The sequence below is a fragment of the Papio anubis genome, unplaced genomic scaffold (genome assembly GCF_008728515.1).
Source record: "Papio anubis isolate 15944 unplaced genomic scaffold, Panubis1.0 scaffold104, whole genome shotgun sequence".
Lineage (NCBI taxonomy): Eukaryota > Metazoa > Chordata > Mammalia > Primates > Cercopithecidae > Papio > Papio anubis.
In genome coordinates, this window is record NW_022159525.1 from 1 (window position 1) to 256,377 (window position 256,377).

The 256,377-nt window shown below is 43.4% G+C and overlaps 2 protein-coding genes and 1 non-coding gene across 4 annotated transcripts; 1 reads left to right on the plus strand and 2 right to left on the minus strand.

The window, feature by feature from the left end:
* Positions 1 to 38,682: 38,682 nt before the first annotated feature.
* On the plus strand, positions 38,683 to 197,657 carry LOC116272433 (hepatic triacylglycerol lipase-like). Its single transcript, XM_031661188.1, is given in 11 exon segments — positions 38,683 to 38,956; positions 59,501 to 59,628; positions 166,787 to 166,971; positions 170,226 to 170,408; positions 170,975 to 171,092; positions 174,195 to 174,428; positions 176,774 to 177,016; positions 189,706 to 189,780; positions 189,783 to 189,819; positions 192,351 to 192,569; positions 197,499 to 197,657. Coding segments are annotated over 10 exon segments (1,494 nt in total). The 5' UTR covers positions 38,683 to 38,956; positions 59,501 to 59,540; the 3' UTR covers positions 197,611 to 197,657.
* A 25,676-nt stretch (positions 197,658 to 223,333) lies between these two features.
* LOC116272435 (disintegrin and metalloproteinase domain-containing protein 10-like) lies at positions 223,334 to 255,833 on the minus strand. 2 transcript variants are annotated; one of them, XM_031661189.1, is made up of 7 exons: positions 255,370 to 255,827; positions 249,183 to 249,333; positions 239,962 to 240,145; positions 239,143 to 239,251; positions 238,436 to 238,656; positions 227,570 to 227,696; positions 223,334 to 225,589 (listed from the first exon to the last, which is right to left on the minus strand). In XM_031661189.1, exons 1-7 carry the CDS (start codon positions 255,479 to 255,481, stop codon positions 225,495 to 225,497), a joined length of 999 nt encoding a protein of 332 aa, XP_031517049.1. In that variant the 5' UTR covers positions 255,482 to 255,827; the 3' UTR covers positions 223,334 to 225,494. The 2 variants fall into 2 exon arrangements, with proteins under 2 accessions (XP_031517049.1, XP_031517050.1); XM_031661190.1 differs by lacking the exons at positions 223,334 to 225,589; positions 227,570 to 227,696 and adding an exon at positions 234,918 to 235,381 and having other exon boundaries at positions 255,370 to 255,833.
* LOC116272436 lies at positions 228,106 to 228,209 on the minus strand. Its single transcript, XR_004181115.1, has one exon. It is a non-coding gene; the product is annotated as a small nucleolar RNA U13 (small nucleolar RNA).
* Positions 255,834 to 256,377: the final 544 nt, after the last annotated feature.

Consider the following 256,377-nt stretch of genomic DNA (forward strand, 5'->3'; position numbering starts at 1 on the left):
TTTTATTTTTTGCAGTTTACTCAAAAGGTAAATAAAAATCTTTTACTGTCTCTTAAAATTACATGAAAATCTTGTTCAAAAGAGAAAAACAGATTTTACCTTTGCATTGTGTATTATTAATGCTAAAGCTATTTTTTAACTGAAATCTTATAAACAAATCCATCCAATCTCAGTTTGACTATAAGATTTCAATAAAACTTTTGTAACATTTTATCATCTTTTCTATTTTCTTTTTTTCAACTTTCTATGTCCATTCAGTTTTATCCATCATTTTTTTATTCCTTCAATTTAAAAAAATATTTAAAAACCTCTGGTCTAGACAAAATTACTTTCCCTTTAACAAAAATTACATGTTCATGTCTTTTTATAATACTTTTACTAAAAGCACATCCTGCTTTTCTTCTGTATTTTGCATACAGAATTATATATGTCTAGTGCTTTAAAAATATATATTGATTTCAGGCCGGGCATGGTGGCTCACGCCTGTAATCCCAGGACTTTGGGAGGCTGAGGCGGGTGGATCACGAGGTCAAGATCGAAACCATCCTGGATGACACAGTGAAACCCCGGCTCTACTAAAAATACAAAAAATTAGCCAGGTGCGGTGGCGGGCACCTGTAGTCCCAGCTACTCAGGAGGCTGAGGCGGGAGAATGGCGTGAACCCGGGAGGTAGAGCTCACGGTGAGCCAAGATCACGCCACTGCACTCCAGCCTGGGTGATGCAGCGAAACTCCATCTTAAAATATATATATAGATATACATATTTCAATGTTAACTATTAGTAACTTATTTTTAGTGAAAAGCCTAGAAAGCAAGCAATTTTATTCACGTATCAGTTGTAGGGCCCACTGTAAAGGATACTGCTTGAAGCTAGGCTTCATCATGGCCCCTAAAGTTTCAAATCTAAACACCCTAAGTTTGTGGACAAATCCACAGACCCTAAGGATCTGTGACTTGTGCTTTTTTCAAAAAGGGTTTGGGGAACTTCAATATTGGAAGCGGAAAGGGCAAAAAGGAGGGGAAGAGGGAAATAAAAAAGGAGGGAAGGTGGGCAGTGAGGCAAGTGGTTACATTCTCCTGAGGCTTTAATTAGTGCTCAGTGAATCTACATTTTACATGTGAAAAGAGGGGAGTGGGGGAAAAGCCAATTATGCATTCATCTCACACTCAAGTAAATCTACATTCCACATAAGATAATGTAAGCATGTAAAATTATAGCTATCTGTTTGGAAACAAAAGGAAGGTAGTTTTTTGTGTAATTGGACTCAGTTCCCAAGCTTAACTTTCCCTTTGGCATACTGAGTTTGGGGTTCCAAGATTTTAGTTTTCTTTCACATCATCACCAAACCTATCCCACTGGCCCCTCTGTCCAGCAGAATGTTGGCTGGGTCAGCCCTGACATACTTCAGTAGCCAGGACCTAAATTTACTGCACATCTGCTTGAGCCAATAGACTGCAAGAAAAGAAGCCTGCCACCAGCCCTCATAGTCCAGTGGGTGTTGGGATCTTCTGTGATTCTAGGCCCACATCATGCATACTAGGAAGGTGTCAACTGCTTCCAGGAGAGGGGGGTTGCTGGCTGAGCTGGCTCAGGGGAAATCATTGGCTAAAAGATACTTGGAAATTAACTAACCCTACCCAAATTGCTGAAGGGGGTGATATTCTTTTCTCAGAACTAAGACTGTCTAAAGGAAGCTCACCCTACAGTGCCCATACCAAGACCTTATAAGGATTCCCAGGAGGATACCCTTATTCTACCAGGATAGAACAGGTGAATACACTGGGACTTTGCAAAACACTCATTCCCCGCAGCCCCTCTCTGGACATGCATGGTATTAATAGCTACTGCTGCTTGCTGTCCTTATTATTTTGCTGCCTATGCTAACCTTTGTGTGGACCACTGGAGAGAAGCTAACACCAGAGTTTGCAGAGTGATGGCTGCCTATTTGCTGTGACTTTATTCAATTGTCCAGCAAACACCAATGTCTTAGGCTGTGGCAGCCTCCATGTCTGGAAGGCTCCCTGACTCTTAACCTATCAAGTGAATTTGTGAATTTCACAATTCCAAGAGATCCTTTGTTACTGTCAGGGCCAAGGGAAAATTTTCCCTTCGCCTTCTGAAGATCCACTGAAAACCAGTGACACGAGGCAGATTAATAGTAGAAAAGGAACAGAAATTTATTTGATCAGAGTTTTACATGACATGGGGCCCTTCAGAATGAAGACCCAAAGATGGAGGTGAAATTGTTATTATGCTTAGGTTCAACAAAGTATGGACAGTATAGAAAAATGATTGGACCAAAAGGCTATGATCTGATGCTAACAGACTGAGTGGGGAAACCCAGCAAGACCTCTCTGTCTGGATTCTTCTTAACCCCTCTGAGCATGCACTCCTTCCTTCTGGGTATAGATAGAACCCTCTCTGGAATGAGGGTCTTCTCATCTACAGCCAAACAAGCTAGGTCAGATAATTTCTTTGCGCCCAGTTTTTACATAGAAAGGTGGGAGAGAGAGTTATAGTAATATTTTTAGTTTTCCTGGCTGCCTTTGGGGAAAAGGGGTTCTGGTTTCTATGACCCGCCTTGGGAAAGAGACTAGTTTCCATGGGTAGCCTTTGGGGGAAATGGGACTGAGAGGCAAGAAGACAGGAGATCATGGAAAAACTTTTGCTTCTGAGAATTTCATTTTTGGATATTGTTTTCTGAGCCCCAACATTACAATGTCAATATTCTGACTCTGGAAGATAAGGAACAGGAGGTCTCTATTAATCACTTAAACCCTAGTTAAGTCATCTGCTCTTTTTCACAGTCAGCTTTTCTTTGGGGGCGAGGAAAGGGAACAAAAAGAAAACTGTTCTTAACTTTTCAAGGAATAATTCAAGCATGTCCTTGACAGAGGTTAGCTTTCTCCCAGAATGAAAACAGCACCTTAAATTTTCATAGCTTGTTTTTATTGTCAAAGCACAATTTTTTGTGTTGTCTTCAGAATATTCTTATAAGTTAACCATGGATAGCAATGATCACACCCTTACTCAACAATCTAAAAAACAAAAACTATGAAAGGTCACGTTTAAGAGAATCTGATGTTTTACTGTGATTTTCAGCTGAAAAGTATAGGAGAATTTTAAGTTTATAAATAGTTGTGGTATTGTTAAGGGAACTTGATTTACTATAATTACATGTTTAGAGGATACAAGAGTAATTTAAATGCTTAAGAGGGTTTTGCTTATTAATATTGTAAGTTTACCCTACCAGGCATGTGAATGTTTAAAAAGCAAATATATTAATTTATAAATGTTGTTGAAGATATTTAAGGGAATGTAATTAGATAAGTTTGTAGATGGGACTAATTTTAATCTGTGCCTGTGAGTTAATTGAAAGTCAAGGAACAAGTGAAAGTGTTTGTTCTTTTTATTTTTTTATTTTACAAGAATCATGAGATGTATTAATTTTTAAAATCTGAACATTGACTTTAAATACATAAAGAAAGCTAGCCATTCACATTGAACCTGGGTGTCTAACTAGTCATCTCTCGTATTTCCAAAGTGAAGCTTCTCATCTCACCATGATCTCCCCATCTCAGTACATGTCGACTCCATTCTTCCAGTTCCACAAGACAAAAACAAACTTAGTCATTCTTGGCTCCTCTCTTTCACTCACACCAATTCAAGATAAAATCCTAATTACTTTTCTAAAACATTCAAAATCCAACCATGCCTTAGGCCTCCCCCACGGTCTCCCTGGCCAAAGCCATCATCCTCTCTCTCCTGGATTATTGCAGTCACCTCCCAACTGGTCTCCTGCTGCCATCCTCAGCCTTCTCTAATCTATGCCCCACTCAGCAGCCAGGGAGGTCCTGTGAACACACAGTAAGATTCACGTGGTTCCTCCGCTCAAAACCCTCAGAGTAAAAGCCGGAGTCCATGTGGTGGCCTGCAGGCTGTGCAAACAGGCTCCTCCTGTCCCGTGCTCTTCTCACTCAGTCAGCTCTAGCCTCAGTTGCCTCCCTGCTGTTCCTCCAATGGACACGCCTCCACACTAGGCCTTTGCTCCACCTGTTTTTCTTCCCTAGTTGTCCGCGTGGCTCCCTCTGTGGTCGGCAGAGTAATGGCCCCCCAAAGATATTTTTGTCCTAATCACTGGAACCAGTAAATATGTTAGGTTATGTGTCAAAGGGGAAGTAAATTAGCAGAACTTAATTCCTAATGGAATTGAGGTTATGCGATGAGCTGAATTGTGTCCCTTCTCTCAAAATTCATATGTTGGAGTCATAACCCCCAGTACCTTAGAATGTGACTGGATTTGGAGATAGGGTCTTTAAAGAGGTAAAACGGGGTCATTAGGGTGGGGCATCATCCAATATGACTGGGGTCCTTACAAGAAGAGAAGAGGAGAACACAAGCACACATACACAGAAAACCTTGTAAAGACAGGAAGAAGGTGGCCATTTACAAGCCATGGAGAGAGACCGACAAAGAAACCAGCCCTGCCAACCCATTGCCGTTAGACTTTAAACCTCCAGAATTATGAGCAAAGGTCTGTTGTTTAAGCTATCTAGTCTGTGGTACTCTGTGACAGCAGCCCCAACAAACTGATACAGTCATAATTAGCTAAACTTGAGATGAGATTATCCTTATAGGGGAGGAAAAATAATTTCCCTCCACCTTTTCTGAGTTTTTATTGGCATGGACCCTTGTAACAAAAGACAGATTAAGAAGAGACAAACAGAAGTTTATTAACAGGTATACTTTATATATACAAGAAAGATACCCAGAGAAAAGTGAGTAAATCTCCAGGAAGTGGCTTTTAGTTCAGGTCAAATATTATCTTCAGTAGAAAGAAAGACAGAAAGGGTGGGAGGAGGCCTGTTTTGGGGAGGTCAGGAAAAGCACTGCAATAACAACAAGGTTTTTCCTGTGGATTAACTCAGTGCCTTCTCCACTGAGAAAAGTCTCTAGTGATTTGGAGCATTTCTTCTCTTCCTGGTACAGAGAAGGCACCTTAGAAATGGGAATTTCCTTTAGAAAATACATTTCTCTTACAAAAGGGTAACTTCTACTCTTTGTTTTTAGAGTTACTCTGGTGTCTAGAGTTACTCTGGTGTCTACAGTTTCTTAAAATAATTAGCTCAAAATAATCCTTATGCTAAAGAGGCATATTTTGGAGTAGCATATTCTGGCCTCCTACATTCATATTTTGGAGTGGCACAGTTTTGGTCTTCCACATCCTGGAAGATCTAAGGGGGCCCAATGAAATCACAAGCGTCCTTATAAGTGGAAAAAGGAGGCAAAGGAACAAGAACCAAAGAAATGACAGTGTGCGAAAGAGTTGGCCTGATAATGCTGGCTTTGAATATGGAGGAAGAGGCCACAAGCCAAGGAATGTAGCCTAGAGACGCTGGAAAAGGCATGAAAATGGATTATCTCCTACAGCCTCCAAAAGAAACACAGCCCTGCCAACACCTTATTTTTAGCCCCGGGAGCCCAATTTGGGAATTCTCACTTCCAGGATTGTAAGAGAATAAATTTGTGTTGTTTTAAGCCATTAAGTTTGTGGTCATTTGTCACAGCAACAATAGGAAGCTAATATACTTTTGTACAGGTCATTTTTCTAATACAGTTCTCAATGCAGCCCTTTAGGACTACCCTATTTAAAATTGAACCCCTCCCCACTCCCCTTTCCTGCTTTATTTTTCTCTAACATACAATACAGTTAGACTTATTTATCATGCTTATTGTCTCTATCCCTTGTTTAAAACATACACACACGGCTGGCAGGGTGGCTCATGCCTGTAATCCCAGCACTCTGGGAGGCCAAGGAGGGCAGATCACTTGAGGTCAGGAGTTTGAGACCAGACTGGCCAACATGGCGAAACCCTGTTTCTACTAAAAATACAAAAATTAGCTGAGCGTGGTGGCGGGCGCCTGTAATCCCAGCTACTCAGGAGGCTGAGGCAGGAAAATCACTTGAACCCGGGAGGCAGAGGTTGCAGTAAGCTGAGATCACGCCACTGCACCCCAGCCTGGACAACAGAGCAAGGCTCTATCTCAAAAAATAGTAATAATAATTTAAAAATAAAAAATAAAACATACACACACAAGGGCAGAAATCATTGCTTCTTTGGAATAGTCTTACCACACAGTAGGTACTCCATAAAAATTCAGTGAATTAATAATTTAACTTGAATGGAGTATTAAGACTAATCCTTTATCTACATAACAGCCTCCCTCTACCAAAACAGCAATTTTGTGGTGGTTATGTCTTTATATTTTCCTCATATAATTTTAGAATCAAACAGAGCCTGCTCCACCCATAATGAAAGTCAAGGAGGAAAGCACATTGGAAATGAGGAATGATTAAAACAATTGTATTGACAGGGCTCTCCAGTGAAATAGAACCCATAGGAGATAGATAGATAGATAGATAAATAGATAGATAGATATAGATAGATAGATAGATGAATGAATGAATAGATAGATAGATAGATGCTTGAGATATAGTCATGCATCGCTAAACTACAGCACTGTGTTCTTGAGATTGGAGTCCACATAAGGCAGCTTTGTCATTGTGGGAATGCAAGTGCTCCCATTCGTCTAAGAAAAAAGAGATGATTTTTTTCTTTACTTTTCTCTTTTCTCCTTTTCCCCTGTTCTCACTTCCTACTAAGACCTCCCCATCACCAGACATTCTCTACAGGTCAAGTTCATCTAAGATATGCTTAGAGGCTCCAGAGTGGAACTCTCTCCCACCAGAAGATTGCCTCGAGAGGCAACAGTTGATTTACGAGCCTAAGTATGCCCACTTCAAAATTCTCTCCCACCTGGAGAGTTCCAGGAACTTTTAAAACCCAGTTCTGCCCATGAAGGCGCCAGCTCAATGGCCCGGTAGATAAGGCACTGAAGCGAGTTATGTGGACTTCCATCCAAGTACTTCCTTCCCTGCATACTATTCATGCCAAGTCCCCTTTTAAAATAATTTCTTTTAAAATAATTCCTACTTTCTACACAGGCTACCCTTAAGGCAAGAAGCCTGTGCTTCTTCCCATAAGCTAGCTTTGAAATATATCACTTTTTTTCAGAACTAATAAACAAATTTATTAACGTTACAGGATACAAAATAAAGATGCAAAACTCAATGGTGATTTTATACACCAACAACAATCTCATTTATATTAGCAACAAAAAGAAACCACTTAGTAATTAATTTAACCAAAGAGATGAAAGATTTGTACACTGAAAATTATAAAAGATTGATAGAGAAAATTTAAAAGACACAAATAAATGGAAAGACATATCATGTTCATAGATTGGAAGAATTTTAACTTTTAGTTTAAGTTCAGGGGTACATGCACAGGTTTGTTACATAGGTAAATTTGGGTCATGGGAGTTTTTTGTACAGATTATTTTATCACCACAGTATTAAACCCAGCATTCATTAGTTATTCTTTCTGATCTTCTCCTTCCTCCCACCCTCATTCTCCAATAAGCACCAGTGTGTGTTGTTCCCCTTTGTACCCATGTGTTCTCATCATTTAGCTTCCACTTTTAAGTGAGAACATGCAGTATTTGATTTTTTTTCCTGCATTAGTTTGTTAAGGATAATGGCCTCTAGTTCTATCCATGTCCCTGCAAAGGGCATGATCTCATTCATTTTTATGGCTGTATAGTATTCCCTGGTGTATATGTGCCACCTTTTCTTTATCCAGTCTACCACTGATGGGCATTTAGGCTTATTTCATGGCTTTGCTACTGTGAATAATGCTGCAATGAACATACACGGGTATGTGTCTTTATAATAGAACATAAAGCAGTTTCTTTAGACCAGACCTCACTCTTATTCATTGGATTATGCAAGTGGTAAGTGACTGGATCTGCATTTCAGTTACAGGAACAACATAAAGTGTACTTACACAAATCTACGTGATACAGTCAAATATACAACTAGGCTATATGACAGAGCCTATCGGTCCTAGGCCAAAAACCCTGTACTGCATGTTACTGTACTGAATACTGAAAGCAACTGTGACACAATGGTAAGTATTTGTGTATCTAAACACATCTAAACATAGAAAAGCTAAAGTATCATAATCTTATAGGACCCACCATTGTATACGCGATCTATCATTGACCTAAATGTCATCATGCGGAGCATGACTGTATACGTATATAAAATAAGGAATTGCTTCACAAGATTTTGGGGGCTGAGAAGTCCCAAGATCTGCAGTCAGGCAGCTGGAGAATCGGGAGAGTCAAAGTGTAGTTCCAGTTTGAGTCTGAAGGCCTGAGAATCAAGAGAGTAGATGGTGTAAGTTCCAGTTCAAAAGCCAGCAGGCTTGAGACCCAAAAAGAGCCAACGTTTTAGTCTGAGCCAAAAGGCAGAAAAGACCGGTGTCCCAGCTCAAGCAGTCAGGCAGGAGGAACTTCCTCTTACTTGGCCTTTTTTTTCTATTCGGGTCTTCAACTGATTGGATGAGGCCCAGCCCCATCAGGGAGAGCAATCTGTTTTACTCAGTCTATCAATCAATTTAAATGTTAGTCCCATCAAAACACATCCTCTCAGACACACCAGAATAAGGTTTAGCCAAAAGTCTAGACACCCAGGGCCCCGTCAGGTTGACACATAAAATTAACCATCACGACAACCAATTTGCAACGATAACATTGGACAAAATGGTTTAGGACATCTAACAAGTGAAAGAGAGGAGTCACTCTGCCCTGACCAAGCCTGAGCCTTGGTTCCACCCCATCTGGCTCCTATGCTTGGAGAATAGGAAATCTTTGGAAATATTAGTCAGTTCCCTAGAACATTCAGGAATCCTTGTCCTAGAATCAGCCATTTCTCCGTAAATACTCCATAAGTTCTCTATAGCCTGGATTCCAGACTATATCCACATAGACCATGTATGGGTGAATTCAATAAATTCTTTACAAAATAAGTGTCTGATGACTGGGTGCCGTGGCTCATGCCTGCAACCCCAGCACTTTGGGAGGCCGAGGCGGGCAGATCACTTGAGGTCAGGAGTTTGAGACCAGCCTGGCCAACATGGTGAAACTCTGTCTCTCCAAAAAAAAAAAAAAAAATTGGCCGGGCGTGGTGGCTCAAGCCTGTAATCCCAGCACTTTGGGAGGCCGAGACGGGCGGATCACAAGGTCAGGAGATCGAGACCATCCTGGCTAACACAGTGAAACCCCGTCTCTACTAAAAAATACAAAAAAATAGCCGGGCGAGGTGGCGGGCGCCTGTAGTCCCAGCTATAGGGAGGCTGAGGCAGGAGAATGCCGCAAACCCGGGAGGCGGAGCTTGCAGTGAGCTGAGATCCGGCCACTGCACTCCAGCCTGGGTGACAGTGTGAGACTCCCTCTCAAAAAAAAAAAAAATTATCTGGGGATGGTGGTGTGTGCCTGTAGTCCCAGCTACTCAGGAGGTGGAGGCAGGAGAATCGCTTGAACCTGAGAGGTAGAGATTACAGTGAGCCGAGACCGAGCCATTGCACTCCAGCGTGGGTGACAAAGTGAGGCTCTGTCTCAAAAGGTAGGGAAAAAAAAAAGTGTCTGATGATTGGGATTACTTATTTCATTTTTAAGACAAATATTCTGGGTTGATCCGTCTTTGGCCCAAACTTTCTAGGAACATCAGCTTTTTACTTGTAGCAAAACTATTTACCTTTTTTGTAGACTAAATTATTCCCTTAACATAGGTAACACAGGCCTGGTCTTGACCCTAGGGAATTTGAACATTTTCCTGAATTATTTCTATGTTCTTATTGATATAATCATTGCCACACTTCCTTCTTTTCTTTCTCCCTCAGGAATTTATTGAGCACCTATTATGTACTAGTCTCAGTGATTAAAAACACAGTATTTCTGCCCTGAAGCAGCTCAGTCAAATGAAAAGAAGGGATATAAATAAACAATAATAAAATGTTATAAGTGCCGTCACAGAGATGCACAGGTTCAGAACAGTATACTCCTGATGAGACATGGGCTCAGGAGCTGAACTAATCAGATTCAAATGCTGCCTCCATCACCATCTAGACACACAACCTCACATATGTTTAGGCAGCTTGTCTCATTTCCTCAACTGTAATGGAAATAAGGAAAGTGCAGACTTCACAAGGCTCTTGTGAGGATCGATGAGACAATGCTTGCAAGGTGTCTGGACAGCTCTCAGCCCGTGGAGAGAGCTCAGTAAGTATTCAGGGATCTCTGTTATTATGCAATGGAAACACAAAGAAGGAAATGACTAAAAGTGGCTAACTCCACCCAGAGGGGTCTGGGAAGGCTTCTCAAGGAGGTGACAAAAGATGAATCCTCTTCCAGAAAGGAGGGAGGGCAGGGGCACTCCAGGGAGGAATGGAGAGCCAAAAATCCTGAGGGTCATGGGGAGCCCAGGAAAGTTTGGGAATAAGAAAGTGACACAAATAGATGTGTGTCTTAGAAGAATTTCTTGGCAAAAATAGCAATAGCAAAAGATGGGTCTGTCTTATTCAGCTCAGAATAAGAAACTTGCAGGGTTTCTTTCCCAAGGCTGGCCGGGATCTCACGGAACAGCCATCAGCCCCTTAGCTGGTGAAGCTGTAAGATTATACCCTAAGTGGAGGGACCTCTGGAGCTGATGGTCAGATTCACAAGGTCTCTGAAAGACAGTCTTGGAGCAAGAGGGAAAACAAAGCCTGCCCCAGACTCAGGGGAAGCTACAGGAAGGGTCTGGGAAAACAAAGACAGCATCTGCATGTCCAAGATCTGAGGCCCCTGAGTCTTTCTCTAGACACTTGGTCATGGTTGGTGAGCATTTGTAGGACGTGAATGAAACTCAGTGCCGAGCCCAGAGGAAGAGAGCAACTAGTAAATCGTAAGAAAAAAAGACATCCTCCATCCCTACCCCTTGGTACTTGCTCTTAATTCCTCAGCAAATAGGATGGAAGACCAAATAATCAGGGTATTTGGAGCCAGGAGTTTTATTCACCATTGTTTCTTCCTAGCCCATCTCATTCCCCTCCCTCTAAGACTCCAGGAGAACTTCCCTGGTAGCTTACAAAGATCTATCACTCAATCGCAACATGTGCAACAGGGCTGGTTGGGAGTTTTGTGTTTTTGCCTTGTAAGTCTGTGTAAGAACAATACACAAACTATTAAACACTAAACCTTTAGATCTATATGTCCCTGTTGTTGTTGTCATGGCTGCTGCTGTTTGTAAGTGCCAAATATACAAATCTCCAAACATCTGAACACTGTGCCTCCAAGTATAACTACTCTTCAGAATTTAAATGAGGTTTCCATCTAGAATTTTCTTTTGTTCTTGGGATGCTGAGTCTGAGAGTTCTGAAACTAACTGAAATAAAGGTATTGAGTTTTCTGCAAAAGCTGTGGCTGTCCAGCCACTGTACAGAATCTGGATATGGCTGAATTGGTTGCTCATGTCTGCCTCAGCTGGCATCTACCACCCAGGAAAGAGGGTACCCTGGCTGCCCTGGGGAATCAACTGCTCCAATATTTCCTGATGCAAATCTCAGCAACTGATTTTTACTCAAATGTACTCTGCTCAGGCCCTGCCTTCTGGATTAGCTCCTGAGTCTCCTCCTTTCTATGAATAGTTTTTAAGACAAACAAAAATCCCTAGAGATGGACACAGTTCAAAGGGCAGACAGGAACATCTGATTTCCCTCGTCCCAAGCTGAGGTCTGGTGTCCAGTTAGGCTACCTCATCATTGTTTCTCCCTGCCATTTGGTGTTACTACTGAACATTGTCCTCAGAACTTGGAGAGGAGCCTGCACTCCTACAGAGCTAAGATCAGCCACTGAGGCTGCTTAGGCTTCCAGGTCACAGCTCCCAATGCTTAGAGATTCCAGCCCCATGCCATGCCTATATGCCAAGGAACTAGTTACCCTATCCCTCTGTGTCAGAGACTCACAATGATCTCCTCGCCTTCCCTTTCTGCCTTTCTATCCTCAAAGAATCACACTTCTTTTCAATCCCTGAAACTCAAAGGGTATCATCACAAAGGGCCTCTTTCTTCAAACAATGGAACCACCAGCCAAACTCTTATGGATGGGTTCTAGCAATAGCAAAAGATGGGTCTGTCTTATTCAGCTCAGGCTGTTATAGAGTTTGGATGTTTGTCCCCTCCAAATCTCATGTTGAAATGTGATCCCCAACGTTGGAGGTGGGGCCTGGTGGGAGATGTTTGGGTCACAGGGGTGGATCCCTCACAAATGGCTTGGTACCTTCCCAGTGGTAATGAGTTCCTGTGTGATCTGGTTGTTAAAAAAGAGACTAGCCCTCCCTCTCTCTTGTTTTCTTTCTCATCATGTGACACACCTGCTCCCCCTCTACTCTCTGCCATGAGTAAAAGTTTCCTGAGGCCTCACCAGAAGCTGAGCAGATGCTGCCATTCTTGTACAGCCTGCAGAACCATGAGCCAAATGAGCCTCTTTTCTTTATAAATTGCCCAGTCTCAGGTATTCCTTTATAGCAATGCAAAACGGACTAGCACAGGCTACCATAACAAAGTATCATAAACCAGGTGGTTTACACAACAGATATTTATTTCTCATAGTTCCAGAGGCTGGGAAGTCTGAGATCAAGATTCCAGTAGATTCAATTACCGGTGAGGGCTCTCTTCCTGTCTTGCACATGGCCACCTTCTCACTGTATCCTCACACGATAGAAAGAGAACTCTGGTCTCCCTTCCTCTTATTATAAGGGCATTAATCTCATTGTGGGGCCTCAACCCTCATGATCTTATCTACACCTAGTCACATCCAAAGGTCCCATCTCCTAATACCATCACATTAGTGTTAGGATTTTGACATATGAATTTAGGGAGACACAAACATTCAGTCCACAACCAAGTCTGAAACCTAATTGCCTCTTTCCCCTTGAGGAAGGAACCTCTTTGTGGCTAAAGCAAACTGGTTTTCCTCCAAAGCTGACATGTAACTTGTAGAAACTTCCCTCTGTAGAACAAATAAATGGGAACACATACGTATCACAAGTTAAATCTTCAGCCAGGTGAATTGCTGCACATGTTGGTAAGCTATGGAGTGATAAGGCCCATGGACCTTGCTTTTCCCATTATATACACAGATGATTCTCTCCATTCAATGTGGAGCATATGTTGCGAAGATTTCCATGAGGACGGGAATGCATGCAAATTCTACTCATGTTTTCATAGAAGTGGAATCTCAGTGTTGAAAGGGATTTTGATATCACTAACCCCTACTCAAGTCTTTAATCCCCTCTTTATATCTGCCAGTGATTATTCAGCTTATTTTTAAATGGCCAGTGACAGAAAACTCATCCACTGCTTTCTAAGTTCTCACTTGCTTATTTGCTTACTCACTTGTGAAAACACACACATACGTATTTTTGGAAGATTGCTAAGTACAATGTAAGAGAGAAAGCTGTGTTGAATGGACCTAAAATCCCAGCTCTGTCACTTTCTATCCAGATTTTAAGGAAATGTTCTAACATTTTTGAGCCCTAATGTCATCACCTGATAAAAAGAGAAAGAAGAAGAATACATACTTCCTGGATTGTTTTGTGAATTTATTAGATAATGAAGTGCCCAGCATAGGCGTAGTTTCTCTCCCATTCCTTTATCACCCTTCCCTTTTAGTCTTTTGTTCATTTCCTGCATTGTGGATATCTTGACTGATGATTTGGGTTAATATTAAAATACTTTAGCCAATAGGCTATTGATGAAAACATCACAAAAAGCCATAAAAAAGTCATTATGTTGACAAGGGAGACCCTTGCTTGGCAAGTAGACTCATAAATCCAAGACAATAATTAATGTCCTCACTTCATTTCGAATTCTTCAAGGACATGGATCTTGTTTTATATCCCCCATGGAATCTACCATAGGTCTTTGTGCATAGTAGAAACTCAGTAAATGCTTCAAAATTGAATTATGCTTTCTGTTACAAATTTAATTTCAGGAATGTATATAGATCATGGCAAAAATACAAACAGTATTTTGATGTCTGTTACTTTTGGGTTATCAGTTCCTACATGAGGGTATAGAAGTTTGTTTCTGCATTTAAGCTATCAAAAAGAAAGTTTACAATCTCCAAGATTGCTATAACCTTGAGGGCTATTGCATTAGCAACTAGGCAGTAAGTACGAATCAAACCTCTGCAAATGTGTGATTGAATTACATTTCTCCCTTTAGGAGACTAGAGTATTTGAGGGGTTTTTTTTTGTTTTTTGTTTTTTGTTTTTTTCCAGTAGAGACAAAGTTTCACCATGTTGGCCAAGCTGATCTCAAACTCCTGACCTCAAGTGATCTGCCCACCTTGGCCTTCCAAAGTGCTGATGTGAGCTACCATGCCTGGCCAGAGACTAGACTATTTGAAAAGTTAATTCTCAGTTCCCTGTATCCCTAATGCCTGGCACAGTGACTGGCAGACTGGCAACATTTCATGGGTGGATACACCGATAGATTGATCTATGGGTTCCAGAGTTTCCACTTCGAGTGTTATTTGCTAAAAAATATAAAGAAAGTAGAATTTACGACTGAACTTAAAGATCTAGTATATGCATTACTTACTTTAATGTAATTTAAAATGTTCACATTATCACTTACATTTTAATATTGCACTCTGTTTCACTGGATTATTATATAAGGTAATATCAAAACATAAATGACTCCAAAATTATCAAGATAAGTCACTCTCTGTGAATGAACTTGGTACAAATCGACATAGAATGATGAGCTTAACCTTATAGAAATAACTCCTCCCAAGAGCTAGTTTGTAAATAGGTTGGTGTTACAAACGTAGGAATCAGCTAAATCCAATCAAGATAATTAAAATGTGACTTTAGAGAGTTATTAGAAAGAAAAAAATGCTAGTAGAAAGAGATGGCCAGCAAGCAGCAAACAGTCTTCTTCTTTAGCACACTGTAATTATCTTCTTAATATCTCTGCAACCTCCACTCCCATCCCCATTAAACTACAAGCTCTGAGAGAGCAAGGACCTTTCTTTTTTTCACTTTGGCATCCCCAGATCCTAGCATACCACCTGACATACCACGCATGTTGGGGTTTCTGGAAGAGCCTAGATGTTCTCCTCTTATCCCTCCTAGATTCTAAACTAGTTGGGAATCAAAACATCAGCTTTCTTAATAATACAGTGGAAAGCAAAAACAGTTTTCACTATTTCCTTCCTCAGTGAGATCTTGAAGTAGGGAGAGTTTGGTCTCTAGGACAGATCCCACTCAGCTAGCTTGCTTTGCATGGAGGGGACGGTGAAGCTGGGAGTATAGAACAAATATTGTCACCTGCAGGGAATCAAGGCCTCTCACTGTCAAGAATTGTGAAGGGTCTGAGATTGTAGCCTACTTGCAAGCTAACAAGGAACTTGTAACTGTTTTATGGGTGCTAGCAGAAGACATAAGACTCCTGAGTCAGAGACAAATGACTGTCTTACTCACAGCAAATGCAGTAGCCAAAGTATTAGTTTGATGGTCATACTAATTTCCCATTTTCTCTCACTATGTACCACAGGGACAACATACGTGGTCCTGGATGAACCCTGAAGATGCAGAGAGTTGTGTTACAAGAGAGAAAGTCTCTACTTGGGTGGTTCACTGCTTTTATAGCAGGTGGAGGCAAAGCCTGCTCTGTGTCCAGAGAGAGATGTTACCTTCTCTCTCAAGGTTGCTGCTGAAAATGCAAACTTGGGAAAGAACACTCACAGTCTTCCATTCATACACAGAAGAACATGTAGAGATGCTCAGGGCCCGTAGTAGATTGCCTCTTCCAACACCAGTCAGATCTGGACCCCTTTCCCATGGGAAAGGAAGGAGAGGTTGAAGAGAGTGGGGAGGAGTTACTCCAACACCTCTCTCCTGGAAAACAGAGCAGCAATCCCCTTATAGGGGAACTTCCCAGATTTTTGCTCACTTAACCCTTTGGGTTTAACAAGCAGGTCAACTGGGGAATGGCTGCTTCTCTTTGGGAAGAGAACAGAAGTTTATCAGGGTAATTCTGCTCCCACATTTACTACGATATGTCCAGATCCACTATTGTGCCTTGTATGGTCCTCTAGAGATGAGTTGTGGGCAGTTCTAATTTTGCTCACTGTGATGGTTAGTTTTATGTACCAACTTGGCTAGGCTATTATGTCCAGCTACTTGAAGAAGCACTAATGTCAGTGTTGCTGTGAAGGTATTTTGTAGATATGGTTAACATCTACAATCAGTTGACTTTAAGTAAAGGAGATTACCCTTGATAATATAGTTGGGTATATAGTTGGGAGATTACCCTCGTCCAATCAGTTGAAAGGTCTTAAGAGTAAAACAAACACTTTCCCTGAGGAAGAAAACATTCTCCCTCAAGACTACAACATTCACTGCTGCCTGAGACTTTCCAGCCAGCCAGCCTACCTTACAAGTTTCAGACTTACCAACCTCCACAACTATAGGAGGGAATTCCTTGAAATACAACCTACTGCTCTGTTTCTCTACAGAACCCAGACAGATAAATCCATGTACCAGAAATAGACCAGAACAAGATGTTAAATAAATCAGCCGATAGCTCTACTACGTCCTTGCTCACCACACAGCCTTGTAATGGCTTATTCAGGGTCTCGAGTCTCTGGATACCTAAGAAAAAACAGACATCAGTACTCCAGCTGCTGGGAAGTTACAAATTGTCATCTTTGCTGTGCTATTCATATTTTCTAAATCAAAATACGAGAGCACATGGTCAAACAGATATGAGTGTACTTTTAGGGAAGATTAGAGAGAATATTTGAAGACTGTTTGTTCCAAAAAGTCTGGGACATACAGTCATTTTGTTTATATAGCATATGGTCTTACTGCACCCTATTTCTCCCCACCAGCCAGATACTCTAAATATACCTCACAATGTTCAATTTCTGGACACTGCAAGATCAAGGATCTCCCAATTACTCAACAAATCTCCACTGAGTACCTCAGAAAGGCCAGGCACCATCTTGGCATTTTGGATTAAAGGAAGAAGATGCCATTCCTGCTCACTGAAGGTGCACAGCCTGATGGGGGTGGGCAGAGGGCAAGTGGAAGGACAGTCACAGAACAGGAATACCCATGTCCCGACAAAGCCCAGTCCCTGGTACCCCCACAAGCTTCTACCAACCCCACCTTGGAGGCCACATGAGAGGGGCCTTCCTTCTGTGCCATTTCATCCCTTCCTAACCTCAACAAAGGCTCTCTGTAGTGTTCAGAGTAACTAAACTCATTTCTCTGCAGGATCACCTCAGCTGCCCACGTCCATGACTCTCAGTTCACCCAATGAGAAATCACAGGGACAAGGCTCACCCCAGTGGCAGCGTCCTTGGTCAGCCTGGCCCTTTGCCCTGCTCAGACAGGCCTCAAAGTCACCAGAGCTTGTCCTAGCCCCTGGGTCCAGGGCTCCCTTCCTTACATGTTGCTGTTTTTTATTTGTTGTTGTTTTGTTTTTTGAGACTGATTCTCACTGTGTCACCCAGGCTGGAGCGCAGCGGCGCTATCTTGGCTCACTGCAAGCTCCGCCTCCAGGGTTCAAGCGATTCTCCTGCCTCAGCCTCCCAAGTAGCTGGGACTACAGGTGCTTACCACCACGCCTGGCTAATTTTTTGTATTTTTAGTAGAGACGGGGTTTCACCACGTTAGCCAGGATGGTCTCGATCTCCCGACCTTGTGACCTGCCCGCCTCGGCCTCCCAAAGTGCTGGACATGCTCTTCTGAGAAAGACTGGAGCCGACAAACATGACCTGCTGCATTCCTCTCTCCTGGATTTGCCTCCCACACTGGCCTACTAGCTCTGGAATGCAGGAAGCTGCTTTCCCAGACCCTCGGCCCAGGCCTGATCCAGCTGAAGTATTCAGTGCCCTTGTGTTGAGGGAAGGAGGAAAGTAGGCAGAGAAACAGTGAAAGAGGCTTTACAATAAGAAATCCCAGTGGCAAAGTCAAGAGAGCATGAGGAGGAATCCTGGGATTGAATACTGTCAGCTCTTAACGTTTAGTGTGACTTTGGGCAAGTGACTAAAATTTCTGATCCTCAGTTTCCTCATCTGTAACAATGGGCTCATAATAGTTCCTACTTCCTAGGGATAAAGTGAGATGATGTCTGTACTGCACTCAGTGGAGTATCTAGCAAACAGTAACACTCTGTGTGTGTTAATTTTATTATAATAATCATTATATCATCACTCTTGACCTGCAATTCCTTGCCCACAAAATAAGGAGTTCAGCTGTGTAACTCCCAACTCCCTTCCAGTTTAACAGCTCTGTAACGTGGTAAGGCAGAAATAAACTTTTAATTTACATCAGCCCCACTTTACAAATGACAATGGACACTAGGAGAGTGGAGATGCCGGAGCCCAACTTTGAGTTCTGAAAGCTCCGGCATCCAGTTTTGGATGACGCTGTTGCTAAATCCAGTTAAAAGACTTCCATCCCTAAATTGACTTGTGTCTTGCCTCTTGTTGCCACGCTAAGCTAATATTAAATCTTTCATTCAGCACACATTGGATTGCTATTGATTGTCGCATTGTGTCTCAGATTAGCTTTATTGCATTATATATTCAGTCACGTACAGCTCGCTGAAACCAGCATCCAGAGTCACCTCTCAGCTCTCTGCAGGCTTTAGAATGTTTTGGGGATTGTGAATTTCTTATAGAATGGGACAAAATTTTCATTGAACAACTGGCAACTTTCATTGGACAACTCACACTGAACAACTAAGGAAAACAACCTCAAAAGCACTGTCTGCCAGGAATACAAATCACTACTGATCAATTTCAATGACTTCTAGTGCATGAATCATTTTAGTAATAAAACTGTTTGGGAAAAGACTGAAGGGCTGTGTCTCTTAATCTTACACACCCAGAATCTGCTATTAAATATGTCCCAGGCAACGGTGCGTTATGGATTCACTTGAAGAACCATTTAATTCCTCAAAACGATCAGGACTCAAGTAGAATTTGTAAATGGAATTAAACAGAAGATTTGTTGCTCACTAGAGTTAGTCAGTAGAGCTGAGATATATGGGTGATTTTTCTCCCATTAACGAACCTCTCAATACTCAAAAAGTAATAACTTCTTAAGAATTGCACTTAACCAGGACAAACCGGATAGAGCAACTACAATTCTTCTTCCTTCAATATTCCACATGCTTCTCCTTCTCCAGTGAAAGCAATCTTCTGTTTCTAATAGGGTTTGCTTCCATTTCTCTCTACCCCTCCCCTCAAAAAGAAAATTACAAGTTTAGCTAAAAATTAGATTGCAGTATATTTCACAAATTAGTACTTAACTGACCACGTATTGATTCATGACTGTTAATGTTGACTCCTAAGTGCACCATGACACCCTTAGCAGAAGAAACACCATCAGGAGTTTTCCCTGTGTCCTCCCACACATTCAGAACAGTGTTTCTCAATCAGGGCAACTTTGCCCTGGGGTGACATTTGGCAATGTCCAGACACATTTTGATGGTCATGACTGGGTCATGGTAGATGTTACTAGAATCAACTGGGAAGCGGTCAGGATGCTGTTAAATATCTTACAATGCTTGGGACAGCCCCCACAACATAGGATTATCCTACCCAAATTGTCAGTAGTGCTGAGGTAGAGAAATTCTGATCTGGAATCATTCTGGGCACGTAATAAAGGCTCGAAATGTTTGTTGATGGAATACAACTGGCTCGTGTTCACAGGAAGACAACTGACAGCTCAAAGGGGTGTGGGGTAGTTAGGAGGTTCATGGAGGAGACGGGCTTAGTAGACACTTGTAAGTATTGGTAGAACTCAGGTGGGCAGGGAGGAGGAGAACAGGAGACATTTCAGAAAGGGAAAAACTACAGAAGTGTGGTACTCACGAGAGGTCCAAGAAGACTGATCTCATTGGTAAAACCTAAAGAAACACTTCAGGCCAAGAAGAGCTTAGTAGAACAAAACTCAGTATCGAATTTGACTGAATAATGTAGTTTGGTTTCAAAAACAACTGACTATATGTTTTGGGGAAGGGGAGTAGGAAAAAATTGTATTTAGCACCATTTATATTTATAGAAATAGCACCACTGATTTATATTAGCACCATTTTACAGATAAAGGAAATGAGACATGGAGACATTAACCATAAACTTGGGAATACTTTCGCTTAATACTTTGGTAAATCTGCTTACTTATATCTTTTGACATGAGCTGGGTGTTATTATAGACAATACCGCCAATGCGTGGTATCCCATGGTGTTTACAGCATGGGCTCTGGTTGAGAAACACTGTTCTGGGTGTGTGGGAGAACTCAGGGAAAGCTTCTGACGGTGTTTCTACCACTAAGCATCTCAGAGTCTACTATGGGCTCACACTGAGTCCACCACTTGGTATTCATGACCTTGGACAAGGGGCTGGACTTGTGAATATTAAATTGGCTCATAAGGGTAAAGCAGACAGGACAGGACGAGGCACACAGAATATGCTCAGTCATGTTGGCTGTTTTTATTATCGTCATCCTTTTTAGTGAAGGCTCCTTAACCCTAGCCTACAAGTTTCTGCTGGATTCACCACCCGAATAAACAGCATCAACTCCTCTGGGGGTGGAAAAATGAAAGGGGAATTAGTATAGGGGCCCAGGGGAAAACTTTCCCTTTGCCCTCTGAAGATTTCCTGAAAAATCAACTCACAAAAGACAGATTCATTGAACGGCATATAAAATTTATTTGATCACAGTTTTATATGACATGGGAGCCTTCAGAATGAAGACCCAAAGATACAGGGGAAATTGTCTGTTTTTATGCTTGGGTTCAACAAAGTAAGGACAGTGTGTAGAAATATGATCGGATAAAAAGGCTATGATCTAATGCTAATAGACTCAGTGGGGAAACCTAGCAAGGCCTGTTCGGATTCTTCTTAGCCTCTCTGAGCACGCATTGCTTCCTTCTGGGTTTGGGGCAGGGACTTCTCTGGAATTGGGGTCTTAGGACCTACAGTCAAACAAGGTAGGTCAGATAATTTCTTTGTGGCCAGTTTTTAGGCAGAAAGATGGGGAGAGGGGAAGCGGGAGTTAGAGTAGTATTTTTAGGTCATAGGGCTGCCTTTGGGGAAAGGGGGTTCTGGTTGATAGGACCTGCCTTGGGGAAGAAGCTAGTTTCTCTATCTAGCCGCCTTGGTGGAGAATGAGACTAAGAGACAGGAGAGCAGAAGAAGATCAAAGAAAACCTTTTGCCTCTAAGCTCTTCATTGTGGGGTCTCACTAACATTGACAAGCCCCTTTCAGGACTTTCCCAACTCTTTCAATAGCCTCTTTTCACAGATCTTTCAAAACTCGAGGATTTCAATGTCACTACTCAAGCAGAAAACACTTGCCCCTGCAGCCTCCTTGTTAAATCTGTAGTTTGGACAAGGAAGCAACAAAGCAAGCATGTGCAGGCTGCTGCTCTGAGGAGCCAGCTGAGAAATGATTCCCACTAGGGTGGGTGTGGGGTGTGTATGTGGGGGTGTGTGTGTTGTAGGGAGAGAGAAAAAATGCAATGTACCTAGCAGGATGACCCACAGATTCTGAGAACACAGTGTCAGGCTGCAGAAGGCAGGGACTTTTACACTTTTGAGCAATCAGCACCTTTATGTGCAATTTATTTCCAGTTTTAAAAAAAAATGAGGTGGGTGGTTCCTCCATCAAAGTTACCTCGCTGACTTTTAATGGCTCATTAAACAGGAAAGGATCCAGAGGATCCTTCATGGTGAATGGGGCTGGAGGCTCTGCCACTGAAAAGGACTGGGTAGACTGAACCTAGAAAGGAGAAGCTAATAGGGCCCAGAGTGGCTGCCTTCAAGTATCTACAAGGCTGACAGTATGGACAGGAATTAAATATGCTATGTGTAGGAGCAAGTTGCAGAGAGCAGGTTTCAGTGCAACATACCAAATGTTTTTCTGCTGCTTAGAATAGTCTAAGAATATAATCCACTGTCAAGAAGTAGTGAGTTTCCCATCGTTAGAGTTATGCAAGCAGAGGCTTCATGACCATTTTGCAGGGATGTAGTAATTATTTCAAACATTAAAGCCATTTCCAATTATATAGTTCCCAAACTTAAAACTTATATTGCCTATTTGCACATGAGGGGTAGATTCTGCTTCTTTTCTTTGCCTTCCCCAGGCTTGACTCCTTACCAGTGATAGAAAGAGTTTCCATCTCCAAGGCCAGCTCCTGTTGATTGTTACTGGATGACTGGACCACTATGTGGAGGTTTCCGAGGCTATGTAATGTGAGCGATTAGTAACGCTAAGGACAAAAGGAAAGAGCAAAGGAGGCCCACTTTTCATTTCTATTGTATATGCAGCAGCTATATATAGTTAAGGATAAGATTTTTAAAACATTTTAAATCTAATTTCCCTTCTCAATAAGCAAAATTCTTTCCTTTCCACCATTATGGTTAGGGCATGAGACTTATTGCCTCAGGGAAGGGGCAGCTGGATCTCCCTAGAACAGAGACCATGGGGTAAGGGAGAAAAAAGATACAATGTAGGGCAATTTCCAGCAGACAGAAGGGAAAGTAGCAGCCCTTCTTCAGAGGAAGTAAAGAGGTCTGGAGAGGGTGAACTGTGAAGAAGGAGCTTCCTAAGACCTCCCTGCCCTGCCTCTGAGCCTCACTCAGGGCAGGGAGTAAGGACAGATGGAAACCTGGGGTAGGATGAAGGGAAAGACAAATACCAAGGCGGATCCATGACGCTTCCTGTTTGGAATTCCAGAGGGAGGACTTCATGCTGCCCTGCGCCAACAACACAAGGCAGCCACAGCAGGTCAGAATGACAGGGTGGCGTGTGTGAGAGGAGAGGGCCACAGTAGGGGTCCTGAACGTCTCTGTTCACAGGTAGTGTGGAAGTGTCTGGAGTTCTCAAATGCACTAGTGAGGGATACAGAGTTGAGAGCAAGGGGCCAGCCTTGAGTGGCCATTGTGAGTCGTCAAGTGACACAGTTGATTGCCAGAGATTCTATAAGGCCACTGAGGTCCGAGATGGACATCACATCAACAAGGAAGCCACCAAGCCTGGAAGGTGCTAAGAGAGCACACCCAGGGGACCCCACCATGAATGTGTCAGTAGCAGGTACACAAGGACAGAGGCCGTGGCCAGAAAGAGTCCCACTGGAGCTCAGAGGAAGCTGGGACACACAGCACTCTCACCAGAAACCTCTCCCTGAAGCAGAAAGGATGCAGATGCTTCTCTTGTTTGAAGGCACTGAGGAATATCGGAGGGAGGGGAGACCCTCTGAAAGCATCCACAGGGAGCCTGAACTTCAAATTGACTAATTGCTACAAAGGCCATTTTAACCCAGAAAAGACTGAGTTGCTTTTAATTCACAAGTATAAGTCATAGTGTGTGGTATGATGGAAATGGAACTGGCCTTTCCAAATCTGAGTGTGGGCATTGCAGCATCTCCATCGTCTCCCTCACACACATACATGCTGTAAGTTCATGTGCAGTCAATCACGAGTGCCTGTCAAGGTGTAGCTAGAGCAGAAAGATCTGGAAGACTTCTTGAAAGCAGAAGGAAAGAAGGCAGATGATTAGGTGGGCAAGAGCACTGGTGATGTGGTAGGAAAGAAAGAGAGGGAGAAATCCACCTGAAGGGTAACAATAACTAACACTCTGGAATGTTTCTCACATAGCAGGCACTGTGCATCCTCATTACTCCAAGTGTGGCCTGGAGACCAGCAGACATCACTCAGAGCTTGTTAGAAATCCGGAGTATCAGGTTACTCCTTAGACCTACTGAGTAAGAACCTGCATTTTAATGTGATCCCAGGTGAATTGTGTGCTCATAAGAGTTCGAGAGGTGCTACGTTACATGATTTAACATAATCAGTTTAACTCGACAATTCCATCCATTCAAGACAATTCTCTCATTTTGCAGATGAGGAAGCTGAGATCCAGCCAAGTTCACATATCTAGTAAGTGACAGAACCGAGATACCAACCCAAGCATCCTGACTCCGGAGCCCTCTTCACTGTACCAAAGGCTTAGGTCACTCTACTCGTTTGTTTCTGGTCAAACGTGTGTTGACAATTGTGTGGATGCACACCTAGAATGTTTTGGAATGATCTGTGAAAATATGGCAGTGACAAGATTTCCTTTTCCAATATGTTTTCCAAAGTAAAACACCAGACATTCATGATTCAACCCATGTCTGGGATTCTGCATGATCAAGTACCCCCAGTATTTTAAGCTTTTGGATAATTCATGGCTATCATGTCTAAATTGTGCTGCTTGTTCTAAATTTGCCCTGCATGTGTACCTTTCAAGAGAAGTTCTTTCAGCTGATAAACTCCCGTTTTTAAATGCAAATGTGTTTTGAAATGTATCTGTTCCATCATTCCTCCCTCAAAATCATACTACAGCTGAATTACTCAAAAGGAATTCTAGTGAAGCACAGAACATTTTCAAGCATAAGCCTGTGGTGCTTTTCATCTAAAAAGGTGACTAACAGCTTGCATAAGCTTATAACCAGACTTAAAGCTTAAAATCCCTGTGGAGTTTGCAAAGGGCATTGCGAAAGCCAGCCAAACCTGGGAGACATAAACGTCTTTGCATGCTGACTTATCTACCAGTCACGAAACCAGTCTGGTTTAAAATTGCTGTTATTCATTTCAGCTCCACAACCTTTATTTTCATGACAGTGAGTTGAAAAAGCACTCTTACCCCTGTTAAGAAAAATAAGAAATGACTTCTATCTAACAAATGTTAATTAGGGCACACAATGTGGTGGAGAGTCGTGAAGTGAGATGAAACCCGTGCACCAATATCTGGCATCAGGTGGGTAATTATAAACATACATTTGAAAAAAAATGAATGACATGGAGTCCCAGGTCCAGAATTAACCAGTTTTGTGGCCTTGGGGAAAGGCACTCTCCTCTCTAAGTTCATTTTCGTGGGACTCAGTGATTTCCTAAGATTCCTTCTCACTTCGCAGTCTCAAATTTAAAATCAGATCTTAATTATGTACTAAGTAAATATAGCATACTTAATTTGAAGGATGGCATACTGATAAAGATAGTTAAGAAGATGACAAGGCAGCATGGAAATTAGTCGTTACATAATACGGAACACAGAATGTTGTTTATGATCTCTAAAACTGTGTAAGATGCTGCCTGCACTTGAACAAAAGCTGAAAGGAAAGAGCGGGCAAAGAAAACAGTGAGATCTCAGGTGGGTCACCTTTCGTTATATTTTGATTGCCACTATTTGCTTTTTGTTTTATCTTTAAAAGCGATACTTTTAGGGAAGCATTTCTTCATGTTTTATGGAAGAACTGTTTGCCTGGCAGTTTGCTGTCATTTATTTTCTCAGCTTCCAAAATAGTGTTAGCCAGGTTGATCTCGTTGCTATTAATGGACTGTGTCACCTTCCAGAGCTCAATATTGTTTCCAAAGTTGTCACAGCAAGGCAGCCCCCATCCTCTCAGCCCAAACCTGCCACCACAGTCACAGGCTCTGCCCTTGCTTTTCCCTACACTGCTGATGGGGAGAGGACAAATACTGAACAGAAAGGTCAAACTGGAGCACCTCAGGTGGGAAGGGACCCCAGAGTTGGTGCCGTCCTTCCTCTGAGGTAGCCCATGTACTATCTACCTGGTTCATGAAGAAGCCCAGCTCCGCCTACTTGGACCCACCCCGAGGGCCTCCACAGCCATCCTGGACAATGTGTCTCGGCTCCCCACCATGGCAGCATTGGACTGAACCAGTGCCGAGCCCCTGACCCAAGATGGCCAGTTGGAGCCTCTTTCCTGGACGTTTGAAATCGGGACTAAGAAAGAGCCTCTCTCGAGACGGTAAAATTGAAAACGTGTCAGCACGTCAGCTTGGGTGCTAAGGGATAGGCTATTGCCATGTGGACTGGAAAAGCAGAGAAAGTTCTCATGAGGGGCAGCATGCCAGTAAGGAGAAAAAGTGTCTGGATGGCTTTTGCACCCCGTTCCAGCCTCTTCCTGAGAGGGACTGCGGCAGCCTGTCCTTGGGTTCTGTGAAACAGACTGAATCCCTATAATAAAGTACTTTTTTCAGCTTAAGCTAAGGCAAGTTGGTTTATTTTACTCGCCATCAAAAGCGTTCTAATACAGCTTCCCTCCCTCCCTCAGTTAACTGAGGGACCCTCCATCCCGCATGCCACTGGAGGCCCTGTGTGACCCTGATGCCCTGCCTGGTCTCCCACTCCACATTTCAGCCATGCTGGACCCCATGTGGCTGTACCACAGGCCTCCTTGCCTCATGTCTCTGGGCTCTGCTAGCTGCTTTACTTGAAATGCTCAGCAGCTCACTAATCTCCCTCCCCAGCCTCCCTAGGCAGGTAAAAAAAAAAAAAAAACCTAGCTACAGGAGCTGCTTACCTCCCTTGACTTTCAGCCTCGCATGTGATTAAAACTCTAGACAGAGGGCTGCCTGGGATGCTGGGAACCACTCTTTCTAATCCATGCTAGCCAGAACAGGCTTCGAGTTTACAGAGACCAGGTCCTTCCAGGAAAGCTGAGGGAGACGAACCTCCTTGCTGCAGCCTGAGATGATGTTGTTCTCATTAGGTTTGGCTGCATTCGTTTTTTATAAGGATTTCCTGTGCACCCAGGTGAAAGGCAGGCAGTGCCCAGCAGCCCTGTGCTTTACTGAGGAATCAACCATCGTGCAAAAGTAGATGTGGGGACTTTTTACCTTCTAGGGCACAAGTGAAAGGAGAGAGGTTCTCTGGATATGCCTGGATAAAGGAAGACCTCACCCCCAAAAGATTTTCTGAAGAGCAGAAAATGTGCACATTTTAATCCTTGATTGAATTGAAAGGAATGGCAAATAATAACATTACACAGCACCTACATGCAGAGCATACGCAGTGCTTGACAAAAGTCCTCTAACATAGGTGGTAGTATTATCCCTGACTTAAAGAAAGTGAGGTACAGAGGTTAAGCAACTCGCTGAGGCTACAGAGGGACAAAGTGGGACTCTAGCTGCAAAGCTAGTCTGCCTGGCTCCAGTGACTGCCTCTAAGCCAGTGGTTCTCACAGTGTGCTCCCTGGACCAGCAGCATCAGCATTACTGAGAAGGTACTTGTTAAATGCAAATTCTTGGGCCCCAATCTAGACCTAACTAAATCCGACACTCTGTTCTCAGAGCCCGGCAGTCTGGGTTTTAACAAGCCCTCTGGGGGATGCTGAGGCACATTCTGCACCCTCATTACTCAATGCGGGACTCCGTCCAGTGGCATCGGCATTGCCAGGGAGCTGATTAGAAATGCAGACTCTCAGGCTCCACCCCAGACCTCACGAACTGGAATCTGCATTCTACTATCTCCAGGAGATTTGTATGCACATTAAAGTTTAAGAATTAGGCCGGGCGCGGTGGCTCACGCCTGTAATCCCAGCACTTTGGGAGGCCGAGGTGGGCAGATCACAAGGTCAGGAGTTTAAGACCAGCCTGCCCGACATAGTGAAACCCCATCTCTACTAAAAATACAAAAAATTAGCCAGGCATGGTGGCAGGTGCCTGTAATCCCAGCTACTTGGGAGGCTGAGGCTGGAGAATCGCTTGAACCCAGAAAGTGGAGGTTGCAGTGAGCCAAGATCGCACCACTGCAGTCCAGCCTAGGCGACAGTGTGAGACTCTATCTCAGAAAAAAAAAAAAAAAAAAAGGAATTAAAAGGCACTGCTCTGCATTGTGAGGAGCAAACAGCTGGCATTTAATACAGTATAAATTTAATCCTGTTTAAAGTCCAGAAGAGGAGGAGGGGAGAGTGGAGAAATCCACTGTGAATTAAATTGACAAAATACAGATTGACAGGAGAAAAGGCATACAAATTGTATATTTTTTCATTCTATATGCATGGGGGCTTCACTGAAGAGAAGTGAAAAACCCAAAGAAGCAGTTATGCCCAGGGTCTCGTATATCATTCTAACAAAAGGTGATAAATTGTGGAGAAGTGACTAGACAAAGAAAAGAGGGCTGATAAAATTTGGGAAATAGGAGTAATAAATTGTGGGAAAGTGAGGAGGAACTACGTGGGGGAAACTAATGAAAGATCAGGGTTATTTTAATAAGGTCTGTTTATGCAGACTCATCCTGGTGCCAGTTCTTCATTTCCAGTGATGAGAGTTGCACACCTTATCCTGGTACAGAAGAGGGGAGGAAATTTATGCTCTGCTTTTAGGCAAATAACATGAAAGTAGAGAACTTTTCCTTTATCTGTTGATTCACAATTGCTCAAAATAATCTTTATGCCAAAGTGGCAATATTTTGGGGTGGCACATTCTAGACTCCTTCACAAACAAGAGGCAAATAACCAGTAAGCCTCACAAAGGCAAAAAGGCCCAGCTTTGCAGCTTTCAGTAATACTACCACAGCAGTGAAATTGTCTAGTGGTGATTAGAATAGAAGTCATCATGCCCTATTGGCTTATAATGATCACAGATTTATTTTCCAAATATGTCTGTGCAATATATACTTTTATAAATAATCACTTAATTACCACAGCCCCTTGGATGACTATCTATATTATGAAATACAAACAACATAACCTCTAAAATGATGCTGAGGGGGTTTACTTATTAACATGAAAAGTTTCTTGTTTGTGTATTAAGTGGGGGTAAACTCAACTTACTTCTTACAACTAGTTATAGATAGGTATGCAGGCAGATGACAGATTGATAAATGGTATAAATATACAAATTTATATAAAGAGAGAACAGAAAAGCCAATAGGATGCTAACACTGGTTATATTTTTGAAGTAAGGGTTATAGCCATGTTTTATTTTCTTCTCTTGGCTTATGTTTTCTAAATATTCTTCAATAAACCTACCTTATTTTATGAAAATGAAAAAAGGTCTTTGTAAAAATCTTATGTACTATTTTAATTCACTCTACTCCTGGTTACATGATTTTTCTCAAAGAACTGTTTCATTCCTTTGTGTCTAATCTTTCTATTTTAACCATTTGGAGAGGACATCTCTATAATGTCTAACAGAGTCCCTGCCCCTGAAATGGTCTCTACTGATCATAATGAACAGTGCTGGTGTCACCGGTTTGTAACTCCAGACTCCATTATTGTACTGTGGTGTCCTCAGGTGATACGGCTACAGCACACTTAGCCTGTCACTCAGTGACTGCAGTTTGCTGTGCTCTTAGCTCTTGGATCTCACATCTGCTCAGTTTTAGCATCTTCAGGCAGTCCACACTATCTGTCAAAGCGTATGCTGTTACATGCTCTCTCCTCTCTTCTAATCTGTGGTTTCCAATATACTGAATCCTTAGAAATTAGAGGACCTCTATGATTATCACTGAATGTAAATAAGAGTAAGTATTTTCCAAGTCAAAGCTCAAGGAAGTTTCCCAAGAGGAAGGCATGTACATGAGCTTCCCTCCGGTCTCAGCTGCACACAGCCTTTTTCGGTTTGTCTTCCTGTTCCTGCGTCTATTCTAAATTGGTGGAGTTGCTGGAGAGCAGAGTTCTGCATACCTGAAGTGGCAGTGTTTCTCATGGCAAATAGCTGCTTGGTAAAGAAATCGCATAGCTCAGATGCTCTGGACATCTCCCTCCAAGAGAAGGAGGCCACAGATGGCAAGAATAGAACCAACTGGGGTCCCCTCTACCCCCACCCCATCAAAGTGAGGTTATTTAGGGTTACCACCTGGCTACTAGATTTGCCAGATGGCAAGCCTGAGTAACCGCTCAGAAAGGGAGGAACTGCCCAATCCATTACCCTCGCACAGTAGACACTGTTAATTTAACATGTGGTGCACATCATAGTACACAACACAGGGAATGAGGTGGCATAGAGCTGTCATAAAGGCAGCCATCCGGGCTCATGTTGGACAGCCCTGCTCACAGTGGCCGTGGGAACAACCCAACTGAACTTTGCAGGGGCAGGGATGAGGGCAAGGCGTCGGCAATGGGGGATGTGGTGGAGAGTTGGGTGGGGGAGGCGGGGCATGTGCCCACCTGTGCCACTGGCCTCAGAACTGAAATGGTTTTGGCTGCAGGAAAGCCAATTGCTTCCATCTCTGAGACATCACTGCCTCCTGCCCACCCTCATCTTATTCTGAGTTTTTCTTCATGATTTTCAATTTTGATGAAAAAGTCATATTTTTCCACCAATTTGGGAAAAACAAACATATGACTAAAGGTCGTTTTGAATACTTTGATGGTACTAGTCCAACTCGGACAGTGACAAAAATGGTTTTCTCTTAGGAAATGGCACGTGTGTCTGGTGGGGTGAGGTCAGGGCAGGGAGGCTTCACACACTTTGGCTCTCTTCTCAAACCAGCTTGTGACAGAAAAGCTCCAATGGGTCCCAGCAGGGCTGTCAGTTGTGGGGCTGACACAGGACCTTGGCACCACAGAGAGTGACACCCACAAAGAAAAGCAAGTGAAACGGACTGTGCCCCGTGTCAGGCATGGTAAGCTACATGGGGACAGGAAGCTTCTTGTCATCATTCAGATCCCTTTATATTGCCTCTCATTCCCCACAGTGCCCAGCTGCCCACACTGGGACATGAAGAGGGAGATGGAAGCAGCTGGCTTTCCAGCAGCCAAAACGATCTCAGTTCTGAGGCCAGTGGTACACGTGGACACACGCCCTGCTTCCTGCCTCCCCCACCCAACTCTCCACATCCCCACGCTGCCAAGATCAAGCAGTCTGTTTTACGTGTGCGGTAGTAAATTCACGTAGGCATCAAGTATTTACTCGATTAAGACCAGCTTAATTCTGTGTCTTTAACCCTGCTCTTCAGACACTGAGTACTTTGCATGACTTAACTTCTGAAACATCCGTTAGGGTGGGGGACGCTCCTGTGACCCACTTTAAGGAGCTGTCACCATTCCCGCTGCTCTCTAAGGAATGTCCTCAGCCAAGAACTGTTTTATGTCCTCCTCAAGGCCGTGCCCATTACTGCCATTACTGTCACAGGGAAGCAGAGACAGCAGCTTAGGAGTGAAAATGAAGGAAACTCTTCACCGGTGTTTTAGAACAAATATAAAGAAATAAACCAAAAACACCCAGGAGAATTCCACATACATTACATTTTTATCATGCTTTTCTATTGCCATGTACATTTGCAGCTCGTCTACAATGCAGAATAACCCTGGGAGCCCAGAACCTGGGGTGGCCCTTGGCATATGAGGAGACTGGGGTACAAAGGTTCCTGGATCACAGAAAGAGTGGGAGACAGAGCAGGTCTCAAACTCCCGCTTCTGACTGGGGTGCCTGCTCTCTCCACACCAAACCCCACTGCTTGCACCCATGTATTGCCTTCTATCAAAATGTTCTTTGCTGCTTCTCATCTAGGCTGTGCCCTCTTCGTTGACCCCGTACTCTCATTTTATTTTCATCAGTGTTATACCATCTGTGTCTCAATTCTTAAATACTGTGTTCATCACTCATTAAATCAGAGAGAGCAATAGTGTCTCAGTCTCACAGTTTGATGTTTTCTAGCTCCTGGGCAGCTGGTCTTGTTCCAAAATAATCCCCTTTGGGGAGGAACCTACAATGAGTCTTTCTCAGATGCCAAGGTGCCCACTTCTAGTGGTGTCTTCGTGTCGCACATCCAGTGTGGCATGGAGCAAAGCGAGGCAAAAATCAGGGAGAGCTTAGCGTCAGACACCCGGCAGCAAGCGGCAGTCCCGTGAGTCTAACTGGGAGAGGTCAAAAGTTGACAAGACCTGGGAGTGGATACCATAAAATGTGAGCCACAGATGAAGCGATGGGAAAGTACGTGATCTTACAGGGGGCAAGCCTGAAAGAAGCAAGCCATTTCTTGGTTTATCTGGCACAAGGAAGCCTTTAAAGGGTCCAGGTATGACTGTCTCCTTTTGCTCCCCAGGGTCTCAAAGGCACCACCTGTCACCTGGCAGATGACTGACTCGGCAGCCTGGGAGTTCACAGGAGGCCAGCCTGCCTTGGACACAGCCCTGTTGAGTGAAGCCAAGGCATCTCACACAACAGTAATAGGTTAAAGCCAACAGATGTCTTCACACCCTACATCACAGAGAAAGTCGGGATGAGAGAGGAATAATTGACAGTGTCCCTGATCAAAACGGACATCTTGTCACAGCATATTTAGCGGAAAATACATAGGAAACAAATGCTCAATTCTCCATCCAGGCTGCAGTACCTAATATACCACTGCCAAGAAGAAAGCATTTAATAAAATCCTTTAAGTTTTATCTAGAGTAGGTGCTATATGGAGCAACTAGTCAGACAGCAAGCTCATGGTGCAGTGCAAACAAAGCTGGTATAAACAAATAGGCACAGCACAGTAATCCAACAAATATGTAATGAGCACACCTACTATGTGCCAGGCACCAAGCTAGGTTCTGACATCACACCAAAGCTGTTTTTTAAAGCTTCCAAAGCAAGTTCACATACACAGGCAAATCTGATCCTCCCAAAACCAACTGACACAAGGAGTTATTGTCCTATCCCCACTCTGCAGATGAGTAAACTGATGCTCACTGGGGTCAGAGGAATGATCCAAGGTCATAAGACTAAAGCTTAGTATAGCATCAGTCTGTGACCACCTGTACTCTTCTGTATTGGGCAAGAATCTCAGAAAATAGAAAATGGAGAGTCACAGAACATCTTGAGATGGGAGTCTCCCAATGTGTGTCAATTTCACTTGTTTTTAATAGTTCTAGATGTCACCCAAGGGCTACTTGTCTTCATACCCCTGAATACCTATGTAATTTTTCTTACTTATACCAAAAGCGTGATCCTCAACTCTGTACTCGCTCTACCTCAGATGTCTCTGCATTTTGCCTTCTATACTTTTTGCTGGGAAGGGTAATGTATTAGTAAGGACATGTTCAGCTTCAAGCAACAGAAAACCCAAGTAACATAATTAAAGACATTTAATTATCTTATATAACAAAAGATATGAACACAGGCAATTCCAGAGTTGGCACCTTAGCTCAAAATTGTCATGAAACAAACAAGACCGTCCTTTCTTTCCACTCTACCATCCTTAGACTTGTTGCCTCGTGGCTATAAAATGGCTGCTACAGCTCTAATCTAGTGTTCTCAGAGGTCTGTGGCCAAAGGCATATCCCAGTCACACGACCACTCCAGCAGCAAGGGTGGCTAGGAAAACAAGAATCCAGTATTTGTGACCTTCACAGTGGGTGTGGGGTGGTGTGCACAAGGAAAAAAGTCAACAGGGTTATTAGATAACTCATCCACAGTTTCTTTCTGATTCCTAGTCAGAGTCAGAGCTGAAAACAAATTCCTCTTGAGCAGAAATATGGATTGGATTTCTTGACACTCTCTACATGTTGCTCTACTCATTTTCTATTGCTGTACTGATGCAAAATAAATAACCACAGACTTGGCAGCTTAAGACAATGCCCACTTATTTTCTCACAGTTCTATGTAGGTCAGAAGTCCAGGAAGGCTTGAGTGGGTTCTCTGCTCACGTAGTTACAAGGCTAGAATCAAAGTGTTAGCGAGGCCAACCTCTCATCTAGTGACTTGGGAATAATTCACTTCCACGTCCAATCAGGTTGTGAGCAAAATTTAGCTCCTTGCAATTGTAGGACTGCGGTCCCCATGGCCTTGCTGGCTGTCAACCAGGGACCAGTCTCAATGCCAAAGGCCACTCTCAGTCCCGGCACCTGGCACCCTCCATCTTCAAAGCCAGCAATGATGCATTGAATCCTTTTCATACTTTGAATCTTCTGACTTCCCCACTTCTGCCACCAGCCAAAGAGGGCTCAGGTGCTTAGATAGTAATATAGATAATAAGTCTTTTGCCATACTCATGGATGTAACAGCAGAGGGTAAAGATCATAAGACCATCTTAAAATTTTACCTACCATAGTTACCACTAAAAAATATGTCATTAGGACTTATTCCTGGAGTTCAGGATAGGGTCAAGGTTCCCTGATTCATGACAGGCACAGGAGGACTGCCAATCAAAACTAGGACTCTGCAAGTGAAAAGTTAAAGGAGAGAAAGGCTGTTGTGTGGGCAACAAAGAGTGTCTGATTTAATTTTTTTCTGTGAAATTGAGTTATTAACCTGTCAACATAAATTCACAGAGCTATAATATTGGAGAGGAGAGGTTTGTTTTTTATAAAGGGTTGCAGCCTGTAGGCTGGAAATCCCATAGACTTGAAAGCATAGCCTCCAGAAGAAACCAAAAGCAGGCACTTTGAGGGAGGAAAGAGTAGAACAGTAATTTGTGCTGAATGGGTTAGCTAAGTACACATACTCGACAGGTTATAGGAAGAGCAATGAATATTCCCGAAGGGAGGTGCATACATGCCTAGTAAACAAATATGCATGTTACATGTGTCCTCTGTTCACTTTGGGGTAGAGACTTAACATTTAAATTCCTTGCAGTTAGGTTCTATATATCAAATGGTGAAGCAGAGGACAGGAAGGCACTCAGTGCAAGCCTCTGTAAACTGGCCAGAACCAGTCTATGGTCAGTGGACTCTTACCAGGAGAAAGTTACTGAAATCAGTCTCTTATCCAATCAAAGTAGTAGTTATGGCTTGCAGAAAAGGGGTAGGGAGCTGGATCAGTTAGTGTCTGGTGGTTGGTGAGCTGCAATCATTTCAACATTGCTTCTCTGGTGGCCAGTGCTTATTTAGCTGCTAGAGAAAAAGAAAAACCCTGCAGCTGTTAGAACCTAGTTTATTCTTTAACTGTTGAGATGTGTGACTTAACCCTACCCTGGCATGGCCTTGGGTCTTGTTTATAATTTAGTATCTTTTTGCCACAAAGAGTCCATTCCATCATTCTTATGATCTCTATTTTAACACCCCTAATTTAGTTAAACAATAGAGCATCGTCTAGCTGGTGAAAATTATTTTTTATAAGAACATAGTATATAAAAATCACTAGTCAGGACAAGGATGCCTGCTTCTTTTAACTTTCCCTTCCTCTCCCTCCAGCCTCACTATCCCCACCCCATCTCCTCAGCCTGCACCACGCTCCCCCATGGACTATGAAGAATGCAGACTCACAGGGAGTTTGATAGTGTTTTCTTGCAAAAGAACTGAGTGTAGCCAGATTTCTCATGTGGATTTTTCACTGGTTTGTTTCTATTAGGCAATACGAAAGGACAAGGGTTGATGGAGAAAGGAGGCATATGTCATACAGCTTCCTCACAGCAGGTCCTAACACTGTCCATGGTGTTTAGAATGAGCCTTTATGTAGCTTTCCATGGGTTTCTAGTGAAAAATCACATCCCTCTCTGAGACGGAGACACCCCATCACCTGCTCTTTCATGGCATTATTTTCTGTTTCACTGCCTCAAACCAGACTCAGACCTCCAATACTCTTCATTTCAATTAGTCTTACCTGTTTTATGACATCTATTTGGGTTTAACTTTTGGTTCCTCCACCAAAAAGTCTGAAATTCCAGGTCAGAGTTCTCCAAGGAGTTTATATGTGTTTGCACAAATGTGTGGAAATCCTTAGGAACTACAAATTATCAACCACTCAGAGCTCAGTGCCTTGGTATTTTTTTGCTTTTGTGGAGGCTTGTGTTTACCTTTTATTTTAAGCGCTTTCCAGCCTATCCTCTTGAAGCACCTCGCCTTACCGGGAGCCTTGTTCATTTGTTCTTGCTGCCTCCTTCATTCAGAAGATCCATCAATCAGTGTCTGAAACAAGGACCTTCTGTGTAGAATCAAAAGCCACCACATCACAGCTAAAGGCAACAGAATGCAGTGGGCATTGTTGTTTGTACACAGGCCTTCATCTCTTTCAGAAGTGTCTCTGTTTGAAATGAATGAGGCAGACAAGAGTGTGGCTTCAAAAGCAACTCTCCTCCTCTGGGCTTTGCTTATTGAAAGTCCTGTGAGCACTGTTACTAGAAAGTAAAGAGAATAAAAGGCAAACCTGAGGCAGTCTACAGGTTCCTATGCAAGGCACTCACACCCAGCCTCAGCCAGGCAGTATCGCCGGTCATTGGCCTTCACTTTGTCTATTTGAGTTTGCAAGGTTAACATGAAAGACGCTGTTTATTTTCTCCCAACGATTATGCTTAAAAATTACATGAACTTCCCTCGCCTAGACTCTTGCCCAGATGTATAATAGGCTTCTCTCTCTGCCGGTACCTCTTAAGGGTGTCACTGCTGATGGAAATAGAGCTGCCTTCACTACTGTTGCCATGGTTACAGTTTCCGGACCAGAAGATTGGCTGATCCTTGGCCCAGCTCTTCCACCTGGCTATCATCTCCTCTGCAGCAAGAGGCCTCCTTATTCCCTGATCTATTTTGTGTTTGGCTGGAAGATTGGAGAGCACATCATTTTCCATGGTACTTATGACCCTTCTGTAGACTCTTAATGACCCTAATGTTGATTAGGACCCAAAGTCTTGGGCCAGTGGAAAAGTTAAAACAAAGTTCAAGACTCATATAGATGATGATCTCAATAATCATCTATATGGCTTGAGAATCATCACCTCCATCTTTTGTCTGCAGAGGATTTGCAATGAGTGCTAGAGAGTTCAGAGCCAAATATCTGGCCCATCACTGGGAAATGTAGAAGACTATACAACATGTATTTGAAATGTAATTTTATTTATCAATTCACTATATTTTTCCCATGCTTTTTTTCTACCTAAATTTTCCTCTTAATGTCTTGCATTGTTTGTATCTTTTAAAAGTGCTCTAAATTCTTTTGAAGCAAAACTAAATATAAAGAAAACATACATATAATCATCAAAAATCCACTGGATTCTTGCTATTATGAGGGGAGGGGGAAAAGTACAAAGGTTTTTGTGTCCAAAAAGAGACAAGTTTACACAATGCAAAGTACCTAGAACATATTCTGTGTAAAATCAAATTGAATAATTTTATATATTTTTTCTTTTGAAAAAGAATGTACACATGATTAGATTCGAGAAAAATTGAATTTCTGGTACAAAGGTGGAATAGGGACATGGCTTTCCTAGTCTAAGAAGCTCACAAATAACCGAGAGCCCGCTAGATAGAGTTGTTCACACAAGAAAGTTGGGTAGTACTTTCAAAAACCTGAGATGGGTGGGGCGCAGTGGCTCATGCCTGTAATCTCAGCACTTTGGGAGGCTGAGGCAGGCACATCACTTGAGATCAGGAGTTCGAGACCAGCCTGGCAAACATGGTGAAACCAAAAACACAAAAATTAGCCGGGCATCACGGTGCTTGCCTGTAGTCCCAGCTACCTGGGAGCCTGAGGCAGGAGAACTGCTTGAACCTGGGAGGTGGAGGTTGCAATGAGCCAAGATCCCACTACTGCACACTAGCCTGGGAGACAGAGCGAGACTCTGTCTCAAAAAACAAAAACAAAAACACAACCTGAGATGGACCGTGTGAGCAGGTGATACCATCAGGGAGTGCTCAGTGGGTTCTAAAAACCCCAGCGTCCTGCACACAGCAAAAGCTTCACAAATATATAACAAACAAACAGGGAAAATAAGTAAAAAACATTATGGCTGTGAGCTAAATAAATTCACAGATAATCTTCAAATTAACCTGGGTAGAAACGAGTTAGCAATACTGAGAAAAGTGGACGCTATCAAGGGTGTTAGAGTTATTTTAATCCTCTTGACAGCACTTTGAGATAGAGGTTTCTGTCTCCAGCTGTTTTTCAGATGAGGTTGACGAAGGTTAAGGAATTTGTGCAAGACCATATAATGAGCAAGTGAAAGACCCAGGACTTGAGCCCAAGGCTCTCTAATTCTAAAAGTAGAATCTATCCCCTCAGTCTACTCCATTGTTGCCCAAGCTAAGGTTAAGAACACAAATCTGGCTGGGCACGGTGGTTCATGCCTGCAATCTCAGCACTTTGGGATGCCGAGGCGGGTGGATCACTTTAGGTAAGGAGTTTGAGGCCAGCCTGGCCAACATGGTAGAACACTGTCTCTACTAAAAATAACAAAACTTAGCTGGGTGTGGTGGTGTGTGCCTGTAGTCCCAGCTACGCAGGAGGCTGAGGCAGGAAAATCACTCGAACCTGGGAGGTAGAGGTTGCAGGAAGCCAAGATCATGCCGCCACGCTCCAGCCTGGATGACAGAGTGAGACACTGTCTCAAAAAACCAACCAAACAAACAAACAAAAAAGAGACCACAAATCTGAAGCCCCATTCCAGACCCACTGAATCAGAATCTCTAGGGAGGGACTTGGAAACATTTGTGTAACAAGACACGAGATGAAGATTATTCTCAGAGTTTTTAAAAAGAAAAAAAAAAAAAAGATGCCTCTATTGCTTCAGATGGGAAACGGACCTGCAGCTTCCTCTGAGTGATCAAATAGAAGCCATCAGAGATTTGAAGTTCATACAACTAAAACTAAATCAGGTCAGTCTGGAGCATACCAGATTATGATATTATAGACTATTCTTCAGTTTGGTAATATAGAATTGTCTGATTTAAGGTTTTCTGGATCCTAAAATACTAAGAACATTTGAAAAGTTAAAAATGGGTTCCAATTTAAACCTCAGACTTTTTTTTAGCTTTCCTCACTGCCTCTGATCCTGAGGAGCAGAAGTGAATGTGAATGCCCTTTGAATTCCTAGCAGCTTTCACTGATGCAGAGGTTCCATCTGTACAGGGGCTGGAGGACTGCTGAGGAGAACCACAAGCTGAGAATCAGTCCTCATCTCTGGTTGCCCCCCCACCCCACCCTCATTGCCTTTCATTGGATGAGCAAGTCACACAATCCAGGAAGTAGAAAATCTATCATTGCTTGCTTGGTTTTTCTTAGTTTCAGTTTTTCCACGCCTGATGAGAATTGCCGAGGCACAGCAAAGCCTGCAGCTTCCATACCCGTCATGAGAGCAAATAACTTATTCGTAAACCTAAGCACTTAATTAACTAAATGGAAAGCAAGGCAGTGAGTGATTCCTGACATGGCTGAATGTAAGTCAAGCTGTGAAGCTCCAGGTACAGCCAGAAATGGAGATGGACAACTTGAACTGAACCCTGAGAGCTTCTAAAGGGCTTTGGACCACTGCTTCTCAGCAGTTTTTCTTGTAAGTTATTCCCATTATCTCAAAGAAAAATTTAAAATATGGTTGGAGAAAAGTATAGAACTGATTATCCCCATTTTGAGCATAGATCATCGTTTAACAAACTTGCTTTATAATTGCCAAGAAACTTGCTTTGAATGGTATTTCCAGACATAATGTCTACAATAGCAAATATTGACAATTGCATTTTACAAATAATCAGTTTAATATGCTTTAATATGCTTCTATTTGTAAGTGCTCTTGATCTTATTTAGTCTTCGAAGCAACTCTCTCACGTTGGTATGCTTATTAACATGATTTTCCAGATAAAGATGCCTGTAACTAGCTTCCTCACAGGGTATTTAAGGAACTTGTAGAAGGTCCACAGCTACTAGCTGGGAGCTCATCTCATATCAATACACTAGCTTCACCCCAAAGAACTTTATACATTTAGGCCATTGATTTCTAAAAAGACAAATTCTCATGTTAGATTAAAACATAAGACCCAACAATATGTATGTTTTTTAAAAATAGGAATCTGTTACCAAAAAAATGCAGAAATGCTAAAATAAAAAGGTTTTATGAGGAAACTCATACAACAAAAAGAAAACAGTTGGTAAAGTTGATAGCATATAAAAGAGATTTTGAAGCCAAAAACATAGGGAGAGGATACAAAGAAGCTCCTGACTATGATAAAAAATATAAAATTAACTGTGAAGACAGAGATTACTAAAGTTAGAAATGCAAAGAGAAATAGATTAAAAAACAAGCAATTGTAATGGGAGGGTTTAATTGATTTCAAGGCTAAGAAAAAAATAGACAGTATTAAAAAATAAAGACAAATTTAAATAGACAAAAATTTGGAAGACATTGAAGATGTGACAAAAATAGACAATAGAGGTTATGTTATACAATTGATAAGTTACAACAAATACACATACATTGAACTCAATACCAACATAGATTATACATTTTTTCCATATGTGGGCATTGGTACATATATACTAACTCTCAAATAAGGCCCCAAAAATTGAATCAAGAGGAAAAAATATACATATTTTCTCACCACATGCAATAAAACTAAATGTGAATAAGTAAAAGCAATGAAAGGAGCCTCAGGCAAAAGAATAATCTAACCAAGAGCCTTTGCAGCAAACAGTTCAGGGTGTAGATTATAAACTCCATTTCTTACTGCAGTGTGACCTGGGCAGTTTACTGAACCTCTCTGAACCTTGGATTCCTCATCTAAAAATGTGGCTCTACTTTGCAAAGTTGTTACGAAGATTACCTATGAAGTATGTCAAATAAACTAAGACTTAAAAGGGAGTTAAAACCACAGCCATACCATATAACTCCATTTTTAATGTACTCATATTTAACTAGAAAAAATGTCTAGAATTTTTGTTGATTGAAAGCAAAAGTCTATAAAATATTCATCTAAATACTAACCGTGATTATCTCTATGCACTCTATGCATATCTCTATATTTCTGCTGATTTTTGTTATATTGCTTTATCTTTTCTACTATGAATATATAGTATATGAATAATAAAAAATAGTAAAGATGAAAATAAACATGAACTTCTGAAAAACGGGGTACAAGAAGAAAATAAGTATTTATGCTTGGGTGGCCTACAGATAGTGATTGCCATAGGCATGCAGCCATCTCAGTCGCTTGCCTGTCATTATAAATTTTAAAATACCCCCAATTTCTGTCTTTCTACATATATACATATATACATGTATACGCACACACATATCTAAAATACACATATATTTTATGTTTATATATGTTATATATATGTTTTTTATATATATATAAAAAACACAATATTGGAATAACTGACAATTTGAATGTGAATGGTGGGATTAATCATATGGTATCAATATGAAATTTCCTGATTTTACTGTTAAATTTCTAATTTTACAAAAGAAAATATTTGTGTCAGGAAATATATACTGAAGTATTTAGGTATATATATATGTATGCAGCTTACTCTCAAATCGTTCAGAAAAACATTCACATATACTTAGAGACAGAGTGAATGATAACTAGGGAAAAATACAAACCAACAGTGCACCTAGGTAAAAGGTGTATAGGAGTTCATACTAGTCTTTTAACATTTCTATTAGTTTAAAATTATATTAAAATATTAATAAAAATTTACAGCAGCAACAAATTAATGGGTATCAATGTCTAACAACCACAAAAACTTTCCTAAACTACAAGTTCAAGTAGAACAGGGGTCTCCAATCCCCAGTACCAGTCTGTGGCCTGTTAGGAACCCGGCCACACAGCAGGAGGTGAGCAGCGGAGCTATACCCGTATTTACAGTTGCTCCCTATCAGTCACATTCCCGCCTAAACTCCACTTCCTGTCGCATCAGCGGGGGCATTAGATTCTCATAGCATCCGCAAATCCTATTGTGAACTGTGTATGCGAGGACTCTAGATTGCATGGTCCTTATGAGAATCTAATGCCTGATGATGTGTCACTGTCTCCCATCACCCCCAGACAGGACCATTTAGTTTCAGGCAAACAATCTCAGGTCTCCCACTCACTCCACATTATGGTGAGTAGATTACTGTTATATAATTATTTCTTTATATATTAACAATGTAATAGTAATGGAAATAAAGTGTGCAATAAATGCAATATGCTCAAATCATTCTGAAACCATCGCCCACCTACCCCCATTCATGGAAAAATTGTCTCCCACAAAACTGGTCCCTGGTGCCAAAAACGTTAAGGATCACTGAAGTAGAAAATTAAGAACATGATAATAACTTTTGCGATGTTTATAAAATTGAAAACACCCCATATCAAAAGGGAGGGGGCTTTGTATAAATCAGGGCCCAGAAGTTAAGGCATAAATCTATGTGCTTTTATTTTAGAAATATGAAATAAGCATTTGACTTAAAATCTTATGAAGACAGTCATTATGAAGGAAAACAGAGAGACAATAATAAAGAATAAGAGCAGAAATAAACTAGAAAAGAGGAAATCAGTGGAAATAATAAATACATGCTCATTCTGTGAGAAGATTACAAGATAGATCAACCCCTTGGAAATATAATAAACAAAAGAAAAGGTATAAATCAACAAAATTAAAAACAAGGCCAATGATTTAACAACTGATATAAAGGATTTTAAAATATAAATGATTGCAATGCACGATTCATGATAATCAACTTGAAATGCTTAGCCAAATGGACAACACAAAATACAAACTGGCAAGAGAAGATGTAGGTAACATGAAAATAATGATGAAGGCAAAGGAAACTGAAAAGTTGTTATTTAAAAAAATCTCATCTACCACAAGAAATATTATGACCTCAACAAATTTACTGAACAATATTACTACATACTCAGATTTTTCTGTATTATGTAATCAGTTCCAAATCACAGAAAAACAAGATCTGACACCCAATTCATTCTAAGAGATGAGTATTATCCCCATCCAAAAACCTGTAAGAAATACCACACAGGTGCACACACACACATAAACACACAGTCTTAGGATGGCAAATGTGAACAAGTGCAATTCCAGTAAAACTGGCTTGAAATGATTACAACCAGGCTCAAGGACATTAGCAGATTTTCCCAAAACAGCTGTTAAGTGAATATATGAATACACAAATGAAGAAAATAATGCAGGCAATTAGCAACATCTACCTGAAAGGCAGGAATGGCTTGTGCATACTATTTGCTAAATTTTGTTGATCAATAAATTTTATCGATCCATGGGTTCCTCAAGGAGCATAGGCAGAAAAAAATCATTTTTAACTGAGCTTATAAAATGCAGCTATAAATTAAAACAATAGCATGTAGTCATTAATTAAGGTAAATTCTACTGATGCCAGAAGATTATAACAAATCACAGAGTATCTTTTGTAAAAGAATTACTATTTGGGCTGGACGCCTGTAATCCCAGCACTTTGGGAGGCCGAGGCAGGCAGATCACGAGGTCAGGAGCTCGAGACCAGCCTGACCAACATGGTGAAACCCCGTCTCTACTGAAAAATATATATATATAAAAGAGTTGGGTGTGATGGTGTGTGCCTGTAATCCCAGCTGCTCAGGAGGCTGTGGCAAGAGAATCACTTGAACCCGGGATGCAGAGGTTGCAGTGAGCAGAGATCACACCATTGCACTCCAGCATGGGCGACAGAGCGAGACTCCGTCTCCAAAAAAAAAAAAAAAAAAAAGGAAAATTGAAGAAATGAAGACATTAAGGATATTCCTGAAGGGAAAGACTGTATAAATCTCATTAAACAAAAATGTAAACCCTGTGAAACATGACATTACAGGCGATATGAAAGACAAAACGCAAACTGGGAGGATATTTGCAATGAACTAATAGAAATACAGGCAAAATATATGAATAAGCTATTCTCAGCAACAGAAATTTGAACGAACAATCACGCACATAAGAAAATGTTCGACCTCACCAGTAATCAGAAAGTTTAAAATTAAAACAATGAGATACCATTTTACATCCATCAAACTGGTGAAAATTAAATAATCTGACATTATCAAGTGTTGGTGATGAGGTGGAAAAATTGAAGGAACACTCACGTTTTGCCAACGATATGCTCACAGGAGTAACCATTTTGAAGAATAAATTGTCAACATCTCACTAACTCTGACGGGACGTATATCTTACAATCCAGCAATTTCACTTCTAGGAGTAAATTCTAGAAGCTTTCACTTGTGGATGATGCAATGTCTACTGCAATATTATAATAGTAAAATGAAAAAACTAAACGACACAAGTATCCATCAACCCAGTGAACAAATTCTGATACATTCATACAATGGGACCATTTGTAGCTGTTTTATCAACAGAGATAAATCTCGAAAATACACTGCTGAGTGACAAAACAAGTTTCAGATAGATGTGTAGAGTATAAAAGTTTGAAAACATGCAAAATAATGGTACAGTCAGCCCTCTATATCCATGAGATTCCACATCCATGGATTCAATCAACCGAGGATGCAAAATATTTGGGGGTGAAATTACACAAAGTTCCAAAAGGCAAAACTTGAATTCACCACATCCTGAGTACCATGTTAAAACCAGGCAAACAAAGCGATGTATAGGCTTTGTATTAAGTATTATAAGTAATCTAGAGGTGATTTACAGCATATGAGAGAATGTGCATAGGTTATGTGCAAACACTACACCATTTTGTATCAGGGACTTGAGCATCTGTGGGTGGTCCTGGAACCAAGCCCCCACAGACACTGAGGAACTACCGTATATATTTCATAGCTACATACATATGCTGCAAACACATACACACAGAGATGAGAATGATAGACACCAAACTCAGGGTGACGTTGCCTCTGAGACAGGAAAAATAAGACCAGGCTTGAGAAGAGACACACAGTTATACTGGTACAGCATTCTACTTTTTAGCAAAAATAGGAAGCAAATATGACAAAATGTTAGGATGTGATGGAGCTGGGAAGTAGATGGTATTCCAAACTATGCATTGTACACATGTGTGTGTTTGAACTCATTATAATTTCTTAAATGAGCACCCCAATTTTGAAAACATATAAAAAATATACAAACCTATAAAGTACATAAAATATATAAATACCATGAACAGATAAGAAAGAAAAAAGGCAATAAAAATGGAAGTGGTGATAAATTCAACTTCAACCCACTGGTTTTAAAGAAACATTAAAAAAATGCACATACCATTTTACTTTATCAATTTAGCATAAAATTACAAAAATGTTAATAGCTAATGTTAACAAGGGTAGAGGATAGGACAGAAGAGGAGTACATTCACTGTTAATGAGTACTTAAAATGATAGAAATTTACTTAAAGTAGCAGTATATATGTAAAGGCAAAATATATAGATAGATATAGATACCTAGATATAAAACCTTTGCCTTAGCAATTCTACTTTAAGAAATTTATACAAAGGAAAATGTGGTACATATATGATGTGTAGTATTATTTTTAAGGAGTACTATGCAGCCATAAAAAAGAACAAAATCACATCCTTTGCAGCAACATGGCTACAGCTGAAGGTCATTATCCTAAGCAAATTAACACAACAACAGATAAACACTGCATGTTCTCACTTACAAGTGGGAGCTAAACATTGAGTACACGTGCACATCAAGATGGAAATAATAGACAGTGGCATTCCAAAAGGGATGAGAAAGAGAGTGGGACAAAGGTTGAAAAAAACCTATTGGGTACAGTGTTGACTACTTGGGCAATGGAACCATTAGAAGCTCAAACCTCAGCATCACACAATATACCCATGTGACAAACCTGCACATGTACCCTCAGAATCTAAAATTTTTTTAAGTTACTAAAAAAATAATTTATACAAAGAAAATAATCATACATGGGGACCAAGATTTATGCATATGTTTATAGTAGCATTGTTCATAATAGTGAGATCTTAAATAAAGTTAATGAAAAAACAATAGGGAATTAAGCCAATTATGGTACATCTATAGAGTGTAACAGTACTCTGTAGCTATGTAAAATAATGTTTTAAAAGAATATTTAATGCCCCTGAAATATGCCATTAATGTGTTGTTAATACACAGGTATTTAAACAGTTTGTACTGTGTGTTTACAGTTGTATTTTTGTAAATAAATGTATACATAGAAAAAATGACTTGGGGATATCCACATCAAAATGTCAACATTGCTTATCTCTAAATGTGAAATCACAGATCTATTTATGTTTTTCTTTTTGTTCTTCTTTATTTTCCTATTTTACAATAATAAACATTTATTGATTTTATAATAGAAAAGTCATTAAAATAAAACATGCAACAAAATAAGCTCTGGTTGATTAAAGATTTAAATATAAAATCTAATTATGATAGAACTTGCAGACAATTGGAAAGAGTTTATCAGCTCTCTGGGGGAATTTTAACTTTCTCAGCTTTGAAGCAATTGAAATGATTGCGCTATAAAAATTAGCATTACTAAAGATTTTTTAAGAGGGAAAATATTTCTATCAAACATTACAAAGAATTAAGATCTATCATAAATAACTAATTCAAATTTGTAAAATAAATGTCAAGATTCCAAAAGATAAATGGGTCAAAAACAGGACAATTCCCATAAGGAACTTGCAATTAGTAGATAAACATCGTGGGGAAATGTTAATTCTCACCAGAAATCAAAGAAATGTAAAGGGAAGCAGTCTGGAGATGCCGGTTTACATATTGTAATGGAACAACAAGAAAAAAATGTTAAATGCTGATATCCATTGATGGTGGAGCTGCCTGGAAATTTATCCATACATTCATTTATAACCATATTGCTCATGTCCTTTTACCAGAAAGGTTACCACTAAGAACTGATTCTTTTTTTCTTTTTTTGAGACCGAGTTTCACACTCTTGCTGCCCAAGCTGGAGTGCAATGACGCGATCTCTGCCTCACTGCAACCTCCGCCTCCCAGGTTCAAGCCATTCTCCTGCCTCAGCCTCCCGAGTAGCTGGGATTACAGGCATGCGCCACCACACCTGGCTACTTTTTTTGTATTTTTAGTAGAGACAGGGTTTCTCCATGTTGGTCAGGCTGGTGCTGAACTCCCAACCTCAGGTGATCCGCCCACCTCAGCCTCCCAAAGTGCTGGGATTACAGGCGTGAGCCACCACGCCTGGCCAAAAATCAATTCTGAAGAAGTAATTTGGCTAAAGCAGAAAGGTTCCTCCTCATCTCCTTGACTTCTAAATGTTGGAACACCCAGGGCTCAGTCCCTTGACACCTTCTCTTTTCCACCCACAGGCAGTGTTTGGAGGATCTCACCTACTTACGCAAGTGAGAGGAGCCACAGGCTCTCTCGGCGTGGGCTCCAGGGAGAACTCCGGCCAGAGCAGAGGTTTTCCTGGGAGTGGGGTAGGGGAACCTTGAGGGTCATTCAAGGACTCTGACCTCAATCAGACAGGGCAATGAAGGAAAGAGAGACCAGCAAAGACAGTCAGAGAGATGCCTAAGGTGAACTTGGTCATTATATTAACCCCTACGCAATAACAAAGCATCCAGGCTTGATCCTCCAGGGCTTACCAGTGAGGTCCCCGGGAATTGCCTAATTGCAGTAGCCCTCAGCTCACTTGCAGGCCGCCAGAGCCCAGCTGGCCCTGACCATCATCTCCAAAGCCTGAAGGAATTACTGTGAGACAGCCCACTGAAGGTGGGTACTTCAGAGAGCCCTGCCCTGCCAGGAGCCAGAGCTGCCCCTCTGTTGGTGGTCACCCTGGGAATCTGGGACAAGAAGGTGTACTCCGGTCTGATGCCAGAAAGTAGAACTTCCTGGGTCCCCAAGTCTCAAGATCTCTTTGCTCCACCAATGTACCCTACCCATCCACTCATCCCAGCCTGGGGCTTCTGCTTCACCTGGGTCTTTTCATTACTTAAGGACTTTTGGGCATCTACCATCTCTTCTTCTTCTACTACATTTTCTTTCTTTCTTTCTTTTTTTTTTTTTTTTTTGGAGACAAGGTCTCTCTCTGTTCCCGGGGCTAGAGTGCAGTGGCCCAATCTTGGCTCACTGCAACCTCCACCTCCCTGGTTCAAGTGATTCTCCTGCCTCAGCCTCCCGAGTAGCTGGGATTACAGGCCTACGCCACCATACCCAGCTTATTTTTGTATTTTTGGTAGAGACAGGGTTTCACCATGTTGGCCAGGCTGATCTCGAACTCCTGACCTCAAGTAATCCATGCGCATCGGCCTCCCAGAGTGCTAGGATTACAGGCATGAGCCACCGCACCCAGCGTCATCTCTTATCCTTATGACCTTGTGAGGTAGGCATCCCAGGTTTCATTTTCCCCGTCGTATAAGGGTTATGACTTACCTAAAGCAGTGCTGGACTCCAACCCAGATCTTCTGCCCTCAATTCCATGTCCATCTCTGTGACCCCAGGTTTGGCCAAGTGTGGATCTTGCTACATATGAACAACCTGCCATTGCCTTCTTATGTATGCATTGCCTGTGGAAAATGGACAAGGGACATTTTCATCAAGAGCTAAAACAAGCAATTTTGCTTTAGAGATGATATGTAGCAAAAAGAAATAGTCCCGGAGGCAGGGAGCCCTGTATGCATCTCCCTGTGTTCTGCTCCTGGCTGACCCCTGAGATCGTATCATGCTGTTTGCTAGTGTGTGGAAAGCCTGTTTTGCTCTCTAGGAGTCCTCGGCAGAGCCTGACAGATTTGGTGATAGGAATGGAACTGTGGAGTGAAGATGGCTATCTCCAGGTGTCACTCCAGTTGCCATACATGTAGAGAAAGCCTAGACACCACTACAGCTCTGTCCTCCTATCCCTGAACTTGGCCCAGAGGTGAAGTTTCTTCCCCAACCCTTGCTCAAATGCTTTCTTTTTCCTCGAAGAATCCAGGCTGCTGAGCAAAGGGGGAGATCCTGGGATCTTCACCCGAATCATCTGGAAGTTTCTTGGGGTGCCAGAATTGAAAGTGGAGCTGATAGGGTCAATCCATCAGGCACCCTGACCCTAGACGTCCAGGCATCCCCCTCTGAGGTTGAAGAACTCCCCCTCTATCAGACCCAAAAGTGAAACACAAACTTTGCAAAGGCACGTTTGTACCAACTCCTCTGGGCAGGGCTGAGTGGAGTTTTCTCTGGTGCTGGGCACATGCTGCTCACATACTCTTTGGCCAGTAGACACGGCCCCTGGGGTCTGAGTATGCAGATGGGGGAGAGGCTCACTGAGGAGCTCTGGACATTGTGGCTCCAGTGTGTTACCTCCTGGGCTTGGCCTCCTATCCCCAGCTGGGCTGAGAAGACCCCAAAGAGGGCCTTTCCCACTCTCTCAACCGTTTTCTCTGGTGATTAATTATATAACGTGAGAAAATGAATCACGTGTTTAAATTCAGGGTTAGCTGGGCTAAGCTAGGTGATAAGAATTACTCAAAAACAAGAAAGCAAATATTGGGGGTAACGGTGCTTTTTATTTTTCTTTTCTTTAGTTTTTTTTTTTTTTTTTTTTTTTTTTTAGATAGAGACAGGATCTTGTTCTATAAAGCTAGACTGCAGTGGCATGATCATAGCTTACTGCACTCTTGACCTTCTGGACTCAAGCCATCCTCCCACCTCAGCCCCCCAAGTAACTGGGACTACAGCTGTGCACTGCCACACTGGTTTTTTTTTGTTTTTGTTTTTGTTTTTAAGTTTTTATAGAAACAGGGTCTCACTATGCTGCCTAGGCAGGTCTCAAACTCCTGAGCCACCACACCCAGCTTGCTTTCTTTTTTAAATAGAAAGGAACACAAAACAACTTAGGCAGTTAGTTTTAAAATCAAGAACAGGAAGCAAAGACTCTATCTATACTTTAAAACATTGTAAATAAGTCTCCTATTCTTTACTATTTCAGTTAAATGGGCAGGAAACAAGAAAGGGAAGGAGCAGGTGAGGGACGGGAGAAATAAAAAGCATGCCGAAAAACTGCAGTAATAAAAAAAAACACACTCATAAGCTGACACGTATTTCTTGCACACTATGGTATGCACAATTCATGTTTTTCTCATTTAATCTCCCTGCAAGCCCTGTGAGGCAAATAATTTTACTACTCCTATTTTAAAATGAGGAAACTGAGGTGCCAGCTATTAAATAATCTGCCTGCTTACTGGCACTAAAAACGGAGAAACCAAGCCTGGAAATCCAGTTCTCAGTGATCAGAGTCTTCACTCAGGAGGTAAAAATGCAGCAAGAGACAGCTTTTTCCTCCAGAAAGAACCTTATCCTGTTATCATCAGAATTCTGTCGCTAAATACTTCATCATTTTGTAACAATACTAAATAAAGGGGAAATTTTGTATTTCCATGGAAAAGGACACATTGTCTACACACAGCACAGCCTCCCTGAGTTATGAGATTCTAGCTTTCATTGCCCTTGAAGTATTTTGCAACTCTGTAAATTGCAGACAATAGCAATGCAAAATGCAAATTCTGTCCTATCCTGTAGAAGTTCCACCAGCTTCACTCCCACACTGCAGAAAAAGCTACTTTTGCATCCATTTGCCATTTGTACATTCATTGCAACATTTCTTTACTCTTATAAATTTGTGTGTGTGTGTTTTGGCTTCTCCTTTGAACTGGTTACAACCCCCTTATCAGTTTCCTCATTAATTAGTTAAGTAAAATATTTATCATGTATTCATTTTTATATTTGAGAGTCATGATTTTACCTTCATTTTTAAAGAATTATCTCTTCATGGAATTATGAAAACATATCAAAAGAATCTTGCTTGTTACTTTCTGAAGGACCCCAGGCATGATCTAACTCTAATGAATGGCTTCAGGAGTAATTGAATAACTGATGATGGTCTCAGTTGGGTCTTGGGCAGCACAGCCTCATCCTGACAACTTCCTTTCAAACACTGCTCTGTCCAGGACAAAGCATCATGGCCAAAGACCCCGGTCCCCTCTTCCTGACTGGTCTCCTTTACTGTTGATTGAGGAAAAATAATTGGAATATAAATTATATGATTCTGTCCGATTATAATGTCTCCATTATTTCTAACTTCTGCTCTGTCTCGTACTTTATCTCAGAGCTATCTCCATTAAGTAGCTGAGAAAAGGTTTGAGAACATTTGTTTTAAAAATAATAATAAACATGTGATGTGATGGTTAATATTAAGTGTCAGCTTGATTGGATTGAAGGATGCAAAATAGTTTTCTTGAGTGTGTCTGTGACGGTGTTGCCAAAGGAGGTATTAGTAACATTTGAGTCAGTGGACTGGGAGAGGCAGACCCACCCTCAATCTGGGTGGGCACCGTCTAACAATCTAAGCTGCCAGTTTGGCTAGAATAAAGCAGGCAGAAAACATGAAGGACTTGACTTGCTGAGTCTTCCGGTCTGCATCATTCTCCCATGCTGGATGCTTCCTGCCCTCAAACATCAAACTCCAAGTTCTTCAGCTTTTGGACTCTTGAACTTACACCAGTGGCTTGCCAGGAGCTCTTGGCCTTTGTCCACAGACCGAACGTTGCACTGTCGGCTTCCCTACTTTTGAGGTTAGGGAACTCGGGCTGACCCACCACTGGCTTCCTTGCTCAACTTGTAGATGACCAATCATGGGACTTTACCTTGTGATCGTATGAGTCAATACTCCTTAATAAACTCCCTTTTATATATAAATGAAATACACATGATATATGTCTTTATATGCAGAGCAAGAGCGTGACACAATTCCATCTTTTAAGCAACTGATACACAAAGATCTCGCAGCCAATCCCTACTGTACTTGGCAAAACTACTTTTTGTTGTATGGACTTTGAAGTCAAACAAACATAATCCAAGTCCCATTCCACCACTTACTACGGTACGGATGTGAGCAATTCAGTAACCGCCCTGAGCCTCAGCTTCCCTCTATTCAAAGGGAAAAGTCATGTCTACATCACAGGACTCTTCCTGAAGTGTGAATGAGATCACATGGTGATTCTGGCACTGTGCAGGCACTTTGGAGGCTGGCTCCTGAATTGTTAACTCCTGACTTTCAGGCCTGCCTAGGAATCAATGATGAACCATGTCAGCAAGATACCCTGCCTTCAGAAACATGATGACTCACTCACTGGCTGCTCTTCAGAACCCGAAACACATCACTGGGAATGAAGAGAGTGGAATTAGGTCCTGGTTTCCTGCAGCCGTAGATTCCGTGTGCTAAACTCAGCAAACCTTTGTGAGACGAGGATGTGGCATCCCACTGCAGGGAGGCTTGGGCCATTGCGATCTGACCAGTGCCCAGCCCTGCCTGATACCCAGGGTGAGGACTGTGCCCCTCGACACCCCATGGTTGGAAGCACTAGGACCCAGAGAGACAGCCAGTGTGCTGGTGCTCCCTTCCCCAAACTGTGCCCTTGCTTGTTGCAAGCAGCTAGTTCAGTTCATGGCTTAGGGGGAGTCTCCCTCGGGAGCCAGCATGGTCACCGCTCACCAAGCACGACCAGCATCCCAGCAGCTGGAGGAAGCAGGCACAGACTAGACACGTCATGAATCCTAGTCTATACTCCCCATCTTCCCTACAAAGGCGAAAACCCTGGGCAAACTTTTCGGAGCCAACAATATTCACTATCTACGTGGTGTTCAAAGCCAACTTAAATCTTTATTTCCTTTTGCTTCAAAGCAGAATACAAAGAGAGAAAATAGGCTTTCCATTCTACCGGAATTTCTAAGATCATAAAATGCATTATTGGTTCCACAGTATCTAGTCATAAAAAAGACTGCTCTGGTTCTAGGGGGCTGTTGTTGTTATGATGATTTTCCCAATTGTTCTACAATCTGGCAGCTGAAATCCTGATAAGGAGTGTCCGTGGGCCAACACAGACCAGGAAACATAAAAACAGGAAGAAAAGAGATCTCGACTCTTTGCTCCCTAGTTGCATAACTTGAGACTTAGGGAATCAGAATATTAGACCTTCCAGGGACCTAGCATCCTTCTATCCAATCTATATTGATTAGATATGTGACCGTGCATAAGCCATCACTGAGCCTCAGTTTTCTCACCTGTAAAATGGGGAAAATAATTCCTACCTCATTGGTTAAGAAAATCAAATGAGGCTTGTCTATGCAGAGAGTTTTTTAAGCATTTTCATGTGATCATTATTTAACCTTCATAATCCCATTTGACAGGCAGAGATAGGTTACAGAATTTGCCCAAGGTCACACAACTAGTTGGAGGCAGAGCTGATGCGAAGACACCCCTGGTCACCAGGCATGAAAATCTTGGATGAATAAATACCTATTTGAAATGCTTGAAACACCTAATCCTTCCAAATAGTCTAAAATGTCCTCTGCAATCTTGTTTTCACCCTTCGTTTGTTTATTAGGTCTTTTTTTTTTTTTTTCTAACACAGATAAGGAAAAGGTTAAACTCCAGTCCAACCACTTTCCAAATGAGGACACGTTCCAGGCCAACTCAAATTCACAAGGTTTACCTACTTGTTTTGCCATATTTCCACATGGTGCAAGAATGTCCACACAGATCAGTCAGTGACCCAATCAAAACTTGGTCATTCTCCTCATGGCAGCCTGGCTCCAAGCAGGAGTAAAAGAGGATAGAGTCATTTTCCTATAACATGATCCAAGGAAATTCATTTCATCTTGGAAGTGGACTAGGCTGATGTGCAGAGAAGCCTGATTCAGTCCCAGAGAAAGCCAGATATACAGGGATTAAGGATTTGTGGTTGTTAAGATCCCCTGACTTCTCCTCTCTCTGCCTTTTACTGGTGAGATGCAGTTTGGTATCTGTTCCTAACCTCTTAAATCTCAACTGCAAAATTAGGGAAATAACAGTGACAGATTTTATTGTTTCAAGAATTATTTTATTAGAACACCAACAAAAGCCTGCGTTTCTCAGGTAAGATATCCCAGTTCCTGAAGACGAAAAGAAGAAAACCTGATTCTGGGTATAAAATTCTGTTTCTGTCATCAGTGAACTTCACCTTGGTCCCCTGGCCTCTTCCTCTTGGGATCTGCTTGCTTTATCCTTGTAAAATGTCTGTTTCTTCTCTCCTAATTAACTTTCTTATCATCATGACACTAAAGAAAAAGGTCATTCTCAGGTCATCAAATGCCAGTCTCTTGAAATCTTTATTTATTCAAGAAGCTCTGCAAATTAAAAGAGAGCAAGAACTGGGCAATGTTTAAAAACCTAATTATAAAACTATTACTACTTTAGATCAAGGATTGCAGACCAGAGTGCAGTGTCACCCAAAATAGAAAGTCTTTAAAGAATTGCAAAGGGAAGAGGCCAGGCATGGTGGCTCATGCCTGTAATCCCAGCACTTTGGGAGGCCGAGGAAGGCAGATCACTTGAGGTCAGGAGTTCTAGACCAGCCTGGCCAACATGGTGAAACCCCATCTCTACTAAAAATACAAAACAAAAAAAATAGCCGAGTGTGGTGGCACATGCCTCTAATCCCAGCTACTAGGGAGGCTGAGGCATGAGATCGCTTGAACCCAGGAGGCAGAGGTTGCAGTGAGCCAGAATCATGCCATTGCACTCCAGCCTGGGTGACATAGCAAGATTTCATCTCAAAAAAAAAGAATTGCAAAGGAAGAAGCCAAAGGGCTCTACTAACATGCACCATGCTGATCGCTCCATTGGAGGCTCCAAACTCTAAAAGGCTCAGGCTTGCCTCCTCTTCAGCTAATAGGAAATGAAGAGGCCTCAAGAAACTGCTGGGCTTCCTTGGGCAAGAAAATGACCAAAGATGCTATGAATGGATCTAATGACTGTTCAGATGCATGGCTGGAGTCAAGCAGTCAGGTCTCGCGGCCCTGGGAGCCATTCTGTCTCTCTAAGGCAGAGGCTTCACCCATTTTTTGACAACACATCTTTATAAGCATTTTTTTTTAATTTGACGACTCTCCCCAATATCTATTTATTTGTTTATAAATAATATAGTGCTAGTATATTCCATAGTACCATGTGCAAATTACATAGTACTTATATACTATAAACATTATACATGCACAAACATGAACTTCTAAGGAAATACAAAGAAAAATCTGAAAGGTCTATATTATTTTTTTGTTGTGCCCCAATAGATCTCTCAAGCACCATTCTGAGGCAATAGTTCTCAAACTTTGCGTGACCAAGAATTACCTGGAGAACTTTTTGAAATGAAGGTTCTCCAGGCCTTGACCCTGATATTGATTCCATTACTCAGTATTCCTGGGATGGGCCCAAAAGTTGTCCTTTGTCTGAGCTCTGTAGCTGACTCTTATTCTGATGCTCAATTGGATTTTGGAGCCACTGATCCAGACCCTTGTGTTTTCCTGCCCCCTACATTTTTTGCTGCAATTATATCACTGTGGTCTTATCATTATCCACCTCCTGGACACCCTCATGATCCCCTCAGTGAATTTAAACATTAAAAAAAATAATAATATCAGCTACCATTAATTATTTCCTGTGGCCTAGGATTGCTGAGGGTTTCACATGCATTGCCTCACTTAATCAGACTAGGGAGGCATTATTAGTCCCATTATACAGATGAAGACAACTAAAGCTCAGTCACAATGTCTTATCCAAGTTCACTCAGCTAATAAGTACAAGAGATAGATCAGGAATTTGAGCCTGTATCTGTCGGATTCCCAAGGCTGGACTCTTTTTTTTTTTTCTTTTAGCGATAGGGTCTCACTCTGTCACCCAGGCTGGAATACAGTGTTGTGATCATAGCTCACTGCAGCCTCCACCTCCTGGGTTCAAGCAATCTCCCTGCCTCAGCCTCCCAAGTACCTAGGACTACAGGTGTGTGCCACCACACAAGGCTAATTTTTTGGTTTTTATGTTTATGTAGATGGGGTCTTGCTATGTTAGCCAGGCTAGTCTCAAACTCCTGGCTTCAAGTGATCCTCCTGCCTCAGCCTCCCAAAGCATTGGGATTTCAGGTGTGAGCCACTGCCCACTGCACCCAGCTCAAAGCATGGACTCTTGACTGCTAAGTATATTGCCCACAAAATAGGTCATTATAATTTATTGACCCTCTACTATGAACCAGGCACTTCACTGGATACCTTACACACAAATCTCTAATATTCATAGCATACCTCTGTTTGTAGAGGTATTAATTTCAGTCCACAGATTCTGATGTGCAATAAACTTCTCTATTCTCTGTAACCCATCTAAATTCCTCACTCCCAACCCCTATTTTCAGGCCTTCTTGATTTCTTCTTCCCACACCACCCCCAACCCCAGTAGTTATGCCATAGTTCTGGACCAACACAATAGCCAGGCATGGGGTGAGGGGAGTGTGACCTAGTCCTCCGTCATCGGTCCACATTGGTGGCCACTGAGGGGTCCATCCTCCCATCAACATGACCTGCTGGCCCCAGACACTCACTGCTCTCCTGCCCTACATCAAGCCAGGTGTATCTTTTGCCCATCTGCCAACACAGCCATTTCCTCTCTAGGTTCCTCTCTTCCAGCAGGATTTCTGGGAAGCAAGGGACTGTCCCCTCTGCTCTCAGACCCATAGACAAACCTCCCCCTTCCACACCACCTGCAAAGCCCAAAAGACTGTCTTACTAGTGATAGAAAGGTGAGGGGTTCCTTCTTCCTTCATATACTTTCAAGATATTTTAGCCTTTTGCTTTTCTTTGTTGGCTAGAATTCACCTGCCCACACTTTGGGAGGTCAAGGCAGGAGGATCACTTGAGCCCAGGAGTTTATGATCAGCCTGGACAACACAGGAAGACCCTGTCTCCAAAAATAAAATAAAATAAAATAAAATAAAATAAATAAAATTCACTTGCCCTAAGTTCCTATATTTTTGGAAGAAAAAAGATTTGTAAACTTCTCTCTACTTTGCCCCTCTTAAGTGGAAGGGAGACAGTTTGGGAGAAAAATAAGTTGATATCTCAAAATATTATCACAGACACATGTTGTCCCCATTTTATAGGTGAGGAGATTGAACTCATTAAGGTTATATAATATTATACACAGCAAGTAGATAGGCCCCCAGCTCAGGAAACCTCATACTCTGTGAAGTCCTCCCCTCTTCCCTCCCAGTAGCCTCCATGGTCAGCTTCAAGAAAACGCAACAGAGCTTGGGCATTAAAACCACCACTGGAAGTTTGGATCTGGTGATGGGGCAGGCTGGAAGAGCTTAGGTAGAGGTGAAAGCAGACACCACCCCGAAAGGGGACAGGTACCCACTCCTCCTTGTCATTTTCCAGGAGAGCCTCATAGAGTTTGAGTTGGCATGAGATGATGTTAGAGGAATGTTGGGTGGTGCAAGTAAAGGAACTACAAGAGCTAGAAATGATGTTGAAGGCTTCTTCCCATGTAGAAAGTGTTCTTAGCATGCAGAAAGTGGTAAGAAAGTGTACTCTGCAGAAATGTGGGGGGCGGGTGGGGGCACAGGGTTGGTATTTCAGAGGCACTTGGATTCAGTGGTGTCTTTTGAAGAGTTTATGTCCAGAATAAAATGGGGAGTGGGAGTGGTTACTGTCAGTACCCAGAGGAGAGGAGATGAGGGTGGGCACAGGGGAGAGGAGCCCGAGATGGGTAGTCAGTTGGTTTTCCATGCCAGCTTTATAGGAAAAAAAAAAGTGGAACTTGCAGATTCTGCTTAACTATGCAGGAGCCAGCCAAGTACCCAGGGCAGAAGTCCTTGCTCAGAAATTGTATATCTGATGGGCGCGGTGGCTCACACCTGTAATCCCAGCACTTTGGGAGGTCGAGGCAGATAGATCACAAGGTCAGGAGCTAGAGGCCAGCCTGACCAACATGGTAAAACCCTGTCTCTACTAAAAAAACAAAAATTAGCCAGGTGTGGTGGTACGTATCAGCAGTCCCACCTACTCTAAAGGCTAAGGCACTAGAATCGCTTGAACCTGGGAGGCGGAGGTTGCAGTCAGCCGAGATTGTGCCACTGCACTCCAGCCTGGGTGACAGAGCAAGACTCCGTCTCAAAAAAAAAAGAAAGAAAGAAAGAAAAGAAAAGGAAATTGTTTATGTGACAGGATGGTCCGCAAGCTGCAGGGCTTGGGAGGAAGGTACAGTCATAGGACAGAACACAGCTTTAGACTGGGTCAAGATCGTCCAAGTCTGCTGGTGGCTTCAGAAGACCCTTTGAATGAGGCTCGTCCAGGCAATAATTACCATGTTATCTAATTTTGCCCACTTAACATTTCCACTTGGATATCTAAGAGCCATCTCAAAGCCCCACGTGGCCAAGGCTGAATCTCTAATCTTCCCCCACCAGACCTGCTTCACTCACAGCTTTCCCTTCTTAGCTGACAGCAACCCCATTAATCTACTTGTTCAAGGTGAAAACCCAGAAGTCATCCTCAACTCCTCTCCGTCTCCCACATCTTGTAACTCAGCAGTCAGAAAATCCTGTGGGCTCTACCTTCCAAATATATCCAGCACCCATCCACCACTCCCCAGTTGCCCTGTTACCATGCTGGGCCAAGCCACCATCACCTCTCACTGTGTCACTGTAATAGCCTCCTAACAGATCTCCCCACTGCACCCTGGCTCAAACCAGAGTGATCTTTTAAAACTATAGTACAAATCATATCACCCTTCTGCTCAGAGTCGCCCCCGCTGTATGTCACTATAAAAATCAAAGTTCTTACAATGTCTCCCCATTCATTGGCCTCCTTACTATTCCTGGAGCACGCCAGGCATACTCCTACCTCAGGACCTTCGCATGGACTGCCCATAGCTCTCCTCTCCAAGATGTCCACAGGGGCAACTCCCTCACTTCCTTCAAACCTTTGCTCAAAGTTTAACTTCCCAATGCAATTCACTCTAATCACTCTGCTTAAAATCCCCACCTTCTTCTCTCCAACCCCATGCTTTTCTTGGGGAGATTCTCATTGCATTCTACCAGTCTACATAAATCTCTTTTTTTTTTTTTTTTTTGAGACAGAGTCTCTCTATGTCGCCCAGGCTGGAGTGCAGTGGCACGATCTCAGCTCACTGCAAGCTCTGCCTCCCGGGTTCAAGTGATTCTCCTGCCTCAGCTTCCTGAGTAGCTGGGATTACAGGCACGTACCTCCATGGCCAGCTAACTTTTGTATTTTTAGTAGAGATGGGGTATCACCATGTTGGTCAGGCTGGTCTCGAACTCCTGACTTTGTTATCCGCCTACCTCAGCTTCCCAAAGTGCTGAGATTACAGGAGTGAGCCACTGCACCAGGCCCTAAATCTCTTCTTTATGATGTCTGTTATCCAACTCCTCCCACCTCCACTGATACATAAGGACTTGTATATCCCACATGCCTACAACAGGGCTTGGCACATAGCAGTCATGCCAAAATAAAAAAATGTTGAACAAATGAAGAAAGTTAAAATAAAACTAGAGGCCCAAAAATATCACAAAAGCCATCTATGGTAGCCTTTTCCCCACCTGATTTTGCTGAGTGGCCTTACTTTTCGTCCTCTACACAGCTGGAACATTAACGAACACAGAGGCAGAAGAAGTGTGTTTGCTCTAGGATCACCTCTCAATGAGTCACTTGGCAAGGGCATCTTTGCTTCCCCATCAACTCCTTTTGACATGAGGGTGAAGGGTTTTCTGTCCCTTTCAGTTGTAGAAACGTTGCCCCCCCACGCTTTGACCACAAGCATCACCAATTTCACTGAACCCAACAGAAATTTGGACCCTCTGGGGGCTCTCGGCATGGCAGGGCCCTTTTCTTTTCCTTTGGGCTTAGCCTGCCATTTGAAACACCACTTTCCTGAGCCAGCATCCCCCTTGCAGCACTGTCACAGGGAGGCTTAGGAAGCCACGTGGAAGCCACCTACCCCGACCTTTGGCAGAATTTCCAAACACAACACAGTAGCTTTAAATTGATTAATTTGGAACTCTGACCTTGGCCCCAAAAGGTAAGAATACATAACAAGGTATTTTATTCTCAAAACGTGTCAGGATAAGAAGCACTTCTGTAAATCGACCTTTTTAAAATAGATATAATTAGATTTGCGGTTGGGGGCAGTAAGGAAAGTGTCTGAACAGTGGATAACATGTTGAGAGGTTAATTATTAATGGGCAGTCTTCCCTAACAAAGTATCTAATAGGCATTCTGGTCTCTTTGGCTTCAGAAATTAGCAAGAAAGCCTGGACCCCGGGTGAAACGGAGAAATGGATGTAAGTCCCCAGTGTTTCTCCATTCTCTTGGTTTTATGCATCTTTATCCAATCAAGTGCCCATGGACAAAGCCTGAAACCAGGTAAGAGCCTGACTTTTCTCCAGAGATGGGCATGAACTTTTCTTTTTAAAATGTGTGTCACAAAGAATCCAGGGGTTTCTGACTGGATGGGACAGAGCTTGCATTCAGAGCATGCCAGGTGGTTCTACATATGACCTCACAGGTTCACAGGGACACGTAGCCATTTGTAAGCAGAAATGAAATTTTAGAAAAGCATCCTGGGATTAAAAGTCTTCTAAGAGCGCCTGCAGCTAGCAGTGAAGTCTCTTGCATATCTGATATGGAAACAGTCACGCTAAAAGTTATTCAGTGGCGAATGATCTGAGAGCGATTCAGACCTTCCTGAGAGTTAATGTGGCATCTAATTTGCAACCAGGGAGCCAGGCTTGCAATGAAATGCTCTGTCGTGTTGGGGTTGTCTAATTGCCTGGCTCTCTCAGAAGAGAGGGGAGTTTATGAGAGTTCTATTTCCAGTCAGGTCTAAAGTAGAGATATCATTGCACAATTTCTAGATTTTGTTTTTCTGCCAAAGTTTTAGTCTGAGACTGAAGAATCCAACAGCAGTCCTGCCCGTTTTGTTTGTAAATTCACAAACTAGATTGACGGCCAAAGACAGATCAAATGCCTGATCAGGCAGGTAGAGTGGAGCCCAGCTTCCAGGCTAACCAGTGGACCAATAAATGATGGATCAGTTAATTGAACAATTTGGCCAAACTAGACAGGTGTTTGGGACTTCGTTTTGGTACTGGATACTGGTCAGGAGCTAGTAACGCTAAGGTAGAGTCTTAGATTTTTCTTTTCTCTGAGACTAGGCTTGGAGGGAGCTCCAACAACTTTGAGAATTAGAAATTCACTAACAGGGGATGTATCTAAAAATTTCAGAAACTTTTTACCCTTTAAGGAAAACGTCATTCCTTTGTATTTGACCATAATTTTAGCTCATAGGTCAGTTAATAACTGAGTAGTAGTATTAATTATTGCCATTCACTAAGTATTTTCTGTGCCAAGCACTATACTATTTTTGATACATCATCTCATTTGTAAAGGCACATCCAAAAATGACCCTTACATAATAATTTAGAGCCATACAGGTAAAATTGCTGGTAATCTTTATTCCCTTGGTTCACAATGATTTTGCTCAACGGCCTTTCCTGCCCTCTGCCCCAGAATGTTGTATTTGTTTGTTTACTTTTTATTGACGTTTATAACACACTTCTAGAAAAAGGCCTATAACATAAATCCTCCATGAATTCTCACAAACTGAACCAGTATCCCCAAAGCCTTCCTTGTGTGCCCCTTGAGACTTAACATATATGATTTTTCCTTTGGGGAGATTTTTCACTAAGAGAAACACGTCAGTTGCTCTTTTGCGCCCGGCTTCTTTCGTTCAGCATTACGTTTGTGAAAGTCAACCATGCAGTTTCGTGGAGTTGAGGCTCATTCATTCTCACTGCTGTAGCATGCCACTGTGGGACCACACCACACTTCGCTTATTCATTCTACTGTCGATTGGTCAGGGCTGCTTTTGCAATGGAGCCATGGGAATTGGAAGCTGTGAATGCTGAGGTTGAGGTTGAAGGGCGGGACGGCGTCCCCCAGGCTTCTGGGTATTGTCCAGATTTTCCTTGACCAATCTCATTGTCCTGGTCAGCCTGCTTCTTTCCCCAGGGCCTGGTTTGTGCAAATGCTGAGGGAAGTGATCACTATTAGCAAGAGGGTTCCTCAGGAAAGAGGATGCGAGTCAGGAGGCCTCTTGTTCTCTTGGAAGCAGAATCTCTTGGCAGAATTCTTTCTGCAATGAGTGAGCCCAATCTGTGTGCATGTGGCTGGTGTGAAGTCTTTCTGAGGAAACTGCAGGGAAGCCAGTGTCCTGTGGCGGAGCCCTTGTCAGGCGCGTTTCTACACCAATGGTTCTCAACAGAGGCAATTTTGCCCTCCAGGGGACACTTGGCAAAGTCTGGAGACATTTTTGGTTGTTAAGACCAGGGAGAGAGTGCTTCCCTCCCAGCATCTAGTGGGTAGAGGCCAGGGATGCTGCTTCACATCCTACAATGCACAGGACAGCCCTCACAACAGTGAATTATCTGGCCCAAAATGTTATTAGTGCAGAGGCTGAGAAACCATGATCTACGCCAAGCTTCAACTGTCACTCATCGAACACCAGGCAGTACTCCCTCAAGGACCCTTGCTCTTTAGCCCCTCCTCCCAGCCTACTTCTTTTGAGTATTTATTATTAATGACATCTTACTAATGGAGTCACTAATGTGCTGTGCACCCAGCATGTGCCAGGCACTCCACGGACATTTTATCTCATCCTCACCATATGGTTGAGTAAGCTGGCAGTTAAGTGCCTCGCCGGCGGTCGCATAGCTGGTCAGGGTAGAGCAGGGAGAGGTACCCGCAGCCTCAATCTGTCTACTGAGGCTGCAGTGCTCTCTGTCGAGCCCACACCCAGTGATTTGACAGCCAGAGGTTTCTAGAAAAGCATTCTGCTCCGTTCCTCTCACAGAGAGGCAGATTCAGACAGTTGTTCCTTCCCTTCAGCATTAACGGGGACTGGACAGAGTGAGCCGCTTGAAGCCCCCATGGCACATCACGCTTACGCCCAGCTCCCCCCCGCCTGAGACCCAGGTTCCCCAGCCACTGTTGCCATGAGAGCCAACGCTGCTCCAAAGAGCAACTGCTGCTCCTAGACCCTGGCAAACCCCACCTTCAGGTACTGGGCCCACTATCAACAGGCGCCTTCTCCCTCCCCTCCACTCCAGCCTCAGCTTCCAAATCCTAGGAGCAGCTGAAAGCCACCAATTTAGTCAGTCCCTCATGAATGTCACAAGCATACATGAGCGCCTGCCATACGTGAGGCAGAGCCTGAGTACAACTCACACACTCTGTTCACACACCTTTCCTCTCTTAAAAAGCATTGAGGACCCCAAACAGTGTTTATTATGTGAGACATCAATATTTACTTCATTAGAAATGAAAACTGAGAAATCTTTAAAATCTGTTAACAGTTTTTAAAATAATAGTAAACCCTTGCATGTTAACACATAAAATGTAATTTTATGAAAAATAACTTGTATTTTCCAAATAATTTTAAATGGGGCAGAAGAGTGACATTGTTTTACAAAGAAATGTTGCAAATTTCTCCAGTATCTGGCTTCACAAGACAGCTGGATTTTCTTACCTGTTTCTATACTCAGTTTGTTGTGATGTGTTGCTTTGTTTGAAATGTAGGAAGAAAATCTGGCCTCCCATAGAGGAAAAGGGAGGACATCCCAAGGCGATCTCCCTGGGGCCTTAGCCTGCAAACTGCTGCGCTTGTGCAGTGGGCACGGTACAGCAGGGGGCTGCACAGCCATCCCTGCCTTGCAGGAATTTACGGCCAAATGGGTTAGGAGTGGGGTGGGGTGGGAATAGGGGGCCATGGGACTAGGTGGAGGGAGGATGTGCCAGCAATAAAAGGGCAACTGTCCGCGGAGAATTTAAATACAAATATAACCAAAAACTGATCTGCCTGTCATTATCACAATTCTAAAGAATGTCGGCCGGGCGCCGTGGTTCGCGCCTGTAATCCCTGCATTTTGGGAGGCCGAGGTGGGTGGATCACCTGAGGTTAGGAGTTTGAAACCAGCCTGGCCAACATGGTAAAACACCATCTCTACTAAAAATACAAAACATTAGCCAGGCGTGGTGGTGGGCGCCCGTAATCCCAGCTACTTTGTAGCTTGAGGGAGGAGAATTGCTTGAACCCGGGAGGCAGAGGTTGCAGTGAGCCGAGATTGCGCCGTTGCACTACAGCCTGGGCAACAAAGCGAAACTCCGTCCCCCAACAAAAAAAGAATATCAGCGATAAAGGCAAAGCTCTTTCCAGAAAAAAGTAGTTTTATGGCCTAAGTTCTAAACAATCTCTATGGTTTCTGTTGGGTTTTATGTAATAAGTATATGTAAGCTTCAAATTCATCACATTTTTATTATTTATCCTTTCATAAATATTGTGTTCTACATTGACATTAATTTGGAGAACTCCCAGTTATGCACTTGGCCCCAACATGCACAGATTCAGGGGCATGTTCTTGTTGCAAGGGTAAGTGTGCAATGGGTCAGATCCTTTGACGTCCTTATGTCTCCAGCCTCAGTGGCACTTATTACCTGCTCCTGCATGTAAACAGTAGATTCGAAATAAAAAGTGACAGCGTAGTGGTTGTACAAACAAAAAACCTGAACTTGAATTACTTCAATTTTGTCATCCTAGGTGACCCCTTTAAGCTTCTCATATGTGTTTAAAATTTAAAGCAATAAAACAGATTGTGAACAATGAGGTGTAACATCTTGTTTGGTAAGTAAAAATTTGGACTCATACACAAAATATTTTTACTGTATTTGAGTATCTTAAAGTTAAAATATATTTGTCTTTTTAAAAATTGTTCACTGCTTTATAACTGAAGAACAAATCGAGAAAGTCATGATGATTGCTGATTTTTACATAAATATTACTGAAATTGCTTTTGTCTTACAGAGCAGAGGGTCATTAAAATGATCTGTTCTGTGTGTCAAATACATGAGGTATACCACTGAGTAATGTACGTAAATGTTATCAGCTAGAACATGGCATGTGATGAGGACCATGAGAGAGGAATGAGTAGAAAGGCAGAGTTTACTTCCAAGTGGAGGGAAGAAGTCTTCTGGGAGGAGGTGGCATTTGAGTAGGGTGTTGAAGGATGGTAGTATCCGGACAGAAGAGAATGAGGCTTTCCTTGTACAACAGCAGAGGTACACAGCTGATAAAGTACATGGGCTTTTCAAGCCCAAAAATACCTTTCAAAAAATAGACCATCTAGGAAGAAAAAGAAAAAAAAATCCCATAGAACGGTGTTGATAGCAACACTGGTTAAACTGCAACAAAATGGAAACAAGTTGAATGCCCAAGCACAAACCATTGATGTCAGGGACTCCAGCTATTGCTAAGTCCAACTTCAAACAGGCATTGCTTTGAATACCTACTACTAAAAGGCACAGAAACTTTTGGGGGCAATACTGATGAAGTTCAGATTTAAAAGCTTATTGCTGGCCCCTAGGCACTCACGGTTTAACACCAGCAATCTTAGCACAGGGGATGCATTTCCAAGAGTCCCCAGCCTTCTGAGATGGTGCCCAAGGCTGTGTGTATGTGCATTTTGAGTGGCGGCAGGGGTCATAACTTTCAGCAAATTATCAAAGGGACCTGTGACCTCTGAAAAAGTTCAGTAACAACTGGTCTTGTAGCTTTGAAAAACAAGGATAAGCAAATTGTATATGCAATAATGTAGGGAAAAATAACAGGACTAAAGATTCCACATGTTGAATCATAATTATGAAAAAACTGTAGACATGTGCTGTATATTGCCAGAGATTCTAAGTGTATTTAAAGATATATAAAGGGTTTTAAGGTTTTGGAGGATTTTAAGTACTTAAATGTACAAGAAAAATAAAATTAAAAGGCCCTCATCAGCTACAGTTAGATCGGTCATCCCAAGACGAACCCTGGGAAAGGGATTTTCCACTATCCTTCCAACCTGCCACCTGCACCCAACTTTGCAGGTTCAGTCACACTCAAAATCACTACCCCAGCAGGGTCTGTCAGATTTCTGACAGGCCTCTACAATTACCCAGAATGTCACCCATGACTAATATTTGAGATACAGTCCAAAGATGAAAGTCATTCTTCCAAGAGTGCACATAGTTCTGGAATCAGCAGAGGGCCAGCCCCCAGCATTCCCGGGAAATTCTACCTTTCCCGTGCAAGAGACCCTCCCATCCACGGCCAGCCTTCGTAGCCCTACAGCTGAGCAGGTCTGTGGTCCTGCTGAAAGGCCCACCCTGGAGAGGCGGGGGACAGCAGCCTGTCCTCCACTCTGCTTGCCTCTCACAGGGATCCAGGACTGGAACCCATATTCTTTCATTCTGAGTTGCAGAGAAAACTACAGGACTGACGGTTGAAGGCATGGGGTCTGTAAGCTGACCCGAAAACATGAATCACCAAATAAGTGCGCAGCCAAAAGCCAAGAGAATCCAGTACCTGGCTTCCCATGATGGCCCTCCCCCTGCCCTCCTTTCCACATCAGCTGCCACAGTGCTGTGGGCATGCTGGGTCATTGCAGGTGGCACAGCAGGGAGAGAGGCAGAGAGAGGCTGGGCACTGAGACAGGCCAGAACAGTCCCCATTTCATGAGGGGAATGTCACCACCGGGGCCTCAGCCTGGGTGTCCCTGACAGCCATGGGCTCCACGCAGAACAGAGGTCACAACGATTCTCACATCCAGGAAGGTGCTGTGCGCTGGGCCCCAGGAGGGTGACCAGTTTTGAGCTGGGTGCTGGGAATTGGGGTCCAGCCCACTAGGGAAAAGGACTGACTAGGGGCCAATAGGACCCTCCAGATCCCTGCCCAACAGGCTGGACTTCAGTCCCAAGGTGATACCTAGAACAAGGGGGCCAAGCCTAGTCTGTCCCACAGCAGGTGGAGGAGCCATGGTAAGAAAGGCAGTCGGATCTTACATTCAGGTACCTACTTGGGGTGAGAGACCAAGTCCAGTCACTCCAGCCTTGGAGGAGTCAGGGCGCCCACCTGGCTTTCCCGCAGAAGGTGCTATTCCTAAACATGGTCACAAAGTAGCGCAGTGGCATCTCAGCTGCTTCCGGGTTCCGGGAGAGGGTTTCCGGCTCGGGAGAATGGAGCTTCTGGGTGACCGGAAGACGCGGCTGTGGGCCAACTTCCCTTTCCTCCCCACTTAGGGCTCTATTTCCAGAAGTATTCTTCATTTCATTTTTTCCCCAGTGGGGCTTGGCTAGGGGTGGGGAGGCAGGGGGAAAAAGTGAAGAGAATGAAATCCATGGAATGCAGGTGGAAGCCTGTTTGTCTACAGCATTTTCACCTTCACACGTGCAGGTTCATAGTCAGGGCCTGGTGAAGTCAGTTCTGGCACGGCTCGCCAGTGGACGGTCAGTGGCCCTTAAAAATAGTTCTTAGGAAGATGTGTAGGTGGCGACGCTGAGTAGTGTTTATGTTCCAACACGAAAAGCAGGCCTCATTGTGTGTGTCCTGTGATTACAACTGTGTGAAAATACATGTGTTTGAGAAAAAATGCTGGGAGAAAATCCATGAAAATGTTTATACGTCCGTTGAGTTTGTATCTAAACTTTTATATCTTTCCCTCTTTATGTAATGTTATAGTATGTATATGGCATATTGACTTTCATGATTTAAATACTCAGAAAATAAAGTTACTACGAAATGATAAAATAAAGGGGTTTGACTAGATCAGTGGTCCTGGAACTATAGTGGGCATCGAAGCACCTGAAAGGCTGCTTTTTCTATTTGTTTGTTTTTCCCGAGACGGAGTCTTGCTCTGTCGCCCAGGCTGGAGTGCAGTGGCATGATCTCAGCTCGCTGCAACCTCCGCATCCCAGGTTCATGCAATTCTCCTGCCTCAACCTCCAAAGTAGCCAGGATTATAGTCGCACGCCACCATACCTGGCTATTTTTTGTATTTTTTATAGAGACAGGGTTTCACCGTGTTGGCCAGCTGGTCTCGAACTCTTGACCTCGTGATCTGCCTTCCTCAGCCTCCAAAAGTCCTGGGATTACAGGTATGAGCCACTGCCCCGGGCCAGGGCTTATTAAAATAAGACTCTGGGGCCCTAACTACAGAGTTGCTAATTCAGTGAGCCTGGGGTAGACTTGGATATTTGCGTTTCTCATCAGTTTCCAAATGCTGCTGCTGGTGTGGGGACCACAGAGAACCACTAGAAAAAAAACAAAAGAACCAAGACTTGAACCCAGGTTACTGACTTCCAGGCTAGGGTGCTTCCTACAGAAACAACATGAGGCTACATGGCAAACTTCATTTCTAACTCTCTAGGGTTGAAGGGGTGAGAATCAACATCTATCGCTCCCAGATACTGACCTCTTCCCCAGTAACTACAACCCCAATAATATTTAAAACCCCAAGATATTTGTGAAAATGTATTCATCCAAAATAAAATATCTACATGCTAAAAAGAAAGCAGTCCTTGAAATGAAGAAAAATTCCCAAGCTGAGCATTACTTGTAATTGGTAGAAAAATAATCATTGCAAAAGCTAATTAACCATCCACCCTGAGCCGCTCCTTGGCAGGCCTGAAAATACGATCAAGAAAATTCTTTTCCTATGAGTGGGGCGTTATCAAAGCTAGGCAGAGCCTGTGGGTTATCCATTGACTAGGACTGGCCTTTCCATGACTGCCAAAAACTTTCCAGTGACAAATGTTCCAGCTTCCTTGTCCCAAGAGAAGCCAAAGTGGTAAGAAAACAAACTGCTTTATACTGAAACATAACACGATCAACAGCAGCTGTGACAGCATTTATTAAACCGTCCGCTGTGTACCAGGCCCCATGGTCAACAGGAAAGTATATCCCTGAGGATACAAAAATGAAAAAGTGTGCATCCATTCACCAAAGACTTCCCACTATGCCAGGGTCTCTAGCCCCTTATGGGATTGTGTGGGGCAGGGAGGTTGGAGGTTGGGAGAGGGGCATAATTTCAACACAATGCAATTAGTTTGTAAATACCATTGCGTACAAAATGTTACAAGAGCCCTGAGGCAGAAGAGGTTGGCTGAGAAGCCTTTACAGAGGAGGTGATATCTGAGCTGAATCTTGAAGTTTCCTTCAAGAGGTGGAAGGACCTTGTAAGCAGAGGGAAAAAGCATGAGCCAGCCTTGCTTGACTCGGAGACTGGAAAAGGGAGAGGGAAGTTGGGAATTCTTGAGATGTGGGGGAGGCCCTGGATGGGGTACATAAAAAGAAGTGACCAGAGGGAAAGATCGCAAGGGCCATCCTCAGAAATGTTGTCCTCCTCCTGGAGGCAGGGCAGACCACTGATGAGGGGGGTGTTTTTAAAAGGCTGCCTTTCCCAGCCGGGTTGATAGCCTTATCTCAGGCTGGCTAAAACCCTGACCACTCCCTGATAGACAGCAAGGTTCCCAGCAGGCAAGGGCAGGGTGGGGCCCAGCACGGACCAGTTTTGCAGACTCACCTGGCCCTGCACCCACAAACACTCAGCTCTTCCTCCAAGGCAGGCCTCAACCTCGGGCAAGTCTCTTTGAAGTTTTCTTATGAATTGCTATACTGAACACTAAATCATGGGAAAGATGAACACCCATGAAAACTGAAGCAGGAGCACATAACCGAAGCTTAATATGAATCTTCCATCTTAAAAATACCTTATTCTATGTCTGAAAAGAGAGCCATTTGGAAATTCCACATCATACTCTCCTATAGACTTACAGCAATTTCAACTTTAAAAATTCATTCCCACCTGCATTATATCACTTGATTCTTGCAATAGCCCTGTAAAGAATATTGGGTAGGAATTCTTATTCCCGTTTTAGAGACTTAAACATTCACTAACGGCGGACCACGGGGACAACAGCTGACATCAATTGCAAGTTAGTTTCTGTGGTTTACTGCAGCAAGGGAGAGCTCGCTCCAGACTTGGGCTTGTGCTGGATAAGTCTAAGGAAGGGTTGGAAAGCAAGGGGAATTCTGGATTGGATTCTGTCAAAAAGGAGGCCAATTCAATGATTTGGCATCATAATAATTTCATAGTTATCACTAATTATTATTTAATGTAATCAATAAATGATCTAGCAGATGGGAAGACGAAAACAGGGCTGAGCTGGCATTGATACAGGAGCGCAAGTCACTCCTGTTAGTCAGAAGAGGGAAATGTTTAGTGATGGTTTTTGATGTTGGAGTGGCCTCCTCCCTGTCTTGATGCAAACACAGATGTGGAGGGTCTGTGCTGCACATGTTTCTTATTCTGTGGGCATTGTCTCCAGTCACTTGTGAATATTATGGTCTGGCTGATGGCAGAGCTGGTTTTTTTTGTTGTGCTGTGTTTTTGTGTTGTCTCTCCCAAAGGAACTTGGGGAATGCCTTTGAGGTCTCTTAATACCTATGCCCTAGCTGCACAGTTTTGGGTGATACCCTTTACCTCCTTACCTCTGATCTCAGGAGTAATAGCGTCCCTTCCACACTGACATTCTAGGTGTGAACGGGACTGATTATAACGGTCATCGTGGTGCCAGGAGATCTGCAGTGGTGACCTCCCCTGGTATCAGCTATTTAAATGTTATCAGGAAAGAGAAATGTGGAAAATTTCTACCCATTTCTATCCAAAGTTCTATCCATTTTAAGCATGTGACCTTTTACCCTAACTGAACCTTGACTCATTTGCCTCAAGCAACTCAAAGATTCCCAGACACCAGAAGAACAAAGATGGGATTCCGTAAGAACAGCTCAAGCAATCAATTGCCCAGTTCTTGCCATTTCTTGCCCAGTACTGTCTTATTCAGCGCCAGACATGCAGCAGTGTTTGATGGAGTGCTGACAATGAAAAGGGATATCTGATGGCTGTTTGGAAGAAAATTCTTACATTTCTTGAATTGAGCTAAGATGTATAGAAAAATAGAAACATTTTAAGAATGTTTCAATGTGCCAAGTTCTTTGCCTATTTACGTCAATTAATCCACGAAAACACCCTGTGAGATAGGTATTACCCCACTTTACAGATGGGGAAATTGTGGTTAGAGTGTTGAAGAGACTCTCCTTAGACCACTCAGCTAATAATCTCTCTGGTGTAGCTGAAATGTGGGCCTGCCTGAAGGGCAAAAAGGAAGAAGCAGCCTCCCAAGGTCCTGTGATTCTCACTGATGCTTACTTCTAGAGGTTCTGGAGTCCCTCTGAGAGCCCACATGGGTATCTTAGCCTTCAAAGATATCTCATTTGGTTTTGGGGATTGTTTTTGGCTTTTTTGAGTCTCACTCTGTTGCCCAGGCTGGAGTGCAGTGATGTGATCTCAGCTCACTGCAATTCCCACTTCCAGGGTTCAAGCAATTCTCCTGCCCCAGCTTCCCAAGTAGCTGGGATTACAGGCATGCACCGCCATGTCCAGCTAATTTTTGTGTTTTTGGTATAGTCGGGGTTTCTCCATGTTGGCCAGGCTGGTCTTGAACTCCTGCCTCAAGTGATCCGCCCACCTCGGCCTCCCAAAGTGCTGGGATTACAGGCGTGAGCCACTGTGCCTTGCCGAGGTATCCCATTTTGGATAGGGGAGCCTGGGACATATTCTGAACCTCTGGGTCTGGCCACTTTTTATCATAAGTTTCTGCTCACCTTACACAACTGGGATTGATGGGCAGGAGCAGCCTCAGTGGCCCAAGGGGAAAAACCTCTGGACAAAGCCCTGGACCCCTCACGTCTCAGCCTCCGTCACTGCTCCTGGCTACCCAAAGTCAAGCCCTGAAACACAGATGTGAGCACAAACCCAGGCAGCCCAGAGAAAGGCACAACCCTGTGATGTCAAGCCTGAAAATTCTGGGCTACTTTTAAGGTCACCAGGGATATTTCGAAAGAGCTGAAGCTTTTTCCTCCATCCAAGAATCCTCTAGCTTCCAGGTCGTTTTTATGAGCTGAAGAGGACCCTCCATGGCTCCTCGGTGGCTTGGTAATATCAAGACAACACCTGAGAAAGCTCCTTTCACGCAAATCTCTGTCTCACGCGTCCGTGGGAAGACACCACCAAGCAGGCTTTGTGTGAGCAACATGGCTGTTTATTTCACCTGGGTGCAGGCGGACTGAGTCCAAAAAAGGAGTCAGCAAAGGGTGGTGGATTATCATTAGTTCTTATAGGTTTGGGGATAGGCGGTGGAGTTAGGAGCAATGTTTTGCGGGCAGTGGATGGATCTCACAAAGTACATTCTCAAGGGTGGGGAGAATTACAAAGAACCTTCTTCCATACTCAGAGGGTGGTTTCTGGATGTCAGAGATTTCGCCACACACCAGCTCTGTGCCAGGCCTTGTGCTGGGACCCCAACATGGTCACTCAACATTCACACAGTCTAGCAGTCTGCCCCGACTGCCAGGACAAAGGACCACAGACCGGGGGTCCTCAACAGAAATGTATTTTCTCACAGTTCTGGAAGCAAGAAGTCCGAGGTCAAGGGGTCAGCAGGCTGGGTTTCTTCTGAGGTCTGTCTCCTTGTCTTCTGATGGCTGCGTCTCTTCCATCTGCACACAGTCTTCTATGTTTCTGTGTCCAATCTCCTCTTTTTATGAAGACCCCAGTCACATTGGATTAAGGCCCACCCCAGTGACCTTATTTCACCTGAATCACCTCTTTGAAGACTCTGGCTCCAAAAGCAGTCACGTTCTGAGGTACTGAGGGTTACAACTTCAACGTATGAATCTGAGGTAACACAAAATTCAGCCCACAACACCCAGCAAACGCTTTTCTAGGCCCTGCTGTGACCCGGGTCCTGGGCTTGGCACTGGGAATACAGGGGACACTGCAAATCTCTCTTTGTTCTATTTGAGCTTCCGCAACTCTCCGGGAGGCTTCCAAGTTAGAAAAGAGTCTTACAAATACACAGGAGATTGGAAAGTGAGTAGTAAGTCCACACCAGGCCCAAACAGGGGGCCTGTGCTGAGGGGGTACAGGAAGCAGCAGCCCTGCTGAGACACACAGGAGCCTGCTGGCCGGCCGCTAGCGGGGTGGGAGAGGGAGTGGGGACTCGGGGAGCCTGGGCTGGGGAGGGGCATCTGCCCTCTTCAACAGAGTGACTGGGACTTTCTGGCAGCGTAAGCAATAACTGGCAAGAGACCAAGAAGTCGCCGTTTAGCTGGCCCATGTGCGAGTGAGTGATAAAACTCACCCTCCGGCTCGGCGCCTTATGGATCCATCAACTCTGCATGGATGTGCTCAGTGTGGACCCCAAACCTGCTCCCTCTGGCTTCGAGAGCTGTTTCTCCCATACAGGCTGGCTTTAGCCAGGGGGTTGCCTAGACTCGCCCAGACTTCAGACGAGGGGAAAGGGCCAAGGCCGACGGCCACTTTCTCATCATGTGCCTGCCTCCCTTCCTTCACCCCATCAAGCCCAAATAGAAGGGTACGATGATGGCTGGTGCCTGAGGACAGAGCTGGGGCTGGGAGGACAAACTCCTGGGCTCCTGTTCATGTCTGGGCTACAAGATCCTGGCATAAACAGGGGCTCCTGGAACAGGGGAACTAAACCACGGGTCCCTGAGGGAGACTCTGGGTGGGAAAAGAGACCCAGATTTGGAGTCGAAAGGCCTGGGCCTGAGTCCCAGCTCCATCGCTTCCCAGCATGTGGCCTTGAACAAATCACTCCAGGCCTGCAGACCTCGGTCAGTCATTAGTAAAGAGAAGATTACTATTATAGAGACCCCCACTGGGCTGTTTTGAGGGTGAAATGAGACCACGTAAGTGAATGCACTTTGAAACTATCCGTTGCTGGTCATGAAACTAACATGTGTAGGCATCTATTTACTAGTCATATAATACTCACTGGATTCATGTACTACTCCCAGTATTTTTCTCTACTTTTTATTACAAAAGTGTTCAACTACAGAAAGAAGTTTAAAGGATGATACAATGAATTTCCATATTCCCTCCAGATAGACTCAATAACTGTTTGCATTTTGGTATATTTGCTTTATCTCTATGTGCATATTTATATGTGTGTGACGTGTAAAACCAGTTGAGACAAGAGGGGGAAGGAAGAGAGAAAGACACACACATATATATCCCATATGAAAGTTGTGGACATCATGATACTTCAATTCTAAATATTTATATACTAGTTTTTTTTTTTTTTTTTTTTTTTTTTTTTGAGATGGAGTCTCACTCTGTCACCCCTGCTGGAGTACAGTGGCATGATCTGGCTCACTGAAACCTCCACCTCCAGGGTTCAAGCGATTGTCATGCCTCAGCCTCCTGAGTAGCTGGAATTAATGCCTCTTACTAAGGACATTCTCCCACATAGCCCCAGTATCATCACCACATCTCAGAAAATTAAAAATAATTTTATACTATCCAATATCCACACCTCACTCCAGTTTCCCCAATTGTCCCAAGATAGTTGTTTATAGAGTTTTTCAGATAGAAATCCACTCAAGATCCTCCTGTTGCCCTGTTTGCTGGGCTTCTGCCATGTCTCCCCAGTGTCTGAGGCTGTGAGCATCTCGGTTGCTTGGTGCCAATGCTCACAGTCATCTGTGCTGCCCACTGTCCCATGGCCCCTTGCGGACCTCTCTCCCATGGCGCTGGCTCCTTGCGCCCAGCTATCTGCTTACACACCTCTCTCCCTGCTGGAGGATAGGCACCCCAAGGGCAGCGGCCAGTCTTAGCTTAGCTACTGTTGTTTCCCCAGAACCCACACACGCCTGGCATGGAACAGGCACGTGGCAAATGACAGTTGCATGTTTGAATCTTCATCAGAGGGCTAAGCAACATACACCTTTAAAAAGTGAGTTTTGGCCAGGTGCAGTGGCTTATGCCTGTAACCGCACCACTTTGGGAGCCAGAGGCAGGCAGATCACTTGAGGTTAGGAGTTCAAGACCAGCCTGGCCAATATGGTGAAACCCCCTTCTCTACTAAATAGACAAAAATTAACCAGGTGTGGTGGTGTGTGCCGGTACTCCCAGCTACTCAGGAGGCTGAGGCAGGAGAATCGCTCGAACCTAGGAGGTGGAGGTTGCAGTGAGCCGAGACTGTGCCACTACACCCAGCCTGGGCAACAGAGCAAGACTCCATCTCAAAAAAAAAAAAAGTAAATGAGTTTTAAGTAATTTCATCTGGCAAATTCTGTACCCCTGTCAGAGCTAATGGAAAGCATCCCAGATGCCCAGGAGACCTAGCTCAGGCCCTGCCCTACTTCCCCATCTAGAAGTGACCACTTGGGCTCTGAAATCACTTGGGCTCTTGACTAGTCTGTGCTCAACATTTGTGACAGGACCATCGACTGAGGGAGAGCTGCCCTCCAGACCCCAAGTCTCCTCTGGAAAACACACACGTACATGAGAAGCTGGCTCTGTTCCCATTATACGTCTTACAGAAGTGATTCCAAGTCTTGTGAGTTTCTGTGGAACCAGAAAACCACTTCCAGACCAGCAGGAGTGAGAAGAGGGGCATGCACATCATGTTTGCTTCGCTTTCTTGCATGTATCACTTCACCACGATGTTCAGGACCTCAATGAGAGTTTTCAGGTCTCCCAGCTTCAAATTGTGCTTTCCAGAGCAGAGCTTCTCCAAATTTCAAGTGCCTGTGAATCATCTGGGGAGCTTGATACAATCAATGTTTTTTTAAAAGTAGATTTGGGATGGGCTCCGAGATCCTGAATTTCTAACAAGTGGTCTGGGTGACACCAGTGCCACTGGTCCCCGAATTACACTTTGGGAAGCGAAGTTCTAAAGGTCACAAAAATAACTTCTCATTTCTTCAGTGAACTGGTAATTAGCACCTATGGCTAAATATAAGGCAGTGTTCTAGCATCAGAGGAACAAGGAAATGGGAAGAAATACAAAGAAGAATAAGACACAGACCTTTGACTCAAATCCAACTGGATATCCCTTTATACTTCATCTAGCGTTTTGCTTAAGTTGGTTGAATTCTTACAATAACCTATAATCTATAAAATATACATTGTTATTCTCACTTTACATATGAGGAAACTGGGACTGATACAGCCTAATTGTCATGTTCCCCACTAGTAAAAGAATGCAATGAGGTTTGAAATGAGGCCAGTGTTGTTCTGCATGCACCTAACACTTAATCTGAAGCACTTCCCGTCAAGTCCCCAGACCTGATGGAGAAAGGGCGGGGGAGAGAACGACCTAGCTCAGGCCTGGCCCTTGAAGCAGAACTGGCAGTGGCCATGGGGAAAGGGTGGGAGTGGTGGCAAGCCGGAGGCTTCTAGTAACTACCAGAAAGGAAAAGGGGCACCTAAAAAGTCACTCCTAGCTGCCTCCCCTAGGGTCTTCTGACTCTTTCTAGTAATGTATATTCCTGCTGATGCTCAAGCCCTTTGTAACAAGTTCCTAACATGGTATCGAATACTGCCCATGCTAGCAAACTTCAGCCATAAATTGGGGCCCAAATGTTGTCACCAAAAGACTGTGACTTTGGATAAATCACTCTCCTCTCACCTGGACTAGGGTTGGGAGCTCTTCAAGTCCCTTCCTGTCTGCCAAAACGTCTAAGCAGTTTCCAAGACGTTTCTTGCAGTTTTCCCATCAAGCCAGGCGAAGGCATGTGTTATGTCCTCATCACGGTCCCCCAGCCAATCAGGACTCGGGCTTTCTGGGGCTCACCTACAGTCTTCCTCCTTCCCTTCCTAACTTCACAGGCATTTATCAAGCACATACGCTGCATCAAACCTGTGCTCAGGGCTAGGGAGGCAAAGGTAAATAAGATGTACTCCCTGCCTGGGGAGGAGACCTAAAACAGACCACAGGCGCCCTGCAGCGTGGCTGGCTCAGGCTCTCAGGGTGTGAAGGAGAGCACCCCACTCAGCACCGGCAGAGGCCAGCAGGCCTAAGTGGGCCTTTACCATACGCCAGGCCTGGCTCGGACCTTCCCTGGAAGATTCCACTTAACCCCCAGCAACGCTCAAAGGAAAATGCTAGTATTGTCTCCCCATTTTAAAAATGGGAAAACAGGCTTAACAAGGTCAGATGACTGACTCAACATCACACAGCTAATATGGACTCAGTGAAATATATGCAAAAATACTCAGCAAAGTGGCAAGTAGTAACTAACGGTGACTAAAATACCTTTTCAAACGACAGAATAGAGAGTGGGGACAGATGGTAATCCGCACTCTCAGACACAAAACTGACCAGTGGGAGAAAGGTTTATCTCCCCTAAAGCACAAAAACCAGACTTGGGACCGGCCACACATGATGAGAAAACCGCTGAGAAGAGAAGCAGGAGAGACTCTGGAAGAGGGCTTGGCAGGCTGGAAAGTGCTGGGTGCACACAAGGGGCAGTGGGGGCTCAAACAGAGATGGGAGCCCAGGGGAGGAGGGAGCAATTAGTCATGCCGGGGAGGCTCCAAGGGCCCTTTGTCCTTCCTAGATGGCTGCTCAGATTCCTGTCTGCGAGCACCCCAGGCTCAGCTGCTCCATGCTTCGGCCGCCACACCCCCCATCTGGGTAATGGAGTGTTATGAAGCATGTTGGCGGCCATCGATTAGGGCTAAACGCTACGCTCCTTGGGTTGTGTTTCCAAGGATGCTCTGCTAAGATCCACAGCAGAGGTGCATCTCTCTCCTCATTCGATGGCTTGGAATTAAAATGCCACCCAACATTCTCTGCCAAAGAAATGAAGATTTATGGGTCACTGTCAATATCAACACATGTTAGCCATTATTTGAGTCTCCTTGCTGCTTGGGACTGATTGCTATTTACTTTGAAAGATAAATGTGGTTTTATAATCCATGCGGGTTGCTGGGAGGAATGGGTTTTAAATGCATTTGTTCTTTTTTTTTTTTTTTTAAAGACAGAGTCTCACTCTGTCACCCAGGCTGGAGTGCAGTAGCATGATCCTGGCTCACTGCAATCTCCTGCTCTAGGTTCGAGCGATTCTCCTGTGTCAGCCTCCCTAGTAGCTGGGATTACAGGCATGTGCCACCGCACCCTGCTAATTTTTGTATTTTTAGTAGAGACAGGGTTTCGCCATGTTGGCCAGGCTGGTCTTAAACTCCTGACTTCAAGTGATCCCCATGCCTCCGTCTCCCAAAGTGTTGGGATTACAGGCGTGAGCCACCATGCCCAGCCTTGGGTTTTAAATGCATTTGTTTCTTCCCTTGGAGACCTTTCTATTCCACTTCATTCTGCTTTGTCTGGTGGTGTGGGCCCCACCCTGTCCCCACCATCAGATATTCTAATGTCCTCCGAGGCTCTGGAACAAAGACCAAAGGGACCAGCCTGTCCTCTGTCCAGAATCATCAATGTGACAGTATGAAGACACCCTTAGCACCTTAGTAGAAAAATTGCCTGTCTTATGGGCTGACACCACTCATATATGATCTGGGGCAAGGATCAAGACCCCTCAAGGAGCTTGCTTGAGGAGCAATAGGTAGTCCCCTCTTTGCCTCTTCTGGTCTTTTGTGTTTCTGCGTGTGGTGTGTAAAGTGAGTCAGGAGCTAAATCAATTAGGTCACTGGTTCTCAAACTTGAGTGTGCATCAGAATCCACTGAAGAGCTTTTTAAAACACAGATTGTGGTCCCCACTCTAGAGTTTCTGATTCAATAGGCCTACAGTGGGGCCCAGGAATGTGCATGTTTTTTTGTCCTCCACATTTTTTCATTATACTTTGTGTTCTAGGGTACGTGTGCACAACATGCAGGTTTGTTACATATGTATACATGTGCCATGTTGGTGTGCAGCACCCATTAACTCGTCATTTACATTAGGTATATCTCCTAATGCTAGCCCTCGCCCCTTCCCCCACCCCACAACAGGCCCTGGTGTGTGATGTTCCCCTTCCTGTGTCCAAGTGTTCTCATTGTTCAATTCCCACCTATGAGTGAGAACATGCGGTGTTTGGTTTTCTGTTCTTGGGATAGTTTGCTGAGAATGATGGTTTCCAGCTTCATCCATATCCCTACAAAGGACATGAACTCATCCTTTTTTATGGCTGCATAGTATGCCATGGTGTATATATGCCTCATTTTCTTAATCCAGTCTGTCAGTGATGGACATTTGGGTTGGTTCCAAGTCTTTGCTATTGTGAATAGTACTGCAATAAACATACGTGTGCATGTGTCTTTATAGCAGCATGATTTATAATCCTTTGGGTATATCCCCAGTAATGGGATGGCTGGGTCAAGTGGTATTTCTAGTTCTAGATCCTTGAGGAATCTCCACACTGTTTTTCACAATGGTTGAACTAGTTTACAGTCCCAACAGTGTAAAAGCATTCCCATTTCTCCACATCCTCTCCAGCACCTATTGTTTCCTGACTTTTTAATGATTGCCATTCTAACTGGTGTGAGATGGTATCTCATTGTGGTTTTGATTTGCATTTCTCTGATGGCTAGTGATGATGAGCATTATTTCATGTGTCTGTTGGCTTTATGAATGTCTTCTTTTGAGAAGTGTCTGTTCATATCCTTTGTCCACATTTTGATGGGGTTGTTTTTTTCTTGTAAATTTGTTTGAGTTCTTTGTAGATTCTGGATATTAGCCCTTTGTCAGATGAGTAGATTGCAAAAATTTTCTCCCATTCTGTAGGCTGCCTGTTCACTCTGATGGTAGTTTCTTTTGCTGTGCAGAAGCTCTTTAGTTTAATTAGATCCCACTTGTCAATTTTGGCTTTTGTTGCCATTGCTTTTAGTGTTTTAGATATGAAGTCCTTGCCCATGCCTATGTCCTGAATGGTATTGCCTAGATTTTCTTCTAGGGTTTTTGTGGTTTTAGGTCTAACATTTAAGTCTCTCATCTATCTTGAATTAATTTTTGTATAAGGACTAAGGAAGGGATCCAGTTTCAGCTCTCTACTTATGGCTAGACAGTTTTCCCAGCACCATTTATTAAATAGGGAATCCTTTCCCCATTTCTTGTTTTTGTCAGGTAGGAATGTGCATTTCTAACGATGTCCCAGGTGATGCTAATTCTGATGCTGGTCCTGCGTCCCACCTGAAGAACTGCCTCCAAACAAGAGGGGGAAGTATTAGAGGCCAATCATGGGAGGGATGAGGCTACCAGCAGTGTTTGGCACTTGGGAAAAAGAACAGCACTGTCTAAAGGGGAATTTTATTAAGTTTCACTGAACAACGTACAATTTAAATCCTTTTCTATGAAATCTTCAGTTAAAGGTCAATTTCCATAAATATGTGGATCTATGTATTTTGGAAATGCATTGAAATGCTACATGGCCTGGGACCACCCAAGCTACCCACTGGTGGTCTGCTAGACCTAGGTACTAGGAAGGTCAAGGTACTGAGCAGGTCACAGTCCTGCCACCGGGATGTTTTGCTAATTTGACTGAGTGAAAGTGGTAAGAAATGCCTGGTATTGATAACACAGCCCACTGTGCTAGTTTATACCAATGGTCCCTAAGCCATTTTCCCTGCAGCACTCAGGGTTTACAGGTAGAACTGGGCCCAGGGCAATAAAGGAGTGCGGTCTAAAGACTCTGGGAGTTTCCTGATGAACACTAGAGGTCTGTGGATGCCAGACAACAACTTTTTCTTTGCTGTGGGACTTCACGTTATAAGTCACAACGAGGCAGTGATTGTGATTTGTCAGTGCTGCCTTCCTCCCCCAGAAAATGTACTAGGAAGAATCATGGTTTACTGAAGCCAGGCTACCCTCCCCATTAAAGTCTAGTGGACTGGGCAAGCAGTCAGTTGGGATTCATTACTTGGAGGCCCTGACCCACACAGGATTTGGAGGCTGTTACTGAGACCCAGGCCTGGAGTGACAGGTAGAGCAGTGGGGTGGAGGAAAGTCAACATATTTGGAGATATGAAAAAGGCAGGTAAGCAACTGTTTTCATTGAGACTTTGGGTCACAAGAATAATAATCCAACCCAAATTAACCTGTGGGGAATTTATTTACTCATGTAACAGAGATGTCCAAATTATAAGCTTCAGGGGCAGCTGGATCTACGACCTTAATAAAGTTACCATGTCTCTTCATTCGCTCCCTACCCCCTCCCTTCATAACACTTCAGAGTGCCAGATTCCTCAGTCCTTAGAATTCAAACTTCTAGATAAGCCATACTTTATCACATACCTATAGCAATGTTCCAGAAATGATTCTAGCCAGGTGCCCACCCCTGAATACATGGCCACAGGCAGGAGAATGGGATCTCTGATTGGCCTGATATGGGAACCATCCTATCCACCCCTTGGATAGGATCAGCTTTACCCAAACAGGACTGATCAGGATCCACACGGGAGGGTCACTCCATTGGCGGAGGAAATGCGCACAGACCGTGGAGGACTGGCTGTGAGGCACAAGGATGAGGGGAGGCAAGGGCGGCTCCTGCTTCCACAGGGGCAAGCAGGAGGATGTTTCTGCCCTGCTCACACAGCCCTGGCTGTGCACCTTGGGCCCCGCTCAAAGGTGTGCTATCATAGCTAATCTTCCTGGGAAAAGCAGATCATGTGAGTGTGGGGAAAATCCTGGGCGGCGTAACAGACTCATTTGTAGGGCAAAGGGATTTTCAGTTAGTTCTGTAACACACTGGAAGATCAACACAACGCTCAAGCATCGTTCCTCCCAGAGGAAGCAGATGGATGAGATAAATAAAACCAGCACTTTCACTGGCATCCTAGGATGCTCAGGGGCCTATTTTCAAGGCTATGTTAAATACACATTTCAGTGATGCTTTAGTCTATTCCACAGTGATTCTCAAATTGTGGTCCCCAGGCCAGCAGCATCTCCATCCCCTGGGAATTTGTTTGAAAGACAAATTCTCCATCCCATCTGAGACCTACTGAATCAGAAACTCTGGGAAGGGGCCCGGCAGTCTGTGTTTTAATGCACCCTCTGGGTGATTCTGATACAGGCACCAAAGTTTGAGAATGTCTGCCTATAAATGTATTTGATCCATTCCATCAAGTTCAAAGGGACCACCTACTACAAAAACTAAGGTTCCTGTTCAGGGTTCATTGAGCAGTCTGAATTTAGAAGAGTGTAAACGTCAAACAGTTTTCTATTTCTCCCATCCCTGCCTTCAGCCATGCACTATCAAGTTATATGCTTCCATCCCTTTATAGCATCTTGGGCAGATTCTTTTAACTTTTGGTCAGTTCGATTATTAAAAGTTACTTTGTTTTATTCTAAAGCCTCAGTCTCACATCTGATTTGACATTCTTCCCTTCATCTCGTGAGCCAGACCGGAGAGGATGGAATCTGCAGTGGGAAGGGGATAGGATAGTTCTGCTCTTTCATTCCTCTTTTCTCTGGAAAACCATGGGGTGGGGTGGGAGGGTGGGGTGAGGCCTGGTCTTGGGACTTCTGCCCCTCATTTTTCAGAGCCCAACCCCTATGGGGCTGGGAGCCGGTAGTGAGGGAACAGCTGGGGGACACAGAGGTCCTCACCTCTTTGAGTGGTCTGCTCTTGCTCTGGTTCACTGTGGTCCCATCTGCTGCTGGTGGCCTTGGCCTGTGAGGATGGTAGATATGGTTTTCTGAGGGTCCTGTTGGTATAAGCCCAGCCCATTTGTCACTGAGAAGCACAGCTGTGGCCCCTTTTGGCTTCTCCAAAGGTCCATGCCCCTCCTACTCTGTCCTCTTGTACAAAGTCTCAGAAATGACTTGGGTCTTCTTCCCCACCTCTGAGGACTGATGAGAGCTGAGGTGTGGGGACCCATCCCCTCAGGCACACTACTTCATAGTATTTCTTCTCCCAGCTTGGCTGAGCCTCCTCTCTTCAGATGGCTAAAGCAGGCACAACCCCCACATTCCCACACAGCCCCATAAACTCCTATGGATACAGGTCAGTCTCTCTCCAAAACTTCGTCCTCATATCCCCAGCACCAGATGGGACCTAGAATAGCATTTCTGCCTCCTGCAGGCACCCTCATCCTGCATTCTTGGTAAGTGATTCTAATCGATCCCCCAACTTGAACTCAAGAGACTCGCAATGGGAAGAACAGAACTGCATTATTCGCCCAGCAATTCCTACACTCCGTCTCCCACTTGTCCATCTACATAGGCTGGGGGAAGGCGGTGATGGGAATAAAGACTGCTTCTTTGAGAGCCCTGGAGTTGGAAGAATGTGGCCCCAATTGCTGGCAAGTCTCATTACAGAATGTGGGTTCCGAACATTGGCGCAGTGGCTCATGCCTGTAATCCCAGCACTCTGGGAGGCCAAGGCAGGTAGATCACTTGACCCCAGGAGGTCAAGACAAACCTGGGCAATATGGTGAAATCCCAATTCTACTAAAAGTAAAAAGAAATCAGCCAGGCCTGATGTAGTCCTAGCTACTGGGGAGGCTGAGGTGGGAGAATTGCTTGAGCCTCGGAGAGTGAGGCTGCAGTGAGCCATGATCATGCAGAGCAAGACCCTGTCTCAAAAGAAAAAAAAAAAAAAAAGAAAGAAAGAAAGAAAAAAGAAATGGATAAAATGTGGGTTCCTTAGCACCTGGTGGTTCAGCAGAGGTCCTTGTGCCAGTAAGTCCTATTCACTGCCCTCTCACATTTGCTATTTGCAACATGTCTTCACATATATTATCTCAGTTGACCCCACAGTGATTCTGTAAGGTGTTTAACCTACAAGGAAACAGGCTCAAAGAGGTTAAGTGACAAGCCCGAGACCACACACACAGTGGTGATGGCGAGATGGGAACCCAGCCCAGTTACTCCTGAGCACCTGTTCTCTCCCTGCTGTTTCGTGCAGGTGTCTCAGCCACACTTGTCTTCCAGCTCTGGGTGAACTTGGAGCAAATAACCAGAGAAAGAGCTTGTCTCCAAGGCCACAGAGCAGCTGGCAGGGGAGGGTTTGGGGCATGGAATTTCCTTAGGGAAAACACCAACTTGTTCTGGTCAGTCATGCCCAGTCACATGGGTCCCAGCCATCATCTTCCCAGGCCAAGGTCTTATGTTCCCCTGGAACCCCACTGACTTTACTCCCTTCCTGGGCTGGAGGAAAGGGTGGGGATGTAAGTTGGTACTTCCAAAGCAGAAAGCTGGGGTTTGGGGCTGACAGAGCCGACCTTGAGCTTCAGCTTCGTGGAGCACCCAGCCCAGGTCAAATGGGGTCAGGGAGCCATCTGTGCCTTCTGGATGGCTCTGTCTGAATGATTCAGTTCTGCCTGTGGTGGGTGGAAGTTCATGGTTTTACTCCCACATGGTGACTACAGTGCACGGCAATTTTCTAGTCAACAGATAGGGTTGGAGCCTCTGCTACACACAAGAGGCTTCTTTTTTCAACTTTAAGACTTCTGATGCTCACAAGATCCTCCCATGCCCTTACCACGTGCAGCGATCACCCCCAGGGCCTGGGATTTGGAGAGATGTATCACCCACCTGGGCTGGGATATTTTCCCCAGTGAAGATGAAAGCCCTCACCCTCTCACAAAGCCAATCGCTAACTTTTCAAGAATTTTGCAAGCTGATTTTTAAACACAGCCATTATTTTAAAATTACATTATAAAACTTACAATGAAACAAATGTTTAAAATGACAGTAATAAATACTCAAATGTTCTCATTTTACTATTGTCTCTGTCTGTAAGGTTATTTCCATCTGTTGTACTGTGTGGTGGAAATACTATTGAATGCTACACCAAAGTGAATCTCTTCCCAACTCCATTATCAGTAACATCACAATGGGAGCTTAACAGCAGCCATGATGGTTGTATTTATACATGGAAATTGACAAACATTATAGATTAGGGTTTGATGTATTGTTTTGTTGACTGTGTAAAGCAAGGTTCAGCAAACTTTTCTCTATAAAGGGCCAGGCAATAAATATTTTTCCTTTTGTAGGCCGTAGGTCTCTGTTAAAACTACTCAATTCTGCTATCATAGCACAAAAGCAGCCACAGACAATAGATACATGAATGGACCTGGCTGTGTTCCAATAAAACTTTATTCACAAAAACGTGTGGTGTGCCAGATTTATCAGGCCATAGATTACTAGCCCCTCATCTAGACTTGAGAGCCACAGAAAAAAATGTTAGTAACGAAGATTAAACTTAGAACTGTCCTGACTGTAACTAGCACAAAACATTAAGGAAATACTCTTCCAATGCTCCAAAACAATGATTTGATTGAGCAAAGAATTCATGTCATTGTTGAATGATTGAAGTTCCAACATGTCTTTATTTCATTTTTGTCTTCTCCATTAATGTAAATAAACCTGTCAGCCAACCTACACTTCTCATTTGCCACCATAGGTTGACTAGTGAGACAAGGGTCCAACAAAAATCAGCAAAAGTATTCCGTAAAAATCAATTGCTATTTGGAGTTTACAATAAATACTGTATATTTGATTATTATTTATAAATTATATAATACTCATCTTGAGAGCAATAAAATGCACAATATATGCATGTATGCGTGTATATATAGGAATACATTTTCTTCCAGAGAGCCAGTTGCTGAGTATCTACCAATGCACCACTGCCTGAGGGGTGTCTACATAAAAAGAGACCTAACAGCCCAGAGCAGCACTTGTTTAGGACCCAAGGCATGGTCCAGACCCCAAGGAAGGGAAGGGGGTCAGGGATGGATAGACAATCAGGAGAGTTCTCCAAAGTGGTCTGAGAAGGCTTCGTGGGGGAGACAGAACCGTAAAGCATGGCAGGACTAAATGACAAATGGAGAATGGCTGCACTTCGGACAGGCACACAGCATGAGCTCAGGAGGGGAGACTGAAGTCAGGGACACCAAGAGAAGAGGGTGAGCATAAGGAAGCAGAATGGAATGAAGTGGGGTCAAATATATATAATGGCATGGAAACATGCTATGAGGTTGAGCCAAAAGAAAAGAAAAAGCAGAATGCAAAATTTTACGTTTGCATTAAGGAAAAAATACGTTAGAAGAAAATGCACTTAAATAAATTGCTCTGGGTGATAGGATGATAGCTGATTATGTATTCATCCTCAATGCTTTCCTGTACCTTCCTGTTGTTCGGAAGTTGTATTACTTTGATATTCATGGGGAAAAATAAGCTTTTCCAGTATGCAGGGCAAAAAGCACTGAACCAAACCTGAAGCCATAGCTAAGGACAGGGCACATCTCCCCTGATGCAGCCCAGAGGCCCCTGGAGGGAGGCGCTGGGGAGGTGAGTAGAGACTAGGGGTATCAGTCCTTCCTGGGAGGACTGCAGGAGCACATGGGTAGCCACTGCTAAGGCCTCCTGCCCCCATGGGCCTGAGTAGCCCTGTCCACACTGGGGACCTGCCCCCTACCCCACAGCCTCGGGTAGATGTCTGTTCTCTTTGCAAAGGTCCCCTGCAACCCATCACATTCATAAAGGCAACAAATTGGGGGAAACGAGAGGTCCTCTGTCTTTTTAGGGCTTCACCATTGCCATTTTCCCAACTGAAGAAATATATACATATGTTTAAGTATACTTTACCATGAATAGAATGGGAAAAATGAAAGTTATTCTAGAGAACATCTCGCTCAACTCGTTTACTTTACTAATAAAAAAATAGAAACTAAGGAGGTCAAGTGGCATACCCAGGAACACAGAGCTACGTGAGAACTAGGTTTCAGCAGAGATGACACTCAGGGCCGGGCACCTCCTTTGTCACCATGCAGGTATCATCAGACAAGCCCACAACTCAGCACTGGGCGATGTGGGCTGAGCAGCCCCTGGCGTCGAAGACATGATTTTTTAATTTTGTTTTTTGAGACGGAGTTTCACTCTTGTTGCCCAGAATGGAGTACAAAGGTGCGATCTTGGCTCATCACAACCTCCATCTCCCGGGTTCAAGCATTTCTCCTGCCTCAGCCTCCTGAGTAGCTGGGATTACAGGCATGCACCACCACACCTGGCTAATTTTTGTATTTTTAATAGAGACGGGGTTTCTCCACTTTGGTCAGGCTGGTCTCAAACTCCCGACCTCAGGTGATCCGCCCACCTCTGCCTCCCAAAGTGTTGGGATTACAGGTGTGAGCCACCGTGTCCGGCAGACACGATGTATTCTAAGCGCTCCTCAAATTTACCTGTGGACAGCAAGAAGGCCTACAAGGCACCCAGTTTATGATATGCCACTTGGCTTCTTCAGGGCAGAGCTGCGATAGCAGTACTTTTTTCTGTGTACCACATCCCCTCAGCATACAAAACCACTTCTGCCCCACCCATTGCTGAATGGGACCTTCAGATGCTATCTTCTCCATAAAGCTTTTCTATGACTCAGGCCATGTCATTTTGTGGTCAATTAATTTCATTATCATTGTGTTTATTCCCCCTAAACCAGCCAGGCAATCCCATTTGGTAATCGAAAGAGCCAGTAGCTCTGGCTTGGTCATTTCCTCCACAAAAACCTGACTGAACTGGATATATGCTGAGGATTTCCATCTTGGACATAAACACTTTTCTGCCTTCCGTGATTCACACAATTCCCTTTCCACTCTATCCTGGGCCCCATGTCTCCATCCTGCCCCCAATGCTGGCTCTGCAGGCATTTTCTGCATGGCTTTCTGTGTATATGCCGCATGGTTAGTCTTAAATCACGTGCCCCCAGAGTGCAGAGGACATACCAGTTCATACTTTTTCTAATCAGGAATATATGTTGCTAGAGGATTAAGAAATACATTTTCATGAGCTAGACAATAACAAAAATTAAATGGCAAAAGTCCTTGCTGTCCTCAGTAGCTAGAGAGCTTTAAAAATAAATACATAAGCACCTGTTTCCGTTTTTTACTCCTACAGAGGCAGGGAAATTGCTGGAGAGAAAAAAAAATGTAAGCCCATATATTCTGTACTGTGTCCCTTGGAAGAAGAATAAAATTTTAAATGGGGTCATCAGGAAGTGCTTCCTAAATGTGAAGTTCACAAACTGAACTTTGAAGTTTAGCAATGGACTTCCCCTGAGCAAGGTCGGCTTAGGCTATTGTTAGACCAGCAGCTGAGCCTCACCCACCACGTCCTTCTACCTCTTGCAATTAAAGCACAGCCCAGGCAGGTTTTTCTTAAATGGGAATTTTCTTTATGTTGGTGCATATGTTGTTGTTATAATAGCAGGGACGTTGTCCTCATTCCCGGCTCTTTCCTCCAAGTCAAAACATTTAGAATGACACCACCCAAAGAATACGTCTTATTTGAGGCTTTGCCATCTCTAACCCTTCCCACCTCTAACCTTTTCCCACCTTTATCCCCGTTATCTTGGGTGCTTTCGGTTTTTAGAGACCAGCTTTCCACCAGGGTTAAATAACACTCTATGCTTTCTTTCCCCATCAGAAACCAAAGAACCCCCTGTTTCTCAGCTGTTGCTAGCAGAATCTGGTCACCCCTCTGCCCCTCAAAATTACACATCTTATACAACTAGCCCCTGTCCCTGCACCATTCCTGTCCCTTGTCCTTAATGCTGGTTTCCCAGTAGAACAGGAAAAAGGTTTTGCAAAGGGCTTTTTGCCACCATCTCTTTGTTCTTCAGGAGATGATTAAGTTGTGTGTTAAGTGGGAAAAAAGTACATTAGGTCAACCCCAAAAACTGCCATCAATAATATCAGAGTATGTCCATGGCTTTATTATTTTTCTAGTGAAAATTTAAGAAAAAAAGGTGCTAGGTCATAGGATATTGAGAAGGCTATACATCTCCCCATGGCTATAGGTGTAATACATTCCGAGAGGGAGAGATGGTAGCTATGCCTCCTATTTTTTTTAGGTGAGGTATGTATTTTCTAGTTCTGCTGGGACAAAAACAGCTTTCAGTCATTGAAAGCCAAAGGCCCAGTGGACATCAGAAGGAGCTGGCCTCCCTCACTGCAAGACGACCTCTGGGAAGTCTAGTCAAAGCCTAATGAACCTTTGGCTTTTCCCAGCAAGCAGGAAGTGACGTAGACTGTGTCTTTTATAGAGACCTCACTTTGGAGAATGCTTAATGAGGGGCAAATACTCGCTGGTCAGGTTGAATTTTTTTCCTTTGCTAAGCTTGAGTGAAAATCTTCTAGAAAATAGGCTTTTGTTTGTTTGTTTTTTGAGGTCCCCTAGAGAGCTCACAATAAATACACAAATCAAAACAAAGCTACAAGTACACAAAAAGTCTCAGGCTTGGTCCAGATTTTCAGGAAACCAGTAGTTTCTGGAGGAAGTCCCACCCGCTCCTGAAAACAGAAAAAATAAACAAGAGAGAGTCCACCAGCGAACACGTATTTAGTCTTCTCTGGAGTCATATTAAGCAATTTTTACGTTTATGGAAAAGCAAACAGTGCCCCCGCATAGGGCGTGGCCCACACTGGGATGGAAAACCAGCCTTGTGCGCTCTGCACCGTGTTCCGGCGGCTTCCGCAGCTGTCACAGGAAGGAATCCACACCCGTCCCCAAGGACGCCTGCACGGGAACACATGCCCGCTTCATTACCCCTTGGAGGAAGGACAGAGGTATCTGAGGGATTCCCAGCCCTGGGCACTCCTCGCAGCTTCCTCCTTCACAGGCAGGGCCCTGGGAGGCCCTGAGTGGGGCCACTGGCTTCCTACGAGATCAGAACGGCAGCCAGTTGGTGGGTGCAGCAGGCTCACACCCGGCAAGCACGGACCTCTCCCTTTTTCCTAAGAAGGGAAAACAACTCTCAAGGCTCACCCTGGAGGCCCACAGGGAAGGCTGTGTGGGTCCCGTCCTGCAGCTTCCGAGCGCTCGGTGGACACGTCTGAGCACCCCGTAGGGCTCTGCTCTGAAAGTCCTTTCAGCTCCCAGTGAGCACTGCTCCAGCCGATGAACAGACCCAAAACCCTTCCACTCTCGGGGCCTCGGCCCCACCCACCACCTGGCGTCTGTCTTTAAGGATGTTTGTAATAGAGTTCTGAAATAAAGTTTTGGCTTCTTCCTGGAGTTCTAACTCTGCAGGAGAGGCAGTCAGGTGGGATTTTGAGGAATTCAGGAAGTAGAGAACAGCTCATGGTGAGAGGAAGGGCTGGCGTGACTTGGAATGTGGATGTGCAACAGGAAAGGTGAAGGCTGGATGGGAGGCAGCGTGGGCACAGTTAAGGTGGGCCCCGGGCCGGGGATGGCCCCCTGACCAGAGAGTAGGCTTCCAAATCTCAGCCTCATACTGTGTGTCAGACACTCTCCCAAGCCCTTCACTTAGGTAATAGTCACATCTCCCACCCTCACTCTCACCCTGTAAAGGAGCTCTTAGCGTAACACTGCTCTCCACAGCTCGGAACCCCAGGCTCCGATGGGTGACATCACTTGTTCAAGGTCACTCAGCCAGTAAGGGCCAGGCTGGGCTGCAAACTCAATGGCCCACCGCAGAGCTCACACAGGTCCATTTCCTACTCGCTGTGATGTTTTCCAGGGAGAGTTTAGAGAAGCTCTGGGGCTGGGAAAAGAGGGCAGCTGTCGGAGAGGAAAGAGCGAGAATGAGGAGTCGGGAGACCCAGAGCTCAGGAACAGACTTCCTTGGCCTGTGGACTAGTCCAGTGGCCTCTTTAGCCCTCCATTTTCTCATCTGCAAGAGGACAATGGGCCAGATTGGTGCTTTTCTGAGAGAAAGTGCTAGTGGTTTAGAGCAAAGGAGTTACCCAAACCTGGCATGTAAGAGGGCTTTGTTTGGGGTTGGTCCACAGGATGGTTACAGTGGAAGGAAGAAAGCCACCAAGGCCAACTGGAAGATGTGCAGAAACCCAGAAGTGAGGTGAGGAGGGCAATTCTCAGGTGCAGAGCTTAGAGTGGTCACTGCTGGGAGGGAGAGGTCACGATAAGACCCAAGAAACACTTCAAAGGAAAAACTAACAGCATTTAAAGATTGGCTGCAATAGTGACAATGATAAAAGATAACATTTACTGAAGGCTATACCAGTTATCCCACCAAGTACTGAACTACCAATCCTCACAGCAGGCCACTGCAGGAATGATCATCATCATTGATCCCACTTTATAGATAAGGAAACTGAAGCTTATAGAGGCAGAGACACTTGCCAAAGCTGGCAGCCCCCGGAGCCAGGATTTGAACACAGTCTCGGTACAGGGCCTATGATTTCTTTGTTTTTGAGACAAAGTCTTGCTCTGTCACCCAGGCTGGAGTGCAGTGGCTTCATCTTGGCTCACTGCAACCTCTGCTTCCCTGGTTCAAGTGATTCTCCTGCCTCAGCCTTCCAATTAGCTGGGATTCCAGGTACACACCACCACGCCAGGCTAATTTTTTATTTTTTGTGTTTTTAGTAGAGAAGGAGTTTCACCACGTTGGCCAGGCTGGTCTCAAACCCCTGACCTCAAGTGATCTGCCTGCCTCGGCCTCCCAGAGTGCTGGGATTACAGGGGTGAGCCACTGCGCCCAGCCACCTATGTTCTTAATCCCTGTGCAACTCTGCCTCCTATCTGTGTGCAGAAGAAAGGAACAACACTCCCCTCCAGGCCTCTGCCTTTCACACCCATTGGCCGTCTTGGATGCCCTTGTCTCCCCCTGGTTCCGATTCCCTTCAAATTCCAGCTCCTCCTTTAAATTTTCACACCTTACTCTGTGCACCCCTTCACACCTGCCTCGTGCTGTCCCCCCACCCCCACCTCCCACCCCATCCCACTCCCACAGTTCAAACCTGCTCCTAGAAGTCCTGGAACGTTTCTCCCTCGTCCTCAGTCCCACCCATCACGCAGTCCGCACTGCATCATCCAAGTTACATGCCAAATGTCTGCACCCCTCTGTGTCCGAGTGAAGCCCGCCTTCCTCTTCGCTTGTCATCTGTTTTCCTATTTCTCGCATGTATTACACTGTGTTCATTATGTCTATTGTTGTATGCTTGTTCATATTTCCACCTTCCCTGTAGGATCGTGTGTGCTTTGAAGGCAGAGAAAGGCTGGGCCGTAGTCTAATCTGTGTGCAACAGATGGCATATAGTGGATGCTGGAGAAATACTGATGACTGAATTGACATGACTGATTGATTGTATTAAATGAATGACCACAAGAATAAATGAACATCGGGATCCAGGAAAGGTGTCCTTCTGGCAACCCCATTCTGTCCCCCTAAACAGTGTTACATTTAGTGTTTATGATAAAGGCTTTCAGTACCTTTTTGAAGAATTGGTACCACTGGTCCACTTTCTGCCCTGCCCTTAATCCATCCCAGTGGTTTAGACACTCACACATACATTCTCTCTTTCTCTCTCCTTCCCTGACTGGACCCCAGACCAAAGCCAAAGAAATAAATGTTCCCTTCTCCTGCTGTGTTCCCACTTCGACAAATTAATCCTCAGCATGAGAGGAACCAAAGCCAGCACCTCAGAAGTCAGGCTCCTGTCAGCTTGGTTTGCTCACCTGCACACAGCCCTTGACTTCCTCCCTCTGTGTGGGAGGAGCACAGTCCTGACTCAGAGGCCACTCCAGGCAATCCTCTCCTCCCAGGCAATCCTTCAGGGAACCCATTGGCTGAGCTCTGGCCTCTGGGCAGAGGGAGCAGGCCTGTGGAACCCTTTCCAAGACCAGCTGAGCTCTGCCGGTCCACTGGGCCCTGCCTGCAGAGACAGGTTGGTGGAGTTATTCTCGGTGCTCATTAGCGCTGCACAGGCGTTTGGATTATTCCTTTATCATTAAACGGCCCCCAGAACACTGCAGATTCATCCCTGCTTTTGAAGTCGTAAGAGACTCCAAGAAGTTGATTCCAATCTCTTCTCTCCCAGCATGGACTCCCGCTGGAGCAGCACTGGGGATGTCTGGGCTGCTAGAGTGACAGTCAAGGACCACTCCCCTGTGAAAGATGATATTATGCTTCTACTGCACACCTGCAAATTGGGATGGTGTTTGCCTCCCAGCCTGACTGCTCTGTTCTCATCTTCCATGGAGGTGGGAGGTGGGAGGGAAACTTATGTGTCATTCACTCCAGGGTCCTGACAGCCACTTGCTCAGAGCACAGGATGTTGGTAGGGCCTGCAGTCTAGGTTCCAGCTCCAGTGAGCTCTGGGACCTCAGGAAAAGGGTCTGACCCCTCAGAACATCTGCAGGAGTCTGTGACCCAGACCACACCAAGCTTTCAGAACCTGTTGTGCTCTTTTACTCTCTCCCACTTCTCTCCACCCTCTCATGCTGTGCTATATCCACAATGCACCAGCCCAGGCTGACTCAACTTCCCGCCCACTGCTCCCCTTTAAGCTACGGCACCCACCCTTTTGCCCCAAACTCCTCTATCCTATCTGAGCCCCTGCAAACAGCCTGGGTCAGTCATGCCCTTCCTCTAACCAGGAAAGAAAGAAAAGAATCCATCAGGTCTTTTCTGTGTCCTGAGATTGCGCAGGTATTCATCCGCTCCACTCCCATCTCCCCGACTCCTTTGTTGCTCTGTTTCTCAGGGACCTAGGCATTGGGTCCTGGTGAGTTTTCTACTTTTCCATCACTCCCTGAGGACCCCTCAACCTGTCTGCTCATCAAAAAAGTCCAATAAAGGGATTCATATCTTTGATACATAATTTTATAGTACCTCTTGCATAACTCTCAAGTTTGAGATCAATACAAATAAAATCATTTAAATTGTCTGATATTAAACACTTCTGACCCGAAAAGCAAAAAGCCTTTTAACGGGTAGTTACATTGATACAAGAGTCACAATGAGAGGCTTCAAAGATGAAAGTAATGGATCAGAAAATAGAACAGGAGAGAAAACACAGATGAAAGGCAAATAACCCCTTTTGAAAAAATCCAAAGTTTTCATTTAAAAAATAAAATTGCCCAAAGCACTGTATTGTGTTTAAAAAAAAAAAAAAAAAATCATGATGAAAGGAGAATGTACCTGTCACCCTCCCATCCCCCTCTATACTTATCCCTTTCTATCTTTAGGTGCTGTGGTCTTTGTGGTGACTTTATTGGCTCAAGTTTCCTAGGCTGGTGGTCCCAGAGCCTGGTTTGTGTCTTCTTAGGAGCAGTATTCATAACGCAGGTGCGATGGACACCTGTAGGTGGGTAGTGCCACCTGTGTGAACCAATGTGGCTCCAAAGAGCCTAACTTCCTATCTGCATGGTTAATCCAGTCAAAGCCCAGCCTGCTTTCCCATATAACTAGAGTTCAACAGAGCTTTTCATTAAAGCAACACATCATAACAAATACTTAACTAGTGCAAATAAAGCATTTTATTTAAAGCAAGTTTTAAAGACATATAAACATTAAGCACCAGAGCTCCATTCTTTAGCTGCTATTCATTACAGCCTATGCCAGTCCTTGAGTTCTGTCAAACTTGGGTAGAAGCCAATTTTCTAACTCACCTTCAACTTTCTTGGGATGAGTCCTTCCCGGCTTCCTTGTTTTTCTAGAAATTTCAGTGGCTTGATCACCCATCAAAACATATAAGGCAGCCAGGCGTGGTGACTCACACTTTTAATCCCAGCACTTTGGGAAGCCAAGGCAGGCGGATCACCTGAGGTCAGGGGTTCAAAACCAGCTTGGGCAACATGGTGAAACCCTGTCTCTACTAAAAATACAAAAGTTAGCTGGGTGTGGTGGTGTGCACCTGTAGTCCCAGCTACTTGGGAGGCTGAGGCAGAAGAATCGCTTGAACCTGGGAGGTGGAGGTTACAGTGAGCCAAGATTGTGCCACTGCACTCCAGCCTGGGCAACGGAGTGAGACTCTGTCTCAAAATGGAAAAAAAAAAAAAAAAAAAAAAAAGGAACACAGCAGAACACATAGGCCTTCTCATCTAAAGTCCAAATAAGAGAATACTATGACTGGTTGGCACTGGAGGAAAGAAAAGCTCTATCACTGCTCCCTTACTTTTCTGATGTTTTGGGTTTCTATGTCTTATCCCTTCAGGAACCAGGGGAAAAAGAAGATTCTCTGTCACGTGCACCCTACATTGGCCCATGTCACTTCCCTTCTTCCAATCAGAACCAATCATTTCCCCCACTTGATTGCTTCCCTAATCTTTGAACTTTGAAGCAGGATGTGTTTATCGATTGATGGATATTTACTTATAATTGGTACCTCTTATGAAAGCCAAGCTTTTATATCTGGCTTTTAACACAGACTGTGCTCTTCAATAGTCTTAATGCAGATTGAAGGTTTTTCAAATTCACATATTTAGAAAAGAGTTCCATTAAATTCCACATGAACAATGGAAAAAGTTTTAAATGGGACATTACAGTCATCAATTAAACACAGATTATAGGGCTAGGAGGAAGAGACAAAGACCAAATGTTCAACCAAGGGCAGAGGTGGGGTGTAGATTACAGATCAGAACCATAACAGATGGAGTCCCAAGTGGATCCAGGAAGTTGGAGGGAGCAGGTAAAGTACTTGGGTCAGGGATTCACAGGCCTAGGAACTCAGCTAGGGCAGGAAGGCTCAAACAAGGTAAGGGGGCCAAGAAGTTTGGACCCGTCCTGGGAAGATCGAGTCCAAGAGGGCAGTCATCACCAGTCCCACACTAAAAGCATCAAAACTCTCTAATCTCTATCTTCTCTACTCTGTGGTATGTTGTCGAGGTAGGAATCGGTATGCAGGAAACTAGGGAGACAATCATAGCCCTCGATGTCTATCGTTTCTAATTAACACAGGGCAGAGGAGTTTGATCTTTTGGTGGGGATCTAAAATTCCTCTGAAGTTCTATCAAGCCCCATCTCCTGATGATTCAACGCTAGTTCTAAAATAGGAAGACTTACTTCCAAAACCAACAGATGTTTGGGCTGTCATTATGCCTGCACTAAACTCACTTGTGATTTTACTGTGAAGTCCTGTCTGTGTAATTTATTAGGAATCATTTATATAAGATTACGTGGAAAATGTTACTAGTCATGAGGTATCTATCTGTCCATCTCAATGATTTGACTTTTACAGCAATGCAATGGGACATGCTGAGGGACCATTTGGTCAACTTTTCACCTAATGGTGGTGCGATTAGAACTCCTAGCGGGTGACTCAGAGAGTGATAAGAAATAAAAAGGTTCTGGAAATTCCCCAACACTCTTTAAGGCAGCCTTTGTCAGGTATCTTAGTTTCGTGAAAGGTGGACTGATGTTTTCCATCTGGTATACAAAACATTTTCTAAGTAGTTATAGGACATTGAACAAACCATTCAGCTCTCTGGGCCTGTTTTCTCATCTATAAAATAAAAGCCATCAACAGATCACATGATCTCTATGGTTCCTTTATTCTAAGGACGTAGAGTTATTTTAAAGTCTTGGTTAGCCATCTTGACCAAACCAGCATCACAGGTAAGAAACAAGCTGCGAAGACCAAAATTCTTCTCTGGTTTATACCCTTTAGGTCAGAGGAAACCACTTTATATGTTGTTTGGGGTACTTTTCCCTAAACACATAATGGCTTTGTCTGCATCAAAGGTCATCTTCTATTTTCCTGCCCATTCATATGACCCCATAAGACCTTCCAGCATCTCAGTCAGCTGAGCATTTTACCTCCTGGAAAGCACATGGTTTCCTTCTTCTCTTTGCAGGTCATATGAAATGCTCATATGGTATGTACTGTAATCACTTAGTAAAGTTGCTTTTCACGTATCTTCATCCAGAAAATTATCCCAACTGTTATATATACCTTTATTCTAATTTAATAATTCCAGTTTTCAAAACACTTTTCAGACATCCATTGTTTTGTCTGAATCCTCATGACCACTTCATTTTTTATAGATTATTACACAGCATTCCTACTTATATATAATAGTTATAACTTTTTACTCCTAATAAACTTTGGCGTGACGTTTCATCAGATTCTGATAGTTTCTTTTTTCATTCATTGTATTCCTATCCAAATGTTTACTGACCCTGGGAAATAAATCTGGTGGTCAATGAAGCATGAATCTCAGAGGGTGATTAGAACTAAAAGCTGAAGCAGACTTCAGTGATCACCTGTCCCACTCATCCTTGACCATAGGATCTTGTTCACAGCGACCAAAAGGTACACATCTCTCAGGGGCTTCCTGCTTGCACAGCAGAACCTTTGCTTAGGGGCTCCTTGTGTCTGGGAGCTCCTCGGAACCGCTCCTGAGCTCACAACGCCTGATTTGCACATATTGGGTTCCACTCCATGGCTGCTTCTGGTCCCCTCATAGAAGCAATGTTTTCCTTTCTTCAAATCCATCCTTTCCCAGAGAGCTTTGCAGCCACTTTTACTGGATTAATGAGTCAGCTGCAGAGTTTATGATCTGGTACTAGGCCTTCTAGGAAGCAGCTTTCCTGGGCTTATGTCAGGCTGTTCAAGAGCCTCCTGGCCTCCCTGCAACATTTGCTAGGCTACTTTTTCCTCCTAATTAATGGCTCTACCTTATCAGAGTGGCCCATTCTCAAATGCAGTAAATGAGTCCTTGATGTGCTATGTTTTGTTCTGGAAACTTCCCACGCTGCTCAGACCTGAACTGGGATTTGCTCACTGTTGCACAGTGGTTTGCCCACCAGGTATCCCTTACATCAAATCCTGCCCACGCTTAGAAGAACCACAGCTAAAAGTTGTTTGGCAAGTCTGGATGTTCACAGGGTTTTCCCACTGAGGGTCAGGGATCGCACAACGGTTGAGAGCTTGAACCCTGGGGTCAGCTGGAACTGCCTCTAACACAAGGACTGCTCTTAACAAGAACTGAGGCTTCCTAAACTTCAGTTTCTGGGTCTGTAAAATAGGACCCACTTCCTATAAATGTTGAGAAGATTAATGGGAATAATGCATGTAAAATGCACAGTACATGATAAAAGCCCAATGATTACTCATTATCTCACTCAATGCTTGGGGAAAGGCAAAGCAGCTAATATTACCCCAGATTGTAGGTAAGAATACTGGGTTCAAAAGAGGTCACATGGCTTACCTTTGTCTATACTGCACCTGCATGAACCATGGACCCAAACCTAAGTCCTATCCACCTCCCAGACCCTTGCTCTCTCTGCTTCCCCAGCAGTGCCTCTCAGAGCCAAGACCTGTGTCCGTGACAGTGATTCCCAAAGTGTGGTCCCCAAACCAGCAGCATCAGCATCACCTGGGAACTTGTTAGACATGTTAGGGTCCCACCCCAGACCTAATGAATCAGAAACTCTGAGAATGAGGCCCCATGGTCTGGGTTTTATCAAGACCTCCAGAGGATTCTGATGCACAGCCAAGGTTGAGAACCAAGGCTCCATGGACTACTAATTTGCCTTTGGATCAAGCCCTGCCACCCTCTCCTGAGATGGATGGTCCACAAATCTCAATGTGATTCCTAACATGAGTTAAGCTGTCCAACCCTGTGGCGTCATCAGGGGATTTGTGATTAATACATATTGAGACCATTTAACCGTGGCAGTGGTTCTCACCCTCGGAAGCTCATTAGAATCATCTAGGGAACTTATAAAGTAACACAAAAGCCCACCCCAGACCAGTTCAGATCTAAAGACAGCCTGGACTGACAACCACAGAACTACAGAGCTGCCACCCAGACTCCATGGAACTCTGCTAGGCTAGTAATATTTTTACTTAAGGTTTATGTGTTTCATAATCCAGTTCCAGTAAATTGGCTCCTTTCCACCCTGTGAACCTTGGACTCTCTGGCTGGCCAAGCCTCCACACCTCATGCCCACTTGTTTGCACAGCTACTAACGGTCATGAAGTTTTTACTTAATGTACCTAAGCTCCACTGCCCAGAGCTATCCTGCTTGATCTGAAAACGTCATGATGAGATACGGTAAGTATTAAACATTAGTCCACCACAGTTGTTTTTCTTCTAGTAATTTAAAGGGCTTCAGGGAACAGTTTGTGTGTGTGTGTGCACACGCGCCTTGAGAGACTGGATCTCACTCTGTAGCCTGCGCTGGGGTACAGTGGCGTGATCCTAGTCTACTGTAACATTGAACTCCTGGCCCAAGTAATCTTCCTGCCTCAGCCTCCCAAAGCACTGGGATCACAGGCATGAGCCACCATACCCACCCTAAGGAATATAGTTTTATGAGCATGTTGCCGTATTCAGAATTCTCAGCTCAGCTCTTGGCCCACTTGGGTCTCAACCATTTAGAGTACTGATTACCAAAGGAAGAGCACAGTGTCAACTTTTCTCCTTTTCCTCAACATGGGAGAGGGGATTTGGCTTGGGCTCAAAGCCATAGTGATGCTTTCTGCTCCAACCCCTTTAAATTGAATATCACCAACTTCCCAAAAAGAGGCCACCCTCATTTTCCAACTTGGCTCAGGCAGGAAGGCTGAGAAGCTTGGGGCTGCTCATTCACCCAGTCACCAGGCAGATGGATAGATGAGAGAACTGGGACCTTAAGGCCTGCCCTCAGGAGGCCTGGCACCAGGCTTTACAGCCCAGAGCAGAGAAAGACCGTGGCTGTTGCAAAACTCCTTGAGTGAAGTGACCCTGCCTTCTACTAAAAACATGGCCCAGTGGATTCCAGTTATTAACAAAGCTCGTTGAGAAGAAGCAAGAAAGGGATGGAGCAACGGCTAAGACCTCCCTGCGGTAGCACTTCCCCCAAGAGAACAGAGGAGTTGATGGGCATGGCATATTTTTCTCAATGTTGGATGACATTCCATCACCTTCTTCGTCTTCATGGAATCCTTTTTTTTTTTTTTTTCTTTTCTCTGAGACAAGGTGTCCCTTTATCACCCAAACTGGAGTGCAGTGGTACAATCATGCCTCACTGCAGTCTCGACCTCCCAGTCTCAAGGGGTCTTCCCACCTCAGACTCCTAAGTAGCTGGGACTACAGGCACACACCACCACACCTGGATAATTTTTGTAATTTTTGCAGAGATAAGGTTTCACCATGTTGCCCAAGCTGGTCTCAAATTCATGGCCTCAAACAATGCTCCCGGTTCAGCCTCCCAAAGTGCTGAGATTACAGGCATGAGTCACCGCACCCAGCTGGAATGCATTCTTTGAATTTTAAAAGACTGTAAATGAGAGATTTGTTCAGACAAGAGGGTGTTTCCTATGTACAAACCCAAAGACCAGCTTTTATTTTTTATTAGGTATTATAGTCACAAAGGTATGAAAGGGTATATAATATTAAGTCTAAGAAATTTTTATGAAATTTTTGAAGTAAAATGCATTTTCATAAAATTTTGAATAAGAATTTTAATAAAATTACTCAATTTTTAAATGTAACTTAAAATGATATTTTTATAAAATTACTCAATTTTTATAAAATACATTTTTCCTACTTTGAAAAGTAGTACATGCTTAATACAGAATTGGAAAAGACAAAAATACAGAAAGAATTGCATTTAACTCTATCATTTTAAGTCAAAACTTCAGATTTTGCCAAACACCTTGAAAGTATGAGTAGATAGAGGAAGACTCGTCCTTTCGTCTCTCTCCTTTTCATTTTCCTAATACTTAACACCTCTCTAATTTTTCTAGTAATGGGTAAGAAAAGCTTCCATAAAGAAAGGTAGAGAGAATTGAAGCATGGCAGTATTTTTGCGGGAGAAATTATAAGGTTTGAAGGCCTCAGGACATACCCAGTAATCTAAGGTCTAGGCCAGAGATGGTAGTAGGTTTTTTTGTTGTTTTTTTCTTTCTTTTTTTTTTTGAGACAGAGTCTTGCTCTGTCACCCAGGCTGGAGTCCAGTGGTGCAATCTCGGTTCACTGCAACCTCTGCCTCCCAGGTTCAAGCAACTCTCCTACCTCAGCTTCCTGAGTAGCTGGGATTACAGGCACACGCCACCATGCCCAGCTAATTTTTTTGTATTTTTAGTAGAGATGGGGTATCACCATCCATGTTGGCCAAGCTGGTCTCGAACTCTTGACCTCAAATGATCCATCAGCCTCAGCCTCCCAAAGTGCTGGGGTTACAGGCATGAGCCATGGCGCCCAGCTGATAAATAAGTAGCTTTAAACACAAGTGAGGATTCTATTCCATCAGGAATGGCTGCTTTATGCAGAAGGACTTTAAGATGACATCAGGCTAAGGGCAACAGAATACTGGAATCCATTAGCCGTATCTGTTATGGTCATAGGAGCAGCAAGAGGCAGTCTGAGTGCTACACACTTCACAGTGATCTAGGGGTGAGCTGAATAGTGAATGGAGATTTGCCTAGGAGAACCTTCTGGAGTTAGTGCTCCAAAAATCTGAATCAACCAAATGAATGAATTGAACCAAATAGAAATGCATGACTATTCAGTTTTTATTATGTAGAGAGGCTTAGAAAGGGCAGGCACCTGGAGTTCCTCCACCCTCCTCACCCAATCACAACCGCCCTTACTGCCCTGCCAGTCCAGCCACATGCCCTTTCCGTCTCTCTCAATGACCCTTCTCAATGACCCTTGGGCTCCCCACTGAAGCTCCCTGAGGGCAGGGAACCCAGCTCTTTGGGGCCATAAAGGCATTAGTTCACCCTTCTCAGCCCCTTACCCATTTACTGGGTATTTAGATCAGGCTGAGTGTGGTGGCTCACGCCTGTAATCCCAGCACTTTGGGAGGCCAAGGTGGGTAGATCACCTGAGGTCAGGAGGTCGAGACCAGCTGGGCCAACATGGTGAAACCCCATCTCTACTAAAAATACAAAAAAGCAGTCGGGCATGGTGGCATGTGGCTGTAATCCCAGCTACTTGGGAGGCTGAGGCAAGAGAATCACTTGAACTCGGGTGGCAGAGGTTACAGTGAGCAAAGATTGTGCCATCACACTCCAGCCTGGGTGACAGAGCGAGATTTGGTCTCAAAAAAAAAAAAAAAAAAAAGATGATGATCTTGGCAGGATTACGTCTGTAATTCCCGCACTTTGGGAGGCTGAGGCAGGTGGATCACACGAGGCCAGGTGTTCAAGACCAGCCTGACCAACATGGTGAAAGTCAGTCTCCACCAAAACATACAGAAGTTAGCCAGGTGTTGTGGCATGTGCCTGTAATCCCAACTACTGGGGAGGCTGAGGCATGAGAATCGCTTGATCCTGGGAGATGGAGCTTGCAGTGAGCCAAGATCCTGTCACTGTACTCCAGCCTGGACAACAGAGTGACACTCTGTCTCAAAAAAAAAAGATTTGCCCCTTCCCTCCAGGGACACACAGCCTATGGGAGAGGGAAAAGAAATATAATTATATTTAAAGAATTATAAAACAATTTTTATAAATTTAAAATTATAATGAAATCATTGTAATTATTTAGATCAGAAAAAATAAAAGCAAGTAAGTGCCAGGCATGGGGCTAAGCATTATACTCACCCACTGTATTCCATGTCATCTTTACGATGGCCTCGTGAGGTTTACTAATAGAGCCCCCATTTTACAAATGAAGAAACTGAGGCTTAGAGCATTCAAGCTAGGCAAGGGCTAAGCCATGACTCAAACCCAGGTGTGTCTGACTATGGCTGTTACTAAGAGGGGAAGGGAATCATCTGAACTTGGGCTTGACTCAGAAAGGGGCATGGTTTTGGTAACTTTGAAAACACTACCACCCTACCCTCTAACACTGGCAGAGGGGAGCTGGACGGCTGGGGAGGGGCAGGACAGCAGCCAGAAGCAACAGCCTCTGCAGTCCCAGCAGCTGGGACCTCATGCCTCAACTAAGGATTGCCCAGCCCGGGTCCTGGCCCCCAGCACTGGGTATCAGCTCAGAGCAGTGAAGGCTGCTGGGGGCCTGTGGTTCCTGCATTTCCTGTGCTTATGCTGCCAGGGTGGGTTTTATGTGACCAGAGAGAAGCAGGGAAAATTGCTGAGAAGTCAGAGATCTGCCAGGGAATCGGTGATGAGCCCCAGGAAATGCTTTTTGTCTAAAAATATGCCATTTCTGAAAGGAAAACAGTCATTAGAGGGTGTGAGAAGCCCCCGTGGTGAGGAAAGCAAAACAGTAAGACTCACTGGGAGGCCAGTGGAACAACAGAGAAGCCCATTACCCACCCACTTCCTGTACGATTAACAAGACGTTTGGAGGATGAAAGGCAAGCAGACAAAATGACAACCCACAGACAGAACTCCAGGGGAAATGTCTGGGGACAGCATGGGAAGATGCAGCAGGGAGGTAGGAGGATAAGAAACTGTTCCAGTTAATATCTTTCTGGCATCAGCTGGTTCAGCTATAGATTTGGCTAAAATTACCTGTGTACTTACTAGATGCCAGACAGTTAGGGGGCTTTGCTTAAATCACTCTCCTGCATTCTTTACACAGCACTTGATGAAGGAGGAAAGTGAGTCTTGGAGGTTAAGTGACTTGTCCAAGGTTACACAACTGGGAAGGCAGACAGACATGGTTCCATCCCAGGTTCCCTGATCCCAAATCTCCCACTCATTCCAGTGTACCAACCTGCCTCCAATAAGATCAAGAGTCTTTTTTTGCGTGTGTGGAGACGGAGTCTTGCTCTGTCGCCCAGGCTAGAGTGCAGTGACACGATATTGGCTCACTACAAACTACACCTCCCAGGTTCCAGCAATTCTCCTGCCTCAGCCTCCCGAGTAGCTGGAACTACAGGTGCCAACCACCACACAGGCTAACTTTTGTATTTTTAGTAGAGACGGGGTTTCACCATGTTGGTCAGGCTGGTCTCAAACTCCCAACCTTAGGTGATCCGCCCGCCTCAGCCTCCCAAAGTGCCAGGATTATGGGCGTGAGCCACCGCGCCCGGCTTAAGATCAAGAGTCTTGACCACCCCCAACCTAGGTGTACTCAGTCCAGTTTTCCTGGCAGACGATTGCCGTTTTGCATTCCTTATTTTATCTTGTGTTGAAGCAAACAGGACTAAGGAAACTCCCTACCTTTTTTATTAATGACTCATTTTCAGCTAAAACACATTGCAGCCACATTAGATACATGTGCTCACCCAGCAAAGATGTACTGTGGGAAGGTAACGTCTAAGTTACTTGATCCGAAGCCCTTCTACATCAATCGTCAAGCACCCAACCCTCCTTTGCCGAAATTTCCAGGGGACTGGGCCCTTGGGTGGGGGAAGAGGGGACAGTTTCTTCAGGGGCCTCTCACCACTGGGAAGTGCATCCTCTCTGCTGGGGGCAGTAAAAAGGCTTTACATGGGCCGGCTGTGGCTCATGCCTGTAATCCCAATTCTTTGGGAGGCCCAAGCAGGAGGATTCACTTGAGCCTAGAAGTTTGAGACCAGCCTGTGCAACACGAAGAGACCCCATCTCCACAAAAAATACAAAATTTAGCTGGGCTTTATGGCTACACACCTGTAGTCCCACTTACTAGGGAGGCTGAGGCAGGAGGATCAGAAGGTCAAAGCTGCAGTGACCCACGATTGCACCTCTGCACTCAAGCCTGGGCAACAGAGCGAGACCCTGTCTCAGAAAAAAAAAAAGAGGCTTTTCATGAATTTCACATTCCACCCTCCACCGTCTTTGATATAGGTAATTTATCAGCATTTTGTAGAGGAGGAAACAAGGTCTCCCCTACGTTAAGCCCAAATCCAGTTTGACCTTGGCGACACAGTGAGCGTCCCTGCGTGGAGGTACACAGGATCGTTGAGGGTGACAACCTTCGAGGTCCCTCCCTGGCCTGTCTGCCCAGGCTGAACATCCTCAGAGACCTCAGCTCTCCTCTCAGCACACAATTCTGCTCCACTCATGGCCCTCCCAGCCGCCCCTGGCTTCTCAAAGCTACTCCTGCACAGAGACAGGTACAACTAACCAGTGAGCCTCCTGACCTGCCCCATCCCACTGAGGAAGTGCTTCTAGGTCCCTATGGATTCTGGGCCTCTGTGCAGTGGCGAAAGGAGAGGACGCATCTCCAGCTACCATCCCTCCACCTATTTTCTAAGGAAACCAGTGAGTTATCAAATGCCACCTCTGGTGGCCCCGCCTCAGGCCTCACTGTGAGAGGCCTTCCCCAAGTCAGAATTTCCCACAAGGGAAGTCACTGTGGGCTTCTCTCTCCTTCCCCCTACCTCATGTGGTCAGGAAGTCCAGCCGGCCTTTTCTTCTGTGTGTCTCTCAAATGTGTCCCCTGGCTCCCCTCCATTGCCACTGCCCTCTTCAGTGTCTGGCCTGTGCTCCCACCATAGGCTTGAAGCTGGCTGCCCTCTTCCCTCCATTCTCCATACCACAATCCTGGTGATCCTTCTAAGAGGCAAAGGTAATCATGCTTCTTCCCTGCTCAAGATCTGTCAAAGTATTCTGTGGCCTCCAGAGAAAAGGTAGACAGCCCGGCCACCCAGGCCCTTCACTATCTGCCTCTAGACCATCTCCAATGTCCTACAGTGTCCTGAATATGCCCTTTCCCTGCCTCTGCCCAACACACTCCCATTCTTTCAACACCCAACTCAACTATTACCTTTCTCTCCATGAGATCTTCCCTGAACCACCCCCCCAAAACAAAGGCAATTGTCCCCTCTGGTTCCCCACCGCCACCCCCTGCTCACCCCTGCTCAGGCACTCCTGGAGCACTGTATTGCAACCACTGGCTCACACATCTGTCTCCACCAGCAAACCACTAAACCGTGAAGAAGTGGTTTGCTTACCCAGGACTTGTGCAATGAATGGATTTGCAACAAAGGGAGACATTGAGAGATTACATGACCCAAGTCATGGCAATTGGTCCCCATGGAAGCAGCAGCTCAGGGCAGGGCCCAGACTTAGGCAGGCTTAACTGTGCAGGACATTCCATTAACAATAGGCACCACTCTGAGCATTTCCTATGTGCCAGGAACTACGCGAAGCTCTCTACCTGGATTCTGTCATTAAAAAGGATGAGTTAATTAATGGAAAGCGAGTAGCACAGTGCCTGACACAGTATAAGTACTGAACACACGTTAGCAAGAAAAGTGACCGATCATTTATGGGACGGTTCTTACACCAGGCAACGTGCCTAGCACAGTCCACGCACTGTCTCACTCTTCACAACAACCTTGGGCAGTCCTGTTTGTCCCCATTTTACAGAAAAAGATACTGAGTCTTGGCTAGGCCAAGCGATCTGCTCCAAGTCTTCAGTTCGGAAGTAGCGGATTTGGTCCTCCATCCCTGATCCATCTGCTCTGGCACCCAGGTTCTCGGTCTCTGGTACAGCAGGGTGCCAAAGTCCAGTTGAGAAGAAAGCAGGCCAGGTTTTTCAGGCACAGCCTGATGCAATATCCAGGGGAAACACATGGGACTAGCAGGCTTCCTTTTCTGTCCCATTGAGTCTAATATCACATTTAACATAGCATCCTCCAAGGGACAGAATTCACAGGAAACCATGCAGTCTGGTTCCTCCCGATTTCTCCTGTGTGCCATAGTTATGCCTTCCTTCTGGGAAGGTGTGAGTTGGAGTCAGTCCCCTCCTCATGCAGCTGGGGAAACTGAAGCCGAAAGCGGTTTAGTTACTCACATGGAGCTAAGACCATCACACCAAGCTCAGGCATGGGGTCAGTCCACCAGCAGTGTGGACCTCACCGTGCCGGCTGCATTCCAAATGACAGTGGCATGGTGCCACGGAAAAAAACATGAGGTGTGCAGCTGGACCCCCAGAAGCCCCGACTCTGCCAGGTGCTAGCTCTGGGACATCTTGGGCAAGCCATTGGCCTCTGAGTCTGTTTCCCCACCTGCGAAACAAGCCAGAGAGCTCATTCCTCACAGGGCTGTGGTCAGAATGCGCCTCTGTGCTTGGTAAGCTGTCAAACGTTCCTCAGTTGCTGCCCTTAGTAGCGAGCTCAGAGGAAGGCTAGTTTCGCCTGTTTCCGTTGGACTGTACTGTACCCAGGGCACGCCCTGTCCTCTGACAACAATCAGGGTCATTCTAACTCAAAGCAAACAGCCTGGTCTCAGAACCGGTCTTGCACCACCATGGCGTTAAGCTGCCTTCCCATTTCATCCATGTTTGCTTAGCTGGGTGGGATCTTTCCCCCACAAGCTCCTATAGGCGGTCCCATTTTTCTTTTAAAGATACTTTCCCTTCGACTATAGTCCACAGGCATTTGAGGATGAAGCTAGTAGCTTGTCTGTATATAGACTTTCTTCCAGGGAAGACAGCGGCTTTGCTATCTCCTACCTTTTTAAACAAAATCTGCCTTGATTTTCTCTGCCAAGATATATCTTTGGATGGGGTAAAGCGCTTCTGAGGGAAGCTACGTGAGCTGTGTTGTAGCTGAAGAGAGAATTGAAAGAGGAAGCCGAGCTGAGACCGGCAGTTCCGGGGCTGGAGCCCAGCTTTGCAGAATGCCTGCATAGCAGTTTGACCCCAACAGACCAGGCTGTTAGGGACAGAAATGAAAAGCACTGAGAGAGGGGAAGTGTGGGTGGAGCTTATGGACATTCTATGAGCCAAAGCAATTTTGGAGTCTAATCATTTGGGGGAAAATATTTGCCATGTCATTTTAAAGGGTACAAAACAGAGGAAAATGAAAGGGTTCGAAAATAATTGGTAGCGCTTCTCCTTTTACCCTTGTAGAAGATAGCTCTCTGGTTTTCAGCTCCACTCATTCTGCCCTCCATTGGGAGCTCCCACAGAGTCTTAGAGATGGATGATGCAAAAGTTAGAAAATGCCTGTGTTTCCTGCTTGCCTTAATTTAAGAAATTGCTTGACTGAAAAGTGAATTTCATTTATAGGATAAAATACTTGATCTCCAGGGAAGCCAGGCCTCAATACACTGATTTTTACCATGTCACTTCCCCCTAGACCTGTGACAACTGGCCTGATTCTTGGGGAAAATTTGAGTCACATGGCAGTCTGCAGGTGCCCACAAGTCCCTCTGTGATGAGTACCTGTCTTCCCAGTGTCATCTCACCTCCTCCTCTCCAGCCAGGGGGACTCGCACCCTATACCCATCCCATGCACACCTGTCCCAGGCTCTGACTTTCAGCTCCTACCCCAACAAAGCCCCACCTCCCCCCATAGCTCAGGGTACCCAAGCTTGGCCTATCCTAAAGCCATCTCTGATAACCCCACCACCACCTGTCTTGGTCCAACCTGGAAGTGATGAGTGAACTCTCAGAATAAACAATAGCTCACATTTCCTGAGATACGAGCCAGGCACTTTACAAACTCACTATCATGTGTGGTTTTGTTTTGCTTTTTTTTTTTTTTTTTTTTTTTTTTGAGACAGTATCGCTCTATCACCCAGGCTGGAATGCAGTGGCATGATCTCACCTCACTGCAACCTCCACCACCTGGGTTCAAGCTATTCTCCTGCCTCAGTCTCCCAAGTACCTGGGACTACAGGCACACGCCACCATACCTGGCTAATTTTTTATTTTTAGTAGAGATAGGGTTTCACCATGTTGGCCAGGCTGGTCTTGAACTCCTGACCTCAAGTGATCCACCCATCTTGGCCTGCTCAAAGTGCTGGGATTACAAGCGTGAGTCACTGCGCCCGGCCAGCTCACTCTCAATCCTCCAACAACAATACAGATATTACTATGATTTATCCCCATTTCATAGAGGAGATAATTAGGACTTAGGGATGTTATGCAAGTTGCCCAAGGTCATATAGTTGGTAAGTATCAGAGCCAAGAGTTGAACTCATACCACCTTTCCCAACAGCACCTTGAGCTACTAGAACTACTGTGCACTTGTTTTGTAACATTTACAGAACTGTAGTTCAGTGGGCAAAGGCCATGCATGATTCTTCATAACTCCCACAGCACTGAGCCACCAGGAATCAATGCATGAATAAATGAATGAATGAGAAAATACCCACAGACTAGAGAGTTAAGGCAACTTTTGTAAACATTAAAAGGATGCCATGTCAACAAAAACGCACTAAGCACCAACCTTGTGGCCCACATTCTGATGGACTCTAGGCCCCAGGGTTGAAGCCAGGGTCCACTGGACTTTCAGATGTTCAGTGAATTCCCACTTTCCAGCCTAGAAGACAGTCTTCTATTGAGGACTGCTTTTCAATCTACTAGCTGCTTCTCTGTGCATTATTGCTTAGCAAACAGTGTGATTTATGCATGAGACACACACATTAAGATGCAATGTAGTTATTCCAACTGTCATAACTACTAAATTGAATTCAATGGCAATCTACTGATAGTTCAACCTCTGCAGGAAAGAGTAATCAGCCTGAAAATAATCAGTGCAATAGCACTGTAGTGACACTGTCAAAAACTGTACAAACAGTAGGAAAGGTAATGTTATGACTGTCATTTATTAATGCACAGAGTTCTGGTGTTCCTAAGATGAAGACCACTGAAATGTGAAGTTAATTTGTCCAAACAGAATTTCTAATCAATACCTTTGATTGTTCCTTTGTCTCTGTGCTTTACTAAAGTCAGGCAATTAGCGGTGTTTACAACATTACAGGCAAATGAAATTGGGTCTCTGCCTGGTCTGCCTACAAAGGACTTCTATTTCAATAAAAATAATCAATGGATTCTTCATTTTCTGCTGGGTCCATGTGATTTCCTTAATAATGTCAATGCAGGCCAGGCGCGGTGGCTCAAGCCTGTAATCCCAGCACTTTGGGAGGCCGAGGCGGGTGGATCATGAGGTCAGGAGATCGAGACCATCCTGGCTAACATGGGGAAACCCCGTCTCTACTAAAAATACAAAAAACTAGCCGGGCGTGGTGGCGGGCGCCTGTAGTCCCAGCTACTCGGAGGCAGGAGAATGGCGTGAACCTGAGAGGCGGAGCTTGCAGTGAGCCGAGATCGCGCCACTGCACTCCAGCCTGGGTGACACAGCGCGAGACTCTGTCTCAAAAAAAAAAAAAAAAAATAATGTCAATGCAGATTGTAATTTGTAGGAAAAAAATAAATACTGGTTGCATGAGGCATGAAATTTCAGACCACAGAAATGCCATCTTTTCTTACAGAATTGTTTTGTTGTAAGGGTATGTGGCTTGGACACTTAGAAGAGACCTTGGGTCTGGTGCCCAATTCATCTTTCATAGACCTCTATTTTGTCTTCCAAATGTGCCTTGTACGTTTCTCCTTCTGTACCTTTGCTCTCCAGTTGTTGGAGAGGAAAAGGACAAAACTTAGAGTCAGAAAATCACCATTAATCCCCCAGCTTGACCACTCACTAGCTAGTCATTTAGCCTCCATGGGGCTCAGTTTGCTTCTCTGTAAAATGAGGCAGAAAACTATGAAAGTGCCTCCAATCTAAGTTCCCCAGGCTCCTAAGACAATGCCTGGCCCATAGAAGGCACACAGTACATGTTGCTTGAGCAAATGAGTGAATCTCTTGCATGGTATCTGGCATGTGATCAGCACAATTAATGGTTCCTTAGAAATTAAGTCTGTTCCCCACCGGTAACGTTCATCTTCCTCTTGGCCTGGTAAAATCTTACCCATTGTTCAAAGCTAACATCAAATTCTGCTTTGTCTGAGAAACCTTCCCAAGACCACATCAACTAGAAGTGATCTGTCTCCCTAAACTCCTAAGACATGTATTGTCCATAAGCTTCATTCATTCATTCATTCATTCATTTATTTTATTTACTTATTTTTGAAACAGAGTCTCGCTTTGTCACCCAAGCTGGAGTGCAGTGGCGCAATCTCAGCTCACGGCAACCTCTGCTTCCTCGGTTCAAGCAATTCTCCTGCCTCAGCCTCTCAAGTAGCTGGGATTACAAGTACCCGCCACCACACCTGGCTAATTTTTGTATTTTTAGTAGAGATGAGGTTTCACCATGTTGGCCAGGTTGGTCCCAAATCCCCAACCTCAAGTGATCCACCCCCACCTTGGCCTCCCCAAAGTGCTGGGATTACAGGTGTGAGCCACTGTGCCTGGCCTGTAAGTGCCATTTAGAACAAACTTGTACAACCTTCAGCCCAAGACGGCCTTGGTCCAGGACGGTTTTGAATGTGGCCCAACACAAATTCATAAACTTTCTTGAAACGTTACAAGATTTTTTCGTGATTTTCTTTTTGTAGCTCATCGGCTACTATTAGTGTATTTTATGTGTGGCCCAAGACAACTCTTCCAGTGTGGCCCAGAGAAGCCAAAAGATTGGACAGTCCCAATTTAGAACTTGGGACTCATGGCCTTGTACTGTTGGTTCTCTTCTCAAAGGATTTCTTAGCTGCCCAGTTATATCACAAGCTTCTGGGGGCCAGGTCCAGAGACTTTGGTTCCTGGTGATCTCCACAGCCCTCCACAGCCCCTAGTAAAGAGCATGACACACAATAGAGGTTCCATAAGCATCCACAGATTGACTGGGGAAATGTCCAATTCCCATGGAGATGGTCAGATACTCTGGAGAGGCCACAGTGATTACAGGCCCTACAGCCCTCCATGGGATGCACTGGGCCTCTAAAGACTTGTCTTCTGCAGCAAGTTTGCTCCATTTTGCTAAATCTCTTCCTATTTGTAAGGAAACAACTATCCTCATGACTTGTGGTGGGAAGAAAACTGTACAACCTCTTCAGGGGACAGAGTGACAATGACTCTCCAAGTTTAAACAGCACATACGATTTTAAAAGATTTAAAAAAACACAAATGTCCTTTGACACAGTAATTGCACTTATAAATGTTTATCTCACCGACTGACCTACACATGTGTGAGAAAAGTCACTGAGAAAACTCCCTTTTGGATTATCTGTAGTAGCAAAAGACTGGAAACATAAATGTCCATCAACAGGTAACTGGATAAATAAATCAGGCTATATCCATGCAGAAGAACACTATGCAGCCTTTTAAAAGAATGAAGTTGGCCAGGCACGATAACTCACGCCTGTAATCCCAGCACTTTGTGAGACTGAGGCAAGCAGATCACCTGAGGTCAGGAGTTCCAGACCAGCAAGGCCAACACGGCGAAACCCCGTCTCTTCTAAAAAATATAAAAATTAGCCAGGTGTGGTGGTGGGCAACAGTAATCCCAGCTACTCAGGAGGCTGAGGCAGGGAGAATTGCTTGAACCTGGGAGACAGGTTGCACTGAGCCAAGATCGGGCCACTGCACTCCAACCCCGCCGGCAGAGCAAGACTCCGTCTCTAAATAAATAGAGTAAAGTAGAACTGTACGTACTCATGTAGAATATTCTCCAACATGTAAGTCAAAAGACAAGGTGCCAACCAGTATGCATGGCTTCATCCAGCTTATGTAAAAAGGGAGATGTACACATGTATGCTTGTATGTGCCTGTAATGTCTCCAGAACGATAGCAACAGCTGACTTGGGGCAGCAGGGAAAGAGAGCCTGGGGTCAGAAGCAGGAGGAGACTAGTCACTATATTCTGTATTCTCATTTATATGGACTAAATTTTTTAGCAAGTGTGTGCATTATCTTTCTTTTAAACTTTAACTTTATTTTTAATCAGCTGATGAAGTCACATGTAGAAAATCATGAAAGTTACAAAACGGTATATGGTAAAAAGTCTTCCTCCCAACCCTGTCCCCAGTCACCCACTTTCCAGCCTAGAGACACCTAATGGGAGCCCTTTCTTCTGCCATTTTTAGAGACAGTCCATGCATTGCAGGTATTTTCTTTTAAAATAATCACAATAAAGTGAACTGGAAGAAACGTTCCACTGACCTCGCCACCCTTTCCAGCTCATGCTGTGTTCTCCAGAGCCAAGCTTTCAGACAGCGTTGTCTACATGTATGGAGGGGTAAAAACAGTTCCTTGGGCTTTGGGGTCAGACAAACCTGAGTCTTCAATAATTGACCCAACCTCTCTAGGTCTTATGGCGTCACCTATAAAATGGACAATTCATACCTGGCTCTTAGGTTGTTATAAGGGTAAGAAACGGTCCATGAAAAGCACACGGGTCACTTAGCCACAGCCACTCTAAAGCTCTGGGCACCAGCGCCCTCCATGGCTGGGACCCCTCCTCACTGAGCAGTGCTCCTGGAGGCAGCCAGAGACCACAAGACCCCTGGATGTCCCCCTAATCCCCTGAGAAGTACATCCTGTATTTCTGAGGTAACGTTTTACAGTAAACATCTACAGCAAGCAAAAAAACCTTGAGAAGCTCATGATCAAGACCAGTCCTTCCTGGGTTTGGGGGCTTTTGAAAAGGCCCAGGGTTAGACGTCAGGAAACCTGTATTTGAGGCCTGACTCTGCCATTCACTGAGCCTCCTGGAAGTGATTCACTTCTCATCCCAAGCCTTGTACAGACTGGGTGGTGATTCCTGAGGCCCAGAACCTGGCCAGCCTCATAGCCTCAGTCAGGATGTGTTAGCAGAGCCCTTTGCTCAGCAAAAGCATAGCTGGGTGAGTCTCTAGACAGTGTGTTTTTCAGGCTAAAGTATCTCCCTACCATGGACATAAAACGACATGGGTACAGAACACGCTAAACTCTTCAAGGTTACAGATTTAAATTCTTCAAGAACGGAGTGACTATTTAAGTAAGTAATTGGCACACCGACCCTGCAATTTACAAAGTGATTCCTATGATCCGGAGGGTAGAAGATTTGGCTCCTGGCACAGGTTTTGCAGGATGTGGGTGGGGTTGGAGGGGAGGCTGCTGTGAGGGTAGAAGGGGGTAACCTCTGTCCCTTCACCATGTTTCTCTTGCCACATCACCATCCAGCATTCACACTCCATTCCCCAAAATAAACCACAGATACAAAGTAGAAAGATACTTCTCCATCTATTTTTTAAGTAAATCTAGGAAGTTAAAGATCACAGCTGTCTCCAAGAATACCATGCTCATTGAGTAAAAATATCTCTTAGCAAGTTGTCCTAAATCAATTTTTTTTAATGAGAACTCTTTTTTCCTACTTAGTATTGATAATTTCACAGCTCTGTAAAAAGTGCTTCTGAAACAAGAAAACTGAGTATTTTCTAATTTATTCTCTGGGAGATTTGTCTGCTAATCAAATACCTTCATTCCCTCCATACTTAAAGGGGGCATTTTAAAGTGACTTTCCCAGGCGTTCCAAATTACTTCTTGAGGTTTATTATCTGTTTTTAAATTTATGTCCAACATGGGCTCTCTTCTTGAGGACTGAACTGTTTCAGAAAATGATGGAAATCTGGGGTGAATCTACCAATAGTGTTGAGTCTCTCCAAAAAGACAGTTCATTAAAACCTGAAAGGTGTGACCCTCTGGCTCTATCTTTTTGGCCTAACGTCGTAACACAGGTGTGGACAGGGTCAAGCATGCAGGCCTGTCTCTGATATCTGGTTATAGCGAGGCTGTCCTTGGCATTTCACATCTTCTGCATCATACATTATTTTCACCTCATTATTCGATTCCTACTCCATTTGGTGATAATCCACTGTGTGGTAGGCAGCTTTTGGGCACCACCATACAGAAAAATGCCTTAGCATTCGTCCCTGCCTTCAAAAGGGCCTTAGGATCAAGAAGAAGTGGACACAAGCACACCTGACTAAATGCAATATGATGGAGGGTGCATCTGGGATGTGAGCAAAGTGCTTGGAGACAACTCCTTTTATTTATGTCAGAAATGCTTCCAAGGCATCTACCATGGGCCACGCATCGTGCTAATAAGGGCTTTACCAATATTAATTCATTTAATCCTCACTGAAACCCACTGAAATGGATACTATTCTTATCCTTTTGTACTGGTGGGGAAACTGAGGCACAGAGCAGGGAAACAACTTGCCCAAGGTCACGCAGTCAGTCAGCTCCAGGTAGGGCTCCTGGGGAATGGGCCCTGGAGCCCACACACTCTGACTCCAGGGCCCACGCTCCTACCACCGGGCCACACTGCCTCACCACACACTTTCTCGCCAAATTCAAAGACACTAACTAAAACCACTTACAAATAGAGTATGCCGACTGAGAATGCTCCAGAACACATTGAGGAAGTGACATTTACACTAAAACCTGAATGATGAACAGGAGTTAACTGGGCTAACAGGGGAGGAAGTGGGTTTATAGCCGTGGTTCTGGGTGGGGAAGGAGTGTGATGTGTTCCAGGAACTCAGCAAGGCCACCAGAAGAGGAGGGTGGAAAAGAAGGAAGAAAACAGCTCAAGAAGAGGTTAAAACATGAGCAGCAACCATAGCATTCAACACCCTCGCTACAGGCCAAGGGTCATTCTGTGGTTGGGTTTCGCAAGAATGATAGGAATGTAACAGCTTCGGCAGGGGTGATAGCATCAGTTCTCATCATCCACTGATCACTTGGGCTGATGTGTACAATGCACTGGAAGAGGACGGTAGTGGGGGGGGGGGGGGGGGGAGGGGGGTTAAGCAGGGAGACCCTGGGGGGGGTAGCAGCCAGGAGAGTGTTGATACTCCCATGGATGGGCTGGAGGTGGATTCAAGTGGATTCAAGCGAGTTTTAGGAGACAGTATCAACAGGTTATGCTGCATGTTTGATTATGCTGGGTGAGGAGAAGGAGTCAATGGTGGCTCTGAAGATTCTAGGTATTCACAGGGTCAGGAAGCACTTGTTTGTCACAGGTTTGTTGGGTGCCGGAGGGGAAGAAAGTCCTGTGCAACAGCCACACGCAATGTCCATCACTCCCCTTGCTCTCAGGATGCTTCTGGGCTCCAGACCCTCGCATGTGCTGACCCTGGGCTGGGGGCCATTTCCTTCCTTCAGCTGAAGACCTTTCATACCATAAGATTCAGCTTGAAACTCTCTCCCCTCCATATACATCACACGCTGACACTGGACCAGGCACTTATTTGGATCTCACAACATCTCTGCCAAGAAGATATTGCCATCCCTGTTTTACAGATTACTGAGAATCAGAGACGTTCCAAAGCTGGCCTGTCATTTGTGGCATAAGCGAGAGAGCCCACTGACATCCCAGCGCTGCCTTCCCAGCCACACTGAGGTAGAGGTGGGCTTGGCCTTGGGGCCCCTTCTTCTCAAAGGCATTGAGGTTACTTTCCATGTAGATTAGAGTTGAGAACTTGAGGAACAATGAGAACTTCTGGAGCACATGCTCTGGGCTGTGTGAGGATGGCGGCAAGGGAACAGCCTAAGATGGCTAAAACTACAGCAGGTGCGCACCACAGAACATGCCCCTCTTTCATCTCTAGAATTCATCTAGCAAAGCACCTCCCAAGCCTCAGGTATCCAGGGTGTCCCTGTTCTTCCTAGAAGTAGGTTCCAGTGAACAGACATCCCACAGCATAACTAAGAACAAGCCTCGTGCCTCTACCACGCTGGTGAGTCCGTGCTGCTCCCCTTGTCCTGCTACTCCTTGACATGGACCTTCTATTCTAACCATGCCACTCTCTCGTGTCACTGTCCCTCTGCCTGGTTCCTCCTTCCTGTCTTATCTGCCTGGACAGTCCCGCTCCTTGGATGAGTCCCACCCAGAGCATCCCTCCCCCATCTCCTCAGGCTGGGTGTAGGGTGACCAGCTGTCTTAGTATGCCTGGGCCTAAGGGATCTTCTGGTTTGTGGGACTTTGGGTGCTCAATCAGGGCAATTCCACGCAAACCAGGATGGTTGGTCACCCAAGTTAGGCATGTGGATTGCCCCTGCTTACAGCAAGCCCAGCAAGTATCCAAGCTGTCTTGTACTCATCAGTTCTCTCTTCTGCTCCTTCCCCAAAAGTGGATATGACTCTTTCAGATGAAGCCCTGTGCCTTGTTCATCACTATATTCTCAACATCTAGGCCTGGTACAGACCAGGTGTGTGGTTAATGTTTGTGCAATGAATGTATGAGCCCAGACTCAGTGAGTGTGTTAGGAGATGGCTCCCACCATCCAGCAGATAGAGACGGGAGGCAACGCAGGTGGAGGACATCCTACCAAAGCAGCACATGAGCAAGACGCAGGGCCTGAGAGCAACTGAACCCTGGCCCGCAGATGCCAAAGAACTGGTTTTGCTTGTTAGTTTTATTTGCCAGTCAGAAGCTTGGGGGATAATTGAGTGGAATCCCTTCACAGATAGGTTTAACGTGAAATAATTCGACTATAGGTGCTTGGCAAACAATCAAACAGTGAACAGGCCCAAGAGAGAGGGAAATCATTTAGATGCCAGATGGTTCCACTAGAAGTATCGCCTGGTGAGCACGGGCCCAGAGTGGGTGTGAGGTGGGACAACGGGGGCACACTTCCCTCCTGTGTGTGTGCCTCACACTGTGCTAGGATGATTGTGGTTCTGGCATACAAAGTCACTTATTTTTCACGCAACCTGGCCCCTAAACTTAAGGAAATCTTTATCTGGTAATCAACTGGGAAAAATATTGGTTGAACCCCATACTTTATAACTGCTGATGAGATTTTCAAAGGTAGGTCTTACATACTAATTTTAGAGTCCCCAGACAGTGAGTCCCAGCTGTGCTACTTAGTAACTAAATGATCTTAAGCAGGTAGTGACTTAACCTTGTAGAGGTTCCATTCTCCTCATGGGCAAATGAGGGATAGTATCTGTCCCTCGCAGGCTCACGGTGAGGATTAAATGAAGGCAATGCATGCGTAACACTTAGCAGACTGCTTGGTACAAAGTAAGTACTCAATAAACCAAAGCTATTATTTTTAGTGGTGGTAATAGCACTGCTTTTATTTGCCATTTAAAGCTGTGTAGCTTATCTGGGTATTCTACCAGATTGCTGAAGCAAAAGACAGCCCCCTTAATAAACAGCTTCCAGACAGCTTGTCATTTAAAACTGACTGCATTTTTACTTCTCAGTCATTGGACATATTATTTCCTACCTGATGGTCTGGCTCTGGCCCAAGCTGACTAATTATTGCCAATTCCAGAGCACATACCATCATCCAGAAAGAGCTTTCTCTAGAGTGGGGACTGAAATTAACAGGCAATTAGCAAGTTTAACAGGATTTCCTTTCCCCAACCCCACCCCTGGCACCTCTAACAAATTAAAGCTCATCACAACAGTTATTTTAAGGAAATTCAGCGGAGGTACTTGTGGGGCATGAGGTCTTGTGTTGGCCATGAATAGATCATGAAATCCTGTTGCCAAGGAGTATGGTGGGAGTGTGGCAGGGAGGCTCAAGTCAGGAAAGCTACCTCAACCACTAAGTAGCCATATGGCCTGGGGCAAGTCACTATTGAACTCTGAGCTTCAGTTTCTTCATCAATAAGTAAGGGAAGTGGCCAGGCGCAGTAGCTCACACCTGTAATCCCAGAACTTTGGGAGGCCAAGGCGAGTGGATCACTTGAGGTCAGGAGGTCAAGACCAGTCTGGCCAACATAGCAAAACCCCATTTCTACTAAACTACAAAAATTAGCCTGGCATGGTAGCAAACACTTGTAATCCCAGCTACTCAGGAGGCTGAGGCCTGAGGATGGCTTGAATCCAAGAGGCAGAGGTTGCAGTGAGCCGAGATCACACCACTGCTTCTGAGCCTGGACAATAGAGACTCCATCTCAATAAATAAAGTTAGGAAGTTAGGCTGCTCAATTCCTGAAACTCCTCCCAACCCAGGAATCTGGTGTCCACACAGGGGCTGGCCACTGAACTACACGAAGGCACATGCCTCAGTTTCCTTATCTATACCCTTCATCCGACAGCTATGTATTAATCCCTGTTAGGCACTAGGCACTGTGCTAGGTGTTTGGAAGAGTCATTCTCAGGCCTATCCTCTCTCAGCAACCTGTAGGAAGGTCCTCACCTCCAGAGTTAGCCTCCTTGGGAGGAAAATATTTAGTCCCACGTTCATTTCTTTTCTACCTGTACCTGGAATCACTGGGGGCAGCCTCTCTGAACTGCTCCATTTTCTGAAAAGTGTCAGAAGTGGAGCCCAGGCATGGGGCCTTCAGCACAAAGGGCCCAAGTCTTGAAAGGGAGAAGTTTAGGAATGAAGAAATCCCGGCCTCACACTCTCCAGTCTCATGGTGAAAAGAATTGTACAGACGACCATGTTTCTTCTCCTTGGTATTTCCCTTTGGCATGACCCAAAGACCACTCCCATAAAAGGCCATACCCTAGTGCTTTCTGACAATCTAGGGATGAATTCCCTATTAGATCTCAGGATGGGAGAAAAACAGGATTTGAGAGTTCTGGTTTAATCACTAAATGAACTTAATCTTGACTTCTAGTTTTGTCATCTGCAAAAGGCAGATGGTCTTGATGGCTACTTGAAAAAGCTGTTTGTGGGCCAAATGAGAATGTGCATCTGAAAGTGCATTATAAACTGCAAAAATAATTGTGGTTCTCTCTGGGCCTTCTTCTTCTTCACAACAATGCTGTGCTGACATTACAAATAAGCTGAACAGATGGTTGCCTCCGTAGTAGTATTTGCATAGCACCAGAAAGTTTCACCTCTCCAAACTATCTTTCTTCTGGCCTGAAATTCAACCATTAGTGATTCATTTTGTCGGGGGAGCTTACAAGCTTCCCAGTGTTCAGGAGCACTCTATTAAATAGCTGTTCCAGCTGTTGTAATTACCCAACAGGTTCTTCCTACTCACTGCATAGACAAAACCAGTTCACCAAGACCATGCTATTGCAGTAAAGTAAGAGTTTAACACAAGGCCAGCTACGTAGAAGACAGTTATTACTCCCGTCAGTCTCCCTGAAGGCTCAGAAGTTAGGGTTTTTCAAGGATAGTTTGATGCACAGGGGATTAGGGAATGGGTGCTGCTGATTGGTTGGGGATGAAATCATAGGGGTGTGGAAAATGGTCCTCGTGCACTCAGTCTGCCTCTGGGTGGGGGCCCCAAGGCTGGCTGAGTCATGAGTCTCAAGTCTTGAGTCATGAGTCTCAAGTCCGGATAGAGTCAGTCTAAAAAACATCTCCAAAGACCCATCTTAGGCTCTACGATAGTGATGTTATCTATAGGAGCAATTGGGGAAGTCACAAATCTTGTGACCTCTGGCCACATGACCCCGAGCAGTAAGAGATGATAGAAAATTTGCCTGTATCTTAGCAGAATTCATGCCCTTTCATAATCCTAACCTTCTGGCCTTTCACTGGTTTTGCAAACGTGGTTTAGTTTGGGGAGTGGCTATTATCCTTGCTGTAAGGTTAAACTACAAACTAAATTTCCTCCAAAGTTAGCTTGGCCTATGCCTCGGAATTACCAAGGACAGCTTGGAGGTTAAAAGCAAGATGGAGTCAACTATGTCAGATTTCTCTAACTGTCATAATTTCACAAAGGCATTTTCACTGTGACCTAATATGGTGAAGAAAAATAGCACTCATTGGGCCTTAGGCATATTCTAGGTTCTTTGCAATAGTTAATTCTTTTTTAATCTCAAACCAGTTTGAGATAGGATTTACTATTCAGTACGTTTTTAAAACAGTGTCAAGAAGTTTAGGAAACTGGCTAAAAGGTCACATGAGTGATGGAGTTAAGACTTAAACATGGGTGGGGTCAGGAAGGTGGCAGGCACAGGGTATCAGGCCAGGGGAGAAGCCCTAGAGCCAGCGACACTCAGCCTACTTAATTTTCTTTTAGCCTGGCACCTAAATGACGTGGTCACCTCCATAAGGACAGCCAGAACTTCTGCCAGGAAAGAAAGAATGTTGATGCCATTCATTTTCCGAAAGAGCGTATCTCCTCTGGCTAATCTGAACATATTTCTTACAGGGCTTTTGAATGCCCCTTTGTAGCTGAGTGGGTGAAATGGCATCACGAACATTTGGCCCCGCTGCTCCACTGAGAGCCGGCGCCGTTCACTGGGTAATTATCCTGTTGTCTTCTCACCTCGGGAGAGAATGCAAGGCGCCCTCCTTCAAAATCTGGCCCGTCACGCCAGCAACACTTTTATTTTTAGAAGCTGTTTTCCCCTCATAGCTTCACAACCTCTAATCTGCCACTCTCCCGTGAATATAAATTAAAACACAACAATGAAATATGGAGAAATGTTTTCTCCCATCATCTCCAGCTCTCTGAACCCAGGGCTGGGAGTGGGTGGAGCCCCTGATTTGTCTCCCAGGGGACAGGGAAAGGGAGGCAGCAAGAAGTGCTACCTGGTCGCTTCCGGCTCTGATGAACCGCTGCCAACCAGTTATTAGGGAGGAGGGCAGCACTTGCAAAAATTTCAGGTCTCTGAGAGCCCAAAGCCTGAGAAGTGTGGAGGATTCTAATTACACCCAGGTGGAAGCCTGGCCACAGCTCACCTCCTAAGGAAAGAGAGAGCCCAGTAAATAGCCAGGAAGGAATGGAGTTCACAGGGGTTTAGATTTCTAGATTATAGCGTCAGAGTCATTCTCAAATTTATCTCCTAAAATCTGGAGGTCAAGGAACAAAAGCACCCTTGAAGAACAGGTAAAGGGAGCCTGGTCTGAATTCTTAGCTCCTGACAGCCTGGCCGCAAGAGGACAGACATCCCATGCACACATGCCCGCCCCATCGCCAAAGAAAGCTCCAGAGCTAGACACTTAGACTGGCCTTTCATGAGAGAACAGCACCTACCAAACACAAGAGGGAAACAGTCTTACTCCAGCCAGGCAGTGCCTTAGAGTGGTCAGAGCCTGGGAATTTCAACCAGACAGCGGCAGGCTTTAATCCTCACTCTACTCCCCCCAAATGTGTCATCAAGGCAAGTCACTCAGCTTCTCTGAGCCTCAGTTTCCTGGCCTGTAGAGTGGGAATAATTTTAATACTATCTTGGTTGTCAGGTTTAAAAGACCAAATGAATGTCAATTGCCTGGCAGACTACTTAAAACAGTAAGAGGTGCTAACGTTAGTTTAAACCATCCCTCTCCACCCTCTCCTTCCCCACCTCAGTCTCCTACCCCGGAGACCAAATTCCTGATGGATTCCTAAATGATATCTCTGCCAAATACTGGTGCCTGGTGCTGGGCAAGGCAGTTTTGAAACCAGCTGTCAGGCAGCAACAACTTCACAATCCTGCTTTTATTCAGTGTGTGGTAAAACTTCTGGGACAAGAGCCAGAGTCGTAGGGCTTTAGTGGGAACCTGCCATTGCCTGACCAGAGGTACACAGCTCTGTCCCTTCCCTCACCCCTGGCCTGACCTAAGAGGGCTGGGGCACCACAGGACTGTTGATCCCACTGAGAGCTCAGGGAGCCAGAAACATCGCCTGCCACATGATTCCTATCGGTCCTTCCCGGGATGTCAGCAGGCCTGGAGGCTGGAGCTCTCTCTGCCTACACTTTCACACACGACCTGGAGCAGGGGGTCCCTGCTCCGTAGCTGCATTTCTGAGCCAGTCAGATACCTTGACATGGTCCCAGCAAGCAACAGAGCTCCCATTGTACAGCCTTCCCCAGGCCCAGAGAGGCACTGTCCCTGCCAAGCACAGAGGTGCCACCCAGATTCTGGCAGCAGGGGAGGCTCCCCAACCATTCTACCCACAAGAACAAGTACCCTCCCCTGATGGCCTGTGGCCCACCCTGCCCTCAGTTCCTGCCAGATCCTCAAGTTGGCCTGCTTTGGCATTTGTGAAGGGCAGGTAGGAAAGGTCAGGCAAGCGGAAGAAAGCTAAACCATGCTCTCTACGGCCATGGAAGCATCCCAGGTATTATTACATAGCTGTAATATATTAATATTACTGCAATTAATTGATATTATTGTAATGTTACTATAATATATAGCCATAACATAAACATATTATAAAGCTGTAATAGCTAAACTTCATTCTATGTGCAAGTCTATACTAAGCATTATCCCACTCTAAACCCCCCACAAATATATTAGATATGAACTACCATTGAATTTCATTTTACAGACAAGGACAATTCAAAGAGGCTAAGTTACTTGCTCAAGGCCACACAGTCCACAAGAGCCCAAGTTCCCATTTAGGCCTGTTCTCTTAGCCATTGTGCCACCCAGCTCTGCAAATGTGGCCACCCAAACCCACAAGCCAATCAAGCCAGGGGAAGAGTTTTAAAACTAAATCTAGGGCTCTGCCCCACAGTTCTCCACCTGGGTGCCTGGAATTCCTCTGTGTTTTTTGTTTGTTTTAAAGCTTTACCCCCTCCTTAAACACAAATATCCCTGGGACAGGATGGAAATTCATAAACAGGTGCCCGAGTAAGACATCACTCACAAAGCCTTTTCCTCCAGACAGCTGGCCAAGAGCAGGAGAGGGGACCCTGGGCAAATCTGCAGCATCACATCAAAGCTTATTTTCCCCCGCATGCCCCTGTTTTCTACATGCTCTTCCATTCCTGATGGATTCCTAAATGTTATCTCTGCTAAATCCTGGTGCCACGGCTCTTCCGTTCTCCCAGTGATCCAGAACTTTCTTGCTGTCATGAAGAAAACTGACTTCATAAGTAAACTCATACTTAGGAAGCTTCCCATCTGCCCTGGCCCCCCATATCTCACGTCATCATCAGACCAAAAGAACCCATACCCTCGTCAGTGATGACTCAGCAAAATCGACTTCACATGATTAGGAAGCTCACATGACTAGCAAGGCAAGGAGTTTCTCTCTGCCGGCCACCTCCTCTCCCCAGCACTCCACCGCAGCCTGCCTACTGTCTGCTCATTTGGACTAGCAGCTGGCGCTGTGGAATCTTTCACTCCACTGAAATTATGTCACAAAATTGGGGCATCATAGGGAACCTGGGAAAACAGACAAGCAATAAAGACTCCATATGCGCCAGCCCATACCCGTGTTTGGCTCAGTATGCACACATTAGATCCTGCCACTCACACTTTTAAAAATGTATCTTTTATTTATTTTGTGTATACAAAGACACACACAGAGGAAATAAAAATATATATTTATTTTGCATACAAAATTTTGTATATATTTGTATGTGTGAAATATTTTGTATATTGTTAATATACTTATATATTTAAAATATAAGTCTATATTAGTCATACACTTATGACATATAAGTATATACAAAATAAAATTTATACAAAATTTTGTGTATATTTGTATATGTGAAATTTTTATATATTAATATATTTATATATTTAAATATGTAAGTATATATATATTAGAGTCATACTTATGACATGTAAGTATATATAGAGAGAGTCAGAGTCAGAGTCGTAGGGCTTTAGTGGGAACCTGCCATTGCCTGACCAGAGGTACACAGCACTGTCCCTTCCCTCATCCCTGGCCTGACCTAAAAGGGCTGTCATGAATTTTTTTATATATATATAAATATATATAAATATTTTATAAATATATAAAAATATATATAAATACATAAGTATAATATATACTTATATATACATACTTATACATATATAATATATACTTGTATTTATATATAAATATATAAGTATTATATATAATTATAAAATATACTTATAATAAATATATAAGTATTTTTATATATTTATATGACTCACTATAAGAGAAATTGAAACCTCCTTAAGCATGGACATCTCCCGGGTGTGTTTTCATGAGACGCACAGGAAGATGGCAACGGGTAACTGAAAGGAATGAATTGCTTGTGGGGGAACTTCATTCACTAGAACAACCCAGGTAGGAGGACAGGTTTTAAGACATGTGAGTAGGGGTTCTGGAGGAGGTCACCTTGCCTCCTAGTACACAGGTAAGACTGCACTGAGGCTGGAGAATAAGGCTCATGAAGAGATTTGCAGGCCCCAGATCCTTGCAGCTGCTGGAGCAGAGGCCTCTCAGTTCCTTGCCATGGGGGTCTCTCCATAAAACTGCTCACAACATGGCGGTTAGCTTCTCCCACAGCAAGAGAGAGAGAGAATCCCCAGAGAGAGAGAGAGGCTCCACAATGGAAGGCCTAGTCTTTCACAATCCGATCCCAGCAGTGACATACCCATCACTTCTGCTATGTTATTGGTCACACAGACCAGCCCTGGTGCAATGTGGGAGAGGACCACACAGGGTACAAGTCCTAGGAGGCAGGGACCCCTGGGCCATTTGAAGGATGGTTACTCCAGCAGGTACAGAGCATGGTGAGCCCACATTTGGAGGTGCCCAGATTGCAGCCACAGATCCTTGGGCAGGTCATCTCATCTAACCTCACGCTGTTTGCACTTACAGAAAATGAGAATAATCCACTTGTCAGGACTTGGCGATGCCTATGAAAGTGCATTGAACAAAGGGAAGTGTGCTGCAGATATAAGGCAACATGGTTTTGAGTGTAATTACTCGTACCAGTAGCACGCAGTTGTGAGGACTCCGATTCTGTTGAGCTAACAGGCCTGGCCCACCTATATCAATCAGTGCCATGTATATTTCACATTGCCAACACCCAGTGTCAGATAATGAAGTGTTGTAAAACACAGCTTGGGTGGGATCTTTTTAATGACCTGGTAGATCTGATTTATAATTAGCTTTTTACCTGAATGCACATAAGGAATCTGGAGTTCTTGCTCATTCTTGTTTGGAGATGATCTGTTTCTTCATCTGAATGTCCTCCCTTCATCTGATTTCCTTAGCAACCCTGGTTCTTCTGTTTTGATTGATAATACAAAATTAAATATCGGTCCAGTCCTTCTCTGGGATATCACAGGTTCTAAAACACTCAGCCCTCATGTCATTGACCCTAACCTCAACCTTCCAACTGGTCCTTCCCTCCCCTGCCCCCTTACCCTACCCTAAGGGCTCTCAAGACAGACCTGTTTAACCCTGGGCATTTAGAACACAAAGCACTTTCTCACCAGGGAATACCTCTTTCTAAAATCCCCACAGTGCTGGTCAGGCAACAAGAGCACTGGACTAGGAATCAAGACCTGGGGTGCTGACCCTGACTCTCATCCTTAACTGCAGTGTGGCCTGGGTAGGTCACTTCACTGCTCTGAGCGATTTAGTTCTGGTTATGAAAGACTGGATGATTCTCCCCACTATTTACTGAGCACCTCTGGACCTTCTATTATGGCCTCCTCCCTTGCCTTCCCTGCAGCTCCCCACCAAAAACAAAGCCTATACAACCTTTGTAGACACTCCTCATAGATCTGTTTCTCTACCTGTGGGCTCTTTCCTTCTGAGCACTGGCAAGACTTAACCATATGTTCCAGGCATTGGGTGTGAAACCAACATGGCTTTGTGCTGCAAACTTAGCTTCATCTTCCCAAGCACCATAGCTAACCCTTGTCAAGTACTTGCTCTGTGTGCCAGGTACCGTTCTACCTCATTAAAACTTCACAGCAGCCCTGAAGTGGCTATTATTATCATCTCCATTTTACAGATGAGGAAACTGAGGCTCAGATAGGGTAAGTAACTTATTCAAAGTCAGTCAGCCCACATGAGGCAGAGCCCGGATTCACGCCTAGGCAGTCCGGAACCCAAGCAGGCTGACTTGGGACTGGATTTTCTTTCCCCATGAAGAATGTAAATTTCTTAATCACAGGCCCTATTTATTTTACACACAGTCAGCATCTACGAGTATTTGTTAACTGATTACAGGTTTCTGTCCTAGGCATGTTAAGCATAGGGTCAAGCATAAACTCTGTCCCTACCTTTCCAGAACATATGATCTGATATCTTATAGCAGACAAATGCAAAATTTCCAAGACTCACGGAATTTAGAAGGGATTTTTCTCAACTCTTGTTTTCCAAATAAGAACAGGGAAGCTTGAGGAGATTAAGTTGCTTCTGGCCACACAGCTCCCTGCTGCAGAACCAGGACAGAAACCCAGGCCTTCCCGTCCCTATCAGGAGTTTGATCTAGGGCAGTGGTTCTCAGTGGTTCTCAACTGGGATGATTTTGCTACCTCACCCCCTGGGACATTTGGCAATATCTGGGGGCATCTTTGCTTGGCACAGCTGGAGAAAAGGATGTTACTGGCATCTACCGAGAGAAGCCAGGGGTGCTGTTAAACACCCTACAATGGACCAGACAGCCTTCACAGCACAATTATGTGGCCCAAAATTCAATAGTTCTGAAGTTGAGAGATCCATTTTGTGGCATTTACCAGTTCCTCTAAGGCTCTTTGTTTCTGTATCTTTACAAGTAGTCGCCTACAGTTGGACACCTTGCCTTATTCATCCTTGGCTCCAGTGCTCAGCAAAGTGCCTGGCATGTAATAAAAGCTCTCTGAACAAGGGAGGGAAGGAGAGAGGGAGAAAAGGAAGAGAAAGAATGACAGAAAAAGATGTCAGGCTTTCCTGGCAGGTAAAGAAAGACCAACACTATAAATCAAGACCTCTGTTCGTAAAACAGAAGACGTCCGACTGTTTCAAATCAATTTCTGTATATCACTCCAGAGAGAAGACTAACTCTGAATACCTTAATTACGCTTTAGAACAATTTAGGCGAATACTCACAAAATGAATTAAACAGAGAACCCAAGCCCTGCTACAGAAGTTGTTCCCCCTCTTAAATTTTTTTTTTTTTTAAAGATGGAGTCTCACTCCGTCACCCAGGCTGGAGTGCAGTGGCCCAATCTCTCCAGGGATTACAGGCGTGTGCCACCGCACCTGGCTAATTTTGGTATTTTTAGTAGAGACAGGGTTTCACGATGTTGGCCAGGCTGGTCCCCAACCCCTGACCTCAAGTGATCCACCTGCCTCATCCTCCCACAGTGCTGGGATTACAGGCATGAACCACTGCGCCTGGCCCTCTTAAAGTAAATCTTGATCAATGGACATGGTGAAATCAGTGAGGTACAAATGCACTGTCTTTTACAAAAGTAACTGGTTCCCTGGAGGTGTCCATTGGGAAAACTGCAGTTGTTAGAGCTGCCACTGAGGAAGACATAATAGACAGCTCTCATTCCAAGGCCGCTGAGCCACGGAGGAAGGCTGGCCTGAGTGGTCAGTGTGCACTAAATCCAAATCTCTAAATGCAGTTCACGCTTCACCCCCAGCCGAATGACAAATGGCTCCCCCGTCAGAGCAAGCTGGCAGGTGATGCACCACCCCTCCCCTCCCCTGCCACCCGTGGTGGGACAATCTGTCAGCAGCCACTAATTCTCAGGAATGGATGGGGAAGCGGAGGAAGTCAGGCTGTGTTTATTGGGCAAGGAGAAGGGGTTTCTGAGCCCAAAGACCTTCTTGGGAAATGCAACTCCTGCCCTCCGCAGCAAATAATGCTCAATGACCAGTCATGGAGAACTTGCCTGTGCTCTCATCAAGCCATGGGGAGCATCTAGAAAATGCCTTGAAACCGTCAGATGGAAACATCCTCTCATCTTCCTCCCTCCTCTAAGTAATGTGCTCCGCAGTTCTCCCAAACCCTTCCTGTCTCCACTGGTACACCTCTCCAAAGCCCTCAGGATGCCTCCCATGGTATGCCTTTCCCAGGCTCCAGGTCATCACGATGCCCTCCCCACTCTATTCCCCAACTGCACACCTGTCTCCATCACAGACACCTTCACATCCCTGGCTAGCAGGAGCTCAGTCCTGCCCACCTGCCTGTCTTTGTTCTGCGACCACCTTCAGGGTCCTCCGTTGGGCTCAGCAGTGAGCTGACTTGCCGTGGAGCCAATGGCACTTAGGTGTCAAGAGCCCTCACTTGCACAAGCCCCTTTCAACCTCCCCTCCCCCAACACACACCTAATTATGTATCCATGATGTATTTTTTTTCATAAAGAGGACCTCCAAATTATATCTAAGATTCAGGCTCTGTAGAACCTGGCTCTTTCCTGCCAAAATATGATCTTTATAGAGCCCAACATGCCTCGCACATACTAGGTGTTTAGTAAGAGCTGAAGGATCAAAAAGAATGGATCCTGACCATTATTACAATTAGGAATGAGTGATTAATAGGATAGGGAAGATATGTGTTTCTCTCAGGTGGGTTTTAATAATTCTTCTTCTACCATCAAACTGAAAAGAGCCAATAGCCTCCCCTATCTCAAATCCAGGATCCTCTGGAGGGCTTGTTAAGTCACAGCCAGCCGGACCCCACCTCCCAAGGATGTGGTTCAGTAGGTCTAGAGCAGGACTCACAGTCTGCATTTCTAACAAATTCCTGGTAATGTTGCCGCTGCTGTTCAAGGCCCTTACTCTGAGAATCACTTTGAGACCACGAGTTATCAATGGGGGCCATATTGCCCCTGAGGGTGAAATTGGATCTTGGGGTAGGCAATGAAAAAAAAGTATTTTTATTATAAAGGAGATTTACATGTACACACACACACACACAGTACACAAACAGGTGTGCGGTATATCCCTGGTGTTAAAACGTCATGGGTAGACAATTAGGGAAAAAAATATCTAGAAAGACTCTTTAGGGGGCAATCATGATAAAATATTGAGAACCACTGACCTGGCCCAAGTGCCTACTGGGTGCTCAGTCCACAGCAGCTGAGCCAGAATCCCTCACCTGCAGTGACCTGGAGCCCACACCATCTAATACTGCGGAAGCAGCATTAGATTTGGAGTCACAAAACTCGGGTTCAAATCCTTGCTCTGCAGTAACTTCAGGCCTCCCACCCACACCCACTTGGGCTTCTAGTACTGAAATAAAGAAAGTTACAACAACCAAAACTGCCAGCGAGAGAATGCTGCCTGTGCTTGGAAGAGATACATTAAGGGCTTGTTTATACAAATAGGAGTGAGCAAGACTCCACAGGGCATGGCTGAGTAGCAAGAGCAGCACATTAAGCCATCTCCCAAGGAGGCTGGGCTTGTCAATGGCCTTACTTCGCTGAGTGTGGAAATGCACGTGTCAGGCAGAGCAGGATTACTCGGAACAAGAGAGGCCAGGCTGGGGTGGGAAGGATGGAGAGACAGTGCCGCCAGTGACAGGCTGGGGCAGGCAAGAACACCAGGCAACATGCACACTGATCTTGATTTGGGCAAGTGTTCTCAGTGGCAGCTCTATAAACTCTTTCACCACCCCTAAGAATTCTGTACTGTGTCACCTGCCTCTAAACAATGCCTCTGGGGACAGCAGATTCTTTGGGGGTACAGCTGAGAGAGGCTGAGTCTACTCTAACTTTATGCTGGCTGGAAAACAGACTCACATAGTAGGGACCACCAGACTCCTGGGTTACACATCTTGTCTGTGTTAACTATGTGTCCGATCTCCCAGGCCCTAAATGAGGATTCTTTAGGAATGAGTGTGTAACAGGAAAGGGAAGATCTGTGTTTCCCTGAAGCAGGCTTTAGTAATTCTTCTACCATCAACCTGAAAAGAACCAATAGTCTCCCCTATCTCTAATCCAGAATCCCATTTCTTCCTCAGAAACTCTATGTCCAGTCAGCCACCGAACCCTGTAGGTTGATCCCAGTGGATCAGCTCTTCTGCTCCAGTTTCTCTGAGCACCTAGGAACTGGTCCCTGTGTCTCTCCTGGGGAGATCCATTTCTTATCCAGGCCCCCAGCTCTGCCTGTCCAGCTCAGAAGCCACCCCAAATGCTAAATCTGTCTTCTTGCTAAACAAGTTGAATTGTCATGACTGTATAGCCTTGGTCTAAGTGAGGCTGGATAACAGAAGTGGTCTAGGCCAACTGTGTCCTGGGGGCGAGGTTAAATGATAAATAGGATGTGGTCACAGTGTCCTAGGCAGCAGTCCCTCGCAATGCCGGTGGACATCAGGATCACAAATCAGGGAGGTCTAATTCAGTACAAGACATGAGCTGGGGAGGTCTGATTTGGTACAAGAGATCCAGAACTTGTGTCCAGCTGCAGTAGGGAGAGTAGGGTATAGCAGAGACAAGACAAAGTAAATTGGACCTCCGAGACAGGGTATGGGGCACGGAGCAGGGTCTGATTCCAGTTGAAACTTAAGGATCTCCACATCCCTTAACAGTCCCTCAGATGGTGAGGTTTAAGACCCAGTAAGGAGGGGTGGAGAGAGCATGGGTTTAAGGTATCTGTTTTCCCTCATGCAAACCATGGAACCAGGAGCAGTGATGTTACAGTGATGTCATCCCGAGGTTCGGTTTCCTCGTAGGTAAGACGGGAATGGGAACGTCTGCTGCATAGGCTGTGAGATGATTTCATGAGATGTAAGTGCCTAACAGATGGTAGTGATGACGACGTTGGGATTGAGTGACTGTAGCCTCTTCACTGTCACGCTTGCTCTCGTCTGAACACGCTCCCATGTCTCCATGTTGCTCTTGTGTCCACAAGCAAATGCAATAATCCATTGCCACTTAACCAGTACAGAACTGAATGAGACTGTCACCTTCCTTTTCTAAAACACACGCTTCAGACAGCACAGCCTACAGTCACATGAGGACTGGGAGAAGATACTGTACAATATTTACTCCTGTTGAAAATTATAAGTCCCTGAGTGTTTTCATATGTGCTGCTACTAAGCCACCACTCCCTGACCTTTAGCAGATGGGTTTGGGATCCACGTGTAGCCCTGTTCAATTTTATCTTTTTGAATTCAGTCTCTCCCCTTCTTCCCCCATCACCCCCCTTCTCATCCTTTGTAACACTTTTAGATTTTTGTTTCTGATATCTCTTCTAGCTTCTTGACATCAGAAATGTGGTGAACTCATACTTTGTATTATTATCCAAATCAATGACAAAATTCTTGACTGAGACAAAGCCACGTCAAACCACAGGAACTCCCACCCCCTTGGAAGACACACCAGGCCATTCATTGATACTCTTTGGATGCATTGCTCCCATTAGTGACACAGCCTTACCATTCTCACAGCCAGTCCATATTTCTCCCATCTTTCCTCATGGGCATCACTGAGAAAGCTTAGCAAATCTGCTGCCCAGACCCTTCTGTTCTCCTTTCACCCCCTCATTTGATCAGCCTCTGGGTCCTGCTGGCTCCACCTTAAAATGCCTCCTGTGCACCCTTTCCTCTGCCTCTCTACAGCCGCACGCTTCGCAGGGATTTGTCATCTCCTCCCAGACCATTGCAGTGATTTCCTAACAGGCCCTCTCGCTTATATACCTAGACTCTTTCCGGGAGGGATTTCAGGTGGCTCAGCTTATGTATATTCAAATGTCTCTACCTAGTCCCAATGTTATCATTACCTAGAGGCCTCTCACACTATTTTTTTTTTAATGCCTTAAGTTCTTTTGTTTGTTCCTTTTTGTTTTCTGATTCTACACCCCAGTATTTCTTTGGTGATGACAGATCTTCTCCTAAAATGACAAAGAATTTAGAAACATTTTCCATGTATTTTTAACATCTGCGTCAGTGAACAAAGAAATCATGGTTGATGACAGGGTGGAAAGGGAGAAGAGGGAAACTTAATTAGCTTTAGCTTTTATAAGAACTTCCATCAGCGCTGGATGAACTGGAATATGACATCTGATTGGGCCTAATCACAAGGAAGAGTACATTAACTTGCCATGAATATATTTACCAGTTTTTTACAATACCATTTTTAAAACTCTACAGAAGCCAATTTTCTTACAAGAAAATTACCCTACCAAGATTGTTTTTAGAATAAGCAAACCCAAATTTCTTTCTTACCCTAACCCAGTTCATCCGGCTCTGACACTGTGGCCTGAGGACAGCCACTGATGCTATCTTGGAGCCTCTGCCTCTCCACCCTTCAGGAATGTTCTGCACCCTGAAGGAGGTAGGAAAACTTGAGGATGCAAAGAAAAACCAGACATCTGTTATGTCTCTTGATGTTAGGGAGTAGGAGTGAAATCCCAGCTCACCCACACTCCTGGGGAGGCTAGAATTTAATGGGATGCTTGAGATGCATGGGCCAAGGGTGAGGCTGTAGCTAAAGATGCTTGATGCTGGATCTGAAGGTGATTTAGTGACCAGAGGGCAAGGCCAGGGAGAGAGCGCCTTGCACAGGCTTAGTGACACTACAGCTCTCAGAGTGTGGCAGGAAGAAGCAGGCACACCATCACATCGTCTCATTTTCTTTCCTTCTCTGCCATTCCCCAGATGCCCCTCACTAATTCATCGGCCCTTTCTTTCCTCCCACACAAGCAGCTCACACTTTGGCTCTGCTCTGGAAGCATTTCCATTCCTGTGCTGCTACAGAACCCACCGTCCCCACCAGATTGGATGCACCTGGACAGCAGGATCGTTACTTAGCTGCCATCCCGAGTTTTACCTGGCACATGTGGGTGCTAGGTACATATTCCTTCAAAACAAGGAAAGGGTGGTGTCGCATCCCTACTTAGCTCCCACCCTTGGGTTAGTTTGCACATTTTGCATTGAATTCCATGTAATTTTCTCTTGTTTTTTTGTTTGCTTGTTTTTGTGAAAACGTATCATTTAACTTGCCATAGCTCTTGCTTTGAGGTCACAGATGTCACAGTGGTTAACTCCAAGTCATCTCCAAGAACACCATTCCTATTAGGTTAAGGCCCCACCCTTTTGAGTTCTCATTATCTCCTTAATGTGTGAGAACTGGGGGAATATGTTCCCAAATTAAAATAAGTTCTCTACAACTAAGGTTTCCGATGCCAAAGAGAAGGTACAAAATGAGTAAGTCATATTCACTCATGCACTTATACAGTCAAAGAGCAATTTTTAGGGCCCTCCCATATGCCAGACAGCCTGTCAGGCTTTGGGGAGGCACAAGGATGAAGAGGACATGGTTATCAGCACCCCCAAGCAACTCTCAGCCTGTAGAGCTTTCCTAATCATTCAACAGGCATTTGATGAGCCCATGAGGTGCTGAAACATTGCACCTGGGCTTTTTTTTTTTTAAAAACACACACTTCTATCAGATGTGCCATGCATCATTGAGAATAGTATACACATATTATAAGTAATATGTATAGGCACTTTAAAAATATTAACTCATTTTATCTCCATAACAACTGAGCAATGGACAATTCATGATTATTATTATGGACAATCTCAACCCTCACAATTCAGTGTTGCTAATCCCATGTCAAAAGGGGGGAAACTGAGGTGCAGAAAAGTTAACTTTCCCAGAGTCACACAGCCTCTTAAGTGGTAGAACCAAGATTTTATTTGTTTTCCTGGTGTAGGAGAACTTGGTGGGTTCCTTAAACCCTGGTCAGAATCTGTCACTGGATTTGCCTGTTGTTCATTCGGAGGCTGGAGAAGGAGTGGAGGGGGCAGAGTCCAAGGTAGGACACTAGGAGTCAGGGAGAGGTGATTTGTGAAAGGCCTTAGGGGCAGCACCAGCCCCTGGATAACAGGGACCCTGGGGGTGCCAAGGCATCATTGGCAGGACTCTGGGAGGTGAGGACTTGCTCTGCATGGGGCAACACCTCGCATCTGATACTGGCACACATCAGCACCCTACTGGACACATGCGAACAGGCAGCACCCTCTGAGTGTCTCAGCACCAGCACGTCAACCTTCCAATTCACCAGCTCACTCCAGGGAATGTGAGGAGCAGGGTTCCACTGGGCCTCACCACCCAGCCCCTGGGTGGCCCCAAAGGCAGAGGGAATGTGAGTGCTGTCTCTGCGAGCCTAAGTAGGCCCTGCACCTGCTAGAGACAGAGCACAGAGCAAGCGTCTGAGGGCAAGTCACCTGGACACAGCAGTGGTAGAAACCAAGGAGAAGTAGGCATGCCAGGCAGGTCTCCAGCAGCCTGTGAGTTTCCAGGCACAGGGCCCACACCAGGGCGGACTTTTGTATGTACACACACACACCCCCACCACACACACACACCCCCCCATACACACACACCCATACATATACACCCCTACACACACCCACACACATACACACCCCTACACACACCCCCACCCACTCTCACACACCCCCAAACACACACCCCCAAACACACACACTGCACCAGTCCCGTTTCCTCAGATGGACATTTTCAGAAGAAAGCCAATGACAATACCAAGCCCATGACACATTTCAAGATATGACAGGACATCATTTTCCAAGTGGAAAGAAAAATTCTCAGAAAGCCCTGTATACCACAGAAATCCGTACACCAGTTTCAAGTCTCATCCAACAGACCGGGCCAGAGTGCAGGGCCACAGGGCATCCCGGCTGGGGTGAACAAGCTCCCTCCAGACCCCCTCAAGACTCTAGGCCCACCAGCATAAAAGTCCTCTTGACCGTGGGGTCATTCCAGCCCCATCTGGGGTTGTAACCTCTCAGAGCAGAGGAAAATAAACATGCTGTTGTCAGGCAGCCCAGGGCAGAAGTGATGACACCTGCTCATTCTAAAGTTCTCTTTTTTATACATTATGGCCACCTGTGGACCATTCAGAAAAGAGATGTTTTCTGAGTCTCAAGCAAGTGACTCTTTAAGCCAAATCACAAAGAAATTTCCATTTTGGCCAGTTCTGTTTCTGGACGTCCACACACCCCTCTCTGTATGAATAAGGGGTGTTCCAGAAGGCTAGGAGCAGCACTCAACAGGCCAAAACAAAGCAGAGGGTGGCTTGAGAACCACACTGGTATGTTCAGCCTGAGGCCCAGCATCGACCTGGCCTTCTCCCGCTTCCAACAACTCATTCTGTAGCTTTTCGGTTAAGAACAAATTTGGATTTCTTTTTCTCCTCCCAGCAATCTCGAATGTATCAGAAGAAAGGAAATTTCTACCCTTCTTGACAGAAACAAGACAAATAAAAGGCCATCCTCATAAACTAGCGTTCTCTTCACCAGACAGCAGCATGTGGAGAGTAGCAGATCTCTAAACACGACCCGGTGTGTGTAAATCCAAGCGGCCCCGTTATCCTACCTCGAGGACAGCTGTGCACGCTGTACCCCATTTTACACGGCCTGCCATGCTTCTGGTAGCAAAGCAGGAATCTCCCGGTTATGTATAACCGGGGAGGCCAACAACAGCCAGAGAAAGAATAGAACTCATGAGGCCAAATATTTTCAGTCAAACCAAGCTGCAAAAACCACAGTCATGCAGAAGCTGGAGGAACCGCGAAGGCAAAGACAATGGAAATTCCCTTATGCCAGACAGCACAGGTCCCCAATTTTCTGGGGCATCTGAAACTTGATGTGATAGCACTGGGTTTGGAATTGTGAGTGGAGTTGACAGGGGAGGGAGAAGGAATAGGCATCTGAAACTTGATGTGATAAACGTGAGGCCGACAGTCCACAAATAGGCCAGGACCTAAGGGGAAAGGCTACCACCCTACAGCCAGCCATCAGGTTGCTGGGCTACAGCAGGGCTGGCGGGAGCAGATGGAGGCCACATGCTGACCCCAGCCTCTGCTACATATGGTCCCAGCTCCCCCACTCACCAGCCATGTGGCCTCAGGCAAATGGGATAATCCCCGTGTCTCAGTTTACTTGTCTTTAAAAAGTGGGATAATAAAAGATTCATGTAGTTTATAGGGTTGTTGTGAAGATCAAATGATTTAATATACAAAAAAAAAGTTGAGAACAGGGCTCAACACATAGAATCTGCTCAACAGCTGCTGTTGGTATTGTTGGGGCTGGTGAATGGTCTGCTGGCTTGGTAGGGATGCCTGTGAGGTGGAACAAACATTTCATGAGTATGAAGATAGACTGTTCAGATACTCATCTAGTGCCTTTGGCATGCTCCTCCCTTTATTGTACCAAGATCTGTTTCCTTCATGTTTCAACCAACCTCAACCAGCCCTTCCTTCTTTGGACTAAGTCTCCCTTTAACACATCCTCAAATGACACGGTTTCCAGTTCCGTCACTCTTAGTCGCCCTCCTTGGAACAAGCTCGAGTTGCTAAATGACTATCTCTAAAGCCAGTTCCCACCCAAGCCAACATTCCAAGACCAAAACCATCACCTCTATCATGAGTTGAGTATCCTGCTTTCATAAGGGGACTGCAGATTGCATTGACGGGGCTGCAGGCTGCTGGTCAGCCCTGGGGAGCCAGCACCACACAGCCCTGTGAGCTCCCTCCTTACAGGAGGCGGCTGTTGCCTCCTTGTGCCAGAGCTCCTGGGCCTTGGATAGAGGAATTCCACTGCTTGGGTCTCATCCTTACTCGCCAAGTTGGAGGAACTTCCTTAGAGCAGATGGCAGCCACCCCTCCCCACTTTGTCTCTGTGGTGTGTGCCCCACCTGGGCTGTGCTTGGGTACTTTTAGTACCTCTTCCTGTTCTTGTCTCAAACACACCTGGGGAGCTGCTTTCCCACCTCTGTGCTTCACAACAGGGCTCTCCTTAGCCCAAGACGGGAGAGGCTGTCCAGAAAGGAGACTGCCATGTCATGCTTGCAGCAAGGGTGTTGTTTTGCTCCTTCCATAGATCTCAAAAGCCACAGCTATGCTGGAGGACAGAAATAGAAGCCAGCCACACCCAGCCTTCTTTGCATGGGCACACTGAATGGGCTCAGTTCTCCTGCCACGACTGAAAGGGCACCATCCCACAGGAGGCACTTGGCCACTGTTCCAGGACAGTCCAGATCAGAAGAGAGGCCTTTGAGCAGGGCAAAGCAGGTGCTGAGGAGAAGGCACAGTGAAGGCGGCCCAGGCCACTCTGCCTATTCCCTCTCCCTCCCCTGTCAACTCCACTCACAATTCCAAACCCAGAGCCCTAGCTTCCGAAATATCCATGCAGGCAACAAGATTCTTTCTCCACGATACAGACTGCTGAGAGGCTCCCCTAATAAAGCACCAGTGTTCTCCCTGAAGACACAGGCTCAAATTGCACTCTATTGAAAGTTGGCTGTGTTCCTAACTCCTAAGCCCTGCTGGCTTCCTCTGCTACAGGTGTGAGGGTGTATTAGTCCATTCTCACAGTGCTAATAAAGACATACTCGAGAAACACCCGAGACTGGGTAATTTAGAAAGGAAAGAGGCTTAATTGACTCACAGCTCAGCTTGGCTGGGGAGGCCTCAGGAAACTTACAATCATGGCAGAAGACGAAGCAAACATGTCTTCCTTCACATGGTGGTAACAAGGAGAAGTGCCCAGTGAAGGGTGGGGGAGGGAAGCCCCTTATAAAACCATCAGATCTCGTGAGAACTCACTATCACAAGAACAAGCTGGGGAAACCACCACCATGATTCAATTATCTTCACCTGGTCCCTCCCAGGACATGTGGGGACTATAGGAACTACAATTCAATATGAGATTTAGGTGGGGACACAGGCAAATCATAGTGGGGAAACCAAGAGAGCACCAGTAAGTACATTTACCAGGCTGGATCAGCTCAAGAAATAAAATTGGTTTTCACAACAGCTAAACTTTCCCTGTCCTCTTGATAGTATTTCACTAAGGGAAAGCTTCCCCTTTGCCCTCTGAAAGTTCACTGAAAATTGACTCACAGAAGACAGATGAGGAGAAAAAAAGGCATAGGAATTTATTTTAACATGTGTAGCACTGGAGGATCCATAGAGAACAATTACCCATTAACCCTTCTTCATAGGGGAAGGGGTGCTGGGGGAAATGTGGCAATTTGAGGGATGGTAAATGATTTTTAGGGGGAGACGACTGGACTTGGGGAACTTACAATGGCCATGGACAAAGTCTGTTGGGACTGTAGAGCAGACAGTGACTGGTAAATACTGAATGGGAACCAAAATAGAAAATGACGGTTTGTGACAAAACGCTGTCCAGGTGTGTTGGCAAACTTCAGTCTTTCTTCCTGTGATATGGGTTCAGTTGATGAAAACTCAGGGAGGAGACTAGAGATAATTGTTTTCTTCCTTGGTAGGTCCAGACTTTAGGCAGATAAGGGGTGAATAGAACAACTTTGTCCAGAGCTTTGGGAGAGATGAAGAATTGAGAGATGGGGTGGGGCCAAGGGTGGGGGTTGGGGGTTAAGATCAGAGAGACCCTGAGACTGTTCTTATTTCAGCATGTCAAAGCACCATATTTTGGGGCAACAGTTGCTGTTAACAACTGCCACCCCGTAATCAAATTGAGCCAATCATCCCCAAAGCAATATTAGTCCAGTCCAGTTCCTCTCATGACAAGTGACCTGAACACAGGATTCAGCGAGTCTTACTCACTGTGGTCATTTTGGAGGTAGGGAGATCATTAACCCACATACTTTGGTAAAATACAAAATGCCTTTCCTAGCTGGCTCTTTTCCTCTCCTATAGGCCGACCCCCCATCCCTTTATTAGTATTGAACTGAACAAATTAGTTAATATGGGAACATTTGGATGTATCAACTTTGCTCTGAAATAAAAATGTATTCATCCTCAAACTCAGTGCTGAGGGCTGAGGGAGAGTGCCTTATGGCTGACATACTTCCCAACAAGGTTCTCATTAGTCCCAGTCTTTTTGACACCTTTTCCTCCCCATTCACATTCTTCTGCCCTCTCCAGCCTGGGCAGGAAGAACCAACCAACCTGACCTTGGTGCAAGGACTATGGGTTTTTCAACCCTTCATTCCTGCTACTTTTTTTTTTTTTTTTTTTTAGTATTCTTCTCTGTATCCTCCTTTCTTATGTCCTAGGCTTCTCACCCAGCCTCTCTGCTGAGTACCACTTGTACACACAGCTCCCTCATTCACAACATCCCAATGTATTTGTCTTATATCAAAGCAAACCTTATATAGTAGCTCTTTTAACAACTGCTAAAAGAATGAAGAAACAAAACTGAGCCAAATAAAGCAAATATGAAGAGGATATGTATGCAGGGAATGGTGGGAACATATCGTCAGAATCCTCTCTTGTTACTGTACCCAAATCCACACCTTCTCCTCAGTGTTGTCTGGGAAATACATCAATCCACTGTGAGTGGTTTAGATAGAATAGAATCCATCAAGTTCACCAACTTGACTCCTCCTCAGATGATGTGCCACCTTCTCCATTTCAATTCCAGGGCCGGCCCCAGTCTTCCTAAATGTTCGTTAACTCCTATTAGATATTGTGAAACTCTCAGGTTCTCTGAGTCAGCATAGAATGGTTGGAAAAGCAATCGCTGTAGAATCAAGAAGACTCAGATTGGAATCCTGGAGCAACTACCTACTAGCTACAGGCAGGTTACTCTCTCTCAGTCTCAGGTTCCCCATTTGCAAAATGAAGCAATGCTATCTACTCCAAGGATTGCTGTGAGGATTAAATGACCATGTGCTAAACAAATAGGTGTTCAGTAAATAAATATGTTTTTCTATTTTTCCCTGCAAAATTCACTCCCCATACACAATCTTTATTTTTTTATGTCTTTTTAACATATAATAGCCATACTATGGCTTACCAACTCCCCAGGAAGCCAGGACCCTCTGTATACTCAATGTTTTGCCACATCATTTACATGGATGAAATTGTTTCCTATGCTCCCAAATTTACCCTGCTTGGTGACCAAGAATCACTTCTGTCCCTATTACTAGCGATATCATGTCTGCGTTTGGAAACAGACAAGTGTTATATAAAATTATATAATATGATAGGAATGTTGTCAATGGATATCTATTATTATATTTACCAGTCAAAATTTTAGTTCTTATAACTGGTATCACCAACTATTTGATAACACAGTAGGGTGACTACAATCAATAATAATTTAACTGTACATTTTAAAATTTAAAAAAATTTTATAAAAAAGAAGTTTTTATACCATTGGATCTGTTGGATCGTTAAAAATAAAACAGTTTAGAAAAAGAAGAAGCTATTTACATACTATTTTATTCCATAAGACTTTAACCAGTTCTGCTGTTAATAAAATGTACATGTGCAGAATTGTATTGTTTTCTCCATTACTCAACACATATTTGTTGAGTACCTTCTGAACGCCAACATTGTGCTAGGTGCTGGGCATAGGGTGGAAGACACAACTGACAAGGACTCAACTCCCTGGTATAGGAAACAGATACTTTATTTCTTCAGTTGTAAGGTCCACTGTTGTTCCTATTTAATATCTTTGAATTTGGAATATATCTTACAAATGCTGTGGGCTAGGGCATGGTTGTGACATTGATAAAAAGGGCTCTTACTGCCATCACTTCAGTTGACTTGCATGCATTGTTGAGTGATACTGCATGGCTTGAGCTTAATTGCCACTTAGAAGGTTTTTGACAAGACTAACTCATTATTTGCACACAAATAGGCACAGAGACAGAGGTGAGGCATAAATTTGATATTCATCATTAGAGTAACCGTCATCCTATGTTTTCTTACAAAGTAACAAACAAGTGTTTTATGAAACGTAATCGCAATATATGAAGCTGTGCTTTACTGGTGCACATGCAGAAGGATTGCCCATCAGGCTGCAAGCAAAGCAACCAACAGTAGGAGAAACTGCCAAACCCTAAAGCAGAGAAAAGAAATCTCCAAACAATAAGAGGCACTGTGACCAATCCACACAAGACTATCACTAAGACATCAGGTTTTAACTTGCAACTTGCTTTTTTCCTTTTTAGTGGTATGTTAAACAATGGTATATCATACTATTTGTGTATATTAGATTCAATGAAATACTATATTTACTATAATAAACAAGCAAGCAAAACATAAGACCATTACACGTCCTGAAAGGACCTCTCAGCAAGAGTGACACATTGCTAACTAATGCACATTGTTCCACGTGGAGTTGATGAGGATAACAGCACTTCCTTCCGGAAATACTTTAGTATACAAAATGCTGACATGTGGTGACATCTCATTTCAGCATCTCAACAACCACACCTGGAAGTCGTTATTATTGTGTATATTTACAGATGAAGAGACTTGGGCTCGAATAGCTTAAGAGACTTCCCTAACATCACTCAGCTAATGCCTGGAAGACCCAAAACTAGAATCCAGGACTTCTGACTCTACGTCTTATGTTTTTCTTCTCATCTACATGAAATGGTACAAAATGCAAATTAAATGATTATCCACAGTCTTGTGTAATTCTGGCATGTTTCCAGCTAAGACTTCTCAGCTGTTCATTCAACTCAAAGGCATCCTTCAGTCGTCCTCCCCATTCTTCTCAGTCTCAGGGATCTGGGGAGGGAATGTGGTGAAAGGAGAGTAATTGAATCCTCACTAACTGCAAGGCCCAAATTCAAGGAGATGCAGGCAATAACTCATTCCACTGCATTTACCATTGCATGTACCCATACCTGGGGCTCTCCAGGGATGGCATCAGATGCTGCAGGAACATGAATGATAAATACCATATCCCAAGGATTAGGGCCCAGGCAAGTTCTCAGGGGAGAGCTATACATAAGACTGGTAGGACCCACTGTGTCCAGAAGACAAGGGCACCATGCGGGTTTGCATGAGCAAAGCTAAATTGGCGCTGACAACTGGCAACAGGTATTGAGAGTCTTTTAAAAGTTGATGTCACTTAATCTAGTAATCCCATTTCCAGGAATTCATTCAAAGAGAATTAATCTGGGAGGTACAGAAAGGTCTATGAATAGGATTGCATCACAGTATGGTTTACATTTGGAAAAAACAGTGGTTGTAATTTAAGTTACCACAGTAGAGGGTTGGTCAAATATTATAATACTGGTACAACCATACGTTAGGATTCTTTCTTGCCAATTATTGATTTCATGCAGAAGTGTTCAAGACAAAACATTGAGTTATAAAATCAGGATTCTAAATTATATATATATACACACACACACACACACACACAAATTAAACTCAAACATCCACATGGAGACACACATTGCATTTTAAAACCTAGAAGGAAATCATAACCATAATACAATAGTTATCTCTGATTATGGGAATACAGGTAATTTTGGTTATTTTGGTGATTTTCTCTAAGTTTTCTTTTTTTTTTTGAGATGGAGTCTCAATCTGTTGCCCCAGGCTGGAGTGCAATGGCATGATCTCAGCTCACTGCAACGTCTGTCTCCCAGGTTTAAGCGATTCTCCTGCCTCAGCCTCCCCAGTAGCTGGGACTACAGGCATGAGCCACCAAGCCTGACTAATTTTTGTATTTTTAGTAGAGATGGGTTTTACCATGTTTGCCAGGCTGGTCTTGAACTCCTGACACCAGGTAATGCACCCGCCTTGGCCTATCGAACTGTTGGGATTACAGGCATGAGCCACTGCACCTGGCCATTTTTCTCTAAGTTTTCTACAATGTTTTATTTCGCTTTTTGTTTGTTTTTTGCTTTTTAAGAGAGAAAGTTCACCCAAATCAGAGGCAGGAATAGATGTGAAAAATGGGGATGGGACCTTTGAACCAGGAGCAATATGAGAAAGTGAGAAGGATGGCCTGGGCTGGCTGGGTCTGCGAGACTACCTGGAAAAGCCACGGGAATCACAGCCCACAGGGTGACATCTCCAGATCCAGCAGTCTTTTAGGAAGGCAGACGGAGTCTCAGACCCGTCCCACCCATCTTAAAGTGGCCTGGTCACTGGGTCAGAGCTTCAGCAGACGAAGGCGCCCTGGGATGAGTTGCCAAATATGGGTTGAGCAACAGCGGCACTGGAACAAGGTAGGAGGCGGGGAAAAGGGATGAAAGGTAAAGCCCTGCCCCTGTCCTCAAGGTACTTACAGTCAATGTGAGGAAGGCTGACAGCCATAAAATGATGCCCTATGGCGACGGTCGTTCCACACACATCCTCCAGACCCCAGTACAAAACCTCCGCCTTTCATCTCCGTCATACTGGGCAAAACACAAAGCATCAACAACAACAACAACAACAAAAACAAGTAAAACTACATAGAAAAGGAGACACAGAGGAATACAGAAAAGCAAAATCCTCCTCCAAACTGATGGATGTTTCATCCCAAAGGACGCTCGACCTTTCTCAGGCATCCTGCCACTGAAGAAGTCAATCATTCACGGCCCATGGTTCCTAGATTCCGCTCAGCACAGTCTGGAATCAAGGAGTTCATTTAATGGAAGCTTAACAGATTCAGATTTCTCTAAAATTCCACATCCCCTTCTGCCAAGAAGCTGCTTTGAAAGATGACACTCCCTTGATGTGAATTTGCAGCCTGCCCCATTAACAAGGCTTCAGTCAGAAAACATTTTAAAATCAACCCTGTTCCAGACACTTGCTCCCAAGGACAAACTAGAAGAAACTCTGCACCAGCTCAAACCTTCCGAGCACTTTGATGATCAGAAATGAGGGGAAATATTAGAACAAATCTTATTAATCCAAATATTCTCAACAATCTTCAAAGCAAACCATTGCTCTGGGCTGCAGAAAGCAGAGCTCATGCAGAGCCAGCCCTTTCGGTCCTAACTCCTGTTAGCCAAGCCAGTCTCCTAAAAACAGACCTCAGAACAACACAGGGAAACATTCAGAATCCAACGTGATGGGAGGAAAAAGGAAGAGGAAACAGGTAAATGAAAGAAGGAGGATGAGGACTGGAGAGCTGACTACTTAAACTTTTAGCAGTTCCCTCAAATAAAAGGATAAGGTGTTGCATGCCACACTGCCTCAAAGCAACCCCCTCAGTTCACTGTTGTGCAGCTGAGAATTCTGGAGAAACCCCACAGCAGCGGGCATCTACGTCCTGGCTCTACTCACAGGAGACTGAGAACCCCAGAACTCCTCACCATGCACATTTCTCTTGGCTGTGGTGGGAGGGGCATTTCCGTTTCCAAACCTTGGGGCCATTTGCTCTTAGATACACAAACATCTCCTCAGCCTTTGCCAACTTCACCCAGCCAGAAAGCCATAATGCAGAATTAGTAGCATTTCAATCATTTCCGTGACGAGCTGGTGACAGGCTGGAATATGATGAGTGAAGCAATCAGATGTTGTTAAAGGAAACAGGCACGAGGAGAGAATGACAAGAGTGGTACAGTAATAAGCATCATCATAAAAGCCCCCACTGGCATCAAGTTTATCATCGCCAGCATAACTAACGGAGCCAGAACACCTGTTTGTAATGGGGATTCCAGCTCCTCCACTTTCTAGCTGTGTGGCTGAGCACGCTTCTCGCCCTTTCTAAGTCTTGGTTTAGCATCTGTGGAAGGTGGATAGCAATCGCTACTTCATAAGATTGTTTAGCGATTACAGTCAAATAATGTCTATAAGGCAATTTGCAAAGCGTTAGCAGTACCAGTAGTACCAGTAGTAGTAGAAGAAGAAGTAGTTGTAGTACTGGTATTATAAGGAGTATTTTATATTATTTCAACTAGGATTATGCACTATTTCATTACACCCTTACCTCATAGAGAAGACATTTTTAATGCTATTTGATTGAAAGTAGACCAGAGACTCAGAAAAGTTAAACATCTTTCCTAGTAAGCATAAAAAGTTAATGCAGGCCAAATGCAGTGGCTCATGTCTGTAATCCCAACACTTTGGGAGGCCAAGGCAGGAGGATCACCTGAGGTCAGGAGTTAGAGACTCCAGCCTGGCAAACACGGTGAAACCCCATCTCTACTAAAAATACAAAAATTAGCCAGGCGTGGTGGCACACACCTGTAATCCCAGCTACTTGAGAGGCTGAGGGAGGGGAACAGCTTGAACCCAGGAGGCAGAGTTTGCAGTGAGCCAAGATCGTGCCACAGAACTCCAGCCTGGATGACAGAGTGACACTCCATCTCAAAAAAAGTTAATGCAGAAATAAGGCTGTATATTGGTTTCCTATTGCTTCTGTTAACAAATTACTACAAATTTAATTAGTTAAACTGACACTATCTTACAGTTCTGCAGTCAAAAGTCCTAAAATTAAGATGTCGACAGAACTGTGTTTCTTCTGGACACTCTGAGGACAAAATCCATTTCCTCACCTTTTTCAGCTTCTAGAGGCCACCTACATTCCTTGGCTTGTGGCCCCTTCCTATATCTTTAAAGCCAGCAGCATAGCATCTTCCAATTTCTCTTTCTGATTCTAACCCTCTTGCCTCTTTCTTATAAGAACCCTTGGGATTACATGGGGTCCATTCAAAGAAACCAGGATAATCCCCCCAGCTCAAGATCCTTACCTTAATCATATCTGCAAAGTCCTTTTGGTAACATGTTCTAAGTTCTGGGGATTACGATGTGGACAAATTTGGAGGTGGTCATTATTCAGCCTACCACAAACTGGATCCTGCTCTCTAGAATATAGCTATTTGGAGCAGGAATGGGGGTTTCGTTTGTTTGCTTTGCTTTAAACTCTTTCATTTCTTTACTCAGCAAATATCATAGAGCAGCTACTATGTGCAGGGCACATTTATAACTTATAACCTCCTCTCTGGATATAACCACATCAAAATCAAGCTTCATTAGTGTGATACAAAAGAGGTCTTTACATATATATATATATATGATATACATATTATATATATATCATATATATGATATACATATTATATATATATCATATATATGATATACATATCTCATATATATGATATATATGATATACATATCTCATATATATATGATATATATATATATCACTGAAATCCATAATTTAAGAAACAAAAAGAGCCTTTGGAGATCATCAGCCGATCCCCTTATTCTATAAAGGGGCAAACTCAGACCCACAGGAGTAATACAACTTTCCCAGCGTCAAATAGGGAGTTTGTGAGACGTAATGAGGGCCTGAATTAGATCTGGAGGAAAAAAAGTAAATGGAGGCATTTTTGAGAAAAACCAGTGAGCTGACTGGCAATGGGGTAGGAGAAATGTAGGGGTCAAGGGTGCCTAAAGTTCACGGCTTGGGGATGTCACTCATAGAGCTGGAGACAGACAGTAGAGGAAAGACACTTTCGAGGGAAAATATGTATTCAGTGTGTTCTAGAACTCAGATCTCTTCTTAGTGTCACTGTGAAATTTTCCATTACTTCACCTCACTTCCTATTCTCTCATAAGCGCGAACACAGGGTTGTAATCATTGTGTGACCACCACGTGTCAGTGCTCTGTGTTTCTTGCTGACACCTGGCTAGGCTTTGAGGATAAGATTTTTGTCCCAACATCTACCAACCTACAAGGAGCCGAAGGCAGTGGGATTTGCTGCACATCTCTGCTTGAACCTTAGAAGTGCTGTCCCATTGTCTTCTGGTAGGCCTTGTTTCTGGGGAGATGTCTGTTGAATTCTTATCTTTGTTGCTGTGTATGCAGTGTGGCTTCTTACCTCTGCCTTCTTTTAAGATTTTTTTTTTTATCACTGGTTTTCAGCAATTTGATTATTCTGTGCCTTGGTATAGTTTCCCTCACATTTGTGTGTGTGTGTGTGTGTGTTTCAAGATCATTGATCATCTTGGATGTATGTATTTAGTGCTTTCATCAAATTTAGACATTTTTCCACCATTATTATTTCTTTAAGCGTTTTTTCTGTCCCCTTTCTTATCTCCTTTGGAATCTTCAATTACACATATATGAGGCCTCTTAAAATTGCCCGACAGCTCCCTGATGTTCTGTTAATTTATTTTCAGTCTTTTTTCTCTATGTTTCATATGGTTGGTTTCTGTTGCTGTGACTTCAAGTCCACTAATCTTTTCTTCTGCTGTGTGTAATCTGTTATTCATCCCACCCAATGTATTTCATATCTCAGACACTGATTTTTCAATCTCTAGAAGTTCAGTTTAGACTTCTTAGAGCTTCCGTATTTCTTCTTAGCATGCTTACATTTTCTTCTACCATCTTGAATAAATGAAATATACTCATAAGAACTGTTTTAATGTTCTCGATGACTAATTTTACCATCTATAACAATTCTAGGTTGGTTTCGATTGATTAATTTTTCTCTTCATTGTGGGTTGTATTTTCCTGCTTCTTTGCATGTCGGGTAATTTTTGACTAAATACCAGACGCTGTGAATGTTACCTAATTGGTGCTGGGCATTCCTACATTATTTTAAACGTTCTTTAGCTTTGTCTTGGGGTGCAGTTAAATTACCTGCAAATAGCTTGACCCTTTTGAGACTTGCTTTAAAACTTTGTTAGATGGGACCAGAACAGTCTTTAGTCTAAAGCAAATTTGCCCCTTGATTCCAAACACTGTTTATGTTGTTAATGATTACAATATGATGACAAAATATCCATGTCCCACACTATTCCTTACTAAGTCTCCCTTCAACAACTGTATTTGAGTAGAACCGTTGACTGCCTCACCTCAATCTCCTGTGTATTCACAAGGCAAAGTTCCCCAAGGTTTTAACAAATGCCCAATGTTGCTTTGGTGCCAGCTTGCACAGCACCAGGGCTCTTGCCTCTCATGGAGAATTGTGCCCCTCTCTCCACTATGTGGCACAGCACATTGAGTTCAACAATGTTCTATCAGACTGATGCTGCCGTAACACTGCATATCTTCACCCAGGAGGGGCGACAGCCCTAAGCCTCTTGTGTGGCAAAATAAAATCCAAGTTTCAGTGCTAAAAAGGCCCTACTTTTCTGAAGCGAACCCCTTCAGAGGTCTCACAAGAATTTAAAAGAGAATTTCTAGACCACAAGTTTCAGTGTGGAGAGCTGCAGGCTTAGAGAATTGCAGGGATGTTTGAAGCCCTGCCCACAGTTCCAGGAAACACCCTTTGTATATGAGCTCCTTTCCCACACAAATGTGAGAAGGAGGCTATGACCCTGGAAATTGAACACAGGGAAACAGAAACTCCGCCAAAACTATTCTTGCATTGACATTAGACACAAAAACACCCATATAAGCTTGATTTGCTGTCATAGTCAAATAAAATAATAGCATGTAAGCATTTCAAAGAGATTCCACTGACATTCTCACTTGTGATTCTGACAACAAGCCTGTAAGTAAGTAAGTAAGGCAGGTGTCACAGCTCCTAAGTGACAGATGAGGAAATCAGCCTTGCAGAGGTTAAGTGATCGGAACAAGGTCAGACAGCTAGTTGGTGCAAAGTGGGGCCCTGAACCCAGATCTTCTGACTCTTGGTCAAGAGCTCTTTTCATTCCGCCCTGCCCCCTCTCTTACTGTATCAGAAAAGGGAACAGCCACCAACTTCCTGTGCTGACCCTAGACCAGGGCTTCTTGATCGCAGCACACTTGACATTTCGGGCTGGGTAATTTTTTATTATGAGAGGCTGTCCAGTGCATTGAAGGGTGTTTGGCAGGATCACTGGGCTCTACCCACTAATGCCGGTAGAACTCCCCTTGCCCCCTGTTTTGACAACCAAAACTATCTCCAGGTGTTGCCATGTTGCCAAATGCCCCAAGGTGGGGGGAGGTAACAGCAGAGCAAACTCATCCCTCAGTTGAAATCCACTGCCCTAAATGATGCCTGAGAATGCTGTCCATGTGTTTGAGAAAGCAGCAGTCATTACGTTAGTTCTGTAAAAGGAGAAACAAAATCGAAAGAGGAACTTGTGCTGATACCAGTGAGTCTGGGACCATGAAAGTTGGCCATGAGAGACAGAATTGTGCAGCGCCAGGGAGTTATCTAAAAAGTTCTCTTCTGGGCCACCCTCTGAACTTAACCTTTTGTGTTCTCACTGCACTCCTTCAGGCTCAGTCAACTCTGCAAAATCCAACCCACTTTCCAAGGAAACATTTCTGGAAGGTAACATGGAATTAGTTAATGTGCTAAGAGGCAGAATAGAGGAGTTAAGATGCAGGTTCTACACATACAACAATGTGAATGAACCTCACTTAGTGTTGGGCGAGAAGAGCCAGGCCCAAGGGAGCACCTATTGTATGAATCTACTGACTCGAAGTTCAAGAGCAGGCAAAACTAATCTCCGGTGATGGAAGTCAGAACAGTTACATCTGGTGGTGGTGTTGCCTGGAGACACGTTTCAGAGACTAGAAATGCTCTCTGTCTTGATCTTGGTGGTGGCTACACTGGTTGTAAACATAACAGATATAACACTCACAGAGCTATACACAGGATTCATCACCGAGAAAGAAAGAGAAAGAAAGGAAAGAAAAGAAAGAAAGAAAGAGAGAGAGACACAAAAGAAAGAAAGAAAGAAAGAGAAAGACAGAGAGAGAAAGAGAAAGAAAGAAAGAAGAAAGAAAGAAAGAAAGAAAGAAAGAAAGAAAGAAAGAAAGAAAGAAAGAAAGAAAGAAAGAAAGAAAGAAAGAAAAGAAAAGAAAAGAAAGAAAAGAAAGGAATGTTGACTGTAGAACCAAATTGTCTGGGTTCAAATTTCATCCCTGAAGATGACTCTGGTTACCTTAGAGCATTTTGTGGGAAGTTAATAAACTACACAGGGCGTACAGGAAGTGCTCAATAAGTATTATAATTAAAAGAACTATACTTCAGCTGGGTGCGGTGGCTCACGCCTGTAATCCCAGCACTTCGGGAGGCCAAGGCGGGCAGATCACTAGGTCAGGAGATTGAGACCATCCTGACTAATACAGTGAAACCCTGTCTCTACTAAAAATACCAAAAAGTTAGCCGGGCATGGTGGCGGGTGCCTGTAGTCCCAGGTACTCGGGAGGCTGAGGCAGGAGAATGGTGTGAACCCGGGAGGCAATGCTTGCAGTGAGCACAGATTGTGCCATTGTACTCCAGCCTGGGCGACAGAGTGAGACTCCGTCTCAAAAAAAAAAAGAACTACACTTCTAGCCAGCCAGGCAAAGTGAAGGATTAAGAGAGCTACTCTGAATTTCTCTGCTGCCCCCTCCGCCTCACCTCCCATGCATTGAACAGAGTGTATATGTAAGTCCTCCCACCACAACCATCAAGACAGGCACATCTGCCCTTTTTCTCTGTCTTCTTCAGTTCCTTCCGGGTTCTCTCTGGAGGCTTGCTTAGGAGCTGCCCATGTTTGCAGAGCTCTTCATCAATAGACTGAGTATTTACAGAATAGCGCAGTTTTGATTAAACAGTTCATTTCACTGGAGACTGGGGTGGTGTATTGTGTCTCTGGAGTTATTCTTGGCATCAGCAGCCCTTGCTCTTAGCATCCATTTCTTTACATTTTTAGGTGGTGCATAAGAAGAACTGCAGTGAAACAGATCAGATTGGGGGCAGGTGGGATTTCCTTTTACCTTTCCCCCACTATTTCTTGGTGGATTTATCCCATTATCTTTGCTGCTATTTGCTCCTTGCTATCTTTTATTCTTCTCTTTTGAAACTGGCTGAGTCAGAAGGAAATAAACAAATGCAAGAGTGTATGGAAAGAGCATTAGATGGCATGTCCAGCAACTCGGACTCTACATCCAGCATCTAGTTATGTGACTGATTGATGTGTGTTTTAGCTTTTTGGCACCTCAGGTTTTGGGCTGTTTTTTGGTTTTGTTTTTAATCTGTTAAATGAAGTCATTGGTCTAGATTTTTGGTCTCTGAATGTGTGTCAGCCATGGAAACCTTCCCACAAACAGACTCTTCAAGCAGAAAATGATAAAACCTAAAATCAACTTTGGGATGAAACCAGGTGGGCGGGCAGTCAGGAACCCACCCTTTCATCCTCTGTGTCCTCTCCCATCTCCCATAGCAGCCCCCAAAGTAGTTCCACAAGATCCTTGGCCTTGGGATCCTAAAGCACAATGTCTAAACCATTAGATGTGCCTATTTAGAAACTCCTTTCCTGCTCTTAAAGTGCTCAGCCCTCTCCCCTACACATAAATTTAGCCTTGCCTCCATGAGAGCAGCGAGGACTAGCCTTCGAAACCCCAGCACACAGAGGTGAGTGTGAGCCCAGCTCTACAGTATACAAGCCCATTGGAAAGCTGCCCCAGACAGAATTTCCTCAGTTGTGTCCTATGGACCATCAGTGCCAGAAATGCTTGGCCAAAAAAGGAAATACGGAGGGTGAGGGCGGCTTGCTTCAAAGTAATTGAGGTTGAGAGCCACTGCATATCATCTGCCCCTACTAGAGATTAAATTCACAGTAGCTTCTTTTCTCGGACCAGCAGGAAGCCTGATTAATGTTGCTTAATACAACATTTCCCAAATTTATTTGGCCACAAAACTCCTTTTTCCCCATAACTCCTATTAATATCACAAGAAACAGTCTGAGATCAGAAAAGGCAATTTTTAAAGACTGAGTTATAAGGCTTGAAATAAATGAGGAATTCTAGAAAAGGAAGGGAAGAGGGACAAGGACCCTGGTTTGGGGTCTGGATGAGGGTGAAACAAGGACCATCCATGATTCCAGAGAAGATCCAGATCTTGCTTGTTGTCTGTTGGTGCCTTTCTATCAGCTCATTCCTAGGGGGCAGACAGAGGCAGGAGGTGCTGGGTTGGTGGCCAGTGGCTCCTGACCACAGGAAGGGTACTGTGGGTGTAAGAAGTGAAGCAGGGCACGTCCCTGCCTCTGTTCTCCCCTTCCTTCTGGCATTGGCTCACTGTGACAAATCCTTCCCTAGGAAGGGCAGAAAATGAATTATCTGTTAAATCAATTCAACAGATAACCCACCTTTGTGCAGGCCTTGTGCTGGGACCACAAAGATGCATAAGACACGCACACCTTAGAGCCCAGTCACGAAATGGAAAAGTAAACAGCCCCACCCTCGAGGTCTGAACAGGGGACTGGGGAGCACAGAGAGGGGCCCCTCCCCTGACCAGCTGTCAGGAGAACTGTCCACACATTCTGATTCCTCCAAGGTTGAGGGCTAAGGTGTAGGAAGAGGAGAGAGGTTCCAAGCAGAAGGAATTGCAGGAGCAAAGGCACAGAGGCACCCCGTCCTACGAGCAGCTATGGCCGGAGCCGCGTGTCACGGGATGGAGAGCGTGTGAACAGAGGGGACTGGAAGCAGGATCCTCCCAGGAAGCAGTTGCAGGCGTTCATGCTACAGTGAGTTGCTGATAGTAGGAGGGGAAGAAAGAGGAAGGGGGTGTGGAAGATGACTCAGTGGGGGTGAGCCAGTGCCTGGAAGAGAGGAATGTGTGAGCAGAATGAGGAAGTTAGAAAAGCTGGTTGGAGGTAGGAGGTGGAAAGACAAGTTCAGCCCTCAACAAGTTAAGCAGGTTATGTAAGAAGTCCAGGCATGGATGACGATGATCATAATCATGATGGGGACGATGACAAAGATGACTAGGAACTCTCTGTCATCTCTCTCTCTCTCTCTCTCTGTCTCTCTCTTTCTCCTTCCTGGTTGCGGGAGTTTGCAGGGAGGCAGGAGGTTGTGAAGAACAATAATCAGAAGAGAGTTTGTGTGTTCATCAAAAAACACCTGGGGCAGGTAGAGTTGGCGCTAGCTTCTCCATCCATCCCTGACACCCCAGCCCCATTCATCATTAAGCAGAAGACAGGCTGGGCTGTCCCAACTTGGTCCTGTACCCCCACCACCCCAGAACCCCGCTGGTCCATAGTGAGGATCCCTTCTCCTTGACCCTCCTCCTTCCCTGTGACTCGCCTAAGCCTGATCCTACACCTCCTATCCCAGCCACTGCCTCAGCCTCCTCCACCCCCAGCTTGGGATGAGCCACCTCCCTGGCTGGGTAGCATGGGATGAGCCATCTCCCTGCAGAGGCAGAGAACCAGTGACACTACACACAAACCAAGGCCATGCTGCAAACAGAATAGCAAGGCACCTCCTCTTAGGATGCATTATATTCGGGGTAGATGTTGAATTCTAGTAACACATTCCCTGGGGCGTTTTCAAATCCAAACACACTGGAGCCTTGTTCCAGCCTCCCTGTGGGCGAAGGCCCCCGGGCTCACCTCCAGCCTCAGGCTGGCTCTGACTGCTGCCCTGGTTCCATCCTGGCAAGCGGAACTGAACAGGCCTGACTCCACAGCCCCCAGTGCTGCCGGCTGCAAGCTCTGCTGACTCCAGCCTCAGGCCCCTGCTTACCTGCTTCTAAATCCACATGCTCCTGCTCCTTCCCGCCCCTGCTGGCCTCTCAGAATGCCACTTCTTTCTGCCAAGCTCAGCCATTGCTACGGCCCAGCCCCATCTTTATTGACTTCGGGGCTCTGTCCCCTTGCAGAGCCCGTCTCATTGCCACCCACATCTGGGACAGCAAAAGACTCCTCAATTTCCTCCAAGAGTTCAGTTTCTTCCAAAAAGCTTGGCACATCTTAGCTGCCAGTGTGAACTGTGAGCTCCCAGAGATGCCCGTGGCACTTTCCAACATTCGTCACTTTTGACACATCTAAAATATCCTAGCTCCCAGAGCTGCGTGAGCACCAGCCCAGATGGACTGGCTGCTGGGGAAGCATCGGTCTCTCCAGGGCCTCTGAGAAGCCTTGGGGCAGGAGGGGGCTGTCTGACAAAGCTTCCTAACTAAGGAGCCCCACTTCCTCTCGCTTTGGGCACCCCTGCCAAATGAGCGGGCACCTCCATGTTCCAGCAGCCCTTGCTGCCCGGCTTCCAAGCTCCAAGCCAACTTCCTTCCACAGAATTCTCTGCACCTTGGTTCCCGGTGGCTCCAAGTACTTTGCCATCTGCCGAGTCAGTTCTGCCAGAGAGGAAGCAGCCGATGTGGGGAGTTCTCTGTGGGGGCCACCTTTCCTCTCTCAGGTCACCTTTACTCTCAGAAGGAAAATGACCCCCTGACCTATTAAATAGCTGAAATCAAGGGCTACTAGGGCCCAGGTAGGTGAAGGTGCAGCTAAAGGCATGAAGGTCAGCATCTAGCTAGGCAGTCAGGTCAGCCAAGAAGACAGGTGAGGTGAGTGGACCCTTTGGCCCCACAGTCAGAGAGTGAGAGAGCTACTCCCAGAGTTCTCTGGGGCATGAAGGGGCTGCAGGGGTAGGTGAACGGCATCCAGAGAAATAGATATCATGGAAAGTGCAAGCAGGAAACAAGCTGGGATCTTTTTTTTTATTTAAAATTATTTTTCAGGCCAGGCACAGAGGTTCACGCCTATGATCCCAACATTTTGGGAGCCCAAGGCAGGAGGATCACTTGAGGCCAGGAGTTTGAGACCAACTTGAGCAACACAATGAGGCCCTGTCTCTATGGGAAAAAAAAAAAAATAATTAGCTAGTGGAGCGGGCTAGTGGCATATGCCTGGGATCCCAGCTAGTTGAGAAGCTGAGGAGGGAGGATCGCGTGAGTCCAGGCATTCAAGGCTGCAGTGAGCTATGATCACTGCGCTCCAGCCCAGGCAACAGAGCCAGACCTTGTCTCTAAAAATATAAAGAAATAAAAGAAAAGAAATTATTTTAAGGAAGTAAATACTCGCATGGCTCATAAATTAAAAGAATATAAAATAGAATAGATTTGCAACATCTTACCCCCCTCCCGTGACGTCCATATCCATTCCCTCCTCCCCCTCTCCCACCATGGGTAACCACTTATATTCATCTCATCTGTATCTTTCCAACATTTCTTTATGCAACTGAAAGCCAATATGGAGTTATTTACTTATGCCCCCACCCTTCCCAAAAGTTATCACACTTTAGATACCGTTCTGCACCTTTGGTCACTCAGCAGTACGTTCTAGAAATCTTTTCAAATCAGTAAAGTGTTTCTTTAGTCAAGTTGCAAAGTATTTCATTGAGGGATATGTCCCATTTCAGCTATCTAGACTCTAGATGGACACTTGGGATGTTTCCAGTATTTTACAATTACAGACAATCCCGCAGTGAATGACCTTGTATTAATTTCATTTCATATATGTGCAGATACAGCCACAGGGTAGATTCCCATGCAGGAAATGCTCAGTACAGAGAAAATGCATTTGTAACTTTCAGAGCTGTTGCCAAATCCCTCTCCGTTGGAGTTGCACCATTTTGCATTCCTGCCAATGTCTCCTTCAAGGTGTGTGGTCACATTTTTTAATGTTTACCAATCTGAGGGGTGAGACTTGTGTCTCAGTATAGTTTTAATTTGTATTTTTCCTCTTAGGAGTGAGGTTGAGGATCTTCTCATATGTTAAAAGGCCATTCATATTCCTTTCTCTGTGAAATGGCTCCTCGTGTCCTCGGTTGGCCCATTGTTCTGTAGGTTGCTGGTCTTGTTCTCCTTGATTTCTAGGCATTCTATAGATATCAAGGAGATTCGCCCTTTGTGTTATGAGTTGCAATTATTTTTTCTTGCTTTGTTGTTGATTTTTTGCCTCTACTTAGGGTTTTGTTTTTTTTTTTTTTTTTTTTTGAGACGGAGTCTTGCTTTGTCTCCCAGGCTGGAGTGCAGTGGTGTAATCTCGGCTCACTGCAAGCTCCATTCCCCGGGTTCACGCCATTCTCCTGCCTCAGCCTCCCAAGTAGCTGGGACTACAGGCGCCCGCCACGAAGCCCGGCTAATTTTTTGTATTTTTAGTAGAGACGGGGTTTCACTGTGTTAGCCAGGATAGTCTCGATCTCCTGACCTCGTGATCCGCCCGCCTCCGCCTCCCAAAGAGCTGGGATTACAAGCGTGAGCCACTGCGCCCGGCCTTTTTTTTTTAAATTTAGTTGGTCATACAGAAGTTTTTTGTTTGCTTTAATGTAGTCTAATTTAACAACCTTTTACAGCTTCTGAATTTTGAATCGCAGAGGGAGGTTCTTATTCAAAAGGTTATGAAGGAATTAGGCCATATTTTTTTCTGGTAATTTTATGATTCCTATTATTTCATTTAAAAATTGGATTCCTTTGGAGTTTTTCCTGATGTATGATGAGAGGGATGGACCCAACTTATATCTTTTCATCTTTTTCCAGATCTCCCAATACTGTTGTTAAAGTCCATCTTTACTCTATCCTAGCACTTGGAGAAATTAGATTTCCACTGCCCAGAACAACCTGGCCAATAAGTCACTTCTATCAAATACTGAATTCAAACGTATGCATTTGGGTGTTCTGGGTTTCTATTCTGCTTCTTTATCCATGTTCCTATATACACAGCTTGAATTACTGAATCTTTATGGTACATTTTACTATCAAATAGGACACACCTTCCCCCACAGTCCTTTTTAGTTCAGAGCTCCCCTGGCCATTTACTGGCAAGCTGAGCTCTGTCACTGGGGCTCTCCTTGCTCACTGTCATGTTTTATTCTCTTCTCTCCTACAAGGAGGCCAACATATGCCTGTAGGCATCCAACCAGGGAAAGAGGCAAGCACAGCCTGCTCCCCAAACAAGGCAGAGGCAGGGGTGCAAGGCCTTCTGGGAGAGTCCCAGTAGGCCATGTCCATGTACCCCTTTGAGGCCGGTGTTCTGGGGAAAGTCCAAATCGGAGATCTATGTCTTCCTAGAGGTTTGGACTTTGCCCTGAAGATTCTCAGCACTGACCTTCTGGTCCATCCAATCTGTTTAAATGAAGGTGATCCCAGATAACCTCAACATAAAGAGTTACCCTGTCTGATATTCTGTCTCCTCATGATTTGTTACTGATCAGGGGCAGAAGAACCCTTCAAGGAGGAAGATGTTATAATAGCAACATCAATCCCTACTTCTACTACCACCAATGCCACCATGGTCACCTTTATTCATTGAGAACCTGCTATATACCAGGCACTGTGGGAGGTACTTTACACGTTTATCTCATTTACTTACAGCCCCATGAGGAAACCATCTGTAAACTTGCCCAGAATTGCGGCTCATTAGTGGCAGAGCCAAGCTTTAGATCCCAGCCTGGTTCCAAAACTCACATTCTTCACCACTGGGCAACTTCTTCTCAGAATGATCCGCCACCCTGTGTTGATGCAAATTCCCAGGCCTCCCAGACCTACTGAATCAGCTGCTCTGGGAATGGCGCCCAGGAGTCTGCATCTCCAGCACATGAATACCTGAGAGCCACTGCTCACAAATGTGGAAAGTTAGGTAATATATCAGCCGGTGAGGATGAGTATTTCCTTAGCAGTGGTGTAAGAGCAGAACCCTGACTGGTGTGTTTTGCAGTCAGACTTTGATTTCCTCATTAGCAGAGAGTGTTAACTGGTAGCCTAGTTTGGCTCCTCAAGGTGCCTGATTCAGACACAGCACCCCACAGCTGAAGCACCCTAGCTGGTAGAGGCAGGGACTCAGCCAAGTAGGCTCCAGAGCTGCTACCTAAGCCCAGTAGATTTCTCCTGCCCAGAACAACCTGGCCATATGGAAGAGGGGAGGCTGAAATCCTCACTCCAAAGAAGGACCTCCTTTTCTTGGCACAAAGGCACTGTGCCAAACCACACAGCTAAGGCAGTGTGCTACCTAAAGCAGGTGCACAGAATTCACAGAGAGGTACCAAATAGGCTGGCAAAGACTTGGTGGATAAGTACCAACAAATATCTGGAAAGAACTACGTTGGGTTGAGACATGAGAAGGAAGAGATCGTGGGCAAGTTTGGAAAGGGAAACAACGCACCGAACGCCAAGCCCTGGACTAGACATTTCAACTTTCATTCATCCTCACTACCACCCACACGAGACGGTCTTCCTATTTCCAACTTAGAAGAAGGAAGTTGAGGCTCCTACTGGTTAAGCAAGCTTCCCAAGGCCACACAGCTAATAAGTATTAAACAACCTAACACAGAGCCAACTGGCTCCAAAACCAGTGTCCCCTGCTGCCACTCCACCACACTGCCTCTGCCATTGCTCCCTATGGCAACCTGGAAATTGCTGGGGTACCTGTCCGTGGTCTGAAGTGGGCCGGCAGCAGTCAACTGGGCCTCCAGATATGGGTAGTGAAGGGAGGGTACAGGTCCAAAAGAATCTTAGGGGAAATAGTGCACATGCCCAGGAAAGTTTTATAGTCTCAGAACGTAGATGTATGGAGAAGTCGAATTCTGGTCCTGGTTTGCTTTTTCAGCCAGTTGTCTGAACCCTTGGCAGTCACTGAACCCTTCCTTATTTCTTCATGAGGAAATTAACATCTCCTAGGATAGGAACAGCTGTGCTGCAGATCTCAGGGTCAAGCAAGTCTCAAAGAAGATGAGAGACACCAAGGGCCTCAGGAAAGCTGAAGGGCTCAGGGTGCATGCTGCAGCCATGACCTCAGCCTCTGTGAATCTAGAGGTGACCATACTGGCCACACTTAAGCTCATCTTCCCCCTGCATTTCATAGTCCTTCCCTCCCATCAGGTACAGCCTTTGATTAAAATTCCCAAGATTATCTGGGGAGCTGGCGGCACCACCCACCAATGGAGTTCATCTGGCTGCCTTTACACTGGTCACCTTATGGCTGGGTGGGTGCTTTCCTATTCTTTGGCCAACACAACACTTTCCAAACTGTGTGACAGTTTATGTACTTGCCTCTACCGTAAGACCATGAGCTTTTTGAAAGCATGGTCTGTCTTATTCACTGTTAGGTGTCACAATGTTAAGCACAATCCCTGACACATAATAGGTGCTTAATAAATGTTTGGTGGAACGAATGAATGGATGAATGAATGAATAAAAGAATGAATGGGATCAGGGTGGGCCTTCAGTCTCTAAAAGCATACCCAAGAGCCAACCCTCTCAGTCCCAGGCCCCCACATGGGGAAGCCCTAGGGAGGTTCAGGGACTAGATCAGGCCCATTTCCTCATCAGGAAGCCCCCAAACCTCTGCCCCAAAGAGCACATCCAACATGCTTCAGCCCACACTCCCCACCCACAGTGTACTGCCTATAATCCCAGCTACTCGGGAGGCTGAGGCAGGAGAATCACTTGAACTCGGGAGGCAAAGGTTGCGGTGAGCCGAGACCACGCCATTGCACTCCAGCCTGAGCAACAAGAGCAAAACTCCATCTCCAAAAAAAAAAAAAAAAAGAATAACCTTGGGCTGTTTGGCCAAGTTAATGCTTAATGCTTTCCTCATGCTGCAAGTGTTTATCTTTGCCCAGATTCCAGCTCCAGGGAGGGGAACATTCCTGCAGAACAGCCAGGCGTTCTCAGGTCACCTCTGCTCTCGCTCTCACTTTTCTTTCTGCCTGATTAAGTCTGGCCTAAAAACACGTCTCAGGGGCACATATCTGTCACTCATAATAATCCTATAAGGTAGGTACTACTGTTCGTCTTATTACATAGTTAAGACACAGAGAGGTTAAGTAACTAGCCCAAGGTCACAAGCTAAGAAGGAGCAGAGCTGGGATTTAAGGCAGGCAATCTGGCTCCAGAGCTCAGCTGCCTCTTTTCTTTTCCTAAGACATTGTTTGGCTCTGTCACCTCAGCTGGAGTGTAGTGGCACAATCACTGCTCACTGCAGCCTTGACCTCCCAGGCTCAGGTGATCCTCCCACCTCAACCTCTCAAGTAGCTGGGACTACAGGCATGCACCACCATACCCGGCTAGAGCCCAGGCTCCTAACTGCTTCACAGCACTGTCTTGCTATGCAGTAACAAGCCACGCTCAGGGCATGGGCCCATCTTGAGTCTCTTCCATCCATGGGTTCCGACTGGAAAGGAAGCAGCAATCTTCTCTTCTTTTCACACTGAGTATAAGGCACCCAATTCATCTTCTGGCAGCTGACCTGGAGGAGGGAGTGTCCCTCGTTTTCCTTTTACAGGTACAATCACTGCTTTTCCAGAATGTCCTATAAATGAAATCACACAATTTGTAACCTTTTAAATCTAGCTTCCTTCACTTAGCTTTATGCATCTTAGATGTATCCACGTTCTTGCATGTGTCAGCAATTCATTCCTTTTTCCTGCTGAGTAGTATTCCATTGGATGGATATGCCACAATTTGTTTATCCATTTATCAGTTGACAGATATTTGGGTTGTTTCAGGTTTGGGGTTATTATGAATAAAACTGCCATGAACATTTGAATCTTTATGTGGACATATGTTTCCATTTCTCTTGAGTAAACACTTAAGCTTGGAGTTTACTGGGTCCTATAGTAAGTGTATATTTGCCTTTAAAGAGCTTGTCAAACTGTTTTCCAAAGTAAGTGTTTTTTGTTCTCACCAGCAATCTATGAGGAGTTCTACCGGATTTTGTCAGTCTTTTTAATTTTAGCCATTCTAGAGGGAGAGAAGTGATATTCTGTTGAGTTTTAAATTTGCATTTTTCCCATGACTAATGATGTTAAGCACCTTTTCTTGTACATAGGTGCCCTTTGTGTATCTTCTTTCAAGGATATCTGTTCAATTCTCTCACCCTACCTTGAACCTGTGAACCTACACAGGGTGGAATGTGCCCATGACCTCGGAAGGACTTTAGGGAAGTAAGCCCCACTTTCCCCAGAGAGGATCCCAGCAGAAATGGAAAGCCTTTCTGAACGGCATACTCTTTCATAACCAGATTTCTTAAAAGAAAAAAATCATTCTGATTCTAGCCAGAAGTGCCGTAGAATTTAAGAGAATTTAAGAGAAAAGTTTAGAAGAAAAAAACTTTTTGGCAAGAAAAAAGACTCTAGTTACTTTATTCCCTGGGATCCACAAAAGAAGAAATTGTGACCTCAGGCTACAGTAGCATGGCGCCAAAATGGACTTAAAAAAAAGAAAGAAAGAAAAAGAAAAACACCAGAATAAATCAGGCATGAAAAGAGCTTTCCTTCCATCCCATATCTCATTTTCTTATTTGACAACAAAAATGGTAAAGAGCAACTATAACGACAAAGAACAGGTAAAACAAGAATGCAAAAAATGGTGGGAAGATGGCAACCTCCAAAAGGTAATAAATTAATTTCGGCAGCCTTAGAACCTAAAGCTATTTGTAAAGAATAGCTAGAAAAGAAACCCACTTGAGACAAACTTAGGAATTTCTTCAGAGTTCAAAACAATATCTTAATAACCTGAAAAATTACCACGGCTTTGCAAAGCACCTCATTCACTCCTTAGGAGTTATTTATACCTTGGGTAATTGAGGTTCAACATTATAGTAAAGTGATGCTAGGGTGTCATAAGAGGTGAAGTAAAATACAAAGATTAGTAACTATTGTGCACATTCAGAAATTGAGACACAGATTATTTTCAAGAAAATAAGTAAATGGGAGGGTAGAGTGTCCAGGTCAGGGCAAAATTCAAGATGGCGGGAGTGGGAGAAACATTCCTCACCATGGCCTTGGGTGGAATCTGCTTATCTCCAAACAAAGGTCAGCAACAGCTAGGAGCTGAATCCGAAAGGTCCAGCAGTGACTAAATTCCCACACGAATGTTTCCATCTTTCCAACATGCAAGAAATTCCGAGGTCACGGGCACATTCCACCCTGTGTAGGTTCAAGGTAGGGTGAGACAGTTGAACAGATATCCTTAAAAGAAGACACACAAAGGGCACATATGTACAAGAAAAGGTGCTTAACATCATTAGTCATGGGAAAAATGCAAATTTAAAACACAACAGAATATCACTTCTCTCCCTCTAGAATGGCTAAAATTAAAAAGACTGACAAAATCCGGTAGAACTCCTCATAGATTGCTGGTGAGAACAAAAAACACTTACTTTGGAAAACAGATTGACAAGCTCTTTAAAGGCAAATATACACTTACTATAGGACCCAGTAAATAGGACCCAGTAAACTCCAAGCTTAAGTGTTTACTCAAGAGAAATGGAAACATATGTCCACATAAAGATTCAAATGTTCATGGCAGTTTTATTTATTCGAGGTCATGGGCACATTCCACCAACATTGCCCAGCTACAAATCATTGGCCTGACCACAGCAGCCAGGGACAGAGCTGTGGCTACATTTATCATATAGGATTGTTCCATCCTGAGCAGAGTACATGGCCTAGAGAGTTTTCAGGGCAATTATGAAATTTTGGTCTTCCAGAGGACCCTTGCCAGGTCTGGGAATATTTTCAGCAGTGGATGTTTACAAAGCAAAAGCCCACACACACATTAGCAAATTAAATAATGCATGTTGTACGAAAAACCTTGTGAGGGGCATAGCAATACCTGAGGCTTCTTTCTTATGCACTTGTGTGCCCAGCACCAGCCAATACATGGAAAGGGCTCAACAAACACTGAGCTGAGCAACAGCCTCTAGCCCAGGCATCATGGGCGGGAGGCAGATCCTGACTCCAATCAGGCCTCCTATGGTAGAATCCCTGGTTCTCTCCCATGGAAGGTGGCCCACCTCGGTTGCCTGCAGTCACCCATCTGTTGATGTCCTTACCCAAAAGAAAATGAAGTAATTTCTTCTTCTATGGAATATCAGGAGCCCTCAAACCTAGGAGTTGACTAGGAATAGAAAAATCACTTGCTGCAAGAAATACTATTAGAAATGTAATGGCTGGACCCAGCTTCTCCTTCTGACTAATTTTAAGGATTGTTTTGCTGATCTAGGAAGTTACTGTCATACAGAGGACAACCCCAAGCCTCCCTAGTCCCTCAACACCTTTTCCTGGATACGGGGGCTGAATCCCTTGGTGGATTTGATCACTTACCTCAATTTAATATTCCCCCTCCTAAAACCACAGTATTATCCCCAGATTCTTATCATTGGCATGACTTTACCTCTTCTGAAGACATGAGAAAAGTTCCAATTTCAGAAGATATGCTTGGAGAATGTGCTGCTTCTAGCTCATCCAATATGGAACCAATTTCTTCACTCATAACTAAAGCATATCCTTTCCTCACAGCTTATCTTAGAGTTGCCAGGTTTAAATGAGTCAATACAAATAAGACTTTTGGAAAAGTGCCTGGCACAGAGAAAGCATTCAATATATATTAGCTTTTAAAAATGCTGAAGATCAATTTGAATATATATGTATATATAAAGAGATATAAATAGGATTATACTTAAGGAACTGATTCTACTTCTAGGAAACTATTCTAAGAAAATACTAATAGAGGCCGGGCGCGGTGGCTCACGCCTGTAATCCCAGCAGTTTGGGAGACCGAGACGGGTGGATCACGAGGTCAGGAGATCGAGACCATCCTGGCTAACATGGTGAAACCCTGTCTCTACTAAAAATACAAAAAAAAATTAGCCAGGCGTGGTGGCGGGCGTCTGTAGTCCCAGCTACACCGGAGACTGAGGCAGGAGAATGGCCTGAACTCGAGGGGCGGAGCTTGCAGTGAACCAAGACTGCGCCACTGCACTCCAGCCTGGGCGACAGAGCGAGACTCCGTCTCAAAAAAAAAAAAAAAAAGAAAGAAAATACTAATAGATTCAGACAAGTATTTATACATAAAGATTATCATCAGATAATTGTTTATAATAGGGCAAAGAAAACCTTGAAACGGCATAAGTTTTCAACAATAGTGGAATAAGCAAATACATTATGGCACTTTTTCCAAGTATGTTTTGAAGAATTTTGATGCTATGAGAAAATGATAATGGTAAGTGAAGAAGGATTTAAAACCATTTATGTAACATGATCTCAATAATACACACTGCAAATAAATATCTATGGAACAAATATCTCCATAAGAAAAGATTATGAAGATATACTCCAAATGTTACTTGTGGTTTTTTTCTAAAAATAATATTCTTTATTTTTTCAGCATTTTTCAAATTATACTGATATATATTTTCAGCATATATACAATGAGCATCCCTTAATTCTACAAAAAGCAAAATAAAATATGAAACAGTTAAAAGTCTATGGCAACACTATAATTTGAAGGGGAAAAAAAAAGGCTAAGGACCTAGACTAGGCCACTGGGCAGAGAAAGAAGATAATTCTGAGGCTGAGTCCTCAGTATTTGGTGACCTAGTAGAGAGGCAAGAGAGGGCGTGAGCTCTAAGCTTTCTAGCTTGGGCACAGAGATGAATGATGATGTTATGAACCACAATAGGAAACGTAGGAAGAAAGGAAGAAGAATGGGTTGGGAGGAAGGAAAATACATTTAGCTTGGCCTTGCTGAGTCTATAGTGCCCAAAGAGTACCCAGGCAAAGATGCCCAGTTAAAAGCTGGTGACGTGCAAAGCTAAAGCTGTGGGAAGAAACTGCAGTAAAGGTATGAGGATGGGCACAGCAGTGAGTCCTTGAAGACACGGACTTCCCTTAGGATGCCCAAGTGTTCTATGTGTTCTGGGATTAAGCAACAGACTCTGCTCTCATGGAGGCTCAGACCCTTGGGCTTCAGGGCTCTATTCCTTCCACCCCTCAATGTGACCTGAAGTGGCCCCTGCCTCCCCCAGTCATAGGGACTGCTGCTCAATTATAGTGAAGAATCTCTCATAGGCTTGCTGTGACTTAAATGCTATTTGGTGCTGTGGCTACTGTTTCACTGAAGATTACAGGGCTCTCAGAGTTAACCACATAAAACTTGCTGCTATATATTTGGTAACCTCCTTTTTCCATAACCATCTTGGGTTTCAGGACCAAGAAAGTGTGAGTACCTGGCCACCAGGAATGCTATAACTGACCCTGCTTCCCTCTTTGATACAGTCAACAGGAAGCTCAGAAAAAAATCTGTGGCCCATCTTCAGCAGCCTTATAATATCACATAGTGTACATGTTTGGGTGTTAATATTAACCTTTCTATCTTTATTGTGTTACTGCCCTTACTTTCTCTTTGTCCTAAGTTCTTCAACTATGAATTTTTGCTGACTACTTCAAGTTAAAAATGTTCTTCCATGTCATGCCCACCCATTGATTTTGTTTGTTTCTAACTCTTGAAGTTGCACAAAATAATTCTAGTCTACCTTCTCCACAACAGCCCTTCAACTCTCATGTCATCCACCCAATCTTATTTGTATAGGAACCAGAGCCCCACTTTATTTAACAATTGCTCATGGATATGAGCTCTTAAAGAATCTTTCATCCGTCTAGACCTGACTGATGCTTTATCTTCTCTTGACCTCTTCCCTAAAGCCCCTACTCAGGGCATTCCTCCGCTGCAACACAGCAACCACTTTTAATAGTTGGTTTTCATGCTTGCACCCCCTTCCCCCATGGGGCCAGGGACTCCTGAAAGACAGGAGCCACATGCTCTCTTTGCCTCCAACCAGTACCTAGCCAGGGCCTGGGGCATAATACATGCTTAATAAGTGTCTGTTGAGGAAGTGAATAAATGAATGAGCACACACCTCTATACAGTCTGCACAACTTCCTCGCTCATACACATGTTAAAGAGAGCTAAAGCCCCCAGGAAGGGAGAAAAGAGAGGGCCCTGTTCAGTCCAGTTGTTTGCAGGGCTTTCCATGTGACAACTCTTTTCCATGGTGTCTCCTCAACAGCCTCGAAGCCTCAGCCACCTGGGCTGGAGCCTATCTCACAGCTAAATCCAGAGTAAATATACACAAGACAGAATTGGTCCTACGAGGACAACTGGGGTGAATTTCACTGATAAGAAATGCAAGATGCTAGATGCTCCAATTGGTACTTATTCTAACAACACTCTCTTCTCTAGGTGCTAACTACATGTCAGGCATTGTTCTGAGCTCTTTACAAATATCTTATTTAATCCTCATAACAACCTCATAAGATAGGCACTATTTTTATCCCCATTTTATTTTCATATGATCCTCTTAACATTTGAGGCAGCTAAATCGAAGAAAAGTGTAGAGTATCCTAAAACGAAGAAAGGTGTAGTGTTTCAGTCTCTTAATAAAAGAAAATGAGCTACGTTAGGTCCAATGTATAAATGGCTGAAGATTGGGTGCCAGCCTTTGATCTGAGATCTGGATCTGGCAGGACACCTCACCGCTCACTAACATTTACTGAGTACCCACCATTGTGCCCAGTGCTACCGTCCATGAGTTCACTGACAGGCGAAGGAAGAACACACCTGGATAAATAAATCACCCAGCTGCACGGCAAGTGCATTAGGATCAGGGAGGCAGTACGGTGCTGACAGCAAGAAGGAGTAATCATCTCTGACTAGATGAGAAGGCTTCCTGGAGGCTGTGAAGTCTCAGTTCCATTTTAATGAATGGAGCAGCAGAGAAGAGCAGGAGGTGAAGTGCAAAGGTACTGGCATCCAAAAGGGCATTTGAGAACTGCTGGTAGCAAGAGAACGAAAAGAGAGGAGGAGGTGGGGGATGAGGGATCATCATTCAGGTGGTGGCCTTGGCTGCAATACCATGAAGCTGAAAGTCACTAACAGGTATAGTCATTTCTGTTCTAGACTATTTGACCCGCTGTGTGCAGGAGGACGGAGAGACCAAACAGAGAGAGACCAGTTAGGAGGCTGTCGCAATAAACCAAGCAAGATACAGTGTGCATGGGAACTAAGGCACAGGATTCTAGGGATATTTAGGAAGCCTGAAGCTTTGGACTGATGGAGAGGCTGGCATAGCGGTGCAACGTGATACCCCGGCTTCTGACTTAGACAATCAGGAGGGCACCCAGTGAAACCAGGAGGCTAGGTTGGAAGCAGGCTTCCAGGAGTGAGGGCAAGCTGAGACCCTCTATAAGCTCAGAAAAGCCAAACAGGGAGGCAGAAATTTTCTTCATTATCTCAGAAAACTTATTCAAATTCTTGCTCACATCTCCTTTTAATAAAATATGATGCATTTCATTCTGTCATCATAGTGAAAAATCATTGCCCTTTGCTGAGAATTAATAACCTTTTGACTTAATACCCTTCGGGTAGGAAAATTGGTTTCATTAACACCTCCCCTTGCACTTTGTAGGTTCATCATCTCTTGGTCCTGCTGTCCCCTGAAACCAAAAGCCCAAGACATATTATTCGAGAAGCCTGAATGATTTTATGCTCAGAAAGAATGATCAGGGTCCTTAGTAATTGGGCTGAATTGAGTTCACTGACCAAAAAGGTCAGAATGGCCTTCTGTCTGCTCCTCAGCCACAGAGGAGCCCACCTTCTACCAGAAGGAAGGGATGAGAGCTTCCTCTCCCAGCTCTTGGCCTGATTCCTAATCTTGGCAGAAAAGATGCGCTCATCTTGACATGCCACGCCATGGAAACGCGCCACCTCCTCAGGCTCTACCAGGCCTCTTCGCAGAGGTGTCCTTCTCTGGTCCACCACAGAGACAGGACAGTTGTCAGGGTGCCTAGCAGAGTTGGATGGCCACCCACCCCCACTCCAAAGTGGCTCATGGTCATGGTGAGGCTCCCCCAGAAGAGAGGCTGGAAGGCCCTTCAGTCAAACAACAGAAGGTGAGATCTTAAAAACAATCTTCCTCTCCTTTTCCACCTCCCACGGCCTTGGAAAGCCTTCGAATGGATATTCCTCTACTGTTTTCTGCTGCAAACTCTTTAGCAGCAGCAGCAGCCTGGCATCTGGAGCGTGAAGCCCAGACTCTTCAGCATCCCAGGGCCCTCCTTGCTCTGGCCTGCCTGGCCTTGTCTCCTGCCTCTTTATGCATGCAAGATTGCATGCCTCTGAGCCTTGATTCGTGTTGCTCCCTCAGCCACCCCCGACCCCTGCAACAAAACACACACATACACTCAATCATCCTTCAACATCACATTCCCTCAAAATTCCTCCCTGAATGCCACACCCTCCCTCAAGCGGCTTCCACTACTCCCTCTGTGATTCCCCCAACCCCACCCCACCCTCACCCCTGTACCTTGTCCCTGCAAGGCTTACCTGACATAATGTGTCTGCACGTGAGGACAAGTTGAGCCACAGGAGCTAATACATAGTGTCACCCAACTAAGATGCTCTATTCACTGTCTCCCTAGGTAGGGATGTAGGGATGAAATTGGAGACCGCAATACCTAGGTTCAAATCCCATCTCTATCAGTTTTTGGCAGTGTGATTTGGGGTGAGGTGATTATCCACCGAGCCTCCAAAACTGCCTTGCCTATATTCCTCATGACCTAGAGGGTGACTCTAGTGCCTGATTGGCTGGTCACTGGGATGCAGGATAGAGGATCTGGTGATCTCAATCTCTGTGTTGGGTCCTTCTAGGCCACCCTCCATCACTTAGCCATTCCACTGGAAACAGTCTTTGGGGCTCCCCAAAGTTGTGGCTCATTCTGATCTCCAGCATCTCCCAGTAACCTCTTTGGCTTGTGCTTGTAGAAGCAGCCTTTGAGAAGACGGAGGGCTGCAGGTGGAGCAGATGCCAGGCTAAGCACCATCCCCAATCTTATATTCCAGAGCCATTTGGAAGAAGAGCTCAAGCTGTTGAAACAAACAAAACGCTGCATGAGACGAAGACCAGATTCCTGCTCTTTGGAGAAACCAATCAGGGCTGTCAGATTCGAATCAATCATCTGGACACGTTACAGGAGTGCGGCTTCAACTCCTCCCGGCCTCTGGTGATGATAATCCATGGGTGGTCGGTAGGAAATGCTGACATGCCTTTTTTCTCTCCGATTTCACATTTTGTTTTTTTCTTTCTAGTGCATTCAATGTTCATAAAAAGACAGGGAGCTGGTGATAACAACTCCATGCATAATGTTTATAAAGCATGTTCTAATTTTCCAGGTGCTTCCCCACGCATTAGCTCACTGATTATCTCAATTCCATGAGTAAGCAGGGTGAGAAAATATAATTATCTCCATGTTTCAGATAGCATGTGGCTCAAAGAGGTCACACAGCCCATTGGGGCCCACAAAGGATTGCAGCCCATGCAGGGGGAAGCCTCCTTCTTAAATCTGCATATTACACGGGGGGACGTAGGAAGCCAGAAGAATGGACTCCCAGTGAAATTTTGTATCAGCAAGGTTTAAGTTCAGCTGCGAATAACAGAGACTCAAATTAGCAGTGGTTCAAAGAAAACAGACATGTGTTTTCACTTCATAAAATATTCCAAGGATATATGTAACCCAAAAACCAGCTAGATGGCTTTGGTCAATGAAGTCCTCCAGGCCCCAGCTCCTTCCAGCTCAGTGTTCTGCCATCTTGGGGTGTGACCCTCATCCTCATAGTCCAAGATGACAGCTAGAGCACTAGCCATCACATCTTTATTCCAGGAAGCACAATGTAGTAAAAGATGTATGCCAAGGGGTCAAAAGCAAGGTTTTTACAAGAGCTTTAGTGAGATATAATTTACAAAGCATACCATTTATCCATTCAAAGTATACACAATTCAATGGCTTTTGGTATAAAAGAGTGTTTTTTAGGTGTCCCAGAGCCTCTGTGAAATTCTCCCAGTTACATCCATTGACCGTATCTAAGCGGAAAGGTGGCTGAAACGTATAGGCTCTTAAAGAAAGTGTAGCCTTTTGGTGATGCTAAAAATTCTATTACTATGGAAGAAGGAGAGAAAGGATATTGTTGGCAATAGGTGAAGTCAAACCGTCTGAGGACTTGTTGCCAAGAGGAAATCCTGCCTCCCCAGTGTCTAGCCCACCCATGATTTCAAGCATAGTTCACAATTTGAACCCTCCAGAGATTTTGCTGTCTGTTTCACGACTTAGAAACCTTTCCCCGCCATCTAGTTGAAAAGTACTTGAAACCCCCATCTATCCTACCCTGGAAGGCAAAATGAACCCTTCCATCACCTGCCTCCCCTCACCTCTCCCTGCCTCCCACATGACGTTCCAGCAACTTCCAACTGCTTGTATTAATAGCTTCCTCCACACCCCATGCGCCTGCCTTCTCTCTTCTTGGTCTTGGCTCAGTCTGTGCCCTCTGCCTACAGCATTCTTTCTCCTCCTCTTTTCCTGTAAGACACAGTCCCAAACAGGTCCTCCTGCAAGCCATTGCTGCCTTCATCCCAGCACTCCCGCAGCGGCATTCAGTATCACTGGGTCTTCCAGTGCGGCCCTGAGCACTCTCCAGCACTGCTCTGCAGCTCGGCTTTCTAATTGTCTGTGTTTCTCTGCTCTGCTAGCTGTAAGCTGCTTCCTGGGAAGGATTCTGTCCTAGTCTCATCTAATTGACTACTGTGGCTCAGTATTCATTATGTAATCAGTGCTCCAGAATGTTTGTTAACTGAATTAAAGATCAAATGAATGAGTCTTGTTTATAAAGGCAACATGAAGACCACAGGAGCCTCTTACCAGGATCCTTTTACCAACGTGCACTCTTCCTTATCAAAATTCTGTCCAACCTAGTGTATGTCTCCTCCTCCTATTACTACTGATATTAATAACAACAACAACTGCAGTAACGAACATTTGCTGAGTCCTTACTATGCTCCAGACACTGCTCTAAGTGCTTTAGATCTATTAACTCATTTCTCCTTCATAACAATCCTGGAAGGAGAGCATTATTAACTGCATTTTCCAGGTGAGGAAACTGAGTCACAGAGAAGTTAAATAACTTGCCCAAGGTTACTCAGTTAGTAACTGGGAGAGCCTGGATTTGAGCCCAAGATTCTCCATGCACATAGAAGGCACTTGGTAAACATCTAGTAAAGGAATGCGTCTTACCCTGGAATGGCGTGACAGGCCCTCAGTGGAGCTCTCCAGCTTCACCCCCTATTGTCAAGCCTTCACCTCCTATTGTCTATCCTTCACCTCACCAACTTTTCTCCCCTCCCCTGACAAACCACACTGCCCTTTCACAATTCTGTGCCTCTGCACGCACTGTTCCTTCCGCCCGGAATGCCCTAGACCTCACCACTACCACATTCACCTGCCCACCGGTATTCTTTTTGTTTCTTTGTTTTGTTTTGTTGAGAAAGGGTCTCACTCTATCACCCAGGCTGGAGGGCAGTGTGATCTCAGCTCACTGCAGACTCAACCTCCTAGGCTCAAGCCATCCTCTCACCTCAGACTCTGGAGTAGCTGGAACTAAAGTCATGCACCATCATGCCTGGCTAACTTTTGTATTTTTTGTAGAGATGGGTTTCACCATGTTCCCCAGGCTGGTCTCAAGCTCCTAGGCTCAAGCAATCCCCCTGCCTTGGCCTCCCAAAGTGCTAGGATTACAAGCATGAGGCACCTCGCCCAGCCCCCACCCATATTCTTCTTACTGGACTCCTATGGATCCTTTAAGACCCAGCACAAGCGTCTTTGCTCTGTGAAACCATTAGGAGTGCCCTGCAAATTGGTTCTCAAACAAGGCACACACACAGAACAATTAGCTGTAAACATTTTTTAGCTCCTACTGTGTCAGACTTACAGTGCCTATCCCGCTAAGTCCAGCATAATGTAGTCTGCAGGGCAGAACCAGCACTGTGGGTTTAGGGGTGAGGTGGGGCAGCCTCATGCACGAGGAAGCGTACAAATGGCCCGAAGGGACAGGTCAGCTTCCAGGACCTGATTTACACATATTTCTCCACTGTTTCAAGGTTTAGAAAGTCCCAAAGTAGAAAAGCATTAAGATAATCATTTACAGAGGAGGGGAACGTTGAGAAAAATCTGGAGACATTTTTGGTTTTCAAAACCTGGGACAGTGGGTGGGTGTTGCTGGCATCCAGTTAGTGAAGGCCAGGAATGCTGCTAAACATCGTACAATGCACAGGACAGCCCCCACAACAAGGAATTCTCTGGCCCAAAATGTCAACTATGCATGGCTGAGAAACCTCGTGGCAAGCCCTTCCTCTTGTGGGGAAGGAGCCAGCATTATCCAAGAGCTGGAGAAGGAAGAAGGGTGAGCGGGGAGAAAGGAAACGAGTGTGACCCTCCCTCTGTGCCCTCCTCAGGTGGACGGCTTACTAGAAAACTGGATCTGGCAGATGGTGGCCGCGCTGAAATCTCAGCCGGCCCAGCCAGTGAACGTGGGGCTAGTGGACTGGATCACCCTGGCCCACCACCACTACACCATCGCCGTCCGCAATACCCGCCTCGTGGGCAAGGAGGTCGCGGCTCTTCTCCGGTGGCTGGAGGTACCAACCTGCCCCATCCTTCCTTCACCTGCCTTCCCTCTTTTCCCTTCCTCTGTGAGTGAATGAATTAAGCTGGTCTCCAACAGCAGTCCAAGCAGGAGAAGCACTAATGCTCAGCTCACGGGAATGAGAAGGCACGGGACTGACACCAGACCCCAGGTCTCTCTCAGATGCCTCCCTTGAACCCCTATTTCGCAGAACCATCTTCTCCCCTCTCCTCATCCACTATTCCTCTTATGCTCACCCCCTTGGATATGCTAAGGGATACAAACACACCCTGTAAGCTATCAGGCCCCCACACAAATGAGTGGGATCACTTCTGTAGGGCATTAGTGTCCAGTGGAAGACAGGCAGGCAGGAGGCCGCAGCTACCAGGCAAGGTCACAGGTACCTGAGTCCCAGGACAGTCAGCCAGGTGACAGACTAGTTTCAGTTTGGAGTGTGAATAAGACACCTCATTTCCGAGCAGCCACGAAGAACAGGGTGGGTGCCACAACACACTGGACCGCAAAAGGCTTTCATCCAGGCAGCTCTTCTCCTGCCCCCATCCCGCTGCTGTCTTCCAGGAATCTGTTCAATTCTCTCGAAGCCATGTTCACCTAATTGGGTACAGCCTGGGTGCACACGTGTCAGGATTTGCCGGCAGTTCCATCGGTGGAACGCGCAAGATTGGGAGAATCACAGGTAACCATGTCTAATAACTCACACACTGATTCCACTGCATGGGGGCGTCCAACAAGGACCTGCTTTTCCAACAGGCGCATCATTAAAACACCCCAACTCTTACTGCGAGGGATCAGAGCTCATGAGAGGACTTGTAACATTCTCTCAAACATGACCAATGTCATGGATTGCTGTGCCAGAGAATTCAGAGCAAATTACAGCCTCGATTCCTATTGCCTGTCCTCAAATGAAAGCCTCATGTAGGTGTGCCAAATGGGACTAAAACATAGACTTTTCTAGCAAGAAAGAGTCTTATTTTTTAATCTATAATTTACAAAGTCCAATTTGGGCGAGTTAAGGAGTGAAGAATCACAGCCTTAATTTGCTGTAATTCATCAGCCACTTTAGTGCCTCCGGTTCCACATTTGTGAAACGTGTGTGTTTTATTCTGGGACCCATTTGGGTTGAGGGAGGGAGCTCTGTATCAAAAACTTCACCCCAAATTTCATACCCACTCAGAAATGGCCCAAGATATCCAAGAAGGTCTGCACATGTGCAAGGAAGGCCTTCCTCCCAGGCTTCCGTGACACCAACCCCACCCTTCACACTGCCAGGGATTGGGATCCAAAACCACACACCTGGTCAAACTGTTCCCCAGTCCAAGTCTGAGGCCCACTGTTACCACAGGTATAAAAACCCAGGAGGCACAGGCAAGGCCCTTCTCAGTGTGGAAGCCCCAGAGCGCCCCAGCCTCTCATCCTGCTGATCCCTTCCCATAGCTCTAGGCTTCAGCGACACAAGTTTTTTCTCCACTTCACGAACACACCACGGCCTCTTGTGCCTCTGGGCCTTTGCATGCACTGTTTGCTTTGCCCACCACCCACCCACCCAAACTCATACTCATCCTTCAAGACCCAGCAGGCTCAAACAATACTTCACAGGCCAAAACAAAGAGCGTTTTAGATGAATAACAGAGTTGTTGCAATTTTATATTTTATCAAGTGAGGACTGTTTTTTTTTTTTTTTTTTTTTTTTGAGATAGAGTTTCGCTCTTGTTGACCAGGCTGGAATGCAGTGGCGCGATCTTAGCTCACTGCAACCTCTGTCTCCTGGGTTCAAGCAATTCTCCTGCCTTAATCTCCCAAGTAGCTAAGCCATACCTGGCTAAATTTTTTGTATTTTTAGTAGAGACAGGGTTTCACCATGTTGGTCAGGCTGGTCTCGAACTCCCGACCTCACGTGATCCACCATCTCAGCCTCCCAAAGTGCTAGGATTTCAGGTGTGAGCCACCACAGCCGGCCATGAGGACGTGTTTACAAACAGCTACTATCTACTGTCACCATTCCTTTATAAAAGAATTTCTTTTAACATGAGAAAGAATGGGGATAATGACAGACATTTAAACGGAATACTTTTGTGATGATGAGAGCTCATTTCCTCATGCTTTTTTGTTCATCTTGCTGGTGACTGGGGAAGCCTGGTCACAGACGGGCGTGTGGCCCCTATGGATTTAACCCACAGTAGCCTGGGGAGAGCAGCCCTCCCACCGAAGAAGCAGGGCCAGAGGGCAGAGTCCACACCCAGCGAGGCAGCCTCAGGCCCAGAGGCCCAGAACCCTCTCCATTCGACTGGTGCTGTGGGTCACATTAGGCGTATCAGCAAGTCCCACCCACCTCAGAGACAGCAGGAAGGCTCAACACCCTCTTGCCATCTTGTCATCAGTCTGATGAAGAAAGGAATAGAAATCATATCAGGACATTTTTCTTTTTCTCTTTTTTTTTTTTTTTTTTTTTAAGACAGAGTCTGATTCTGTCTGATTCTGTTGCCCAGGCTACAGTGCAGTGGCATGATCTTGACTCACTGCAGCCTCCACCTCCCGGGTTCAAGCGATTCTCCTACCTCAGCTTCCCAAGTAGCTGGGACTACAGATGCCCACCACCACGCCCGGCTAATTTTTGTATTTTTAGTAGAAACGGGGTTTTGCTATGTTGGCCAGATTGGTCTCCAACTCCTGACCTCAGATGATCTGCCAGACTCAGCCTCGTGCTGGGATTACCAGGCATGAGCCACCGCGCCCGGCCAAGGACGTTTTTCATTTGTCACTGTGGGTAGAGCTGGAGAACGGGTGATCTCATAGCCTACTCTCAATTCCTTTGCCCCCGAGTAGGGAAGGAAGCCAAGGCTAGGGTGCGACACCAGAGGGTCCTCCAGAGAAGGCAGAGGAAGAAAGACAGGCAAAAACTTTGAGTGCATAAATACTCCCCAACCACAGTCAGCCAGGAGCTGCCACCTTACTTCCTGCACAAACATCTGTCATTTGAGGCCCAGAGCTTTGAGCTACCCTCCTTGCACACAACATTTTCACCCCATACAGTGGTGTCCCGTGGCTGTTCTGGACGTTCTAATGAAATGACACTGTAGGAGAAAAATCAGCTTGTTTAGGGAAATTATTGATGACATACAAGCAAATAAATTTCATTCTTTGATAGGTAGGTTGGAACTGCTTATAATGAGCATATTGGCTTTTTTTGTACGCAAACAGATGGTCTTGAAAGTAGCTTGAGAGGTACTCAAAATCGATTTGCTTAAGTAAATCAAGCATTCCCTCATAACCTTATTCCTTTTTTTTTTCTTTTTGAGATAGGATCTCCCTCTGTTGCCGAGACTGGGTCACTGTGGTGTAATCACGGTTCACTGCAATCTCAAACTCCTGAGCTCAAGCAATCCTCCTGCCACAGCCTCCTGAGTAGCTGAAATGACAGGCACATGCCACCACACCCACCTAATTTTTGTATTCTTTTTTTTTAGAGATGAGGTTTCACGATGTTGTCCAGGCCTCCTGGCCTCAGGCATCATAACCTTGTGTCTACCACTGGATAGTTTCTGCAAACCTCTTTCCTTCCCTAGCTAATGCCCAGCCTGTGTGTCATTGTTGGCACCATGAATTACTGTGGTTTTACTGAGAAAAGGTTATGGCAAGGTTGTCCAGAGAAGGATTATGCCCGAGGTGTTTCTTCTTCCTGCTAGTTCATTAATGTATAATAATATCCAAAAGCTAAAGAGCACATTTCTCTTCTCCTCTCCCTGCTCCCATCTAACCCTTACCCCTGCTTTCCAATTAGGGTTGGATGCCGCGGGCCCTTTGTTTGAGGGAAGCTCCCCCAGCAATCGTCTTTCTCCAGATGACGCCAATTTTGTGGATGCCATTCATACCTTTACCCGGGAGCACATGGGCCTGAGCGTGGGCATCAAACAGCCCATAGGGCACTATGACTTCTATCCCAACGGGGGCTCCTTCCAGCCTGGCTGCCACTTCCTAGAGCTCTACAGACATATTGCCAAGCACGGCCTCAATGGTGAGAACGAAGTCATGGGCCGGGAGCACCGGCCTACATTTCAATGGGGCCTCTGGAATTCAGCAGAATCTACCAACATGTGGGACTCAGGGAAGAGTTCAGCAAAGATAGCGCCCAGGGTGTATGGCCACCAAGCCCACCCAGAGAGAAGGAATACGGGAGTGGGCAAGGGTGCCCATCCCCCAGCAGGCCACTCCTGGCAACAGGCCAAGGCCATGCCCTAAGGATGAGCGGAGGGCACCAACAAGAACCTCCACTTCTCATCCCGGCCCTGTGTGCCCAGGCAAAGCCTCTCCCGGGGTACCAGCTCTTCCGAGAGTTGAGTCCAGACGCCTGTGGTTATTCTTCCTTCTCCGGACGTTTCCTCATTCCAGGGACTGCCTCTATTCTGAACCACATGAAAATCCACTTAATAGGCTGTGGCTTCTTGATGAAGGTCTCACTCTTCATCCCACCCCATCAGTTTAATTGGGGAAATTACTCAGATTCTCCCGATGGGAAATTCAGCTTCAAATATGTCCTTGTTACGCCCTTTACCTCAGGGCAGACACAGAATGTGCTGTTATCTGGGTTGTGATCCCACTTCTCTCTCAAGTCCTAAAACCGAAATATTAACATGCACATTGACAATATGAACAGGATTAAAGAACAAAAATGTCAGCAGAAGCAGCACATTCCAGGGGCATTCCAAATTTCTTGCTATTATAAAATATCATCCTGATTAAGACATGCCAATCACTCCAAGCCAACTAGAGCCCTCCACCCCCACAAGCCACCTCACCCTGATCATGCGACACTCAGCTGAGAACACACTCTCTTGTGATGACACCACCCTCACCTCTCCAATATCAGAATGACCTTCACACTCCACATCATCTCATTTTGGCTGGACTCCCAGCCTTCCACCGCACAGGCCTGAGAGAGCCTTCCGGGAACTTGCCCTTATCATTGCTTACATCCCTCCCACCTCCCCCACCCCATCACCTCCCCTCCAGCCACCAGCAGTTCCCAGCTGACTATCCAGCCCTCATCCCAAACTTCATCCCCACAAAGCTCGGTGCAGACCACCAGAATGGTGTATGGGCTTTATTTGCCTGGTAAACACATTCCTGACCAATCATTACCATTGCTCTTTTGTGCTAAACTTCAAAGTGATGGAACCAAATGTAGGTATTCAGCTTGCCCAAGCTTGGGGTGGTTTTCCTCAGTTGTCTTCACCTCTGTGTTTGAAAGGGTTCCTGGGGTAGTTCTCCCAGCCACAGCTGCGCAGGGGCTCACTGGATAACTGCGGTTTCACCCTCACCACCTCCTGGGTGGATGAGCTTGGGTGAGTTAGTGGATGTCTTGGAAGCTCAGTTTTCTCCTTGATAACAGCTGCCTCAAGGAGCTGCAGTGAAGATGCAGGCAGTGGAGGAGCGGAGGGCACGCAGCATACACAGTCTCCGAGTAGGTGCTCCAGGAATGCAGCCGCCAGCGTCCATGGACTGTGATAACTCATCTTGGCATTTAACCTCCAGACACCTGGGGAAATAGGTTTTGGCAAAGTCACCTATGCTGTCCCTGTACAGCAAATGTTTCACATATCTTGTGGTGGTTCCTCAACATCCTTTGAGAATTATTTACTACAGATTAGATTAAAGTTTAGAGAGTCAAAAAAAAAAAAAAAAGGTCAAATTCTTGGTAGATCAACCTCATAAGCTTGTTTTGGAGGTGAGGCCTGTCCAGACCTGGTTACTGGGCAGTGTCCTTCCAAATCCAATTCTTGTGCTGGTTTCACAGGCCCGTTACCTACGGGATGCAATGGCTGCTTTGGGACACAAGGTAGACATTGTCGGGAGGCCTCAGCATTCTCCAGACCATCAGAGTGCCACGAGATTGTCTCGTGTATCTGGTTATATTAAGAGAAAAGGTGTCCCACGCAAGCCTGTTCCAGAAACCCCACCCTCCAGGCATCAGCACCTGGGCATTTTAAATTATCTCATTTAAGATAGAAATATTTCTATAATAAATTACACTAACCTGCGCTCTTAATGAATTTGATCTTTCCTTAGTGACTTGGGTGCCTATTAAAACGCCCACTGTAACACGCTGTCATAGAGGAGTGCTCTCAGGATCCCGGCAGTGCCTGGGATTTTGCCTGACACTACATGACTCAAAGGGTCTACTTTCCTTAGTTCCAGTGAGTTGTCACATCCCGCCGTTGTCGGGGGTCTGCCTTGACAAGCCCACCCCTGCCTGTTCCGTGTGCTACTTCTAACCTCCTGTGGGCTGAGAACCAAGGTGAGCCTCTGAGTTGAGGCTGCTTTGGGTTAAGGTGATAACATCCTTCTTGCCCTGTGTTCCAGCCATCACCCAGACCATAAAATGCTCCCACGAGCGATCTGTGCACCTTTTCATCGACTCCTTGCTGCATGCCGGCACGCAGAGTGTGGCCTACCTGTGCAGCGACATGGACAGCTTCAGCCAGGGCCTGTGCCTGAGCTGCAAGAAGGGCCGCTGCAACACGCTGGGCTACCACGTCCGCCAGGAGCCCCGGAGCAAGAGCAAGAAGCTCTTCCTCGTGACGCGAGCCCAGTCTCCCTTCAAAGGTGAGTGTGGAGCCGGGGAGCCTTCAGAAGGGCAGGATGCAGTGCCCTGTCCACAGGGCTCAGAAGTTCCCTTGGTTCTTTTCCTGGAGGTGCTTCAGTGTTTCTGAAACTGTGCAGGCTCCAGACAGCGACGTTGACACAGCCTTTCTCCTGTCCCAAGAGTGTGGCCACCTTGCTGCCAAGGGCTAAGAGGAGAAACCTTGATAATTTCTGAAACGACCCTTGGGTTGGCCTCTGTATCCATTTTCATGCTCCCCTAGAATGTTAGATCTGCACGGCCACGCACAGTTTACCTGGGCCACCCAGATCTCACTGTACAGGGACTTGAGGCGTCTCCAAACACAGCCTAGAACCCAGTTCTTTCATCTCTGTTCAGGGCCCCCGTGAAAAAAACTGGATTCTAGACTGCATTTCATTCCTTCTAAGACTTGAATCAGTTGATCTGATAGAATACGATATTCACCCTGAGGCACTCCCAAGACAAGATTCAGCTTCCAGTGTTTCCCAGCCAGATTTTTAACCTCAGGGCAGAAAGTGGGCCGGGCAGCTCTCTGGGTTGAATGGAAGATTGTAGAAAGCGTTGTGGCCACGTCTTAGGCTGAGGCCAGCAGAGAACTGCTCCATTGAAACCTAAATCCTCCTGGAGGGAACAAGCCGACATCTGTTGCCATTAACATTTCTGCCTAATCCTTCAAACAGCTCGGGAGTGATTTAGCATCTTACTGTTTCATCGCACAGCCTCTCCAGCACTGGGAGAGGCAATCTGATGTGCTGTTTGACTATTACCATGCAGATATTTGTATCTAGAGAATGTGAACGGGCTGTCGCCACCGCTTTGCTTTCAGAGAGCATTTTACACAAAACATTTGATGCAGCCATCGACTCCTTGTGGTTCTCACAACAGCCAGGCGAGGATGGCAGAGCTGATTATTATCCCATTCTAAAGAGGAGGAAAGCAAAACTCGCGTGGGGCGCCCACAGCTGTGTGGCTGTAAGGAGACCTGGAACAGGGCCGCCTGACTCTCAGGAGTGAGTTCAAACTCCCAGGCAACTTAGTTTTGAGGCACAGGATTTCTCTGTGTATCTGAACTTCTGCTCCCCAGCCAGGTTTCCCTCCTGTCAGCCAAGCAGGTCTAGGAATGACAGAAATGTCTTGTGGGTGCTCATAGCATCTGAAGAGTAGTTGGTGTGAGGACGGGATCTTTCAGGCCAAAGGGTCCCTCCGCTGGCTGTCCCTTAGGGCTGGAGGAGATGGCAGCACGCAGGTGAGGGAATTTGGAAGTCCTCCTGCTTCGGGGAGCTCCTCCGCTGCAGGCTGACAATTAGAGACTCATTTGGGTTAACCAGCTCCTCTTTTAAATGGCAATGCCTCCTGGAGTGATTAAGCCTCTTAGATAATCACATTTCATTGGATCTATTTTAATCATGGAATGTTTGCATCATGAGGAGTGGTTCAACCCTGCCGTTTTTCAGGTGGGGAAACCAAGGCCTAGACGGGGAAAATCATTGGTCCAGAGACAAAAAGCTCTTGGCAGACCTGGCATTTAGACCCGGGGCCTCCAAACAGTGAGCGGAGTGATTTTTACCTCCTCTGTAACCTGCCACTGGTCTGCGTGTGGGGGTGAGAGGGGGTATGGAAGAGAAGGGTGAGGAGATTGCATTCTCCTTGAAATCAGCTGGGAAGAAAAGAGGTCATTTTTCATCGTTCAGGGCCAAACTGGGCACTTCATTTGAAATGAGAGGCTTGGTCCAGCCCTAGGACATCTACTGGGGGCTTGGAGATGGGGAAGGGAAGCCTCAAAAGAAGGAAGAAGGGGAAACAAGAGCAGTAGGCATCAGCCAGGCCGAGCGTCTCCCATTTGCCAACAGCCCCAGTGCCCGACCACCATCCCCTGCTGGTGTGAACTCACAAGATCCCTTTCCTATTAAGGAAGACCAAAGAATTGCATTAGGGCATGATTACCTCACCCACCAGCTACCAAAACCAATGTACTCATCCATCTGTGCATTCTTCAAACACAGTCCTACCTTCAGGGTGCTCGGTGGAGACCAACCCGAGATGAGCCCCTTGGAGACCACATTTGTGTCTCTTTATTACCGACTACTTATCTTGCTCCTGGGAACATCCAGTGAGGAGGAGGCTAAAGGCAGGACTGCCTGAAACTGGTCAGGAACCAAAAGTCCCAGCCCGGATGGAGGTTCCAGTGATGAACTGTGGCTTGCGGCACACCCTCTCCTTTTCTTTCTTACTTTTTTTTTTTTTGAGACCGAGTCTCTCTCTGTCGTCCAGGCTGGAGGGCAGTGGCGTGATTTTGGCTCACTGCAACCTCCACCTCCAGGGTTCAAGTGATTCTCCTGCCTCAGCCTCCTAAGTAGCTGGGATTACTGGAGTGCACCACCACGCCCAGCTCATTTTTGTATTTTTAGTAGAGGCAGGGTTTCACCGTGTTGGCCAGGCTGGTCTCTAACTCCTGACCTCAGGTGATCCACCCGCCTGGGCCTCCCAAAGTGCTGGAATTACAGGTGTGAGTCACCGCGCCCAGCCCACAACCTCTCCTTTTCTGTTCCCCTATAAATTCTCCCCAGTTCTGCTTCAGCCCCTCCAGTGAGCAAAGTCCTCACCCGCTCAACCCAGTTTCACTTGCTAGTGGAGGGTAACGTCTCTGTGGTCACATCAAGCCGCCCTGGGCATGGCTGGAAAGTGCACCCATGTGAGACTCGCCTGCTTGAAGCAGCTGCTCATGGGATACTGCTATCTGTATAATGCTATGTTGTCCAATATGGTAGCCACAAACCATATGTGGCTATTTAAACCCAAATCTAAGTTACTTTAAATTAAATGGAACCAAAAATTCAGTTTGTCAGTCACACAAGCCACCTTTCAAGTGCTCGAAGACGTGGCTACCGCATCAGAGAGCACAGAAATAAAACATTTCCGCCGGGCGCGGTGGCTCAAGCCTGTAATCCCAGCACTTTGGGAGGCTGAGATGGGCGGATCACAAGGTCAGGAGATCGAGACCATCCTGGCTAACACGGTGAAACCCCGTCTCTACTAAAAAATACAAAAAACTAGCCGGGCGAGGTGGCGGGCGCCTGTGGTCCCAGCTACTCGGGAGGCTGAGGCAGGAGAATGGCGTAAACCCGGGAGGCGGAGCTTGCAGTGAGCTGAGATCCGGCCACTGCACTCCAGCCTGGGCGACAGAGCCAGACTCAGTCTCAAAAAAAAAAAAAAAAAAAAAGAAATAAAACATTTCCATCGCTGCCGAGGGGTCTATTGGTGGTGCTGGGACGAAGATTTTAATCTAGGCCACCACAGCTACACCACTCCCCGCCCATCACAACCGTGATCACAACCGACCTGGGCCCCCAAAGCCTATGTCACCAGCCACCTCCAGCATTTTGATGAATACATATTACACTCTTAAGAGAGCAGACTTGCCCAACCTGGGCCTACAGAGAAACCACAAGGCCTATTTTTCAAAAACATCTAATTGTACTGTATATTTTAGTGCAGGGTCTGGTTGGGCAAGATAAACATCGCCTCCTGATTGTAGTTTCACAAAAGATGACTAACTTGGCCTGAATTCCTCTGGCTCCCAAGATATTTCGACAAAACCATCAAAGGATCTATTTTCTACAACCGTACGCCAGAACTCGGGTAAACACTGCGAGAGTACAGCAGTAGCGAGAGAGAATTGGGAAACAGTCGCTGAGCGAAACCAGGCAATTTATCGCCCACTTCCATTCTCACTCTCTCACAAGGAACCTTTACCAGTTTGGGAGCCTGTTTTTAAGGGAGGGGGAGGGAAACGGATCTGTACGGAGTAAATCCTGTTTCGCCAGCGCCTCGTCTCATTTCATCCTCACAGCAGTCAGACGAGGTAACCGGGTGGAGAGGAGGGAAGGGGCCCTCGGGGGGTGCTCTGCCCGGGCACTGGGCTGGATGTGTTGTACACATTAGCTCATTTCCCACTGGAGCCTCACAGCAACCCCAAGACAGACAGACAGACAGACACACACACACACACACACACACACACACACACACACACACACACACACGGTCAGGGCAAAGTCACACAATTTGTGAGCAGGAAGCACCGCACTGAATCCCAGCCTTTGCTCCTTTCACTGCCCTTGGCCTCGGGGCGTAGGACCAAGGCTCCTCCACTGAGTGCCTCTCCCTCCTGCGGCGTTCCAGCTGCGTGTCCCGCCTCCTCCTCTCTGCCCTCCTTCCACACTCCCTCTTCTGTATCTCCTCGCCTCTTCTCCTGTCCTCCCCATGCTGCCCTTTCCCCCTGCACTCAAGACTCCCTGGGTGGGGGCTGAGGGACACTTGCTTCTGTTGCCCACGGCAGCCATGAGAGCACCCTTTCCTGCTGGTCGGCGAGATGACGAGCCAAACTGTGACTCGGGCAGTCTGTTTTTGGCTTGTCTCAGCTTCTTCTTTGGAAGGTTTCCACTGACTTCAGGGAGAATTCCAGAAGAAGCGGGGGGTGGGGGGAGGGGCAGGTGTCGTAGACAGCACAGGCTTGGGGTTGGGATAAGGAGTGTCAAGAATCTTGGCCTTGCTGCCAACCACTTTTGTGACCTTGACATAATGACAAAATCTATGTGGGCACCAAGGAAGAGGTGAGAACAGACATGGGGATGAACCACTAGCCTGGGACCTGCAGGTGGGTCTGAAAACCTGCCCTGGTCAGTTCAGTGTGAAGGAAGGAAGTAGGTAACACCCGATTAACACCTTCCGGAATACAGGCATTTTTTCATCACCATCTTATCACACTCTTACAGCGACACTACAAGAGAGTTTTTAATCCGCATTCACAGATGAAGAAATCGAGCCCCCGAGAGGCTATGTGGTCTCAAGATCACAAGGTAGCAGGCGGCAGAGAGGACTCAAACCCCCGGGGCTCTGTCTACCCGTTGAGGACCCTTATTCCACCCACAGCACAAAGAGCTGGCAACAGGACGCCAGTCAGCACAACAGTCCTGGCCACACACAGACACTCCCCAATCTCCACCACTCACAGACAGCAACAGACCCCCCACAGAAGGGGCAGGCGTTGGCCAGGCATGGTGGCTCACGCCTGTAAGTCCCAACACTGTGGGAGGCCAAGGTGGGAGGATCACTTGAGCCCAGGCGTTCAAGACGAGCTTGGGCCACAAAGCAAGACCCCATCTCTACAAAAGAATTAAAACTTAGCTAGATAGAGTGGCGCATGTCTGTAGTCCCAGCTACTTGGGAGACTGCAGGAGGATTGCTTAAGCCCAGAAGGTCAAGGCTACAGTGAGCCATGATGGCGCCACTGCACTCTAGCCTGGGTGACAGAGTGAGATCCTGTTTCAAAAAAGTTCAGTTTAATTTAAAAAAGAAAGGGGCAAGCATCCAGTCTCATGACATCAGGGCATCACTTAAATGGGACTGTACTGTTAAACCCAAATGTGGCCATGAAAATACCTACACATACAGGTATTGTAAACAAAGGTTTACAAAATCGCTTTCCCTTTTTCTTCTTCACTTGCACCTGCTTTGAGTTAATTCACTTTCATTCAGCGTTGCTGGCACCGGCTGCCTTCTTTGTGCAGCAACACCCTGGACAACACCATCCTGGGTCCTTCAGTCCTGTGACCTTCAGCTTCCCTCTGAGTTAGAGGCATTTCGGGTCTAGGAACAAGCCCTCTGAGCTTGGAGAAAACACAAGAGGTCTCATTCCTACCATCTCCATGAGAGAAATCTATGGATTTCTCTGCGGGGGGGCAAAAAAAAGCCCTCTTTGATGTTTGCAAAGAGAGTCATAATATCTCCCAGAGCCCACATCTAATGATTCAGAATCATTGTTTCTGGGAGGCAGAACATAGAGAGAAATACATTCTTTTTTCATAAATTCAATAACCTGATCTTGTGAAAAGAAATATAAGTTTTTCTTTATTAAATGGCACCAGCAGGGTCCACACAGGGTTACAATCCAGGATTCTTCCTAGTGAGGAATCCTCTCCGGAGGCCTCAGATTTCTGCTCTAGATGGAGTTTCCCTGGTCACATTCGAGGTCAATGGACTATTTCTTGCCTTTCATCTTTAAGAGCTGAAGTAATTTCTGCTGCCAGAACTTGGGAGTATGTCGTACTGGTCTCTTTGCAGTCACAGGATCAAAAGCATTTTCCCCAAATCATTTTTTAATGTCCATATTAAACATGTCATAAGGTAAAGTGAGCAAAATCACTCAACTTTTTTCCTTAATCTTTGTAATAGCATCATTGTGCTGGGGGTGGCAGGGTAGAATGACAGGCAAATTGTCTTTTCTTTTCTTTCTTTTTTTTTTATTTTTAAAGAAAAACACTTTACAAAAAATCCAAATAAGAGTAAATGATTAGGACCGGGTGTGGTGGCTCACACCTGTAATCCCAACACTTTGGGAGGCCAAGGAGGATGGTGTGAGCCTAGGATTTTGAGACCAGCCTCAGCAGCATAGGGAGACTTCATCTCTACAAAAGAGGAGGAGGAAGAAGGAGGAGGAGGAGGAGCTAGTTCTCAGTAGGAATTAGTTCTCAGCATGAAAGACTCATTTATATTTAAAGTTAATTTCATTTAAAGATTTCTCCAAAAAAGTGCCGTCACACAAGATTCCCTGTGCAGACATGGAGTTTCTCAGGAGTGCTCCTGCAAACTCAAGGGTGCCTCAGCCATCAGTGCAGGTTCTGTCCACAGCCCGTTCCCTCGTGAGCCTCAGAAAGCATGCTGGCTTGGCTCCTCACAGCCCACACACCTTGGCAGGTTCCACCCTCCTGAAGAGGTGCTACTCTGGGGACACATGTTGTGGAGATAGGCAATTCTCATTCATAGGATGTGCAAGCTAAAGGGGACTTTGTATCCTCTAAAGCTGACTCCTGGGTTTTACACAGCACCTTCTCCTAAAATCGTGGAACCATAGCATCTCAAATGCAGAAATCAATCTCCTCCTACTCACAACTTAAGGAAAAGGGAAGAAAAAGTGTATCGCCAAGACAAGGACATGAAACATTTTCCCCGGCTCAGGGACCAGACGTTTAGGGGACAGGAGAGCGTCCTCTGCGGCAGCAATAGCCCAGGATGGATGTCAAGGGGTCAGAGCTGGCAGGCACTTGGTCTTGGTGGCTTCATTGGAAGCAGGTGTTGAACCACAACTTTTCTTCGGGAGCTGTTCGCCATTTGCTTTCAAGGGACAGACTCAGGTTGCAGAACCAAAACAGCAGGCGGTATAGAAAGGGTCTTTTGGAATTAGACGGACATGGCTTTCAATCCTGCTCCACTGAACTATCTGGATAACTATAGGTCTCCAAACCTCCACTTCCTTATTTATATTCACCAGGATAATTAACACTGCATCAGTCTAGGTCTCAGCAGAAAACAGGACTCCACTGGCCTAGATCAGTTGAAGAAAGCAAGTGGGACTCCTTACAGAGGGGTGGACAGTGTTAAGGAAACCAACAAGGACTGAGGCTGCTCCCTGCCTCTAACAGCAGGATGGATGGAGCCAGGGAAGGGACTGGCCGTGGAAGAACCGGAGCCGTGGAGGAGGGGCTGCTGCCAATCGTGGGAGGGCAGTGACTGCACAGTCAGGCTCCAGAGCACGGGGGAGCAGAGGGAAAACAACCCTGCCTCTCTTCTCCGCCCTGATCTCCTGCTAGTGCCTCTCCCTCCAGTGGTCACACCCAACCAGAAACCAATCAATGAGGGAGTCCGGCAGATGCAGCCTAAGGGATCCCATCCTGGGGCTCAGAGCTGAGCAATGGAGGGCAGAGTGGATGAGGACAGCGGGGGTAGTGGGAGCAGATGGACACTACCCAGCAGGGCATCATTATTTAACTTGTTATGAGGACAAAAATGATGTATGTAAAACACTTAGTATGTAGCTTGACGCATAGTAGGATCTCAACAAACGGAAGCTATTTTCTCATTCTTGGTGTCTTTAATGCAGTTGTATATCCATGTCATTCTTCACTCAGAGAGCCTGTTAAGTACTCCTTGGATGCCTAGTGTGTGCTGTGCCCTTGTGGAGATCCAAGCAATAGTGTGGTTCTGAGACTGCCTTTGGGGAGATAAGACATGGACACAGATGCCCATGAGACAAGGCAGAGGCCACAAAGGACTGCACCTTCTAGTTCTCTTTTTCTTCTTTTTCAATACTTGTAAAAGCTCTTTCTTTTTCCAATAGGATTCCAATTAGAACACATGTTTACTGCAGAAAACATGAAACTTGCAGAAGAACATAAAGAAGAGAATAAAAATGACCACTGTGCCCTCTCCAGAGATAAGCACTGTTAATATTTTTTGTGAATTCCCCTACTTCTACACATTCTGTTTTGCAGAGTTGGTCTCACACTAGACAATTTCATAGCCTGTGTTTTTTTGTTTTTGTTTTCTTCTTCACTTCTTTCATAAGCATTGAAATCATTCCAAAAATAGTTTTTAATGGCTTCATAAGAGTAAATCACATGTTTGGGACGATGAACTGAGAATCAGCAGACTAACTTCTAATTGCAGCTTCATCAGTTATTAGCCACGTGACAACGACAAGCTACTTAACTTTTTCTGAGCCTCAGCTTCTTCCTTTGTAAAATGATGTGGGAGGGAAGATAAAGTAGGCATCTTATAAAGTTGTTGTAAAGAGAAATGAGATAATTATGTGAAACTATTAGCTCAATGTCTGGGACATGGTGAAGAGCTAAATGGTAGTTATCATAATTGCTGTTATTAGTTCATAGCCATCCCTCTATTACTGAATATTTCAGGTGTTTTTAGTTTATTTTTAAACAAATGTTATGACATTTTTAAACTTCAATCTCTTTCCACAATTCAGCTTTTTTCTTAGAGTATATAAAGCTAGTGGTCCTGGGTATAAACATGTAGAAGTTTAAGTTCTGGAGTCAGGTTGCGAGAGCTGACACCCCAGCCGTATACGACTTACCAGCTGTGTGATCCCAGAAAAGTCACTTAACTTCTCTGTGCTTCAGTCTCCTCTTCTCTAAAATGAGATAATAATAGTATCATTTGTCTGAGGGTTAAGTGAGATGACAGATGCAAAGCACCTGGCAAAAGCCAAAATAGATATTAGCCAATGTTATTACTATGCATACTGCCATTATATGCTTTTACTTGCATTTAACACTGGGCTGAACACACAGTTAACTTCCAATTAATACATATCATATTAAACTGAATTGAAGATCGGTTACTGTGAGTGTTCCTTGAGTTCTCTGGAACATGTCCTGACCACTCATAAGAAGGTTAACCCAAGGCCAGTCCTTCCACATCTTACCCCCTCCCCTACTTTGGAAAGTTCTTTCTTTGGAAACTGTCTTTGGAAAGAACTGTCCTTTTTGTCTCAGTTTGACTTTATAAGACTGTTCACTTGTTACAGAGTTTCCTTGACAACCCCCAAATAGTGTAAGACGTCTCCAGAGGCTTCTGGGGTGACGGGCTAAGTCCCTCTCTCCAGTGGTGCCACCCAAGAGTTTAGGGACCTTTCCCAGGACTTGCGCCTGTAGTTCTTTTCTTTTTTTTTTTTTTTGAAACAGAGTCTTGCTCTGTCACCCAGGCTGGAATGCAGTGGTGCAATCTCGGCTCATTGCAACCTCCACCTCCCAGGTTCAAGCAATTCTCCTACCTCAGCCTCCCGAGTAGCTGTGACTACAGGTGCCTGCCACCACGCCCAGCTAATTTTTGTATTTTTAGTAGAAATGGGGTTTCACCAAGTTGGCCAGGATGGTTCCAATCTCTTGACTTCATGATCGGCCTACTTCAGCCTCCCAAAGTGCTGGGATTACAGGTGTGAGGCACCGCGCCCAGCCAGCTTTTTTCTGACTTCTCACCCACAGCCTGTTTTGCTGTCTTGAGGGCATCAAATTACCTTATTCCAGGCTTGGGATGTGAGCATCTATTGTGTTACAGCAGGGGTCCTCAACCCCTGAGCCACAGACTGTGGGCCATTAGGATCCGGGCCTCACAGCCAGAGGTGAGTGGCGGGCGAGCACGCATTACCACCTGAGCTCCGCCTCCTGTCAGAGCAGTGGCGGCATAAGATTCTCACAGGAGCACAAACCCTGTTGTAAACTGCACATGCTAGGGATCTAGGTTGTGCACTCCTTATGAGAATCTAATGCCTGATGATCTGAGGTGGAACAGTTTCATCCTAAAGCCATCCTCCCTGCCCCTACACCAGTCCATGGAAAAACCGTCTTCCATGAAACCCATCCCTGGTGCCCAAAAGGCTGGGGACCGCTGGTGTGTAGGGTACTGTAGTAGGTACCAGATACTACCTGAGCGAGCTCTTACCTAAAGCAGAAAGCTCTTGGCCAACAAATCAACTCTTAGTATTTGCCTCTTGTTGTGAACATAAATAAACATTTGGTGCTTCAGAGATAACTCCTTTGGTAAACCCAAGACATATCCCCACTCACATGAGCAAATTAAACACAAAATCCAAATGGGAAGATTAATTTACGCCAAGGATAGGATTGTGTAATCTAGAAACTTAGCAATACTGGCATACCAGGACACTGGAGCTGATGTGTTAGCAATACAGCATTGGCAATACCCTCTGCTGGGCTTGCTGTATAGCTACCAACCTCCAGCAGAAATGGTACCACTTAAGAGTTAGTAGATTGATCGATGAAGAGATGAACTTCCACATGCTGGGTACAAGGAATGGATGGTCAAGTGGCTAGTTACCATGATCTAATTTTTTAACATTCTCCTACGACGAAGCTTGAAACTCAGGTCTTGAATCCTCATGGGTGATTTCCATCTTGTTAGATGTTAATGTGCATTGTGATATGTCACCCCCAAGCAAACCATCAGTTCATTCATCCCACAAAAGTTTATTAAGCACCTACTGTGTGCAAGGCACTGTTAGGATTCGTGGATTAACCACTGTCTAAATAGGAAAGGAAAATACACAGCAAGCATTCCATAAATCCCTTATCCTTTGCCCAAGCCAGACACTCATCTTGCCACAGGCCTGGACATGGCCTGAGAATCCATCTCAACACAGGGTTCTAGGCAGCTATTATCAATTAAATGGAATTAACATTCCATATTAAGCCTGTTTGCAATCTTGGAGCTAGAACACTGTAGATGCTTAGAGAATATGGAGACAAGAGAGCTCAGGAGGTCAAGGCTGCAGTGAGCCGAGGTGGCACTGCACCCCAGCCTGAGTGACAGAGAGAGACCCTGTCTCAAAAAAAAAAAAAAAAAAAAAGAAAACTCAAAACAAAACAAAAGCCAATCCTGGTCTGGAAGCTGGACCCTGTATCCAACCCTGGGGAATGCACTGGGGAGAATAGGGAGACAAGAGAAAGAAGTCCAAGCAGTAATCAGCCATTTTGGAATGAGGTAGGATAATTTTCGAAACAGCTCCATAGCTGTGCCACCATGCAAGCTAAGCCAACACCATCTAGGGTGAGGGAGGCTAAGAGCATAGATGCTGCTATTTGACCTTGAGCAAGTCACTTTCATCTATCTGAGCTCCAGTTTTCTTATTTATAAAACAGGGGTGATAATAACAATGCCTACATCATAGGGTTGTGATAAGGAAATGAGATGTTGCAATGTATTCAACAATGCAAAAATGTATTTAACATTTAATGATGCAATGTGTTTAACAATGCCTGTCTAATAGTAAGCCATTTGCTTTCGATAACTAAATGTAGACTGTATTCGGTAAAGAAGAATAAAATAAATTATCCTCTTCCAACCAATCCATCAGTAGGAGGACATTCTGGACATTTCATAAAACGGAAAGCTTCTAGGCCCAAGTTCTGGAACTAGAGTTATGTTATTTCTATTAGGAAATACACTCATTGAACCTCACAGAGCTTGTTTCCAGGAACTGTCCCAGAATATAAATATTTGGTCACTAGGGCATATATTTCTTAGCTGGAGCTCTGCCCCACCCTGAGACACACCCCATCAGACAGCAGCAATAGTGTAAAATGGCAATGTGTTCCCTCTTGCCTCGTCAAATGCCTAAAAGGCACATATTCTTTGATTTACAGAAGGAGACCCTCGCCAAACACATGAAATATTACAACAGAACTTGCATCTAGAAATCAATGAGAATGCCAGATATCCTATACTCCTATCCTGCCACATTTTGTTGGTGAATATTTATCATTATTACATTACAAACACAATATAAGTCCTGTGTAGACATTTAGGAAATACAGAGAAGGAAAAACAAGAAGATAAACCACCATTCAGGAGCAAAAAAAAATGTTGCTAACATTTTGATACCCATTCAACCAAACTTTCTCTACATGTTTAAATTTTAAGAAATAAGAGATTTTTTGGCCGGGCGCAGTGGCTCAAGCCTGTAATCTCAGCACTTTGGGAGGCCGAGACGGGTGGATCATGAGGTCAGGAGATCGAGACCATCCTGGCTAACATGGTGAAACCCCCGCCTCAAAAAGTACAAAAACTAGCCGAAAGTGAGGTGGCGCATGCCTCATAGTCCCAGCTAATTTCCGGGAGGCTGAGGCAGGAGAATGGCATGAACCCAGGAGGTAGAGCCATGAGCCGGTGATCCAGCCACCGCACTCCAGCCTGGGCCACAGAGCCAGACCCCAGCTCCCAAAAAAAAAAAAAAAGAAATAAGAGATTTTAAATTGAAAAGTCCTGCTTTACATTCTCTCTTTCTCTCCCTCTCTAGTTTATCACGTCTAAGATCCAGTTCATCAACTTCAAACTGAGATGCTAATACAAACAACTTTTACCATGTCACTACTCGAACAAAAGAGAAAATGCAGAAAATTGCCATCACTCTGTGAGTAGGAGGTGTAGCCCCCTAGGGTGATGACGCGCTTATTTTTCTTGCAAGGGTATAAATGGACTCTGTAATTTTCAAGAGTCAGGCCAGCTACTACTACTTTATTCCAGATGTAAACCAAAAAGTATCTGAGACACGTCTCAATCAATTTAGAAGTTTATTTTGCCAAGGTTAAAGACATGCCCATGACACAGCCTCAGGAGGTGCTGGTGACCTGTATCCAAGGTGGTCAGGCTACAGCTTGGTTTTATACGTTACAGGAAGATACAAGACATCAATCAGTACTTGTAAGATGTACACTGGTTTGGTCCAGAAAGGCGGGACAACTCAAACTGGTTTGGGGTTGGGGGTGCAGGGGAACTTCCAGGTCACGGGCGCATTCAAAGATTTTCTGATTGGCATTGGTTGAACGAGTTTATCTAAAGATCTAGAATCAATAGAAGAGAGTGTCTGGATTAAGACAAGGGGTTGCAGAGACCAAGGTTCTTATTATGCAGATGAAGCCTCCAGGTAGCAGGCTTCAGAGAGAATTGATTGTAAATGTTTCTTATCAGACTTAAAAAGGTGCCAGACTTAGTTAATTCTCTCCTGGATCAGTGAAAAGACCTGGAAAAGGAAGGGAATTCTCTACAGAATGTGGATTTTCCCCCCAAGAGACAGCTGTTCAGGGCCCTTTCAAAACACATCAAAGAAATATATTTTAGGGTAAAATCATTTAATTTCTTTCAGGGCCTACTGTCTGTCAGGTGATGCTATACTAGACTCTGGCTGGAATTTGGTGTCTTATTGCTACAAAAAGTCTGCTTCATCAGTCTTAAAATCTGAGTTTTAATGTTAATGCTGGTCAGTTGTGCCTGAATTCCAAAGGGAGGAGAGTACAATGAGGCATGTCCCACCTCCCCTTCCCACCATGGCCTTGAACTTGTTTTTCAGGTTAACTTTGGAATGCCCTTGGCTGAGAGAAGAGGTCCATTCAGATGGTTGGGGGGCTTAGAGTTTTATTTTTAGTTTACACAGGCTTGAGCATTTGAGCACCAATCACCGTGCAGGGCACTGTGGTAGGTGCCAGGTACTACCTGAGCTAGCTCTTATCTAAAGCAGAAAACTGTTGGTCCACAAATCAGTGTTTGGTTCTTTTTGTGAACATAAATAAATATTTGGTGCTTCAGAAACAACCCCTTTAGTAAACACAGCCCATCCCACATAGCCATCCTGGTCAGACAGAACATTCACCCAAGTCCAGACCCTCAAGTCCCTCCTCAGCCTCTCCAGGTCCCACCACCTGCTCAGTGTTATGCACTGTGGACTGAACAGACAGGGAAACTGGAGATGGCCCCACCAGGGCCTGCAGTACAGAGGCGAGCGGTGAGGGGCAGAGCAGGCGTTCCCAAGAAGGTCCCAAGAGCCTTTCCAGTGAGTTCATAACCCAGAAATTAAAGTGGTATCTTTTGACTTGGCACAGATTTCCAATTTCAATCAGCCTGCTCTGCCAGCCTTCCCATCTGTCCTTCACCCTGTTACCCACCTGCTCACTCTGAGGCTCCCCAGCCTCTCTGGCCTTTCCGCCCTCAGTGTGGACTCTCCCTGGGAAGTGACAGTAGCCTCTCACCCACTCCAGGGATGGTCCTGAGCTTCCCGAAAATTGCCCCCAGCTTTGGATCTCTGATCATCACACTGATTCAGTCATTCAGCAAGCATTTGTTGGTGCTCTGTCCAACACCTACCTAAGGATACAGAGGACCCTAGCCTCTGGATGCTCACAACCTGGCAGGGCAAGGGGATTCCTAAACAATTCTTAACAGCACACTCAGGAAGAGCTATGCCAAGCCACACAAGGGACCCCTCCATCCATCTACCTCGCCCTAAATCCAGCGCTGCCTCTGCACAGCCAAAAATCTCTCCCAGGGGATAGTTCTCAAGAGCAGAAAGGGCATCTCGCTATTCTGTCAACGCTGGGATATTTTAATGTCTTGGAGATTAGTGACTAAAGCTGATAACGATACCTCAGAGTCTGCATTTAAATCTTGCTCTAAATCGGTGCATCCTTTTTATGTGTAGTTTTTCTACTACTGTTATGCCTCACTGTTTTAATAGAGGTTTCTATTTATATGGGGGGAGGAGCATTATGTGGGAGACAGTGCATGGCGTAGGCATACTATGTTAAACCTACAGAAAGCTGAACTGTCCGGACGCCATTGCCAAAGCCCCTCTGTCTCCAAGGCAGCTTCTTCCTAAAAGCTAAGCTAGAGAAAGTTAACTAGGTTTGTTATAGCGGGACTTCTCAGAGCCCTTTTGATGTGTTAACACAGAAAATAGTATAGTTTTCCCAATTTTATTATCTGGAAATCTCTTTTTTATCCTGGCACACCTACTGCTAGCTCTATCAATAGTCTGTTGAACGCTAGCTTGGGAAATGCAGCAAAAATCCCAAGTCATTCAGGGAAACATAACACATCCTGAATGTGTGTGACTGTCACTTTGCTGTTACAACTAAACTGATTGTGTCTGATTTTCTTTGTGTGTTCAAGGGGCAAAGGAATTGCTAGTAATAAAACATATTCCTTTCTTATCACACTGGATGTGGATATCGGTGAGCTGATCATGATCAAGTTCAAGTGGGAAAGCAGTGCAGTGTGGGCCAATGTCTGGAACACGGTCCAGACCATCATCCCATGGAGCACAGGGCCCCGTCACCCAGGCCTCGTTCTGAAGACGATCAGAGTCAAAGCAGGAGAAACCCAGCAAAGGTGACCGCTGATTCAATCTCCTGCTAACGTCTATGAAGCACCCACCTGTGCCAGGCAGTTTCACAATTTAATACTCACATTCATCATGTGCAGTGAGTATTATTAGGTCCTAGTGATGGAGTATAGAAGGTCAGAAAGGTGAAGTGACTATCCCAACTTTACACAGCCCTAGGTGCCAGGACAAGGATTCGCACCCAGGTCTTTGAATCCCACACCAGCGTCTCCCCACTGCCCGTGGCTAACGCTGCCTGCCCCTGGAGCCTGAGAACCGTCACACTAGCCTGAGGCTTCTCAAGCTTCAGGGCAGGTGAATCACCAGGTGATGTCAGCGCTGCCGCTCCAAGGTGCTGTGCTAGATGCAACATCTCTTTTTTGTTGTTTGCCGAAAGAAACGCTTTTAACAGCTCACAATCTCAAAAATCTAAATGTATCTCCCTCTCTGTGGTGGTATCTTTCAAATGTCAGATGCCAAAGAATCACTGGGAAGCCAAACACACTTGCAGAATTCCTGGACCTACCTGCAGATTCGTGGTGGGCTTGGGAAGGGGTCTAGGATGCCTGTTGTTGAATAACAGCCCTAAGAAATTCCAATGTGGAACAATGGGTCACCCTTAAGAAATGCTGCTGTGTTTGATTTAACATCTCCCGTGGCCCCAAAGTCTCCAGGGATATGGAGGAGTTGGGGTGGGGAGCAAAGAAAAGGAAGGACGGGGCTGGGCGTGGTGGCTCACACCTGTAATCCCAGCACTTTGGGAGGCCTAGGTGGGTGGATCACCTGAGGTCAGGAGTTCAAGACCAGCCTGGCCAACATGGTGAAACCCTGTCTCTATAAAAATGCAAAAATTAGCTGGGCGTGGTGGCACACGCTGGTAGTCCCAGCTACTCAGGGGACTGAGGCAGGAGAATTGGTTGAACCCAGGAGGTGGAGGTTGCAGTGAGCCGAGATCGCAGCACTGCACAGAGAGAGACTCCATCTCAAAAAAAAAAAAAGAAAGAAAGAAAAGGAAGGACCCTCCAGCGCTCCTGAAGTCCTCACAGCAGAGCAAAGGGCTGCCCACCAGCACACCCTGCCATAGCGACTGTGCTTTTCTGTCATCCGTGGTTCTCCATGGCAGAATTCCAGGCGTCCCTGGGCCCTCTCCTCTCTCCGCCCTTCTCTATTCAGGACACGGTCTCTCCTCTCCCACCTTCCTTGTCGCAAAGGCCATGTTTCTCTTTGGCTTGTCTTCATAGAGGCGGAAAACGGCAGGCTTCCAACCTCTGAACTACCCTCTTCCCTCACCCCCTGGGTTTCAGTTCCAGGAGCCGGCCTGTGGCAGATGTCTGCCCCCGAGTCCCTTACACAACCACACTCTGAGATTTTATCTCCCTAGGGTGCAAAATCCTGGCAGTTACTAAGAGCATACTCTGCCGTCTGCCAACAGATCTCCCAACATGATCAATCTGGGAAGATTAAACTGCTCGTTCCTCTTCTGCACTGAGCTCTTCTCACATGACTCTGTGGCCCATTGGAGCAGTGCTGCTTCTGAGCTCCGACCCTGCCCACGTGCTCTTACCTGGAGAGTAATTCCTCCGTTTTGGTGGCTGCTCACCCTGACAATCCCATGTGGCTCGACCTGAAAGGTTGTCCAAAGCACAGCACTACCCTCTCCACTGGGGCACACCCATGTGGTACGGAAGAAGAAACGAGGAGAGGGAGGGGCCTGGCGCTTCCGGGGCTCCCACACATGGTGGGCATTGAACCAGGTGCTCCATGGCATTCATCTCATGTGATCTTCGCTGTGACCCTGAAATGGGTAGTATTGGCTGTGCAGGTTAGGAACCTGAGGCTCACAGAAGTTACACAGTTTGGGGACAGTGCTCAAAATTGTCCCAGTCCAGATTTGACTGGGATTTGTTCGATTTATTACCCTTTTTTTGAGGGTGTGCTGTTTCCAACAGTTCTTTCTTCCATTAGTTTTGGTTCCATTAATCTGAATTTTCTCAGTCTAATCTAGCAGAGTTGCAGTGCTGGACATTAACATATATATGTATCAAACCCATCCTTAGGGCTGTAGGAGTTACTGCTAAAAAAGCGTCAGGGCATGGCAGTTATGGGAGCTATAATTTTTTTTAGGTTGTAAATATTGAGTGAGTGCCTCCTCTGTGTCTACACAGTACCAGGTACTATTGGAGAACACACATAAAAAAAAAAAATCTGAGTTGTGGCTCTTGGTAGAAATAAACTCCAGGACCTAACCGGGAAAATAAGATGAATTAATTTTACTAACGGTGTGGTCCACCCTAGGGCTTCTCCAACTTTCACGAGCGCACAAAGCATCTGGGAATCCTGTTAAAATGCAGGTTCTGCTTTAGTGAGTCTGGGGTGAGCGTGATGTTCTGCATTTCTAACAAGCGACCAGGCGATGCTGTTGCTGCGGGTCCACGGACCACACTTTGAATAGTGAGAGTCCAGCATTACACAACCCAGGAAGCGTAAGAAGAAAGTTCACACCGGTGCACTTGGGGCTGTGCTGCAGCACGCTTTGAGGAGGCCAAGAGGTGTTCCCAGGGAGACAGGCAGCTGGCAAAGCAATATGGCTGGCAGGATCAGATGGACTCCAGTGTCAGCCAGTCCTAAACTCACATTTTAACTTCACTGCTCACAATGTGTGTAGCCTCAAGCAATAACTTCACTCTTCAAGACTCAGTTGTTTAGTGATAAATGAGAATCATAATATACATTTCATGACACTAATAACAACTACCAATTTTTTAGTGCCTTTTGCAGACCCAAATCCCAGAATCGGGCTGGAAAGATGAGACTCTACACTCTTAATATCGCTGCTAAGTGCAAGGGGGAAAAGGAGTGGGTTAGGTAACTTGCTCTGTGCCTCCATGGAAGAAATTCAGTGGAAGGGGGTTTTCTTCCCCCAAAGGCACAAAGCCAGGGATGAGTAGAGTTGTGGAGATGGTGAAGAGGAAGAAGAGACTATTGGCTGTACAGCAAGACCAAGTATAATAACTGGCTAAAACTAATGAGAAGACATTCAATTTCCACAGTACTCACATAAATGCAAAATAAAAATCAATGAAATTATCACTGGTTACTCATTAGTTTGGCAGGAATTCAAAAATAGACAACATCCAGAGTTAGTAAAGATGTGGAGAAACGGGCATTCTCATACACTATTAGTGAGAGTGTAAATTACAGGCATTTTGTAGGGGAATTTCATTCAACAACTAACGTTTAGTGAGTACCTACCTTATGCCAGACACTGTTGTGGACACCAGATGTATAATAGTGAACAGACAGGCCGGGCGCGGTGGCTCACGCCTGTAATTCCAGCCCTTTGGGAGCCCAAGGCAGATGGATCACGAGGTCAGGAGATCGAGACCATCTTGGCCAACATGGTGAAACCCCATCTACTAAAATACAAAAAATTAGCCGGGCGTGGTGGCGCATGCCTATAATCCCAGCTACTTGGAAGGCTGAGGCAGAGGAATCGCTGGAACCCGGGAAGTGGAGACTGCGGTGAGCTGAGATCACGCCACTGCACTCCAGCCTGGTGACAGAGCAAGACTCCGTCACAAAAAAAAAAAAAAAAATAGTGAACAGACAGAGTCCTTGGTCTCACGAAGTGTACATTGTCACAATTTTAAATATGCATACTACTTTGAGCCAGAATTTTATTTCTAGGTATCTTATGGTCTTTCTGGAGTATTTGTGCACATAATCAAAATATGCACAAAGCCTATATATGAATACATATGTACAGAATGTCTGTTGCAGTACTATTAAATAAATAGTATACATAATAAGTAAACAGTAAATTCTTGAGAAAATCTTAATGTCTAACAGTAGGAAAATGCATTGTGGTACATCCTTAAAATGGAATGTCATGCAACAGAGGAAAAATAGTGAAATAGATTTCTACATACTAATATGAGCAGGTTTCTGAGTGCCATTTTCTGGTACCAAGGAAAAATTGCAGGAAAACATATACAATATGATCCCACTCAGTATATGTGTAAATGCATAGGAACAAGTCTGGAAATGCATAAACCAAACCATAAATGTAGAGAGGGGAGTGATGTTAGTGAAGGCCGATGGCGAAGAGGTTCTTTACTATTTGGCTTCATTTATTCCTTTACCATTTGAATTTTCAAGAATGCAATCACAAATTATTCATAGTATTTTTAAATTTTAAAAGTTCAGTTTAGTAAAAACTTGACCTTAGATGCAATTCAAAGAAAAAAGAAATAATAAACTAGAATTTTTCTACAGATATACCTATAGATATATATTTAACAGATGCAATTGGAATTAGTAACACAAAATGGTATCTCGGACCAGGCCAATGGCCGAAGCAGTCTAGTTGTTGTTTCCAAAACACATGGTGGTGTCCTCTTTAGTGGACAATGTCAGCTCCAATAAGAGGAACGGGCAGGGCTTACAGGGCTGAGCCAGGCAGAAACCGATGACAGTGACCTCATACCATGGACCTTTAAGAACAGCATTGACAAACTGGAGCTTGCCCACAGAGGGAAGGCTGGGGAGGTAAGCCTGCCTTAGGAGGAAGGGTTGAGGAACTAGAAATGTTTGCCCTGAAGTCAAGGCAAATATGGTCAAGGAAACAATAGTCACCCTCAAATCTTAGGTGAGCTGTCATACGGGAGAACAAAGAAGGGCTGCCCCAGGACTTTTCTTCTTACAGAACTGAAATCACCCCAGTGTAGAAGCCCAGGAAGTCTTACTCTGATTGCTGTCACTGACTTGGGTTTTGTTTTTCTCTGAAGTTACAAAAATATTTGCAAACATAAGAATCTCATTTTTAAAAAGACATCACATGCCTTACACAAATTGAGTGGAATTTGATAAAGGATGAAACACTTCAATAAGCTCCACCTCAAACTTAATGCTGTGTTTGCTTTCTGTTTTCTATTCAGAATGACATTTTGTTCAGAAAACACAGATGATCTACAACTTCGCCCAACCCAGGAAAAAATCTTCGTGAAATGTGAAATAAAGTCTAAAACATCAAAGCGAAAGATCAGATGAGATTTATTGAAGACCCAATGGAAAGAATAAATGAATCTTACTCCTTATCTGGAATGGTTGCCTTATTTAGAAGCCAAAATTACATAAAGAATCTCACATAAAGCTTGAATAAAATTTAGATTTAAGGGGGGTAATGTTTCACTCTCGTAAACTGAGCTTTTCAAAATGATGTAACTATTTTCCAGTATTAGTACAACCCAATTTTATCTCTGGTTAAATGTTAATATATGCAAATAAGTACAAATGCAAGAGCCAGTTTAGATCTGTTGTTCTAATTTACAATGTCTTTTATAATTAAGTCAAGTTTCCCTCATGTCCTTGCTAGTTTATTCTGACCAGTTTTTGAACCATGCTAGAAAGATACTTTTTATTAGGTAACTAGTGCTTCAATAAAGCAAAATTCTAATTAATCACCACTAGTTGTGTATACCAAAATGCATACCCTTTAAGACAATACAGTTCATAGAAGAAGAAAAAATTCAAATTATTCTAATAGTTATACAAATCATATAATGATTGCACAGAACCAAACACTTACAAGTAGAATTCTACTAAAATGCTGGGCGCAGTGGCTCACGCCTGTAATCCCAGCACTTTGGGAGGCCAAGGCGAGTGGATCATGAGGTCAGGAGATCGAGACCACGGTGAAACCCTGTCTCTACTAAAAATACAAAAAAATTAGCCGGGCATGTTGGCAAGTGCCTGTAGTTCCAGCTACTTGGAAGGCTGAGGCAGGAGAATGGCATGAACCCGGGAGGCGGAGCTTGCAGTGAGTCAAGATGGTGCCACTGCACTCCAGCCTGGGCGACAGAGCCAGACTCCATCTCAAAAAAAAAAAAAAAAGAATTGTACTAAAACTACTAGTGATAACAGTGAAAGCTGGACAGTTGGTCATTTTAATTATGAAATTACAAATTAAATAAATATAATTATTGTATCTTACTAATGCTTGCAACAAAAGCTAATTTTAAAAACCCAGAATGTCTCAAAGAATTTGCTATGGACTGAATGTTTCAGTCACCCCAAAATTCATATGCTGAAATCTAATCCCCAATGTGATGGTGTTTGGAGGTGGGGCCTTTGGGAGGTGATTAGGTCATGAGGGTGGAGCCCTCATAAGTGGATTAGTGCCCTTATAGGGGATAAAGGATCAGAACTCTCTGCCATATGCAGATATGAGAAGGCAATTATGCAAGCCAGGCAGTAGACTCTCACCTGGAAGTGGACTACCAGATCTGCTGCCACCTTTATCTTGGACTTCTCAGCTTCCAGAACTGTGAGAAATAAAGGTTTCTTGTTTAAGCTATCCAGTCTATGGCAATTTGCTATAGAAGCCGGAACTGACTGAGAGAGTTAGATGTCAAATTTCAAACTGTCCAATAAGTGAAATAATAATGTTTGACCAGCAAATTCCATCACAAAGCACATGGTGACAATGGACACTAAATATGGTAATCAGTTAGACATGTGTTTTACATAATTCAGAGAGGAGGAACATGTTACGCACATTAAACAACCTAACCTAACATGCACTTAGGCTCAGCTATATACAGCCCATAATTCATATTCTCTTCACCAAAGCAGGGTAAACTGGGGCTCATGAAAACAAAAATCCTGGAAAGATGTCTACCTCTGACTAATCAATTTAAAATTATCTTGCATGATTCACTTTTATTTCCCTTTGAAAGACCCAGAAATCTAAAACGTATGGGGTGGTGGGATAGGAAGAACAGCTGGTCAGTGTTTCCAAATGAAGCATTCTGTCCTGAATGCTAATCTTACCTGCAAAAGTATTTGACCCCACTTTTAGGGAATGTGTGTGAGTGTGTGTGTAAAATGGATAGATACTAAAATGAACAACATTTCCCATTATATCTAAAAGACTAAGGTTTACAATAAAATGCTTGCATTGGATTGCCAGGTTTTATCATTAATGATCCAGAAGGAATTTAAAATATCACTTTTGAAAAACAACAGGGAAACACTCTTTGCTATATATGCGACAGAGTCCATGCATATGTATTCCAGAAGACATGTATGTGAGCCTTGAAATCATCACAGCCAGAAACAGCCCAAATGTCTGCCAGTACAATGCAGAAATGAACTGGGGTATAGTCTTGCTAATGGACTGTTGCCGTAAGAAAGATGAGCCAAAGCTACACACACAAAAGAACAGGGCGGGGGCCAGCGTGAGGCAGCGAGGCATCTAGGGAGCAACATTTAAGGAAGCACTCATGCATTTTGCATTTGCACAAAGACACAAAACATGGTATAGTATGATACAAACAAAACCCACCTATATTGCTAGGGATGGATAAGCACCTGTAATCCCAGCACTTTGGGAGGCTGAGGCAGGCAGATCACTTGAGGTCAGGAGTTCGAGACCAGCCTGGCCAACATGGTGAAACGCTGTCTCTACTAAAAATACAAAAATTAGCTGGGCGTGGTGGTGCACACCTGTAATCCCAGTTACTTGGGAAGCTGAGGCATGAGAATCCCTTGAACCTGGGAGGCGGAGGTTGCAGTGATCTGAGATCACGACACTGCACTCCAGCCTGGGCAATACAGTGAGACTCCGTAAAAAAAAAAAAAAGTAAAACCAAAAAAAAACCCAAAAGGAAACAAAACAATAAAATCGTTATCACAAAAGCAAGTGCTGTGATATATCCCAGGAAAGAGGACAGGGTTTCACCCTGTGAGTTCCAGGATGGTCTCAGCAACAGTCCTGACTTCGTTACTCCAGCCCGTGGTGGGCACTCACACGTTCACTGATTTAACCGTTCTATATATCTACATTTCATGCACTTTTTAGTATGAATGCCACCTTTCACAATGTGAAAATAAAAACAGGGAAAATAAAGGGCAGAGTTAAACAAACATGTTTCTACTATAGTGTGATATGTTTCAAAAGTAATATAGTTTCACAAGCAATATAATTAGAAATTATTTCATCTTTAGTAAGAAAACTGAAGTGCCACAATACATGGTAACATTTTGGGCAGAGAATTCAACAAGCATCCAACGTGACAAGTGGGTAACTGGAACATTTGAAACTCCTCTTGGCGTGTCCAAATCTGGTTGCCAATTCTGTTGTCGGTGGATTATTTTCACTTGGAGGGATGTGTTCATCGACATCACATTTTCTTAAGTATATTCGAGTAGGGAAGTCAAATTGGGAAACTGAATAATGCAGCCACATCTGTTCGTTGCACATGCAAAATGCTGGCTCGTGAACTGATTATACACACCTCTCTCCATAGAATCTGCATTTATGAGCCCACTCAGGAAAGATAACACTAGCATCTTGCCTTTTAGGCAAAAGCTAATTTGTGCTTCTGCTTGTAAGAGAGCACTGGGAAAGAAATGGAATGTCGATTACACTGCAGCTGGGCTCTTCGAGGTGAGCAAGTCAGAGAGAAGGAAACAAGCATTCCATTCAACATTAAAACGAACGCACTCCGCTGCATCACAAAGCTCCCTGTCCTCAATGTTCACCTTGAGTCATGTCGGCAGCAAATACCACAAAAGCTTGGATTGCAGTACATATCTGTGGGGCGGCAGAGCAAGGGGTAAAGCTGCTCAGTGCTGTGCTTGCACTCCCAAAGAGGCTGGACTAGAGGAAAGTCAGAGGGATGGGAAATAGACAAGCAAGACGAAGACTGAAGAAAATCAATCCCAAAAGGGATCATTTTCTGGCTGAACTTTTCTTATAATACATACTTCTACTTGAATCCCAATGATCTGCACATGATTAATGGCTCCCAACACATCTCATGCCTTCCCTTCTCTTATCCCTTCCTCCTTTTCTTTTCTCCTCTGCAATTGCTCTGCCTAACTTAGTCCTATTTATCTACTCAGGCCCAGTTATTTTCACCAGTTGCCTCCTAGACCAGCCAGACCACGGAGATCTTTCTCTCTTCTGAGTGCCTGGCAGTCACATAAGCGATGCTCTCCACCATCCACTTGGCCCTTAGTTATTTGTGCCCCGCTGATTCCCCTCGAACCTCCCAGCCTCCTCCCAGCCTCCACGCTGCTCCCTGTCCTCCACTCAGCCATTCCAGGGGATCCCAGGCCTCTTTCTCTGCTGGCATGGTTCTCTCTTTATAGGCAATCTCACCCACTCCTATGGCTTTATTTCTGACCAACCACAAAGGCCAACCGTTCTCACTGTAGAACTCCAGCCTGGGCCTTCTCTCCAGACCCATATTTCGATATATTATGCAATTGTCCATTCAACAGCTCCCCCTGCGTCATCTCTCCCTGCGTCCAAAAATGAATGCATGTTTCTTGCCCCTGGAACCTGCTCATCCCCGTTCTCTCTGTTGTCTATCTCCTTGAATGTCATTACCTCACCCAGTTGCTGGTGCTGGACTCTGGGCAGTCATCTATTATGTGTCCTTCCCTTTGGCCCCTCACAATCCAACAATCACCATATCCCACGAATTCTACTCTTATTTCTTAAGCGTGTCAATATCCCCCCACCTCTACTGCCATCAACCCAGCCCAAGCCGAACTATCACTTACCCAGACGTTTGCAACAACTTCCCAACTCATCCCCCAGACCCCCTCCTCCCTCTCAATCCCTTCCCGCACAGCGACCAGAGTGACCTTAAAAAAAAAAAAAAAAAAAGTTATATCATTTTCCTGCATAAAACCTTCCCAATGACGTCCCACATTTTTTGGAAAAAATCCAAAATAATTACCCTGGCCTTCAAGGCCCCCAATGAAGCCCCTAGTTTTCTCCCCAGTCTTGCCTCCCATTATTCTCTCTCTGTCACTCACTAGGCCATTGTCCAGCTCCACCCACAGAGACTCCACCCAGCCTGCACTTTATTTTTTATTTTTATTTATTTATATATTTATTGGAGACAAAGTCTCACTCTGTCACCCAGGCTGGAATGTAGTGGTGCAATCACAGTCATTGCAGCCTTGACCTCCTGTGGCTCAAACAACTCTCCCACCTCATCCTCCCGAGTAGCTGGGACTACAGGTGCACACTGCCACATCCGTCTAATTTCTAAATGTATTGTAGAGACAGGGGTCTCACTATGTTGCCCAGGCTTAGCGTGCACTTTAGAAATGCCTGAGGAGCTTTAAAAACTAGCCGTGCCTCAGCCCCACACCTAGGGATTTTTGACTTAATTGGACTGGGGCAGGGCCCAGAGACTGAGGCTGTTGAATGCTCCCCAGGTGATTCTAATAGGCACTAAGTTTGAGAACCACAGGTCTAGACAACACTGGCCACCTTGGTTCCTTCAAAAGCACAAAGCTCTCTCCTAGCCCCATTCTGTTGCTTACACTCCAACTTCTCCTGCGTTGCACACTTGCAGCTCCAAGTTAGGTGTTACTGCTTCAGGGATCATTTAACAATTATCTCATCCTATCCAAGCTTCAAGCAGCTCCCCCTGCCATCCATAGTCAATGTTTTTTTTATTCTCCTTGTGAAATGATTTGTGGCCATGCCATGCAGAGCCATATTGGAGCCTGAGGCAAAAGGAAAAATCAGTAATAGTGAACCCGTCTTTATTTATGTATTTATTTTTGAGATAGGGTCTCACTCTGCTACCCAGACTGGAGTGCAGTAACATGATCACAGCTCACTGCAGCCTCAACCTCCTGAGCTCAAGGGATCCTCCCACCTTAGCCTCCCAAGTAGCTAGGACTACAGGTGCATGCCACCACACCCAGAAAATTTTTGTATTTTCTGTAAAGACAAGGGTTGCCCAGGCTAGTCTTGAACTCCTGGGTTCAAGCAATCCACCCTCCTTAGCTTCCCAAAGTGCTGGGATTACAGGAGTGAGCCACTGCACCCAGCCTGATCTGCTCTGTCACCCAGGCTGGAGTGCAGTGGCCCAATCAGAGCTCACTGCAGCCTCGACCTCCTGGACACAAGCAATCTTCCTGCCTCAGCTTCCCAAGTCACTGGGATTACAGATGTGAACCACCATGACAGCAAAATGTTTATGTTTTATGTATCATAGATTTTTGCATTCATTTCCATTTTAAAAAATTTTGCATTAAAAATTATGTTCATAACTGAGTTTTTGGAGTCCCCTTACATTTTTGCACCCAAGGCAAGTGCTTCACTACCTTTTCTCTAGCCCTAGGCCTGACCTGTGAAACGGTTTCTTTACGGCCTTTCTCCCCTACTGGCCTTGAAGCTTGGTGAAGTCAGGGAGAGGTTCTTGTTCACCGCATTATTCCCAGTGCACAGCCCATCACCTGGCAGAGAGTTGGCATCCCGTAAATGCTTGTTGAGTTAATAAGTGACAGTTATCTCTTCTTATCTGTATTTTTTGTCTCTTGATTAAATCAGAAGCTTCGACTACCATACCTGTCCAAGATAGAGTTCTCTGCTTCCTCATTCAGCTTAGAAACAAAGCCAAGTTGGCGTAGGGGTTGACTCCGTCCCTCCCTCATCTCTTGGCTCTGCTGGCCTCCACTTATGTTAACTCAGTTTCTGCCTCAGTCAGTTCATCAAAATCCCTTTGTATTCCTTGATTACATTTTTACTTTTGAAACAGGTGTATCACAAAAAGAATTTTCTAGGGTCTTGGAGCTATCTTCCTACCAAATAAGATAGAATTAGAGAATAACCATAAGGGTCATCTACAACATACCTCTCAACTCATTCTGTGCACAGGCACCTTCTTCATTGGCATTTCTGACACCGTAGGTCTGGGGCAGAGCCTGAGAGCAGGCATTCCTAACAAACTCTCAGGCGATGCCCTTGCAGCTGGTCCCCCGGCCACGCTGAGCAGCGTCAATGTAGACCGGTGTTTCCCAACTTTCCCTGATGATATGAATCACCTGGGCACTAAAAAATAAAGCTTCCCAGACTCCTCCCCTGGAGATTTGAATTCAGCAAGTCAAGGACAGTTCCTAAAGATTGTTCTTTTCAACAAGTACCTGGGCTAATTCATCTCTTCAGAAAAGTGGGGCAACACTGATGGAGGCCAACACCTTCCTCTCAAAAGCATATCGCAGGCGTGGTCCAGCACCACCAGGGAAGGAGCTTCCCCTACCTTGCCGTAACTTCTCCCCTCGCTTTCTTCCCTCGCTTTCTTCCCTGGAAGCCATAGAGAGCAAATCAAACAGGTCAGCTATCTGAAGACGGTCTGCAGGAGACGGTGAGCCCCTTGACGGCAAAAGCTGTAATGTATTTTTAGGTTTTGCTATGTGGTTATTTTATGTTTCTCATTTTAAAGATATTTGATAAGAGTATAAAAGCAGCATGTGCCACAATGCAAAGGTATATAAAGAGAAAACCGGTCATCCATCTCCCTGCACCCACCTTCTTCCCCACCCCAGCGACCCGAAGTGAAGATTGGTAACAGCCTGACAACGTTATTCTTTCAAACATATACAAGCATTTATCCACACTCAAGGCTTTTGTTTGCTTGTTGTTTTCACCAAAATGGAACCATAGTATGTATGTATGTGTATGTGTATATATATACACATACACAATACTCTGCAACTTGCTCAACTTGGTTTTTGTTTCTGGTTTTGCTTTTTTTTTTTTTTTCTTAGTGACTTATTAGTATCCCTACATGTCAAAAGATACGGATCTTTTTTCTAATTCTGTGTGCTATAATACAATGTTTTTAGATAAATAGAATTACACATGCTGGAGGGGTTAGTGCAATCTTTTTCCTACTCTTTTTACTTGGGTCAATGCCCTGTCCCCGACCCATGTTCATAACTAGGAGTGTAACTCTGAAATGTTTCTATAGTTACATACACTAACATACACACACATTCCCAAAGAGAAGGGACTTGTTAGTGTTTCACAAACGTTCTTTTCAGCAAATTGATTTCCTTACTCAACAATATGACCTGAAATATTTCTGGGTCAATTGATATGGATCTTACTATTTTTTAATTTTTTCTTAATTTTTTAGAACTCCACTCTGTTGTCCAGACTGGAGTTCAGGGGCCCTATCACAGCTCCCTGCAACCTCAGACTCCTGACCTCAAACAAAATGCTTGGGTTACAGGTGTGAGCCACAGTGCCCAGCCTCACTATTTTTGATGATTGCATAATATTCCCCATTGTGGAGATAACTTTAATTTATTGTCAGTCTCATACTGATGTGCCTTTACTTTTCTCCAGCTTTTTGCCTTTTTGGAAAATGCTTCATTTAACATCCTTATACACGCGTTCTTATATACCCATTTGTGGGAAATATTTCTAGTAGTATAAAAATTTTTTTTTTTGAGACGGAGTCTTGCTCTTGTTGTCCAGGCTGCCGTGCAGAGGCATGATCTCTGCTCACTACAACCTCCACCTTCTGGGTTCAAGCAATTCTCCTGCCTTAGCCTCCCGAATAGCTGGGACTACAGGCGCCACCACCGCACTTGGCTAATTTTTTTTTGTATTTTTAGTAGAGACGGGGTTTCACCATGTTAGTCAGGCTGGTCTCGAACTCCTGACCTCAGGTGATCCGCCTGCCTCGGCCTCCCAAAGGGCTGGGATAGTGGTAGAATTTTTTAAGCCAAATGATATATATTTTTAAATTGAATGGATGTTGCCATATTGCTTTCCTAAAACATTATCACAATTTGCGGTTCCACCAGCAGTGTATGAACACCTATTCCCCACTCCCTACCTCTTTCCAAGGCAGAAATATTTATTTTTCATTTTAGTTTTTGCTAGTCTGATGGGTGCAAGTGGTGACTTCATTGTGACTTTACATTTCCCTGCCTACTGCTGAGTTTGAGAATCTTTCCATAGGTTTACTGAATTTGCTTTACTGTGAATTAATTGTTCAAATCCCACTTTCTTTTAGAATGCTTCTGTTTCTTGCCAGCTTGTAAGAACTACATATTTTATGACATATAGTAACCTTTTATCTTTCAGCTTCTTTGCAAATAACTTTCTAAGTTAATTCCTCTATTGATTTTAGCTATGGGTTATTTTATTTTATTTTATTATTTTATTGAAACAGAGTCTTGCTCCATCTCCCAGGCTGGAGTGCAATGGCATGATCTCAGCTCACTGAAACCTACCTCCCGGGTTCAGGGTGATTCTCCTGCCTCAGCCTTCCGAGTAGCTGGGATTACAGGCATGCGCCACCACTTATGGCTAATGTTTGTATTTTTGGTAGAGACGGGGTTTCACCATGTTGCTCAGGCTGGTCTCAAATTCCTGTCCTTAAGTGATCCGCCCACCTAGGCCACCCAAAGTGCTGGGATTACAGGCATGAGCCACCACACCCAGCCTTGATTTTAGTTATAGTATTCTTTGCTGTACAGTAATTTCTTTGAGGTCAAAACAAATCTAACATTTCTATTGTATGGAATTTCTGACTTAAAGTCACCGTTGAAATGCAAATTGTTGAAAATAAATATTTTCGTCTGAGATTTTTGGTTTTGTCCCTTAAAAGCCTTAATCCATCTGAAATTTATTTTTGTATATAGTGTGAGATGGAATGACAACTTAATTTTCTTCTATGTGGATACAAGTGGAGCCAACTTTATTTATTAAACTTTTTCATGCTGAATTGAGATCCCACTTGTATCATAAATTTAAAGTACATGTGAACTATTTCTTAATTCTCTATTTTGCCACATTGATCTCTTTATTTCTGTTTCTCTTTATTTCTATTCTAATCACACTTAATTGATTTCAAGCATCTAGTCTTTCATATGGACTTTACAGTAATTTCCCTAAAATCTCTGTAAATATACTAATTGGGAGGCACGTGAAATATAGAAATTAGTACAAAGAGAGCCAACATTTTTACTATGTGAGATCTTCTCATCCAGAGAGACATTGTATGTTTTTCATTTGTTTGGATCTTGTTTCATATCCTTCAATAAAAGTTCATATTTTTTCCCCCTAAGTATTTTAGCTTTTTGTCAAGAGTGTGATGGAACCCTTCATTCCATTCCATTTCTATCTCATGGGGCTTATTACTAGCATAAAGAACAGCTTTTGGTTGTTTATTCTATATTTGTCCACCTTATCAAATTAATGATATTAATTCTATTTGTTCTGTTTTATACTAGAATTTTACATTGTACAACCACTTCATCACCAACAACCACAGTTTATATTATTTCATTTTTTTTTCACCTTACTGGCAACCCAAGTTGACCTCAAGTGATCCACCTGTGTCAGCCTCCCAAAGTGCTGGGATTACAGCTATGAGCCACTATGCCTGGCCTCTTCCTTCTTTATTCATAGATTACATTATGTTGATAGACTTCCTAATATTGAGTCACATTTGCATTCTTTTTTTTTTTTTTTTTTTTTTTTTGAGATAGAGTCTTGCTCTGCCGTCCAGGCTGGAGTGCAGTGGCACGATCTCTGTTCACTGAAACCTCCGCCCTCCCAGGTTCAAGCGATTCTCCTGCCTCAGCCTCCCGAGCAGGTAGGAGTACAGGTACCCACCACCATACCTGGCTAATTTTTGTATTTTTAGTAGAGACTGGGTTTCAACATGTTGGCCAGGATGGTCTCGATCTCTTGACCTCGTGATCTGCCCACCGTGGCCTCCCAAAGTGCTGGGATTATAGGCGTGAGCCACCGCGCCCAGCCCACATTTGCATTCATGGAGTAAACCTTCCTTGCTTACCATGTTTTTTTTTTTTTTTTTCGTAACTTTGCTGGACTTTCCTTGATTTTATTTAGAATTTTGCCTTTATTTTCGTAAGTGAAATTTTTGTTTTTGGAGAGTCCTGCTCTGTCACCCAGGCTGGAGTACTGTGGCACAATCTTAGCTCACTGCAACCTCTGCCTCCTGGCTTCAAGCGATTCTCTTGCCTCAACCTCCCGAGTAGCTGGCATTACAGGCACTGGTCACAACACCCAGCTAATTTTTGTATTTTTAGTAGAGATGGGGTTTTGCCATGTTGGCCATGCTGGTCTCGAACTCCTGGCCTCAAGTGATCCGCCCACCTCTGCTTCCCAGAGTGCTGATTACAAGCATGAGCCACCTCGCCCGGCCTCATAAATGAAATTGATCCACACCTTTTTTAGGGGGTCTATCATTTCATGCTTTTGATATTCTACAGCTTTTATCTATGGCCTTGAATAGTTTAGATAATATTGTGATGATCTTTTTTTAAAAAATCTTTTTAAAACTCAGCTGTGAAACCATCTGGTCCTTGTGCTTTTGCATGTAATATTCTTAGATTTTCAGCTTTTACTTGCCTTTTGCATATAACATTTATTAAAATTATTTTTGTGAAATATCTTCAAGCAAGAGAGGCACAAAGTTATATAAGAGCACAATAATGATTAAATGAAGACATAACCTTAAAGCACAGACAAAAATCCAAAAGCAAACTCTGAAATTCTAATAATTCTTCCTAGTGTAGTTGAAGCAATGGACACATTTATCACAGAAAACAAGACAAACTACAGAAATGCTACGTAATGCTCTATCCAACCTTAAATCTCGATATAATCCACAAAAGGAAAAAAACTCAAAAGCTAAATAGTTCAACGTTAACTGTCGAGAGAAACTATGTTGGAGAATGATAATAATCCTCCTAATTTCTAGCAATAATCTCCTTAAGAGTATACTTAAATGGTATCCGTTTAGAAAGCACATTTAGAATAACTTCAAGTTTGTTCAAGTCTTGGGTAATTGGTAGGTTCATTCCTTGACTGGTTGATGATCACCAAATAACCCACGTTTGTCTGTTTTCTACCTTATACCCTGACATTCTTTTTATGCTTCTTTTTTCTTGGAGTCTAGCTCTGTCACCCAGGCTGGATTGCAATGACACAATCTTGGCACACTGCAACCTCTGCCTAGGTTCAAGCAGTTATCTTGCCTCAGCCTCCCCAGTAGCTGGGACTACAGGTGCACATCACCACACCTGGCTAATTTTTGTATCTTCTTTTTTTTTTTTTTTTTTTGAGATGGAGTTTCGGTCTTGTTTCCCAGGCTGGAGTGCCTGGCGCGATCTCAGCTCACTGCAAACTCTGCCTCCCGGGTTCAAGAGATTCTCCTGCCTCAGCCTCCCAAGTAGCTGGGATTATAGGTATGCGCCACCACGCTTGGCTAATTTTGTATTTTTAGTAGAGATGGGGTTTCTGCATGTTGGTCAGGCTGGTCTCAAACTCCCGACCTCAAGTGATCCACCCGCCTCGGCCTCCCAAAGTGCTAGGATTACAGGCGTGAGCCACTGCACCTGGCCTAATTTTTGTATTTTCAGTAGAGACCAAGTTTTGCCATGTTGCCCAGGCTGGTCTCAAACTCCTGATCTCAAGTGATCCTTCCACTTCAGCCTCCCAAAGTACTGGGATTACAGGCATGAGCCACCGCACCCGGCCTACCCTGACATTCGAAACGAAATAAGATGTACAGATAGTCTTATTACTATTTATGTTTTTCAATAATGACATACAATGACATGTGTGGGCCCATAAAATAGGCCAATTGATTTAGGAATATGAAACAAGGTAAGAGGTCTAAAGCACTTTTTAAAAAATGAATTTCTAAAACAAACATTTAGTTGGTAACAGTAAAGTTATTTTTGTAAGACCTCTTTTGACTCCACTATCTTCTAGGCTGTGATAAAAATAGTAAAATTCAAAGATCACAATAATAAGTATAAATTACATCTAGGTTTTTATGAGTTTTGTTAATTTAAAAAAAAGAAGAGGAGGAGGAAGAAAAGAGAAAGAGGAAGGAGGAAGGAATGAAGAAAGAAGAAAGAAGGGGAAGGAAGGAAGGGGAAGCAAGAAAAAGTAGGAGGAGGAGGAAGAGGAGGGAGAAGAGGAAGAAGAAAAAGAAGAAAATGCTTTTTTCTTCCCAGGAGAGCAGCTTTTACTTTTCTAGTCAGCCAGAACTAGGGTGAGAGAAGCAAGGCACATAGGTCACACAATTCAAGGAAGCGATACTGTACAAGTGCCAGCCGCTCCCTTAATGTGTCTGTGAAATCGAGTGCTTCCTAAGGAGTGAGGTGCCTGGGTGCCAGGGCTGGCACTTGCACAACCTTGTTTTCTTAAAGTTTGTGCCCTAGGCATCTCACTTGCCTCTCTGTAGTCCCAGTTCTGTTTATATTAATTCCTTCTTCATGTTTTCTTTTGCTTTATTTTGTTCTTTCCATAGAACTAGTTCCATAGAAAAGCAACTAGTACTTTTATTTTTAGTCATTCTTCTTTAACGATAATAACATGTAAGGCTGTAATATACAGATATTAATATAAAGCATTCTTTTCACTGTAGTTTTTTAGCATTAGCTTTATATTGCTCTTTGCTCCAAAGATTACCTAGGAAGTAGTCTTCAATTTATAAATAGGCTATTCTGATCACTTTTAAATTATTTATTTCTAGTTTCATTGAATGTTGCTACAAAAATCTGTCATTTCTATATTTGCTAAGCCTTTCTTTGTGATCAAGTACATAGTCAATTTTTATAACATTCTGTTGGATATGTGAAAATATTCTATGTTTTACTTGAGAAATTTAAGATTATATATCTATTAAGCTAAGTATGTTGATTATATTATTCTAATATAGCCTTATTTTTCGTATATTAGATATGATTCTTAAAAGTGTTTTAAAATCTCCATTTTGATCTAATTATGTTTGTATTTACATTGTTTGGTACACATAAGTTTACTAATGTTAATTCTGCTTCACAAAATGTGCCTTATATTGTTAGATAACATTCCTCCTTTAGAGCTCTAATCTTTAATTCCTCCTTGTCTGACAATTAATTTTGCTAATCCTATTTTCTTTTTCACTATATTTTCTTGGTATCTTTGTTCATCTCTTTATTTTCAACTTTTCTTTATACTTTGTTTCTTTAAAAATTTTAGATATTTTTCTTCTAGATAGAGTATAGCTGGCTTATTGATATTTTTAACTCAACTTAAGTGTCTCTGACTTCTAATAAGAAAATCTATTCCATTTACATTTAGTGAAATGATTGGACTCTTACTATCTTATTTATTTATTGCCTTACTTTACTAATTATTTTCTCCTTTTACCTAGTCTTATTTTTGCAGATTGATCAAATTGATAGTTCCCTTTTCCATCTTGTTGATATGACTTCTCTTGTAGATTTTCATTCTACTTCCAGCTACTTTCCCTTTCCTGTTGCTTATAATCAGATACATATTTCTTTACCATTATATAAAACCAGACACATACTTCTCCCACCAAATACTGTTTGTCCACTGCTTCCACTACCCATTCCAAACTTTAGAATACTTTCACTTCCCCTACCAGTTGCACAGCTACTACCCAGATGAGAACTTTGGAACATTTCCCTCCTTCCCACCCACCTCCGATGCCCAGATTTGCTGAGATTCACTTATTATTTTTAGCACCAGACTGTTTTTAGAAGAGTCGTCAAGGCAGATGGTGATGTGATCAACTCAGAGAAAGAATAGACTTTTACAGAGTGGAGGACCCGGTAACATTCAGAGGGATGAGCTTCTCTGGCCTTTAGTATCCAGGAGCTGGTAATACATTTTGATTTGGGTGATGATCCCCTTTACTATTATTCTAAGATTTTATATTCTTCTCGTCCTTCCCAACTCTGCTGGAGACTTTGACAGTTTATTTTATCACCAAGTAAAAGGAACTGGTAACATATTCTTGGACACATTTTTAAGAGTGAACTGAAGGTACTGGAGAGCCGAACTGCAGGTCTGCCTAGGTTAATTTCCACATAGTCCTTTTCCCTCAGTGGTTGGCCATTTTCCATACTGTTGCTTCCAGTGTTGTAAGTAAGCAGTCCATTGCCAGGATGACTCCTTCTTCTTTAGGAGTAACTTGTTCTTCCCTGTAGAAACTTTTAAGATTTTTCTCTATTCTTGTAGCTCAGAGATATAATATGCCTAGAAGCATGTCTTCCGATGATCATTCCTTCCTGGAACTCTTTTATGTTGTTGTTTTTGTTTTTTTCAGAGACAGGATCTCACTTTGTTACCCAGGCTGGTCTCAAACTCCTGGCCTCAAGTTATCCTCCCATTTTTGTCTCCCTGAATGCTGGGATTGTAGGCATGGCCACGCCCAGCTCCTGGAACTCTGAGAGGCAAGTCTCTCTCTTCATCTCAGAAACCTTTTAGATATTTTTGGTCACATCTCTCTTCTGTTACATCCTTCACCTCCGTTCTGGATTTTTACTTTGTAATCTTGCTCTATACTTTCAGATGTATCTTTCTCTGACACTAATTCAGACATCAACAGCGACCACTTTCTCCTTCAATTTATCTCTTGAAAACTCTGGTTCAAAATCTGGAACATTTTTGGTTCCAGAAAATCAGTTTTATTGTGTTGCACTTATATCTCCCTTTCTTATTCTTTGGTTCAAGTTATCTATGCCAGCAGCTATTTCTGTACTGAGGGTTCTGCTTGTTAATTGTCCTCGCTACTGGACACCATTAGGAATCTTCTTTTCCTTGGTTTGTTCACTGGGGCTCTGTTCCAGATACTGAGGTACCTTAAGAGACAGCATTCTCAGCCCGATAGAAGGAACAGCAGTATCAGTCTCCCAGGCTCAAGCTTAGCAGCATATGGGTTGCCAGTCCTCTGGCAAGGGACTTGGAGGAAGCATCTCTGCCCCCTTTCTAGTCTCCTCACCTCTCTCAGACACCTTCATAGCAGTGAAGGCAACTCAACCCATCTGGCCAGCTCCTCAAGAAGCAGGGAGGCCCATACACTCACGAGGACCTTCCCCTGGATCCCCTCCCAAGGGTTCTCTGATATGGTTCCCAGGCAGGAAGACAGTCTTGCCCCAGCTCTCTGACAGGCTTCTGCTGTGGCCAGAAGCCTCATTCACATCCCAGGCCTTATCTGCCCTCTGCAAGCCCCAGCAGCTGCTTTTCTCAGGAGAGGCAGATGGGTTAAACTGCTAGTAGAAAAAGAGTTCAAGCTGCTATCATTCGAGAACCCCCAGTTCCTCATGTCTCGGAACTTCTTGATGTCTCTATTTTTGCATTCCAAAGTGAATAAATGCACCACCTCTACCTCAAATCCTGTCTGGTGCAGGTTCAATCAATCATGATGTCTTTGGAAGCTAACTCAAACTAGCTTAAATAATGAGGGTTGTTTGGTTGGTTTTGTTTTGTTTTTAAATCTCACACAAAAGGAAGTTCCAAGGTAGAGTGGGCCTCAGGAAGAGCTGGCTGGGCTGCTTGGGTAATGTCATGAAGATGCAGTGTTTTTCCTTCTCTCTGCTCCACCATCCTTGATGTTGGCTTCATCCTCAGGCTGTTAGCAAGTTGCCCACTGCAACTGCAGGCAGCACACTCAGACACGGTAACATCCAGAGAATGAACAGTAGACATCATGCAGGAGACAGCTCCTCTTATCTTACTAGCCAAAGTTAGGTGACATGACTATTCCTAAACTTTGGCAAGGGTAATGAGATTAACCATAGACCAAGGATCCCTAACCACATGTCTGTCTGAGGATAAGACACATAAAATAGGGGACACCTGCTTGCAAGCTAAATGTTCCAGTTCAGTAAGCAGTTTTTCACATGAAAACAAGAATAGTTGACATATGGTGAGTGTTCACCATATGCAAGGTGCCTCACATACATTCTCCTTTAATCCACATCACAGTGCCCTGAGGTGGCTAATACTATTATCCTTGTTTCACAGATGAAGTACCTAGAGCTTAGCTTTTACAAGGTCACACAGCTAATGGACCATCATTTCCCTCTTTATAGATTCTATGTGTCCATGAATGCAGCCTACCATTGTAGTCAGCAATAGAAAACGTCCTTTACATATTAACTCCGTTGGACCCCATGTGAGAGCTATAATTAGGTACTGTACTTTAAGACACTCTCTTTTCATGTTATGGAGCTTGGTAACCAGATAAAAGTGCAAATTATTCAGGCAGACCACTAGCTGTGCCCTCGCTGCTGCCGCTGAGACTGTGCAGACACATGTGGCGATGCCGTGGAGTTTCACCTTTGTTTGATTATATGACAAGGCCAAGAATCCTTTTTATAAAACAAGCCTTAAGATCTTAATATGGGGCCGGGCACAGTGGCTCAAGCCTGTAATCCCAGCACTTTGGGAGGCCGAGGTGGGTGGATCACAAGGTCAGGCGTTCAAGACCAGCCTGGCCAACATAGTGAAACCTCGTCTCTACTAAAAATACAAAAATTAACCGGGCATGGTGGCGCAGGCCTGTAGTCCCAGCTACTTGGGAGGCTGAGGCAGGAGAATCGGTTGAACTCAGGAGGTGGAGGTAGCAGTGAGCCAAGATCATGCCACTGCACTCCAGCATGGGCAACAGAGTGAGACTTCGTCTCAAAAAAAAAAAAATTTTAATATGGAACAGCCAAGCCTTACATATTAAACACTCGACTTGCACATTTATTTTGTAGATTCCTCTAGGAACTAACATTTATCTAGGAAATCAAATAATTTTTTTCTACTCCCTTCTACATATGAAACTCTTTGTACTGGTGGCTCTGCAGTGTGTGTGTGTGTGTGTGTGTATCACTGGTTTTCCCATTATAACACGTTTGAGGTAGAAGGTATCTGAAGTTCTATTCAACCCTCCTTCTATCCTCCCACCCTTAAGATAACCACTGTTAACTATATAGTGTATTTCTAGACTCTTTTGCAATGCATTTTTTATTTAAAATTTTTATTATGGAAATATTCAAATACACATAAAAGTAGAGAAGAATATAATGAAACCCAACATGCCCATCACCCAACTTCAACAATCAACATTGGCAATGCATTGTAACATAGTTGACATCGTAATATACTTAGTGATTTTAAAAATTACTTATTATAAAAAGAATCTCGTTCATTAAAAATTCAAGCAGTGCAGAAGGGTATAAAGTAAAAAATAAAGATCTTCTTACTCTCCCAAGGCCCTTAATCCCAGTGCTCAGAAATAACTTAACAGCTTTTAATGTATCAATCTAGAGATTTTCTCTGAATAAATTATACATTTTTACAAATGTAAAAAAATTTCACACATGAAATCAGACCATACATATATATTAATACTTGCTTCTTCCACTTAGTACTTCTTGGAATTCTTTAGAAGCAAATACCTGCAGGTGGCCTGCATTCTTCAGTGGTTGCAGAGTGTTTCACTGGAAAGCAAATTTAACCCAGGAACGCAGGGAGGGTGACAGCTAGTTGGCTTGTAAGTAGATTCTATCTCAAAAGCCAGAGGCTTACAAAGTGGATTGTGTACACACTAGGGAGTGTAAAATGCCTACTGGAATGTGGGAAGAAATACTATGATTTCCATTAATTTTTATCTTATCCCTTAAAATTGTGGCATACTTTAAAACATAATCATAGTGCAATAACACATATTATTTATAAATATTTCCATATTAGGAGTGTGTACTCAAGTTTTTAAGTATAAGATACAAGATCAAAAAACTTGGAGACCAGCTGGATGCGATGGTTCATGCCCTTTGGGAGTAGGAGGACCGCTTGAGGCCAGGAGTTTGAGATCAGCCTGGGCAAAATAGCAAGACCACCGTTTCTACAAAATTTTTTAATTTTAGCTGGGCGTGGTGGCATGTGCCTGTAATCCCAACTATGGGAGGTTTGCTTGAGCCCAGAGGGTGGAGGCTCCAGTGGGCCATGATGGTGCCACTGCACTCCAGCCTGGTCTACAGAAAACCTATCTCAAAAAAAAAAAAAAAAAGTTGGAGACCACTGTGCCAAGCAATTCTGATGAGTGCCACAGACAGCAGAGTTGCTTGTAAGGGTGAGGGAGTAGGCTAACCAGCCTGTCCTGAGAATCTCTGCAACCCCACTGTCAGTGCCAAGTGTCATAACAGATGTGGATGTCCAAGCCCGGTGAGAATTCCTTAGGTAAGGAGAACCTGTCCCTGTCAGGGAACACTACAGTACCAGCTATCTAAGCAGTAACACCCAGCGTGTTCTGCGGAACTCAGAGTCTTTAGGGGAGAAAACAGCAGAAGAGTCTACTAGTTTGGGAGCACTGCATATTATAAAATGCCTTTACAGATCACAATCAGTGCTAGCATATTAGAGGCTCTACGAAGCACCTCACTTTTAAAAAAATCAATCGATCAAACAAAATAAAAACCAGTGTAACTCAGCATTTCCATTTGATCCTGGAATTTATACCTCCTGTTTTTTTCTTAATGTTTTCTAAAAACCTATTTGTTATTCAAAAAAAAAAAAAAAAAAAAAAAAAAAACTAGAATTCTGTGAAAAACCGGAAAATGTTAATCTGGATGTTTACTGCAGGAAAATATCTTCAGAACTTTTAACTTCCACCTTTCATTATGAAATAGTCAAATAAACACTACATCAGTGATTTAGCTGAAGAAAACAGTCATCCACAAACACAAATCTAGGGCCTCCCATTTTATTTATAATTTGAGCTTTCTGAATACATTTTTTCTTCTATCAGGAGTTGCTACTTACATGCCCCAAAGCTAAGTTATGCCTTTTCCACTTGTGCAAAACATGGTGGGTATGTTTTATATTCTATACAGTGCATATTAGATTTTGAAAGAAAATTTATCTCCAGGGATGAGGGAAGGAGGTTGAGCTGCCACAGGATTTAGAATGAGATATGTTAAAAGTTAGAAATACAGCTGTTGGTAATGTGTTGTAATGAAACTAACTTTTGTGGCTATCTTGTGAAATCAGCTTCATTGCCTATTTACAAAGCACACAACAAAACAAATGTTTATTGAAAACCCACTATAGCCAAGCTCAAGGAAGTGGAGATTAATAAAGCCCAGTCCTGCAGAGGAATCAAGATGGACAAGGGCAACCCAGGGAAAAGGAAAAGCACAACCAGAGTCATGAAAATAGCAAAGAATACGGTGACGGTCAACTGCCCCATGGTTACATCATTTCTAAAAGCTTGCGACAGCAACTTGAACTAGTTACAGCAAACTTTTACCGAAACTCCAAAATTCAGCTCCAGCTTTTCTCCTCTGGGAAGTCATCTTGGCTCTACCCACTACCTACCTACCATGCTCGACGTGCACTTCCTCTGAGCTACCAGGGCATCCTGTGCTTGCAGAGTTTCCAACACAAACCCCTGTGTACTGTACCTGCTGGTTTCTTTCCTTCCGCTAGAGTCTGAGCTCCCTGAAGGTATGGACTGCAGTCCTTTGGGGGCTGTGAAAAACTGCAGCAGGCTGACAAGTGAATGGGAGCTGAAGTAGCCACTGAGTGTAAATGATTCTCTCAAAAGTTGGGCTTAGATGAGGCAGGATTATATTGTAATATGGTGTGTGCTATGAGAGAAAGATGTAGAGAATTCCAGGGGGCAGCAGATCACAGGGACACCTCATTCATCCTGGTAGGAGGCGAGCAGGTGTCTTAATTCTAAATTTACGATAGTCATGATACAGAGGCCCAGGTCTGAAAAGCAAAGTGCCTTTGACAACTCCCAGACTGTTAGGCTAGTATCCTAAGGAGACTAACCAAGTATGACATCTGCCAAAGTACAAGCCAGCTCTTCAGCAAATGAATACAATGCAAAGCAAAAAAATGAAAAATCATTAAAAAATAAAGGAATCTGAATGACTAGCTGACATACCTTTCCCCAAAGAAAAATCAGCTATCATTGCCCAGTATGTCACCAATCGACATTATTAAAAATTCGATGTAACCTATTTAAACTCTCTTCATCCATCAGACTTTGACTCAAGCATCACTTTCATAAGGAATTCTCTGACCTTCCTGATGTCCCACCCTCCTTTCTCAGTCCTATCTCTGCATTATCAGCTGTGACAACGTCCCACCCTCCTTTCTCAGTCCTATCTCTGCATTATCAGCTCTTGGATCACCAAAAACCTCCCCCTCGGCATGTAGCACAGCTGGAATTGTACATTTATTCACATGATTATCTGGTATCTGTCTCACCTACAAGACCATAAGCTCCACCAGGGCAGGGACACTGTTAAGTTCACTACTGTATTCTTATCATCTAGCCAAGGCCCTGGCACAATCAAGTGCATAAGAAGTATCTACCCCGTGAGTAAGGTAACTGGTCAATGCATATCAGCAAATGCACACCGTAAGAGCCAAAGAATTCCAAACATGCTCTGATATATTTCGAGGAGGAGGAAAAGAGGAGAAAGAGGAAAACAGTTAATAGGTCAGTTCACTTAATTACAGATGCTACTAGTAAGTGCTTAAGAAAAATGAAAACTAACCACAATCACAAAACTAAATAATTAAGAATATATCGACACCTTAATTTATAAAAACTGGCCTGTTGTATTTAGAAATACTAAGGCTAACTCCCATACCCAAAGGGCAAGGGAAGAAAATAATAAAATATTCATTTTAAACAAACAATAAAATTGCTTAATGTGTTCACTATAACCACATAGCCTTCATTTTTCCAAAGTGATTTTTCTAAAATTCATGCAAATGGAAGCACTTTTTTTTATATAAGACAACCTACACTCTATCAAATTATTCTCATTTTTTTACACTGAGAACAAACAACCACAGGATATCTTTTTAAAGATCTATTTCCACCTCCAGGGAACATGATCATTTAAACAAGAAAGGGTAGAAGAATCTAGTTTACTGTACTGAGTTACTTAACATTTACTCCAACTTGGGACACATAGGCTTAATGTGGATAAGCTGACCATACTCCCTGACATGTTTAACAGAAAACAAATATTTTACTTAAGTAGTTAGCAAGCCCTACGAGAGAGAGAGAGAGAGAGAGAGAGAGAGAAAGCAAACAGGGAACCAATGGCTTGCTTGCTAAGATTGCTGGATGACTGATAGCTTCAAGAGTTCACCCTAGCAGTTGAAATCAATTAATTATTCATTGTAACTGGAGCAGAATATAATTAATTATGTTAGCTTGACTGGTTCAAGTTTAATTCCACTAAAACAATCATTATGAAAATCATTATGAATACAGGTCATTATCATGAATTACTGCTAAAATAAAAACAGTAACGAATCAGCTTCTATATGAATTTGATTCACATTTAAAACACTTTTTTTTTTCTTTGAGATGTAGAGTCTCACTATTTTGCCCAGGCGGGTCTCTAACTCCTGAGTTCAAGTGATCCTCCCACCTTGGCCTCCCAAAGTGTTGGGATTACAGGCGGGAGCCATCATGCCCGGCCACATTTTAAAAACTTTTATGAAAAATTTCAAATATAAACACAGGTAGAGAAAATAGCATAATAAATCCCCTAGTGCCTATCACCCAGCTTCAATAATTATCAGCTCACAGCCAATCCTGTTTCAACTATATCCAAACACACTAGCCAACTTCAATCCTTATTTTTAAACAAAAACTTACACATATTTCATTTTTAAGTGTTTCAATTTGCATCTCTAAAAGGGGTCTTTTAAAAAAAGTAACAATACCATCATCACACCCAAACATAATTAAAAACCTTAATATCAAATATCCACTTTTCACATTTTTCCAATGGTCTCAACAGTTTGTTCAAATCAGTATCCAAATTAAGTCCATAAATTGTCTTGATAGATATATCTCTTAAAGTCTCCTTTAACCCATTGTTGTCTTTTCTCTTTGCATTTCTGTTGTTGAAGCAGCAGGGCCATTTGTCTTGTAGTTTTCCAGAGTGTGGATTTTGCTGATTGAGTCCCTTGTATATTATTTGTCCCTCTGTCCCCTTTTTTCTAATGAAGGGATAGTTAGATCCGGAGGCTTCATCATGATCAGATGTGATTTTTGGCAGAACTGCTTCACAGGTGGTATATGTCCTTCCATTAGGAGGCACAAAATCTGATTGTTCTCTTGGTGAGGTTAGCAGTCACTGGTGATTATTGTCTAGATCCATTAATTGTTGGGGGGTAAACTGGTGATATCCTAATTCTATCATTTCTCTTATCACCTGGAATGTCTTTAAAAGCATATCCCAACGGTGACTATAATTCTGTCCACTACCATTATTAACTCATGGAGTTCAACATAATCCTATGAGTTTCAATCTCTTGCAGATACTATCCTTGCCGATGCTAAAGTTATCTCAGCTTTGGCCAGTGGTAACTTCTAAGGTGCCTCCTGAATCTTTCTGATCTGGTACAAAAGAACGTTTCCCAGGCTCTCCTTGTACATTTCTTTCTTACAGGGGAATTAGTGATTTATCCAAAGGAGTCTGCTTCCCTTGAAGAAAAATGGTACTTAGAGACCACAATTAGGGTACTCAATTTGACTTTCATTTGAATTATGTCTAAAGCTAATCAACTTAATTAAGCATGAGTCTTCTATTACTGTTTCCAACAAATTCATGTGGCTGCATATATGTGGATTTCTAAGGATGGGACTCTGATTTTTTTATATATATATATATATATTTTAATTGTGGGAGTATAACTTGGTACATCTATCTGGGAGACAGTACCATCATTTTTATCAATGACCCTCAAAAAACCTTTACCCCAACAATTCCACTTTTAGGAATTAATTTTATTATTAGGCTGAGGATTTTCCTAAGAATCGTCTAAAATTCTTTAGAATTGTTTAAAATAATAAATAATGTGGAACCTAAATGTCCAAACAACGGGAAATTGGTTAATTAAAACATACAATGCATCCATATAAATATTCACAGTAATTAATGTGATATACAATATTAATGTACTGTTAAATAAGAAAGGTGGGTTACAAAAGTGTGCATATTGTTTTTGTTACACACATGGAAAAAAGTCACGAAGGCCAGATACCCATTTTTTTCTTGCTCTGTCACCCAGGCTGAAGTACAATGGCGCAATCGTGGCTCACTGCAGCCTCTGCCTCCTGGGTTCAGAAATCTCCTGCCTCTGCCTCCTGAGTAGTTGGGATTACAGGCATGTGCCACCACGCCCAGCTGCATTTTTAGCAGAGACAGGGTTTCACCATGTTGGCCAGGCTGGTCTCGAACTCCTGAACTCAAGTGATCCACCCGCCTCGGCCTCCCAAAGTGCTGGGATTACAGGTGTGAGCCACCGCGCCCAGCCCTGCCAGGTACCCAAATCTTAACAGTGCAAACTACACCATTCTCTTGTGTTCCCACTGCAGGTTTAGGATTTGACTTCCCTGGGTCTCCCAAATCCATAGTACTCCTTCATCTGCTTCCAAGTTTCCAAAATTTTGTTCTTGTTCAATTCACCTTGTCCCTGTTGGATTACCCCCACACCCTATCACTTTAGTGTAGATTTCAGGAAAAACCAAAAACTAATCAGCATTTTGCTGAACTCTCCGTTCTACCTAGCATCCTGTTGCTTTTTATAGGACAAGAGATGCTCGGAAGAGCTTATCAATTATAAAATACACGAATTTCTACTGAAAATAGTACATGTATGTATATATCTAAGACACACAAACAATATAGCAATATAAAACAGAAGGGCTAAATTTGCATCCTAATCATATAAAGAGTTGAATACAGAAACAATAGTGAAAAAACTAAACAGGTAATAAAGGGAAAAGTATATCAAATGGAAGTTGTTTTTAATGAAGAACATAACACGAGAGATGCCGAAACTGAAGTTGTCTTCTGCGGGGCAAACCAATCATCTTTCTAGTTTCTAAGAAGGTCAAAGTGGTTTTGGGGAAACTAAAATTTGTTACAACTTTAGTGACTTCTCTAAAGATGAACTGTCCCTGGCAGCTGCTTTAAAACTACATCTGGCTTGCACCCTGGTTTTGGGAGACCTTAACCCTTTAAATACGGATAATGAATATCTCTTCTGGTACTCCTGAAACTGAACTGTCCAGGTTTGTAATGCTTGACACTCTGATACTTTCAATTAGAAATACTTAATAGGAAAATATTCTCATGCACAAGCCCCTGAAATTTCACAGCTGCCAAGGACAGCTTTGAGAAATAATAATAATTAGGTCTTACTACAGGGACAAATACAAGGACTTAGGGTCGAGTAGTTTGCTCAGCTTGGACAAATCAGATTTCACTATTCTAAGACTGTGACAAAAACAAAGTACCCAAAGCACAAAGTGTTGAAGACACCTCACAAAACAATACTGATCAGAGAAAGTTGTCATTTACTTAAATAAATGCTTCCCCAAACCACATGACATTGGCTGACACTACAGGGAATGCTAAATCCAGAAGCAGTTAATAAATTTATCTTATTTCTGATTTTGTCTGTGAATTGGTGTCTGAATTTGTAAAACTGGGGAGGGAGAGAGGGAGGGAGAGAGGATGGACTATAAACAGAATTTAAGCATTCGATTGTAAGTAAAAATAACTAATTTATAATTACCCAAATTAATCAATATTGAGTTTCATAAATAACTAAACATAATATACATTTGATGCTCCTAAATTAACAAAGTAATTCACAAAGTATTACATTTTTACTCATTCAACAAGTATAGCTAACCTTGACCGAAAAAAGAATTTGAAGCAGATTACCCCATGCAGGGAACTATTATGGGCTTAGAATTCCTTTTCTAGGTAACACTGAAATGTCAATTCTCTCCACATTTGCTATGAACAGAAAAATGCTGGCTCAAAATTTTAAATAGACGTATCATTATACCAGGCTTTTTAAAATAAATGAGGTACTTAGCATTAAAAACTTTGAAAAACACATATAAACAAGACCATAAGTTTTCAAAATGACTCACCTCTTCCACCAAGACAAGCACTGAATATTAATTAGAAACAACGTAATGCAGTTGAGATTAGTTGGGTGTTAAGATAAAGATAATCTATACTTTTGTAGGAAGAGACAACTGTAAGAAAACCTGCCTTGTGGGAAGCTTCCTGTGATAGTTCTCACAAGTTCAAAGAGTATAGAACCTTCAAGTTGATTTAATCAAGTCTATTTATTAATGCATTTCAAGTTTCAAAAAACCTTACATCTTTGCACAATACTTTATTTTTTGCAATTTTTAGTAAAAATTTCCAAAGTGAACAAAAAAAGATACTGTATAAAACACAGTGGACATTAAAACTGACAGTAGTATTAGATCTCATTTTTCTTGATCCTTTTATTTTACCACATCTTGTTTCGCAGTGGAAAGAGTTCAGTGCATGTATCTCTTTTCAGAAAACATTTAACTTAGACTCAAAATAAAATAGGGCAGTGTATGTACCTGCCAAAACCCCACCACAGGATAACATTACAAGCAAAAAATTTACATGTTCCAAAGTCTACCACTCAAGAAGTTACTAAGAACTCTTGCAGAATAAAAGTCACCATTTTAGAAATGCAAACCCACTTCCAACCTTTGCACAGTCCAAAAACAAAGGCATTTAAATGATTTAAAAGCAATTACATACATATCTACCTACTTGTTTGTTTAGAATTATTTATAGTCTATCTGGGGTTTCATGTACAAAATTTGTCTCTAAATCATGTACAAAAAGCTGTATTTTGAAAAAGTCACCACATACTGTACAAGTTTACAAGGAAGAGATCCCATTATTTTCTCTAGCATTTTTGGCCTTGCTGGCTTGCGTCACATTATGAGAATGATTGTGTAAACCTTATACTCTTAAAAAAAAAAGGAAAAAAAAAAAAAAACCCAAAACATAGAAATCTTTACAACTTTCTCTAAATTTGCCTCCTATGTGAAGTCAGGAAAATCATAGCTTTACTTCTAATTGAAGTGATGTAGTTGGAAAACAGAAGCAATAAATATGTCACAAGCTTCAGTTTTTGTAATGCCCCTTCTATTTCCTGCATAGCAATAAGCCTGTTAATACATTAAATGTTTTTGCTTTCTCTTTCTTTAAAATGCCAATTATTTACATCTGTTTCAAAAATAAATTTGGAATGGGACATTGTGCTGTTTCACCTTCAATGCTGTTAAAAATTTTAGGAAAAAAAATGTCAGAAGGCCTATCTACAATTTTAACTACTACTTAAGCAAATTACTCATCTTTAGTGGTTACCAATGATCAGTGATGATATGCTGAAAAAACTCTTCAAATATTTTGATAAAGACACAGCTCTTCTTTTCCATATCAGACAGAAAACATAATTAGCATATTTCAGATATATGAAAAACACAAATAAGTAGGCTACAAATAAAAATAATCATTTCATTGACACAATTTCTATCAAAGCATGAATAAAATTTCACCTATCAATTGAAAAATGGAATTGAATTAGAAAGTTTAAAAGACGTAAGCAGAAACCAGACATCTACATCATGAACTTTGAAGTAGTATATGCTGCTATGTCCAGTTTGCACAACACTTAACTGTGTTCTTCAGTATAGTCACTTGTGCCCGTAGCAGCCATGTGATAAAGAAAAAAATGAGTATCAAAACCAACTCCATCATAAGAAAAAGGTAAATTGATTTTCATTTCAAAACTGCCTGTGTAAAGCATTACAGAATCCTGGACCACTGAATACCACCATTCTCTGTTATCCTGAGTATGTCAATTAAACAGTAATTTTTCATTAAGAGCGGAAAAATTTTATAATACAAAGAAACATCCATATTGCAATTTCTGTTTACAATTGCACACAGAAGTACAGTGTACATAAGAAATACATGTCTGCATATAACAAGGTATGTACATTGGCAAGTGATGTCTCCAATGTTGAGGTGGTCGAGCCTCCTAGCCTTGATTGGCAGTTGAAAAAAATATATGTATTTCAATTTGTGGTAAAAGTTTATTGAGAGCCAAGTTTGCCTGCAAGTGAAGAAAATGCAGCAACGAAGAACAGGGAACACGGGGCACATAATAATATTCTAAGACTTTGTGCCATTAAGTTAAAAATATCTGTTCATAAGAAAATTGGGTTCCTTTTCCACCTCCCACCCCCAAATTGGAATTTTCAGGCTTTAAAATTTAAGTAATTCCACCTGGTCTGAGGACATGATCTCTTGCCATTTTTTCTTCAACTGTTACTTGTGAGGGTTTAGTTTGGAGATGATGACTTAATAGGTTTCTCTTTGGAGTGAAGTTTTCCCATTGTAGGCACTAGGAAGAACCAAGGCAAAAGCTGCAGTTAGCGTCTCATGTGTCCCATTTGATAACTCTCTCGGGGCCGCTGACGCTGGGGTTGCTGAATGGGCTGTGGAGGTCTCCTCCTCTTTAAAGTGCCTGTGAGCCACAAACAAAAGCAAAACAGATTTATTTATCATGAGCTTTTCAATCTTTAAAAGCAAAGCTGCTGTTTCAATAAGAAAGGTTTTAGTTCAGTGCTGGTCCAATAATATGGGCCACCAATGTAATTTAAAATCTTCTGATAGCCATAACAAAAAAGTTTAAAAGGTGAAATAATTTTAATAATATTTTTTATTTTATTTAAATTAACACAGCCAAAGTGTTATTTCAATATGTAATCAATATAAAAAATTACTAACAAAATATTTCATTTTTTATACTAAATCTTCAAACTCTGGCATGTATTTTAATTAAAACAGCACATTTCAATGGAAACTAGCAACATTTCAGTGCTCAACAGCCACACGTATTAGATTAATCTAGATTAATATCACAGATTCTGTGGATGGAATCCATATGAGGGAATTACTAAGTGTCTTTGAGCAAACGCCTTAACCTGAGACTCAGATGCCTACACTGTAAAACAGGGATGACAATTAATGTATATAGCCTGTTGTAAAGATTATATAATTCATATAAAAATGTTTAACGCTTTTTGTGAGAGTTCAATAAATGACAGCTAGTTTTCTAAGCTTTTAAAGGTGCTATTTAAAATGAAATTAATATACACATAAAATGTTTCACTGAATGAGACAACAATTGGTAACAGTATCTAAAAAGTGTCATGTGGCCCTTAGAACTTCCTTAAATACTAACGTAAGTTCCAGAGTGCTAACTAACATTGTGCATTTAAGAAAAGCAATGACATAAAAATCAAATTTTCTCTAATTCTCACTAAGATACTGTCCTAGCACGACTATTGGCCATCTTGCTCCAGACAGGTAAATGCAGGTGAACAACTGAGGGAAAACAGGGAAAAAGCATAAGAAATCTAGTTTTGAACTACTTTGTGTAAGGTAGTGGATTTGCCTGAGGCAAGACACTTTATGAGAAGTCTGAGAGTGGCAGGAGAGGGAACTGCTGTCATTTAGCTCTGGTTCTCCCCTGCCGCTGCCCTCAGACAATGTCTGTCCCCACACCTGTAGAGAATAGTTACAAATACCTTGGAGAGGGGGAGGGATAAACAGAGGGGACTAAACAATACGAAGGGTTTATTTCCTATCCTTTTCTCCTTCCAATGCCCACAGCTCATCTAAAGAGGGTCCTTCCTCATGCTATGTCTCCCTGAGAGGAAAAAGGTGGAGACCAGAACTAAAGAGTTGTTTTCAGGAATGGAGAATACTTGACTATGCTTATCTGGTGAATGAATCCTCTACTCTAAGACTTTCCCACAGACTGGGATCTGTATTTCCCCATAAGCATCACCCTGGGGGAAAATAAGCTTATGTGCCAGAAAATATTTCAAGAGCACAAACAGTAAAAACAGTAAAAGAGCTGGGTGCAGTGCACGTGCCCACAGTCCCAGCTACTTAGGAGGCTCAGGCGGGGAGGATTGCTTGAGCTCTGGATTAAGTACAGCCTGGGCAACATAGTGAAAGAAAGAAAAAGAAAAAGAAGGAAGGGAGGGTGGGAGGAAGGGAAGATGGAAGGGGAGGAAGGACAACAATATGAAAAGCACAACTATTAGAATAGAAAGATCAATAATTTTAAAGTAGTTTACCATAATCATGACAAGATGTTAGAATATATATATATATGTGTATGTATGTATAGATGTTAGATAGTTAGAATATATATATGTATATAGATAACCAAGAAAACAAATACCAAGCAAAATTTAAAATTTTTAGTTCTAAATATTCAGACATTCAGATAAATTAGTATTAACTTAGCAGTCACTGGCCAGACCGGATTGACAAAAATCACACAAATATCAACTAAATCATTCATCCAATAATCCCATTCTTAAGGAGAAAGTACTATAACATTAGTTATTAAAGACTCATTTATAATTCAATTCTACCTGCTAAACAATTCTGAGTTACACAAACATGTATCTTGCTCAAATATTCTTACCTGGAAGTGGTTTAGGAGGAGGCAACTTTGGATTACTACTTGGAGTGTGAACACTGCATATCTTAATAAATCCAGCCATTAGCATGATCAGAGCAATTCCCATAAGTAATACTGCCCACCAATGAGCCTAGAAATAAACAGATTTTTCCACTGAAAAAAAAAATCTACAAAATATTTTATAATATCTTTTATAGTATTTAAAAGATAGAATAGAACACAGTATATTGTAATTTTTAAAGAACATTTGTTTAGGAGTTGTATACATATGTTAGATATTTGCACATGTATATTGTTTAAATTTAAAAAAAAAAGTTTAAAGGAGAAAATGGAAATCACCCATAATTTCATCTCATAGAGGAGACTGCTCAATCTGATTTTTTTCAGTCTCTTTTCTACATATAATGACATTTGTCATACACATGAACACAAATACAAAACTGGGGTCATCTTGCATATAGCTATATTGTATTTTCCCACGTTATTAAATATTTTCTGGTTTATATTTCCTTTGTGTTTTCCCCTCACTCTTTTTTCTCCCTCAAATGGGTAATGTGACAATGCCCTAACAAGGTTTGAGGGAGGCACATCTTACATAAGAGTGTGCAAACCCAATCATCACACTTATGAACTACAAAAGGATCTCCTCTTACTCTTACAGACTATGTTTTGTTTGCGTTTATACTTTCCATGGCTTAGAAAGCATGTAACTTGCTTTAAATTCTACTAGTGAATAGATTTTAAAATTACTCCTTAACCTATATTGCTTTGTAATTATCAAAGTTAAGACTGAAATTCTATCTCTTTTGAGACACCCTTTTCCTCTTCTATTTCATTTGGAATCTGAGACTCGGACTAGTTATGAAATTACTTTTTATGTACACTAGTTTTCATTACATTATATATAATATCTTTATTTTATTCATTAGTTTATAGATTAACTATCTTTAATTTAAAATATGAAAAGTGGAAGAAGATATATATTTTAGCAGCAGGCAAAGTTCATCCAGTCTTAGAAGAAACCAAAACTTCACTTTTAAACTGAACTATATTAAACAAATCAATTAGCCAAACAGAAAAACCTTCAAAAATTATTGATAAATTTATAGGAAAATTAATGTGTCTAGTCTCAAATTATATTTTGCAATTCCAAATATTCAAACTTTGTTTTAAGACATGTACTAATAAACATCATACAAAATATTTACAACTTTAAAACTGAACCTTTACATTTATTTAACACAGATCATTGTAACACATATATAGTTACTACTGATTGTTTCTATGACTTAGGGACTTAAACTGGGTACCATTTCTACACCGTTTACTTTTTTCAGCAGTCTTTATGTAATTAAAGTAATACTAATGCTAATTTTAGCATTAATGAGAGTAATGCTAAAATTAAAAGGCACGTTGTGGCAAAATATCCCAAGCCACTTTTTCTGTGTGTACATAAAGCCTTTCCTACTTTCTAAAAATTTGTTTTATTTTGAACTCAAACTTAAAGAAAAGTTGCAAGTACAATTCAAAAACCTTTTAAAAACCTGAGGCCGGGCACGGTGGCTCCCAGCACTTTGGGAGGCTGGGGCGGGTGCATCACCTGAGGTCAGGAGTTCGAGACCAGCCGGGCCAACATGGTGAAACCTGGTCTCTACTAAAAACACAAAAATTAGCCAGGCATGATGGCGGGTGCCTGTAATCCCAGCTACTTAGGAGGCTGAGCAGGGAGAATCGCTTGAACCCGGAAGGCAGAGGTTGCAGTGAGCCGAGACTGCGCCACTGCACTCCAGCCTGGGCCACAGAATGAGACTCCACCTCAAACAAACAAACAAACAAAAACAAAAACCTTTTAAAAATCTGGAAGCACCTCAGAGTAACTTGCTAGCACCATGCTGTTACTCCTGAACATTTTAGCATATAATTTCTACAACATAAGGGTGGCTTCCTAGATAACAAGACAATCACCAAAATCAGGAAATCAGGGCTGATATATTACTAACATTTAATCCTCAGACCCCATTCAGGTTTTGCCATTTGTCCCAATACCATCCAGTTCAGAATCTTGTGCTATATTTAGCCACCATGTTTCTTTACTCTCCTTTCATTTGGAAATATTCCAGTCTTTCCTTGTTTTTTATGACCTTGATACTTTTGAAGATTACAGGGCAGTTATTTTGTATGGGAATGTCCTTCAATTTGGGTTTCTCTGGTGTTTCTTTGTGATCAAATTCAGGTCACACATCTTTGGTAAGAATATCACAGATGCTGTGTTCTCGCTGCAGCCTATCAGGTAACACGTGATTTTTATTTCATTACTGCTGTTGTTAACTTTATCACTGGATTAAGGTGTTATCTGCCAAATTTTACCATGATTCTTGTTTCTCTTTTGTAGACAATGAATATTTTGGAGGGACGTAATTTGGAAGTATGTAAATATCCTGTTCTTCATCAAACTTTCAATGTATTCATTTACTTATTCCCTCATGGTTTCCTATTTTATATACATATAATCAGTTACTGACATTATTGTGTTTTTTGAACATGTCCTCATCATTCTTTGAGCCCTTTCTTACTTTCTGGCTGAACAAGAAGTTCCATATTTATCTTGTTCTTTTCCTACCCCAGCCTTGGAATCTGCCATTTCTCCAAAAAGCCTTGGTTTCTTTTAGTCCTAACCCTCCTATGTAGACACCTTCCTCATCCTACTTGCACTCTTGACATCTCATGCCAGTCATTCCTCCACAGGGGTGCACTTCTCACTCTGCTTGGGCTCTGAAACCCCATACTGGTAGTCTTCCCCATCCCACACCTTCTGAACCTGGTCAGGTTCCAACACTCTGCTCTGTGCCACTGTGTTTGGCGTGGATGCCTACCTTGCTTGGGCTCACCTAATGGCTTTAGGAATTAACTGCTTCAAAAAAAGGAGAGGGAACAAAAAAGGGAAAGAGATATATACATACATACATACACATGCACACACACACATACTTATATATTTATTCAATTTTAAAATCAAACTTGGAATGATTTACACTTGAGTGTCATTTCTCAGTCTTGTTTAATTCTCAGATTAGATTTCTGTACAGAAGAGTCCCACAATCACCTTCCTTCTCTTTATTTTCATGTTTATTGTTCAATCTGTAAAAACTGTATCATGGTTGTCCCTCACATTGCTTGTTATTGCAAGCACTGCAAACTAAGAAGCTTACATGGCAGGTAAGGTGGAATGCAATTCAACCTTACTGCTTAAAGATCTGATTTTTCAAGAGAAGCAATATATTGGAATTTTTATTTAAAATCTATTTTTAAATGCTGGCAAACTTGTGAGAAATTTCTTAAAACAATGTGTAGACTGTAAAAAACATGCTGACAGGGCTGAATCTGCCTTGGAAATTAAAACTTTACAATCTACTTTTTAAAAGCCACTTCTTGAGACTGTCAGATTTTTTTTTTTTTTCTATAAAAATCATGTTCAGAGTTCTGTTCTCCTTGTTAGTCTTTAGGATGATGTTCCCATTCCTTTATTATATAGATATTCCATAGACTCCTATTGTTTTTTGTTTTTATTCATCCTCAAATAACAGACCTGCTACTTATCGTAAGACAGGGTAGAAGGCCACTCTCAGTCTGTCAAAACAGTATGGGACCATTTTGAGTAATGCAGTTTAGCATCTCTGGCCCCCATCCATCAAATGCCTGTAGAGCCCCTTCAGTTACTTTGACAACAACCGTACATTTCCAAACACCTGGTGGGGAAGTAGCAACACCTCTAATGTGAGCCAATCCATGAGTGCAAAGGCTTAAGAGTTTTCCTACTAGCTTTCTCAGGTTGATGGGCAAGTTGGGTACAGGAGATACAGATCTATTCCTAAAGTCATTATCATCTTGAATATATTTCCTTCCTTCATCTTTACTTTCATTTTTATGAAAATATGGCCATCAGTGTTATGGCTACCTAAAATATGGAACTGACCATGTTATTCCTTTGTGTCAAACCCTTCTTTGAATGCTTCCCACCAAAGATTTCCAAGACAGACCATTATGTAGGAGACAGGAAAAACAGCAAAAGCAAAAACTTGAGCACATGATAAAGTACAGCAAAGTGTATATGATTCCACCTTTTTAAAAAGTATATATCCTTAGAGTGGTATAGACAGTTTCGAAGAATACACAAGAAATCCATCCTGGAAAGACTGGGGGTCCGGGGGGAAAGGCCTACTTTTGAATGTATTACTTTGCCAATTAAAGAAAGAATAATCAAACTTTTCAAAAGAAAAAAAGTAGAAAAAAATGTTTGTTTTGCAAAATTCATACTTCTGTGACTTTTTCACAGGCTCTATCCCCATAAAATATTTCTGTACTCTCTACTTCTACTAATTCTTAAGAACTTAGCTTGGCCAGGCATGGTGGCTCACATCTGTAATCCCAGCACTGTGGGAAGCTGGGGCGGGTGGATCACCTGAGGTCAGGTGTTCAAGACCAGCCTGGCCAACATGGTGAAACCCCATCTGTACTAAAATACAAAAATTAGCCAAGCCTGATGGCAGGTGCCTGTAATCCCAGCTACTTGGGAGGCTGAGACAGGAGAACCGCTTGAACCTGGGAGACGGTGGTTGCAGTGAGCTGAGATTACGCCACTGCACTCCAGCCTAGGTGGCTGAGTGAGACTCCATTTCAAAAATAAATAAAAAAAGAACTTAGTTCTGGCGTTACCGCCTTAAAGGCTTTTCCTAATAGGTTCTCCTAGTTCTGTGAAAACAGCATACAGACTGAAGATACGTTTCTCTGGCCTGTGTTCTCTATCCCAAACTGACCTGTGAGCTCCCTGGACTTATATCCTATTACCTCAGTACCTAGCCAACAAACACAATACCTGTTGAACTAGTTATTACAAGTAAGTCAGTATTCAAATACTGACCTTGAAACATATCTAACAGCTCATTTATTATTTCTAGATTGCCTACACATACAAATAATGTGACAAGGCCATTACAACAGAGATAGGACAGTAAAACTGGTTTGGATATATTTAATGATAGTCTTTTTAGTACCTGCACACTTTGTTTTTTTTTGTTTGTTTTGTTTTCTTTTAAAAGACAGGGTCTTGCTCTGTCGCCCAGGCTGGAATGCAATGGTGCAATCACGGCTCACTGCAGCCTTGCCCTCCTGGGCTGTGGTGATCTTCCTGAGTAGCTGGGACTACAAGGTACATGCTGCCACACCCTGCAAATTCATTTATTTATTTATTTGCGTACACAGGGTCTTGCTAGGTTGTCCAGGTCGGTCTTCAACTGCTGTTCTCCAGCAATTCTCCCTCCTCAACCTCCCAAAGTGCTAAGATTAAAGGTATAAGCTACCGTACCTGGCCTATAGATTTAAATAAAGCACCACAGAAGTACACACTGTGGCAGTAAGAGAGGCAGACTGGAGACAGAAAGCCCAGATTTAATAGAGGTTAAAACTGTAGAAAACAAAGGTAAAAAGAACCTAGTCCCAGTTCAGATCAACAGATATATAATAAAATATGGCACTCAAGCCCTTGAGAACTTCCAGTTCCTTCTAGCACAGTATTCCTGGCTTTCCTCTAAATTTTTTCAGGTAACTATGTATCACAAGCCCAATGCTCGAGATGTTTTAGTGGCAATGATAGTAGCTTTTGTGAATTTAGCATGTGGTGAAATGGAACATGGCAACAGACAGAAGATAGCAAGAAAAACTAAACAAAACAACAGTGCATCTGAAAACATGAGTAAGTACAGCCACCTTTGATAGTTTTTCTTTTTAAAAGAGAATTAGTTAAATGCTAAATTGCATGCTATCTCCTTTAAACATACTATAAAATCAGGGAAAGGAATACTAACTAGGCTAGTAAATGTAAAATATGCATTTCTCTCAAAAGAAAAGATCACAAATTGCCCATCTGTTAGTCTGAATGAAAGGGGAGCTGTCATTCATTCAGTGAACAGTTACTGAGTGTAAACTGAGTGCCAGGGTCTTATATCTCAGAGATAAGGGTGTTAAGCAAAACTTTAGGGACAAAGAGAAGACATCCAACCATTTTTCAAAAACTCAAGAAGGTTTTCAACTCAGAAAATAATTCTACATAAGAAACAGAGAGATGATGTTTAATACAGGCACTTAAACATAGCCAATAATAAAGTAAAAAGTCAAAATTAAAGTCTAATTTATTATGTCTTAATTACAATAGTATTTAATATGATAATCTAAATATAAACAAAAAGAAAAAAAACCTGTATGGTAACAAAACGATAAAGCAAGTATCATCTAAAAAAAGTGCACGAGCGAGGACAGGGAACACATGCACTCAAGTCTCTTCAGACATAAGATAATCTACTGTTCTTAAAGACCTCTAGAAAGTCAACCATATACTCCTTTCAATGAATACTCCAGTGATGAACAATGCTCACTCTCAGCAAATGCATTCTTGAGTTCCCTGTCATGATACTGATTATGTCATCCCTATAGGGGCAGTCCGGACTTTGACCATATACTCCTCCTATCCTTCAAACTCCCACCACCACCACTAGCAGCAGCAGCAACAGCAATCTGCCAAGCAGAAAGCAACTTGCTACTAAACTTTTGGTTACTTCAAGCTCAGCCAGGGCAAGTAAGATAAAATCTCACTAACAGGAACCCGAAAACATTCCAGTTTCAAAGTTAATATGCATAATTTTTATTCTTTTCCATATAAATTATTACATTTGAGAAATCTGCTTCACTCATCTAGCAGATGTATACTGTGTCCTCACTATATGCTAAAAACCCTCCAATAATATTATATCTTTGTTGTTAAAGTTTCATAAGTGCTATGCTATCTATGTGGCCTGTTACACAAAGCAATGAAAACCACCTTCTATTTTCAACATATCAGGATGACAAAATGGAAAATTTCTGTTACAAGTCTTTTTAAAAAGGAGTCATCATATCGCAGAGACTGAAAAAAAGGCAGACAAACTATTAGCATGCACCCTCAACCACTGACTCAGTGGGTCTGGAATGGAACCTGAGAATTTGCATTTCTATGAAGTTCCCAGGGGATGCTGATGCTACTTCTCAGGCCTACATTTTGAGATCATCGCTCTCAATCAGGAGTTGGCAAATATTTCCCATAAAAGCGCAGATAAACATTTTAGGTTTGGTGGGGTCATACAGTCACTGTTACAGCCACTCAAAGTGCCAAAGCAGCCACAGACAATGTGTAAACAAATGGGTGTGGCCATGGTACAATAAAATGTTATTTTAACAATACAGAAATTTGAATTTCATATGACTTTTAAAAGACTGTTATTTTGATAATTTAAAATTTTTTTTTCAATCATTTAAAAACGTAAAAACTGTTCTTAGCTTCTGAGCCACACAGAAATTGGCCTGGGCTGGATTTGGCCCATGGGCCATAGTTCGCCAACCCCCGTTCTAGATGAGTGGTTCTTAACCCTGGCTCTTCATCAGAATTAACTGGAGAGTTTTGAAAGACCCAGATACTTAAACCCAAGAGATTCTGATTTAATTAGTCCAAACCCCAGGGTGATTCTGGTATACAACCAGGATTGAGAACTACTGCTATTAATCAATATTTTCCCAAATGACATCTAAGGATATTTACGACTTAAGTCTTTTCACGATAAAAGGGTCTAGGGTTAGGTAAGTTTGGAAAATGAAGTTTAAAATATTTACTTATTGCAGGACTTCTTATAATCTTCTCACGAATCTCCAAGAAAGGTCTATAGTATGGAGCGGTGTTTTCCAGATTCATTTGACCATTGAAGCCTTAGAACATCTAATGGGACTAGTGTTCTGTTAAGCATTTAGGAAACAGTGCTCTAAATCTTTCATTCATAAAGAATACCAGACACTTAATACTTAGATGCATAAAATTATAGCAAAATATGACAGTGGAAATTAATTTTAAAATGAGAAGGTGTTTGACTCTTCAAAAACTAGCAATAAAAAAATACAAACTCCTGATAAATCCATACAAATTAAAAAGAAAAATGCCACAAAATTATCAGGCAATGATTTTTAAAAGGAGGGGAAACACAACAATAAATTTGAAAAATAAAAGTCAAGGTAAGAGGTGGTTTTCTACAATGTCAAACCTAACATGAAAGATACAGAAAATCAGAACACATCAACTGTAGAAGAAACTGGAAATGAATTACCACTGCCCTCAATCCCTAATTAAAAAAAAGGAGATGCCGAAACAAGGTCTCAACAGATTCACTGATGAATGCTCTTAAACGTTTCAAGAATTAGATGACTCTTTGATAAATCCAAAGGATGTTTATCATTTTCTCCTGTCCAGACACACATCAGGCACTCAGCAAATACAGTAAATGTATTTGGAAAAATCAAAACATAGTTGTCAACACAAAAAAGAAAGTATCGTTTGCATGGTACCAGTAGCAGCAGTCAATAACCCATGCACTGAAGTTCTAAATTGTTAAAGTTCCTCTTTTTTTTTTTTTTGAGACAGAGTCTCACGCTGTCGCAGTGGCGCGATCTCGGCTCACTGCAAGCTCCGCCTCCCGGGTTCACGCCATTCTCCTGCCTCAGGCTCCTGAGTAGCTGGGACTACAGGCGCCTGCCACCGCGCCCGGCTAATTTTTTGTATTTTTAGTAGAGACGGGGTTTCACCGTGGTCTCAATCTCCTGACCTTGTGATCCGCCCACCTCGGCCTCCCAAAGTGCTGGGATTACAGGCGTGAGCCACCGCGCCCGGCCGTTAAAGTTCTTCTTACTCTACCCTGCATGAGGAGAAAAGCTGCCATAGTGTACCACAGAAAGAAGACAAAAGGCCACCAGGCACCACTGGAAAGGAAAGTAGTGAAACTAACCCCTCACTTCTTTCACAGCTTCTTACACCACAGCATCCTGATAATCTGTATTACTAACTGCAAGGGCACTTCGCTAACATGATAAACCCTGGTATGCAAGTAAACTATGCACATAAGCAAATGAGACAAGTAACTTGCAAAGAAGTGGATGTTTATTATCTTACTGCTTGATGTGGTTAATGCCCACAAATGCACCAACAGCCTCGCGGTATTCTTCACACATTATGAGCATGCTATTCGAAAGACTGGCATATGACTGTCAACGATGATATAAAATAAAGGTATGTTCTACCCTACACACACTTAAAGTCAATGTCTATAAACGTGAAAGTGTCTGATTAATTAGTTCTAGAGCACAAGAAAAGACTTCATGTTGCCAATTCATTGTGAAACATTTCATTAATCCTCACATCTAAAATATGAGGAGAAAAGGTCTTAAAAATCCTTAGAAGATCACGTCTATTAGATATTTTTAAAGTGAAAATAAATGAGCACTTGAAATTCTAAATAATGTAAAGAGTCAAAATGAGAGCTAACAGAGAAAAGTGAAAAAATACTATGTTTAGATATGATTTAGTACCCCAAAAATCCAAAGTATCTAGCACAATATATACTCAGTAGAACGTAATTCTGAGATCCCCTTTCCTTTTCTGCATACACTGTCCTCTATAGTAGACAAGTATACCAAATTTCACCTTTTCTTATTAGATATAATCAGGGGGAAAAAAAAAAAGCTGAGTTGAAAATAAAGAAGGGCCAAGAAAGGTAAGTTGCTTGAAGTCATAGAATTGATAAATGCCAGAAAGATTATTTGAATCCTTATGTGATTCTCAAACCTGTGCTCTTTCCACTATACCACTGTACCAGAAGAGAAGTTCAGTTTGACAGGTATTTACTAGAACTTACTACGCAATAAGCACAGGAATTAAAAAAAAAAAAAAAAAGAGTAACATGTTTTAAGGAAACCTAAGTTAAGTCAACTGCTCAAGTATTTGGTTTGAAACCTACGTAGATCTCCTAAATTCCAATTTCAACAATCCTTCTACTCCATGATTATTACATATCTAAAAACCACATATCCTACAGTGTCCTAGGAATGGTAAACATCATTTTAAATGCTGGAGGTAACTATAAAATTTTTACTCTAGAATGTTATTAGAAGAGTATCAAAAAAGAGTGACATCCCAAACAACATCTTTTGTGCTTTAAGGCATCCATAGTCCTGAACACACACACACACACACACACACACACACACACACACACACACACACACACACAAATAATCTGAGAAAGGGGAATCTGAGTTATAAGTCAATTACCAAAGCAAACTACTTTCAGTTCAATTATAGCACATTCTCAAATATATCATCTGCAAGCTTCCTATAGATATTTTAATGTAATCACTTTTAAAGCATGAACAGTTAAGTAAGCTGAGACAGTCATTCTTGACAATCTTTTAAGAAAACATCAGGTAATTCCATGTTTGTACAACTTGGAGATAAGTGGGCTTAAAAATAAGCATTCAGCGGATTACTACTGAATGAACGTCCATAATCATTAGTAGATCTACAAAAGGCTGTGTATCTGATCTTACTCTGTTCAACATTTCCTATTACAAACAAGATGAAGACCCAGAGATTATACTGAAAGATCAGGAAAAATCACCAATTAGTCCATGATTTGGGCAAATAAGTTGTCTTGAAAAACAACACCAAAAACCTTTTTAAAGTCCCATGAAAATGCCCTATATGCACCAAAAGAAGTAACCCATCCAGGAGATGAACTAAGGAGCGCAGTAAAACAGAATGACTCCCATCACCTACCAAGCAATCTATGAATGATACACATTATTCTGATCACTTCAGAAGGAAATAATAACCAGAAATATTCATATAAAGTCATTCTAATATAAATAGTTAAGTTGTTTTCTCATAACTTTGATGACTTCTGGCCAAGTAAAATTAAGATGAAACCACTTTAAGTTTTCTTTGTAAATAAAAACTATACTTACCACGATCCATTCAGCAATGTTTTCATAGAGCTCTGGACTAAAAATGGCTTTTTTAAGCCTAGCTAGAGGACCATCAGCATCTACTAATCTGCAGCGCATGAAAACATCACAGTAACCTCTAAAATCGTTGCAAGGGGATCCAGGCTGCAGGGTGATGGTTCGACCACTGAAGTGCCTACTCCACTGCACAGACCCTGTACTGGCACAAGTTGATGGGTCCACTGGAAAAGAAATGCCAAATATAAGCTGAAGATCAGATTCAAATATAAGTTGAAGATCAGATTTCCAGTTGGGGAAATATAAAGAGGGAAAAAAAAATGTCTGAAATCATTACCATAACATGTTATATAGACCTTCTCTAGTTAGGCTGGGTAATGCCATTAGTAATTCACATTAAATGTTACAATGTCAACAAGCAACCAGCAAAGTCTTGATTTAGTGTCCACAATGACTTAAAGTCTAACAGTGTTTATGTAATTTATTACTGTAAAGCTGGCAATGTTTTGTCTAGTTTATGATTTTTAGAACATCGTAGAGACCATAATGATAGAGACATAATGCTATGCTACATTTATAATCTCCTCAAGAGGACAGATTGAGCTGGAAACTATCTGGCCAAACTACAGGTCAAAGTTTAACACTTAAAATTTAGGAGAAAATAATAGTTTGAGGCAAATTTTATACTCTTGTACTTTTAAAAGCCTTACTTTTCTTCATACAGCATACATGGCATAATTCTTTATCATCTTTGCCATCAGAACTGGCACACGTACACTCCTCTAAGCCATATTTCTCACAGATAGAACCTGCACATTGCTAGAAGAAAAATAAAAGACAAATTATTTAATCCCTATACAGTCAAACCTATTGTTTATAGTAACAGACAGCCAAGTATAAGCTTCCAATGTCAAAATATTTAAATGGATATAAAAGTGAAAAACGAACAGAGTTGAGTATCAAAACTGAATTACCTAAATACATTTGAAAAAAATTGAAAAACAGTAAATCCAAGTAAGACAGTAAATCTTTTAAAGGAATGGCAACTTTAAAAAATGAAATAAAAGCAGAGAAATAGATTAGATGAGAATCGATTTTATGTTGGTTATTATGGCTCTTCTATAAAGCAAGAAAAATTAAATTTTCTTCATGTAGAGCAAAGTGATATTCAGCCACAAAAGCTTTAAAGGTTTCAAATTCAGAGAAGATGACCAAGGAGTTCTTTTATTTAGGCTACTGAAATATTGTTTTATAAAACTTAAATATTATAGACAAGTCACATGCCGAGTTGTACAACTATGTTTCTCTAGAGAATATCAACCACATGTACATGGGAAGATGAAAAACAAATTAGTAGTTAATTGAATGCTACATAATATACTCATAGTTTTGTGAGGGAATAGATAGGGATATTACTTAAACAGAGACCAAGATTAATTACTTTAACTATGTAGCTTTAAGCATCAATAATTCTTCTGAAAAACAAGTTTTCTAAAATTAAATTTAAAAACATATAGTTAAATGCTTACCCCATTAATGCACACTTGTGTATGCCTATTACAGTCTGTGAAGTTTGGTTTAGGGTCAGATGCTGGGCAGAGAGCTGTGAAGCCATTACATATTCCTTCCCTTGCACAGTCTGAATCATCCCGACACTTCTCAGATTTTGACTTGAATGCACACTGTGCTGTACAACAAGGACCTTGACTTGGACTAGAAGAAACATTAAGTGATTAAACAAAGTAAATCACTAGTTATTACCTATATACTATCAGATATTAGATTAGATCCACATTATCAGACACAGTACCAATTTTTAAATCATAAGTCTCATCATTTAAATGATAAGTATGTTACTGGTATACAACTTCAAAAACCTGAAACTGCACACTGCCTCCTGAGTAAACAGTGCACTGGTACAGCCGTGTGTCCCAAAGAAACAGTGCCTGGGCCTACTGGAAAAGTCACACCCTGCAGGGCATGAGATAAAGCAGCACATTGCTCCTTCAGGTAACAATGCCTTGGCCAAGTTGAGGAGCTGTGCATTCCAGGGCTAAGCCAACACAGTAACTCACAACCCAGGGAAATATCAAAGGCTGAACTGGGATACTATGCCTACAGGCCGAACAACTCTAGCACCCTGCTTCCCTGGAGCTAGACTAGCCCCCTAGAGTCTGAGCTGCTGAGACACCCTTCTCCCCAGAGCAGTCATCACTGTGCTGCTCCCTGCCTCCTAGGGCCCAAATGACAGCTGTGCTTGATTGAACATTCTGAGGTACTTGCTGTTGCTGCATCTGGTCTCACAGACTCTGGGATACCACCAAGCCCCACCATCGCAGGGTCTAGACTCACCAACACCTCCATCCCCAGTGACCCAACTCGCCACTGAGTCCTATTCGCTCAGGCTCCGAAATTACTGCCATGCACTGGGCTCTGGGCTCAAATCTCCAGAACATCTCTTCTTTCCTGGACTCAAACCAGGGCTATGCCCTGCCCACAAAGTGTATAATCACAGCTACAGACTGGCCTGCTAGGTACAAGCTGCTAGGGAGCAACCAGAGTCATAGATCCTGGTGCTATAGGCAACCTACATTCAATCTTGCCACAGACAGTAAACACACACTGCAAGACACAAGTACCATAATAGGTTTGTGAGATCCTGAGCCTAGAACTCCAGCCCCATAGTTACTATGCGCATCTGCAACTGGAAGCCTGCACCACAGCAGGTGCTTGTAGGCCATGTCAGACCTGACATCAAGAGGGATCCCCTTGGCTAAGTCTCACCATTATGGGAAAAATGAGAATAGGAGGGCCCCAAAAGTCGTTGCCACTGAGGACATTAACAACCTACACCACCAGCATCCATTATCACAAACTTCTACAGCACAAGTCACTGAGGTGCCTACAGTTATTGATGATGTTGAATACAGCTGAAGAAGCTTCATGGAGACTATACCATTGCACCTACCTGGAAACAGAATCATCACACCCTTCCCTACCAGTACACTAAGATCCAGCTACAGGTGAGAGTGTATCTCCACAAAAGCCACTATAGACAATTTACATGAGATGACTGTTCCACCAGACAGGTACACAGACATCAACACAGGGATTCGAGAAACATGAAAAAACAAATATATATGACACCACCAAAGGAACATAATTAACTCTCTAGCAACAGGTCCGAATGAAAAGGAAATCAATAAATTGCCTAAAAAGGAATTCAAAATGATGATTTGAGGGAAAAGACACAAGAAAATATAGATAAAAAATTCAACGAAATTAGGAAAACAATATGAATAAGAAATTCAAAAAAGTAATAGATATTATTAAGTAGAAACAAAACTTCTGCAGCTTAAGAATTCAATGAATAAAATAAAAATACATAATAGAGAGCTTCAACAGCAGACTTGATCAAGCAAAAGAAAATCTCTGAACTTCAAGATAGAATATTTGAAATTACTCATTTAGGGGAAGGAAAAAAAAAAGGAAGAAAGCCTGTAAGACTTATGGGACACCACAAAGTGAATAAATTTTCATATTATAAGAGCTGCAGAAGGTTGGGTGCAGTAACTCATGCCTGTAATGCCAGAACTTTGGGAGGCTGAGGTGGCAGGATCACTTTACCCCAGGAGTTAAAGACCAACCTAGGCAATGTAGTGAGATCCCATCTCTGCAATCAATCAATCAATCAATCATTTAAAAGCTACAGAAGGAGAAGAGATTAAAATAGGCACAGAAAACCTATGTTTTGGCTGGGTGTGCTGGCTCATGCCTGTAATCCCAAGACTTTGGGAGGCCAAAACGGGTGGATCGCTTGAGGTCAGGAGCTTGAAACCCCGTCTCTACTAAAAATATGAGAAAAACTAGCTGGGTAGGGTGGCGCGCACCTGCAATTCCAGCTACTCAGGAGGTTGAGGCACAAGAATCGCTTGCACTTGGAAGGCAGAGGTTGCAGTGAGCTGAAACTGTACCACTGCACTCCAGCCTGGGTAATGAAGTGAGACTGTCTCAAAAAAAAGAAAGAAAAAAAGAAAACCTATTTATTAAAATAATAGCTGAAAACGTAGGTCTGCCGAGAATTCTAAAAAAACAGCAAGAGAAAAGTATCAAGTCACATATAAGGGAGTATCTATTAGACTAGCAGCAGATTTCTCAGCAGAAATTTCACCAGCATGGAGAGAATGGGATATGTTCAAAGCACTGAAAGAAAAAAAAATTTGGCAGCCAAGAATCTATAAGACTTTATTTGTCCCTCGTTTCTGAAGGATAGTTTACAAATTAGCAGCCAAGAGTCTATACCCAGCAAAACCATCCTTCAGAAATGAGGGACAAATAAAGTCTTTCCCACACAAGCAAAAATAGGAAATTAATCACCACTAGACTGACCCTACAAGAAATACTCAAGGGAGTCCTGCACCTGGAAGCAAAAGAAACCAATAATCACCATTATGAAAACACACAGAATTATAATGTTAACAACCTACACCACCACTGCCGCCATAACTACAAAGCTGTACAGCGCAGGCCACTGTGATACACGAACGAGAAAAAGAAGAGTCAAATGTTACTACTACAGAAAACTACCAAACCACAATGCTGAATGAGAGAAAAAAAGGAAGAATGAATATGCAAAAAAAAAAAAAAAAAAAAGAAAGGCCTTGCGCAGTGGCTCATGCCTATAATCCCAGCACTTTGGGAGGCTGAGGCAGGCAGATCATGAGGTCAGGAGATCGAGACCATCCTGGCTAACATGGTGAAACTCCATCTCTACTAAAAATAAAAAACATTAGCTGGGCATGGTGGCGGGCACTTGTAGTCCCAGCTACTTGGGAGGCTGAGGCAGGAGAACCTGGGAGGCGGAGCTTGCAGTGAGCCGAGATTGTGCCACTGCACTCGAGCCTGGGCTACAAAGCAAGACTCCATCTCAAAAAAAAAAAAAAAATTATCAAAATGACAAGAGGAAGTCCTCACCTATTGATATCAATCATGAATATACACCAATTAAATCCCCCTACTTAAAAGACACAACCTGGCTGAATGGGTCTACTGTAATCTCTTCCCCCTCTGTAGCTTTTAAATGATTTATGTATTCATTTGTAGAAATGGGTTCTCACTATGTTGCCTACTCCTGCTCAAGCAAAACTCCCAGCTCGGCCTCCCAAACACATGACACACCCAACTATAGGTTGCTAACAAGAAAATCATTTTACTTGTAAAGACATAATATAGACTAAAAGTAAAGGAATGGAAAAAGATATTTCACTCAAACAGAAATAAAGTAAGCAAGAGTAGCTATACCTGTATCAGATAAATCAGATTTTAAGTCAAAAACTGTGAAAAGAGGGCCAGGTGCGGTGGCTCACGCCTGTAATCCCAGCACTTTGGGAGGCCGAGGCGGGCAGATCACCTGAGGTCAGGAGTTCAAGACCAGCCTGGCCAACATGGCGAGACCCCATCTATATTAAAAATATAAAAATTAGTTGGGCATGGTGATGCATGCCTGTAGTCCCAGCTACTTGGGAGGCTGAGGCAGGAGAATCACTTGAACCCGGGAGGTGTAGGTTGCAGTGAGCTGAGATCATGCCACTGCACTCAAGCCTGGGTGACAGAGCAAGACCCTGTCTCCAAAAAAAACTGTGAAAAGAGACAAAAAAGGTCATTATATAGTGATAAAATGTTCCATTCAACAAGGGGACATAACAATTCTAAATCTATATGCACCTAACACCAAAGCACCCAGATACATAAAGCAAATACCATTAGATCTAAAGAGAGAGATCAACTCCAATAAAGCAATGATTGGAGACTTCAAGAGTCCATTCTCAGCACTGGACAGATGATCTAGACAGAAAATCAAGAAACAAACACTGGATTGGAACTACACTTTAGACCAAATAGATCTAACAGACATTTATAGAACACTCATCCAACAGCTATGGCAGAATATACATTATTTTCATTAGCACATGAAACATTCTCCAGGACAGACCACCTATTAGGCTATAAAACCATTATCAACAGATGTTTAAAAACAGAAATCATATCAAGTATCTTTTCTGAACACAACGGAATAAAACTAGAAATCAATCACAAGGGGAACTTTAGAAACTGTACAAACACATAATTAAACAACTTGCTTCTGAACAACCAATGAGTCGCTGAAGAAATTAAAAATGAAGTTTAAAAGCTCTCTGAAACAACTAAAAATAGAGAAACACAACATACCAAATACTATGGGATACAGCTAAAGCAATATTAAGAGGGAAGTTTATAGCAATAAATGTCTACATAGAAAAAGTAGAAAGATAAACAACCTAATAATGCACCTCAAGGAATCAGTAAAGCAAGAACAAACCAAACCACAAATTAGAAGAAAAGATATAATAAAGATCAGAGCAGAAATAAACAAAATTGAGACTAAAAAAAATCCAAAGAATCAGGCTGGGCGCGGTGGCTCATGCCTATAATCCCAGCACTTTGGGAGGCCGAGGTGGATGGATCACAAAGTCAGGAGATCGAGACCATCCTGGGTAACACGGTGAAACCCTGTCTCTACTAAAAAATACAAAAAAAATTAGCCAGGAGTGGTGGTGGGCACCTGGAGTCCCAGCTACTCAGGAGGCTGAGGCAGGAGAATGGCGTGAATCTGGGAGGCAGAGCTTGCAGTGGGCCAATATTGCGCCACTGCACTCCAGTCTGTGGAACAAAGCGAGACTCCGTCTCAAAAAAAAAAAAAAAAAAATCAACAAAACGAACAGTTGGTTTCTTAGAAAGATAAAATCAACAATCCATTAACCAGACAAGGAAAAAAAATCCAAATAAAATCAGAAACAAAAAAGGAGACATTATAACTGATACCACGTGAATACAAAGAATCATTAGAGACCATTACAATAAACTATATGCCAATAAATGGGAAAACCGAATGAAAATTAATAAATTCCTGGACACATACAACCTACCAAGATTGAAATAAGAATAGAAAACCTGGACAGACCAATCACAAGTAACAAGATTGAATCAGTAAAAAAAAAAAAAGTCTCCCAACAATACTTCCTGATCACCAGGTAAAAGAAAAAAGAAAAAAAAAGAACTAGAACAAGAAAAGAATGTTCACTCTTGCCACTCTTATCAATATAGTAATGGAAGTTCTGAGCCAGAGCAATTAGGCAAGAGAAAAAAATAAAGGATATCCAAATTGGAAAGAAGGAAGCCAAACTGTTCCTGTTTGTAGACAGCATAATCTTACATATATAGGCAACCCTTAAAGCTCCACTGAAAACTCTTAGAATTGATAAATGAATTCAGAACAGTTGCAGGATACAAAATTAACATTAAAAAATCAGTTGTGTTTCTATATACAAGAAAATAGCAGAAAAAGAAATCAATCTCATTTATAATAGCTGCAAAAAAAGAGTGAGTTTAATAAACCGAAGGAGGTGAGTTTATTAAATTTCTACAAGGAAAACTATAAAACACTAATGAAAGAAATTGAACAAGTGAAAAAAAAAACAAACCACATTTCATGTTCATGGACTGGAAGAATTAATACTGTGAAAATGGCCATACTACCAAAAGCAATCTACAGATTCAATGTAACCCCTATCCAAATACCAATGACATTCTTCACAGATAAAGAGAAAACAATCCTAAAAGTCATATGAAACACAGAAGACTCCAATAGCCAAAAGAACAAAGCTGGAGGCATCACACCACCTAATTTCAAAATATACTACAAAGCTATAGCAACTAAAACAGCATGATACTGACATAAAAACAGACACATCAACCAATGAAACAGAACAGAGAACTCAGAAAAAAATCTATATATTTACAGTCAATTGATTTTTGACAAAGGTGATTTTTGAACATTCAGTGGGGAAAGGACAGTCTCTTCAGTAAGTGGTGATGGGAAAACTGTATATATATATATGCAGAAAAATGATATTAGACTCCTATGTCTCACCACATACCAAAACCAAATCAAAATGTGATGTAAATTTAAGGCCCGAAACTATGAAACTACTAAAAGAAAACACTGGGGAAGCACATAAGGACATTGATCTGAGCCAAGATTTTTGAGTAAGACCTCAATAGCACAGACAACAAAAGCAAAAACAGGCAAATAGGGTTACACACACTAAAAAGCTTCTGTACAGAAAAGGAAACAATCAACAGAGTGAAGAGACAATCTGCTGAATGGGAGAAAACATTTTCAAATTATTCATCAGACTAGGGACTGATAGAATGTACAAGGAACTCAAACAACTCAACAGCAAAAAAATAAATAATCTCATTAAAAAGTAGACAAATGATCTAAATAAACATTTCTCAAAAGAAGGCATATAAATTACTAACAAATACACGAAAAAATGTTCAATATCACTAACCATCAGGGAAACACAAATCAAAGCCATGGTGAGATACACTCAGTTAAAATGACCATTATCAAAATGATCAAAAATAAACAAACAAAGATGCTGATAAGGATGTGGAGATCAGGAACCATTAGTTTACTGCCAGTGGGAATATAAATTAGTATAGCCACTGTGTAAACTGGTATAGAAGTTCCTCTAAAAACTAAAAATAGATCTACTATATGATCCGGCTGGGTATACATCCAAAGAAAAGGAAGTCAGTATACAAAAGGGATACCAACAGCCCCTTGTATCACTATGCATAATAGCCAAGATACAGAATGAGTCTAAGTGTCCACCAAGAAACAAATGGATAAAGAAAAGGTGGTATATACTTGATCACAAAAAAGAGCAAAATACTGTCATGTGCAGTAACATGAACGGAAATAGAAGTCATCATGTTAAATAAAATAAGCCAGACCTAGAAAGACAAATAGCACATGTTGTTACTCATATGTGAGAGCAAAGTAAGCTGATCTCATAGAGGTAGAGAGTTGAACAGTGGTTACAACAGGATGAGAAGGGTAGTGGGGAGGTGGATAAAGAGAGCTTGGTTAATGGTCACAAACACACAGAAGGAATGAGCTCTAGTGTTTGATCGCACAGTAAAGTTACTACAATTAACAATAACTAATTGTAAATTTTAAAGTAGAAGATTTGAAATGTTTCCAAGACAAAGAAATGATAAATATCTGAGATAAATATCCTAATTACCTTGATTTGATCATTACATATTGTATGCATGTATCAAAATATCGCATGTATCAAAATATCACATGTACCTCGTAAATATGTACAATTATTATTTATCAATTAAAAATGGAATAGGGGCTGGGCACAGTGACTCACGCCTGTAATCCCAGCACTTTGGGAGGCTGAGGCAGGCGGATCACGAGGTCAGGAGATCAAGACCATCCTGGTTAACACAGTGAAACCCCATCTCTACTAAAAAACACAAAAAATTAGCTGGGCGTGGTGGAGGGCGCCTGTAGTCCCAGCTACTCGGGAGGCTGAGGCAGGAGAATGGCGTGAACCCGGGAGGCGGAGCTTGCAGTAAGCAGAGATCGCACCACTGCACTCCAGCCTGGGCGACAGAGCGAGACTCTGTCTCAAAAAAAAAAAAAAAGGAATAGGAAGTTACTGAACCAAACAGTCAAGAAAAGTGTTTAAGTGTCTTTTTTTTTTTTTAATAGTCAAAGCGTACTACATTCCACATTCTTGCCCTATTTACCTTTAGTAAAAGGCTACAATGGAAAATGGATTTAATATTAGGCAATTTATCAGTATTTTTTCAGTTACATCACACATTAGTTAATTTTTTCTCTCACATTTTCATGCTAAAATCAAACTAGGATATACAGACCAGCCGTTTAAAACATACTGAAGTGGCCAGGTGAAGTGGCTCACACCTTTAATCCCAGCACTTCGGGAGGCGAGGGCGGGCAGATCACTTGAAGGTCAGGAGTCCGAGACCAACTTGGCCAACATAGTGAAACCCCAGCTCTACTAAAAATACAAAAAATTAGCCAGGCATGGTGGCACACACCTGTAGTCCCAGCTACTCAGGAGGCTGAGGCAGGAGAAATGCTTGAACCTGGGAGGCAGAGCTTGCAGTGAGCTGAAATCATGCCACTGCACTCCAGCCTGGGCGACAGGCTTTTTTGAGACTCTATCTCAAAAAAAAAAAAGTCTTGTACAAACAATTGCTTACACTGCTACCAAAGTAAATTTGACAAGTGAAATAGTTATATTTCACCAAGTTAGAAAAGTAAATGGATTCCACATTAACCAAATATTTAAAGATTTTAAAAATATGGAAGATAGTTACATTTTCACAATAAGTAACTAAAGAATATGTATTTTTTAGGATTCTTTTTAGTATGTCCTTTTAGTATATCCTTTTGTTAATACTCACTACACAAATTACTATTAAAAGTAGTCCAAACAAGCCTGGGCAAATGGCGTAACTCTGTCTACAAAAAAATACAAAAATTAGCTGGGTGTGGCAGCACATGCCTATAGCCTCAGCTACTCAGGGGGCTGAGGTGGGAGGATCAATTGAGCCCGGGAGGTGGAAGCTGCAGTGAGCCGACATCACACCACTGCACTCCAGCCTGGCAACAGAGTGAGACCCTATCTCAAATAAAAGAAAAAGAAAAAGAAAAGTAGTTCAATCTGCCAATAACAGAGCACTAACCAATACTATTTCAGAAAAAGAAAACAAATAAAAGCAAAGTTTCAAAACCATATGCATCTCAATTTTAAATCTGTCGCAACTGCATTCAGGTAACTGTACAAGAATGTTAACATCACTGAAATTAGCAAAGTACCTGCACTGTTTCCCAGGTTTCAGTTTGCATTTTCTTCCCTCTGGTTGATTTGCATCGAAGCAGCATTCATCTTTACACTGGTCACTATAGCCACAATCACATTCTTCACCTTGTTCTACCATTCCATTTCCACAAATAGGTTGCCCAGATTCTGAGGAAAATAAACAAGACAAGGTAAACAATTGCATGCACACATTAATTTTATTTAAAATTCACAAATTCTTTAGATAATCATAACAAAGGGATAAAGGAAAACTTTGATGAGTAAGTAGAACAAACTAGGAAATCCGGAAATCACGAGACCTAATTCTAACAGGGGGTCTGCTACTAACTAGCAATGTGATCTTGGGCAAGTCACTTGCCTTTTGGGGCCTTCAGTTTCTTAATCTGTACAGTGAGGGGATTTGACAGAGGGTCCCTTCTAGAAGTGTAACTTGCAACTTAGGCCATGCTACACTGAGCTTTATTGACTGTACTATTTATATCACGCAAATACAAATCAAGTTAGGGCTTCACTAACCAGGAAAAAAAAAATTAAGCCTGTTTTTGCAACAGAAAATTTCAAACATACCTAAAAGTACTAAAAGAATATGTACAATGAACTCCCATGTACCAGTCACTCATCTTTAACAATTATCAACAATATGCTCTTCTTATCTCATTTACTACCATAATTTTTTTCTGCAGTATTTTAAAACAACCCCACCTAACATATTATTGTCCCTGTAAATACTTCAGGATGTATCACTAAGACATTAAGTTTTTTTTCTTATTTAAACCTAACCATAATAATCATGATCATATCTAAACAAAATTAATAACATGCTTAATAACATCTAACAGCCAAGTCATGTGCAGTTTTCCTCAACTGTCTCTTTACAATTTGTTGCTGTGAATCAAGTTTCAAACAAGCTTCCCCTAACCCCATCTCCACCCCTCATGGTTGCTTTCTGAGAGGTCTCTTATGTTCTTTTAATGTATAAATAGATTTCCCCATTTTTGTTTATTTTTACACCACTGATCTGTTAAAGAAGTTGGGTGATTTTGTCTATGAAATGTTCCACATTCTATTTAGCTGATTGTAATACAATCAGTAGGTTTTTTTTTTTTTTTTTTTTTTTTAAATGTACATTAGTTTTGCTGCTGAACTAAACCAAGCTCCTTAAGGGAAAAAACATGTATTATTTATATCTTCTGTATTCTCACAGACCTTAATGGTATTGAGCCAGATCTTGGTTGATTAAGATTAGACAGTCTCATCTAAGCATAGTGAATAATTTTAGAAAATTTCTTCAGCAGTCTTCTAAAGTTCTTTGATTTTTGTCAATGGAATTTAAAATTGGAATAGAAATGCTCCTCTTTGTAAGATCATAAAATCAAAGAGCTTTGGCAACTGCAAAGAATGATAAAAATCAAATGCCTTAAATATTCTAGGAAATAAAACTAACTTCCAAGGAGTATGTAACCTGCTAGAGACCATATACCCCAGTACAGGCAAAAACCTAGGGTTTTCTAGGTCTACAATCTGGTGCTCTTTTCTTTCTACTACACCAAATCGACGTGGAAAACAGTCATTGTACAGGCTTTAAGTTGAGAATTGAATAAGTAGAAGGGAACACATACATCTCAACACAGGAACCCATACAACCCCACATGAGGCCCATCTAAATCAAAAATGTTCTAGAAAGACTGGCTTTATATTCAGAGAATTATTTCTTTATGGTAAATTGTCTTCCTTTATTTATATCTGCAATATAAAACAGAAGCTTGGCATGAACATAAGCCCTCACACCGGCCCAGAAGAAAGGAGCTGGGACAAAGCCACTTGGCAACAGGGCTAAGAACCCAGACCCTAAGGGCACAGAGGAGCTGAACCTCGATTTCAGGGCCCCCAGGGATGTTGCTGTGGAAGCCCCTGCTCTCCAGAGCCAAACTGGCCTAGGTGAAAGCAGAAAGTTCATTCTTAACCACATCGACTATTTTTAAAAATCTTGGAGGTTATTGAAGCTTCACCTCTGTTTCACTTTAAGCCATCTCTTTTGTTCTCAAAAACTAGAAGCATGCACTATTTATAATAGCAAACACATGGAACCAACCCAAATGCCCATCAATGATACACTGGATAAAGAAAATGTGATACATATACACCATGGAATACTACACAGCCATAAAAAGGAATGAGATCATGTCCTTTGCAGTGACATGGATGAAGCTGGAAGCCATTATCCTCAGCAAACTAACACAGGAACAGAAAACCAAACACTACATGTTCTCACTCATAAGTGGGAGTTGAACAATGAGAACATATGGACACAGGGAGGGAAACACCACATACCAAGGCCAGTCCAGGGGTAGGGGGTAAGGGGAGGGAGCGCATTAGGACAAACAGCTAATGCATGTAGGGCTTAAAACCTAGACGACAGGTTGATAGGTGCAGTAAACCACTATGGCACACATATACCCATGTAACAAACCTACATATTCTGCACTTGTATCCTGGAACTTAAAGTGAAATAAAAAAAAAAAAAAGAGGCCAGGTGAGGTGGCTCACATCTGTAATGGCAGCACTTTGGGAGGCCGAGGCAGGCGGATCACAAGGTCAAGAGATCGAGACCATCCTGGCCAACATGGTGAAATCCTGCCTCTATTAAAAATACAAAAAAATCAGCTGGGCGTGGTGGTGCGCGCCTGTAGTTCCAGCTACTCGGGAGGCTGAGGCAGGAGAATTGCTTGAATCTGGGAGGTGGAGGTTGCAGTGAGCCGAGATCGTGCCACTGCACTCCAGCCTGGTGACAGGGTGAGACTCTGTCTCAAAAAAAAGGCAAAACAAAAACAAAAAAAACTAGAAGCATGCATCTGCACACATATACTAGGTAAATAATGATTTTTATAAGTCTAGTAATAATTTTATAATTCACATGACACATAATTTAGAAGAAAAATAATGAAGTCAGAAACTGTTAGACACATTATTTACTACACATTAATTTTTATTTCATATAAAATTAGTACTTCAAGTTAGTTATTTGCTAACAGTTTAAACAACAGTGAAGGTACTATTTGTTTGTTTGAGATAGAGTCTCGCACTGTTGCCCAGGCTACAGTGCAGTGGCACAATCTTAGCTCACTGCAACCTCCAACTCCTGGGTTCAAGCAATTCTTGTGCCTCAGCCTCCCGAGCAGCTGGGACTACAGGCACACACCACCACACCTCGCTTATCTTTTTATTTTTTGTAGAGACAGGGTTTCGCTATGTTGGCCAGGCTGGTTTCAAACTCCTGGCCTCAAGCAATCTGCCTGTCTTGGCCTCCCAAAGTGCTGCGATTACAGGCATGAGCCACCCTGCCTGGCCTAAAAATACTGTTTAAATGCAAAAATTATAATAGGAACACATTTTGTTATAATTTAAGAAAAAATTTTCTTTCCTGTTAATACCTACAAAGCAATATGTACATTTTTAAAAGTCAACTTATATCAGAAGGTTTACTGTGAAAATCCAGTGTACAAATGAAGAATCTTAATGTACCTGTACATTAAGAAGCATTAGAAAAACAACCACTGATAATAACAGTAACAAATTATAACATCAATGGAATTTCAATCTGCCCTTAGAAAAAGAAGGCTTTAAAAGATAAGGCCAATCAATACAATAAAAAACTGATTACTGGGACCTTATCAAAATTTTAAACTTTTGCTCAAGAAAGAACTGTGAAAAGGGTGAAAAGACAAGCTACAGACAGGGAGAAAATATTTGGAAACCAGTATCTGACAGAGGACTAGTATCTAGACTGTATCAAGAACTCTCAATACTCCCAAGAAAAAAGTCCCAGTAGAAATGACCAAAAAACGTGGACAGACATTTCATCAAAGATGATTTATAAATGGCCAATAAGCACATGAAAAGATGTTCAGCATCATTAGCCACCAGAGAAATGCAAATTAAAACCATGAGATAACACAACACGCCCATCAGAACAGCTAAAATAAAAAACTGTGAAAACATCAAATGGTTGCGAAGATGCAGAGAAACTGGAACATCTGTGCAGTGCTGGTGAGAACATAAAATAGTATGGCCACCCCGGAAAAGAGTTTGGCAGTTTTGTACAAAGCAAAACAAGCAATTGCTATATGGTCCAATAACTGTATTTGGGAGCATTTATCTCAAAGTAAAAACTTATATTTATACAAAAAACCTATACATGAATGTTTACAGCTGCTTTATTCATAATAGCCAAACACTGGAAGCAGCCCAGATGTCTTTCAAATGGATGGTTAAACAAACTACAGTACATACATACCATGGAATACTACTCTGAAATAAAACAGAACGAACTATTGATAAAGCAACAATTTAGATGAATCCCCAGGGAATTATGCTGAGTGAAAAAAGGCAATTCCAAAAGGTTGTATACTATCTGATTTTATTTATATAACTTTTTTTTGAAGTGACACAATTTTACATATGGAGAACAGGATAGCAGGCGGAGGAAGGAACAACAGAAGGGAGGTAAGCATGGTTATAAAACAATGAGGGATCCTTATAATGACAGAACTGTTCTGACTCTTGACTGGGACGGTGGATACATAAATCTATACATGTAGTAAAATTGTATAGAACTAAATATACACGAAGAGAAATGAGAACAAAATAACTAGGGAAATTGGAATAAGATCTATGGATTTTCTGAATATCAACATCCTGGTCATGATATTGTACTACAGTCTTGCAAGGCATTACCATTGGAGGGAACTGAGTGACTGAGTGAAGGGTACAGAGAATATATTACTTCTTATGAACTGTATGTGAATCTATAATCGTCTCAATAAAATTGCAATTAAAAACAAAATCCCATGTTTATCTGGAAATCTTCCTTAATTCTTTCTCCTTTGCTGTCACATGTTTAACCCCTCTTTAAGTGCTCTTAATGTACAAAGATGAATAGGCCTCAGTGTTTCCCCTAAAGAAACCTACGTGAAATAGGACAAGGACACACACAAAAAAACCCCTAATACAAAGTAAATATTTAGAGTATGTTCAATGCCACAAGAAAGACATAACAGATTATTGGAAGAACAAAATCTGGTCTATACATACAATGGAATATTATTCAGCCATAAAAAGGAACGGAACTCTGATACATGCTACAACACAGATAAACCTTGAAAATATTATGTTAAGTGAAATAAGACAGGCACAAAAGAACAAATATTGTATGTCCTCACTTACATACCCAAAATAGGCTAATTCATAAAGACAGAAAGTGGATTAGAGATTACCAGGGGCTGAGGGGAAGAGAGAGCATTACTGCTTAATGGTTATAGAATTTCTGTTTGGGATGATGAAAAAGTTTGCAAATGAATAGTGAATGTAATTGATTACATTCACATTCAACACTGTACATATAATTAATGTCACAGTACTTTACATTTAAAATCAGTTTAAAATGGCAAATTTTATGTTATATATATTTTGCTAAAATAAGAAATACTCTCGTAGTAACTTTATTCACATTATCCTAAATCCAAGGTATTCATTATAGGAGAGTAAATGTACAAACTAGGACGTACTCATACAATGTAATACTACTCAGCAATAAAAAGGAGTAAAATACTAATGACGAATCTCAGAGCTGTATGCTGAGTTAAACAGCCTTCCACAAAAGGGTACAAACTGTGTAATTCCACTTATATGAAGACAAAGCCAATGTATAGCGAAATAAATCAGATAGCGGTTGCCTCTGAGGGTGTGTTGGGACAGAGCTTGATTGGGAAGGGTGATAAAAGAAAGTTCTGGGGTGACAGAAACGTCCTGTATCTTGATAGGTAGTTTACACAGGTAAATGCCTCTGTCAAAATTCATCAAATGATGAACTTAAAATTTGTGCATTTCACTTACGTAGAAAACAGAAAAAGAACCATAAACACTATTGAACTCTAGTTAATGATTTGTAGACTAAAATGTTTTTAAGTGTGAAGCATACTGATGGCTGCAACTTACTTTAAATTGCAATAAATCATGAATTGAGACATGGCAAGATTAAGAAATAATGAGATAAAGGAAATACAGCAAAGTGTTAGCAATAGTAAAATGCAGGCGGTGGGTATGTCAGTAATCACTGTAGAATTATTTCAAGTTGTCTGAATGTTTGAAAATGTTCATAACAAAATGTTAGGAAAATATACATACCAACAAAACAGTTGTTTCTCTTCTTCTCAAGAACCTGGCTTATATTTCTAATACTACAGAGTGAGAATTTATTGTTGTTAAGTTTGTCCCCAGATGTTGCTCTTGCATACATGATGTAATTGCCATTTTCTTTTTGCCCCAAATTCTTAGATTCTCCTGGTGTGCACTCTGTTCCAGAATCATGCTGTCAAAAAGAATATAAAGTTACATAAACAGGAAGTAAAATAAGGTTTTCAGGTCAACTGATTAAATGTAATGTTCTCATCAGGAAAACAATGGAAGCTTGTGGACTCTCCTTTAAAAAGAATCTTACAATTGTTTTACACCTTGAGTAGGAAAAGAATTTGCTCTTTTAGGGGTCACTGTCTTAGAAAAGAAGGAAAATCAGTGGAGGTCTAGCCACAACAATTTATAACTTTGTAAGCAGTGACTAGAATTGAGGACAGACAGTCATAAAAGTCTATTAAAAATAAGCTCACTTACTCTTAAAACCAGTAACAGTAAAATAAACTACTTTAAAACTACTAAATAGTCTCTAACATATATGTTAAATTACATGTTATGACTAGTTCAGAGAAGACAGAGGTGGGGAAAGACAAAAGAATCAAGAGACTGGCATGGGGCTAAATATACACAGAACAGGAATCTAAGACAGCTAACTTAATAGCCAGTACATAAGAAAGATAAGTAAAAATGCTGACTAGGAACAGAAACACAATGACATATTTTTAAATGAAAAATGGTAAAAGCCTAGAGATAAAACCAAAATAGTGCTTTGCCGAATAAACAGGAAACAGAGTTCTGTATATATGTAACATATAAATGCACATAAGTGGTGTTTGGTTTTGATACATTTTATTGAAGTGTTAGATACATAGAGTAAAATAGGCCGGGTGCAGTGGCTCACATGTGTAATCCCAGCACTTTGGGAGGCCGAGGCGGGTGGATCACGAGGTCAGGAGATTGAGACCATCCTGGCTAACACAGTGAAACCCCATCTCTACTAAA

What these genes read in the sequence shown, in the direction of transcription:
- LOC116272435 (XM_031661189.1), bottom strand. Translation starts at nt 255,481, where the DNA reads ATGTATGCAAGAGCAACATCTGGGGACAAACTTAACAACAATAAATTC. An exon ending in ACATTGCTGAATGGATCGTG is followed by an intron (nt 227,697 to 238,435) that starts GTAAGTATAGTT and finishes GTTTATTTCTAG; the next exon opens with GCTCATTGGTGGGCAGTATT. An exon ending in TCCTCCTAAACCACTTCCAG is followed by an intron (nt 225,590 to 227,569) that starts GTAAGAATATTT and finishes TGTGGCTCACAG; the next exon opens with GCACTTTAAAGAGGAGGAGA.